Below are 223,387 nucleotides of genomic sequence, written 5' to 3'. Positions count from 1 at the left end.
ATAGTAAAATACAGGTCCCACTGAGACACATTCAGTTACATTGAGTAGGAGAAACAACAGCCTGCCAGAAAGCAGTTCCATCCTAACGTGCTGGCTCTTTCTGAAAGCACATGGCCAGTCAAAATGACCTGAGTTAGATGCCTACACACCAATATTATAAATTAAATTTATATGTATTAAATTGGTTCAGTAATGAAATTTTATATTGTAGAGTGAATTATTTGCAGTGTAAACAGCGTAATTTAGAAATAAAAACTACACCATAAAAATGACAGAATCCCTTTAAAGGGACAGTAACAGGTTACAAATAGGTTCATTAGGCACGGGGTCATCACTGGCACAGATGAATACAGTTAGACCCTACCTGTCCTTCTGGCAGCACTCCTGGGCAGACGGGGTCTTCTGATGAGAACTCTTTCCCGAATCCGCTCAGGTACTAGAGGAACAAAGAGACAGACTAGTAGCAGCCATACTTGTGACACCAATACTGACCAATTATAACACTTTATTCACTGGGGTAGCCACGCCCCTTTTATTCTGCAGTGTCTCCTGACTTGTTGTTATGGCATGGCCTGCCATTTGATCCAGGGGTAGATTGTAAACTCTTGGGACTGAAGTTTGGATCATTTGAAGTTGGTATTGAATCTAGAGCCCAGCATTAGTCTAGGGGGGCCCAGTAAATAAGGGTGGCCTTCCAGTGACACACAGGGATATCACACTAGTGATTAATTTTTAAGAGAGGGATATTCTGAGACAATTTGCAATTGGTTTTTATTTGTTATTATTTGTGGTTTTTAAGTTATTTAGCTTTTTATTCAGCAGATTTCTAGTTTCATTTCAGCTAACTGATTGCTAGGGTCCAAATTACCCTAGCAACCATGCATTCATGTGAATAAGAGGCTTGGATATGAATAGGAGAAGCCTGAATAGAAAGATTAATAGAAAGTAGCAATAACACATACAATAATACATTTAGGGTAGGGACACACTGGGCGATTTGGGGAGTTTTAGTCGCCTGAAAAGTCGCGGCGATTAGTCGCCAGGCGACTAAAACTCTCCAAATCGCCCAGTGTGTCCCTACCCTTAAGCCTTACAGCGTATTTGTTTTTTAAATGGGGTCATTACCCCTATTTGAAAGCTGGAAAGAGCCAGAAGGAAAATAATTAAAAAAATGAAGGCCAACTGAAAAGTTGCTTAGAATTAGGCAGCAGAGAAGAGAAAGGGACAGACACGATGACACAGAACTATAAACCCAGTGAGAATGAGGAATGAATGGATATTGGGAAGTTGTATCAGGAGTCAGAGGCAGCAGTGCAGAGAAAGGGACAGACATAATGACAGTTACACAGAACTATAAACCCAGTGAGAATGAGGAATGAATGGATATTGGGAAGTTGTGCAAAACATAAGTGTTTTTTATATCCCCTTTAAATACTTAGTGTAATGGGTTTGCTTAAAGGAATACTGTCATTGGAAAAAAAAAAATTTCATAATGAATCAGTTAATAGTGCTGTTCCAGCAGAATTCTGCACTGAAATCCATTTCTCAAAAGAGCAAACAGATTTTTTTATATTCAATTTTGAAATCTGACATGGGGCTAGACATATTGTCAATTTCCCAGCTGCCCCAAGTCATGTGACTTGTGCTCTGATAAACTTCAATCACTCTTTACTGCTGTACTGCAAGTTGGAGTGATATCACCCCCCTCCCTTTTTACCCCCAGCAGCCAAACAAAAGAACAATGAGAAGGTAACCAGATAGCAGCTCCCTAACACAAGATAACAGCTGCCTGGTAGATCTAAGAACAACACTCAATAGTAAAAACCCATGTCCCACTGAGACACATTCAGTTACATTGAGAAGGAAAAACAGCAGCCTGCCAAAAAGCATTTCTCTCCTAAAGTGCAGGCACAAGTCACATGACCAGGGGCAGCTGGGGAATTGACAAAATGTCTAGCCCCATGTCAGATTTCAAAATTGAATATAAAAAAATCTGTTTGCTCTTTTGAGAAATGGATTTCAGTGCAGAATTCTGCTGGAGCAGGACTATTAACTGATTCATTTTGAAAAAAATTTTTTTCCCCATGACAGTATCCCTTTAAACAGTATAAGGTGCAATTCCTAGTTTTGCCTTTAGGGGATGCACTTCCCTTTGATCCCAACCCTTTACATGCTGGTTGACACCTGGAAATGTAGATTCTACGTGTTGGCCCTACGGTGCATTTATAGCAGATTCTATGCTCCATGGCAATACAAGGGTTAAAAGGAATCACAGGTGAGATCACACAACTTCCTGTGTCACTGTTGTTCTACTTTGTATTTGCTGACATTTCAGAATTGTTATTGTCTCCCTCACAGGTGCCCCCTGCCTTGTGCCAGCAGCTCTCAGAAGCAGCCTGTGCCCCGCTGCCAGCCTGCCGGTGCCACACACTCCTGACCTTTCTCTGGGCGGCTGAGACAGTGGTGCCCGGGGAGGAGAAGCCATTGAAGTGGCACAGGGGCAGCTGCACAGTCACTGCTGGGCACTATTACGCACAGGCGCCCAATCATTTATTTATAAATGCCAAGAGATCTGCTGGGCCCCTGGACACTCGCTATGACTGATAATCCTCCTGCCTTAACTCATTTCTACCCTTGCACTCTATTCCCAGAAACTTGTATTGCCTGGGTGGCACAGACCCACCAAAACTGAGCTGTTATTTAATTGCACTCTGTATCTAACCTGATTGTACCCACATCCCACACTTATAGCTCCATCTCTTGCACCCCCTTGCCTTACTATATACACTATCCCAGTTACAGCACCCCTTGCCTTAATATATACACTATTCCAGTTACAGTACCCCCTTGCCTTACTATATACACTATCCCAGTTACAGCACCCCTTGCCTTAATATATACACTATCCCAGTTACAGCACCCCCTTGCCTTACTATATACAATATCCCAGTTACAGCACCCCTTGCCTTAATATATACACTATCCCAGTTACAGCACCCCTTGCCTTAATATATACACTATCCCAGTTACAGCACCCCCTTGCCTTACTATATACAATATCCCAGTTACAGCACCCCCTTGCCTTACTATATACACTATCCCAGTCACAGCACCCACTGGCACCCCCTTGCCTTATTATACACACTATCCCAGTTACAACACCCACTGGCTCCCCTTACCTTACTATACACAGTATCCCAGTAACAGCAGCCCCTGGCACCGCCTTGCCTTACAAGACACACTATCCCTGTTACAGCACCCCCTGGCAACCCCTTGCCTTACTATACACACTATGCCAGTTACAGCACCCCCTGGCACCCCCTTGCCTTACTATACACACTATTCAAGTTACAGCAACCCCTTGCCTTACAAGACACACTATCCCAGTTACAGCACCCCCTGGCACCCCCTTGCCCTACTATACACAATATACTACATGTCTGCCTGCACAAGCACGTATAGGGTCTGATACACTAAGCAGTGACCCACAGGAAAGAGTTTAAACCAAGGCAACTCCCAGCACCCACAGAGAGAAGAGGGAGGTCTGTGCAGAGTGTTATGCATTGGGTCAATGGCACCCTAAACTGTTCAGTTACTAATAATTACGTGACAGTGGGAGGTAAGGCAGGAGGGGGTGACACTCACTAAGGCAAGTGTACAGGGAGGGAATGGGTTAATCAGCACATGATAATCTCTCCTCCTCCTTTTTGAAGTCAAACTCCCATGTGGCTGAACATCTGGGCAGATGTAACATAGGAGCATGTGATTGGCTGGACAGGCAACTCCCTACATCCACCCTCTAAACTGGTCCGACAGTGGACATCAAAGTTCACCGGGGGTAGCAGGGCAGTATGGCAGCTGGGTGCTACACAGGCCGCAATGAAACAGCTGCACCGAGCCACTGCCCCCCCCCCCCCCCACACAGGTCAGGCAACAGCACATAAGTTTCTGTCTGGCTATTTATATTCTCTGCACTGCAGATTCTGACTCCTGAAACCTAGGGAAGAAGTGACTATTGCTACATTAACACAAAGGGATATAGATACAAAGCTTTTAGCTCTGCTGGATATGTTGGGGCGTTGTGAATACTTGGGTGGTGACCCCAATATTAGCCTTTCTGCAGTAATTTCTGGTGTGTTGTTTTTTCATCTTGCTGTCAAAATAGCTTGGACCCCCCTGAATAATTCCCTGACCAAAAGGGGGCGGTGCAGTCAGTAGGTAAATTCCCACTCTGTACAGACAGAACCTCAGGGGTAATTAGACACCCACCAACAGCCCCAGTGGGGGTGTCCGAACATGGATTTTAGGTAACACTCACTGATAGGATGAAGTTCTCTTATGGCTGCTCGTCAGTAAGATCTATCTGAGCAGATTCCCACCTCTGCTGGAAGGCAGCTCTTTATCTATGACTCCTGTTTGCTGCCAGCATAAGAAATGTGCACCCTTAATATCCCACTATGCAATTACCCAGTATTTCCTTGCACCCAGGCTCACACTCACCTTCTGCTCAGCCATTTCTGGGTTCCTTCTCCTGATTGCGCAGAGTCCAGAGAGAGGTTTCCCAGAGATTTAAAACTGTATGTGGATTTAATTAAATACTGGAGCAGAGCAACTCTTGCACAATCACACAGTGTGTGAGGGGCCAGCCCATAAACCTGAAATCATTGTGTGGTTTATATGACAGTTAACTCTGCAAGTTTGACTCCTGAATCACAAACCAAAAAGTACATCCCTGACAACTACGGCCATCATCATTTGTGTATTACTCAGCTTTCCAGCACACAGGGGTGAATCAAAATGGGAAGGTGATTGTCCTGCGCACAAGAGCTTACAATCTAAATTCCCTACAAGATGCGATTGGCAAAAAGATCCAAAGTGCTACCAGGTGGGGGGGGAGGGGTGTACAAGATGCTGGCACTCATGCACTTCCTCACTGCCAAATGCAATTTCCTTTCATTTTTAATGAAAGGAAGAAATTGCTTGTGAATCCAGCGGATCAGTTGGATCAGTCTGGATCTGCCCACTGCAACCTGAATTAAAGGGAAAGTACCTGAACTTGGCAAAAAAAAAAATCCATGCATTGCCACCAGCTGGCAGGAGTGGGCATGGGGACAGAGGGGAGAAAAGCATTGTGCCATATGGCTGAAGGGAAAACCTGGGTTGGAGGAGGTGCAATAATGATGGTCTGCGACCGTTTCCTTAGTTTGGGCCCCTGGGCTACATAGTACAATGATATTCCTGACAATTCCGTGCTTTCTACTTTGTGGAAGTTTTGGGAGGGGGGCTTCCCAGTTTCAGCACAATAATGCCCCCATGTATAGATCCAGATCCGTACAGAATGGGTTTGTTGGGAACATCGTGAACCCCCAAATGAGCCCCTGTGGGATGAAATGGAACCCCAACTGTGAGCCTGACCCCCCCCCCCCACCTCACTAATGCTCTTGTGGCTGAATGGCAGCAACTCCCAGCATCTAGTGGAAACCTTCCCTAAAACACTGGGGCAGTAATAGCAGCAAAGGGGGGGGGCAACTTTATATAAATCCCATTGGTTTGGGATGTCGGGGGCAGGGGTTCCCATACTTTTGGTCATATAATAAAACTCTGTTTGATTGCTATGCAGAACTGTAAGTGTAAACACGCCGTTGCCTCTTGCAGTGATTCTTCACACACTTCCCCAGGTACCGGTACAACTCCCCAAGCATCAGACTTTATATACTGATCTTCAGAAAACACAAAACTACATTTTTTACGGGGGTGGGGGGGGTGGGACATACAGACCCCTACAGACCTGTAGATTCGAAGAATTGGTTTTATTTAAAAGACATTAGGACATGAAATGATTCCATTCATACACAGTCAGAACTGACAGTTCCTTGCTCCCGCTGGACTCCCCTGCAGCTGGAAAGTTCCTCCATGAACCCTGGGACCAACCAATGGCAAAAGCATGGGGGTTGAAGCATGTTGTTTATCAGTGGGGCCCCCTACATGAAAGAGATGAAAGATCCTAGCTCCTCATTCTAACAAGGCCCTCATAAAATAATATCTCCAGGTTCCAGTTTCTCACAGTCCAACCAAGATGAATCCCTTCTCAGTCATAGTGGAGACTCTTAAAGTTCCCCCCTCCAAAGCGTTTCCGATCGGAGAAACCAGGGATCTGTGGGAGAGAGGAACAGAGTGAGCTGGTGAGTATCAGTCGGAGGGCGACAGTTTCATTAAGAAAACGGTCATTTACTTCCAGGTGCAGTGAAACTATGTGGCCCCTGGGGATATCCTAGTAGCCGAGTGCCAGAAGCTAATGTTTAATCTATATTGGGAAGAATGTATTGCAGCTGAATGAGAGAGACCATTGGGGGGCCCTTTACCCACTGCCCAGGGACAGAAGCCGGAGGATGTTGGCAAGGGGTGCGGGCAAATAATCGATCTAGTGCATTTATAGCCTTGTGTGCTGCATTGGCAGCCATGCAACTGCGACTCCTCTGAGACTTTATGTCTCTGAGCAATGTGTGCGGCATCTGTAAGGTGCAAGTTATTAGTAAAGCTCCTCCTACCAGATTTCCTTCCCGTGGGTATCTTTTCTCAATAACCTGAGGAAAAAGTAGAACATTACATCAGAGATACAGGAGGTATCACTAGTGCCCCACAAATCTGCCCGATACTGCTCAGCACCACTGAATTCCCCTCTAACTCGGCCTCTGGTATTTCTCAGTACCACTGAATCCCCCTCTCATTCTGCCTCTGGTATTGTCAGTACCACTAAATCCCCCCTCTAACTCTGCCCCTGTTATTGCTCAGTGCCACTGAATCCCCCACTAACTCTGCCACTGGTATTGCTCAGTGCCACTGAATTCCCCACTAGCTATGCCTTTGGTATTGCTCAGTGCCACCGAATCCCCCGCTAACTCTGCCACTGGTATTGCTCAGTGCCACTGAATCCCCCACTAACTCTGCCACTGGTATTGCTCAGTGCCACTGAATCCCCCACTAGCTATGCCTTTGGTATTGCTCAGTGCCACGGAATCCCCCGCTAACTCTGCCCCTGGTATTGCTAAGTGCCACTGAATCCCCTGCTAACTCTGCCTCTGGTATTGTCAGTACCACTACATCCCCCTCTAACTCTGCCCCTGTTATTGCTCAGTGCCACTGAATCCCCCACTTACTCTGCCACTGGTATTGCTCAGTGCCACTGAATCCCCCACTAGCTATGCCTTTGGTATTGCTCAGTGCCACCAAATCCCCCGCTAACTCTGCCACTGGTATTGCTCAGTGCCACTGAATCCCCCACTAACTCTGCCACTGGTATTGCTTAGTGCCACTGAATCCTCTGCTAACTCTGCCTCTGGTATTGTCAGTACCACTACATCCCCCTCTAACTCTGCCCCTGTTATTGCTCAGTGCCACTGAATCCCCCACTAACTCTGCCACTAGTATTGCTCAGTGCCACTGAATCCCCCACTAGCTATGCCTTTGGTATTGCTCAGTGCCACGGAATCCCCCGCTAACTCTGCCCCTGGTATTGCTTAGTGCCACTGAATCCCCTGCTAACTCTGCCTCTGGTATTGTCAGTACCACTACATCCACCTCTAACTCTGCCCCTGTTATTGCTCAGTGCCACTGAATCCCCCACTAACTCTGCCACTGGTATTGCTCAGTGCCACTGAATCCCCCACTAACTCTGCCACTGGTATTGCTCAGTGCTACTGAATCCCCCACTAGCTATGCCTTTGGTATTGCTCAGTGCCACCGAATCCCCCGCTAACTCTGCCACTGGTATTGCTTAGTGCCACTGAATCCCCAATTTACTCAGGTTTAAATTAGAAGAAAGATGATTTTGGTTTATTGTACCTTGTCAAAAAACCTGCTGAGTTTGACAGCATTGGAAGACCCAGCAGCCAGGCATCGTGTGTTGGTACAGTCCTGGGCACACAGAGAACACACATTATTCATCATTCATTTTCACACAACTGGGGGCCACATGACAATATCATATACTCACAAGATTAATCTCTTCAGCATTAAAATCCTCAGCTAGAAAGGCAGTTCGTGTCAGGACCTCATTGCGCTTCGCCTCTGGAATTTGGTCCAGTTTGGTTCCAATGACCAACAATGGGATCTGATTATCAGCAAATTGCTCTCTGTCGTAGTCCCTGTAAGGTTAATGTAACAAGTTACACCACCACTGTCACTTTAAGAAGCAGCAGGACACTGGGGTGTCTTCCCCTTACAGTATAAGACAATGTGCCTATGGATATGGTCATCCCACTGCTGCAAGGTTTAGTGAGTGGAAGAGAGAGAGGGCACTGACCCATTAGTGACTAGCACTCCCATTGGCTGCAGATCTCGGTTCAGGGCTTCTAATGACCAGCGATAAAGGTTCTGAGATGATTTCTTATTTGTCAAGTCATGAACAAGGATGATCCCTGTAAGAGAGATTTTATACTGCAAGTTTCAACAGTGGGATCTCCTTGCCCCCTCTGTACCCCCAGCACCACTCTCCTGGGAACTCTCTGTAGCATTCTCCCCAGGAACTCACATACCCTTATTCTCCCTGGATCCCCTCTGTTCCCTCTAGTTAAATTCTTTAGGGTTCCCCCTAGTCCCATTCTTGCTGGGTCCCCTCTATACCCCAGCGCCACTCTCCCTAGGGTCCCTGTTTACCCCCTGCACCACTCTCCCTAGGGTCCCTGTGTACCCCCTGCACCACTCTCCATAGGGTCCCTGTTTACCCCCTGCACCACTCTCCCTAGGACCCCTTTGTTCCCCCAGCACCACTCTCCCACTGGCCCTCTGTAACCCCCAGCACCACTAACCCCAAAATATAATACACAAGAGCCATGGATATACTTTAAATTATATCCTTATAAATGGTGCTTAGGAATGTCCTCAGTTATTATTGAATTAAGAGATGTAATTTCTGTTACATGACTCTAAAACTTGTGTATTATAATAAATAAAGTTCCCCCTGTTGAAAAATATGAGGATATTATACGTAACCTCGGCATACCTCAGTGGCCTTCGGCCTGGTGCTTTTATATCATCATGAAAGTCCTCGGTGACTTGTAAAATCCTTATACTTAACAATAGGGGGTACTTTATTCACTATATAATATGAATGGCTTGTCACTCACCATTTACTGCATTATAAAACACAGCCCTGGTGCTCTTCACACTGCTGGCACTGCCAACGGACCCACCCACGTCCCACAGCTCAGTGTAATAGGTTTTCTCCTCTGGAGTCCCTTCCCTGTACTCGTGGAGCTGAGAAAGGAAATAAAGTAACATGGAGGGGGAGGGGGGGTGGATCAGAGAGAAAACATTCCCCAAAGAGGCCCAAACAACAAGGAAATTAAATGGTATAATTAAATGGGCAGCGCTTTGTGGAACCCCCATTCTGCATTATTATTCTGTTTGTATATGATGTGTCAATCAATCAAATTAGAGGCTACATTTCCCTTTTGGTTGGGTCAGAGACTGAATGGAACCCCTTTGTGCTATATGGGGTGCATACCCCTACTCTGGGGTTAACACTCACCCGCACATCCACTGAGCAGCCAACTGTCCACGAGGGGTTCCCCAAAACCTGATTCTGACACAGCAGATGCACCAACGAAGACTTCCCGACTCCTGAAAAGACACAAATGTGACCTCGCTGTTACCTCAATACACAGAATGCCCCATGGAGCAGCGCAATACTGATTTTACCCCAACTACATTATAGCTGGAACCCTATGTCCCATCCCCCAGCTCTATTGTCTCTGAGGCCCCGCTGTACCCCCAATCCCACTCTCTTCACGGTGTACCCCGATCTTTCCCCGCTGTACCCCCAATCCCACGCTCTCCCCGCTGTGCCCCCAATCCCACCCTCTTCCCGGTGTACCCCACTCTTTCCCCGCTGTACCCCCAATCCCACTCTCTCCCAGATGTGCCCCCAATCCCACCCTCTTCCAGGTGTACCCCACTCTTTCCCCGCTGTACCCCCAATCCCACTCTCTCCCCGATGTGCCATCAATCCCACTCTCTCCCCGCTGTGCCCCCAATCCCACTCTCTCCCCTCCCACTCTCTCCCTGCTGTGCCCCCAATCCCACTCTCTCCCCTCGCACTCTCTCCCCGCTGTGCCCCCCATCCCACTCTCTACCCCCTGTGCCCCCAATCCCACTCTCTCCCCTCTGTGCCCCCCAACCCTACTCTCTCCCCTCCCACTCTCTCCCCTCTGTGCCCCCAATCCCACTATCTCCCCTCTACCCATGAACCAGCAGTGGCTCCGTAGCCTCATCCATTCCCAGCACTTCCCATTGGAGCAGCTCATCTCTAGGAATCATAATAGGCCCCGGCACCACCAGTTCCCACAGGCCTAATAAACAGTGAGTGTGTGTCTGGGTATTTTACACCTGCCCCCCTGGTATTTCCCAGAAGCCACACATAATCATTGTCAGTCCGGGCCCGGTGCAGCTCACCTGAATCCCCCAGCACCAGAACCTTCACTCTGTCCAGAGAAGCCATGTTTACCCCTGTCAGACCTCTGGCCAATCCGGACACGTATCCATTTCTGTAAGTGCCGCCCCCTAAGTAACCCAGCCAATGCCGGTGCTGACTGACTGTGAACCTTACACGTGGGTTTATTACGGCTCTAGCTATTGGACTGCAGGAAAATATAAAAATACTGGCGGAAGTAGAAATATGGTTCTGCACTTTAAAATGATGCACGACTAGCCGCAGAACCTTAATGCGACACAGTCGGCCATTTCTCTTTCTGGTGTTTCTCGTGCGTTACTGGTGGAGAGTGACCCATTTGCCCTTCACAAAGATGGCGGCCGGTATAGGAGGGTAAGATTTTGATAGGATAGTCAGTGTGGTGGGAGATGAATTTGTCTGAGGTGAGTGTTTCTCAAACTGCAGGCGCTGAAATGACATTTATATTGATTGGTTTCATGTGCCGGTCACAGTCTGTCTTCTGCACTCTGCTAATTGGCACCTGGCAATTGAGAATATGAAATTGGGAAAAAGGAAAGGATAGATTGTTGTCCAAAGAGATTAAATGGAGACTTTTGTTGGAAAACAGTTACACCAAGAAGGCTAAATAAGGAATGTGACATTAAACCTGTTGTAATGAGTAAATAGAGGTAAAAGAGTCAAAAGTAAATAAGGTATGAGTAATAGTATATAAGTGCAAATGGTAATGTATAGGAATAAGTATTTTTGTACAATATGATCAGTATACTCCATACATGTAATCTCCGAACAATACGATATTGATATTATTGTTATTATCATTGCTATTAATATTGGATTCATGTGTTCACGTGAATTACTGTATCATCAGTCAGAGAAGTCTTTGATATAATCATGCTGTACTGAATATATTACTATACAAAATTCAATATAAATTACACATTGGAAGGAATATATATGTGTGTGTGTGTATGTATATATATATATATATATATATATATATATATATATATACACACACTAATTGGTATTGCTTTTAAAGGAATTGTTAAGTGTAAAAATAAAAACTAGGTAAATAGATAGGCTGTGCAACATAAAAAGTATTTCTAATATAGTTAGTTAGCCAAAAATGTAATGTATAAAGGCTGGAGTGATTTGATGTATAACATGTCAGTCAGAACACTACTTCCTGCTTTTCAGCTCTCTTGGTTTACACTGACTGGTTACCAGGCAGTAACCAATCAGAGACTTGAGGGGGGGCCACATGGGTCATATCTGTTGCTTTTGAATCTGAGCTGAATGCTGAGGATCAATTACAAACTCACTGAACAGAAATGTACTATGTGGCTCCCCTTCAAGTCGCTGACTAACTCAGAGTTATAGAGCTGAAAAGCAGGAAGTAGTGTTCTGGCTGTTTTATTAGACATCCAGTCACTCTAGCCTTTATACATTACATTTTTGGCTTACTAACTATATTAGAAACAATTTTTATTTTGCACAGCCTATCTATTTGCACAGTTTTTATTTTCACACTGAACTGTTCCTTTAAAATAAGATCTAATCAATATGTAGTTTTTTATTTACTGGAACAAACACATAATTGATCAATTAGTTTATACTATTGAGATTTGATTTATCGTCATGTTATGTTATTCATCCATATTATAAAACACTTTTAACATGTAGCACGTATATATTGAGACATTAATTAATTATTTATAGGGATGCACCGAATCCAGGATTCGGCCAGGATTTGGCCTTTTTCAGCAGGATTTGGATTCAGCCGAATCCTTCTGCCGAACCGAATTCAAATCCTAATTTGCATATGCAAATTAGGGGTGGGGGAAGTCACGTGACTTTTTGTCACAAAACAAGGAAGAAAAAAATTTACCCCTTCCCACCCCTAATTAACAAACGCAAATTAGGGTTCGGATTCAGTTCGGTATTCGGCCGAATCGTTCGCGAAGGATTCGGTGGTTCGGCCAAATCCAAAATAGTGGATTCGGTGCATCCCTAATTATTTATTCATTTTATTACAAGAGACTGATGAATTTAATGTATGCACTTTTAATTGATATGCAAATGTTTTAATTGACACGCATCACCTAGTCTATTTAACCTAAGTAACACATGTTTAACACTTAACTCTGAGGAAGTGCTGTAAAGGCACAAAACGGGTTAGTTTTTGCACATACCCATTGCCATTTATACCGCACTGTGTGTTGGAATAAAGCCACATTCATAAACGAATCCATAGCGACTCCCTCTGATGTCTGGGTCAGCGCCGGATAGCGGGTTCAATCTCTGCCTGGTGCCCAATAGGTTTATTAATTTGAAGGAGCTTTTATTCTTATTTATATATTGGGTGATTCTGTCTTTATGTTACCTTATGATTTCACCTCAGGGTGCCTCCTGCCTTTCCTCTGCTCCTCAGGGTGCTGCCAGCTTGAGATGAAAGATAAAACTATAGGAAGGCTAATGGGTGGCATCCCTACTGCCAGCCTCAGGCAATGACTTAATATTAAAAGGAGACCAGTAGATGTGCCAGGTAGGTAGGTAGGTTGTGTAACTGTGTTAAGAAAGTGCCCACAGGGTCTTCAGGATTTAGCAGTAACATGTCCCTCCCTTGTTGTTGTTGTTAGTGGCAGGGGCAAGATGACAGACCCAGATATGGCTACAGAAGTCCAGCCGTGCTGAAGTGTCTGGCCAAGTATGTGGTGCAAGGGTTCTACGGGCTGGAGCACGCACTGGCGCTGGATATTCTCACCCGGAACCCCTGCGTAAAGAAGGCGACATGATAGAGCTCCTCAAGTTTGACTGCGAGCCATTCTCAACACTCTCTAGGAGAACAGATTTATCAAGTGTCGCATGCGTGTGGAGACCGCCACCGATGGCAAGACCACCAGACACAACTACTACTTCATTAACTATAAACTGCTTGTCAACATGGTGAAGTACGGTACAAGCTGGACTACATGAGGCGCAGGATCGAGACAGATGAGAGGGATTCAACGAACAGAGCATCCTTCAAGTGCCCCAACTGCTGCAGCACTTTCACCGACCTCAAGGCTAACCAGCTCTTTGACCCCATGACAGGTATTCTCCTTAGGGCAACATGTGGTGTGTCTGCACTGCCATGTATGGTGACCCAAAACAAATCTGTCAGTGTGTAGGAGCAGTGGGCCAAGGGTAACTCTGACTGGAAATTGCCTGTAGTACCAGTCAGATGTGAATGTGTGTATATCCGTAGCACGTACTACAGTCGCTTTGCAGTCAAACCAAAGACATAAGGCTCAGTTTCACCTGCAATTCGACCATTGTGTCTAGTGTGAAGCTGCCATGTATCTGCAACTATCTTAATTCTGCCTTGGGATGTCTTGCAAATGCAAAAATTCTACTTACCCTTTATATCCCCCCTTTGTTTTCATAATTTTTTTTGCTGTATTGCACACTTTTTCCTTATTAAAGGGGTAGTTCACCTTAACTTTTAGCATCTTTTAGAATGGCCAATTCCTAGGAACTTTGCAGCCGGTCTTCAGTATTTATTCTTTATACGTTTTTAATTATTTGCCTCCTTCTGACTCTTTCCAACTCTGACTCCCCCAGGAGCCAAAAACTATTGCTCTATGAGGCTACAGTTTTATTTTTGTTACTTTTTTTTATCTTGCTGTTTAGCCCCTCCCCTATTCATATTCCAGTCTCTCTTTGAAACCACTGCCTGGTTGCTTGGGTAATTTGCATCCTTACAACCAGATAGTGGCTGAAATTCCACATTTAGAGAGCTGCTGGATTTAAAGCTAAATGATTCAAAATTAAATTTCTATATCATACTAATTTTAACATAAAAAACCCCTTTAAATAAAGGCTTTCACCATTTCTGTAGATGTCTGAGCACTTTACATCAATTCTTTTTTTTAGGTCTGGACCTTTTTAATAACCACTTTATTTATAATACAGTTTATAAGTATTAGTGGTGCATTAATGTACCTAAACTGCTGCCAGAAAACTAACCAGGATTAACACGGACTTTAGCTCTTATGTAGTTAACATAAAACAAACTGAGCAGATCGCAATTTAGTCAACTTGGGCTCTGTGCTTATTTTGGTGCTACAAAGGGAGAGAGAGACCATTTTAATGGACTTTAGTAAACAGAGTGCTGTGTCACTGAATTGCAGTGCTTTCAATGGGGAACAGATAGGATCTGTGCAGCCACTGGGACAGAATGCTCTTATACAGATAGCTAGAATCTCAGCTGCCATAAAGCAGGGCAGGACTGTTGCTTCCAATGGGGATCAGATAGGATCTGTGCAGCCAATGGGACAGCATGCTCTGTTCTGTTATACAGATAGCTAGAATCTCAGCCATAAAGCAGGACAGGACTGCTGCTTCCAATGGGGATCAGATAGGATTTGTGCAGCTACTAGGACAGAATGCTCTGTTATACAGATAGCTAGAATCTCAGCTGCCATAAAGCAGGGCAGGATTGCTTCTTCCAATGAGGATCAGATAGAATCTGTGCAGTCACTGGGACAGAATGATTTACCAAGCAAGGCTTAAGGTGGCCATAGACGCAAAGATCCTATTGTACGAATTGAGGATTCGTATGATTTTCGGACCGTGTGTGGAGAGTCCCGACATTTTTCGTCCGGCGGATATCGGTCGTTTGGACAGGTTTGATTTTGTCCCGACCGATCCAGCCGGAGCCCATTGCGCTCTCATCGTAATCTGATCGTTCGGCCATAGGGCCGAACGTTCAGATTACCCCCGATATAGCCATGCCCGTTAGTGGCATATCGGGGAAAGATCGGCTCGTTTGGCCAAATGAGCGGATCTTTTCGTCTATGGCCACCTTTAGGCCAATGATCTCCAACCAGTGGCTCATGAGCAACATGTTGCTCACCAACCCCTTGGATGTTGCTCTCAGTGGCATCAAATCAGGTGTTTATTTTTGAAGTTCAGGCTTGGAGGCAAGTTTTTGTTGCATAAAAAACAGGTGTACTGCCCAGTAGAGCCCCCAGTAGGCTGCTAGTTCATATAGGAGCTACCAAATAGCCAAAAACAGCCCTTATTTGGCACTCCCAGGAACTTTTTTCATGCTTGTGTTGCTCCTCAACTCTTTTTACATTTGTATGTTGCTCAGGGGTAAAAAAGGTTGGGGACCCCCGACTTAGGCTACGGACACACTGGCTATTATCAGGGTGCGTATTTTTGCAGGCTCAGTACCCCTGCTCCATTGATTTGAATTAGATCAGCCTGTGTGTCCATAGCCTTAAGTGCTTAGAGAGATAAAGGATAGGAGATGCAATCATTTGCTCAAGTTTACATACTGTAATGAAGTACAATGTTTTTATAAAAATTGTACGTCGTTTTCCGAAATAATCCTACTTAATGTAACATGGATTCTGGGCACTAATCCAGTCTTTATAGGATCACGTGTGAGCTGCTGAATGCTTATTATTACAGTTCATGTAGCGCATACTGTACATATTACCAGGAATCTTGTTGTGGGGTTATTTTTTTTGCCATTTTGATGAAATTCTGTTGCTTTTATTTAATAAAAAGAATTATTTTGCCTTTATATGCGTTCCTTTGTCCTGTAGGAGTGTGGCCACTAGAGGGAGCTGTGGGTTGGCAGTACACAGTAACACACTATTTGCCACTGAATCTCCTTTTCTCTCCAAGGGGTGGGGGTGTTACAGGGATTTTTTTATCTTGCAGTGAATGAAAGATGTGTCTCTCCTGCCGCTTCTGTCTGCCCCCCCATCATGCAGAACTCTGCCTTATTTACACTGCAGGTCTGCACCGTGGCACCGCCAGTCCAGCCTTCCTGCCCCTCTCCTTTCTCTCTCCTGCCCGGCTCTCTAATTAATTATTGATCCCGCCTGTCTCCGGAGCTCCTGCCCTGCCCACTTACACACCGCTTTCTCCTCTTGTTTCTCATTATTGATTTGAGCTGTTGTGCCATGCGAGGGTTAAGTGATCAGCAGCACCAGACTGCAATGCAGTGAGAGCGCTTTTCCTTATTCCTCAGTGGAAATAGTCTGTCCCAGCAGTGCTCAGCTTTGCCTCTATACACAAGGTTTCTGCCAACCCGTCCTGTTGCCCTGTATCTATTGTAATCTCCCAGCATGCACAGCCAACTACAGGGTCCATTCTCCTGCCTCAGCAGTACGAGTGATTTAAATACCCCATCATTCCTTTAGGCCAATGATCTCCAACCAGTGGCTCATGAGCAACATGTTGCTCACCAACCCCTTGGATGTTGCTCTCAGTGGCATCAAATCAGGTGTTTATTTTTGAAGTTCAGGCTTGGAGGCAAGTTTTTGTTGCATAAAAAACAGGTGTACTGCCCAGTAGAGCCCCCAGTAGGCTGCTAGTTCATATAGGAGCTACCAAATAGCCAAAAACAGCCCTTATTTGGCACTCCCAGGAACTTTTTTCATGCTTGTGTTGCTCCTCAACTCTTTTTACATTTGTATGTTGCTCAGGGGTAAAAAAGGTTGGGGACCCCCGACTTAGGCTACGGACACACTGGCTATTATCAGGGTGCGTATTTTTGCAGGCTCAGTACCCCTGCTCCATTGATTTGAATTAGATCAGCCTGTGTGTCCATAGCCTTAAGTGCTTAGAGAGATAAAGGATAGGAGATGCAATCATTTGCTCAAGTTTACATACTGTAATGAAGTACAATGTTTTTATAAAAATTGTACGTCGTTTTCCGAAATAATCCTACTTAATGTAACATGGATTCTGGGCACTAATCCAGTCTTTATAGGATCACGTGTGAGCTGCTGAATGCTTATTGTTACAGTTCATGTAGCGCATACTGTACATATTACCAGGAATCTTGTTGTGGGGTTATTTTTTTTGCCATTTTGATGAAATTCTGTTGCTTTTATTTAATAAAAAGAATTATTTTGCCTTTATATGCGTTCCTTTGTCCTGTAGGAGTGTGGCCACTAGAGGGAGCTGTGGGTTGGCAGTACACAGTAACACACTATTTGCCACTGAATCTCCTTTTCTCTCCAAGGGGTGGGGGTGTTACAGGGATTTTTTTATCTTGCAGTGAATGAAAGATGTGTCTCTCCTGCCGCTTCTGTCTGCCCCCCCATCATGCAGAACTCTGCCTTATTTACACTGCAGGTCTGCACCGTGGCACCGCCAGTCCAGCCTTCCTGCCCCTCTCCTTTCTCTCTCCTGCCCGGCTCTCTAATTAATTATTGATCCCGCCTGTCTCCGGAGCTCCTGCCCTGCCCACTTACACACCGCTTTCTCCTCTTGTTTCTCATTATTGATTTGAGCTGTTGTGCCATGCGAGGGTTAAGTGATCAGCAGCACCAGACTGCAATGCAGTGAGAGCGCTTTTCCTTATTCCTCAGTGGAAATAGTCTGTCCCAGCAGTGCTCAGCTTTGCCTCTATACACAAGGTTTCTGCCAACCCGTCCTGTTGCCCTGTATCTATTGTAATCTCCCAGCATGCACAGCCAACTACAGGGTCCATTCTCCTGCCTCAGCAGTACGAGTGATTTAAATACCCCATCATTCCTCTTAATGCCCCTTCCTAACATTGTCTCTCTCCAATCAGTCTGCCCTGCTTTGTCTCTTACTTACCCCCTGCCCCTGGCTGACCCCCTGCGCTTATGGGATTTTCACTCTCGCCAGTTAATCCATTGTCTGTGGTTGCTGATTTTGTTGCCCTCTCCTCCTCTCTGCATATCACACTCTCATCTTCTTTGCTCTGCTAATGTCTCTGTCTCTTATGTTTGTTCTCCCAACTGTTTCTCCTATTTCTCTCTAATTCTCTGCTTCCTTCTGTACACTGTTTCTACTCATTTCTCTCACTTTTTTAATTCTCTGTACTATCTCTACTATTCTTTTCTGTCTCTGTCTGCCCCTCTCTCACTCTTTAGTCCGTCTCTTTACTCTCCTTGCTCTCTTTTCAGCCACTATCTGTGTCTCTCTACTCTTCTCACAGTCCTGTCTCTTTTCTTATTTATCTTCTCTCCCCCTGCACTCTTTGCCCTTCTTTGTCTCTGTCAATGTCTCTCATTCCCTGCCCCGTGTGTAACTGCTTTATATGTTTTTGTGGATCCCAACCCTCCTCTCTTTGGCCATTCCCTTCCTTCTTGTATCTATTTCCATGTGGAGCCTCTTGTCCCTTTCTTATCATATTGATTTCTCCTCTCTTCTTGCTTCTCCCTCTCTATTTCTTCTGATTTTTCTTTCCCCCACTTCACCCACTGCTACTGACTCCCCAATGCCTGGCTCTGACTGTATGTCTGTATTTTTGTACCCCTGTACATTTACTCATTCTCATGCCCAGAGCAGCTCACACAGCACACGACTTGCCAAACCCAATTATGGGTCTTTATGCAGAGTTAAACAAGACAAAGGCTGCCAGTGGGGGGAGCATCATGTCACCTTGGCACTGTGTGACCTTGAGCTCCTTCCTCAGCCCCCCCCCTGCACTGCTCGGAAACCTGATGGTAGATAGATGTGGGAGAGGCCTCTCGCTCAGCAACGCAGACTTGTGCCCCTACCAATAAAATATTCAGTGTATCAGTGGGACTGGCCCGATGCCTCTCACAAGTGACATCAGCCTGGTTCCTTAGTCACTCCTAGAATACTACCTCTCTCATTACACACACACACACTGGTCCAATCCAACAAAGTTCTTTGTTTTCTAAAGAAATACTGGCTCCATCATTATCTATTGTGGCCAAAGGGACCCTGGCAGCGCAGGACGGCTGTTTAAATTATATTGTATGTCTACATACTTCAGTTATTTTATTCACAATGTAGTTATTAAAGGCAAATACTATAAATGGACATCCTGATCAGGGATGGGGCTGTGATTTATTTCCTGACGGGCGGAGAGTTGAATTCCTGGTCATGGGTGGAATTGAAAGTTGACCTCCCAGGCAGGTCTAGTTAGACAAAGAAACCAATCAGAATATTTGCTTTTAGAGGGGTGGCCAAAAAATGCTACCTGCTTATTGGCTGCTGTGGGTTACTAGACCTTGGGCAAAATACATGTTGTACAGTGGGTTACTGAGAGATATAAGTCTGGATTTAGTAGAGTGAATAAATATTGGTGTATATTGGTATTGGTGTATCTTGGTGCTGTGGAGAACTTGCCTGATACCCAGGGCACTATCCCTTTCCCAAGTGCCTCCCAATCCACAGTATTTAGCCTATGGCTCGGTGCAAAAGCTCACAATCTAGTGCTCAGTGCATTCTTCCCATGATGTTATGGTGCTGCCTCTTCCCTTGTTTGTGGTTAGCAGCAGAACAGAAAGAGAAGCTGGACTGTGGGGCGAGTCAAAATACAATACAGTGACAAATTCTCTGTTACACATGAGCCCTCCTGCCTCCTAGAACTGCCCCTTTATATTGCCCTGTACGGCCATTTGTGCCACTGATACTGTGCCAATAACGATACTGGTATTATTCCTGGTTTGGGCAGAGGATTTATTTTACCTTGTGTATTCAGGGTCATTATCTGGGCATGTGATAAGACATTTTATACCTTCTGTGGTTTTGCACCCACCAGTGAGCATGCTGATTGGCATAGGGATATTATTTAGACTCGAGGCCTGGGAAATTCATCTCTCATACTCCCATTGTGAATACCTTCAGAATTCATCCATTCTGTGCCGGGGGCATTCACAGACTCTCCTGCTCTGCTGATTCAGTGAGCCTGTGATTCTCCTGGGGCCATGGAACAGACAGCGGTACACAGAAGTGGGACCTCGGCTAAAGTAACTGCTTTTAAAGGCTCCTGCTTCTCAGATGGAAAAGGCAAGTGTCACTCACAGTAATGGCTGCACTCATCCTCTCTATGTACCCCATGTGTAGGGGACAGCCTTCCTGGTTCTCTAGTGCCCCCCACTCTTCTGATTGGTACCCCTCCCAGGGCAAATCAGCACTTTCTGCTCTGTTACATTTTATATTCCTTTTTATTGCTGTAATGCAATAATGAATGGAAATACTGTATATATTTACTGAAAAAATACATGAAACAAGCACAGTATCCGGCTGTTCAGACACACAAAGCTTTTCCATTGTTTAGAGGCACAAAGTTGTTCCTCTGGAAGTTACATTGACTTCAACTCCCATTTATTTGCATCGGCGCGTCCCGCTGCCCCCACATTCATCCCGCTGTCAGGGACATGTTGGCCTCTCACAATGGCAGAAGAATATCCGTAGGTGTGCGCTTGAATAGCGGCTTCTATAGTAATGTATTGTGTCGGCCTTGAGACTCTTCCTCCCTCCTCTGCTCCATTGTGCCGCCTGGTTGGTACAAGGTTCTGCTGCACATTCCTGTTTATTGTTCTACTTTTCTTTATATTACCCAGAGGCCCAGTAATTAATCGGATTCATGACAGGGAGACACTGAAACAGAATATAATTTTCCTTCATGTATGTAAAACCTAAAATAACTGGGATTCACACCAGTTTTGTGTTCTAGAGATGTTGCCTGTTAAGATGCAGGGGTTCCATGAGATAAAGGGATCATCTTTACCCCTATCCGACAAGCCTTTTTATTTAGTTATGAAGTTGAAGAAGAAGAGTCTGCGTTGCCCAAGAAGGATGCCAGGACATTAGTTGCCCGGTTTAATGAGCAGATTGAGCCCATATATGCTCTGCTCAGAGAGATTGAGAACATCAACTTGGCCTATGAAATTCTGGAGCCGGAGCGTACGGAAATACCTGCACATATTCAGGTGCTTATTGCTTCTGAATATGTGCATGGCGCTACCCTCTTTCCCTCACTGTCACCCATCCTTGGCCTTTATATTGCACTTAATGGCAGTGACACTTGCTATAAGTCTAAACCTCAGGGCTTTGTTGGTTTTTGGGCTTTCTGCTTTTCTATAGTCCTTATGGACTCTTTGGGTTTGATAGATCATCTCTTTAGGTTTTCACTTTCTGATATTGTTCCCAATGATGGCTTCATACTGGCAAGTGGGAACCTTAGATTTTGGTCCTTCACAGAAAATAACAAAACAGACCCTCGTATTATTTCATTTCTGAACTGATGCCGCATGTACCAGTAGGGCACAATCTTGTGTTACCTTTGTATTTCTGTTGCAAGGAAAGGACAGCAGGCGGAGCCTCCGCCCCCTCCAAAGAGGCTTGGTCCAGCAAGGGCCCCTCTTATGATGACCTATACACACAAGATGTGGTTATCAGCATGGAGGAACAGGAGAACCTGCAGCGAGCAGCAGCCAAGGGCAAATCTGTGAAAGAGAGACCCATCTGGCTCAGAGAGAGCACCGTGCAGGGGGCCTACAGTGATAGCGCAGACCTAAAGGATGGTGAGTTGGTCATCATGGGTATCTGTGCTGCTCCAGGGCAGGAGAAGGAGACTTGCAATTATTCAGTTGCTGCCAATCAGACATTGAATCCTTTAAAGGGGAACTTTTTTTTTTGTTAAAATGCCCCCAAATTGCAGTGGATGTTTGATCCATTTGCTCGCAGTCTCTGCAATTAGTTTGTCTAATGGACACCTAGTATTTTGTACGTCCCGCCATAGAACTAGGGCCCATGGGTATTGAAGGTGAAGATGGGCCAATGTAGGTCTCTATAAAAATATTTTGCATAAAACAGCTCAAATGTAAACAAACCATTTTCATAATAATATACTTGTTTAGTAGTATGTGCCATTGGGTAGTCATAAAAAGTGCCATGTCAAAGGGCAACATTAACTTAAATATATATTCCAGTTTGATAAGATTCTTTAATATGCCACTTAATTTGATTGTTGCTCAAGTATTCATTTTGGGGGTAGAGTTTTCCTTTAAGTATTGGAGTAGTGAAATAAGGGTTGCAGTTTGCACAGTGAGCCCCACACTACAAGAATATTTCATGTCTTTATCCCAACTTCTATTTTCCATGCCAGGAAAGCCGACCAATGGCCGATCAAAATAAGGAAGTAATGCAGGCCCTGCTCATTCATGAAAAGAAGAGCGCAGCAGCAGTCGGGACTTCCCCCGCCCCTGCATCCAACACCGGGGCCGGCAATGATTCTGACAGTGACACCAGCGAATCAGACCAAGACATCCCGGCACCTAGGCAGCCCGTCGGCACCTTTTCTCATGCCTACGGAGAGGATGATGAAGATGACGAGTTTGAGGATGTGGCGAGCGACCTAACAGTCACTCTGAGTGGGCGCCCATACCTGTACAGTGAGGTGAGTCAGCGCCCAGAGCTGGTGGCACAGATGACACCTCAGGAGAAAGAAGCTTACATCGAGATGGGCAGAAGATGTTTGAAGACCTGTACGACTAACACTTCATTTTACTTGCATCCCCCCTCTTTTGTCTTGGACTGGGAATGGCCATTCTGACTGCCCACTCACTGCCCAGCACATTATCAAGGGAAGGAAAGATGCTTTTATTATTTAAAAGAAAATTAAAAGAAAACAATTCAAATATCAGGACTAATGTTCTGCACGTGGCGTAGAGAGGGAACAAGTGCCCTGAAGCATGGACCTGGAGGGGGCGCCACCACTCCAATAGGCAGGACACATCAAGAGACAGAGGAGAGTCAGAGTATTAAGGTACAAAGTGTATTTGGTCTCCTGCCAAAACACCTCCTTGTCTATAAATGAAATTTTATTTCTCTTTGTGCCATGATGCATCCCTCCCATTGCCAAGTCACATTGTGTTTCCAAGCGCCCCTCCTGAGAAACCCGCTAGTAACCCCCAGGGGGACCGAATACGTGCCTGTAAGCACCACTGGATTTCGCCTTTCACTGTGACCCTAATGGGAACTTGCACGTGGCTAACATGGATTATATAGCATTGCCTAATGAATCATACAGTGTTCTAGGGGTCAGACAAAGCTTTCTGGATTCCACAACTGAGACGGGAAGGAAATTACCCCTGCAATTTAATATGGCAAACCGTTTTGGGCCGTGAATTAGAGATCTTCCTTTTTCCTGTAATATAACAGCTTGCTGAAAGGGTTAACTGGCACTTCTCTTGCTGTGCCGATTTAATGGGCCCGCCCCGCGCCTTTCTGCAAACAGCGTTTCTCAACGTTCGCTTTTTATACAGCAAAAACTGTTTTAAAGAGAATGTCATAGTGGGGATGTCCTATTTTTATCTTCAGTTTTGTGAATTCTCTTAACGTCAGTTTTTATGTTTTATAAATATGGGAAAGTTGTGGTTTTTTTTTATCAAAGGAATCTTTATATTAATATCAGCAGTGTGGCTTTAAGTGTTAATGCTGTTTATAAGTAAGCTGCTGTGTCTTTAGCATAGGATATTACATGGCAGGTAACAGGTGTGCTCTGTAGAATACAATGGGGTTCATTCTTACACAAGTATATTAACAGAAGCCAAATGCCATTCATGTCTCTCTACAGGACTCTAGAATGAACCAAGCTCAGCGTGGTCCATGGTGGAAAGGACACGCTAGAAAGCTTCTGTTTGCTGCCAGTATAGATTGCCCCTATTAGTGGTGTGTGTAGATACAAGGGTGCATCAAGTGCGGAGCATTGGGTGTGTAAACACTGCTTATGGATCTGTCTGTGCCGTGTCTCTGTACAGCCAGTGAGTGACAGCTCAGCAGGAACAGAGACATCTCATTACTGTGTGTGTATTCTGTGTGACGAGTCTCCCAGGCAGGGAGTTGGGTTGTGCGTGTCCCTCCTACAGAGACACAGATGAGCTCATGTGTAGATGACAGATAAAAAAGAGTCTCTGCAAGCCCATAATGGATTCCTATTTATTGTCTTGGAAATCATCTGCTGATTGGCCCAGAAATCAGATGTACTTCCAGACAGACATTTGTATTTCCAGCTCTCTCTAGATGGCACTATGTAAACTAGTATAAGGATGTTTGATCTAGGGATGCACCAAATCCAGGATCCGTTCGGGATTCAACCTTTTTCAGCAGGATTTGGATTCGGCCGAATCCTTCTGCCAAGCTGAACCGAATCTGTATCCTAATTTGCATATGCAAATTAGGGGCTGGGAGTGAAACCACGTGACTTTTATGTCACAAAACAAGGAAGTAAAAATGTTTCCCCTTTCCATCCCTTAATTTGTATATGCAAAGATTCGTTTCTGTATTTGGCCGATTTGTGGGTTCGGCCGCAATAGTTGATTCGGTGCATCCCTACTTTGATCAGGTGTGTAACATTAGCTTGATTAAGGGCCACATATTGGCCTGAAACTTTGTATCTGTCCAGACTATAAAGCCATGAGAAGCTCTCGTCTGCCCCTGTGTGTGTGTGTAGTATGTATGTATGTATGTATGTATGTATGTATGTATGTATGTATGTATGTATGTATGTATGTATGTATGTATGTATGTATAGGCATACAAGTTACTTACATGTGACTGGTCCGCGTCTACCCTCGTGGTGGCCCTCCGTCAGCCGGACTCCGCTCCAGGCACAATGACAACGTCCAAAGTAATAGTAGATAGACAGGAGCCATAATAACCACGGGTAGTTTTAAGATAAAAAAACATCTTTATTGCCAAGCATCTTTAAAAACACAAACAGGCCTCCTCCTGGAGCTCTTTAACCAAACCATGACGTGTCTAGACATTTATGTATGTATGTATGTGTGTATATATATATATATATGATATATATATATATATATAAAATATATGATATTCTTTCTGTGCTACACCCATGATATATTTAGCCTGCCCACCGATCGCCCTCCATCTCGCTGGGCCCATATAAATAGGATGAGCAGTGTTCTCATTATTAGTGTTATTATTGTGATTAGCGCAGAGGAGAGGGCAGAGCGGCTGCTTAAATATAAATGAGACCCATTTCACCAAAGGGAAGGAACCAGGCGTGGGAAGTCTCTGCTAATCAGCTCTAATCTATGGCCGTGAATAATTAATGGCAAGAGCTCGGCACAAGCCGCCAAAAAGGATGTTCCTGCAAATGCACCGATTTGCCATACGTCATGGGGCACGGTGCCCGACTAATGAGCCCTGGGGTGCTTAGTGGGGAGATGAATGTGTGCTGCATTGAGAGCAGTCGCTACTGCAACCTCTGGGGCTGCCAGTCCCGTAATAATGTGGTCCGTTCGCTCTGTTGTTATTATGAGGTTAAAAATTAGCATTTTACTGTGTTGTTATGGGTTGATGGGGCTCGTTTAGCCTTCGTAACCCTTTCCAGCCTCCACTTAATGTGGTTCACGGGATACAACTGTGGAGGTCCTGCTGGGAAACCTACAAAGGTACAGACAGACATCTGTAGGGCTCAATGTTACTGAGTTAGCAGGGGTCCCCAATTACCCCCACAAGTATCACAGGGCCCATAATAAAAATGAATGTCAGTGATCACATGATCATGCTCTGCATCATCTCCAGTCCTCATTATGCCAAAACCCCACCCGTGAGCCAACTAAACCTTAATCGTGACCCTAAAATCACCCTTTTTTTATATCTCTTTTATATCTCCCTTACCCCAGTACCACCTTTACCCCCGACGGCAGCTGTGGGCGTCTCATGCAATCTGTACTCCTATAGAGAGTGTGACGCAGTCAATAGAAACATAAAGGCCCTCTAACTAGAGACAACAGGCAACTCCTATTGGTTGGAAGCAGTTTGGGTCCGATTCCTACATCCAGCTATGTGTCACCATGATTTGGGGAGAGCAAAAGTAAGAAGGGAGCAGCTTGTCCCCCCCTCCCCCACTGAGCATGCGGAGAGGCCCCTCTGTGCCAGGGAGTGGCAGCTGCCACAATCACAGACACAGGCTGTTCCGGGGGTTGGCAAGCAGGTGCCAACGTGTGTTCGGATCAGTAACAGCTTTGTAGAGACGCTACAATTCCTCTGTAGGGAAGAACATTCAGCTGCACCAAATGAAATGATGATAAACAAGATTTGTTGCTGATACCAGATATTCATTAGCCCATCATCATCTTCATCTGCTTCTCTGAAGGAACCGACTAGCACTGCCAGGGTACCCATACCTACAAGGGTGGCAGTGACAGTCACAATGGCAGTTTATCTCAGAACCAGCTACCATAGTAACACTGGTGTATAACACAACGAGTATCTCCCATAGTAACACTGGTGTATACTGTAACAGTGAGTATCTCCCATAGTAACACTGGTGTATAACACAACGAGTATATCCAATAGTAACACTACTGCATAGCACAACTAATATCTCCCATAGTAACACTGGTGTATAAGTTATACACCAGTGTTACTATGGAAGATACTCATTGTGTTATACACCAGTGTTGCTATGGGAGATACACGTTGTATTATACACCAGTGTTACTATGGGAGATTCTTATTGTGTTATACAGTATAACACAATAAGAATCTCCCATAGTAACACTGGTGTATAACACAATGAATATCTTCCATAGTAACACTGGTGTATAACACCACAAGTATCTCCCATAGTAACACTGATGTATAACACAATGAGTATTTTGCGTAGTAACACTGGTGTATAACACGAGTATATCCCATAGTAACACTGGTGTATAACACAATGAGCATCTTGCATAGTAACGCTGGTGTATAACACGAGTATCTCCCATAGTAACAATCATGTATAACACAAAGTGCCACCGGGACATAACAAGAAAGGGAAGAGAAGCCTGTGCTCCTGGGGGGGGGACACAATATTTTAGACAGCAGTATATATACAGTAGCAGCCCAAAGACACAACACCAGAATCCCCCTGTTTGCCACTGCCCATTAGTGTTGTGTAGAGCTGCCAGTTGTGGCAGTGAAAGGTGACAGTTAGCAGTTAGTAGCAGGAGAGAAACTCAGTGTGATCAATGTGGCGCTGCAGGCTGGGCACAATTGGATTGTTCGTGTCTGTGCAGCGCTGGGACTGGGAAGCAAATCTTTCAAAATCTCACAGTCTGTTCCCTTTTCTCTTGAATGGAGCAATAGATTGCAATGGAGTTAAAATGGGAGATGAATAGGAATAAGGGATGGGTACTCCAGTTGAGTGCCCACTGGAGTACAATGGCTGCCATACTTGTTAGTGACTAAGGGATAATTCCCGAAACGCGTTAGGTCTTTCCAGCAGGAACTCCAATAAACCCCATTTTCAGAAGTGCCGTCTGCCTTTCGAGTTTTGTTGTGTATACAGTGGGGACACTGTCTGACTGAGCACCTGGCCTGAGGGGAGAGCGGTGAGCAGTTTGCGGTCATTTTTTGCTCTTTTGTCTACATACTTGTTAGGGTCCATATTCCCTACACTGGGAATTAAGCAATGTCACTCGCCCACAGCAACCAATCAACAGATTTTATTAATTTATGTCCATTAGAATAATAAAATCCTTCCCCCCTTTTCTACATGAACTTCTGGGCTTTTCCCTTCTTTGGGCCCATATTATCCCTTCAATTGTGCTGAACCAGAGATTTTGGTGAACCCATTATTTTATCTTGGCTTTGCCCTTCTAACAGAGTGAATGAGGCTCATCTGATCAAATAAACCAAATAATAGAAATATGAGCCAGGAGATTCTATGTGTTTCAGTGACTTTGGTTTTGGTACCAGAAGTGACCAGGGCTTCAGAAACTGACCCTCGTATTCTGTTTACTGCGTTGTTTATTATATGGGTGAGAAGTGACTAGACTCTGATGGAATCTTACAGGGGGGAGGGGCAGGGAGTCTGTAACTAAAGCAACGGGTGATCTTAAAACAATTTAAGATGGGCGAGAAGTGGGTGGGACTAGAACACTGATGGAAACTTACAGGTGAGATGGAGGGAGTCTGTAACTCAAGCAGGAAGGGCTAAACACTCTGATGGGAGCTTACATGGGGATGGCAGGAAGTCTTTGACTCAAGCAGTGGGTGGGACTAGAACACTCTGATGGAAACTTACTGGGGGGAGGGGCAGGAAGTCTGTAACCCAACAGTGAGTGGGACTAGAACACTCTGATGGAAACTTACTAGAGGGAGGAGCTGGGAGTCAGTAACCCAACATTGGGTGGGACTAGAACACTCTGATGGAAACTTACTGGGGAGAGGAGCTGGGAGTCTGTAACCCAACAGTGGGTGGGACTATAACACTCTGATGGAAACTTACTGGGGGAGGGGCAGGAAGTCTGTAACCCAACAGTCGGTGGGACTAGAACACTCTGATGGAAACTTACTGGGGGAAGGCGCAGGAAGTCTGTAACCCAACAGTGAGTGGGACTAGAACACTCTGATGGAAACTTAATAGAGGGAGGAGCTGGGAGTCAGTAACCCAACATTGGGTGGGACTAGAACACTCTGATGGAAACTTACTGGGGGGAGGAGCTGGGAGTCTGTAACCCAACAGTGGGTGGAACTAGAACACTCTGATGGAAACTTACTGGGGGTGGGCAGGAAGTTTGTAACCCAACAGTGGGTGGGACTAGAACACTCTGATGGAAACTTACTAGAGGGAGGAGCTGGGAATCTGTAACCCAACAGTGGGTGGGACTAGAACACTCTGATGGAAACTTACTAGAGGGAGGAGCTGGGAGTCTAACCCAACAGTGGGTGGGACTAGAACACTCTGATGGAAACTTACTGGGGGAAGGGGCAGGAAGTCTGTAACCCAACAGTGAGTGGGATTAGAACACTCTGATGGATATTTACTAGAGGGAGTAGATGGTAGTCTGTAACACAACAGTGGGTGGGACTAGAACACTCTGATGGAAATTTACTAGAGGGAGGAGATGGTAGTCTGTAACACAACAGTGGGTGGGACTAGAACACTCTGATGGAAACTTACTGGGGGGAGGGGCAGGAAGTCTGTAACCCAACAATGAGTGGGACTAGAACACTCTGATGGAAACTTACTAGAGGGAGGAGCTGGGAGTCAGTAACCCAACATTGGGTGGGACTAGAACACTCTGATGGAAACTTACTTGGGGGGAGGAGCTGGGAGTCTGTAACCCAACAGTGGGTGGAACTAGAACACTCTGATGGAAACTTACTGGGGGGAGGAGCTGGGAGTCTGTAACCCAACAGTGGGTGGGACTAGAACACTCTGATGGAAACTTACTGGGGGAGGGGCAGGAAGTCTGTAACCCAACAGTCGGTGGGACTAGAACACTCTGATGGAAACTTGCTGGGGGAAGGCGCAGGAAGTCTGTAACCCAACAGTGAGTGGGACGAGAACACTCTGATGGAAACTTAATAGAGGGAGGAGCTGGGAGTCAGTAACCCAACATTGGGTGGGACTAGAACACTCTGATGGAAACTTACTGGGGGGAGGAGCTGGGAGTCTGTAACCCAACAGTGGGTGGAACTAGAACACTCTGATGGAAACTTACTGGGGGTGGGCAGGAAGTTTGTAACCCAACAGTGGGTGGGACTAGAAAACTCTGATGGAAACTTACCAGAGGGAGGAGCTGGGAATCTGTAACCCAACAGTGGGTGGGACTAGAACACTCTGATGGAAACTTACTAGAGGGAGGAGCTGGGAGTCTGTAACCCAACAGTGGGTGGGAGTAGAACACTGATGGAAACTTACTGGGGGGAGGAGCTGAGAGTCTGTAACCCAACAGTGGGTGGGACTAGAACACTCTGATGTAAACTTATTGGGGGAGGGGCAGGAAGTCTGTAACCCAACAGTGGGTGGGACTAGAACACTCTGATGGAAATTTACTAGAGGGAGGAGATGGTAGTCTGTAACACAACAGTGGGTGGGACTAGAACACTCTGATGGAAACTTACTGGGGGGAGGGGCAGGAAGTCTGTAACCCAACAGTGGGTGGGACTTGAACACTACGATAGCTGCTTCCAGTTCCAGCTTCCACTTTGCTCCTTTCTGCCGCAATAGTTCCAATGACCCTTTGGCCCTTTATCCTACAGTCATGCTCTGTCAGTGTGTGAGGACAACAAGGCCTGTGTCACCAGTAATAATCTGTGTATTTTCCTGGAAGGGAGGGAATTAGGAGGCTGTGAGACAGGAGCAGACGCACCCTTTCCTGTGTCCCTTTCTCTCTCCCATCTGCACAATTGCATTACACGCTTGTTTGCCTCCCATTGAAATCCAATTAGATTGGTGGTGGGGGGATTAGTCGGGAGGGACAGAGACTGCACTTTTCCTATCTGGCAGCCTAGTGATCTCAGACTAATAGAGAGAAAGGAAGGACCCCTCATATCTCTTGTTCCCCATCCATTCCAAGAAACAGGGTCTCCTTATAAGCAATGACAAACTGGGGGGGGGGTGCTGTGGAAACGGCCTTTTCTACTGGGAGATGAATTACTTGTTATAAGATAAGATTTGTGGCATCAAGCCGTGGGCCAATTGACTGGATTTATAGGATGGCAAATGATTCCGTTTTCCTGCATAAGGCTCAGGTAGATTGTTTGGAGGGGCTTTTGGGGTCCCCCTTGGCTGTATCTTTTGGTGCTTCCTGCTAGTATTTATATTGAGCTCATAGCTGGCACATTCTCTTTGGCTCTACTGCCCTGTACCAGGGATCACCCATGTGTTCCAATAGCAGGTTGCAACAGGGAAACACAATTTATGGTAAATCTTGCTAATCGGGTGATTTAGATGAAGATGGGGAGATTTCCATTAGTTCAACTGAAATCGGCAGCAATATCTGTAATTAAAATCATATTATTTGGGAAAAAAGTCCAGATGGCCTATATAATAAGTCTTATTATGTTACAGGATTCTAAGTAACCTTCCCTTGCCTTTAAACTTTGTATTATACAGGACATGGAATGTTTCTGGGGGAAGCTATTTAACTTACACTTGTCATTTCCTGGTTTTCCGCAATAGTAAACCCCAGCCCTTAGCCTGGGAAACTGCCGCCCAAGAACCAATGGGATGATCCTGCAAAGATTAGAAAGGAAAAGCTGATTGCTGTGTCAATAAACTGGGAGAACCACTAAATCATCCCTAATCCAATCAATGGCCAGGAAATCCCACACAACAGACCTCACAGTTTATAGCAGCCCCGTGGGTCAAAGCAATATATAGTATATGTGTAACTACTGTAGGGTTTCTCAGTAGCAGAGGGCTGCCTCCCATGGGGGTGAGCTGAGTGCCGCATTTAAACACATGGAGGTGTCAAGTCATTAGACGTCTCATTTTCCTGTGAGTTTTGGTTGAAGTATTCCCATAAGGGAACATCCAGGTGGATATCAGATGCATAAGAATGCAGTATATGCGCTCTGAATGTGCTCTAATATGTTCTCCAATGCAATCAATCGCTCCCCAAAGCCACAGAATTAGTGCAACTAATATGTATCGTACATGTATATATTTGTATTTGGATCTGGAAGTCAGAATTTGGTATTCGGAGAGAACATTATCATCAGGATGTGGTTCAGACTCATGAAACTGCCCCAAACCCCGGTGTAGCCTATAGCTGTTCACTCTAGCACATACTATTATGGGGGGGCCGTTTTGGCAGCAGCATTGAAGACTAAATTCTAATGGTCTAATGACTTGGTCAAGAATTCTAAGACCCCATTGCTGATGGAACTCTCCCCCTGGTGGTGTAAAAAAACACGCTTGGGAGGCAGGTGCCTCTTAGTTACCCACCATGGTGTCTGTAGAATGTACAAGGATGGAGCTTGGGGTGGACTTAGTGCCTTCTAGAGCTAAGGGGTAGTCGTGAGGTCAGTGACTACCATAGCTGAGATAAAGTTGAACCCCCATGACTAAAAGAGCACTGCACCCCCCATGCCATGCATCCATTAGTATGTTCCAACCATTCAAATCCCATGGTTGAAGCTACACCTGATCAACCCCCTCCCCTGTACCCAGGGCTGAGATCTTCTCTGTCTCCCTTTGTTCTAATTCAAAGGACTTTTGTTCTAGACATCTCAGTCACATGCTCTTCCTACTCATGCTTCTACCTGTAATTTCATGCAAATGAGCCGCCTCCACAAGAAAACTTTTTGATTACTCAGAATATGAGATGCTAGGCAACTTATTAAAAGGGAAAGCCCATCTTTTGTTCCTGGGAGATGGTAGGGCAGAGGTTGCATGTTCTAGAACCTGTGGTGCTTGGTGGGGGGCACCGGTGCTGATGTGCGAGATCCTTGGGGACGAGAAACAAAGGAGCAACAGTTTCTCTGTTGAGATGGATGTACTTGCTGTTGGTTACATGTGCCTTGAAATCTTGACCCAGCAACAAATATAATGAAGTGAAGGTTGTCCCATGTTACAGCTGCTGGGCACCACCACTAGTTCTCTGCTGTAAGCTGCAGTTGAGTTGAGTGCAACCCTCACTTCCACAGAATTGGAACCCAGGGAGAGCATTGGCCTTAATCACTTGATCAGCCTCAGCTGCTATATAGATACAGTACAATATATTTGCCACCTTTAAGATTTTCATAAGCTACATCAGATCTCTGGATTTCATTCACAATTTATCAGCCTTTCCCCCAATATCACTGACATATGCAATATCACTGCTTTTCGTCTTATTTAAGGTCCACCTTCATCTCTTGTGTAGACCCCAGGCCAGTGGTTTTTCTTCCGCCATTGTTTTGCCCCTACCTGTGCCCAAGAGAGCTTCTCATATCTAGGCACAGATTCTGGATTGCTCCTAAGGGGTGTAACTACAGAGGAAGAAGACCTGGTGGAACCAGGGGGGGGCAGTAACGTAACTAGAGGGGGGCGGGCCCCGGTGCGTGACGCGCAGCCGGGCCCCCGTCCCCCTCCGTACGCAATTTTTCAGACTGCAGTTTAGTGGCGAGCGGACTGCCAGGGGGCCCTGAGGGGGTGCGGGCCCTGGCCCGCTCGCACCCCCGGTAGTTCTGCCACTGGGGGGGGCAGGAAGTACAGGGGCCCCATGAGGTCGTAATTCATATATAATTTCAATAAATATTTGTTAAACAGGTCAACCTCTAGTCATTTTTGGGGCCTGAAAAAATGATTTGCTGTAGGGCCCAGTAATATCTACCCCTGATTACTCTTGATTTGGGTCATATCCAAATCTGTCTGCCTGGGGAGGGGGTTGGGTGCTATTAGTTGCACCAGGCCTGACTAATCAGAGTAATTTCTTGCCAATGACAGAGTTCCACCCATATTTGTCTATGCCCTCTTCTTCTCTATCTCTGCCCCTGATTCTGGACAAGGGAGTTGGTGAGGTGGTTACTGCTGAGGGCTCCTGAGAGCTGTTACTGTGGCTGGAGGATTTCAGAACCATGGAGAGCAGTCTCAGAGGATCCCAATAGATCTCCTGGGCCCCCACAGCCAATGAAAAGATTGTTGTGTCTGTAGTCAGGCCAGGCACCAAAACCCATGTGAAACTCACTGCTCACTCCTTCCTCCATTGTGTTACACTGTATCCGTCAACAAGTGTGTAACCCTTTCCTGGCACAACCAATACAAATTACATTTGTCTCCATACACAGTTATATAGTGCTTGCCAGTTTAATATGGGATTCTCTGTATTGTTTATAGTAAGGACTGGAAAGCACAGACTCTGGAACACATTTTGACCAGCAGTGCAGAGGTTAATACTGTAGGATATTGAGAAAAGAGTTTAGAAGCAGGTAGAGACTGTGGTGTTGTTGTGTCCAGGAGTTAATGCTATAGGCAATTGATATTGGCAGAAATAGACGGTGCTGCTGTTGTGCCCAGCAGTGCAGAGGTTAATGATGTAGGAACTTGAGCAGCGAGCTTAGAAGCAGGTTTAGACTGTGGTGATGTTGTGTCCAGCAGTGAGGGAGTTAATACTATAGGCAATTGAGAAGAGGATTTAGAAGCAGAAATAGACGATGGTGCTGTTGTGTCCAGCAGTGCAGAGGTTAATGCTGTAGGAACTTGAGCAGAGAGCTTAGAAGCAGGTTTAGACTGTGGTGCTGTTGTGAGCCAATTTTGAAAAACCGCACACCTCACATACCCCAGCAGAGCAGAGGAATCGGCAACCAGGTAGAGACTGTGGTGTTGTTGTGTCCAGGAGTTAATGCTATAGGCAATTGATATTGGCAGAAATAGACGGTGCTGCTGTTGTGCCCAGCAGTGCAGAGGTTAATGATGTAGGAACTTGAGCAGAGCGCTTAGAAGCAGGTTTAGACTGTGGTGCTGTTGTGTCCAGCAGTGAAGGAGTTAATAATATAGGGAACTGAGAAGTGGGTTAACAAGCAGAAATAGACTATGGTGCTGTTGTGTCCAGCAGTGCAGAGGTTAATGCTGTAGGAACTTGAGCAGAGAGCTTAGAAACAGGCTTAGACTGTGGTGCTGTTGTGTTCAGCAGTGAAGGAGTTAATACTATAGGTCATTTGTAGGTAGGTTTAGAAGCAGAAACTGCTGTGCAGCAGTGCAGGGGTTAATAACAGGGTGCATTTTATAAATATGATGATGTCATATGACTGCTGTTGCTTTAGTTGAGGGCCATAAAGAAATCCCTTTGGAGCCACATTTGGCCCTTTTGTCTCCAGTTGGACAATACTGTCTTATCTATGTGACAAGCTTGTCACCCCCAGCAACCAAACAAAACCAGTAAAAGGCAGCGTCTCATTGGCTGTTATGGTTCAGCAAAGTTAGGCTCAGACAGGCGCCCTGGGTGGGCTCAGTGCCAGGAAGAGTATCTGCAAGGGGATCAGTCACAGCGAAACGCATCAGTCTTTAATTTACTGCCCATTTCCTGTCTTCCTGTGGCCCCGGTGCTGTAAGGGACCATATACACACATGGGAGACCAGAAAGGATATGAGATTGTTATGGACTCTGTATCCTGGGCACAATTTTCATACACATGGCGCATAATGACAAACAGATGGTGGTTTATCCGCACACGTTTCACTCAACAGGATTAGCCCCGGGCCAGAAGCCTTCATTTCCCTCATGATGCAACAGAAGCATCACAGGGAAAATAACCTTCATGTCAATATCAGAACCAAGTGGGTCATTTATTAGTCACAGAACTGATGATCCGCTATTAAGGAGCCAGGTGTCCCCTCTCCGTCTGTGCGAGTGTATGGATGGGTGCTACAGAGGAAGGTCCCATGGGAGAGTTGGATCCTGTTTAGTAACGCTATGGCCAACTGGTTACTCGTGTTTGTCAGGAAGCTGCCGCCTCCTGATTACTAAGGGACCATCTGTCTCCCAGCCGCTCCTTCCTTAGCACTGAAATGTCTTTATCTGCTGGGTAAATAGTGCAGAACTGAGCTGACCCATGTAGCTATATAAGCAGCACTATATCAAGTCAACAGCCCAGGAAGCCTCTCAGCATGCACACATACATACTGAAATAAGTCATCAGGGCCCCACTGACCCTACTTACCTGATCTCCTGCTAACCCTTCTGCACTCCTCTGTGGAGGCTCTAATGGCTCCAATAATTCCCCAAGTCTATCTCTAAACAATAGCTAGCCTTAATCTCCTCTGAGGTTCACCTCTTGCCCCCTGGTTTTCTCCTTTCCACTGAGGCTTCCGGCAAAGAGGTCTTGGCTGCTCCTACAAATGTTCTGTGAGATCTACATATAAATTAGTTCAGGGCCATTAAAGAGCTCCTGCCTACAGAGGAGTTGGCTGATGAGAGAACCTAAGCCTTTGGAGAAAGTTGTTCTTTCAGTAGATCCAAATATGCAACCCAATTCGCCAATCTAAAGAGCAAACCTGAGATTTGCAGGCCAATCTCCAAGTCTCCTGGAACAGTAAGAGGGTAATTTGCTCTCAATCAGTGCTCCCCCAGGATTCTCTGCTTAATTCCCAATCATTTCATTGTTACAGGGAATGCACAGTAAAGAAATGAGCAGATAAGGGCAGAGCTAATCATGTTCCATGCATGCAATAGGGTTCCTCTGAGGGGATTAGTATTAACAAAGAGAAGGATAAAATAATATTTGGAGATGTGAGGTGGGGAAGCCCTTCCTGGGCATTGGCTCCACCTAGAGAATAAAGTTTTGGTTCCACAAATGATTTCTGGGCCAGTAGGGGCCCAACCAGCACATAATTGTCCCACTGAATCTTAATTGCCCACATTTCTTTCTACAGATGTCAAATCCTTAGTGAAAAACACAGATCTACAAGTAACAGATTAAGCCATCAGCCAACAGTGATCTATCAGGTTCTCTCACAGAGCATAGCACAGTCTCAGTCCTGCCCTGTTTTCTCCATCTTTGTATTCTGTCTCTATCTTGATCTACTCTCTATCTTGCCCTATAGGCTCCATCTTGCCCTTTGTATCCATCTTACCTTATAGGCTTCATCTTGCTCTTTGTATCCATCTTGTTACACTGTCTCCATCTTGCCCTACTGTCTCCATTTTGTCCTACTGTCTTCATCTTGCACTACTGACTCCATCTTGCACTACTATCTCCATCTTGTTCTACTGTCTCCATCTTGTTCTACTGTCTCCATCTTGTTCTACTGTCTCCATCTTGCCCTTCTGTCTGCATCTTTCCCTACTGTCTCCATCTTGCTCTACTGTATCCATATTGCCATACTGTCTTCAACTTGACCTACATTCTTCATCTTGCCCTACTGTCTCCATCTTTTCCTAATGTCTCCATCTTGACTTTATGTTTCCATCTTGACCTACTGTCCCCCTTCCCGAAGGTACAAGTTGCCTTGTATCCCATCTTTGCCCACTACCCCATTATTTGAGGAAACAGATAAACCACATACACAGTCAGTTTGCACCCTGTAGCACCCTAAAAAATTTGTGACAGTACAAGCTTCACCCCACTGAAAACACCGCCATTACTCTGCTATCTTCAACCATAAACTGATATACCTAATGAGAAGTTGCCAAAGAAAGTTTTTCATGTTTTTCATGGTGTCCCTACAGATCCAAATGTATATTCCAAATGAATGTATCCCCTCCCGGCTCCACTGGCAGTTTCTCTCTCCTCTGATTTTTCTTTCTATCTATCACTGTCTGCATACAGTTAAAATGCTAAATTTTTTTTAAAAAAACAAACATTTTTATTGCGGATGAAAAATTATATAGTGGCCCTTGTGTGCTGAGGGGCCCTTGGCAAATGGCAATTTTGTCCAATTTTAAAGTGGCCCTGAAAGCCCATTCTAGACCTTTTAGACTTGGCATTAGCTGCAGATTCTGATGTATTGCCCAGCACAGATCATTCTATAATTACTGTGTGTGCCCTCCTGCTGCTGCCAGTCCTGCGTAACTAGCCTGCCCTGCTTCCCTCCTGCTGTTCCCTGTATCAGCCACTGTCCTCCCAATCTGCCAGTCCAGTAAATCTCTGCTTCTGCTGAGCCTTCTCCCTTTGGCTGTGATGCCTTTTGCTGAAAGGGCAGAATTTGGAAACCCACCTGGGGCAATTCTAGTTTTTCATGTGTACTGGAACCTGTGCCAGGCTGGCCGAGTGTTTCACTGTCTCTGCATTTGGGTCCAACACTCCCTCAGAGTTTATTAACTGCCCAATCCCTCCCAGGCACTGGTGGCACAGAACTGGGCAGCGCTGTGTTTGTCTCTGAAATACCCTTAATCTTGGTTGTAAAGGGAGAGAATCCGGGAACAAACTCAGAAACAAATATTCACCCAAAAAACAAATAAGGAAACAAAAACCCTAGAGAAAAACCTTTGACATTAAAAAAAGGAAACTTTTGGTTTTAAAGGGCAAGTAAAGGCCCTACAAAATCCTTGTGTTATCAGTAATATGGTACCAGCCTGCATGGATTTGGTGAGAATATCTATAAGGTACTATTTTAACTTTATTAATTATATCAAGTTATCAAAATATTATTAATTATATCAAATAAAACGTATCAATAAACATATGTTAGTGTCTGTGAGGGTTAATGTTTTACTACACATGAGAGTCCTAACCGGAACAGTCCCAAAGCCAGGCAATCTGTATGAGTCCCTCTTACTGACATTTACAGGGGTTGTTCACCTTTAAATTAACTGTTAGTATGACACAGAGAGCGATATTCTGAGACAATTTCCAATTTGTCTTTATTTTTTATTATTTGTGTTTTTTGAGTTATTTAGTATTTTATTCAAAAGCTTTTGCAATTTCAGCCATCTGGTTGCTAGCGTTCAAATTCCCCTAGCAAGAACGCATTGATTTGAATAAGAGACTGGAATATGAATAAGAAAGGCCTGAATAGAACGATGAGTAATAAAAAGTAGCAAAAACAATAAATGTGTAGCCTTACAAAGCATTTGTTTTTATATGGGGTCAGTGACCCCCATTTGAAAGCTGGAAAGAATCAGAAGATGGCAAATTATTCAAAAACTATACAAAATAAATAATGAAGACCAACTGAAAAGTTGCCTAGAATTGGCGATTCAATAACATATTAAAAGTTAGTTCAAATGGGCCCCTTTAACACTAGAGGTGCTGGATGCCAGAGACATTAACCCGGGCTGCTCAGTATTAATCCACCTGGAAACGTGGAACTAATATCTCCAGTGACAGTGGTACCTTCATGCCAGTCCCATACATTCTATATTAATGGTGATTACAGGGTCAGATTACAAGTCCCCATTTGTATCATTAACCCCATTTAACCCATTTGATGCCTGTATGGCCATGTTTATACTAGACTGTAAGGAGATGCTCTACACATACACTTCACCCCCTGATACCCCCCAGGTAATAATGCAGATGTTGGAGGGACTTAATGTATGTAATTGCCCATTGCTATTAGTGTAGCCCAGCAACCTGCATTCATTAGAAGTAACCCTTCATTAAGTCTCTGTATTCTTCCCATATCCCTCTCATGCACCAGTGGGGGGCGGGGTCGCTCGTAGGCACATTAACCAGTTAGTCGCTGCGTGTTTTCTTAATTGCTCAAATTGTCTTCTAAGTAATATGAGACTGTTGCAGGAGTCAGTAGTAGTGGGAGGCAGCAGGGAGGAAAAGCGGGTGCTGGGCAGGGCTGGTCAACGGGAAGAGGAGACTATGGGAACTAACACAATGGCCTTTGATTTTAGTGCACCAGTTAAAGGGCAGAAACTGGGCAGGGGGGCAGTTATAGGGTAGATGCCCACTGAAGCCAAAGTTGTGCCAAGTGGCTCCGGCCATTTCCAAATGATCTTTTTCAACACATTTTGCAAACCCAGGACCATATGTTCTTGCAGCAGTTGAGTAATTGAGGCCACACACAAAGGTTTCTGAAGGTTTCCGGTAAAGAGTGGCCCCCGGGGGGTTCCTAAGATGAACTTTAGATCAACGACTGAAAGTCACATCTGAGGCCCCTCCTTATGCAGCACCTGATTGGGAGTCCTGTGCTTTGCGCGGTTCTGACCCATAACAAAGGTATATAAAAAGCTAATTTTTCCTTCCTTTGCCTCCCCTCCTGCCATTTCCAAGTTACTTTGCTGACAATTTGGATCAATAGAAAAGCCCCAGCCTTCTGCCCATACCTCTCTGATACCGAGCTTTGTGCCAGCCTTCCCTCCCTGATGCCTTTCATTGCTGGACCCAGTGTTTGTTTCAGACCCACCACCCCATTATTATAGTAATTGTAGCCTCCCCTAAATAAAAACGTCACCCTTGTCCCCTGGGGAGCTCATCTCCACAGCATGGCCAATGGAGAGTAAGGAAAGAGATAAAAGGGGAATCTCACTAGCCAATGAGATGAGGGAAGGTCTGTCATTGACTCAAAGCACGAGTGTTTTGAGTGCAGCCAGTTAAGCTGAAGAACAAATAATAATAATAAAAAAGCCTATTGATGACAGTTCAGTAAATGTGATAGCAACAAATCCACTTTAGAAAATAATCTTTCTGTAATCTGTTCAAGATGATTCAATCTGTTCAAGCTGTATTTGGCTAGTTCTCCTTTAAGGGGACAGAGTTTGGAAGCGGCTGCAGAGCATGTCCTTAATATTAATGCAATTCTGTGAGTTAGGCACGTCTCCCTCTCTCTGGCTCTCCAACTACAAAGAAATTTAATAAATTCTTCTGTATCCAAGGGCACGACCCAACTGCCACCCTGGTGCGATTCAATCAAAGTCGGACCAACTTCAAAGCTCCTCGGATACTGCAGGTTGCTAGTTCTGCATGGAAAATTCCGGCTGCAGCCGAGCTCAGATTCTGTGTCTCTCAGGAAGCTGCTGAGAGAAAAGGAACTTGTTGTCTGAATATAGGTGAATATAATGCTTTTTCTCCTGGTTATCACAGGGAAGCAGCCTATCAAGCAATGCATTATGGGAGCGCATGTGCACTGCACCCCCCACCCTTTTATATCACTATAACATTCTGCATTGTTTAGAGAGGGGTCAAATTAGAAAACAAAAGGGAGACTTACTCTTATTCATGAGATATATTTTCTTTTAAGCTTTGCATTCAGCTGTTAATTAATATATATTCCTTACTTTTGTCTCCATGATATTATTGTAGAATATCAGCTGCCATAAAGCAGGGCAGGACTGCTGCTTCCAATGGGGATCAGATATGATCTGTGCAGCCACTGGGACAGGATGCTCTGTTATACAGATAGCTAGAATCTCAGCTGCTATAAAGCAGGGCAGGACTGCTGATTCCAATGGGATCAGATAGAATCTGTGCAGCCACTAGGACAGAATACTTTGTTATACAGACAGCTAGAATCTCAGCCATAAAGCAAGGCAGGACTGCTGCTTCCAGTGGGGATCAGATAGGATCTGTGCAATCCAGGTTCTCAGTGCTTGGCCGGCTCCAACTTCGATTGCATTTTGTACTCATTTGAAAGGAGTTGAGAATAATTAGGCAGGGTGATGTGACACGCAGGGTAGGAGAGATAGCAGCTTAATTAATTGTGTTCAAACAAGCTCTTCCTAGTGCCAATGTCTGAATGTGTCAAGGCTGGTGATAATAATTAACAATCAATAGTTGCCCATTTCTGACCATGAAACCAGTGCAAAAAATCCTCCTGTGAGGAAGAATGAGCGCACAGTCCTACACATATTACCCTTTATTTTGAAATCTGACATGGGGCTAGACAGATTGTCGGTTTCCCAGATGCCTCCAGTCATGTGACTTATGCTCTGCTAAACTTCAGTCACTCTTTACTGCTGTACTGAAAGTTGCAGTGATATCACCCTCCTCCCTTTCCCCCCAGCAGCCTAACAACAGAACAATGGGAAGGTAACCAGATAGCAGCTCCCTAACACAAGATAACAGATGCCTGGTAGATCTAAGAACAGCACTCATTAGTAAAATCCAGGTTGCACTGAGACACATTCAGTTACATTGAGTAGGAGAAACAACAGCCTGCCAGAAAGCAGTTCCATCCTAAAGTGCTGGCTCTTTCTGAAAGCACATGACCAGGCAAAATGACCTGAAATGTCTACAACTAAAAAAAATACATTTTCTGGTTCAGGAATTCAATTTTTTATGGTAGAGTGAATTATTTTCAGTGTAAACAGTGTAATTTAGAAATAAAAACTACATCATAAAAATAATGACAGAATCCCTTTAAACAATACAACCCCCAGCTCTGAGTTCCTTTTGTTGCTTCTAGTAGAAAAAATAAAAATGTCTTCTTCTGCAAGAAGCACAGACAGAAGGACAAAAAGACACCAGTGTTGGGTTATGGGGACATTGGTCTTGTTTATGAGGGTGGGAGGAGCTAACCCAGGTCTAGCTGACATGATACGACCAGGATAACACAGCATTTACATCTAGAGCTTACAATGGAACAGTGTCTCCAGTGAGCAGACTGTTATAGTACAACTGTTACTTTCCGATTCAGAGGTGGGCTTCCTATAAGACACAACTGCTGAGCAAAATTAACCTTCACAAGTTCACACTCCATTAAATTCCTAGTAACAGTGTCAGTTCAGCGCCAGGCTTTCTGCGCTGTGTAACTAACGCTTTGCCCAAGCACCAACACCCTGCTCTGCACACTAAGCAACTACTACTACTGCTCTGCACTGGCTGAGCCTCTCACAGCTGCAATAAGAATGTATGTCATAAAGATGCACCTATAGCAGAGTTTTGTTTTTTTTTTTACTTTGCAATTGCCCCAAGGAATAAACTGCATCATTTGTTTTATCTGCTTATCTGACATTGTCTCTTTTGCCACATAGAAATGAGGTCTGAACTGAGGAACAATATTAACCCAATATTAACTCTGTATCAATATTAACTATTAATTCTGTCCTATTAACCCCTGCACTACCAGCACTCATCACTATGCACCCATTCTACTAATTATAAACCTGTTATACATATGTTATAGGTATCAGTTGTGTATTATAAGGGATAATGTACCCCCTACTGTAAATGATAAGGATATTAGAAGTCACTGAGGGGTTCTGTCACCATATAAAAGCACAAGGCGGCAGGCTGAGTTATACAGAGATCTCTCTGTACAGGCTATGAGCAAACTTAGGTGCTGTCGCTGCTGAATTGTGCTTAGTATGGGGGAAGCCCTGTGCCGGCTGGTAAGAAAACTGCAAGCAGTAGCAGGTCTTAGTGGAGACAGCAGTGTAGAGTTTATTGGTAAGTCCCAGGGCCGGATTTCCTTTGGCAGCACTGCTTTTGTTACAATTTAAAATAAGCAAAGCAATTGTAACAATTAAAGATAAGCAAAGAAACAATTGCAATATTTTAAGATAAGCAGGTCTCTTGGGGGAACAGTGATTTGCAGCTTAAGGGCAATCCACCATAATTACCAAAACTGTATTAACACATAAAAAAAAAGAAAAAAACCCAAATGTGTTCAAACCTTCATAACCTGCCATTTGTAATGGTAATTAGGGGGTGTCACACACATAGGCGTGGTCAACTATATTTGTCCCTGTTTCTATTTCAAAAATGTTGGGAGCTATGGGTGTATTACAGAGATCAGGCACATGCTAGGCATGCACTGGGGCTCTGACTGGACAGTTACTAGATTTCAGTAGTCAGAACCAGCAGTGCAGAAAGGTAACAAGGAAGGAATAGCTAAGAAGTCAGGGGGTTTTACTTTATAGGGCTCTCTGGCTCCTAAACATGATGCTGGGCACCAATAAAACACCTGCTGCAGCAACTCCACAGTCTGAAAGAAGCAGCACAGCGCTTAACTGCACATATATCCTCCCTCTCTCTCTATAAATGTCTCCATTTCGCCCTTTCAGCTTTCACTCGCATTGTCATCATCCAATCATTGCGTGGCTGACCCCCTGTATGGCTGGCACCACAGGTTCCCGCCCATCACATAAGACCAGAAGATGCGCAGCGCATTGGCTGTAAGGATGTCAGGGGCGTGTGCCAAGGCGGGGCGGGACAGCGACACGTGCAGAAGCCGATTGGGCGAAGGTCTCTCACTCAGCAGTGGGTGGAACTAGTCTGTTATGGATTGGGCGGGAACCGGGACGTGTTCTGACTTTCACACCTCGCGCTTGTAGAAGGAGCCGATTGGACGGCCTATTCACGTGGTTGCCGCGCGATGACGCCCATTCTCCTCAGCACCACGGAGAGCGCAGCTGGCAGGATCCTGTGCGGCTGAGGAAAGAGACGGAGCATCATCCATCCTGTAGCACAAGCCTGTCAGCCCTGCGGGACTGTGTCACCACCACTTGGCACCCGCCCTCTCCTCACAACTCACCCACGAGAGCCCGAAGCATCCACTCTCGTGCCACCGCCTGTGGGATCTACCTCAAGGGAGCCCCTCCACTCCCCGGCTGTTCCCTGCAGCCTGGAGGCCCCCGTGCTAATTGCTGCAATTACCTCACATATTCACCGTCACCTCCAGCTCTGGGACTGCCATTGCCTGATGGGACTGCTGTGAGAGCCGTGTGTGTACAGCAGCCCCTGCAATGGTCACAACTGAATAGACAGCAGCCTGGGAGCTTTTTATTTCTACAACCACCATTCACAGGATTAGGGATGTGTTTGTATTGGGGACAGCCTTGGGGTCTGTATATACAGTATAGCAGCCTGGGCTGGACATGCTCCCCATAGTGTCTGAATATACATCTGTATACACTCAATATACTCCACATAAAGGATTTCTTCTGATTAAGGAACCTACATCTCTGACCACTATATATTAGGGACATTTGTGCATGTGTTTTAGCTATAGCACAAGGGGCAACTGTTTGGGGCACTTGGCAACTGTGCCACCCGTGTGGGGCTAAAGTAGGAGACACAGACTCAAGTGGGGCGGGTGCAGATATCTGTGGGAGGGAGCCGTAAAGAAATTCTTCTTGAATGGGACGCAGGTGCTTTACTCTATAGGGCAGCTTTGATTATAAGGCATTCGGAGATAATGGTGGGATAGACGGTGTAAGTATAGGGGCTGCGGTTGGAAGCTAGTGGAGAGATCAGACCAGTAAGTTGGGCAGGAGTTGAAGGGATTGCAGAAGGTGGAGGTAGACGAAGGTATAACAATTAGATGGATGAACAGGTGCAGAACCTGTTTGGAACTGGTTAAAAGGAGCTACAATAAGACTTGCGTGGGTGCCGAATCTGTATGTATCAGACAACTTTGCTTCAGATAGATATAGACAGCGCAGGCCCTTCGTTTATTTTGGTATCAGAATATTTTTTTGATGGTGCTGCTGAGTAAATATATCTTGGATCTTGTCATTGACTGACCTATGCAATATATGGGTATTGAGTGTGCGCCTGGGATATATATAAAGTAATGCACGGAAAACCAACAATAGGAACTGCCTAGAGGAGTAGGCACGGCACTGGTGTAGTTGATCTTATGGGGCTTTTCTGTAAAAAGACAGGAAAATTTTAGCCGGCTGTATAAGTACTGTTGAGTATGATCTGCTAGAAGACTGGTGCCAGTCAGATTTTTGGAGGTGCCAAAGCATCTGGAAGCAACCGGGGTAAAGATGTATAGAAAAACACAGTAAGACCTCAAACGAGTAAACCCATTTTGTAAATGTTGAGGGTTCGGTTTTTGTTTATATTTTTTGAAAAACATATTTTTCCAAAACAATACTTTGTTAATTATTGTACACTGTAATATGCCAGGTGGATATAGTTAACTTTGCCAGGCACTTTGGATACGATTATTTGGAACCACAAGGAAAAACAAAAACACACATTTGGGGACTATTTTATTAAGCATAAACTTTACCGTTGCTATTAAGAAGACTTGTGGAATGATGGCTTGGTTCATTCACACCTAGCTCTGTCTTTATTGCCATCTCTATTTGATTTTCACCCGGACATCCCCAATCTCTTCTGTTTCTAATACACTACTTGGGAATGAAAACTGTGGTTCTGTGCGTCTGACCTCCAAGAGGTGACCAAAGATGAAGAAGTTTCGTAAAGTCTTGGATGGTCTGACAGTTGGTGGAGGAACTGTAGCAGCAGCAGGTGGCTGCCCTGTGTATTCAACTGGTCCCACAGGAGTGATAGTGTCCCCTCGAGACACAGAAGTCCAGGAGAACTTGACTTCTGACCAGTTTCATGTCTGCAAGGTAACCATGATGGCCCTCTTAATATTCTGTAGTATATGCATGTATGTCTTCTGTATTTCCTGCTTTAAATGCTTTGCCTTGACAAGATATGAATTTGAGAATAAAAATCCGAGGCTGAAGAGGAGCAAGGCTAAAGAACTGTATTTCAGAGTGTAAAGAAGCAGCCTTTGGTTATTTCTGAGTCAATAGATCATGTATAAAACATCTAAACTGACCCACATGACTCCTGGGATTTTACCTGCCAGCTTCACTTGCATGCTATGTGTATGTATATAGTATACCTTTGCAAAGGATCCATTCAGCTTCATATTTGTACTCAGAAAATATTGTTGCGAGGATGTGATATTATCTTTATTCAGGAAACAGGCTTTCGTGAGCAACTAAAATGGTACTCATTTCAATTGTCATACGGCTGCTGCTTTGAAATGGGTTGCAGCTCACCTTCCCGAAAGGGTATGCAGCAGTCAGTATGGGTTCTTTTCAGAGAATGTGGATGCAGCATTATTTGGAAACTTTGCAAATAATTAATACACAAAAGCGTCAGCACTCCGGTGATGTTTGTAGAGGATACAACTTGCACCTGGGGCTGCAAAGAGCTGTTTTCCACACTTCGTTGCAAATAATTAACAGCCCTTGTTTAGGATGGACCCAACTCATCGTCCTGTCTTGGAAATCCAAATCTAGATTCATACATTACTTTTAAGTTAGCATGGTGTCCACATTTATAACGTCAGCATTGCATAGTTAAAACAGTGGGTAAATAAACAACATCTTGTTGGTCCTCTGTCGCATTGAAAGAGGAGATTCACTGGATTATAATGTGGTATGGAGAGCTAGGTGTGCGCTATGTATGTTGTTTAGTTGAATTCCTGGAATTGGTACTGGAAGATGGTACTGGTACTTTTAGCAAGGGACACATCCAGAATAACCGGGATATTAATTTTTCCTTATTGTGAAGTGTAAACTCCCATCTCTCCTACATTCTGATTCCAGGTCAGATGGAACAGAAAATTATAAGAGAGGGGCTAATATATGCTCTAAATTGCATTTTCTTTTATCTTCTAATTTTAGTAGATGGATTAAACTTAGTTTTTTTTGGTTGCTATAGATATTTGCACTGGTGCAATTTAGCACCATGTTAGTAAAGCAGCCCCCTCAAAGTGCAGTTTTTCAGACCCTTGGAGCTTCTCTCCAATTCTGTTTTTTTTAACTGTGTTTAATAAGCTTGATGCCAAGATATGCTTTACAGCCAAGTGCAAGACCATTCTTGTTTTCCATTATTGTTACATAGTTTAACCTTAGAGGGATGAATTAACACACTGGTCATCCTAGTTTAGAGCGGTGCTGACATAATGCTCTCACCTCTAGCTTCTCTAATTAAATGAAAAGCTCGTTCATTACAGTCTTTCCATTTAAACAGCACTAAGCAAGTATACTGACAGCTTCAGCGTCATTATTATTCTGCGTTTATTCTTGGTTTAAACCCACAAGCCCAGAAAAAAAGAATTCCTGTTCTTATCTAATAGAAATGCTTAATTTTTTTTAAATGTTGAATTTTAGGCTTACATTAAAGGGCCTATTTATTAAACCTCAAATTTTTCTGGTCGAGTTGTTAAAGGCAATTATGTTTTGAAGCTGTTACAAATCTGAATTCAAAAATACTCCAGCTAAAACCTGTCAACATCGTGTAGAAGTCAATGGCAGATGGTGCCTTTAACATGTACCCTCGGGATTCTCAGTAGTTTTGGGCTGTTTGCTCTGTTTTTTGTTTGACAAAATTTAAGGTTGTTGCAGCAACAATTTGATAAAGTCAAGTTTTGGGGTGTCAGTTCGAAAAAGTCCTACAATTCGAATTGCTGCACAATTTTGTCCCAACTTTTTCTCACACAGATTTTTTTTTGAGAAGTTTAAATGGTAAATTAAGGGGATTTGGGCTTGGGAGTTTGGTCAAATTTTTTTTTAGATTAGAGTGAGAAAAAGTTCGTTTTAATAAATACTCCCCCAGGTATGTTTTTTTCTGTAAAATTAAGATGTAATTTGTTTAACATTTTAGTCAATATTTTGATGTGGTCATTCATTTTCAGTTAAGCGTCTTTTACATTTTACGTATATGATAGGCATAATTAATGCAATACATTGAAGAAAAGATGTTCTACAGTACAATACAGGTATGGGATCTTTTATCCAGAAACCCGTTATCCAGACAGCTCTGAATTATGGAAAGGCCGTCTCCCATAGACTCCATTTCAATGAAATGATTTACATTTTAAAAATGATTTCCCTTTTCTGTGTAATAATAAAACAGTAGCTTGTACTTGATCCCAACTAAGATATAATCAATCATTATTGGAAGCAACACCAGCCTATTGGGTTTATTTAATGTTTACATGATGTTCTAGTAGACCTAAGGTATGAAGATCCAATGTACGGAAAGATCCGTTATCTGGAAAACCACAGGTCCCGAGTATTTTGGATAACAGGTCCCATATTATATATATATATATATATATATATATATATATATAGAAAGAATATATATATATATATATATATATATATATATATATATATATATATATATATATATATATATATAGAAAGACCAGTGACACCAGGATTTTGCAAGTAGCTGAAATAGTAGCAACACCAGGATTTTGCAAGTAGTTGAAATAGTAGTTATTTCAACTACTTGCAAAATCCTGGTGTTGCTGGTCTTTCTTTCTATATATATATATATTTCCTTTACCGTGCACCCAAGTACTGTTTCCAAACGGAGTGCTGTCCACAACAACAATATATATATATATATATATATATATATATATATATATATATATATATATATATATATATTATTCAGGACTCATTATTCAGGACTGCCGGCACAAAGTTTTTTAAAAATGCATTTGCTCTGTATTATGGCAATGAATATTCCATAGCCAAGCTTTAGCAAGCATCATAAAATAGAGTGCATTTTGTTTGGAAATCTGTCTAGAATGCAGATGAAACAAGATGAAAAAAATTATTCCAATACAATGAAATAAAGCAAGATATACAACCCCCGACACACAAATAAACGGCATTATAGAGGCTGCCCAAGTTTCAGCTACTGTAGAAGTAATATTTCAGGTTAAAAGCATATGAGTCAGACAAGAACTTAGAAGCTCCCACATTTTTCAGAGTATAATGGAGTTCATTACTTGTCTATTGCTCAGTGCAACTGCAATGTATTTACGTTTAATGGAGAGTATGCATGAAAGATTGAGCATTTGCTATCCAATCAGAATTAAAGGCCCATGGCTTCAAGTGCAGATAATAAATCAAGAACGCATGGAGAAAATTGTTTAAGCTTCACATTTCTTGTGATTTAATGAATTATACTTTAAACTGGGATGGGGGTGGATTATAACACAGATCAAATATAAATATTTAAATGTTGGAGCCCTTTATTGTTAAATAGAATTTCATACATGTAAACATGCAAATAATTTTTGGAGATATCATTAATACAACTACATATTTTCCTTAAACATCTTTTTGCACCATTTTGCTTATTAGTATGAAGGATGGCTTGTTGATACAGTTATTAATGCTGTCACTGTTTCGTTCATTATGAGTATTTCTCTGAGTGGTAGCTAAATGTTTATATGAATGTTAAAAAATATGAGTGTGTTGATAATCCCTAGTGTATATTCAGGGCCAGATTTATCAAGGGGAAGTGAAAATTCAAATTTCGATCTTATTTTAATGTAATTCGACTAGGGAATAGTCCAAATCCGATTCGAGTTTAAAAAAAAAAACGAATTTCAAAATATATCATGTACTGCCCCTTTAAGCATTAGGATTTGACTATTCACCATCTAAAACCTGCCGAATTGGTGTTTTTGTCGATGGGGGACCTCCTACAATCAATTTGGAGTCGTTCTGTGGACTTTTGAAAAGTCGATCCTATTCACCTGAATTTAAAAAATTCTGAATTTTTGAATACATTTCTGTTGTCATTTTTTTTTTCAAATTTTGAGTTTATGGGAGTTTTAATAAACTCCCATAAACTCTAAATTCGACCCTTGATAAATATGCCCCTCAGTGTGGCAAATGTGTGGTGTTTATAACTAGTCTCTACCAATCATAATGCTTTATGTTCTGTTTTATTTAAAATACTTAAGCCATAATAAATGGTGCTTGTTACAATTTCTGTCGTAAACATTTAAAAATTCAAGAGAAATAATGCAACCATATTTTAAAATATTTTAATATTAAAAGTTACCATAATGTCCCTAGACCTATATTACATAATCGAATGTGCTGCGTGGCAGCAGAACTCTCCATTGATTTCTAATATCCTTATTAATCATAATAGTGGCTTTCCCTTATAATCCATGAATGGAATCCTTAACCAGTATAATCTGCAGCCTTGCACCTTTTTATGGTCACAGTACACTTAAGTGGCTTCTAAATAATATCTTTATTATTTACAGTAGGGAATACATAATCCCTAATAATATACAAGAATTCTCTAACCTTTGGATGCTTAAACCACACAAACTCCTAAACTCTTGGGTGGTGTCTTGATTCCAATTCCTCAGCTTCCTGCCGAGCAGGTTGTTTTCTTTTTCAAAAAATAAAAGGCTCAGCACCTAAAACCTGCTGAAATTTGTATTTTTTGGTTGGGGGGGAAAAAACCCACTCAGCAGAAAGCCAAGGTATTCAGATCCAAAAACACTACGTAAGAGTTTAGGAACTGTTGTGTGGTTTTAGCACAGGAATAGGATCTGTAATACGGAAACCCATTTTCCAGAAAGCTCTGAATTAAAGGACAGCCATCTCCCATAGACTCCAGTTTAATCAAGTAATTCAAAATGTTAATATTGATTTCCTTTTTCTCTGTGATAATAAAACAGAACCTTGTACATTATCCCAACTAAGATATAATGGATCCTTATTGGTGGTACAACAATCCTATTGTTTTCAATTAATGTTTCAATTATTTTTTAGTAGACTTAAAGTATGGAGATCCAAACTACGGAAAGATCTCTTATCCTAAAACCCCCAGGTCCTGAGCATTCTGGAAACCAGGTCCCATATCTGTACCTGAATGGGCTTGAGCATTCTTAAATCAGACCCCCAAAATTCCCTGTGTAACTCAGCCTGCAGCCGTCTGCCTTTATATGATCACAGAACCCCTCAGTGACTTCTAAAATCCTTATCATTTACAGTAGGGGGTACATTATCCCATATAATACATGAGTGATACTCAGAGTTCCCTGTATAACAGCCTGCAGCCTTGTGCCTTTATATGGTCACAGAACCCCTCACTGACTTCTAATATCCTATTTAAATTACATTAGGGATATATTTTTAATCCTACTCAGTTCCTTGACCATATTCATGGTCACTTATTCCTCAGTAACATGAATTATCTGTAATAATTTATATCAGGGGATACATTATGCCTTATACATTTTAATATGGAAATGGCACTGAGAGTTCCCCATAGACTTTCCTGTATAGCTCAGCCTTGTGCCTTTATATGGTCACAGAAGCTTAAATTCTTATAATTTACAGTAGGATGCTGTATATATAGAATACATGTGTAATACGTAAGAGTTCCCTGATCTGTATAACTCAGCCTGCAACCTTAGGACCTTTTATGTCACCAAGTCCTCAGTAACATCTTAAATCTTTAAATCTATAGTAGGGGATACATTATACTGTATAATACATTTGGGCTTGCTACTTTGGAATCCGATTTTAGATTTTTTTTTATGTCAAAAGGTAGGCTTGTGTTGGGAGATAGAGGGATCAGACGGCTAAGGGGCAAGTTGTGGGTTCCAGAGTTTCTATGTTTAAAGACTTTGGTGGCCAGGTTCTGGAAGCTGGCATATTCTGGAAGGAACAGGCAAGCCAGGTACTCAGATCCAGTGGTCCAGCTCACATATTGGAGCTCACTTTCCACAGGAAGGCTGTCATGTGGAAAAGTATTTAATTCTAATAAGACTGCTAGAAAGCTTGTCCCTGAGCAGGACATAGAGCAGGAAGGCTATCTGTTTGTGTGAGGAACTCCCAAAGTGGCTGGGGGTGCTACCTGCAACTGCAAAGAGCAGAAGGAGCCCATGACCAAGTGAGAGAAAGTCTGTCTGATTGAGGAAAACCAGGAGGCTGAGCAATCCCCCAGAAGAATTGTGAGTACAGGGGTGACCCCAACATATGTGGTTTTTACTGGTAGTCCACAAGGGACCCAGTTTAGTAAGGGAACTCATCAAATGTGTGAAGGTAGAACCCAGTGGGTAGGATTTATTTTTATGATTTGTGTTTTGTATCCTGAAATGGTCACCCCTGTGTGTAAATAAACTGCCTTTAAAGGATAAGTACCTTTAAAATAAGTGAATGTAAAATTGATGAAGGTGCTATTCTAAGCACTTTTGCAATGTACATTAATTATTTATTTTGCTTTAATACCAAGATATTAAGGGATACGTGTACTGTTGATATGAATTAATTTTGTTACAACAACGCCACCTGCTGGTCATTTTCCCACCAGTCTGACCACCAAGTTGTCAAGGAAGTTGTCAGGAGAAAGAAAGAGGCTGCTCTGATGTTCTTCTGCTTAGGAAAGATTTGAGAAAGGTTTTTAATGTTGTTTCCTAAGTAGAAGAACATCAGAGCAGCCTCTTTCTTTCTCCTGACAACTTCCTTGACTATTTGGTGGTTAGACTGGTGGGAAACTGCAAGTCAAGGTTTAAATAGAAAGATAGAGAGGCTGAAAGAATGCTAACTAAGTTCTTTCACTTAAGCTTCATAGTGTCGTATTGCTTATGTCTTTCCCGTATAATGCCTAATATCTATGCCTAGATATGCCTAGATATTTGTAGCGTCACTGAACAAACCCAGAACTTTCTGTCTGCGAAATTTCGCGAGATCAAAATGTAACGCTAACAAATTTCAATTTAAACCTTGACTTGATGTGCGCTCGCCACTAATGCCGCTGAAGAAGCCGATTCAGTTGGCGAAACGCGTTGGGCGGCATTGGTGGACGGTGGGAAACCCAGCTCCTACCCTGTCCCTACGTAGATAGGCAGGTTTGGCACACGGGGGACTCAAACGGAAGGGTGGGAGTGGGTAGCACTAAGCTCCGGCGCATTTAGAATTTACCCATGGGGTGATGCACATAGGCATATACTTGAAACCACCGTTCCACCATTGGCAGTTTTTAACTTTATGTTTTTTAAGGACACGTGTCCAGCACTGCTGACAGCAGGTTACAGCAGTGTGTGTGTGGCTATGGATAGTATGGAGCGCTCTCATTTTTAGTGTAACTGAAATAAAGGTTATGTTTTAACCATTAGATACTTTGTATGCAATACACACTGAACTGGTTCGCTTTGAAGTGCCTGGTGGATACTTCGGGGCCCATTCAATAAGCTCGAGTGAAGGAATAGAGGAAAATAGAGGAAAAAAATTTGATTTTCGAATGTTTTTTTTGGCTACTTCGACCATCAAATTGGCTACTTCGACTACGACCTTCGACTTCGAATCGAACGATTTGAACTAAAAATCGTTTGAATATTCGACCATTCGATAATCGAAGTACTGTCTGTTTAAAAATTTCTTCGACCTCCTAGTTCGCCACCTAAAACCTACTGAGGCCAATGTTAGGAAGGTCCCCATAGGCTTGCTAACAATTTTCTGATCGAAGGATAATCCTTCAATCGATGGATTAAAATCCTTTGAATCGTTCGATTCGATGGATTTAATTGTCGATTATTCCTTTGATCGTTCGATCGAACGAATTGCGCAAAATCCTTCGATATTCGAAGTCGAAGGATTTTAATTCAGCAGTCGAATAGCGAGGGTTAATTAACCCTCGCTATTCGACCCTAAGTAAATGTGCCCCTTAGTGTCACAGGTATCCCTCTCACTTCAGGGTTTATATATATATATATATATATATATATCTATATATATATATATATATATCTATATATAGATATATATATACAATATCAAAACAGGGGGGTTGTGGGAGCACTCTAAAGGCTTTAAAGTATATATATAAGTATAATAAATGCTATTGCATATGTACCCAAATAGGGGTTATTTTGTTACAAAGTTATGATCATAAAATTGATAAGCCACATACCACGTCAAGGTAAACCCCGAATGGCGGTCCCTAACTTGTTTTATTTTTTATTTATTATACTTATATATATATACTTTAAAGCCTTTAGAGTGCTCCCACAACCCCCCTGTTTTGATATTGTATATTTAGCCGGAAGCTGTGGCATAGCTTCAGTGGTTGTAGCACCCCATACCCCCCCTTTAAACTAGTGGTGATCCTATGCTTTTAAAATTGGGCGTTTGTTTTGGGAATATCTCTCCTTTAAAAGCCTGATTGCTGGCTGGGGAGGATTTAGCCTTCAGTGAAAAAACAGCGTTCAATGGACATTGATTACAGGTAATGCTAAAATGCACATAAAAAATAAAACAAGTTAGGGACCGCCATTCGGGGTTTACCTTGACGTGGTATGGTGGCTTATCAACTTTATGATCATAACTTTGTAACAAAATAACCCCTATTTGGGTACATATGCAATAGCATTTATTATACTTATATATATATACTTTAAAGCCTTTAGAGTGCTCCCACAACCCCCCTGTTTTGATATATATATATATATATATATATATATATATATATATATATATATATATATACACAAACTTGCGGTGTCCAGACATACAACGATTCAGATACTAGCTCCATTTAATAGTACATGGTATACATGTAACCATGTAACAATATACCACTATTTTTGTCACATTAAGACCCTTGGTGCTGTCTTTTGTTCTATTATATATGTGTATATATATATATATATATATATATATATATATATATATATATATATATATATAGGGAATAAATATACTGGTGAAAGAGTGTTCCATTTTCTCATGGCAGGCATCTAACTGCAAATCATGTGAAACAAATCAATTTTTCCAACCCATGACAGCATTTCATTCCTGCATGGTATTATTCTCCCTGCCACCATTTAATCTCTCCTTTTCTTAATGTATATAACACATACTGTATACATGAATTATGTTTTTATTAAAATGCACAAAACCATAGATTTTTATTTAAAAATATGTTTGTTTGTTTTTTTTAAATTAGCACTTTACAAATAGAAAGAAACCAACTTATGGCTTTCTAAAAATATGTTTTGCCATTTCCGTTAATTGATAAAGTCCAAATTACATGTTGTACTTGATTTTTTAATACTCGTTTGATAAATCTGCCTTGTGTTTTAAAAGGATGGTTGACCTTTACAATTAACTTTTTCTACAGTTTACTCTGAATGATTTGCAGCATTATTTGTTTTTGAGTTTGAAGTGCAATTCAAGGCACATAATACTATAATTTAAAATAATACTGCCTTAAATAAAAAAATAATGGAGCTGAAAGCCATGCAAACAAAAATGAAAGTCATTCGAAGGTGACAAATAATTAAATATAAAAACGACTGCAGTATTTTAGAACACTTCACTCCCTTCTACATGTATTATTAGGTTGTACCATGTGTGGCACCTATACACAACTATACAAATATCTATACACATACACAAAATCTGGGATGAAATCTACAGATGTGGTAGAAACCAGAGGGGCCCGCTAATCACTAGTTAGAGCAGACCAAGAGCGATGACTGAGATAATCCACTGATACTGAATTAGGTTGTATTGGCTTTCAATCAAGGCACCTGGCACAGACAAGTATTTTTCAGACTGTGAGGGCAGTGACTTGCAGTTCTGCTGAAGCCTGCGTTTCTTTTATCCAAAACAAAGATGAAGCTTCTGCCATGTCTTTGATCAGCCTTTCAGAATGCCCAATACATTCTCATTGGTGTGGTTATGGCATTTTGTTTACAACAGTAATTTGTTTTAGATAATGTCATCTATGTATTGGTGTTTTCAAGGGCTATAAATCTGCCGTACAATTGTTCCTTAAGAGCAGAGAGTCAGATGTCCTTTAGGATGACCTGTCAAGAAACATGAGAGAAATTAGCATTGATAAAACGGAGCCCAGAAATAGAGAGCAGAATGTTTAGCTCCTTTTGTCTGCATTGAGTAGAACTATGTAGCATGAGGATTGTTTGCGAGCAGCTAAAATCGGGGAAGCATATATATTAGTTGCTTTGGTTTATGAAGAAGATTCTGTCTATCCTAGCAGTCAACATATTGACATGGTATCTCCAGATAATCACTGCTTATATAAAAAGACTAATGATTGAGGTACTGGTATGGGGTCCCTTATTGGAAAAACCCATTATCCAAATATCTCCAAATTGTGGGAAGTCCTCCGTCAATTTTAAGCAGATCATGTTTTTTTTAAATGATTACCTTTTTCTCTGCAATAATAAAATAGTTCTTTGTATTTGATTGTGACATAGTTGCATTAATCCATTTTGGTGCCAAAATAGCTTTATTGGGTTAATATTTAAATGTTTTTTTCTTTTTAGAAGGTTTAAGGCATGGTGATTGAAATGATAAAAAAATATGGAAACCCCAGGTCTAAAGAATTCTGGATGACAAAAATAACAATATAAAAATGAGCAATATAATAAAAAGAATAATAAATGTTAGGTTACAGCTACATTTTATTTTGGGGATTTTTTTAATTTATGCTGCTGCCAGTGCTTGGGCAATGGTTGCAACATGGGTTACTATATACCAGGGGTCCCCAACCTTTTTCGCCCATGAGCCACATTCAAATGTAAAGTGAGCAACATATTTGGGGGTGCCAAATATGGGCTGTGATTGGCTATTTGGTAGCCCCTATATGGACTGGCAGCTACAGGAGGCTCTGTTTGGTAGTACACCTGTTTTTCATGCAACCAAATCTTACCTTCAAGCCAAGAGTAAGCAACTGGGAACAACACCCAAGGGGCATAGAGCAATGTGTTGGTCACGAGCCACTGGTTGGGGATCACTAATAAATACCAAACCTCTTTATATTTCCTGGAGTGTGTGCCCTTTTTATTACTAGTTATTACTTTAAAGACTTGAGCCCCAAGAATCTAATGTTAGGCTATATAAAAAAATGTCAGTGAACCTCTGAAATTATGGAAATAGTTGAATATGCTTTGCATAAGCACCTGCCACCTGTAAAGAACATTTTTGTGTCCTAAATAGTTGACATTTTTTTAATGTGGTCATGATCATCTTAACCCATTACTCCAAAAGAAATTATTTTGAGAGGAGTTTTTTCTCAAGATGTAATCTAAATTCCAAAGTATCTCTCGAAATACTGATTATCAGAAACCAATACCATTCAGATATTTTCTTAAAGGTCCCAAATTTTGTTTAATACAAATGTGCTACCAGATGATTGCGCTTTACAAAAACAAACAAACAATTTAAGTAAGTGTGTTTCACCCCAACAAATCTTAGTATGTAGGACCTGTTATCCAGAATGCTCAGGGGGTTTCTGGATAACGGATCTTTCCACAGTTTGGATCTTCATACTTTAAGTCTACTAGAAAATCATGTAAACATTAAATAAGCCTCACAGGCTGGGTTTGCCTCAAATAAGGATTAATTATATCAATATATTTGTATATTATAAATATATATAATATATATAAGTTTGGATCAAGCTACTGTTTTATTATTACAGAGAAAAAGGAAATATTTGGATAAAATGGAGTCTATGGGAGACAGTCTTTCCGTAATTTGGAGCTTTCTGGATAACAGGTTTCTAGATAACGGATCCCATACCTGTAACACACAAAAAAAAAAGAATTAGAGTTCAATTGCTTCTTAATTTTCAAAAATATTTTAATTTGTATTCTTCGTTTTAAAAGGAAGTTACATAGATTGCAGCAGTAGCAACTCTGTAGCAGTTACAAGCCGGTTTGCTGGCTATAAAACTTTTACATTTTAAAACATTTCTTAGCATCAGCAGCTCCAACCCTGTGCTATCAGCTAATGCAGTGCTGTCCAATTTCTGTGGTACTAAGGGCCACAGATAATGGAAGCCAGTGTTGACCACTCCCTGTTTTTAAACCACACCCACTTTAAACAACACCCATGTAACCACAAGACCACATCCACATTAATTGTGGTAGCACACCAAAAAACCAAATGGTCTGTGCTCACTGCAGGGATATCACTTATCACTCATATGTGAAAAAAGTTATCAAATTAAGACATACCCTTAAAGCAATATGCCTCGTCTTCTCCTTGGATAACACAGCACCCCCAGCACATGATTTAACACCTTAGGGGCCCCTAACAATAATTTATTTTCAAATGCTAACAAACCCCCAGAACAAATACCAGGCAGAGTATGGCACACACAGGCAGAGCAGAGCACACACAGGCAGAGCAGGGCACATACAAGCAGAGTATGTCACACACAGGCAGGGCAGGGCACATACAGGCAGAGTATGTCACACACAGGCAGATCAGGGCACAGACAGGCAGAGTATAGCACACACAGGCAGAGCAGGGCATACACTGGCAGAGTATGTAACACACAGGCAGAGTATGGCACACACAAGCAGATCAGGGCACACACAGGCAGAGCAGGGCACACAGACATAATATGTCACACAGAGGCAGAGTATGTCACACACAGGCAGAGCAGGACACACACAGGCAGAGTATGACACACACAGGCAGAGCAGGGCACACACAGGCAGAGTATGACACACACAGGCAGAGCAGGGCACACACAAGCAGAGTATATCACACACAGGCAGAGCAGGGCACACACAGGCAGAGTATGTCACACACAGGCAGAGCAGGACACACACAGGCAGAGTATGTCACACACAGGCAGAGCAGGGCACACACAGGCAGAGTATGTCACACATAGGCAGAGCAGGACACACACAGGCAGAACAGGACACACACAGGCAGAGTATGGCAAACACTGGCAGAGCAGGGCACACACAGGGAGCATATGGAAGGCAGAACAGAGCAAGAGCCCACTCTAAAATGTACTACATACAGTGACAAAGTGCTGGTACGCCATTAGCATTTTGTATAAAGTGTGAACAGGTAGGCAGTTTCAGTCTGGGTCTCAGGTGTAAACAGTACAGGCTTTAGAGTGTGACCGATAGAGGTGTCGCAAGTGTGAACAATGCAGGGTTGATCACAGGTGTGAACAATACAGGGGATTAGTCTGAATTTGAGGTTTAAACAATGCAGGGGCCAGTTAATCTCTGTAGTGATACCATTTAAAATCAAAACCAAACAAGGGGGCGCGCGGGCCTCCAGTTGGACAGCCCTGAGCTAATGTATGAAATTGTTCTAGCTGCTCAGGTTTAGGGGCAGATTATCAAAGTGTGAAATCGGAGCCCACCATAGAGAGATTTATACACTTTCTATTCATTTATATTGGATTTTTTTAGAAGTGCATTAATCAATGGGTGAAAATTAGAATCAAAAGACTGAATATAAAAAGTAAAAAAGGGGAAAAATGCTAAACGATTTCTGTTTATTCGATGGATACAATAGTTTTTTTGTACAGTACTGCAACTTTTTAAATGTGTGGTAATAATAATCTCTGTTTGCCCTTGCACTTCAAACTTGTAATCTGCCTCTGGAAGATCTGTGGCTGGACCTGTGAGTTCTGATCTAATTTGAGGCCCTCATTAAGTAATCTTACATACAGCATTCATGTGGACAAGTTGTTTTTGTATCATAAGTATGTATTCTAATTTTCGGTGAAACTTCCTATGCAGGGCTGCAATATATTGCTGATCTCTGCAGCTTTTTAACAAACAGAATGCTATTCTGGCGATCTTTGTCCTAGCAGTATTGCCAGGAAACATCAGGACTTATAGCGAATACTAAGGAGAAATTGGGATCAGGTTTGGAAAAAAAAACAAAACAACAAAAAAAAATATTATATTAAAAAAATCATTTTAAGTGGTTGTTCACCTTCCAAACACCTTTATCAGTTGAGTTGCTTTCAGATTGCTCACCATAAACAATGACTTTTTGCAATGGCTTTCCATCTTTTATTTTACAATGTCTTCCCAAAATTTAAGTTTAAAGTTGAATGTTCCTCCCTCTGGTGTCTCAGTCTGGCAGCTCAGTGATCCAGGAGCATCTGAACTGTTACAATTTGCTACATTAAATTGATACAATTAGTTGATTTCTCAGCAGTATCTGATGAATGTTAGCAACTATTGTATCACTTCTTACAGCTGCCTTTAACGTAACTCGGAGATTCTGACAAAGATAGGAAATGTATCATTTAAATGGATCGGTTTAGAACAGTTAAAGCGTCAGCAACCCTCCCCCCCCCCCGAGCTGTTTAAGAAGGTGAGAAATTACACTTTACACGTCGATATTAGAAAAACGGTCACAAATTTTTATGTCTGGTTGACAGGTCCGCTTTAAGGATACCCACAATTGGGGTCTCCTTAAAGCGAGCAGATGAGACAGCAGGATTTCAGAAGGTTTTAGTGAAGAGCACAGGGATAATTATTTACTGTATATAGTGGGCTGTAAATTCAAAAAAGGAGTGAGATGATTTCGACCCTGAAACTTCTGGTGTACAGTGTAATCCTTTGTCTGTAATCATTTTTCACACCTGATAATGTTACGGTGTTTATATGTGAGTATTGTAATATAATGCACCTTGGGAGCAGCAGGCTTGGGAAAATGCACCTGAGCTTTCTCATTTAACCAATACCTGATGAGCATTGACACCTTCTTTGATGCATTTTTTTGATTGTTCTGAAATATGAATATGCAAATATACGGCTGAAGGCAGTACAACATGATATTACAAATTTAACGACAAATACATTGCTGGCAAATTTATAATACTGTACCATACAATAGGTTTGCACTATTCAATCATAAACTCAGGTGGTATAAAAAAAAAAAAAAAACCTTTGGCATTTGTGCCGAAACGTTGGGGTCACTCTCATTTGTGGCAAGTATATCCGCTTCTTTTTTGCCTCACACAAACCTCTGGGTGGTATGTACAGTATATCATTGCTGTGTAAACTGAACTTTTGGAAACATTATTGTGAACTGCCAATATAGTAAAATATTTTTTTGATACCACCTGAGTTTATAATTGAATTTTATTTCTGAGAGTGCAAACCTATTGTATGGTACATTGATTATACGGTTACTCTATGTAGGGGTACCCTTGGTTTTTTGCACCTTTATACGCATATTTTTGCTAAATATTTAACTGAATGGTGTGCCCTCCGTTTATCCATATTTCTAAATTCATAATACTGGCCTGGCTTTGGCTAAGACTTACCATGTGGCAACCCTATGTGATTTACAGCTTGGGATGATGATGGGAGGGATAGTAAAGGTAGAAGACAGATCTGTCCAAAAGCTCTGATTTTGGATATTAAAAACAAACCGAATACTTACAATAAGTCCAGAGAATAAAATGCTTTAAAAGTTCGGTCATTTTCAAGTTTTTTTTTTGCATTGGAGTCCACCTTAGCTAAATATCTCATTCCTTATTTTTCAGACTGTACGACATGGATTTCCACATCAACCCACAGCTTTAGCTTTTGATCCTGTACAGAAGATACTGGCGATCGGGTCACGGACTGGAGCTGTACGAATGTATCCTTTACATTTTTCTCATCATTCCATTCCATTTCTCTAGAAATATTTGTTAGCTGCAGAAAAGGTGAGGAAAGGTCTTTTCTAGTTGGTATACTGAAACTGCAGGGATGCTTTTTATATAGATACAGTTTTTATATAGAAGTGAAGATTATTTTGCTGTTTTATGCAGCATGTTATTGTACTGTTAGTTGTTATTGCACAGACATAGGGGCAAATTCACTAACCTGCCGAAATTTGCCAGCGACCGCTTCACTCAAATTGCCACACTTTGCCAGGTGAAAATTCGCCAGGACAACGCTAATTCACTAAAATGCGAAGTTGCGTCCAGGGCGCCGAATGATGGTTAAAGTTTCGCTAGCGTTAATTTGGCAAGCAAAGAGAAGTTACGCTAGCGTTGGCTAATTTGCATACCGCGGGAAGTTAAATTTCAATGGACGTATATGTTGCAGCAAATACATTACACTACACAAGCCCAGGGAACCTTAATAAAGGAAAATAAAGTTATTATATTGCCCTACACATGTGCCCAGTGTATAGTTTATGTCACATATGTTAGGAAATGTAGGGGGGAAGCCGGTACCCTAAAAAATTACGATCTTTTGCAGCCTATCACCCTGAAAAACTGAGAAGTCTCCAGCGTTTTTTGGGACTTAGAAAAATTTTCAAATTTTTTTTTAGGAACTCTCATCTACTCTATTGCACTTTGCCTGGTCTGAGGTGGCGAAGGTAAGTCTGGCGCAAGAGGTAACGTTCATTTAAATCTGCATCTTAGTGAATTTTCATAGGTACGGCCATTCGCCAGAGTGAAAATTCGTCAGGCGTTAGAGTGCAAAGTATCGATAGAGTCCTTCGCTATCAAATTTTACGGCAGCGCCTGTTAATAAATCGGCAAAGTCCGGAAATGATGTCACACTGGCGAGTTATCGCCAGTGTTAGCCACTTCGCCCTTTAGTAAATTTGGCCCATTGCATATTTATGCGGTAATTATTTATTTAATTTCTTAGGGGGAAAAAAGTCTTTAATTACCAGGCCTTAATTACCATATAGGTACCCAAAAGGCCATCAGGGTCAGCATGTCGCTGGATATTTGCACCTAAATCCAGCCACTGAGCTGTGTGTGGGGGGGGGTGGAACTGGCTCTTGTGCATTCAGAAATAATCAGGTTGGGAACAATCTAAATGCAACTGAAGAAACCTGTAAGGAACCCTAGGATGAGGTTGATAGGCCAACCCTAAAGCAACAGGCAGAAGCTATTCATGCATATAAGTGCTACAGTAGTGTGAAGTATGTTTATATAAAGCAGGTGGAAGCTTTTTAGTCTGATGCTGAATGCCTTATGTTGAGTTATTTGGTATAAGCTTTTCTTCCTAACAGGGCATAACCTACATGGGAATTAAACACCTTCTGGGTCAGTATCTTCATCTTTAATTCTGTACCATCTGAAAGACCTGTATCAGTGTAGTGATGAATGAATCGTTCTGCATCTTTCAAAGATAGGGGTCATGACAAATATCCTCTCTGCAGTCATTGAATTGTTAATAAAGTGCCTGCCACCAGTCTGAAATAAATCATATTTGGTGGTTTATAGACCTTCTTGCTATTTTTAAAGGGGACCCGTCACCCAAACAAAATTATCCAAATCCTATTTTATCATGTTAGACAAGCAAAATTAACTTTAATTACACTGTATAAATTATTTGAATCTTGTTTCCATCAGTCTGGGAACTCATAATTATACTGTAGCAACCAGGAAGGAGCCATTTTGAGGACACTGTTATTAAGGCAAGCCTTGTATCATCTCAGAATCTTGTTTGTGCACCAGGGGACAGGGACCCAATGTCCATCCTCATGCAGTGGTTACACAATTAAATTGTTAAGAGAGCTGGGGGACTGTAGGGAGAGCGGTGACATCTAGGAAGTGCTGAATGGAAAGTTAAAGTAATTGCTTGCCCCGCCTCTATGCCTAGGCATAGAGGCGGGGTAGGCAATAATTGATTGACAGCTGATATTTTTAAATGAGTTTACAACAGCTATGAATGCTTTAATAAAAAAAAAGAAATTGGAATTCATATTTAATTTAAGAAGGACTTTTATTATACAGATTTTTATGTCTGGGTGACGGGTCCACTTTAAGCTCCGGCAATGTTAGATATTCATGTCAGTGCAAGTACTAGGAGGTGTACATGCTGCACTATTATGGACTATTGCAGCCTGTCTGCTCTCTATTCATCTTCATTGCTTCCATGACCATTAGTAGTCTTATCACGCTTTAGGTGCAGTGCAGAGCCAGCTCCTCTTTTCCTGTAATCCTGAAATACTGTGCTTTTTAACTTTGCATGCACCTGGACTTACTGAGCTCAATTATATCCATTTTACCTCCATAGACAAAATCCAAGCCACGATCCTCATTCTTTCTTAACTTTATAAACCCCTTACTTAAAGGAGAACTAAACCCTAAAAATGGATATGGCTAAAAATGGCATATTTTATATAATGACATTGCACCAGCCTAATGTTTCAGCTTGTCAATAGCAGCAATGATCCAGGACTTCAAACTTGTCACATGTGGTCACCATTTTGGAAAGTGTCTGCGACACTCACATGCTCAGTGGGCTCTGAGCAGCTGTTGAAAAGCTAAGCTTAGGGGTCGTCGCAAATTATCACGTAGAAAATGAGGTTGACCTGTAATGTAAACTGATGCTACAGGGCTGATTATTAAATTCTGATGCTAATTGCACTGGTTTCTGTGCTGCCATGTAGTAATTATCTGTATTAATTACTAATCAGCCTTATAGTGTGACATTTATATTCTATATGTACTGTATATTGTAAGTGAGTCCCCAAGCTCAGTAAGTGACAGCAGCACAGAGCATGTGCAGTGAATCGGCAGAAAAGAAGATGGGGAGCTACTGGGGCATCTTTGGAGACTCAGATCTTTACCGCTAAAGGGCTGTGGTTGCCTTGGGCTGGTACAGAAGCACAAAACATAATATACAACATTTATAACTACTTCTTTACTCTAAACCCAGAATTGAAGTAAATTTATGATGCTTTTCTGCAGTGACGTAACTAGATATTACTGGGCCCCACAGCAGATTATTTTTCAGGCCCCCAGGTTTACCAGTTTTACCAATATTTATTTAAATTGTATCTGAATTAGGACCTCATAGAGCCCCTATACCTCCTGGGCCCCCCTGAAGCCTCAGGGTCTGCTTTCTCTATAGTTATGCCCCTGCTTTTTTGAGCACTTTTGCAATTACATTCAGTGTCGGACTGGCCCACAGGGATACCAGGAAAACTCCCGGTGGGCCCAGGTGTCGGGGGCCTTGTGCTGCTAAAGATTTGGCCTATTTCATGGCCATTTACTATTTCTTTGAGAACAAAGAGGCCAAATAGATGGAATAATAGAATATAGTATGTAAAGAATAGAGACTAGGAGAATAGAGGTTGAGTGAGGAGAAGAATAATAATAGTAGTGGGAGTGGGCCCCTGGTCTAAGGTTGTTGGGAGGGCCCCTGGTTTCCCAGTCCGACACTGATTACATTTGTTTTCTATTTTTAGCGGCTTCTAAAGGTGTTTTCATTTTTAGACAGCTAATACAGAGCCAGGCTTTTGCCTCTGCTGAACTTTCAGCCCCACAGGAATACGCTGCAACTCACTGATGATGTAGTAGGTTGGGGGTGATGAACAAGCTCATCATATAGTAATTGTATATTAAAGTGGTAACTTTTAGTATGTTATCGAATGGCTAATGCTAAGCAACTTTTCAATTGGTCTTCATTATTTATTTTATATTGTTTTCCAATTATTTGCCTTCTCCTTCTGACTCTTCCCAGCTTTCAAATGGGGGGGGGGGTCACTGACCCCATATAAAAACAAATGCTCTGTAATGCTACAAATGTATTGCTGTTGCTACTTTTTATTACTCATCTTTCTATTCAGGCCTCTACTATTCATATTCCAGTCTTTTATTCAAATCAATGCATGGTTGCTAGGTGGATTTGGACTCTAGCAACCAGATTGCTAAAATGGCAAGCTGCTTAGGTGCTAAATAAAAAGCCAAATAACTCAAAAACCACAAATAATAAAAAATGAAAACCAATTGCAAATTTTGAGTTAACTTTTAGTATGATGTAGGGGAGTGCCATTGGTTTAAATGTTTTATTATTTGTGGCTTTTGAGTTATTTAGATTTTTTTTTCAGCAGGTCTCAAGTTTGCAATTTCAGTAATCTGGTTGCTGGGGTAAAAACTACCCTAGCAACCATGCACTGATTTGAATAAGAGACTAGAATATGAATAGGCGAATGCCTGAATTGATAATTAATAAAAAGTAGCAATAACAATAGATTTGTAGAGCATTTGTTTTAGATGAGGTCAGTGACCCCCATTTAAAAACTGGAAGGCGTCAGAAAAAGAAGGCAAATAATTCAAAAACTATGAAAAATAAATAATGTAGACCAATTGAAAAGTTGCTTAGAACTGGCCATTCCATAACATACTAAAAGTAAACTAAAAGGTGAACCACCCCTTTTAATGTAAATAGGGTGGTAGATTTTGCATAGAGGCTAAAGTGATGTGCTGGCTAAGGGTTTGCAACTGTGGTATCAGCCCCTTTACATATATTTACCATAAAGCCTGAGTGATATAATAGAGCTCTTGGTTTTGCTTTACATAAGCATTATGAGGTCTCTAGCGTGGCACAAATATTATTTGCAAGACTGTGCAAATGAGCAGTGTCCCATTTACTCCTGTATTAGTCAGTATTTGTATGTAACATGTATGTTTAATGTGTACGCCCTTTAAATGTACAGCACTGCGGAGAAAGTTAATGCTTTATAAATACATGTTATAGGGCAGGGGTCCCCAACCACAGGGCCGTGGCCGCTTACTCCCGCACTGGGCTGCCGAGCCCAGTGTGCAAAAATGAGGAGCGCCAATTCGACCCCAGCGCCCCGAATTGGACACCGGAGTGCAAAAATTGGATGCTGGCGCCTCCAAACTTGCTGCCAACACCGCGCCCCCACCCCCTGCCGACCCCACCACCAACCACGTCGCCCCCATACCCGACCCCACCCCCGGTCCATGCAAAAAAAAATTTTTGCCACTGGTCCAAAAAAGGATGGGGACCCCTGTTATAGGGGACCTGTTACCCTAAGAAATAAATCCAAATCCTGTTTTATCCTGTCAGCAAAATAAACTTTATTTACAATGCACAAATTATTTACATCTTGTGTCATTCATTCATTCGTTTGCATTTCGCAATTATTGCCCACAGACAGGTGTCGGTTTTGGAAATTGTTTTTAATTGACACGCTGAGCTTTTTAAATTAGTTTATAATGCTTTAATTAAAACAAAAAACCCACAATTTGGGTGTCATGTTTAATTTGAAACTGACTTTTATTATGCAGCTTTTTATTTCTGTGACTGGTCCCCTTTACTACTACTAATAATATGGATGTTGAAGGTTGCAAGGATTTGCAACTGGTTGGATTGGTTGAATAGATTTTATGGGGGTATATTTATCAAAGAGTGAAGTTAGAGATCGCCACAGTCTAGAGTCCTGCAGCGGTTCGGGTACCCGCGGTACCCTGTGGGTTGCGGATAGAAGTTCCGGGTGTGGTTATAGATGCGGGTTGGCGGTTCAGCGGGTTTGCGTGTCGCGAGCTGGGCCACGGGTTTTCTCAATAGCGATTTTTACTCTTTTTTACTGATCATGTCTATTTCCGATGATGCCACTTCCGGTTTACAGTGACAGCACTTCCTGATTTACTCCTTTTTTTCTGATCACGCCTACTTCCGATGATGTCACTTCCGGTTTACAATGACAGCACTTCCTGATTCTTGATGGTCAGCGGGTCACAGGTAAGGGTTTGCGGATAAGGTTCTTGCGGGTTGGGTAGCCAGTCCAAGCGGGTAAGAATGCGGGTTGCGGGTCCTGGTTGTGGGTATGGGTCGGGTACGAGTTCCAAAAAATGGACCAACGCAGGACTCTACCACAGTCCTCTAGAGTGAAATTGCGCCACTCTCCATTCATTTCTATGGGATTTTTAAAAGAGTATTTATCAATGGGTGAAAGTGAAAGTTCATCCTTTGATAAATACGCCTTTTAAAATCCCATATAAATTAATGGAGAGTGGTGGAATTTCATTCTAGAGGACTGTGGCAATCTCTAACATCACTCTTTGATTAATATACCCCAAAGTGTGCCATTCTGTAAAATGAGCAAATCACCGTAACGTTTATTGTGAAAGAGAAAATACATTTGTGATCGCATTTGTGATCGCATTTGATAATCTTTGCTTTTTCTTCAGCCTTATGCCAGCTGGAAATCTAACATGCAGTCTGCTTACTGGGGGGCAGTGACCCCAGCTGCAAGATTTTTATTTTTATTAATTTGTAATCACTAATTATTCTGTCCGGACCTTCTACTATTCATCTGCCAGTATGATGTTGCTAGAGTAAGTGGGACTGTAGCAATTGTATAGTTTGATTTGACAGCTAGAGAGCCGTAGAACTAAAGTATAAAGGGAACAACACTTTGGCACTTACAAATGATATTATAATGATCTGCATCACACTAACATTTATGGTTAAAGGGGAAAGCATTTGTAGCAGTTTGCAATAGGGCTAAAGAATTACGGGTAGCAATTTGCACAGTGACTATATTGTAGGAATTTCATATAGACTGCCACATATAAATGATAGACTAAAATTCATTTGCAGACACTAAAGGCTTCCCTCATTTATAGGTTATGGGGTAATTAAGGAGTGGTTCACCTTTCAGTTAATGTTTAGTTAGGGTTTCTAACTATTTCACCCGGACAGACGGTTTTTGGAAGGGCTGTCCAGGTGAAAATTAAACACCAGGATACTTCAAAGGAGGTTGGCACAATCAAAGTATTGTAGTGGAATGCAGGACAAATCCAAAGCAGTAACTACCACTGCAAAGTGCTTTACTGGGGAAAATGCTGCACTACATGTTTCGGGCTAGGCCCTTTATCAAGTGGCTGGCACAAGCCTGGACCCATGAAGTAGTAAATCCGGAGTCAGATGGCAAAAGGTAATAAAAGCTTACATTTTATTTTCCATAAATTAAGAATCAAGGCCTGACGCGTTTCGTATCTACCAAGGGCACTTAATCATAAGCTCATGAAAAGGTGAAAAGTGCTTGTCCGGATTTCCAAATTAGGAAATCCAGACAGGACATTGAATTTAATGACACGGTGATCAGCCAATCGCTTACATCACCGCCCTGCCCCCGACATCATCAGCCCCCCCCGACATCATTGGCCCCACCTCCTGACGGTTTTCCCCAAAAAAAGAAAAGGTGCCAACCCTACTTTTAGTATGTTATAGAATGGTCAGTTCTTAGCAACTTATCCATTGGACTTCATTATTCATAGTTCTTTAATTATTTGCCTTTTTCTTATAATGTCTTCAGCTTTCAATTGACCCGATCTAACATACAAAAGCTCTGTAACGCTATAAATGTATTGTTATCTTATTATTACTTATCTTTTTTCAGGCCCTCTCCAATTTCTTAATCCAATCAATTTGGAACCCTAGCAAAAAGTTGCAAACGGCAAGCTGCTGAATAAAAAACTATATAATAACTCAAATAATAAAAAATAAAAACCAACTACAAATTGTCTCAGAATATCCTTCTCTACATAATACTAAAAATTCATTTAAAGGCGAACAGCCCCTTTAAATAACAGCAATTTTGTTAATGTGGTCAGTGCAGTTACCACATAAAATGTAAGCTATTTTTCAAACTTTAGAAGCTCCAAACAGAATAAAATTTTGTTTTGGCTTCTTGTAACCTGTAAGAAATTCCTGGGGATTAGTGGCCATCATGTAAGTTTGTGCAATATAAGTTCCAAAAAACAATTTCACGCTTGCTTTAGCAAAAGATCTGATAATGTTAATCATGATATGAATGTCACTACAGCACATAAACTGAGATAACTCCTTTTCAGACCAAGTCACTAAACAAAAAATGATCATTTTAAAAGCCTTATAAAGCCGGGTTATTCTTGTGGAAAACAAGCATAGAGCTTAACTCCAAATAGACAGGGCAAAGAAAAAGATGGCTCTTTGATGTTTAGTTGTCAGAGGCGACAGGAAAAGGATTTGCAAATAAAAAGCCTCATTTATGCATCTCACACAATGTGCAAAACGCAGAAATGAAGGAAAAAACTGAACATTCTTTAATGCTATTCATAAAGGTGCTTATACAGTGATAACCAAGGGTTCCCTGGTGTGTATAACTGGACCTAATTCATGAGAACTGAAGGAGAAATACTTCCATTTGTGAGGCTTCTGATGAACTATGGGCAAGTGCACACACTGACACAAGGGAACCGTGGAATCAATGTGACTTGCTGGGTTACTCAGTAGTCACAACTGACAAACAGGCTCGGATTTGTGGAAAGGCCTGAGCCTAGGGCAGCAGGATTTTAGGGAGCGGCATGAAACCAAACCACACCCACATTGGCTCGAGAAGTTCTGGGGCTGATCATGAGATACAATAGTGTTGATGAAAATTCGTGCATGTACATACGTGAAGGTGAGGGGACAAGGGTGAAGAACCATTGGCTTAGGGGCGCCCATTATGTAAATCCACCCCAGCTGACAAAGTCTGGGTAAATAAATATTGCTACATCACACAGCTATAGTATTCCACCTGCAAAATTGCATTGTAGGGAAAATTATACATTGTATAGAGTATAAAAAAGCTCTGATTTGCATCTAAAACTGGGACTTTGCACATTGCAATGCATTTGTACATGAGGCTTACTAGAATTGTGAAAATAGTACAACAAAACTGGGATGCACTGAATCCACCTTTTTTTTTTTGACTTTACTAAATACAGTATTAATTTTCTTCCAAAAAAGAATCAGCAGAATCCCAATTCTCAATTGCATTTGTAAATTAGCACTATGTACAGAAAAAATATACATCCAGCAGTGTGTCTATGAAGATTCTCATTTATCAAGGACATGATATACAGTATCTAGTAAAGTTAATTCAAAGGCAAGTGGACATTTAGGGGGTTATTTACTAAGGTGTTTTTTTGTTTTTTTTTTAAAAAAAAAAGTAGAAAAAGTTGAGTTTTTTTTGCGATTTATTATGCCTAGATTTTGTTCAAAGTCGGAGTCCGAAAATACTCTAAAACCTGCCCAATTCATGTAAAAGTCAATTGCAGATGTCCCGTTAACCATTTGAAGATGTTTTAACCCTCTGCGAATTATGATTAATCAGTCCCCTTTAAGTATTATACAGATAGAATATATCAAAGAAATTTATAAAATGCCAATTGATAGACAATATAGCAGTGTTATTTACTGTGTCAGGTTTCTAATTTCATTTGTAGTATTAATTTGATTTATGGTGGTCAGCTACCCATTTATCCTTCTAAGCACAGAAATATTTTTATATTAGCGTGATGAATTTTAATATTCTTTAAATAAATTCTGTTATTGTCTTACGCTTTTATTGGCTGAAAGTAATACATGGGGCAACCTGAACACATGAAGGCTTAACAAACACTGCTGGGAACAGACTGATGGGCAGATTTATCAAAGGACGAATTTATGTGAATTATTTTTTACTGTAATAAATTTGAATATACTCTTTCGATACACAGTAGATAGATAAATACTACTATAGTATATTATAAACAAGCTGCTGTGTATCCTGCGCTTGAATGGCTGCCCCCACGACTACACAGAAGGTTGTCTCTATATACTATAGTAGTACTTATCTGTTATCTACTGTGTATCCTGTGCTTGAATGGCTGGCTCCATGGCTACACAGCAGCTTGTATATATAAACTATAGTAGTACTTATCTGTTATCTACAGTGTATCCAGTGCTTCAATGGCTGCCCCCATGGCTACACAGCAGCTTGTTTATATAAACTATAGTAGTACTTATCTGTTATCTACAGTGTATCCTGTGCTTCAATGGCTGCCCCCATGGCTACACAGCAGCTCCTTTTTATAAAACTATAGTAGTACTTATCTGTTATATACCGTGTATTCTGTGCTTGTATGGCTGCCCCATGGCTACACAGCAGCTTGTTTATATAAACTGTAGTAGTACTTATCTGTTATCTACGGTGTATCCTGTGCTTGAATGGCTGCCCCCATGGCTACACAGCAGCTTGTTTATATAAACTATAGTAGTATTTATCTGTTATCTACGGTGTATCCTGTGCTTGAATGGCTGCCCCCATGGCTACACAGCAGCTTGTTTATATAAACTATAGTAGTACTTATCTGTTATCTACTGTGTATCCTGTGCTTGAATGGCTGCCCCCATGGCTACACAGCAGCTTGTTTATATAAACTATAGTAGAGAATCTGAAGCAAACACACCAGATTTACCAGTACTAAACAACACTACATTATATTTTCATTACTTTACAGCAATTTTTTGGTGTTACTGTTCCTTTGATATATAACAAGAAAGACACTAGTTGGGCTTCCAATTGTGCTCCATGTACATGTACTTCCATTTCTCAATTTAAGGAGGGCCACAGTATACTTGACGATAATTATTCCAGGGCTTTTTTCCTTGAAGACATGGAATCCCTCAGTTTGCATGCTGAGCATTTTGAGCCATGCATATGCTATAGTTAATGCACCTAGCTGTGTATAGGTTCAGAGATGTGTATTTTTTGCTGTTCAAATATTCATATGTCTGCTGTATTTTGTTAGATGTTAAACAATGTCTAGAAAACACCAGGCCAGATTTCTCAGTGCATACATTTTCTATTGGATTTGTCATCTTAAGAAGACATAGTGCAGTCAATAATTTAGAATCCCTGTTTAAAAGCAGATAGGAATCTGTGGAAGACCAGGGAACTTGCTGACTGTTATGCAACTGTGGGCTGTAGATCTGCAGTTATTGACATGCTAATATGATGTATGACATCTTCCTTCATTACTGCAAAGACTGTTAATGGAACATTTCATGGATTGATGAATGAGCTCTGGGTAGATGTCATATTGCTCTGAAATAAAACTATGCATTGAAAGGGCCTGAATACATGAATAGTTATTAGAGAGCTTGTATCTACTGGAAATTATGATGTATATTCATATGACAGATGAAGCCTACACCCAGAGCTGTCGGCTGTATGGGCAGCCTCCAAAGAGCGGTAAACCTCATTTAATGTACAATAGCCCTATTACTAGAGAAGTATAACATGCCTAATTCTACTGCTTCATTGTATCTTAAAGAAGAAATATTAGGGATGCACAGAATTCAGGATTTGGTTTGGGATTCTGGCTTTTTCAGGAGGATTCGGATTTGGCCGATTCCTTCTGCCTGGCCGAACTGAATCTGAAACCTAATTTGCATATGCAAATTAGGGTCAAGGAGGGAAATCTCATGACTTTTTGTCACAAAACAAGGAAGTACAAATGTTTCCCTTTCCCACCCCTAATTTGCTTATGTAAATTTGGATTTGGTTCGGTATTCGGACAAATCTCTTGTGAAGGATTCGGGCGTTCAGCCAAATACAAAATATTGGATTCAGTGCATCCATAAGAAATATATTTGGATGAATAGTGCATTGTCAGGGCAGAATCTTCCCATGCTTCAGAAATTACCTGCTTGTGAATTAAGAACTATTAAAGGCTCACTGTCAGTTTCAAGCAACCTTGACTTCTCCATCACCATGTATCACAAAGCAATAAAATCTAGCACAGAGAGCGCAATTTTGCTTTCTGCGCTAGTGATGCGGCCCCCACTGGACCCCCCTCGGTGATCTGAAGGTAAGAGGGCGCAGCATTCTGAACGCCGCCTCAAGCGGCATTAATATCCGAATCACAGCTGGTTAGCAGAAGGATATGCTATAATTTGCTTAACAGGCAACCATGCTAAAGATTTTACCAGGAGTTAGACAGGTTCCCCTCTTTGGAGATAGCAGGAGGATCCTAGTAGCAGAGTTTAATATTAATTGCAAGGGGGAGAGAGGTAAGAAAGCTTGTCTGATGCAAGGAAAATCTATTGTATTCTTCCTAAGTGAATGAAACCTTGAAACACACTGTACTGAGCTATTGTATCATTTTAAGTGGTATTGTAGATAATATTCATTTAATTCAATATATATATATATATATATATATATATATATATATATATATATGTATAGGTATAGGACCTGTTATCGAGAATGCTCTGGACTTGGATAATGGATCTTTCCGTAATTTGGATCTTCATACATTAAGTCTACTAGAAAATCCTGTAAACATTAAACAAAATCAATAGGCTGGTTTTTCCTCCAATAAGGAGTAATAATATCTTAGTTGGGATCAAGTACAAGCTACTGTTTTATTACTATAGAAATAAAGGAAATCATCTCTTTTAAAATTTGGATTATTTAGATAAAATGGAGTCTATGGGAGAAGGCCTTTCTGTAATTTAGAGCTTTTCTGGATAACGGGTTTCCATATACTGGATCCTATACCTATATATACATAAAAAAGGCTGGCCCGGTGCAGACAGATCACTGGTCAATGCCCAGGTGCTGGTATATAAATTTGTACATTCAATAAACATAAAAGGTCCGCACTCATGGGTCTTATGTTGCAAAAAATGTTTAGTGTTAATTAAACACTAAACATTTTTTGCAACACAAGACCCATGAGTGCAGACCTTTTATGTTTGTTGAATATATATACAGTTTTGCAAATGGGGCCGCACTCCTTTTATCGTGAAAATCGATGTGTTTTATTTATAATGCATATCCAACATTTCGGCCCACATTAGGGTTTTTATCAAGGACAAATTACATGTGTAAAGGTGACGTCACAATTTTTTAAGGGTATTTAAGTATCCACCTTTACCACTTTCGAAGGATATAATAAGAAACAATGTATATTCTTTCGTTATACCACAAAAATAGTGTCTTGAACTTATTTCAACCTCTTGACATGCAAACTCAAATATCATGCTAACAGCCTATTTTATTACAATTGTTGACATGGAAACCAAAATTCCACCTTCCTTTAAGCACAAATGTCATATTTGTTCAGTAGAAGAAGAGTAAGTATGATGGGTAGGAATATGAGGGGAAATGTTGAGGTGCTATTACAGAAAGAGACTTATGCCACCATGCATGTTCTGCACTGAGCACCAGATGAAAAATCCAGTGCTTAGAGATGAGCAAAGCACCAGGAAATAACATTTTAAAATAAATATTTACTTTTCACAAGTATTCCTACAGAGTGCAACACTGTGTTATTTTGTTTACCATGTTTCTCAGCACCGGGGCAGGTTGCTATATACATTATGGTAGTGCTCCTCCGTGGTTCTTTTAATATATTTATAAATGTATAAATAGCTACAAGCACCTTAATATCCGACAGTTTTACAGTATGTGGAAACCACAATGAGGAGGTAAGGAAAACTGCAACATACAAGTACCACCAAAGGATAAGACCGGTGCTGAAACTCAATGGGAAGAACAAGATCCATGCTATCAACTCTGTCCCTGTCGGTATAGAGAGCTGGCTAAAGGAGGAGGCTGCTGATGTGAAGACCCAAAAACTCCCTGAAATGTATAGAGGTTAAAGAGCTTTCTTGAAATTGACCCCTAACATATCCTGGTTGTATGCAGCTGAGCTTCTGTAATTGTCTGTATGTATTGGGAGTACTGACCTAATGTGTTACAGAGTAACTGAGCTAACAGGGAGTACTGACAAATCTTGGAACTCATATATGGGAGTGAGGTTCTGGAGGTGGTGGCTGGGTTAGAGGTGGCAACACCAGAACTGTTTGTCCTGAGAGTCATGTAGGAGAGATTCATGATAGAAAGAGTTCACAAGGAGGAGTACTGAAGAAATTTAGATGATTGAAAATCTCCTCTATTTACATCAAATATTACTTGTGTTAAAGGGGTTGTTCACCTTTGAGATAACTTCTTGTATAATGTAGAGAGTGAAATTCTGAGACAATTTGCAATTTGTTTTCATTTTTTAGTATTTGTGGTTTTTGAGTTATTTAGCTTTTTATTCAGCAGTTCTTCAATTTGCATCTTAAGCAATCTGGTAACTAGTGTCAAAATACCTTAGCAACCATGCATTGATTTGAATAAGAGACTGGAATATGAATAGGAGAGGGCCTGAATAGAAGGATCAATAATAAAAAAAACAATACATTTGTAGCCTTACATAGCATTTCTTTCTTAGAAGGGAGTCAGCAACGCCCATTTGAAAGCCGCAAAGAGTCAGAAGAAAAAGGCAAATAACTATAAAACTATAAAAAATAAATAATGAAAACCAATTGAAAAGTTGTTTAGAATTGGCCCTTCTATAACATAATAAATGTTACCGTAAAGGTGAACCACCCCTTTAATTAATATGTTCTTGATTGTTTCCTTTTGCTAATTCTGCGTTTCTAATGGGCCTCTCATCTCAGGGTAAATACCTAACCGGTCATCCCTGGTAACACCAAATTATTCAGTCAGAGAACTAAACTTTGAGTGAAATGTAACAAAAACTTGCCAAGATGGTGACATTGCTGAACCAATGGATGTAGCGTCACTCACTGTTTTCAGATGCCTCTTACTCCTCAGTTATTTTCCTTTCTGAAAATGACTGTAGAGATTCTCAACAAATTGAAATCGTTGTCTATTTCTAATATGTTTCATATTTGTTATCATCGTTTCACTGTAAAGGCATTTTAACCCTGGATTTCTATGGGAAAACTGAAGTCTTATATATGATCTGAGTGTACTGAGTTAAAGAGAGAATCTCAGCTTATAGAAATCTTTGCCAAGGTTAATTCTCTGATAACTGTTTAACATTAAAATCCTTATCTACTGATTGTGACAGATTGGGCCGGCCTGGAGTTGATTGCCATTGCCACCATGACAGTGGGGCAGCTGTACTGCATCTACAATTTCTAATTAATGAGGTAAGTGTCATTCAGATGTTTGTTTACCCCCTTAAAAACAGTTGATGTAATGGGCTTAGACAGAAATATATTCTTCTGCATAACAAAAATGCTGTAAGAAGTGCGTCATTTTATAATGAAAGTATGCAGTTTATAGCAGAAGCACAATGTTAATGGCATTAATGTTTGCCATATTAGGTTTGAATATTCTGCTACCCAGTGTACTCCTCCCCGCACATATTGCCACATTGCCCCACACACGCTGGGAAGGGGGTAAACTGGCTGGTTTCCTAGGGCCTGGCAGTAGAAGAAATTTATTAAGGTTTTACAGGTCCTGTTCAATGGAGATCTTATGCTTCTTATTTTCTGCTCCTTTCCCACCTAAGAAATCTTTAGTGGGTGCACATGTAAAGAACCACTTTGCCATTTTTGGGTGGGAAAGTTGATCATTTTATACTCCCTGATGGTTGGGCAATTTGTAAAATGATTTGAAACACTATCAGATATTATATTGATTGACTTTACAATTGATACATAAAGGGGCAGATTTACCTAGGGTCGAATATCGAGGGTTAATTAACCCTCGATATTCGACCGTCAAAGTAACATCCTTCGACTTCGAATATCGAAGTCGAAGGATTTTGCGCTATTCCTACGATCGAATGATTGAAGGAATAATCGTTTGATCGAACGATTAAATCCTTCGAATCGAACGTTTCGAAGGATTTTAATCCATCGATCAAAGGATATTCCTTCGATCAGAAAATTGTTAGGAAGCCTATGGGGACCTTCCCCATAAGCTAACATTGGCCTCGGTAGGTTTTAGGTGGCGAACTAGGGGGTCGAAGAATTTTTTAAAAAGACAGTACTTCGACGATCGAATGGTCGAATAGTCGAACGATTTTTAGTTCGAATCGTTCGATTCGAAGTCGAAGGTCGTAGTCGAAGGTCGAAGTAGCCCATTCAAGGGTCGAAGTAGCCATATTCGACCATTCGAAATTCAAACTATTTTTCCTCTATTCCTTCACTCGAGCTAAGTAAATGGGCCCCAAAATGTATTAAAGTGTATAGGAGAACCTGAATTGAGCAGGGAACAAAAAGCATGGTGTGTATACAGGCCAAAGATTGTGTCAGGCAGAAGTCATTGGAATCTGTATCCAGGCAAATCAGGTAGAATTCAAAGCTGTGAACAGATATAAGTCACAAACTGGGCAGGAATAAAGCTAATGGGAGCCTTCAAACATCAGTGAGCTCATCAGCTTTTGCAAAGAGGAAGATTTATGTGGATTTAGTTAGTGCCAAGGAGTTGCATGTAGCACCAAGGTTCTCACAAATGCTCACCTATTGGGGAGGGCTTGAAGGGATACTGTCATGGAAAAACATGTTTTTTTTTTCAGAACACATCAGCTAATAGTGCTACTCCAGCAGACTTCTGGATTCGGTTCGGCCAGGCAGAAAGATTTGGCCGAATCTGAATCTTGCTTAAATTCCTCACATTTCCTTTGCCCCTGAATCAAGTGGCCTAGACAATTACCAAGCTGTTTGTTTCTTTAGCAGCGCTATGAAAAGATAAGGTGAAATATGGCAAATATATTGGACTCTTTGTCAGGAATGACTCAATATTTAATATTTCTTCAACAGCTTAATAGTACATAGGTTATGTAAAATGTATGGTTGTTTAATTTGTTGAACCCGGAACTAAATAAAAAACATTTTGAATGAAAAAAAAAGTACTGATGATGTGCTATTTGTAATATTATTATTAAAGATAAAGTAAAAAATACTGTAAATAGTGTAAATACTGCAAATATATACAGTTACATGACTGTTTTGTTTTCAAATGCCATAAAAGCTGTTATGTACAGATTTTCACACAGTTTGGGAGTCATTTTTAGGCAGATTTAGAGTTTAAGTTTCACCCCAAGTAGCTCTGGGAGGGGGTCACTGACCCTGCACTCTTCTAGATTGATCCATTAGTTGCTAAAATTCTTATGTTTGTCCCTGCTGAGCAGAATCCCTGAGTTTCATTAAAGGGGTTGTTCACCATCAAATACATTCCACTTTAATTGGTTTCAGATTGTTTTTTGCAAATAGTTTCTATTTTCTATTTATAATCGTTTTTCTAATATTAAAGTGTAAAGTTGAATTTTTCACCTTCTAGAGCAGCTTTGGGCGGGGGGGGGGGTCCTTTGCGAAAGATTCTGCCGAATACCGAACCGAATCCAAACCCTAATTTGCATATACAAATTAAGGGTGGGAAGGGGAAAACATTTTTTACTTCTTGTTTTGTGACAAAAAGTCACGTGATTTCCCTCCCCACCCCTAATTTACATATGCAAATTAGGATTCGGTTCGGCCAGGCAGAAAGATTTGGCCGAATCTGAATCTTGCTTAAATTCCTCACATTTCCTTTGCCCCTGAATCAAGTGGCCTAGACAATTACCAAGCTGTTTGTTTCTTTAGCAGCGCTATGAAAAGATAAGGTGAAATATGGCAAATATATTGGCCTTTAATGTGAAATTGTGTGTATATAAAAACAGAGACTCTTTGTCAGGAATGACTCAATATTTAATATTTCTTCAACAGCTTAATAGTACATAGGTTATGTAAAATGTATGGTTGTTTAATTTGTTGAACCCGGAACTAAATAAAAAACATTTTGAATGAAAAAAAAGTACTGATGATGTGCTATTTGTAATATTATTATTAAAGATAAAGTAAAAATACTGTAAATAGTGTAAATACTGCAAATATATACAGTTACATGACTGTTTTGTTTTCAAATGCCATAAAAGCTGTTATGTACAGATTTTCACACAGTTTGGGAGTCATTTTTACGCAGATTTAGAGTTTAAGTTTCACCCCAAGTAGCTCTGGGAGGGGGTCACTGACCCTGCACTCTTCTAGATTGATCCATTAGTTGCTAAAATTCTTATGTTTGTCCCTGCTGAGCAGAATCCCTGAGTTTCATTAAAGGGGTTGTTCACCATCAAATACATTCCACTTTAATTGGTTTCAGATTGTTTTTTGCAAATAGTTTCTATTTTCTATTTATAATCGTTTTTCTAATATTAAAGTGTAAAGTTGAATTTTTCACCTTCTAGAGCAGCTTTGGGCGGGGGGGGGGTCACCGACTCTTTAACTGTTCTAAATTGATACATTTAATTGATACGTTTCCTATCTTTGTGGTTTACGGGCAATAATCCGAAAAAAACGAGATTACATTTTCGTGAAAAAGTACAATTCTAAGATACTTTCCAGTGCACAGCTATTTAGTATTTTTAAGGCTTTGGTCCTACTGTGACAAATGGTTACCATTTAAAATCTCCTATCATAAACATTGTTGCAAAAACCAGGCACAGAGAATAAAAGTGGATAAACCATAACTGCTTTCATTAGCAATTACATTTACACATAACTGTAAAACCATTAAAAATTGTTAATGAACGTTTATTTGGAAAGATGCTTCAAATTACATTTCTTTCATTATACAACATGTAAGAGTTAAGCTTTAAGTACATTTAAGGTAGGGATGCACCGAATCCACTTTTTTGGATTCGGCCGAACGCCCGAATCCTTTGCGAAAGATTCTGCCGAATACCGAACCGAATCCAAACCCTAATTTGCATATACAAATTAAGGGTGGGAAGGGGAAAACATTTTTTACTTCTTGTTTTGTGACAAAAAGTCACGTGATTTCCCTCCCCACCCCTAATTTACATATGCAAATTAGGATTCGGTTCGGCCAGGCAGAAAGATTTGGCCGAATCTGAATCTTGCTTAAAAAGGCCGAATCCCGAACCGAATCCTGGATTCGGTGCATCCCTAATTTAAGGGCAGATTTATCAAGGGTCGAATTGAAAGATCTAATTTTTGAATCCAAATTTTAAGTGTACTTCAACTAGGGAATAGTCCAAATTCTAATCAAATTTGAAAAAAATTCGAAAATTCGAATATCGAAATTTATCATGTACTATCTCTTTAAAAATAGGACTTTGACTATTCACCATCGAAAACCTGCCGAATTGCTGTTTTAGCCTATGGGGGACCTCCTAGAACCAATTTGGAGTCATTTGGTGGACTTTGAAAAATCTATGTTTTTTTAAAAAAAATTTTAATCGAATTTGATTGAATACATTCCTAATTTGATTTGAACGATCGCATACACCCTATTCAACCGAAGTTAAAAATTTCGGTTGGTCTTTTTTAATTCGAATTTCGATGTGATGGGAGTTTAAAATAAGTCCTATCAACTTGAATGTCAACGCTTGATACATCTGCCCCTTAATGACATAGAAATACCTGTTTGTTTTTTATTTAAGGTCTGTTTATTTTTGTGGTGCTTTATGTACATGAATTGAGAAATCACTGTTAAGGAACAGTAAATCCCTTTGTTTAATATAAGTGCAATGTATAGGACTTGTGCTCAAAAAACTAGCAAATGCAAGGCTTATGTGAAACAGGCGAGGAGTGTTTATATGTATACAGAGCCGGCCTTCTTTGCAGTGGATTATCATTATATTGTATAATTATATATTATATCCAAAATGACACCTATGCTAGATTCCTTCAGTGGGTCCGGTACCCGCAAAAACCTGCGGTACCCTGTGGGTTGCAGGCAGAAGTTTCAGGAGCGGATATAGAAGCAGGTTGGCGGTTCTCCGGGTTTGCGGGTCGTGGGTCGGGTCACGGGTCTTCTCAATAGCGAGTTTTACTTTTTTTCTGATCACGCCTACGTCCAATGATGTCACTTTCTGCTTAGGATGACAGCATTTCATGTTTTACTCCTTTTTTTCTGATTACGCCACATTCTAATGATGTCACTTCCGGGTTACAATGACAGCACTTCCTGTTTCTTTATAGTCAGAGGGTCTTGGATTGGGTTGAGGATAAGGTACTTGCAGGTCGGGTCGGGTAGCGGGTCCAAGCGGGTAAGTATGCGGGTTGCAGGTCGCGGGTCAGGTTCGGATTGAACAAATTGGCTCTGTACAGGACTCTATGCATTAGAATGAACCCCCCTGGCTGGTTAAGGTCTATTTATTTTATGGTTGCTCCAGTAGATCACATAAGTAGAAATACTTACTCCACCGTCTCCATTTTCCCTTAGAGGACAATATTTCCAAATACCCAAATAGTAGAACCTGCAGCATTTATATTCTTCCTTTCTAAGAAGGCATCCAACCCTTGTTTGAAACTTGCCTGCATTATTCATGAATGTGGCATTTCAGCAATCCTTCAGATATTATCCTTTGTTCTGATGTCAAGCTTAAAGGTCTCTCCTTCTCTTACTAAATCTACATTACAATTGTAATAATTTAATTAAATAAAATTTTGGCTCCATACAAGACAAAAAGAGTGCTTTTCTAAAAAAAAACTTACATTATTCAAAGTCCACCAATAGACTCCAAATAGGTTCTAGGAGGTCCCCCATAGGCTAAAACAGCAATTCCGCATGGTCGAATTTTTAAAGAGACAGTACATGATACATTTCTTTCAAATTCTAATCAAATTTGGACTATTCCCTAGTCGAAGTACACAAAAAATAGCTCGAAATTCGAATTTTCTGAATTTGAAAATTCACCTCGACCCTTGATAAATCTGCCCCAGTGTGTCTGCAGCTGGCGTAACTCAGTATCGCTTAATGGGGAACTATCGCGAAAATGAAAATTTAATATAAGCTTCATCATATTGAAATAAGAAACTACAACTACAAGAAGTACAATCAATTAAATATTCTGCATTGTTTCTGAAATAATCAAGTTTATCTTCACTAACCTTCTCTCAGCATCTGTTTCTCTTCATTCTCTCTTTATACAGAAGTTGGGTGTCAGATGAATGATCCATTATATCTTATAGGGGGATCCATTTGCCTAGAAGATGCATTAGAGCTCACCAGACATCATGTCTCTCTACATGCAGAATTTGTGCAAAAGGCAGTTATTTTGTTAGATTTTGTTTGTACTGGAATCAATTCTTTGAGTGAACTCTAATACATCTGCCAGGAAAGGGAGCCCTCCCTATAAGATATATTGGATCATTCATCTGACACCCAACTGCTGCATGAAGACAGAATGAAGAAAAACAAATGCTGAGAGAAGGTTAGTGAAGATTATTTCAGAAACAATGCATTATATTTAATTGACTGTATTTATAACGTTTCTTATTTCAATGTGATGAAGTTTATATTAAATTAAATTTATATAAAAACTACGGAGAGTAGTTGGTGGTCCCTGTAAAGCCCAATGTCTTATCTGACCCTCCTGCTCTATGGGCCTCATTTATATCCCTTGTTCATCTATCCGCACGCTCCAATGTCATTCATGATAAAAACTATTTTAGCACCTATTCAGCTTGTTGATGTTTTTGTTTTGCTTTGGCTTTGGTTTATACAGTTTTTCCGCCTGTAAAACTCTGTTTTTGTATTACTATGTAACATAGGAATCCAGCTCTGCACTGGCAAACTTTTGCTAAGGTGGAAAGCTACCTCGAATTCCTTTGGCACCTCATTCACTAGAATTAACATACCGCAGTCCCTAGGGGCAGATTTACTAAAGGGCGAAGTGACTAACACTGGCGACGATTTGCCAGCATTACCACTTTCAGGCACTTTGCCGATTTACTGTCGGGCGCAGGCGTAACTTCGCTAGTGAAAAAGACAGATGCTAGCAGTCATTCACACTCTATCACCAGGCGAATTTTCGTTCTGGCTAATGGACATTACTCCGCAAATGTGGATTTTACTGAACGTTACCTCTTTTGCCAGACTTGCTTTCGCCAGCTCAGACCAGGCAAAGTGCATTGGATTTCATAGATCTTCCCCAATCTTACATCATATTTTTCGTGGAAAAAGTTTCTAAGTCCCAAAAAACGCTGGCGTCTTTTACTTATTCAGAGTGATAGCCTGCAAAAGTCCTTACATTTTTTTTTGGGGTAACCAGGTTACCCCATACATTTTCTAACATATGGAACAATAACTATACAGTGGGCTCATGTGTAGGGCATTATAACAACTCTATTTTCTTTATTAAGGTTCCCTGGACTTTTGTAATGTAATGTATTTGCTGCAACATATATGTCCATTCAACTTTAAATTTCCCATCATATGCAAATTAGCCTGAGTGAAGACCGCTAACGAAGTTGCGCTATGCAGAATTGAACACTAGCGCATCTTTTCTTTGATTGCCGAAGTAACCCTAGTGAAAATTCGCCAGCCTTCGGCGACCCAGACGCAACTTCGCATTTTATTAAATTAGTGTTGAATTTATACCTGGCGAAGCGTTGCGCTGGCTGTGAAGCCATCACAGGCGAATTTTTGCCGTTTGGTAAATTTACCCCCTAGAATTCACATCCACTGGATCTTAGTATCCAGAATTCTCAGGACCGGAGTTTTACAGATAATGGATCGTTCCCTAATTTGGATCTTCATATCTTGTCTACTAGAAATCATGTAAACATTAATCAAACCCAAAAGACTGGTTTTGCTTCCAATAAGGATTAATTATATTTTAGTTGGGATCAAGTACAAGCTACTGTTTTATTATTACAGAGAAAAAGAAAATAAATTTGGATTATTTGGATAACATGGAGTCTATGGGGCAAATTCACTTAACGACGAATCGCCTAATGCTAGCGTGAATACGCCAGTGCAGCACATTTTCGTTAATTCGCCTATTCACTAACGAACGCTGGTGTAAATTCGCTAGTGTTACTTCGCACCCTTAGGCCTGGCGAATTTGCACAATGGACGTAACTACGCAAATTCACTAACGCGCAAATTATTCTGAACGCTACCTTTCACGCCAGACTTCCTTCGCCACTTCTGATCAGGCGAAGTGCAATAGAGTAGATAGGGATTGCTTCAAAAAAAGTCCCAAAAAACGCTGGTGTTTTTTCATTTTTTATGGGTGATAGGCTGAAAAAGATTGAAATTTTTTTGGGGCTACCCTCCTTCCCCCCTACATTTCCTAACTCATAGCACCTTAACTATACAGTGGGCACATGTGTAGGGCAAAATAAAAATTGTATTTGCTGTTTTGAAGGTTTCCCAGGCTTGTGTAGTGATGCTACATATACCTCCATTGTAACTTTAATTTGGCGCCGTATGCAAATTAACCATCGCTAGCGTAACTTTGCTTTGCTTGGCGAATTAACGCTAGCGTAACTTCGCAACCTTACTCTACCCCTGAGCGCAACTTCGGATTGTAGTGAATTTGCGTAGCGCTGGCGAAAATACGCCTGGCGAAGTGCGGTGAAGCGGACGCTGGCGCAATAACGAATCTTAGTGAATGGGAGGTGATCTTTCTGTAATTCAAAGCTTTCTAGATAATGAAATTCTGGATAACGGATCCCATGCCTGTACTGCGTGACTAAGAAAGGTTTTGCTTTTATTTCTCGTATCTTATGATTTTTTTTTTATTTGTCTGCAGTTCGACTCTCTTGTTTTACTGAAAACTCCCTGCTTTTTATAAACTCACTCTGAAAAATGTCAGGCAGATACACACAGCAGTTTTTCATTAGTGTGTTGCTAAAGAGCGGGGAATTGTGCTTAAGGGGCTCTTCTGCCTACACTGCTGTTTTATTGCTTCCAAAAATATTTTCCTTACGTTGCCCAACACATTCTGATATCCCAAGGCGTTGTGTTTCACCTGATTGATTCAAATGTATATTCTCTGATGTATTATGTAGATTTTCTTGAAAATCTAGGTGCAGATTTTAGAGTGATAATAAAGGAGACGTCGGTACAGTATACAGTAAATATTGTAACATACCCTTTTAGTCTTCAAAACCAAATGCAGCATTCCATTAGAATACATACATGAGGGCCAATCACAGGTGGTTTATGGCATAATTGGAGGATCAGAAAACCCAAGGACCTGGCCTTGCCTGTCACCTTCTTTAAGACGGAGTCAAAGAGTAAAAGCAGCTCACTGCTGCTGATTGAATTTTTCCAAGGAAACCGTATCAATGCATTTCTGTCTGTAATCTGAAGTGCTTTAGTGCCAGAGACAATTTGTCAACTGACTTCAAGGGTCACACTGCTAATAATGTCTACAGTGCTTTTATAGAAACGGGAAGTTTACGTGTACAGCATGTCTGTTTACTGGAAAATGATTTTTTTTTTTACAGATTACCTAAAGTCTGAGTGATGATTGAACAGCAGCCAATAGCCAATTCCTTCCTGCACTCTCAGGAATTAAAGGAACAGTAACATCAAAAAATGAAAGTGTTTTTAAATAATTAATAAATAATTTAGTGTTGCCATGCACTGGTAAAACTGGGATGTTTGCTTCAGAAAGATTATTATAATTTATATAAACAAGCTGCTGTGTAGCCACGGAGGCAGCTATTCAAGCACAATACAAATAGTAGATAACAGATAAGCTATCTATTATCTGCTGTGTATCATGTGCCTTTTCTCCCTTTTCAGCTTTGAATGGCTGCCCCCATGGCTACACAGCAGCTTGTTTATATAAATTATAGTAGTACTTATCTGTTATCTACTGTGTATCCTGTGCTTGAATGGCTGCCCCCATGGCTACACAGCAGCTTGTTTATATAAACTATAGTAGTACTTATCTGTTATCTACTGTGTATTCTGTGCTTGAATGGCTGCCCCCATGGCTACACAGCAGCTTGTTTATATAAACTATAGTAGTACTTATCTGTTATCTTACGTGGATCCTGTGCTTGAATGGCTGCCCCCATGGCTACACAGCAGCTTATTTATATAAACTATAGTAGTACTTATCTGTTATCTTACATGTATCCTGTGCTTGCATGGCTGCCCCCATGGCTACACAGCAGCTTCTTTTAAAAAACTATAGTAGTACTCATCTGTAATCTACTGTGTATCCTGTGCTTGAATGGCTGCCCCCATGGCTACACAGCAGCTTGTTTATGTAAACTATAGTAGTACTTATCTGTTATCTGTGTGTATCTTGTGCTTGAATGGCTGCCCCCATGGCTATACAGCAGCTTGTTATAAAACTATAGTAGAGTTGCTGAAGTAAACACACCAGTTGTACCAGTGCATGCCAACAGTGCATTATATTTTAATTAATTGAATGTGCTTTCATTTGTTGGTGTTACTGTTTCTTTAACTGCAGACATGGAGAACAACACGGTGTGCCCCAAAACTAACCTGGATGGAATTTATATTTTATTGGATTATTCTTTCATATTAGTATATGCCATTGAGTAGCAGTAAATTCCTGATTACCTTTGTACAATAGGATTTCTGCCATAGAATATAGCATTGAGTAGTCTCAGAATGTATTGTATGTCTCTAAGCTCATATTTAAGAGGTCTCAGGCAGAGATTTAGCCTTTACTCCACTTTCAGCAGCAGTGTTTTTTTTCAATAGAGACCTAGCAGTGCGCAATGGGGCAAATTTACTTACCTCCGATATTGCGCCAGCGACGGCTTCACTGACATCGCAACACTTCGGCAGGCGTAGATTTGCCCGGACAACGCTAATTCATGAAAATCCGAAGTTGCATCCAGGGTTCCGAACGCTTGCGAAGTTGCGTTAGCGATAATACGATAAGCAGTTCGAAGTTACGCTAGCGTTGCCTAATAAGCATACGGCGTGAAGTTAAAGTACAATGGACGTATATGTTGCAGCAAATACATTACACTACACAAGTCAGGGAACCTTAAAAAATAAAATAGAGTTGTTATATTGCCCTACACATGAGCCCAGTGTATAGTTTATGTGCCCAATTGATAGGAAATGTAGGGGGGAACGAGGGAACCCCAAAAAAAATCTACGCTCTTTTGCAGCCTATCACCCTGTAAAAAGGAAAAGACGCCAGCGTTTTTTGGGACTTAGAAAAATTTTAAACTTTTTTTTGTGGAACTCCTATCTACTCTATTGCACTTTGCCTGGTCTGAGGTGGCAAAGGCAAGTCTGGCGTTACAGTGCGAAGTAGCGCTAGAGTCTATCTCCTTCACTAGCGAATATACACCAGCACCCCTTAGTAAATCTGCAAAGTTCCGAAATGACATCACGCTGGCGATTTTTAGTAAATTTGCCCCATAATGTCTTCTCCATATATATGACATTTCTAATATGAGGGGGCGAGAAAAAGAATTTCCCATGTATACTTCTGTCGTTCAATATTAAGTGCTATTGGCAAGATGGGAAGAAGCGGTTCTTTTTATTCCAGATCCCCCGGGCAAACTCATTGGTCAGCTGAGCTGTCTGTGCTAGTTGGGAACATACCTAGAAGTTATATTACATTATATTTGGATCGACTCACTTTGTTCTGCCTCATTTGACCCTTATGCTCAGTGATCTTCAGGCTAAAACACATATTACAAAGCTTGTTTCTGCTCATTCTTGTGAAAAGAACTAATATTCTTTAGTTAGAGCAATTTTCCAGTCTGTTATTATTTTATTGCCTGTAGATGTTACTTTAGACTATATTGAGGGTCATGTCAGGCTAGCAAATTGATTTCTTTTCATAAATTCTAAGAAAGGTTGCTTCAAATTATAATTAGTAGTGAGGTAGCATCACATTTAAAATGGCACATAAGGTCACATGTCACAGCACCAGGGGCCCCTTGTTTTACAATCCCTTTCCTTATGCTCCCGTTCACAATATAACAGATAACCAAGCCTTCTCTTTAGTCTGTCTAATACAGTTGTACCATGTGATGTTAATAATGTGTCCTGAAACTGAAAGTGTCGGTGTCACACTGGTGTTCATCGTTTCTTAACCTTTGTAGAACAAAACCTACATAAAGTCTAGGGGGCTAATTCACTAAATGGCGAATTTTTACCTATGAAGGTTTCGCCACACTTTGCACCACTTCACCAGGTGCAAATACGCTCCTACTATGCTAATCCACTAAAATGCAAAGTTGCGTCTCAGCAGCCAAACGCTGGTGAATTTTCGATAGCATTAATTCGTCAGTGATAGCATTTCACATTGCACTTTTGCCAACGTTAATTTCTGCCTAGAAAAACTTCGTTAGTACACATGCGTTTAGGTCAATTTGAATAGGGAGAGTACATATAGGTCATATAGAGCAGGGGTCCCCAACCGACGGGCCGTGGCCCAGAACCGGGCTGTGGACACTCTTGCACTGGGCCGTCGAGCCCAGCCCAATAAAACGAGGTGTGCCGAATTGGACACTGGCATGTCCAAACTTGATGCCAACCCCCGTCTACCCCACCCCAGACCCCTGCCACCCCACCCTGACCCCGCCAAACCCGCCTCTGACCCGCCGACCCCAACCGCACCCCTGGTCCTTGCAAAAATAAAAAATAAAAATTTTGCACCGGTCCCCGGTCCAAAAGAGGTTGTGATTGCCGAATTGTCGTCTACGCCTGTTAGTAAATTGATGATGTCCCTGCAGATGAGATTTCTGGCGAACTTTCCTAGCGACGGCCACTTCGCCCTTTAGTAAAACTGCCCCTAGAAATCAGCTAAACATGCCAATTTTTGGTTTTGTTCACAGATGTGGAATGTATTTATTTATCTCAAATTTGAATATGCAAACTAAGATTCTGATTCAGGTTAGTATTTTGCTGAGTATTCAAGCCAAACATTGTGGATATATCCCTAAAACGTAAATATTTTCTAGGAAAAAACATTTAAAGGAGAAGGAAAACTACCGAGGCAGTTTATTTCCAATTGATTAGCCATAATAGTACAAGCTATAACACTATATTTATTCTGCAGAATGATTTACAATACCTGATTTAATACCTGATTAAACAGCTCTGTTTGTTTAGTATAGCAGCTGCCACATTAGCTTGGTGTGACATCACTTCCTCCCTGAGTCTCTCCCTGCTCACTCATAGCTCTGGGCTCAGATTACAGCAGGGAGGGGGGGAAGGGAGAGAGGAGCTAACTGAGCATGCTCAAGCCCTAGCCCTGGAGGTTTGTGCTGAAAACAGGAAGTCTGATGCAGAAGCCCTTGTGTACACAATAGAAGGAAAAAAATGGTGTGTTTCTTTTGACAGAGAACTCAGAGCAGCATTACTTTGAGGGTTTACTGGCGTATATATATATAGACCTGTCTGATAAAGCTTACTTAATTTTAGCCTTTCCTTCTCCTTTAACATAGTCTATATTGAGTCCCATCCTAATTTAAAGATGGTTTCTTTAGTTAATTGTTCTGTTCTTTGCGTTATCTGCTAATTTACTTCCCGTTCCTGATCATTTATAAATAGTAAAATTGCCCAGAGCTTATATGATGCAGATGATTTGTCTATTTACATTGCATGCAAATTGCACTGATCCGGCTGTTTGAGGGATCTCCAAGAAGAAATGGAGGAATGAGTGTCATTAAGTTCAGCTTTGTGCTCTCTGATGGTTCCATTGAACATTCTAGTAAATAAAAAATAATAATTTCACTGGCCAAATTACACGGTATATGACCAGTCCCATTAGGGGTCATTTCTGAACTCCTAGGTAGGAGATCCTGACAGTTTTTGCACTTAACACACATAGACACATTGCACAATTGCCCCAGGGGCAAACATAGGCATCCATCTCGCATCCTGTATCTGTCCCTTAAAGGGGACGTAAAGTAAAAAAATTCAATTCCTTTAACGGGTCCACTGTCTAAAAATAAACCTATCGTCAATATACTTCCATTATAAATTATGTACCTTTTTCATAATAATCATTATTTTCTGCACTCCAGCTCCTTCTTCTCTCTATGCGCATGGACTTCAACCTGCATGAATTCCTCAGCACGGTCGGGATGGCCCATGGCTGCTTTACCTCAAAACAATCTCCCCTCCTCCAAGTTTTGTACTGTCAGGGAAAGCGTGTGGAGTTGTCATGGAGATAAGCTTTAGGAACGAAAAGATAAATTAACCCGAAGTATCTATTATAATCTTGAAGTAAAGCAGCCACGGGCCTGTGTTGAGGAATTCATGCAGGCTGAAGTCAGTGCGGATAGAGAGAAAAAGGAGCTGGAAATCATGATTTTTATGAAAAAGGTACAGAATTCTTAATGGAAGTATACTGACGATAGGTTTATTTTTAGACAGTGGACCCGTTAAAGGAATTTCATTTTTTGACTTTACATCCCTTTGAAGGGATACTGTTATGGGAAAACATGTTTTTTTTCAAAACACATCGTTAATAGTGCTGCTCCAGCAGAAATCTGCACTGAAATCCATATTTCAAAAGAGCAAACAGATTTTTTAATATTTAATTTTGAAATCTGACATTGGGCTAGACATTTTTCCCAGCTGCCTCCAGTCATGGGACTTGTGCTCTGATAAACTTCAGTCACTCTTTACTGCTGAACTGCAAGTTGGAGTGATTCCCCCCACCCCCAGCAGCCTAACAACAGAACAATGTGAAGGTAATCAGATAGCAGCTCCCTAACACAAGATAACAGCTCCCTGGTAGATCTAAAAACAACCCTCAATAGTAAAAGCCAAGTCCCACTGAGACTGATTCAGTTACATTAAGTAGGAGAAATAACAGCCTGCCAGAAAGTAGTTCCATCCTAAAGTGCAGGCACCCGTCACATGACTGGGGCAGCTGGGAAACTGACAATATGTCTAGCCCCATGTCAGATTTCAAAATTAAATATAAAAAAATCTGTTTGCTCTTTTGAGAATTGGATTTCATTGCAGAAGTCTGCTGGAGCAGCACTATTAACTGACGCGTTTTGAAAAAAACATGTTTTCACATGACTGTATCCCTTTAGCTTGCAATTCAACTTAGGAAGCAAATTTCAGTTTGCATCCTTTTATTGGTTGGATCTAATTTGTAAGTTCACAGACGTTTATGAGAGGTGGGATGGAGATTTGTTGGCAGCAATGTCTAGATTGGAAAACCAACTTCAGTATTTATTTATTGTATGCCATGAATTAAGAAAGGTGTGTAAGTATTTAAGGGTACTATGAAGGTATAAAAGTAACACCATATCAGTATCAGAAATTGCAGCATTGCAAGAGGGACTTACAGTCTGAACAAATAGAGAATATTCCTGTAAAATCACAATGATTTATGGGCTATTAATAAATATAGTTACCGTGCTTAAAGTTATTTCTTTTCTCGTGTTTTAATGTAGGGTGCCTTGGTTAGTGCGTGTGCAGATGAGACGCTTCATTTGTGGAACCTGAGGCAGAAACGACCGGCTGTCCTTCATTCACTTAAATTTAATAAGGAACGGTAAGAAATGGAATGCTATCAAATAGAAATGCAAATTCCTGTCATTGTATAATAGACACAACTTGTATTTGGCAGTGGTTTGTATGTTTTATTACTCCACACTGACTCGTATTTATAAAATCTCCTCTGCCAATCATTTTCACAAGAGCAGCTGAGACATGATCATTTTTAAAGTGCAGAGATTAAAGCTCGACAGCACACTGTGCCAGACACAATGCAACTTTGGTGACAACGGGAAATCTGCTTAAATAAGGCAGTTTTGAATAAAAACAAGAGATTTTGAAGCCATTATTCCTACAAACTTTAAGGTTTCATTGTATAGTGTCATAGGCAAGGATGTTGTCTGAGGGACCCAATAAACAAGGGCTGTCCAGCTGGAGACCCATGGGTCAGATGTGTATAGATTTGTATGGCCTGCAGACTACTCAGGAATTCTTTGGATGACCACATAATTTTATAATATTCTGGCCACTTAACATATGGTATAGTGGATAATATTGATGTGTCTTTCGACCCGCACTCGGCCCTAACCTGTTGTTCCCAACTGTCCGAACACAACCCAGCAAATCACCTGTATTTATAGACACACACCCTATTTGCTCATCTCTGATGTCATAAAGGGAGCAGGGTAAAGCAAGTGCCTATACTATACCGGCTGCTGAAGCCTGAAGCAGGACATTGTAAGGGAGGGATGGGTGGAAAGAAAAGTTCTGCTCAGACTCGCCCATGACCTGCCGTGATCACTAGTCACTAACTGATTCACATTATAAAAATAGATAAACAGCATTATAGTAGTACAGATAAGGTGCCGTTGGAAACAATAGTAAAAAAAGGGTTGGCATAGGTAGGTTTTGTGTTTAAGTGGGTGTTTACTTCATAGAGTCTCTAGATACTGAGCCCTCAAACCCCTGGGTAACTATCTTTACCCCTGGGCAGTCCTCTTTACTTTTGGGCAGCTCTTTACCCCTGGGCAGTCCTCTTTACTTCTGGGCAGCTCTCTTTACCCCTGGGTAGTCCTCTTTACTTCTGGGCAGCTCTCTATACTCTGTACATTCAGCAGCTGCTTTGACTTACACTTGGTACACTCTGCTTCTTGCACATCTTTACATTAAGTTTTTCTAAACAACCTGAAAATAATCCATTTTATGGTAAATGTCATCTACATGTGCCCACCACCAGCAGCTTTTTCTGTACCCTGGATTATGGAAAACAGCAAGGTGTCCTATAACTACTCAGATAATGCACATAGAATATGAGAAATATACAATGTGGGAAGATTGGTTTGTGCAGAACAGAGACAGGGACACAAAAATGCAGTAAAAATAGGATTTGGGCTTTAATTTATTCACAGGTTGTTTCTCATTTTGTGGCATCAGAATATATAACAGTTTATCTTACAGCTGAGAATGTAATTTACCTGACTACCCCAGGGCCTTTCCCAGAAACTGGTCCAGCACAAGGTTAGCACCATGTTTCATTTCAGAGATCAACTTCAGCCAGGACACACAGCCTATTTCCAAGTCAGCGTCACTGCTGCACGTTCCCAAAAGAAGGCCATTCTCCAGGCACAGTCACATGCCCCTTGGAACTATCTCTCAAGCGTTGAACCCTTGGCAATCCTTTTTTTGTCTCAAACCCAGGCCCTACAAGTACCTTGGTTCTCTTTCAGTCTTCCTTTCACGCACTGGGAACATCCAGAACCCCTTTTAGGTTCAGGGCACATGGAGTGTTTACTCTGCTGCCTTCAGTATCCTCTGTTTTTGTTTTTTTGTTTTTTTGTTTTTGCAGCCCTACAAAAGAGTATCCACTCTCTTAGGCACATCAGCAAAACTGCACTGGCAACTTCCACCTTCACTTGGCTACATGAAGCAGAGCCACAGAAGGATCAGCCCAAAAAGGGGAATGCAGGCTTTCATGACAATCCTAACTCTGCTCCACTTCATGTAGCTACGTGGAGGCCGACGCAGCGGGGGAGCTTCATCCTGGCCCCACCACAGCTAGTTACACTACTGCTCATTTACAATTGTGGAGCAATATGCCTTGTTTTTTCCTCTTTGTACCTTTTATAAAACATGTAATTAAAGCAAGCATAGTTGTTTATTGATTGATTTAATGGAAAAAAATGCCCTTGTATTCCAGGATCACATGTTGCCATATTGGGTTAAATACTGGGCTCCCAGTGCAAGGCACACAGGGCAGTTACAACAGCCACTTTGCACTCCAGCAATTGGTTACACCTGAACCATTGGTAAATGACAAGTCAGAGTCATAAATGTTGTAAAACCTTAATATCCTGAATGCAGGTTTACTGTGGATGCAGGAAAATCTGTAATCTATGATTTATATGGTTCCTAACTGATTTACAGTGTCGAGACTGCTGAGAAGGATTATATATATATTAATCATGCAGAGTTGTAAAGCTTTTCTTGCCCGTTGTTTGCTTGCCTCTCTTCAACTTTCTCGGTGATGATTCACTGTGTTTTATACAAACCAATCATCATGAAACCAATCAGTTGTAGAGCTCTTCTCACAGATGAAAACCTGGGCCCTGCCATTTCTGGGAGATATTTTCTTCAAGTGTTTTTCAGTTCCAAACATCATTCGTACATCTGTAGCACGGAAATGTCTTTGGTTGCAGCCCAGGGGAAACATTGTCTGGCTGCGACACCTGCTGATAAAGCACTTCTGCAACTAATACACTTTTAACCTTTTTTCCAATCATTTCTAAGCACGAAACCTTGCGAAGAAATTGTGTCCCAGAATGAGCAGACACGCATATATATATGCTGAGAAACATTTTCTAATAAAGTTTTAACAACTTCCTGAAAAGCCACTCAGAAGTTTAAAGAGCAAAAACGTATCTCTGTACAACAGAAATCTAGAGACATGGGGAAGTGCAATGGAGCTGTGTGTCAGTGGATCAGAATAGCCATGGTACCCTTCACCTCCCCACAGCTATTTAATTGCAGTTTGGGGGTCCCAGACTGTTGGTCTGTCCCACTAGTGGAGCCCAGCTGAGATTTGGGAAAATGCAAATGGACTTATGGGTGAAACGGCAAAATTTTGATATACAGGTATGGGACCTGTTACCCAGAATGCTCGGGACCTGAGGGTTTTCCAGATAACAGATCTCTATGTAATATGGATCTTCATACCTTAAGGGGCCGATTCACCAAGGGTCGAATATCGAGGGTTATTTAACCCTCGATATTCGACTGGGAATTAAAATCCTTTGACTTCGAATATCGAAGTCGAAGGATTTTAGCGCAAATAGTTCGATCGTTCGATCGAAGGAATAATCCTTTGATCGAACGATTAAATCCTTCGAATTGAACGATTCGAAGGATTTTAATCCAACGATCGAAGGATTATCCTTCGACCAAAAAAACTTAGGCAAGCCTATGGGGACCTTCCCCATAGGCTAACATTGAGTTTGGTAGCTTTTAGATGGCGAACTAGGGGGTCGAAGTTTTTTCTTAAAAAGACAGTACTTCGACCATCGAATGGTCGAATAGTCGAACGATTTTTAGTTCGAATCCTTTGATTCGAAGTCTAAGGTCGAAGTAGCCCAAAAAACACTTTGAATTTCGAAGTTTTTTTACTTCGAATCCTTCACTTGAAGTTAGTGAATCGGCCCCTAAGTCTACCAGAAAATCATGTAAACATTAAATAAACCCAATAGGCTAGTTCTACTTCCAATAAGGATTCATTATATCTTAGTTTGGATCAAGTACATGGTACTGCTTTACTATTACTGAGAAAAAGGAAATCATTTTTAAAAATGTGGATTATTTGATTATAATGGAGTCAGGAGATGACCCTACCTATCAGAGCTTTCTAGATAATGAGTTTCCAGACAATGGATCCCATACCTGTATCTGTTATCTTGTATAGATTTGGCTGCAATAAATATATTCAGGGAAGCAACCAAGCATTCATCCTTATTAGCTTTGATTAACACCCTTTTGCAATTCCTAAGTCTGGGCACGTCTGATGCACAGGGTATACTGTTGCAGAGTATCATGCTGTCTTTTACTGGCTTTTTATTTCCATTCTAACCAGGCCAGGCTCCACTACATGTCTCACTAAAGTCATACAGTAGGACCCACATTTTAAATTTTTTAGGGGACCAGGAAAAAATGATGTAAAATCTGTGAAAATGTAAAATCAGGGAAATGTGTTAAAGTAACCTTTTCTTTAACTAAAAGGATATAAGCACATGAGTCAGTTTTACTTTGAGATACAATAATTACTGTGTTAATACCGAGGGTTAAGCATTGCAGTGTTAATGTTACACTATGGGGGCAAGTGCAAGGCCTCTCTGTCAGTCACATACACAACCTAAAGCAATAAGTGATTGGTGCAGGACTGAATAAGGGGCAGACTCATTGGAATTGACCATTTACAGGCAGAACCATGGCAAAGTATACATGTGGTTAGTATTATAAACGTCTTTATTTCACAAATAATAACATTCATAGAGGGAAAAAAGCAGTTTTTGGGAACATCAGGATAAAATTGTTATGTAAAATCTGGGAAAACATGACTTAAAATCAGGGAAATGCACCCTAGGCTTATCTTTGTGCTCAGACTCCCCCTCTCACTCCAATGGTAGTGCTCTGGATCTCATATTTACCAGACTCTGTTCAACCTCCAATTTTACTAACTCCCCATTTCCCCTCTCTGATCACAATATGCTCACATTTCAACTCTCACTAACTCCCTCCTCACCCCCTGCTATTCCCCAAACACGTACTTACCGTGACTTGCAAGCTGTAGTCGTGTCACATCTCTCTTCTTCCTTTGACTCTCTTCACTCTAATATCTCAGCCATCTCATGTCCTAATGTGGCTACCTCTGTCTACTATAGTACTCTCACCACTGCCCTAAATGAGCTTGCTCCTATAAAAACTAAACGTTCTCGACCCAAACCACTTCAACCTTGGCATACTGCTCATACAAAAGCGCTCCAAAGACATTCACGTGCACTTGAGCGTCGCTGGCGCAAATCCCGTTCAGAATCAGACTTTTGGAGCTACAAATCCGCCCTGCGCTCCTTTAACACCAGCCTCTTCCAAGCCAAACAAACATACTTTACTTCACTCATTAACTCCCTTTCTAAAAAACCAGCACAACTTTTCTCCACCTTTAACACTCTCCTTTCCCCTTCTCCACCCCCTCCATGCACATCTGTCTCTGCTCAAGATATTGCTGAGCACTTCAAAAACAAAATTGACACTATCAGAAGGGACATTACACTACTCAACCCCCCTAGACTTCCACCACCCTCCCTCCACACTGCCCAGTCTCTCCTGTGCTCCTTCACCCCTGTCACCGATGAGGAAGTCTCAAAGCTTCTGGCCTCCTCTCACCTTACCACCTGCCCGCTTGATCCAATTCCCTCGAAACTTCTCCACAATACCAATCCTTGTCTAATCAAAGCCTTAACCCACCTATTTAATCTTTTGCTCTCAACTGGACTGTTTCCTTCTCAACTAAAACATGCTCTTGTCACCCCCATTCTGAAAAAACCCTCTCTTGATCCCTCCAATCTTGACAACCTCCGACCTATCTCTCTGCTACCTTTCATCTCTAAACTACTTGAGCGCCTAGTCTACAACCGACTTACCTCATTCCTCTCTGACAATAACCTGCTGGACCCCCTACAATCTGGTTTTAAGCCACAACACTCCACGGAAACTGCCCTGACTCGACTAACTAATGACCTTTTAACCGCTAAAGCCAACAATCATTTCTCACTACTAATACTGCTTGACCTCTCAGCCGCATTTGACACTGTAGATCACCCTCTCCTCCTCCAGTCCCTCCAGTCGCTTGGCCTTCGTGACACAGCCCTGTCCTGGTTCTCTTCTTACATCACCAATCGTTCCTTCAGTGTCTCCTACAATGTAGAGATGTCGCGAACTGTTCGCCGGCGAACTTGTTCGCGCGAACATCGGGTGTTCGCGCTCGCCGGAAGTTCGCGAACGTCGCGCGACGTTCGCCATTTTGGGTTCGCCATTGTTGGCGCTTTTTTTTGCCCTCTCACCCCAGACCAGCAGGTACATGGCAGCCAATCAGGAAGCTCTCCCCTGGACCACTCCCCTTCCCTATAAAAACCGAAGCCCTGCAGCGTTTTTTCACTCTGCCTGTGTGTGCTGAAGAGATAGTGTAGGGAGAGAGCTGCTGCCTGTTAGTGATTTCAGGGACAGTTGAAAGTTTGCTGGCTAGTAATCGTTTTGATACTGCTCTGTTATTGGAGGGACAGAAGTCTGCAGGGGTTTGAGGGACATTTAAGCTTAGGTAGCTTTGCTGGCTAGTAATCTACCTTCTACTGCAGTGCTCTGTATGTAGCTGCAGTGGGCAGCTGTCCTGCTTCTGATCTCATCTGCTGACTGCTGCAATAACAGTAGTCCTTGTAAGGACTGCTTTTATTTATTTTTTTGTTGTTTTACTACTACTACTACTACTACTACTATAAGAGCCCAGTGCTATTAGTCTAGCAGTGTTGGGGAGTGGGACTGGTGTGCTAATCTGCTGCTCCTAGTAGTTCAGCAGCACCAACTTTAATTTTTTTTTTTAATATTCATTTTTTTTTTATTTTACTTTTTTTTATTTTACTACCGCTGTAGTAGTGTATAAGTTGACCTTTTAGGCATTATTTGCCCTGTAGGCATTATTTGCACACTGTTTTCTTCAACCCGCCATCGAGCTGTGTGACCTTGTTCCCATTCTGTCTAAATATCCATAATATTACCGTCTCCAGAAAAAACACCAAACAATGCCTACAAGGTCAACGTATGGCAGTTGTTTAAAGAGAACAGTAGATTACTAGCCAGCAAAGCTACCTAAGCTAAAATGTCCCTCAAATCCCTGCAGACTTCTGTCCCTCCAATACAGAGCAGTATCAAGCAGATTACTAGCCAGCAAACTTACTATCATCTGTCCCTGAAATCACTAACAGCTCTCCCCCTACACTATCTCTTCCAAGCACACACAGGCAGATTTTTCAGATACATTTTTGCCCTTGATCCCCCTCTGGCATGCCACTGTCCAGGTCGTTGCACCCTTTAAACAACTTTAAAATCATTTTTCTGGCCAGAAATGTCTTTTCTAGATGTTAAAGTTCGCCTTCCCATTGAAGTCTATGGGGTTCGCGAACCGTTCGCGAACCGCTCGCGTTTTTGCGCAAGTTCGCGAATATGTTCGCGAACTTTTTTTCCGACGTTCGCTACATCCCTACTACAATGGAGTATCATCTTCTCCCCTACCTCTTTCTGTTGGAGTTCCTCAAGGCTCTGTCCTGGGACCATTACTATTCTCCCTCTATACTTCCTCCCTTGGCAAATTAATAAATTCATATGGTTTCCACTACCACCTCTATGCTGACGATACTCAGATCTATCTCTCATCTCCTGATCTCAACCCAGAACTCCTAACTCGCGTCTCCTCCTGCCTGTCCGCTATCTCTACCTGGATGTCGCAACGCTACCTTAAATTAAACCTCTCTAAAACTGAAATGGTTCTCTTTCCTCCAAGAAACACCAGTAGCATCCCCGAAGTATCCATCATAGTTAACAATTCCACTATCACCCCCTCTCCCCAGGCCCGGTGCCTTGGGGTTATCCTAGATTCTGCCCTGTCATTCACTCCTCATATCCAGTCACTTATTAAATCATGTCACTTCCACCTAAGGAACATATCCAAAATACGATCATTTATCACCCAAGACGCTGCCAAAATTCTTATTCACTCTCTCATCATATCGCGTCTAGACTACTGTAACTCTCTTTTAATTGGCCTCCCCCTCCAGAGACTGTCACCTCTCCAGTCCATAATGAACACTGCTGCGAGGCTCATACACCTCAGCAACCGCTCATCCTCTGCCTCGCCATTCTGTCAATCCCTGCACTGGCTTCCGTTACCTTTCAGAATCAAATTCAAATTAATGACACTGACTTTCAAAGCACTTCACAACTCTGCTCCACCCTACATCTCTGAACTCATCTCTATATACTCACCCACTCGCTTACTAAGCTCCTCTACTGACCTGCTACTCAACTCTTCTCTTATTACCTCCTCACATGCTCGCATTCAAGACTTTGGAAGGGCTGCACCCCTCCTCTGGAACGCTCTCCCACGATCTGTCCGACTTTCTCCCAACCTTTCTGCTTTCAAAAAATCTCTGAAAACGCACTTCTTTCGAGAAGCCTACCCTCACTCTGCTTAACTACCAAACGCAACACCACATACAACACCACATTTCTCACCCACTTACTTCGATCTTGCCGACTCCCACACCTTGTGTATTACTCCCTTCCCTTTAGACTGTATGCCTATGCATAGGGCCTTCCTCACCTCTTTGTACCTGTATTGATTGTGATGTTTGTTACTCCATATATTCTATGTATGTAATTCATGTGATGTAGTTGTATAATCACAGTTACTTTACAGTGCTACGCAATATGTTGGTGCTATATAAATACATGTTAATAATAATGATAATAATAATTGAAATGCATTATAAATTTGTGGGACCACAAATATAAAATGCATGCATGGGAAACATAAAGGGGTGGTTGTTTTCAGATAGATCACCACAAATAACGACTTTTTCCAATGACTTTCTATTTTCTATGTGTGACCGTTTTTCTAATATTGAAGTATAAAGTGTCATATTTCACCTTATGAAGCTGCTCTGGGAGGGGGGGTCGCCGACCCTGTAAACTGTTCTAAATGGATACATTTAGTTGATCCATTTCTTATCTTTGTCCCTGCTGAGCAGAATCACTGAGTTTCATTACAGGCAGCTGTTAGAATTGATACAATAGTTGCTAATACTCCAGAGATGCTGCTGAGAAATCTATCAACTAAATGTAATTATAACAGTTTAGAGTCTGCACCTGAATTACTGAGCTTCCAGACTCAAACACCAGAGACACGAACATTCAACTTTAAACTTTTAGAAAAACAGTAAAAAATAAATAATGGAAGGTAATTAAAAAAAAGTCTTTCTTTCTGGGGAACAATCTAAAAACAATTAAATTGAAAAAAGTGTTTGGAAGGTGAACGACCCCTTTAAAATAAGCGCACTGAAAATTGACGGTTCACTGTAATAAAATGTTCTTGAGCATTTTAACTTTAACAATTAATGTTTTTAATGTTTAAAGCCATTAATGTGTTATAGTATGCACATTGCTTGCTTCAAAATGGAAACAGTTTCCAGCAATTGTTCATTTAATGATGAGAACTACCTTGTTGTATTTGCAGGATCACATGTTGCCACATACCGTTCCAGAGTAAGTGGCTCTATGTTGGAACGGAAAGGGGGAACACGCACATTGTAAATATTGAATCCTTTGTTCTCTCTGGATATGTTGTCATGTGGAACAAAGCAATAGAATTGTAAGTACATTTGTTTCAGTTATGTATTTGATGGTAAAGTGAAAGCATTTTACGGCATAGATGGATCCTGCTGTAATGTGATGTACCACAACTTGCTCTTGTGTATGGTTGTTGGCTTAGCAAGAATGGCTTAGTAACAATGGCACAAGATTACACACTTTGTGGGAAAGCAGTGTTCTCCAACTGTGCATAATTATTACATACTGTATGGGGCAGATTTATCAAGGGTCAAAAAGTAAATTTGAATTTGAATTTCGAGTGTCAAATTCACGCATTCAAATTTTAATTACCCTATTTCAATGTAAATTTCAATGTGAGATTAATCACATCCTGTCCATGGAAACAGTCCTAATTCAACTATTCGCCATCTATAACCTGCCGAGTTCATGTTCAAGTCACTGGCAGAAGTTTGTTTTTTCTGAAATAACCTCCCAGTCGAATTGTGAGTATATTCAAATTAAAAAAAAAATTCACATGAATTTGAATTTTGACCTTTGATAAATGGACCTCTATATGTAATTGGCTTTCATTATTTCTTTTTTTATAGTTTTTAAATTATTTGCCTTACTCTTCTGTCTCTTCCCAGCTTTCAAATGTGGGTCACTGACCCTAGTGGGCAAAAAACCATTGCTCTGTGAGGCTACAATGTTATTGTTACTTACTTATCTTAGAGGATAAATATGGAGCAGGCACTCAAATGAAGGCAGTCTTCTACCAAATCGTCAAAGAAAAGTAAAGAATTATTGTGTTCTATGCCTTACGCATTTCGTGTCTTCAACACTTAATCATAGGCAAAATTTTCAGAGCTTAAACACCAGTATTTAAACATATGTGCACCAATCACAACACTACATCAATTATCAAGTGATCCAATCACAGGTGCACCAAAATGGCACCCGTAAAATGTGCACAAAAATGGCACCTAAACAGAATTGGGTATAACTTTCTAACTAACACCTGTGGAAATAAATCTACTAAAGGTGTACCAAAATGGCACCCATTAAAAGCTGGGTGTAGCTCTTCATTTTCTATAGTACTTACACCTGAGACAATTAGACGTAGGGTTGGTCTATGTGAAGAACTCAGGGATTGGATCAGTTGATAATTGATGTACAGTAGTGTTGTGATTGGTAATCATTTTACAATGTGGATACCCTCTCTATATCTTATTATACTTACTTATCTTACTTATCATTATATTCAGACCTCCTCCTATATGTTTTCCAGTTTCTTATTCAAACCACTGCTTTATTGCTAGGGAAAACAAGACCCTAACAACCAGGTAGCTGCTGGAGAGCTGCTGAACAAAAAGCTAGATACCTGAAGAGCCATAAAAAAATGGTCTCAAAATATCACATATCGAAATTCAATTTAAAGGTGAACTGCCCCTTTAAAGCAGTATAAAGCCAGTACCCCGACCATAAGACAGCTAAAAGTCACAGAAGATGTTTTATTTGCTATAAACTATGGTCAGAACATTGAGGTTCTTTATTTCTCTCTCATTCCTAGACCTTGACAACACCATTATATTTGCACAAGAACTAGCTTTCTCTTTCCCAAGATCCACCACTTCCAAAATCATCTGGCCCTCGTGGGCCCCAGCACTGACTATACTCTCCCTTCTGTAAATTTAACATTTCTTTAAATATTGCTGCAGTGAATGACAAATGAATGTTCTTTCGTGGAGTTGAAACGCATCAGAGCTTTTTTTGAATGATAAATTGAGAATATAGGTTTAATGTATGACATTGGGAAAGCTGTGACCATTGCCAGCATCTTATAAAAAAGAGTTAACACCTTATTCATGTTATTGTATAAATGATTATGATTAAAGATGTAGCATTTAGACACGTCCTATGTGGTGATATTTAGCAAATGAATACAAATAAGACAGGTTTGCTGTAATTACACAAATCCATTTTTCCTACTCTTCGCCTACAACTAGAAAACTGAATCAGACATAAATCACATTTACAGTCATAACCTTTATCTTGCTAAGATTTACAGTTAATGATCCATATCCCTACATGATACTGTAGGTAAATAATGTACATTTGTGATGCTTTCCAGCAAACTATCCTAAAAGTGGGACAGTCAGGTGCACCATCGGGCATTATTGGGGGCAAATTAAAATGTATTGCACCTGTGTATGCCTTGTCTATTTTAACTGGTACTGATGAGAATCAACGAGTGAGTATAAACTTGGGAGCCTTTACTAAACCCAGGGCCACCGTTAGAAATCACCCCGCCCACCCCGGCCCCCAAGCCCCACCCCAGATCCCGCCCACTCCACATCACAGTTAAAAGACCACACAGACATCAGCGCTAAAAAAAACATTGGCACCAAGGCCCCCCATAAAAGTTTTTTTAAAAAACATTGGTGCCAGGACCCCCCTTACAAGTAAAAAAAAAATTGGGGCCCCAAAAAATATTTCTTAAAAAAACATTGATGGCTGGGGCCTATAGAGTATTAAAATAATACATAGGTGGCCAGGGGATTAAAAAAAAAAAAAACACACACACATTGGTGTTCAGAGGAATTGAACTTGTGGCTTCAGGACTTCAACTTCGTCTCCTTTCGTGACTTCAGGTCTTTTCACCGATTCAGGACTTCAATTTCGGCTGTTTTCGCGACTTTGGGTCTTTTCGCCGCTTCCGGACTTCAATTTTCGGCTAAAAAGCTCAGCACTGCCGGTCCCCCCTTCAGGCCCGGGCCCAGTACACTTGTACCCCCTGTGCCCTCCTGATGGCCGCCCTGACTAAACCTGCTGATCTGCATACATACCGCTGTTTATACTGGCTGCAGCAGCATTTTGTGCCTTTCTCAGTTGCTGCAAACCTGGTACCAGCCCATGTCCATTTAAGTAGCTCTATGTGCTGTTTTATTAAAGAATTGTATTACTTGTTCTTGACTTCAGTTTGCTGTGTGCACAATTTTGCTACTTTTTAGATTATAAGCTCTGTGGAGCTGGGTCTTCTTTTACTTCTTGCATCATTTGTATGTATATACTGTATCTTGGATGTATACTCCCATCTATTATAAAGGGCTGCTGCAGAATATGTTGGCACTTTATAAATATTTCTTAATGATAAAAAGGTGCCCTAGACTGTTTCTGTACTCAACAGGAACTCATCATTTTGCTCTTCTGTAATATGAGATGTATTTTTTAACGTGCCCATACTGTGGTTTTACATGCCCAGAAAATGCATAGCCATGCAGTTTATTTAATCCTTTATGATGATGGGAGTTCAGGAATTGTTCCCATGCTTAGCCTGTGCTAAATCACACAACAATTTTGTAAGCACCTGTTTTTCATACCAGGAATGGGTGCAGGTCACATCATGGCCACGTCCATCTGTATGTCTGAAAAACTGATAATAGACTGCACCATCAGGAAGACATCTTCTTAAAAGCATTTATAGAGCTAAGGGTTCTGACCCAGGCACCAGCAACGTTTTAAACCAACGCCAGTCTTATATCAAGCTGATCGAGCTGATCAGTGTTGGTCTGAAACATTGCTGGTGCCTGGGTCAGAACCCTTAGCTCTATAAAGGCTTTTAAGAAGATGTCTTCCTTATGGTGCAGTGTATTATGAGTTTTTTAACCTGTGCTATATCGCACTTTGTTTAAGTTATAAGCTCACAACTGCTTTCTTTTACATTTCAGATCAACAAAAAATCACCCAGGTCCAGTTGTACACTTAAGCGATACTCCTAGAGATGAGGGGAAGGTGAGATAAAGCTTTGCTATGATAATTTTCTTATTGTTTGATACTATTGTGGTTACATATACTCTTTTACATACACCCAGGCTGATTTTGTAGTGTCCCAGTTAGGATTGCACCAAATCCAGGATTCGGTTCGGGATTCAGCCAGGATTCTGCCTTTTTCAGCAGGATTCGGATTCAGCCGAATCCTTTTGCCTAGCCGAACCGAATCCTAATTTGCATATGCAAATTATTGGCGGGGAGGGAAATTGTGTGACTTTTTGTCACAAAACAAGGAAGTAAAAAATGTTTTTTCCTTCTCATCCCTAATTTTCATATGAAAATTATGATTCGGATTCAGTTCGGTATTTGGCCGAATCTTTCCCAAATGATTCAGGGTGTTCCCCAAATCCCATATAGTGGATTCGGTGCATCCCTAGTCCCAGTAGATATTTAATACCCATCTGGTGCTTACTATCCTGTACTATCTCATGATAAAGTTTGTCTCTTAACTAGGAATATTCAGTAGGAAGTTATTTTTGCTAAGTTCAGCATTCCATTTAAAGGCTTCTAGTTCGAGAAATTTTTCATGTATCCATGTTCAAGAAAACTAGTATTAACCCCCCCCGCCAAATTTAGGATTCACATTTTGATTGAATGTGGCCCTAAAGTGCTAAATATCTAATATACATGCTTCTTCCCTCTGTTGGACCTTCTACTGGAGGTATTTTCTGTACAAGTGAAACAAAGAAAAACCAGGCAGAAATAATGTATTACTGTCTGAATTTGCAAGTGTATGAACATTTTCATGGAAAAGTCTAAAAAAATATATTCCATCATCCATATATAATTGCAGATTGATACAAAATAGGTGCTTCATCTGCCGCTGCCAGAACACCTCTATATCTTGTGCCATTGTGTAATATTATATTTCCTCTGTGGTCTCCAAATAGGGTTCTGTTTGCAAAGTGAACAAAAAAACAGCAGATTTTAGAATCTTCAGAGCCTTTCCTGCCTAGGTTATCTGGGGTAACCTAAAGTAAATAGAATCCAGAACACATAATTTCCCGAAAAACTTTAAAGTCAAAAACATCGAATAAAATATAAATGTTCTCAGTACATATGACTGACAAGACAAGAATCTGTGTATTTTGTTTCTGGCATTAGTGGTTCTTGTGCAATATCAAACTATCAACATGCCAATAAAATAAAACTTCCAGGCATCTTTGCATAGATTAGAGTCCTACAGTGGGTCGGGTACCCGTGGGTAACCCGCAAAAACCTGCTGTACCCTGCAGGTTGCAGGTAGAAGTTACGCGTGCAGATATAGACGCGGGTTGGTGGTTCTGCGGGTTTGCAGGTCGCGGATCAGGCCGCGGATCTTCTCAATAGCGATTTTACTCCTTTTTTCTGATCACGTCTACTTCTGATGATGTCACTTCCGGTTTACAATGACAGCACTTCCTGTTTACCCACTTTGTTCTGATCACTGCTACTTCCGATGATGTCACTTCCGGTTTACAATGACAGCACTTTCTGATTCTTGATGGTTAAAGGGTCGAGGGTCCGTGTTGCGGATAAGATACTTGTGGGTCGGGTAGCGGGTCCAAGCAGGTAAGAATGCGGGTTGTGGGTCCAGGTTACGGATTGCAGGTTGCGGGTACGTGTCGGGTACGGGTTCCAAAAAATGGACCCGCGCAGGACTCTAGCATAGATATCTAATATATTAGCATCATGGACAAATAACCATATAATGTTGGATAAAAAGAGTTTATCTTAATGCATGCTTTTCATATCTGTGGCTACTGGTGTATAATTAATGGAGAAAGTCTTGCAGGAAGGCGTTCCATTTTAATTCAAGTTTTATGATATTGGTTAAAACTTTTTCATTTTTCAAAGATACTAGGGATGCACCGAATCCACTATTTTGGATTTGGCCGAAACCCCTGAATTCTTTGCAAAAGATTTGGCTGAATACCGAACCAAATCCGAATCCTAATTTGCATGTGCAAATTAGGGGTGGGAAGGGGAATCATTTTTTACTTCCTTGTTTTGTGACAAAAAGTCATGCGATTTACCTCCCCATCCCTAATTTTCATATGCAAATTAGGATTTGGATTCAGTTCGGCTGGGCAGAAGGATTCAGCAACATCCGAATCCTGCTGAAAAAGGCCGGATCCCGAAACGAATCCTGGATTCGGTGCATCCCTAAAAGATACATAGAAAGTGTCTCCTAGGGTGACTACACACAGTTATCATGTTTTATTAAATTATCAGAAATATGCTGGAGTGTAACATTAAAAAGGGAAGGATGTAGTGAGGCTTAGGGGCATATTTATCACGGGTCTAATTTAGAGTTTATTGGAGTTTATAATAACTCAAAATTTGAAAAAAAAACGACCGAAAATTATTAAAAAATTAACATTTTTGAAATTCGGGTGAATAGGATCGACCTTCAATCGAATTAGATTCGAGCTTTTTCACTAAAAAAAAAATTAGATTTTCAAAAGTCCACCAAACAACTCCAAATTGATTGTAGGAGGTCCCCGATAGGCCAAAACACCAATTCAGCAGGTTTTAGATGAACATGATAATTTTTTTTTCAAACCCGAATCAAATTTGGGCTATTCCCTATTGGAATTACACTAAAATAAACTCAAAATTCGTATTTGAAAATTCGAATTTTCAATTTGACCCTTGATAATATTTGTTTGTTTATAAAAGTAAAGTTTAGGAGATAAAAGTTTATATTTTTTATTTTTTTTCCAACCAGAAAAGCTGATGCAACTAGAATTTGAATTAGGAATCTTCTAATGATCTAAAATGAGTCATGACACATTTGTTTCTATTATTTGTCTTTTGGTGATAGTGTTGCTTATTTCTTTATGTTCTGTAGAAAACATGTGGCAAGGAGGGAATATTTGACTTTATCAAATACATGTTAAGCTACAATAATGTGAGAATTACATTTATTTCTGGCTAAATAATTGAAGCTTTCTTATTGCTGTTTTGCAGTTACTAATAGGTTATGAAAGCGGAACAATAGTTCTCTGGGATTTGCGATGTAAAAGAGCCGACCTAAGATTTTATTACGACGAGGTGAGTTTCTTTCCAGTTTTGATTGCGTGTTAGAAATATTTATATTGATAATTATCCAGTATTGAAAGGCCTGTAGTAATAATTACAGTATATAGGCACAGAGCTGATTTTTTTTATTCTTATACATATCACCAGCGCAGGCTTTTCTGCTGTTCTTTATTTATAATGCTGCTGCAAACCACAAGTCTGGGCAGGGAGAATTGATTTATTTCTCTATAAATGTAACTAATACCCTGGGGCATAAACCTTGAACACACAGAATTTTTCATTGTTTTATTACAGTACTCCAGATATCTGTTCAAAATTCTGCTGCATATGTTTAAATGGATACTTAACAGTGACATTTTTCCTCGTCGTAGGCTGATTACTTAATATAACGAGTGTTTGGGGAGCAGATTATATAGTATAGTGATAACGACAGCAAATACAGTATGGGAATATTTATTAAGGGTCGAATTTCGAATTGAATAAAATTAGAATTCAAAAAGACCAACCGAAATAAAGTAAAAGTTTTTTTGGTCGAATAGGTCAGTTTTCGATTCGAAGTTTCTCCCAAAAAAACTTAGATTTTTCAACGTCCACCAATTGACTCCAAATAGGTTCTAGGAAGTCCCCCATAGGCAAAAACAACAATCCGGCAGGTTTTAGATGGCGAATGGTCGAAGTCGAATTTTTAAAAAGACAGTACATGATTTCGATATTCGAATTTTTTAATTTTTTTCAAATTCGAATCGAATTTGGACTATTCCCTAGTCAAAGTACACAAAAAATAGCTCGAAATTCAAATTTTTTTTTCATTGAAAAATTCACCTGTGCCGTTGATAAATCTGCCCCTATATGTCTAGCCCTTGATCATGATGTACGTTCTTAAAGGGATACTGTCATGGGAAAACATGTTTTTTTTCCAAACGCATCAGTTTATAGTGCTGCTCCAGCAGAATTATACGCTGAAATCCATTTTTCAAAATAGCAAACTGTTTTTTTTATATCTAATAAAATATAATACGAAATACGGAACAGTTGCTGGAATTCTATTTGGCGTTTTAAGACAGAGCACCTACTATTGGGTATCAGTCTGCCCATCTACTGTTTTAGAGAAGTGCTCTCTGTTCTAATTCTAAGAACAAGTCATTTACATTTACATCAAGTCTCATATTTTATATTCCCTAATCTGCATTCATTCTCCTTCGGGCAGATGTAAAAACTCAGTTTCAATGCACAATTTATTCGGAGCCGCACACATTTATATGCAGCTTACCCCATTTATTATTCCACCAAAGTGCAACCCTCCCTTCATCAGCACCAGTAGTGCAGTATATGTGAATAAACGGGTGTGCGGTGGATCAACTACATTTAAAACTCAGTTTCAGTCAATGAATATCTGACCTGCAAAGACAAGTTGAATGTATAATTGAAGTGATTGCCTGTTCCTCTACCAGTAATTTCATACAAAAGAGAAGCTCGGGCATAAAAGCTGCAACTTGATGTCTGTGTGCGGGAATTCTCTAACTGTGTAAATTAAGCAAATAAAAATAATCACAGAATTGGAAGATACAGAATATGAGTTAGAACATGGAACATGGAATGCGTGTGTATATGGCTTATACCAATGAGCTGTTGAGATTAGAACTCTTATCACCTATTGCTCAGCACAAAGAATGGGATGATAGCAACATTTACCATTTAGATTTATTTCCTTTTGATAAAAATTACATATTGGGCATTAAGGGGGTTATTTATGAAAATCTAAATTTATCTAATTGTTTTCTGAAATATACTCTGACTAAATCCATGCGGGTTATGTCTCCTTATTTATCATACAAAAAATTTCCTGTTGCAAGAAAAACCCTGAAAAAATTGTGAAGAAAACAAATCATACACATTTTTCGGATTTTCCGCCTAAAAACTCAGATTTTTTCCGGTAAACCACGAAATCTTCGGATTATTTCATGAACCCCAGCACAAATCAAGATATCTTCGGGACTTCTCCCATTGACTTATATACAACCTCGGCAGGTCTGAGATGCCGGATTTTCGGATTCAGACTTTTTCCATCCTCGGGGTATAATAAATCCTGAAAAATTCAGAATTTTTTTTTCACTAAAAATTATTTTTTATACTAAATATACATATATATATATATATTCTGAAATATACTCTGACCAAATCCACACGGGGTATTTCCCCTTATTTATCAATACATTTTCTCCAAAATTTCCTGTGCGAGAAAAACCCTGAAAAAATCGTGAAGAAAAGGAATCGTACACATTTTTTGATTTTCTGCCCGAAAACTCAGATTCTTTTGGATTTTTGGCCAAAACCATAGAATCTTCGGATTTTTTCACAAAACCCAGCTCAGATCAGGATATCTTCGGGACTTCTCCCATTAACTTATTTACAACCTTGGCAGGTCTGAGATGCAAAGTTTTCAGAATCGGTGTTTTCCGATATATAATCGGGATATAATAAATCATGAAAAATCAAGGTTTTTTTCCACTAAAAACTAGAATTCTATAGTAAAAAAAACCTTGTTTTTGGCATTCGGACTTTAATAAATAACCCCCTAAATGTTATATTGGGGGGCAGTGTTTTACATGATAATGTCCATCTCTCATCTGTTGCCAGTGCTTATTATAAAAAATTGTGTTCAATCATTGATTTGCAGTGCAATTCTCCATATATTCAATGTATTCAATATATTAAAGTTGCATACAAGTTGTCTCTGGGCAAACTCCAGTCTGAACATTGGCTTTCTTTGCCACATTGCACACATATTAAAAACGTTTTACTGGATTTAATCTGGAAGCTGTTTGTGTATTTTCAGGCCATTCACTCTATTGCCTGGCACCATGAAGGGAAGCAGTTTATGTGCAGTCATTCAGATGGCAGTCTCACGGTATGGAATGTAAAGAACCCCAGCAGACCCTCTCAGATCACTGTTCCCCATGGTAAGGACAACTCTTGTTTACAGCTGATTGATTTTGGTCTGTGGGATAGAATGTTTTTGCCTGGTGTAATAAAGGGGTGAACCTTTATTAATATGAATTTAACTAATTATCATTTATAAAAATACTAATAAAATATACAGGATCAATGATTAAGCCTTCTGAATAACTGCTAGTGAGCAATAACTTACACAAACACAAGTAATAGTACAATTAAATAGATTTACTTAGCTTACTTAGCTTAGTATGAAGTGTTCTGCATTAATTAGAGGGATTCTGTCATGATTTTTATGGTGTCGTTTTTATTTCTAAATGACACTCTTTCCACTGCAAATGATTCACTCTGTCATATAAAATGTAATTCTTAATCCAACAAGTGTATTTTTTTTAGTTGTAATATTGGTGTGTAGGTGCATCTCAGATCATTTTGCCTGGTCATGTGCTTTCAGAAAGAGCCAGTGCTGCACTATGGAACTGCTTTCTGACAGGCTGTTGTTTTTCCTACTCAATATAACTGAAGGAGTCGCAGTGGGACATGGATTTTTACTATTAAGTGCTGTTCTTATATCTACCAGGGAGCTGTTATCTGGTTACCTTTCCATTGTTCTGCTGGTGGTCTGCTGGGGGGGAAGGGAGGGGGTGATATCACTCTAACTTGCAGTTCAGAAATAAAGAGTGACTGAAGTTTAACAGAGCACAAGTCACGTGACTGAGGGCACCTAGGAAACTGACAATAAGTATAGCCCCATGTCAGATTTCAAAATTAAAATATAAAAAATCAGTTTGCTTTTATGAAAAACTGAATTCAGTGCAGAAGTCTATTAACAGATGCATTTTGAAAAAAAACATGTTTTCCCATGACAGTATCCCTTTAAAGGGCATGTAAAGTCAAAAAAATAAAATCCCATTTTTACTTTCTTTAATGAAAAAGAAAGCTATCTCCTATATACTTTAATTAAAAAATGTGTACCGTTATAAGATGCCTGACTGTATGCAGTGAAACTCTCCCTTCATTTACTGCTGTGGATAGGAATTGTCAGACGGTCCCTAAATGCTCTCCAGGGAAACAATCATAATTATGAACAGCAGAGGGAGCCCTGCCTTACTTACCAGCCATGCAGAACTCAAGCAGCTTTGTTTGTTTCCCTGTAGAGCAGTCAGCGACTATATTGGATTTAATTTTGGCTTTACATCCCCTTTACGGTTTCCAGCTGCAGCTGCAGAGACAAAGACCATGGAGCCAGATTTAAACAGATAAACTAGGATTCTATTTGGAGGATTATTTTGCTGCAGCCACTGGTTCTGCAGATTTGGAGTAAGTTTGTATTAAACAGTACAAGAAACTATAAAATCCACATAAGATTACATGACAACAAATGACCCAGTGCAGTCTGCATATTCTGATTATTAATCAGTCTTGCTGTATCCGCTTCTGACAGAAGACAATTATTTGACTTGTGCTGTTTAGATAATTTATGACGATCCCTAAGCAGCCCAGACCACACTGAGCATGTGCACAGCCTTGGTTTTGCAAAGATGTTTAACAAAGTTACAAGATGGTGAATCCCTATGGCCAACTTTGAAAGCATAAATCATCTGTTTGATTAGGCTTCTGGTGCATTAAGCTCATGTTTATGTTTAGATGTTACTTCCCCTTTTAGCACCACCAGGGAGACCCAGAACCTTTGGTTCATGACCCTCAGTTTCCCGATAATCAAGCAATGATCCATATTCCTTGCACCCACTCATTGGTCCGAGACAAACATACCAATCAAAAGACGAGGCTTCCTTTTATATTCAAGATCTGAAGCGACCTCCAAACCCAAATGCTGACCTATACAATATTGTTAGCTGAGGAGACCTCCAAACCCAATTGACTGACCTGTGTAATATTGTTGTAGTGTTTCTAACAAATCAGCAACAATTATGTATCTCTTCAACCAGGTCTGTGTGCTGTCTGTTTATTCATTCTTAAGAATGTTTGCTGGGTAACGATACCTATGTTTGCTATTGAATGTTTGGCCAGCAATATAAGCGCACCAGGGATGTTGGACTAAAAAATACTCCATTTTAATAGGGAAAACAATTGGACATTTGGTAAATCTGCCCCTGTGCTGCTTTGTTTCTGATCAACTGACCTTATCCTGGCCAACACTTTCCTGCACATCTTTCTCTGTAAAGCCCTTATGGGTTTCTTCTGAGAGAGGAACTTATTGGTTTTCCATCCATCCAACAAATAATATAGCGTGGGGGAGTCAGATTAAGAGCTCTCCAAGCAACAGCTCACTGGGGTTGATGGGAGAACTGCAGCAGCTGGCAGGCTCTAGGATTGATTCTCTTCGTTCTGAAGCATTTCAAATTAAAACAAATATTCTCTTCGGTCTTAGCACAATTCAGTTATGGACTACGAGGGCATTTTGAAACATCTAAAATTATTTTTACTCAATTTCTTTTACATTTATCGGCTTACTTGCGCGCAGAGAAAATGCATATCCAAGGAAGGCTGAACCCTGAACACTCCTACCAGAGTCATGGACATGCTTATTTTATTTAATTCAACAGAATAGGTAAACAGATAGGCTGTGCAAAATAAAACATGTTTCCAATATAGTTAGCCAAAAATGTAATGTATAAAAGCTGGAGTGACTGGATGTCTTACAGAACAGAACACTACTTCCTGCTTTGAAGCTCTCTTGGTTTCCACTGATTGGTTACCAGACAGTAACCAATCAGTGACTTGAGCGGGGGGCACTTGGGTCAAAATTGTTGCTTTTGAATCTGAGCTGAGATTGCAAACTCACTGAACAGTTATGTCCCATGTGGCCCCCCTTAAAGTCACTGACTAACTCAGATTTAGAGAGCTGAAAAGCATAGTGTTCTGGCTATTATGTTGCACATCCAGTCACTCCAGTCTTCATACATTCCATTTTTGGATCTATAGGCAACACTAGGCATCTGAAAGGAGTAATTATTAGTTTGAATTATTGTTTTAGTGACTAAGATTATGTCTACGTCTTATACCTATTTTGTTTTATAGGGAAAAGTCAAAGAGATGGGAGGAAACCTGAATCATGTAAACCAATTTTACAAGTAGAATACAGGACATGTAAAAACAGGTAGGTATCAAATAATTTTGCACCCACTTTGATAAGGTACAGACGTGTTAATATAATCTGGTGCCATAGTTAAATATGAGCTCTGCTGACATATGGACAGGACAGCTACTTGGGACTTATGCCGATTATTAGGCATTTCATATGCCGTTTCTGTGTCCTGCTGCTGCAGCAAACTCATTTGTATGCTCTGTAGTCCTGCAAAAGCCCTGTGTACAGTAGGTCCTAAAGTCAACTGTGTAAATTCCTATTCTTTATGACCTAAAAGCTTTCTACCACAATTTACTGTGTGAGGACTATTGCAGGAAAGTGTATGTGTGTAAGGGTGAGATCCTAACTACAGATACCTCAGATAATGACACACTTTTTGTTTTTTGCTGAAGATAGAGATAATTTCACCTTTAACAAGAGAGGTTTTACCATAAAAATAAAGTATATGTCTGTGGAACTTTAGGCAGGCCCAAGGGACACTCTAGAATAGTAACAGGCAGCACTTACAACACTGTGCAGAGAGATGGACAAGAACCGTTCATGTGTCTGTAAAGGTTTTAATTTATCCAGGTCATGATAGAGTATCTGCCTGTAGAAGTGGTAGGTCTTTGACAAAAGCTGCTGGTTTGAGTGGTGCACCCCTTTTGAGATTTCTAGAGCATTTCATGTCAGAAAATTGCAGACATAACCTTCCCAGTTTCCCAGCTGCCCCAGTCATGTGAAGTGTGCCTGCATTTGGAACTACTTTCTGGCAGGCTGTTACTTCTCTGAATCAATCTCAGTGGGACTTGGCTTTTACTATTGAGTATTGTTCTTAGATCTACCAGTGAGCTGTTATCTGGTTACCTTCCCATTGTTCTTTTGTTAGGCTGCTGGGGGGGGAGGGGGTGATATCACTCCAACTTGCAGTACAGCAGTAAAGAGTGACTGAAGTTTATCAGAGCACAAGTCACATGACTGGGGACAGCTGGGAAACTGACAATATGTCTAGCCCCATGTCAGATTTCAAAATTGAATATAAAAAAATCTGTTTGCTCTTTTGAAAAATGGATTGCAGTGCAGAATTCTGCTGGAGCAGCACTATTAACTGATGCGTTTTGAAAAAAACATGTTTTCCCATGACAGTATCCCTTTAAGGTTCCCTGGACGTGTAATAAAAAGTATTACACGCATTACAAGCATTTGCACCAACATTTATAATATAAATAGATAGGCTGTGCAAAATAAAAAATGTTTCTAATATAGTTAGTTAGCCAAATATGTAATGCATAAAGGCTGGAGTGACTAGATATCAAACATAACAGAACATAGCCCAACTTCCCGCTTTCCAGCTCTCTTGGTTTACACTGACTGGTTACCCTGGCTACCAGGCAGTAACCAATCAGAGACTTGAAGGGGGGGCCACATGGTTCATCTGTTGCTTTTGAATCTGAGCTGAATGCTGAGGATCAATTGCAAACTCACTGAACAGATATATACCATGTGGCCCGCCTTCAAGTCGCTGACTAACTCAGATTTATAGAGCTGAAAAGCAGGAAGTAGTGTTCTGGCTATTTTATTACACATCCAGTCACTCCAGTCTTTATACATTACATCTTTGGCTAACTAACTATATTAGAAACATTTTTATTTTGCTTAGCAATTAGATTGTGTTGTAATTAGAATTAGGTGCTAAAAATATCTATAATAGCAAGGTTTGTGCTAATGCCACATAAGAAAAAGTATATACGTTACTACTCAAAAAAAATAATCGATAAATCAAAAATACAAATTTTTAGGTTAGTTATAGAGGATTTACTCACAGTTCACCCCAGTCCCAAGGTGCAAGTCCAAAACACTATTTCAAAAAAGAGACTTGAGGACCTCCAATAATAAAGAAACAATAATTTAAAAAATTAGAACATTTATTAGGACATGACCTAACGCGTTTCGTGCCTATTGGGGCACTTACTCATAGGCACAATATCTCCCTGGCTTAACGCCCAGGCCAAATCACTTTACACTATACTACAGTGATCCCCAACCAGTAGCTCGTGAGTAACATGTTGCTCTCCAACCCCTTGGATGTTGCTCCCAGTGGCCTCAAATCAGCTGCTTATTTATGAATTCCAGGCTTGGGGGCAAGTTTTGGTTGTATAAAAACCAGCTGTACTGCCAAACAGAGCTTCCTGTAGGTTGATAATCCACATAGGGACTACTAAATGGCCAATCACAGCCCTTATTTAGCACCCCATGAACTGTTTCATGCTAGTGTTGCTCCCCAACTCCTTTTACTTCTGAATGTTGCTCTCGGGTTGAAAAGGTTGGGGATCCCTGCTATACTATATGCATTTTTTTCATTTCAATTAACAACCTTACTACAATTATCCTTATAGAATAAGTAAAACTCAGGGCATACTTTTCACACCTTGACAAATAAACTCCATAGAGAGAGAGAGAAGTTTAAATAGATATGGCTTGTCAATTGCCAATTACTCCTCTCTGATCTACTCACAAAAGAGCCAGCCCTGCCTTTGTTACTCTACAGAATTCTCTGTAACCCGCAGAAAGCGATACCCTGGCAATTACCCGCTTGGCCAAAATCAAAGAAAGAATTATTGAAGCATGAATAGCATTTTCAGCTTGCTTTATAGCACTCTTGGTAAATGTGCTGAATATTTTAACAATGTCTTGTATTATAAAAAGCCACAAATGCCATTTATTCTCTTACGTGTCAGTAATTTAAAAGTACACTTGGAGATGAAAGAAATGAAACGGACTCATTCTGGTGGAATATTTCTCTTGTTGATTATAATGCACTAGAACTATTTTCACATTAGCACAGGTAATGGAGAGCATGTGATGGTTATAAATTATACGTACATTACCAGGCTGCAAGCAGCATGCCAGCAATAAAGAGGAGATATGAATAGAAACTGTGCAAATATATCAAGTCATAACAAAGGATTACGCATGACATCTATGCACATAGATGGATAATAATTGAAGTTGCCTTATATGTACACAGTAGGCTGGCAGTGCATTCTGCCATTCTCCCTCATTCCTTTTGAGAATTAAAAAAAACACCTGATGGGAGGAGTCACTGCGACTATGAATAAGATCTTGCCAACTTCTTTTTGTAAACAAAAAACATGGGTCCATATTATTGCACCCAAGAGCACTGGCTTACAATAGCAGCAATTATTGGGACAGCTATTACAGGTATGGGACCTGTTATCCAGAATGCTCGGTACCTGGAGTTTTCCAGATAACAGATCTTTGCGTAACATTGATCTTCACACCATGAGTCTGCTGGAAAATCATGTAAACATTAAGGCTAGGGCCACACGAGGCAATTTCGAGTGACTTTGAAAAACGCGTCGCCGCGTGTGAATAGGCGCAGGCGACTTTAGTGCTAGCGGTTGCAAGATACCAGCAAGCCATTCATGGAGATTAGACGCGGCGATTAGTCGCCAGGCGACTAATCTCCCTGAAATCTTCCCGTGTGGCCTAGCACTTAATAAACCCAATAAGATGGTTTTGCTTCCTATAAGGATTATTTATATCTTAGTTGGGATCAAATACAAGCCACTGTTTTATTATTACACAGAAAAAGGAAATAATTTTTATCAATTTGGATTATTTGATTATAATGGATTCTATGGAAGATGACTTTTCTGTAATAACGGATAACGGGTTTCAGCATAACTGATCCCATACTTGTATTGCCAAAGGCTGTTACCCCCGGACACAAGACCAACACAAGAACACCTAGGGGGTTATTTACTAAACTCCGAAAGCAAAAATTCATGACGTGGCTTTTTTGCGGCGTTTTTATGTTGTGTTTTTAAAAAAGAACAGCCAGGCGTAAATACGCATAAACTGCACTACCACTGAAACTAATGGAAAACACACAATGGCAATTCACACAGGGCGCTTGCAAGCTGAAATCTGCCACAGGACACCAGTATTGGCGTTTTGTAGCAGAAACGCTAATACGTCAAGAAACTACCAAATCAATAGACTCTATGGGATCTGCACGTTTGAAACCAAACAGCGTATTTTAAGTATGGTGTCCAAATTCTCAATGAGAACAATGAGAAGGGCATGTTGGGAAAAGAATCCTACATGCTGAAAAACGCATGAAAAACACATGTTGATGGTCGCATGTGGTTTCAGTGGCGTATATACACCTGGCTGTTCTTTTTTAAAAACGCACCGTATAAACGGCGCAAAAATGCCATGTTTGGCCTTGCCTTTAGCTGAATCCTGCTGAAAAAGGCCGAATCCTGGCCACATCCTGAATCGAATCCTGGATTCGGTGTATCCCTAGTGTCCATTACCTGTGACATGACCAAACATTTATTTTACTTATCTCTTTCATTTGCTTTTTAGTGAACCCTTTATCATTTTCTCTGGAGGACTATCCTATGATAAAGCCTGTAGGAGACCCAGTTTAACTATCATGCACGGAAAATCCATCACTGTACTGGAAATGGATCATCCAATTGTGGACTTTTTAACTCTTTGTGAAACTCCATACCCCAATGGTAAGGGCTGAGTGCCTTATATATTTTGTTAATGATTTAAACTATAACAAAATCATAATTACTGCTTTATTACATGATAATGAGAGCATTGGGAACATGTTACATTCCAAATGTCTTTCTGGTTCACAAACAGTTTATTCACATAACTGCTTTGATGTATAGAGCACTGACTGATGCAAACCTGTGTTGTGTTAATTGTATTAATTTTGGATTTGGAAAAATACATTTATATGTAGAACTCTACAAAACTCTCAAAATGTTTTAAAGGGAGTTCTTTTTATATAATCCTGTTTTTCATGCTGTTTGTTTAAATTTTAGCAGGGTTGCTGTGGTCCCCTGCTCCCAGGAAATCTAAGTAGTTTGTCTGCCATTCCACACTGTGGGGCAGGTTCAGTAAAGGGCGAAGTGACTAACGCTAGCGAAGATTCGCCAGCGTGGCGTCATTTCGTTACTTTGCCGATTTACTAACAGGCACAGGCGTAACTTCGCTAGCAAAGGAGACTCTAGCGGTAATTCGCTCCCTTAAGCCTGACGGAGTTGCGCTCTGGCGAATGGACGTAAAGCAAATTCACTAAGATGTGGATTTTACTGAACGCACCATATTTGCCACCTCAGACCAGGTGAGGTGCAATAGAATAGATAGGACTTCCTCAAAAAATAGTTGAAAATTTCCCAAAAAACGCTGGCGACTTTTCATTTTTCAGGGTGATAGGCTGCAAAAGAGTGTAACATTTTTTTTGGAGTTACCGGCTTCCCCCCTACATTTCCTAACATGTGGCACATAAACTATACACTGGGCTCATGTGTAGGGCATTATAACAACTTTATTTTATTTTATTAAGGTTCCCTGGGCTTGTGTAGTGTAATGTATTGGCTGCAACATATACGTCCATTTAACTTTAACTTCCCGCCATATGCAAATTAGGCGGCAATAGCGCAACTTCACTTCAATTGGCGCAGTAACGCTAGCACATCTTCACCAGCGTTCGGTGCCCAGGACGCAACTTCGGATTTTAGTGAATTAGAGTTGTCCTTGCGAACGTAGTGTTGCGACGTAAGCGAAGCAGACGATAGCGCAAATTCGGCGCTTAGAGAATATGCCCCTGTGTGTTTGCTTGGGCCGGTGGCCAATGCAGCCAGAGTCATTTGGAATCTAGACTAGAAAGACAAGGGCAAAATTGCCTAAACACAAAGCTCAGTAGAGGTTCTCCTCCCAGTTGGAGGAATAAGTGCCTGGAATTCTAGCCTTCGGGGTAACAGTGCTGCACATCAAGGAAGGGAGTATTAGTAGATTCAAGACAGGGGCAGATTTATCAAGGGTCGAATTGAAAATTCAAATTCGAAATTTGAATTTTTGCTTTTTTATGGTCAACACTGTCAAATTCGACTAGGGAATTTGGCGTATTTCAAAAATTCGATTTTGATTTTTGAGATTTATCATACTCTGGCCCTTTAAGAACTCGAATTCAACTAAAACTAAAACCTGCCGAATGGTCAATGGGAGGCGTCAATTTGGAGTTGTTTGCAGCCTTCCTGACATTCCAATAGAGTTTTTAAAATTGGAAACTAATTCAAATTCAATTCGAGTTTTCAGGTCGAATTAATTCGCCCGAGTTTTTAAAATGAATTTCGATTGGTCGAATTTCGAGTTCATGAGAGTTGATGGGAGTTTTAAAAAAAAAAACCTCAAAAACATGAATTCGAAATTCGACTTTTGATAAATGTGCCTCCATATGTGTAGCGCATGATGTTATTTTTAAATGCCTTGCCCTAATATATTTGCTGTTGTCATAATAAACTTTTAAAATAAGAATCGTCTGATATGTCGTTTTCCAGTTAACTGTAACTTGCCCTGGAAAATATACAGGTATGAGATCTGTTATCCGGAAACCCGATATCCAGAAAGCTCAGAATTATGGAACTCCATTTTATCCAAATAATCCAAATGTTTAAAAATGATTTCCTTTTTCTCTGTAATAATAAAACAGTAGCTTGTACTTGATCCCAAATAAGATATAATTAATCCTTATTGGAAGCAAAACCAGCCTATTGGGTTTATTTAATATTTACATGAATTTCTAGTAGACTAAAGGTATAAAGATCCAAATTATGGAAAAATCCGTTATCTGGAAAACCCCAGGTCTCGAGCATTCTGGATAACAGGTCCCATAACTGTATTTTGACAATTTTAAAACATTGTTTCTTTAACTTTTACTTATTTTGATATACAGTTAATTGTAAGTCTTTGCACCCTGTGCCCTTAGAATTCCAGGAACCATATGCTGTGGCAGTTCTACTGGAGAAGGACCTTATCATTGTTGATCTTACCCAGAGCAAGTAAGGCTGAGTAACCTTATTCCTTTCTATTTTACATTTCTAATAACATTTGATTGTCTCCTAGCATGGTACTGATTTGCACCATCTCCCCACGCACTCGGGTTGTGCTTGGATCCCGGTGACTAGGACCGCTAAAAATGCACTTAGATTCCGTATCCTGTGAATTGTAGTGTAACTTTTTTTCACATAATTACAACCAGGGCCACCAAAAGAAATCATGGGGCCCCATACAGAAAAATTTATGGGGGCCCCTAGGCCATGCCCACCCCAACCTGAAAGCCCCACCCCAGATTCCGTCCACTCCACACCACAGTTAAAAGACCTCACAGACATCAGCGCTAAAAAAGGTAACCCACACACACACACGTTATAAAAAGATGTTGATGGTCAGGGCCCCCCTTACAAGTAAAAAAAATTGGGGCCCCAGAGGATATTCTTTTAAAAAACATTAATGCCAGGGCCCCCCTTACAAGTTAAAAAATTTGGGGCCCCAGAGAATATATTTTTTTTTTTAAAAAAATTGGCGCCAGGGCCCCCTTACAAGAAAAAAAATTGGGGCCCCATAGAATATTTTTTTAAAAAAATTGGCACCAGGGCCCCCTTACAAGTTAAAAAAATTGGGGCCCTGAGAATATTTTTTTTAAAAAACATTGGTGCCAGGGCTCCCCTTACAAGTAAAAAAAAATTGGGGCACCAGAGAATATTTTTTAAAAAAACATGGTGGCAGGGGCCTATAGAATAATAAAATAATACATTGGTGGCAAGGGGATTAAAAAAAAAAGCACATTGGTGTTCAGTAGAATTGAACTCGTGGTTTCAGAATTTCAACTTCGCCTCCTGTTGTGACTTTGGGTCTTTTCGCCACTTCAGGACTTCAATTTCGTCTGTTTTCGTGACTTCTGTTTTTTCCGACGCTTCAGGACTTAAATTTCGGCTGTTTTCGTGACTTCGGGTTTTTCAACGATTCGGGACTTCAATTTCGGCTGTTTTTGTGACTTTGGGTTTTTTCGCCGCTTCAGGACATCAGTTTCGGCTGTTTTTGTGACTTCAGGTTTTTTGCCTATTCATGACTTCAATTTCGGCTGTTTTCGTGACTTCTGGTCTTTTCGCCAACTTCGGCTTTTCAGGGACTTTAGAAGGGCGACACTGCTTCGGCGCTGTCAAGGGGGGCTAGGTACTTTCGAAAAGTGCAGCACAGCCGGGCCCTCCTTCAGGCCTGGGCCCGGTACAGCAGTACCCCCTGTGTTCCCCTGATGGCGGCCCTGATTACAATTTAACAATCTTGGCTCCTTTTACCCAGACCATACCCTAATCTACCATGTACCCTTTAATCATTAATGATCACTATTATTATTATTAGTCTGCAAAGCAGACTCAGAAATAATGTAATTATATGGCACAAGAGATAATTGCATGTTGCATGTTTTTAATAGGAGCTCACCTTTTGCACTACAAAAAAAACATATTTTATAGCAATCATAACACATTAGCATGAATATACTTTTATTGCAGAATTATACCCCAAGCTCCCCCTGGATAACAACTCTCAAGAATATTCGTGTGATGGAATTTGTCCTTAAAGGGATACTGTCATGGGAAAACATGTTTTTTCCAAAATGCATCAGTTAATAGTGCTGCTCCAGCAGAATTCTGCACTGAAATCCATTTTTCGAAAGAGCAAACAGAATTTGCTATATTCAATTTTGAAATCTGACATGGGGCTAGACATATTGTCAGTTTCCCAGCTGCCCCCAGTCATGTGACTTGTGCTCTGATAAACTTCAGTCACTCTTTACTGCTGTACTGCAAGTTGGAGTGATATCACTGATACCCCCAGCAGCATAACAACAGAACAATGGGAAGTTTACAAGATAACAGCTCCCTAACACAAGATAACAGCTCGCTGGAAGATCTAAGAACAACACTCAATAGTAAAATCCAGGTCCGACTGAGACTGATTCAGTTACATTAAGTAGGAGAAATAACAGCCTACCAGAAAGTAGTTCCATCCTAAAGTGCAGGCACAAGTAGGGTTGCCACCTGGCCGGTATTTTTCCTGCCTGTCCGGTAAAAATTATGACTGATCCTTATGTTATTAATAGGGAATAAAGATAAATATATAGGAAGGCCGGTATTTTTTTCCAGAAAAGGTGGCAACCCTAGGCACAAGTCACATGACAGGGACAGCTGGGAAACTGACAATATGTCTAGCCCCATGTCAAAATTGAATATAAACACATCTGTTTTCTCTTTTGAGAAATGGATTTCAGTGCAGAATTCAGCTGGAGCTGCACTATTAACTGATGTGTTTTGGAAAAAAACATGTTTTCCCATGACAGTATCCTTTTAAAGATCCCTATCTTTCCTGTTCAATAGGCCCATTTGCAGTGCTGATTGGCCTCAGTTTTGCTTACTGGCTAGTGACTGAAGAACAATGAATATACTGTACCTCTTAATTAAACCTTATCACTGTAGCCGAGTAATTATTAACCGGGAGAGTTCAGTCAAACTGAAGAAACCTTTGCATGGTGCTTTCCCTTCCATGAATAAAATACACAAGCTGCAGTTCTGGTGGGTGCTACAGATGCCATTGGCTTTTATGACAGCATGCATTGTATTCATGAAATAAACTGTAATTACTTCAGCAGTATTTGTATAATTGGGAATGCTTCTTGCTCAGCAGTATTGACTTAAGGTGTCCCAGAATCACCATTTCTTTATATGTATCTCCAGAGGTGATCAGCGTGATCACAGTTTTATCTTAGTTCCGGCTTACTTTGAACTCTTACTTGGCCTTTAAACTTGAGGCCATTATTAATGGGGTACATATGTCCAGTCAGGGACGTGTTTTTGCAAATTGTAGTATTTATAAATAATTATTTAGTAGGCCCCAGTTGAATAGTGGGCTAGTAACCCAGGAAGAGGGCCTGTTAATTAATGGGTATAGTGTCCCCTGATTTTTTAAGGTGGCACCGATCCTAGACTTTCATCTTATCTCAGACCAGAACATCCTTTTAAAGAGGGACCCTTAAAATGTAGACATAGTTAAAGGGGTGCTCTCTTCAGCTTCTCCATAAAGACATTAGTTGCCTCCAGTATTCCCTCTATTTTATTCCTGGGCTGATTTCACAAAAAATGATCCTTTATACACACTTCTTAAAGCCAAGTGCACACTTTTTGAAAAATGTGTAGATAGAGAAGTAGGTAAATCAGAATAAGTACACAATTATGTTTATACTTATCAAGGGTCAAATTTAGAATATGAAAAACTTCAAAATTCGAATTCAAAAAGATCAACCGAAATTAAGTCAAAGGTTTTTTTTTTGCCCGAATAGGTCCGTTTTCAATTGAATTGGTCCGTATTTGGCAGAATTCGAATCATATGAATCGAAGTAATAGCGCATTCAATCAAAGTTTTCCCCAAAAATAAGATTTTTCAAAGTCAACCAATTGACTTCAGATAGGTTCTAGGAGGTCCCCCATAGGCTAAAACAGCAATTCGGCAGGTTTTAGACGTCAAAGTCGAATTTTAAAAGAGACAGTTCATGATAAATTTAGATATTTGAATTTTTGGATTTTTTTCACAAAAAATAGCTTGAAATTCTGTGAAATTGTTTTCACACCTTGAACTTTGATAAATCTGCCCCTTTGTGTGCATCACAAATTGCATGACAGTAGCCCCAGTGGGCCCCGGGCCCCTCAGTCCGACCCTGCCTGAAACTTTCCCTCGCTCACTGTATTGCCCATATCCATTTCTAAATATCTCAATAGATACATCAAAGAATGTTGGGATTTTCATTGCAATGCTTCTTGAAGATGACGATGACCTGGAAAAAAACCCACTGAAAACAGAAAGATATGGAAAAGATGTGTTAATAACAGCATCTTGATTTGTGCCACAATCAAATCATCAACAAGGACTTCATAATGGCTGTAGTTTTATGAGCTGCAGTTACTGTGGCAGGTCTTTGGCAAATATATTAAAGGAGAACTAATCCCTAAAAATGAATATAGTTAAAAATACCATATTTTACATATTGAAAATATTTTACCAGCCTAAAGTTTCAGCTTGTCAATAGCAGCAATGATCCAGGACTTTAAACTTGTCACAGGGGGTCACCATCTTGGAAAGTGTCTGCTCAGTGGGCTCTGAGCAGCTGCTGACAAGCTAAGCTTAGGGGTCGTCGCAAATTATCAAGCAGAAAATGAGGTTGGCCTGCAATATAAGCTGATGCTACAGGACTGATTATTAAATTCTGATGCTAATTGCACTGTTTTCTGTGCTGCCATGTAGTAATTATCTGTATTAATTCTAATCAGCCTTATATTGTAACATTTCTATTCTATGTGTACTGTATATTGTGAGTGGGTTCCTAAGCTCAGTAAGTGGCAGCAGCACAGAGCATGTGCAGGGAATCAGCAGAAAAGAAGATGGGGAGCTACTGGGGCATCTTTGGAAACACAGATCTTTACTGCTAAAGGACTGTGGTTGCTTTGGGCTGGTACAGAAACCAAAAACATAATGTAAAACATTTTTACCTACTTCTTTAGTTAGGGTTTAGTTCTTCTTTAAAAGAAGCTTGCTTTGTATAATTTACACCACAAGACCAATAGAGACAATTAAAGATACCGTACTCCGGAGACAAACAATTGTACGGTTTCTCAACTGGACCATTGATCCCTATTTCTCCATCTGACTGAGGATCATTTAATTATGTTTCTTCCTGCATAGGGGAAATTATATGCATTTTTCCAAAAACATGGCTCCCTGGCACCCAAAAGCAGGCTGCCCATAATAACAATAGCCAGGAAATGCCTGAGTACATCTGCGTGCAAATAACTTGCAGAGTATCTTGAATGTTGTTTCAATGGTTTCAAAAATGTTTACTGGAAACACAAGGGACACGTGAGCTCTCTCTGATCCTCCAAAATATATCGGTTTGATTTGGAATTCAAATGAAGTGTAGTGACTTGTAATACTGTAACTGCGTAACATACATAAACGTTCTCATTTCACAATACTAACGACTAACCAAATATCTCCGCTAGTTTCCCAATCTTTGAGAATCCCTACTCCATGGATATCCATGAATCACCGGTCACCTGCACTGAATATTTCGCAGACTGTCCTCCTGATCTGATTCCAGTGCTTTATTCAGTAGGTGCTAAGCACAAAAAGCAAGGCTACAGCAACAAGGTATCTTTCATTCCTTGATCTTTACAGTGCTAAAGCATCAACTTTATTTAAAGGCTTTGCATGGCAAAGGCAAGCATTTTTAGCAATAATGTACCCCCTGTTGTAAAATATCAGGATTTTCGAAGTCACCTAGGAGTTCCATACAAAGACATGTAGTTGAAAGCTGCTTCTATACAAGTTATGGAACTCCGAGGTGACTGCTTATAACCTGTTATTACAACTATATATCCACTATATTGGATTCAGCCGAACCCCCGAATCCTTCGCGAAAGATTCGGCCGAATACCAAACCGAATTCTAATCCTAATTGGCATATGGGATATATTTTATTCATTAATTCACTGTTCCTTTGTATTATATCCTTATGGTGATTTATGTTGATATGTTGTCGGTTATATCATTCTGATTTTGTATTAGATTTTATATTGTTTTAAGTGCAGGACATGTATAAAAGCATGCAACCTCAGGCTTTTGTTGTGTATATTTTTGTTGGCTTTAATTAAACTTTAATTAAACTTATAGAATGGCCATTTCTAAACAACTTTTCCATGGGTCTTCATTATTTATTTATAAATAAATAAAAGTACGTACAAATAAATAAAAAAATAATAAAATAAACAAAAGTACAAATATAAATAAATATATATAAATATATATATATATATATATATATATATATATATATATATATATATATATATATATAAATATAAAAGCATGCAATACATATACACAGTGCACAGAGCTCTTAGTGTATAAGGACACAGAAGTGCTATGAGACACAGTAGAAAGGAGGTCCCTGTCCAGTAGAGCTTACAATCTAAATGGGAGGTGGCTAAAATACATATTTGAAGGTAAAAAAATGCACAAGGTAAAGGCATTGTCCAATAGGCAGCAGGGCTAGATTAATGTTCTAGGGCTCCAAAAGCAATGTTCCCCCTTAGGTGTGTGCTTGTGTTCGTGCACACAAATTGTGAGGCTGGCGCACATAAAAACTAGTTTGACCAGGAGCAGTAACTCATAGCAGCCAATAAGATGTTTGCTTTTAAACTGGTGATTGGTACATCCTAACTGCTGATTGGTTGCTATTGGTTACTGCTCCTAGGCAAACTTAGTGCCTTTTATTACATATCCCCCTTAGTTTTTTCTTGAAGAGATTGTGAGAGTGGGTTCCTTACAGAGGAATTCAGGGATGAAATCACAGAGGGAAGGAGCAGTGTGATAGATTGGTTTGAGACAAGAGGTGGCAGTGGATTGTGGGAAAAGAAGATGGCTCTGAGAGGAGCAGAGAAGATGACCAGGAACCTACAGTGAGACACATGAAGAAACGTAGTGAGGAGCAGAAGAGTGAAGTGCTTTCAATGTTAGCAGAAGGATTTTATATGCTATCATTTGCTAAGGCAGCCATGTTAAGGATTTTAGTTCAAGTTGGACAGGTTCCCTCTTAGGAGAGAGCAGGAGAATCCTGGTAGTGGAGTTTAAGATTGGCAGGAGGATTTATTGTCAGGAAGATTTAGCAATAAAACCTTCAGAAGCCGAATACACCATTTGAATGAGGCAGAAGAGGGCTACCTCTCTCTAACAATAAAGATGGAAGAGGAATAGTCAAGAGAGGGACCTAATATCATTGTCCAAGCTTTGACTTCCATTTATGCCAATAAACTGAACAAAAGACATTTTCTTATATTACAATGTCATTGTTATTGGCAGCTCATAAACAGAATACAAGATGCTTTTTGTCCATCTCATGTAAATGGGTCGCTTGTGGCCTGTGAGAATCTCATTGGGTTTGACGCCAAGTACCTGTTTCTTTAGCAGTCCAATTGCAATTGGCTGTTTGTGAACTGAATTGTAAACAGCTCATCAGTATGACAGTTCTTTGTGTATTTGGTTGGCTGCCTCTTTTTATTTATTAAAGAGGTTTGCTGTGAGGAATCAGTCCAGCTTCACAACTGACTGCCTTGACATAATAGACATATTAATAATAATTGCCTCATTTGGAGCAGTTCATATCTTTAAATATAAATCTGTAAAAACCAAGTAATATATTTTTATTTTGGATTTGTTTTCTCTCCTCTGAAACCTAGAAACATAGTCTCCTTAAAGGAACAGTAACACCAAAAAATGAAATTGTTTTAAAGTAATGAGAATATCATTTAGTGTTGTGCTGCACTGGTACAACTGGTGTGTTTGCTGCAGAAACTCTATTATAGTTTATATAAACAAGCTGCTGTGTAGACATGGGGGCAGCCATTCAAGCACAGGATACATAGTAGATAACAAATAAGTACTACTGTAGTTTATATAAATAAGATACTGTGTAGCCATGGGGGCCGCCATTCAAACACAGGATACACAGTAGATAACAGATAATTACTACTATAGTTTATATAAACAAGCTGCTCTGTAGCCATGGGGGCAGCCATTCAAGCACAGGATACACAGTAGATAACAGATAAGTACTACTATAGTTTATATAAACAAGCTGCTCTGTAGCCATGGGGGCAGCCATTCAAGCACAGGATACACAGTAGATAACGGATAAGTACTACTATAGTTTATATAAAGAAGCTGCTGTTCTCGGCAGCATTGGAAGGCCAGTGAGTGCGTTCACACTTTTTCTTCTATGGAAGCTGCTGTGTAGCCATGGAGGCAACTATTTAAGCACATGATACAGTTTTAGCAATACTATGGGGTTCAACAATCTTTGTATGAAAATGAGAAGATGTGCCTGACTATGATGCAATATATAGATATAGAGACTGTAACGCCTGTGAACAGACATGTCTTTCATGATCTTCCACTACTAGAATAACAGGAAGTAATGCTCTGACTTGTTTCTTGTAAGAAAGGCAAATTAAGCAGGGATATATATTGCAGAAAGAACCTTACCATTGCATTTTGGGCAAGCAAAAAAGGACACTAGTCTAGGTAGTATGTGGTCTCAAGAAGTCTGAAGCTCATTACTGCTGCACATTAGTGTCTCCAGTTCATACAAAGACTAATGTGATTGATGATCCCAGCTGATAACCATTCACACTGGACACACACAGTAATGATATGACTGTAGAGCACTTTTTTTTAATAATGCCAGAAACAGTCACTTCCCCCAGTGCCATTAGTGAAGCACTTGAGTCCATTGACTGTGTCCAGCAAAGACTAACATGCATGGTAGGACCTGTGAAACAGACTGCAATAATCATTGTTACTAACTGAATGAATATGGACATTTAGAACTGCACCCATGGGACAGGGGGGCATTAAAGGGGGATCTTAAACAAATGCTTTAGGTTTCTTTTCAGTGGAAACCATAATTTTTTTCCTCCTAGCTTCAGTGGAAACCATAATTTTTTTCCTCCTAGCTAGTGGTTTTAAATGTCTTTGCTCTATAGACAACTGGATGTCTTAATGTCCCCACAGATATTTCATAGTGTTAAATCAAGAGCTTTTACATTTTTTTAAATAGATTATTATTATTATAATGTTGCATTACAGTGGACCCGTCACCCAGACATAAAAAGCTGTATAATAAAAGTCCTTTTCAAATTAAACATGTAATCCAATTTCTATTTTTATTAAAGCATTCATAAGCACATTTAAAAATTCAGCTGTCAATCAAATATTGTCTGCCCCTTCTCTATGCCTTAGGCATAGAGGCGGGGCAGGCAATTACTTTCACTTTCCATTCAGCTCTTCCTAGATGTCACTGCTCCCCACACCTTCCCCCGTTCTCTTCACTATTTAATTGTGTAGCCAGGGCATGGGGATGGACATCAGGTCCCCCATTGTGGTGCACAAACAAGATTCTGAGATAATGCAAGGCTTGCCTTAATAACAGTGTCCACAAAATGGCTCGTGCCTGCTTGCTATAATTATGAATTCCCAAACTGAAGGAAACAAAATTCAAATAATTTATAGTGTAATTAAAGCTTATTTTGCTTGACTAATGTGATAAAATAGGATTTTGAATAATTTTTTTGGTGACAGGTCCCCTTTAAGCAATTCAGAGCTCTGCTTCCTGGTACTGGATATGTTCATGAGCTCTGCTGTTCCGACATCAGGCAGTATTTCAGTTTGCCTGTAGAGCATTGCCAGCATGATTTCCAGCTTCCACAATTACACTGGAATTGTGCAAAGTTGTTGTGTTCATTAATTTGCCACTGCTAGTAAATATGACTTTTTTTCTTAACCCATTTAGATTGTATAACAATATGACATTCACACAGTAACCTCAAAGGGAACAACTCTATTTTCCTTTAAGGTCCACTTTGGCGTTGAGTTTTGCCATGAGATTTAAAAGACATAGGTGTCCCACTAAAGTATTTATACATTTGTATTTTACAATAATACAGTATTATTTGGCATCATTCAAAAATAATTTTGCTTGAGATTGCAGCATTATATAGGAGAGAGGCCACTTGGGTAGGGAACCACCTTTGTATCTTTTTCCATGGTTGCATCAAAGTGTTTTACAAAACAACAAAACAGTATTTATAGATATAAAATTTATTTTATTGCACACAGGAATGGCCATTAACCGGAGGAGCCTGGAACCTGGGAAGCCAAACCTATCCGGAAATCATTGTTACAGGGTAAGAACGTTCTTTATAAGACCACATAGATATATACTGTTAATTGTTGGTTCAACCTTTGAAAATAGTTTTTTAACTGTTAAATTGGCAAAAAAAAAAAGTATATGGCTTAATACTTGATAACAGGGAGCTCATCAGTGCTGCTTATTTGGTTGTGCTCAATCCCAAATCTAATTTAAATTTTTACTTTGTTTTTCAGGCATGCTGATGGCTCAGTAAAATTTTGGGATGCTTCTGTTTGTAAGTTGAAATATTATATTATAATAACAAAAAAAACTATATTAATATAGTAGCGTGGATTTTATGTTGGCGTTCTGTGTTACCTTGTAATTTTACATCCGCTTCCGAAGCACTAGGGATGCACCGAATCCTTTGTGAAAGATTCAGCCAAATACACCAATTGTTCTTACTGTTTCTGACATTTGTAAAACAGTAAATGCAGAAAAGGGGAAGGCATTGCTGGTCAAGTGGTACTTAAAAACACGTCAACCAATGTGTTATTAATATACTTTGTGATAGGGACTTTGGACCAGAGATGAACTTTTTTTACATGTAGAGAGACTTGTAACCTTAGGTAATGGAGCAGCGATGAACTGTCTTCCTAAAAGAAGCTGTTATGGCAGTACTGCTACACACACCTACATGTAATCTCTGGCAATGATACAGCCTTGCAATATCATGGTTACATTTATTTCCTAATCAGAAACCATTGAGCTCATTTAAAAATTAGCCATTCAGCAGTATGTGATTACACTTGGACTCTGTACAACTTAGCAAGGGCTTGGCTTTGTCTAACTGCCATTTTTTCTGTGTCTAAATGAGTCTAAATATAGTATGTAAGAACTAAGGAACATTGGCTTTAGAGGATTTAGGAGAACATTTTATGTGATATCCCAATAGAGACCTTATATCTAGAAGTCAGGGAAAACTCTGCTATCTTGTAAGGAGCCAAAATGTGAAGTCAGAGCAATAAACTTCAGCTGCTCAAGAGAAAGTCTTCCATACCTCATGTCTTAAATTTACATTTGGCGTAGTGCGGCAGGATGGAAGAATCTGGAGACAGGGTCACAAACTTTTGTCCTCACCTCTTTCTAACAAAGACTGCTGTCACTGCTAGAATGGCCACCATATTTCCTGATCCTGTTTGCTTTATTCCCGTTTCAGTACCAACAACTTTCACAGTTCAACTTACTGTCACCTAGTGGCCAAACTAATTAAACATATTTATAAACATATTTAACAATTCACATTTTGCCTCCTTACAACCTGACGTTCTTAAAGTTTTTTTTATTCACAATTTAATACTTAAGTATTATTGTATGTGGACTGGTATAGCAGCCAGTATGGTCAGTAGCAATATGCTGTAATGCTCCCCTTCCCCTTATGTAAAGTCCACACATTTTATGTAGATATTAATACCCTTATTGTTAGGGCTCATAACCATTAACCATAATATTAACAGCTAATGGTTTAACTTTTTCCAGTTTATCAACCAGATCCCCAAATACTTAATTTCCTTTCAAAAACTTTACAAAAAGAAGAGACTAACAAAATGTCACTAATAAAAAAACAATGTCCTATGTCATAGCTATTAATTGGCATGCTCTTCTTCTCCCCTATACACAACTGAAGGGTCCTGTATCTATTTATCTACACAGTGAATGGTTGTGGCAGAAATAAAATCACCATAATCTCTCCTCTGCATTGCAGCCAGTCATGTGAGAGGAAACTGTGTCAATGACATAAAGGAACTTGTTTCCTGTCAATGGGGCAGATACACTAAAGGGCGAAGTGGCCGACGCTAGCGCAAATTCACCAGAAATCCAATCCGCAGGGAGATCGCCAATTTACTAACAGATTTTGGTGTTAACATTTTTTTTAAAACCATTTGAGGGGCATGCCACATTTGTTTTAGGGTGGGCTCATGTCTAGGACATTAGAGCATCTCTTTTGTCTTCATTTTGCTTCCATGGACATTTGTAATAATAAGTGGCCACTTCAAGAATTTACACTGATGAATTAAAGCTAGCCAAACTTTACCAGCATTCGGCTACAGAGACGCAACTTTGCGTCTTTGTCAGGGCCGGAACTAGGGGTAGGCAGAGAAGGCACGTGCCTAGGGTGCAAAGCTGGAGGGGCACCAGGCACTTTCTCTGCCTCTGCTATCCCCCTAGTCCGGTCCCTGTTCTGGCCGGTGTATGCGTGTGTGCGTTTGCACGAAAAAAACTAGTGCGCATGCGCGAAAAAACGGAAGTGCGCATGCGGGTATTGGGCGCTTTACCGGGCCAGGCTGCCTGGGGCGCCTGCCCGGGTTGGCCCGGCACTGGTCTTGGTAAATTATTGTAATGGTAACAAATTTACGACTGGCGAAGTGGCACGTAATGTGGCTGAGCCTTTGCTGGCGAAAATTCACCCTTTAGTGAATTTGCCCCAATATCTTGCAATTGAAGAGGAAACATTTGGTGCAACTCTACTATGATCAGGGTTAGAGTTAATGCTTCTGTGCAGTTAGCTAATTGTTCACTAGCAGAAATCTTTGCATTATCCATGATATAGAATGATATATAGCATGCTAACTAGAAAACTCAGGTGAGCACAATATTATAAGGTTCCTGTACTCACTGGATTCATTAAACCATAAACCATAGGGCTAGTTCTGGTCGGTCTGCTACATGTAGGGATGTACTTAATATCAATTCCGCGACAGACTTCATTGTATAGTACAAGAGTCCCATCAAACTAACACGGTATCATCTAGATTCAAGTGTCAGTAAGCAACACTGCTAAATTCCCCAGGCAATCTACATTTTTAACTGCATTTTATTAGCATTATATTAGGTAAATACCTATATTTATCCCAGATCATGGCTTGTTGTTGAATAAATTCTAATAAATGATGGCCATATAGCTGACTCTTTTTTATAAATCAGTGAATAAATACTCTCTTAGCATAAATGTGCCTGGAAGGGTGTCTTCAATCATTTTGACATGTGATCAGCAGAAATCTCTATGAACAATGAACCTGTTGTGCAGCACCATAAACAGCCTACCCAGAGGTCATAAATGGCACCAACCTCTATGGCCATATTGCTGTGATGCCAAGTTTTTCATTGATCAATATTCCCAAAATTGTTTCCTGCGCAACAGAAGGAAATCAGTGGGTACTTTGATGGTTAATGTATGATTTTTGAAGATTAAAGTCGGTTTGGGGTTCTAATATCTTTAATTGTTTTAAGGTCAACTGACCTTTCAATATCCCCTGCACAAATAATGAGTCCTTCCTAAGAGTCTCTTGTGACATTAGCTACAATAAGTCATATTAATATAATGCCCCTTTGCCTCCAGGGTTCAACTAAGGTATATAGAATTGGTACTGCAGCAAATGACTCCATTGGGCTGATGTGGGTGCAGCATCTGGCGACTTTACTGTTGGGGGTCTCCACCGTATATTATTTTGGTTGCAGATTGCTTGACTGGAGTGAAAGTAAACCTGCTGCAGAGCAATTACTACTAATGTATAAAAGAAACAACCTGGAAATCATGGAAATGATTGGATAAATAGATAGTTTAAATAGATAGATAGTTTAAATAGATAGATAGATGATAGATAGATAGATAGATAGATAGATAGATAGATAGATAGATAGATAGATAGATAGATGGTAGATAGATAGATGGTAGATAGATAGATAGATAGATAGATAGATAGATAGATAGATAGATGGTAGATAAATAGATGGTAGATAGATTGTAGATAGATAGATAGATAGATAGATAGATAGATAGATAGATAGATAGATAGATAGATAGATAGATAGATAGATAATAGATAGATAGATAGATAGATAGATAGATGATAGATAGATAGATAGATAGATAGATAGATAGATAGATAGATAGATAGATAGATGGATGATAGATAGATAGATAGATAGATAGATGGTAGATAAATAGATGGTAGATAGATTGTAGATAGATAGATAGATAGATAGATAGATAGATAGATGATAGATGATAGATAGATAGATAGATAGATAGATAGATAGATAGATAGATAGATAGATAATAGATAGATAGATAGATAGATAGATAGATAGATAGATAATAGATAGATGATAGATAGATAGATAGATAGATAGATAAATGTTAGATTGATATATGATAAATAGATAGATGATGGATGGATAGATAGATAGATAGATAGATAATAGATAGATAGATAGATAGATAGATAGATAGATATCTGTAACTTCTGCTACATATGTTTTATCTCCAGTGCATGGAAATTATAGATAAATTAGTCAGATTCTTTGGCACTTGCAGTATAGAAGGCTTTTTATTCATAGGCAGAGGTGGGTAAGATTGTATGGCATTCTATTATCCACAGCCTGCCAAGTTAACTCAGTATATAAATCTGTAATTGCTCGTATAGGGGCAACTAGATGTTAATATTCTGGCATTTTCACTACTAAAATAAACGATTATAGTTTAACCTTACTGCCAGCCAATCTTCAGAAATGAATGCACACTCCACGGACTACCAGACAGTGGTGAAGTTTAAAATAGCTTTATTCCATCGATGTAGTCCCTAACGTGTTTTGTGTCATCCCACATGTAATCATTCTGGCATGTTCTGTCATTATTCTGGCATTTTCACTACTAAAATAAATGATTGTGGTTAAACCTTACTGCCAGCAATGAAATTAATGTTGTTATATACAGTAATGTAAGGAAAAGTAATAAAAAATACAAATAAATATGCTTTTGTCTTAAGAGACCATCTTCAGAGGCCATGTTATGATTAGCAGTCAATATAAGTGCATTCTTCAGCTTGCAGTATTCCAACATGTCAGATATCAACTGATTACTCCTCATCATATGTGATTTGGACTGCTTATTCCACATCAATATTCTACCATGTTTGATTTGAACTACGTAGGGTGGCCATACATGGGCATATTTAAGCTACCACTTTGGTTCCTTAATACCTATTTGCCAGGTTATCTACCCATGTATGGGGCCTTTCAGACGGGCCTCTCTGACAGATATCTGGCCAGATATTTATCGGACAGGTTGATTTTTCTCTCCAATCGAGGACCACATTGGCTAGTTTATGTGGTCCTTGTCCAGTTGGTGCCTGTTCCAATAGTTGTAATCGAATCATTTAGCCCTAGGGCCAAGCAGTCAATTTGGCCAGATATCACCCTGCCTTTGGTGGGCATATCAGGGAAAGATCTTATATTGTATTGCTACCTTAACTCTTCATTATGTCTGATATGGACTGCTTACTCCATATCAATACTCCACCAGGTCTGGTATGATCTGTTTACTCCTCATCAGTATTTCAACATGTCTAAGATTAAATGCTTACTTCTTATCAATATTCTATAATGTCTGATATGAACAGCTTACTCCTCATAATATCTGATATGGAATGCTTACTTCTCATCGTGTCTGATATGGATTTCTCACCTCACATCCATTTTTCACCATGTCTGAAATGAACTGCTTACTCCTCACCAGTATCCCAACACGTTTCATATTAAATGCTTACTCCTTATCAATTTTCTACCATGTCTGATATGAACTGCATACTCCTCATCATATCTGATATGGACTACTATCGCCTCACATTATCTGATATGGACTGCTAACTCCTCATTAATATTCTACCATGCTTGATATGAACTACTTACTCCTCATCAGTATTCCACCACGTGTACAATGAACTGCTTACTCCTCACCAGTATTCCAACATGTCTTACATTAAACTTACTCCTCATCAATATCCTACCATGTCTGATATAAACTGCTTACCCCTCAACATGTCTGATATGGACTGCTTACTCATGCTCAGTATTCCACCACATGGGAGATGAACTGCTTACTCCACATCAGTATTCCAACATGTCTCCCATTACATTTACTCCTCATCAATATTCTACTATGTCTGATATGAGCTGAACAAGCTGACTGATCTTTTCTATGAATGTGGCATTACCATGTTGATATATAACCTTTTTTGTCTCTGTGCGGCAGTTTATTAGGGGCTACATTTTAGGACAGAATGGTTGTTGAAACTTTCAGGCAGAATGTTGTTTCCCAGGATTTTCCTGTGAGTTCTGCCTTCCTCGCTCCATTTTGTCTGTGTTGAATTGTATTAGAGCCACCTCCACACAGGCTGTCTGTAAATGCTTCATATTGCAGAATGTGTGGAACTGCTGGCATGACATCAGAGAATACCATAGAAGTAGCTGGTGCACTTACAGGCCCTGACAGATTGCTTGTACTGATATTTGAGAGAAGTGTTTTTGTAGGGATGATAGATTTCCTTTAAAGGATAAATAAACCTGTAAAATAAGTGAATGTAAAATTGATGAGGGGCTATTCTAAGAACATTTGCAATGTACATTAATTCTTTTTTTTATTTCCAAGATTTTAAGGGATACATGTACTGTTAAGATGATTGAATTAAGGTACAACAGCGACAACTGCTGATCATTTTCCCACCAGTCTGACCACCACGTAGTCAAGGAAGTTGTCAGGAGAAAGAAAGAGGCTGCTCTGATGTTCTTCTGCTTAGGAAAAAAAATAAAAACCTTTCTCAAACCTTTCCTAAGCCGAAGAACATCAGAGCAGCCTCTTTCTTTCTCCTGACAACTTCCTTGACTACTTGGTGGTCAGACTGGTCAGAAACTGACCAGCAGGTGGTGCTGTTGTAACTAAATGAATTCATGTTAACAGTACATGTAGCATCCCTTAATATCTTGGAATTAAAAAATAAATAAATAATGACTGTACTTCACAAAAGTGCTTAGAATAGCACCTTCATTGATTTTACATTCACTTATTTTAAAGGTTTACTTATTCTTTAATTGCCTAACAGTATATCTGTATTTTGCAAGCCCTGCAAATCACCATTTATATGCACCATTAAGGTGCATTCATACAGAGAGTCACCTACTCTGTGGTGCCACTAATCTCTTCCATTCACTTTGTTTTAAATGAATGGAAATGATTTGACTCTTTGCTTGCAAACTCTTTCTCTTTGTCATTGCAGTTTGCCCATTTGACACATGTTGTCACCATTTTCCTTTTGACACATGAAATCATTTTGCGGGTTATGTGACTGATTCACTTGCATCCAACTTTAGCTATTTCAGATTTATATTCCATTTCCATGTAGTATTTCTATTGTTTACATCAATCTTGCACATTACATTCCAAATGCATCTGAATGTAGGCCATGCATCATAAAAGCTCATATATCTGATCATCTGTAGCAGTGTTAATAAGTTTCTAAATAATCCAGCAAGTTCTGAAACATAGCTAAGATGCAGACTGCAGGTGGATACATAGAAAGCTTTTAGTACAATGTGCGAAAGCATTGGCAAAAATTGTTCATTGGGTAACCTTTCAACTCCCCTGCATTATAGGACCCCTTGTGTGCAGCCATTCAACTTTGGAAGTTTTATTCAAGATGACAGGTCCTCCTTAAGGAAATGAATTTATATTCTACACTGTAAATATCTAGCAGTATATCAACAATATGTCAAAAACCAAAGATAAAAATAGCCTAGCAAAGGGTCAAGTCTTTAAACTTTGGTTGGAAAGCGAGAAAATGGATTTTGGTTTTTTATTGTTTTGGCAACATTGGGAAGTCAAACTCCAAATTATTTTACATATACTTAAAGTTTTATTTAATGCGGAAGAGTGCATTCTAATCTAAACGTCTCTGTGTTGCATGTTACAGTCACGCTCCAGATGTTATACAAACTGAAAACCTCAAAGGTATTTGAGAAACAGAAGCCAGGAGAAGAGAAACAAACAGCAGAAATAGTGGAAGAGGATCCATTTGCCATCCAGATGATCTCCTGGTGCCCTGAGAGCAGAGTCCTCTGTGTAGCTGGTGTCTCAGCTTATGTTATAGTTTATACGTTTAGCAAACATGAAGTGCTGATGGATATAGCGGTAAGTGTCCTGCACAAATATTGCATTTTTTTTTTAATGTTTAATGTATCCAAAGTATACAAAGCAAAAGCTTTTACCTCCAGGTGTCAAGAACCTAGTGTGATCTCTTAAAGGAGAACTAAAGCCTAATTAAAGAAGTAGCTAGAAATGTTGTACATTATATAGGGGCCGATTCACTAACTTCAAGTGAAGGATTCGAAGGTAAAAAACTTCGAATTTCGAAGTTTTTTTTGGGCTACTTCGACCATCGAATGGGCTACTTCGACCTTCGACTACGACTTCGAATCGAACTATTCGAAGTAAAAATCGTTCGACTATTCGACCATTCGATAGTCGAAGTACTGTCTCTTTAAAAAAAACTTCGACCCCCTAGTTCGCCATCTAAAAGCTACCGAAGTCAATAGGGGAAGGTCCCCATAGGCTTGGCTAACTTTTTTTGATCGAAGGATATTCCTTCAATCGTTGGATTAAAGTCCTTCGAATCGTTCGATTCGAAGGATTTAATCGTTCGATCGAAGGAATTATCCTTCGATCGTTCGATCGAACGATCTGCGCTAAATCCTTCTACTTCGATATTCAAAGTCGAAGGATTTTAATTCCTAGTCGAATCCATAGTGAATCGGCCCCTATGTGTTGTGCTTCTGAACCAGCCCATTGCAACCACAGCCCTTTAGCAGGGAAGATCTGTCTCCAAAGATGCCCCAGTAGCTCCCCATCTTCTTTTCTGCTGATTCCCTGCACATGCTCTGTGCTGCTGTCATTTACTGAGCTTAGGGACCCACTCACAATATACAGTACCCATAGAATAGAAATGTCACATTATAAGACTGATTAGTAATTAATACAGATACTTACTACATGGCAGCACAGAAACCAGTACAATTAGCATCAGGATTTAATAATCAGCCTTCTAGTATCAGCTTATATTACAGACCTAGCTCATTTTCTGCTTGATAATTTACAACAACCCCTGAGCTTCTCAACAGCTGCTCAGATCCCACTGAGCATATGAATGTTGCAGACACTTTCCAAGATGGTGACCCCCTGTGACAAGTTTGAAGTCCCGGATCATTTCTGCTATTGAAATGATGAAAATTTAGGCTGGTAAAATATGTTCAATATGTAAAATATGTCATTTTTAATTATATTCATTGTTAGGGGTTAGTTCTCCTTTAACGAAACTGAAACTGTCGATGAGATAGCAGGATCATGCTCTAGTCTGCCATGTTTTTTTATTTTGGTTTGCTCTTACAGTGGTTGATGCTTATTGGTAGCTTATTGATTCAGCCTTTATGAGCCATAGGGCCAAACTGAAAGTTTCACAGATCACTGTAATAGAAATACAGATTCAAGGGTTAAATAGAGTAGAGGAAAACACCAAAATTAAGTGCCTTAATGTGATGCAGTTGATTATATCTCTTTGACTTTTTTGAAGGACTCTTGTTGACTGTTGACATTATTACAAGACACATATGGTAAAACTTGGACATTTATCTGTCTAACATCTCATACCAAATCCAAGAGTATTAATATAAAAATAAGTCACTCTCTGCTAAAACAGGCTTTATTGTCTTACCTTCTAGGAATGGTTTCAATTCATTGTTGGCATTGGAATTGCTTCCTATCATATGTAAGAGGTTGGGGACAGATGTTAGGTGGCCCAGTTAATCTCACACATGTTTATTTGGGTCAAGGTTTTGTGTAACCAGTCAAGCAAACCTATTCTGTATGGACTGCATTTTGTACATGGGGGCATTGTGGTGCTAAAAGTGGAAAGGGCCTTCTCTAGACCGTAGGACATACTGTAGGTCATTTTCTTTCTTTGCGATGTATTTACTGTTCAGAATAAAAGTAGAGTGCATCAGCAAATCCACTCATCTCCCAGGTGTGTAGCAGCGTGATGACTGAGCTTTTTGTTTCCTGTAAGTCCTTAGAAGTTCGGCTGCAGTGTGAGGTTGAAGACATCATTACTCCTGATCCAGACACTATCTCTCCATTTCCCGAGCCCACTTCTCAGCCTCTGTGCTCAAAGAGCAAGAATCTATCAGGCAGTGCAAACACAGTGACATGCGAGGGGCCCCTGAAAGATAGTATCCCATGCCTAAGGTAAGGCTAATGAATCATTTATATTACTGATTCATCCTGCATTCCAGCATATTGCAGTACAGTGTGTCATTTATTTGTAGCTCTTGACTGGCATTGCTCTATTTAGTCATTACTGTATGTCCTCTTTTGCTTAAAGGACAATTCTGAGATGGACCTACTCTTAATGTGCCACACTCCCTACAATGGAACATATCCACCTACTAACTCTAAACTGAAGGGAGGAATATTGGAATTAGATCCACTCATGTATAGTAAGAGGAAGAGATGCTAATCATGACTTAACTAATCCAAGTTGTGTCCATACTTCCCATAGTGCTTCTGTAAATGTTGGTTCAAATGCAATAAGGCAGGCTGCCGGGGCCAGAATTGGGGCTGCTTTGCAATTCAACCAAATAATAAGTAGAGCACAATCACAGCTTGGGTAGTTTCACCTGTATTGCACTAGTTCTTTAGCTTCTGTTTTCCCAAGGTGCCCAGGATTTTATCAGAGCTTTAATAGTTGCCTAGAAATCAAATTATTGTGCCTGTAGATTGTTATAGGACTATACGTCACAGGGATACTGAGCACCATTGATTATAAAACCAGGAAAAATCTTTGGGTGCTGCAAGTAGCCTTTAGGTGACATGTTTTTGGAAGACAATTTTAGTTATATGGGGAGCAACCCATAGTAATTATCCTTGTAGTAGTCATAATACCTCTTGTGCTTTAGCTATTAGTATTCCTTGTAAGCTTTAGCTGCTCAATTTGCCCTTTTGGAATTAAACCTCTGCTGGAAAGTCAACATTATTATTATTAAATGGTTTTATGTTTAACAATATTTTAGATATTGTTATTTAGCCATAATTCCAACAATATATAGGACAGAAAATGTGTTCTTCTTGACTTTGACCTTCCAGGATTTTATAAAAGAGGGAATAGGTATAGGCTGAACCCCCCCCCCCCCATCATTACTGTGTCACTCTTTTACCCCGTATAGTGGAATCCAAAAATAATATTTTGTACTACGGATACCTCTTCTACTGCACAGTATGTTATTCATGCTTTATATTCACCAACAATTTATTGTTTGTTGCTTTGGATGTTATTTCTTTGGTGGGGGATAAAAGAGTGTGATTAGATGTAGGCAGATTATAGTAATCAGCTAAAGCTCTACAAAAATGCTCAAAAGGATGGCAGCAGCGAGTGGATGAACCTGCTAATGCCAAGCAGAGTTCTGCAAATGAGCATTCCCTGAAAGGTATAATTTATAGCAATTACTGTATTATTCACAGATCTTGGGTAATGGGCTGAGCATCAGCATTGCTCTGTTTGTTGCACAACTAATCATTTGCCATAATTCTCAGTTTACACAAAGATACGTGATCTTTAGTCCCTTTCCCTGCTAATTTACAGAGAAGGAATAATTAGACTTGGCAGCGGGAAGACTTTTGTCTAACTCATCAAGGCCTGAGTTTGGATGCGTGTGAGGAGAAGAATCCACTAAGAATGTGGTATTTATAGATTAACAGGCACTGCACCTCATGTTATCACAGTTATTGCCCAGTTATTGCTAAAAAGTGATCAATTGTGCTAATTTTTTTCTATATCAACGTAGATATCTAATTAAATGTATTGGAATGTAAATACAGCATAGATTTATGATATACATGTTTGCTACTCCATTACACCTGCAGCTTCCTGAACAGTCCTGGAGCTAAATAGGCTGTCTCAGTGACCTGTCATTGGTAGCAACCTTCCTTCAGTAGGCACATTGATTCAACCCTGTATAATGGACTGTAAGACTGTATTACATGTGATAGCTCAGTGGCAGAACAAATAGTTCCGTAATATAAATCCAGTAATAATTTTGACGCAAAATATAAAAAGAGCTATAATCTCATACATACTGTATACAAAAGGCTGGTGGTGAGTTACCTTCCACTGAACCTGGAATGAGTCCTTAGTGATTTTTGCATTTATCTTTCTTTCTTTTTCTTTAGTGTGAAGAGTCGCCCGGTGAGGATGCCTCCAGGGTACCAGGCAGAGCTTGTCATTCAGCTCCTATGGGTGGATGGAGAGCCGCCTCAGCAAATTACTAGTCTAGCTGTGAGCTCTGCTTATGGCCTGTAAGTACAACCCTCACACTGTCTTTTATTGTAAGATGTTTATGCTCAAGAATAGTACAATGAACACATCTTTGATGAACAGGCAGTTTACTCACAAGGCATATGTATGTGATTTTGTATTAGTTAATATTGACTGGCTCCACTTCCCCTTCTGCCCTATAATAGCTAATTTTGACCACATTCTGTGCTGGAGACAGTAAAAATGTGGTGAGTTGGAAAGAAGGATAAACAGAAGCAGAATACATTACAGACAAATAGGGAGCAAAAAGGAAGGGGGTAATAGGAGATTAAATAGTATGAACTGAAGAGAAAAGGGGAGAAGGATAGGTTTGGAGAAGAGTAGGACACATAAGGTACAAAGAAGTAAAAATGATGGAAGGAAGAAATGAGACACATGAGAGAGAGAAGAAAAGAACAAAGACAGGAGTTGGGAAAGGAGAACAAGAGTAAATGGAATGAGGGGTAAGAAGTAAAACATGGTTAAAGGAACAGTTCAGTGTACAAATATAAACTGGGTAAATAATGTTTTACATTAAAAAATGTTTCTAATATAGTTGGTTAGCCAAAAATGTAATGTATGAAGGCTGGAGTAACTGTTTATCTAACATAATAGCCAGAAGACTACTTCCTGCTTTTCAGCTCTCTAACTCTGAGTCAGTCAGCGACTTGAAGGGGGCCACATGGGACATAACTGTTCAGTGAGTTTGCAATTGATTCTTAGCATTTAGTTCAGATTCAAAAGCAACAGTTATGACCCATGTGCTCCCCCTTCTTGTCACTTATTGGTTACTGCCTGGTAACCAATCAGTGGAAACCAAGAGAGCTGCAAAGCAAGAAGTAGTGTTCTGGCTATTATGTTAGACATCCAGTCATTCCAGCCTTTATACATTACATTTATGACTAACTAACTATATTAGAATTTTTTTTATATTACACAGACTATCTATTTACCCAGTTATTATTTTTACACTGAACAATTCCTTTAAGTTGGAGGGAAAACCACAAGAATATAAAGGAGATGAGGAAGGGATAAGGTGGGTGGAGGAGCCAAAACAGACAGCAGTAAATACTAAGTTTTGAGATGTAGTCCAAAGATAGAATATTTTACCAGTATTTAAAATGTACATATAAGTTGCTTATTGGATGGCTTACTAGAAGAATTTCTGATTATTTCAAACCACAGATATTGTGGGAAAAAGAGTAATCCCCAAAATTCAGTTTATCCACAGAGCCTGGCACCAGGGCATATATCCTCTGCACCACTGCATATGTGCTCTGCATTTTGTGCCAGTGCCAACTTCACTGCTGCATCTGGCACAGTATGCACCTACAGAATGGCACACTAGTAAGGGGTGCCCAAGGGGATGCTCTGGGCTTTCATTGACAGTCTGCCACAGATCTACCTTACACACCTGCTTTATAAGCCATTTAAGATATGTGTGCCAAAACTAAAATACCACGGAGTTTAGGTTGTGTGTGTTGCCTGCTTAATGAATCACTATAGGCTTCTCTAAATAGACTGATATCTTTTATGGAGCATAAAATACAATATATCTTAGTGTTCAACATCCCTTTGTTTCAGAGTTGCCTTCGGGAACTGTAATGGCTTAGCAGTGGTGGATTATATCCAGAAAACCGTTTTACTAAGCATGGCAACTATCGATTTATATGGCTCCAGTGACCCCTATCAGAGGCAGCCACGTTCACCACGGAAGAGTAAGCAGTTCACTGCAGGTAGGGGGAAAAAAGAAGCATGCATGCATGAGAACGCTGCTATCGGTACATACTGGGCAATTGCATGCCAATCCATTGCCTCCATGTCATGCATAGAGCATATAATCCATTTGACTCTAACACTGAACCACAACACTCTGCCATTTTAATGTTTCCTCTCTTTGCTTCAGTTTTTATTCTGATTTGTATTATCCCCCAAATTAGATCTGTTTTTATTCCCAGTATTCCTTATATGGTTATACAATATAATAAACATTCACAGCACTGGCAATGTCTGTTTCTTATGTTTGTCTTTGTGTGTGTGTTAATAATATTTGAACCCAAAGTTCTGACTCATTGCAGTAGGGATTTTCTGGTCATTTTCTTTTTAAACTGTGTATTCATTAAATGCTGCGGGTTTTTTGCCTAATTGTATTTCAGTGGGGATAGGAATGGTGTTTATATGGTAGTGCTTGATCCATGGCAGATTTGTGGCAATATGTTTCTTGCTACAAGGCAGTACCTTATCTAAAATTGTCAGTGGCATTGATCGTTGTTCCATTTGGAGTCTATGAAGTGGCGGTTTCAACTAGGGATGCATTGAATGCAAAATTTCCGAATCCTTTGTTAAAGATTTGTCCGAATACTGAACCAAATCCTAATTTACATATGCAAATTAGGGGTGGGAAAGGAAAAAGCAGAAACAATTTTTTACTTCCTTGTTTTGGGATGAAAAGTCACATGATATGCAAATTAGGATTTGGTTCAGACAGGCACAAGGATTTGGCCAAATCTAAATCCTGCTGAAAAAGGCCGAATCCTGAACTGAATCCTGGATTCGTTGCATCCCTAGTTTCTACATACTTTCCTATAATGCCATTAGGTGACTGTCTATCTTTTAATGCTTTTTGTTGTTTTCCAACCCAGATTTGACAGGGCCTATGCATTCCTCTCACTATCCTAGTTTGTAGGGATTGATTTTACTTTTGATCAGAGGGAGGACGTGTCAACAGACGATCATATTAGACTACAGATGGCCTGCCTTGATCAAATTCTGTTCCTCAGAGCCTTCCATTAGCCAAGCCAGAAATTACAGGGACCACACTCCCAATTCTTGTGCAACCTGCGTTTTCGACCCAGTTACTAGGTGCTTTTTAGACCAACAAGCTAGGCCAAACTGCAGGCAATCAGTAGGAAGCTGTACCAAGAATGAACAGCCTGAACCACAGGTAAATCATCAGAATGAAAGTAAATCTGCCCATATATATCTTAAGGGCTCTTACTCATGAGCGTTTTTACCTGCGCTCCCCTGCGTTCCGTTTTTCGGCGTTCAGCCGCAGGGGAGCGCAGGAATAGACGCATTTCATTATTTCAAATGGGGCTGTACTCACACAGGCGCATGTAGGCGCCTACACGCGCCTGTGTGAGTACAGCCCCATTTGAAATAATGAAATGCGTCTATTCCTGCGCTCCCCTGCGGCTGAACGCCGAAAAACGGAACGCAGGGGAGCGCAGGTAAAAACGCTCATGTGTAAGAGCCCTAAAGGAGAAGGAAAGGTTAAAACTAAGTAAGCCTTATCAGAAAGGTCCACCATATACCAGTAAACCCTCAAAGTAGTGCTACTCTGAGCTCTGTCAAAAGAAACTGTATTTCTTTCCTTCTAGTGTGAACAGATGGGCTTCTGTATCAGACTTCCTGCCTTCAGCTTAAACCTCTTTGCCCCGGGCGTGAGCATGCTCAGTTTGGTCCTCTTCCCCCCTCCCTTATCTTTTGTAATCTGAGCCCAGAGCTATAATGAATACTCAGGTATGGAAAACATTCTACAGAATAAATATAGCATTCTAGCTTGCAGTATTGCAGCTAATCTATTGGCAATAAAATCCCTCCATAGCTTTCCTTCTCCTTTAATACAATCATGCAAAACTGGATTTTCTGTACATACAATATATATCAGGCAGGCGGATTTAAAAATGGCTTTTGCCCGTGCACCATCACTAAAGGGCGAATTTTCCCCAGCGACTGCCTCGCTCCACACAGTGCCACTTCACCAGGCGTAAAATTCGTTAACACTACGCTAATTCACTAAAATGCAACGTTGCGTATAACACTGGCGAATTTTTGCTAGCGTTACTGCGGCTGTGCAAGCATTTCTTAGCGAATTTTCGCCATCGTTCATTTCTACATAGCGAAACTTTGCTAGCACTCTTGGGTTTAGGTTAATTTGAATAGGGCAGTCCAAAGAGCCATAATAAAGACAGAAGAGATCCTCTAATAACCTAGACATGAGCCCACCCTTGAACAAATATGGCATACCCCCCAAATTAATTTAAAAAAATAGTTTACACATAAATCTGCGTAAAACATAAGTTTGAACTTTTGAAGGCAATCCCACTTAAAACAAAGAAAAGTCGACCAGCGTTTTTTACAACTTTAATTATGAGGATGTAACTTTGTTTTATCAGTTCTCCTGGTCTGAGGTGGCGAAGTAAACACTGGTGAAAAAGGTAATGTTCCATAAAATTTGCATCTTAGTGAATTTGCGGAGTAACAACCGTTCGCCAGAGCAAAAAGTCACCTGGCTATAGGGTGCGAATGAACGCTAGCGACATTCTCATTCATTTGTAAACTGTCCTCTACGCCTGTTAGTGAATTGGCGATGTCCCTGTGGATGAGATTTCTGGCGAATTGTTGCTAACGATGGCCACTTTTCCCTTTAGTGAACCTCCCCCAATGTGTTGTATCTGTTGGTACAGCCTGTGGGCCAGTTGGTCACATAGGGAGAAGACTTGGGGGCAAATTCACTAAAGGATGAAGTGGCCGTTGCTAGCGCAAATTCGCCAGAAATCCAATCTGCAGGGAGATTGCCAATTTACTAACAGTAATAGAGGACAATTCGCTAGTGAAAGAGACCATTTGAGGGTCATGCCACATTTGTTTTAGGGTGGGCTCATGTCTAGGACATTAGAGGATCTCTTTTGTCTTTATTTTGCTTTCTTGGACATGTTGGCCACTTCAAGAATTTGCATCAACATCTCTAATAAATTGACCTAAGTGTAAGTGTACTAACAAAGTTTTGCTAGGCAGAAACAAACAGACTGGCGAGACGCAACTTTGCATTTTAGTGAATTAGCGTAGTGGTAGCGAATTTGTGCCTGACAAAGTGGAGCAAAGTGTGCCGAAATCTTTGCAGGCAAAACTTCATGCTTTAGTGAATTTGCCCCTTGGAATTGGCCCTCGTATGGCTAACCTAGCACACAGCAGCACCTGTGTCATTACTGTCAGATCAGCTTTATGTGATACTAAACAGAATTTGTGCACTGGGCTTTTTTTTTTGCAGATTTATTACCTCTATGAAAATGTAATTTTAATTAGATGTCAGCAGACATTGTCCCAATAATTAGAAACACATCAGGAAACCAGTGTGATGCCTACCAGATTCCACCTCAGTGCATTTGTTTTGCAAAGCTCCAGTAAATCAGTGTTCCCCCGTGGGATTTTCTATTAGATTCACCCAAAACAGTGACTAACATTGCTGAGAAATAGATTCAGCAAGTCGGGAAGCTGAACAGAGCTTTCCTCAGGAGACCCGTTACTTATTAAACATACAGACAAGTTATTTTTATATAGGTGAGCCTGTGTTGTCTTTTTTTTATTCTCTTCGTCTATTAGAAAGCTTCACAAATAAAGGTTTTATTCTTCCTCCACCTCAAGCATCATGGGGACCTGTTTTTGAGCCCAACCCAGGAATAAAATAAAGTATAGTTTAGAGACAGAAAAGGATTTAATGAATGCAGAAAACCTTTTGTAATTTCTCAAGACATTGGGGTATACAGTATTTATCAAAGAGGGAATTTCACCCTTTAAAAATCCCATAGAAATGAATGGAGAGAGGCGATATTTCACTCTAGCGGACTGTGGTGATCTCTAACTTCACTCTTTGATAAATATACCCCCTTGTGTTACCGAGCCTGTGAATCTTATAGGAGTACCGTCAGCAGCTCTGCATGTTTTACTATTAACCTACCATTTATCAGAACAATTTGATTAACCACACACTTCTTTCCCAAAAAGCCTTACTTATTGTGTGTTCTGAGCTGAAGCACCAAGACTTGGGTTCAGGTGGACACTCACCTTGTTTGAGTATCACGTTCTTTCACTGTAGACTGTTTTTCTCTCTTCCCTCTGCCTGCTGCTCCTGCTGCTGCTGCTGTTCTGGCATGTTCCACAGACAACTTTTGCATGCGTGGCCTGTCTAATTTTTACCCAGATTTAACGAAAAGGATCCGTACTTCTTATCAGAGTAAGTTCTCCTGTGGTTGGACATGGGGCTCTGTGTCTATGTGTCTGTGTTAGGATTGCATCTACTTATTTCCTATATGTTTCCAGCATTTAACCAACACATCCAACATACAAGAATATTTATTTTTCCCCATAATGCTGTTTATAGTGTATATAATAGGGAAGCACTGAATCCACTATTTGGGATTCGGCTGAATCCCCAAATCCTTTGTGAAAGATTCGTCCTTATACCAAACAAAATCCGAATCCTAATTGGCATATGCAAATTATGAGCAGGGTAAGAAAAAGTGGAAAAAATTATTCTTTTGTGATGAAAAGTCATGTGATTTCCTTTCCGCCCCTAATTTGCATATGCATATGCAAATTAGGATTTGGTTCGGCCAAATCTGAATCCTGCTGAAAAAGGCAGAATCCTGGACCCCTAATTTACATACGCAAATTATGGTTTTGGATTCTGTTCGGCCAGCAGAATCAGAATCCTGCTGATAACGCCCAAATCCCGAACCGAACACTGGATTTGGTGCATAATATACCCAATAGAAAAAGGGCGTGATGCGGCATATCCATATGCTTTTGGTTACCTCTGCATAATTTCAGTGACTTGATACTGGATGGCCCAGTCTATGAAGAACTGAAAATGATCAGTCAGAAAGCTCATTTATGAGAATTCCGAGGCCATCATCATCCAACAATCATTTGGTGTCCCAACCCACACTTTGCATGGTTCAGTCAGAAAAGGGGAAACATAGTAACACATACCTCCCAACATTTTGGAAGTAAAAAGGGGGAAATACATTTTTTTCACATGTAGAACAGCAGTTTTTGGACCACGCCCTTTCTGTGGTCACACCCCCTAATTACCATATTAATTTTATAGAATTTGGCAGGTTATGAAAGTTTGAAAATATTTCTCCTTATCTACTGTTTTTTGTCTCAAAATTGTTACAAAGTATCTTATTTGCACCTGTTAGCTGTTCTGTGCTCTCTGCTAAAAGCCAATTAAGTGAGAAACTTTGTTTCTTTTTCTGGCTGTTCAGTGCAGAGAAAATAGGGACTTTCCAGTATAAATGAGGGACTGCAGGTTGAGCTTCCAAAAGAGGGACTGTCCCTCTGAAAAAGGGACAGTTGGGAGTAGTGATGTGCGGGTCAGGGTTTTCCTGACCCACACCTGACCCTAACCCGCCCTGCTGCAACCCGCACCCGCGCTTCTGGGGTCCTTTTATAGACCCACGCCGCCTCGCCAAGAAAGTTTGTTCGTTTCAATACGCTTGTGTAGAGCTGTCTCGTCAGATATACATATAGAAACAATATAATTCTACCTGTGTCTGACGATTCAGCACTAACAATGGCCGATGTTTGGGTGCCTTCAAAGGCATCTGATCAAAAATTTTCGTCCAGCCTGATCAACGTGGCGACTGATATCCAAGTTTTCTGCCGATATCGGTGGGCTCTTTTTCTACCATACACGCACCAAATATCGTATGAAAATTAGTTTTGGACGATATTATCTGTGCGTCTATGGAGAACTCCAAGCCAACCTCCTTGATCTTCTATGGACTTCAGATAGGCCTTTTGCTGATGGTAGAGTCATTGATACTGTGCACATAAACCAGGAGAAAATACATGAAAGTTAAGATTAAAAAAAAAGACATATTCATTAAGATACACCTTTGCCCAAATAAACACAGTGCACAGTTTTATTTTTGTTTTATAAATGATGAAATAATGATGAAATATATATATATATATATATATATATATATATATATATATATATATATACGTGGAATACCCTCAAAGTGGTCGGGTTTCCAGCAAAAAGTCCCCAATTCCTTGGCCGTGCGGCCAGTCCGCGGGTTACTCAGCTGGGTACCCAACAAAGATGCGGACTTGATACCTCCTTTCCACCCTTGTGGTTCTTCCAGTTTTTACATTTTTTTGGGAAGATTCTGCACCGGAGTCATGTAGCTTCCAGGTTTTACGTGTCCCCTGGTTTGGAAGGTTAGTTGGCCTTCAGGTTTCACAAAATGGACCCGCACAGGACTCTACCTCATGGGGTAAAGTAGATATTTAGCACACAATTGTACAACAAGTCTGAACACACAAGTGGCCAAATAAGCAATGCACATATCTATTAAATGGTACAAGTAGAGGTTGCCACTGTTTGCCCGATGAAAATAATTCAACTTTATTTATTTAAGCAGGATTATATATCATAAAATGAGAGGTGAAAGTAAAATTTCACTGTATGATAAATGCTTTCCTAAGAAGTCCTATACAAGTGACTAGAGAGCTGTGGAATTTCTATCTGTTCTATATTCTCCCTTTGACAGATATGCCCTGTAGCCTACAAGTTATTGAATTTACAAAGTACTGTGTACATATTTCATATTCCAAGAACAAGATAATCAAAAATATGAATAGGTTTATTTTTTAAGGCATCAACCCAGTAACCCCAGTGCTACCCTCTCTCTCCCGCACCATCGCCCTTCTTCTGTAAATGAGTCTGGTCACGTAACCTGTTTATAGCCAGTGAGAGCTCCATTTTGATAGGTCTGATAGTGTTCCATATTCATGCTCTTGATTCCACATCTTCATATTACAGAGTCTAATTGGGCACTGTGTTGGAACACTAACAGATATGCCAAGATTGTATTGTCTGTGTTTGAAAAAAAAGCTTTTTGACCAGGTGCATCTGTAGATTAGAGAAGCATTGATGTGCAGAGAAACAGAAGTTTGCATTGGGGGTGCCTTACAAAATCTATGTTTGTAGTTGTCCTTTAGTCTTAGAGCCTTACTGATTTCTGTCCTGTCTCCGCTTCATATAACTCTATTGTTGCCCATCTGATTCCTTTTCCAAATCACTAAATCCTAAACTCATTCCACCCAACACCATATGCTTCATTTTCTCCTGTGCTCCAGCTTCTCTCATGCTTTATAAAGCCATGGCTCTATTCACATGCAAGTACCATCATCATCATGTCTAGGTGGGAATGCTCTGCCTGGGCACAAACCTAGACACAGTCTTTATTGAACTACTGTGCTTTAGGGACTGGCCCATATCTGCTTCATAGCACTGTGTGGATCATTCTTTTACAGTCAGCAACGTGCTGCTAAATTTATCCAAACGTCTAGATACCATTCAATAGCATCTTTTAGAAAGAATACAGTCTTCCAGGATAAAGGCGCACCCTGAAATGAGCACCCATAGGCTTACAGGGTTATATAGTACAGGTATGGGGGAAACCCGTTATCCAGAAAGCTCCGAATTATGGAATGGCCATCTTCCATAGACTCCCATAGACTCCATTATAATGAAATAATCCAACATTTTAAAAATGATTTCCTTTTTCTGGAAAAAACAGTAGCTTGAACTTGATCCCAACTAAGATATAATTAATCCTTATTGGAAGCAAAACCAGCCTTTTGGGGTTATTTAATGTTTACTTGATTTTCTAGTAGACTTAAGGTATGAAGATCCAAATTATGGAAAAATCAGTTTCCAGGAAAACCCCAGGTTCCAAGCATTCTGGATAACGGGTCACATACCTGTACCTGTAATAAATAGGTGATATTATCACTGGTACATAAAGGCAGCAATTTGTCCTGTCAAACCATAATAAGTAAAATCTGCCTGTCATTATGGCAACATCTTAGTGCCTCTACCTGCTGCTGTAGCCATGCAATTCCCCCATCACTGCTTGCTCTTATCTTTCCCTATCCACTTTCTTTCAGCAGACTATCTGACTTCCATGTGACAGTATAGTTACATGTATCCGATGGGATTTTATGTGTAATGGGAGCAACCGATTGCAGCAATTGTCTTGAGAAAAGCAAGCGATTATTTCATATAATAATGCCACATTCTGGCAAAGAAGTCAGTGTTAGGAAAATCAGTTTGGTGATCTCTCTGATCTATGGACAGAACCTGACTGCCAAATACAGATACTGAAATCCTAAAATCATCAAGTACTTACTTTGAGGCCCACCATTTGTCAGCTGGCCTGATGTAATGGATTGCATGATCCTTTGTTGCAATAATTACCAATATACTGTAGGTGCCAGCATTCTATTTATTCTTCATGTGCAGTGTTAATTGGCATAGTTGTTTAAGGACATGTAAAGGCAAAAAATTAAAATCCAATGTTTACTTTCTATAATGAAACAGAAACCTATCTCTATTATACTTTAATTAAAAAATGTGTACCGTTTTTATAAGAAACCTGACTGTATGATGTGAAATTCTCCCTTCATTTACTGCTGTGGATAGGAATTGTCAGACGGTCCCTAACTGCTGGGCAGGGAAACAATCATACTTATGAAAAGCCTTACTTCACAGGCATGCACAACTCAAGCAGCTTTGTTTGTTTCCCTCAGAGCAGTCAGCGACTGTGTAGAGATTTGTTTTGGATTTTACTTTGTCTTTACAGCCCCTTTACTGTTTTCAACTCCAGCTGCAGTACAAATATCACAGAGCCAGATTTATACAGATAAACTAGGATTCTATTTGGAGGATTATTTTGCTGCAGCCCATAGTTCTACAAAGTTGGAGAAAGTTTGTATTAAACAATAAAAAAACTATAAAATCCAAATTAGATTACATGATAACACACGGCCTTGTGCAGTCTGCATATACTAATTATTAATCATTCTTGCTGTATCGGCTTCTGGCAGATATTATTTGACTTGTGCTGTTTTTATAATTTATGTCCCTAAGCAGCCCAGACCACACTGAGCATGTGCACAGTCTTGGTTTTGCAAAGATGTTTAACAAAGTTACAAGATGGTGACCCCCTGTGGCCAACTTTGAAAGCATAAATTATTTGTTTGATTAAGCTTGTGGTGCAGTAAGTTCATGTTTATGTTTAGTATACAAAATACAGCATTTCTAGTAGGGATGCACCGAATCCAGAATTCGGTTCGGGATTCGGCCAGGATACCGCCTTTTTCACCTTCTGCCTGGCCGAACTGAATCCTAATTTGCATATGCAAATTAGGGGCGAGGAGGGACTTTTTGTCACAAAACAAGGAAGTAAAAGATGTTTTCCCCTTCCCACCCCTAATTTGCATATGCAAATTAGGATTCGGTTCAGTATTCGGCCGAATCTTTCACTAAGGATTCCAGGGTTCGGCCGAATCCAAAATAGTGGATTCGGTGCATCCTTAATTTCTAGCCTTATTTTATTTTAGACTTTACTTACCCTTTAATTGTCATTCAGGAGCCTTATTATTGTTCCGTGGGTGAGTTCTTTCTAAGGACATACAAAGCGCAGCCTCAGACTCTCTGCACCTGCAATTTTTCTGTCTGTCTTTGAGCAGACACACAGAGCAGATATTGGCATAAACTGGAAAACTAAACGTTTTTGCACCAATATCTGCTTGTCTGCACACCTGCCTGTCAGTTCAGAGACACAACAGATCAGTTGGGAGTGTATTTGCTTCTCTGTGCCTGTGGAGAAAATGCAGGTGCCGAGAAGCAGAGGCTGAGCCTTGTGTGTCCTTAGCCATAGAGTTCACTAAGGAATTATGCACTCAGCTTGCAGTTTCAGCCTTAGATAAGACTCTGTTGTTCTATGCTGACTGTATATGCCTTTCTATGCCATCCCTTTGCGAGAAACTGATGGAAGTTGTGGCCTATTAGATCAAGTTGCATTGTCTAACAACACTGGGGTCATAGTCAGCTGAAATGGAAAACTCTGAGGCATTGAATTAGCATGAATGCAATGTAAGTTGCCTATACATGATGGAGATTATTATTACATTATACCAGGTACCAGATATCCCCATGTACTAATCACAATTCAGCAGGAACAGTCCCCTAAGTTTGCTCATAGCCTCTACAGAGAGATCCCATAAAACTATGGCAGCATAGGTATTGCCCTGTACTAAGCACAATTCAGCAGGAACAGCCCCCTAAGTTTGTTCATAGTCTGTACAGAGAGATCCCATAAGGGAATATTCAGGATAATAAAAAACACTGTGATTCATGTCCGGGGAAGCAGGAGGTTAAATCAGGGGCTGTTCTTAACACCCAGCTAAAATCCATTGCTGTCACAGCACACAGCTCTGATGTAGTGTCAGCACTTGCTCCCTGGGTGGTGAGTGTTTTGTATGTATAAATATATAGCATATATAATGTGGCACCGAGATATAAAAAAGCACAATGTTCTTCCATGTAACATCTCCTTCCTGGCAAAAGGCCAGCATTGTTATCTGCAGAAAAACACAAGTAACAGTGTATAACAAACAGGCCTCATTTTCTCTGCATCATAAATGTTTACCGCCTTTCCGCTTAAATTGGTGTCACCTTTAAATCTATTGCGGCTTTTCCACGCATGCTATCCACCTGCGATCAGCGGAAAGAGGCTCAGCAATTGAATGCCAGAGATGAATTTTGATTAGATATGCTCAATTTCCTCTGCCTCTTTCCTTGCACAGACACTGCCAGGGAGCAGATTTTATTTTCCTTCTGGTGACTGCTGGAGGAATTAAATCTAGAAACCGCTTTATGTATTAGGATTCTCAGGGGATTTATGTAAATGTGATATATTGCCTTTTTCGGCCCTCCCTTGTCCCTTAATGCAAGTTTGTTTTTCATTTCTCATCAGGTCTAACTGAACTTACAGACAGTCCTGTTTCCCTGGAGCTGGAGCGCTGCAAATCCCCCACTTCAGGTAGAGTGGATCTGCTTTCCTTGTGTTACTATAAAACAGCTCACACCATTCCTTGCTGTGCATCATTGTAGCCCCTAGCAAAACTCCACCTAAGAACAGTAACACTAAAAAATGAAAGCGTTTTAAAGGAGTGACAATATAATGTACTGCTGCACTGGTAAAACTGGTGTGTTTGCTTCAGAAACATGGAGGCAGCCATTCAAGAACAGGAACACAGTAGATAACAGATAAGTACTACTATCGTTTATATAAACAAGCTGCTGTGTAGCCATGGAGGCAGCCATTCAAGCACAGGATAGACAGTAGATAACAGATAAGTACTACTATCGTTTATATAAACAAGCTGCTGTGTAGCCATGGGGGCAGCCATTCAAGCACAGGATACACAGTAGATAACAGATAAGTACTACTATCGTTTATATAAACAAGCTGCTGTGTAGGCATGGGGGCAGCCATTGAAGGGGAGTGTCCCCAAAATGTTGCATCACCGCACAATAAACGAGCAGGTAACGCTAATGCCTTGTGTGCCAATATCCTTTTTTAATGGCAGCCATTCAAGCACAGGGTACCCAATAGAGAATAGATACATTTGGAAGAATCCCATAGTATACTTCAGAGCTTATCTTTTATCTGCTATGCATCCTGTGCCTTTTCTCTATTTTCAGCTTGGAATGGCTGCCCCCATGGTTACACAGTAGCTTCTCTATATAGACTATAGTAGTGTTTCTGAATGAAACACAGCAGTTTTATAAGTTCAGGGCAACAGTACATTATATTATCATTCCTTTAAAACCTTTTCATTTTTTAATGTTACTGTTATTTTAAAGGAAAGGGGGCTATATACTGGATGGTGTGCTGCTCGAGTCAATAGCTTCTTGGCCTTTCTACCTTATATCTGATCAAGGTTCAAAAAGATATAAGCCAGGAAAGGTAAAAAATAAATCCTATTGTTAAAGACCACATTGGACTGTAGATATGGTCTTCACCTGATGGGTCTTCATGGGTCTTCATGGGTCTCCTTTGTGATCCCCATCATCCTAAGTAGTAAGGTAATAAAGAAATACTGGCTCCAGTGTTCTCAAGAGGTTTCTATCCATTGGATATCTGGTGTACCATAGTTGTACTATAGGCAATGCAAGTCTATTGAGGGAATATGAAGCTAGAGGGCAAGTGAACCTTCACTCTCCAAAAAGGATGAGGACAATGAAAACATCTTGAATGCCTTTGTCTTCACCTCCTGTATCATCTGCCTGCCAGGGTTGACCAAAGGGGACTTTATTTTGGCAAAATCTCCAAAAAAATACTATGAATCCCACAGTGAGGCAACAATGAAACACTGTAGTTTGTATTCCTTTTGTGATAGTTGCTTGCTGTAGGGGGTATACTTTTATATGCACAAGGCACAAGGCTGGTGTAACAGTAGCATGGGAAAGCTCATGTAGGGCTTTACTATGCAATCTAAGTGATTCTTTTATTTGCCTTTATAAGATCAGACTTCAGCAAAGTAATATAAGGGTCTGAAGCTATCAAATTGTCAATAAATATTCTATGAGACTGGACTGATGCATTGAACCAAACTATTAGGAATTCATTTTAAGGACCTTTGCGTAAAAGTCCCAGTATATATAAAAGGAAAGCTGTATATTTGTCAACTGCTTGAATTGATCAATGATCGGTGTCAGAATGTGAGTGCATTATGGAGGCCTAGCTCCGAGTGTTAGAGGTGAGCTTATTGGATGGCAGATCAATAAGGGTGTTATGATTGCACTCACTTATAGAAGGAGAAATTATAGTGTGTGTATACTTAACGGTAGTACAAATATATTCATTGACTAAGCAACAAATTATTCCAAAGGAATAACGAAATTAATTCTTTAATCTGACGCGTTGGACCCCGAGCTCAGAAACAGCGGCGGTTTTGGTTTGTTCATATTCATGTTTTTGTCAGATCTAATTGTATGAATTAGGGAGCAGTGCCATGTGCAGAGCTAATCCACTTGTGACTCCAGCCCTGATGAGTAGTTACAGTTCATAGTTATCCATTGTATCTCTGTGCTGTCATAGGAAAATGGCTCAATGTCTTTGGAATTGATTTTAGATCCCTTTACAGTTAAAGGAAAACTATACCCCCTGAACAATGTTGGTCTCTATAAAAAGATATTGCATAAAACAGCTCATATGTAATATCATGCAAATATACCATTTTCATAATAATATACTTTTTTGTAGTATGTTGCATTGGATAATCATAAAATTGCCATTTTAAAAAATAAGGGCCATCCCCTTGGATCCTAGGATTCACAGTGCACACAAACAAACCAAACAAACCATACACGTTTGGTCACATGAGCCAATTATCACACAGAGTTCTTCTTTTGCTCCCACGCTTCTTCCTGTTATGGTTTGAGTTGTAGTATTTCTGGTCAGGTGATCTCTGGGGCAGTACAGATAGAGTCACGAAATGGTGGTTCAAGGCAAGAGATGTAAAAGGGTAATGTTTACTTAACTATATATATGCCAGTTTGGTAAAATTCTTTAAAGAAATACTTCAGTGTAAAAATAAAAACTGGATAAATAGATAATAATAAAAAATGAGTAGCTTGTACTTGATCCCAACTAAAATATCATTAATCCTTATTGGAAGCAAAACCAGCCTATTGGGTTTATTTAAATGTTTACATGGTTTTCTAGTAGACTTGGGAAATTCCCTAAGCGGTGCAAATTCGCTAGCGACCACTTCGCAACATTTGAATGGACGTACAGTATATAGGGTTGCCACCTTTTATAAATGTTTTTACCTGCTGCTGGGGGCGGGGCCTAAAATGGGTGGGGGGTGACGTCAAAAGGGGCGGGGTGTGACGTGACGTCAAAAGGGGCGGGGCCACACGACGGAGACCCGCGGACGCCAGAAGAGGCAAAAAAAAAGGTAAGTTGCAGGGGATTGGGGGCAGGCCGAGGGCTCCTTTTGATCGTATTACAAATTTAACGGCAGCTACATTGCCGGTAAATTTGTAATACCGGCCCCGGCCTTGGCAGGTATTTTACCGGCTAGGCCGGTAAAATACCGGCCGGGTGGCAACCCTAACAGTATATGTTGCAGCTAATACATTACACTACACAAGCCCGGGGAACATTAATAAAATAACGTTGTTATAATGCCCTACACATGAGCCCAGTGTATAGTTTATGTGCCATATGTTAGGAAATGTAGGGGGGAACCCGGGTACCCAAAAAAATGTTACAGTCTTTTGCAGCTTATCACCCTGAAAAAAAGGAAAAGACGCCAGCGTTTTTTGGGATTTTTTTATTTTTTTCAACAAAAAATTGAGGAACTCCAATCCACTCCATTGCACTTCACCTGGTTTGAGGTGGCGAAGGCAAGTCTGGCGCAAGAGGTAACGTTCAGTAAAATCCACATCTTACTGAATTTGCGGAATCACGTCTGTTCGCCAGAACAAAAATTCGTCTGGCGTTAGTGTGCGAAGCAACGCTAGCGTCAATCTCCTTCGCTACCAAAGTGACTCCTGCGCCCGTTAGGGAATCGGTGTAGCTACGAAATAACGTCACGCTGGCGAATTTTCGCTAGCGTTAGTCAATTCGCCCTTTAGGGAATCTGCCCCCTTAGGTCCAAATTACAGAAAGATCCGTTATCCGGAAAACCCCAAGCTCCCAAGCATTCTAGATAAGAGGTCCCATACCTGTATAGAAGTGTATTTAGATAATGTAACTAAATTATTGGCTCCTTTCATGTGCGTGGGAGGTGGGGAATCATATATGTACAGGTATAAGATACCTAACCTAGCCTTCGCAAGGTTTACGAAAAAGAATCGCCAGAATTGTCGCCAAATATAGACAAGATTGTCACCAATTTTTATCGCCACCCGAAAAGTAGTGTTATGTGAAAAAAAGACAGAAATTGTACATGAAAAAAGGAGTATAGGCAGTTTCTCAAACATCAGCAGTGAAAATCTTATATATCACAAGTATATTCGCAGTGATAATGGCCAATGGGTAATAGCGAAATTTTATGAACTTTAGTAAACGGACTCCATAGTCTCTTGGCATTTCAGCTAATAGTGTCTGGTGCCCTCTTTATGGTTCTATCCTAGCACTTTCCTGCAGTCAAGTGGTGCACCTGTGTAATGTACGTTTCTGCAGTCATCTGATGCCTGACTCTTATCAAGTGCTTTTTCATTTTGTTTGCAGTGGCATTAATAGCAAGAAATAAGCTTTTCCCGTTCATGCAGAAGAGTCGCTCTCAGCGCAACATTTACCAGTGCCTCTGAGGCTAAATAAATAGTGTCCCTTTCAAAAACAAGCTAAAAGTGTATCTATCAACCCTCCAAATTGGTAACTGCATTTTTTGTGTGTGATGAATGAGCCGTTCGTGTGAGAACATAATTCCATTTTGCTATAAATAGCCCAAGTCAACAAGCCGTTTCTCTCTATTATTCCTACGGCAATAAAACTAGCCAATGAGAACTAAAGAAGTAGCTAAAAAATGGTACATTATGTTTTGGGCATCTCTTCCAGCCCAAGGCAACCATGGCCAGTGCCGGGCCACGCTGGGCAGGCGCCCTAGGCAGGCCCTGCAGTTGCGGCGCCTGTTTAGTGTGCGCGTGAGCGAATTTGCGCTTGCATGCGCATGCGCGAATTGAAGCTCGCGCTCATGCGCAGAAGCACAAAATGCATAGAGTCGGGCAGAGAAGGGAACCGGACTTGGGGTAGGCAACAGAGGAGGTACGTGCCTGGCGCCCTCCCAGCTTTGCGCCCTAGGCACGTGCCTACTCTGCCTACCCCTAGTTCCGGCCCTGACCATGGAAGATCTGTGTCTCCAAAGATGCCCCAGTAGCTTCCCATCTTCTTTTCTGCTGATTCAATGCACATGCTCTGTGTTGCTGTCACTTACTGAGCTTAGGGACCCACTCACAATATACAGTACACATAGAATAGAAATATCACAATATAAGGCTGATTAGTAATTAATACAGATAATTACTACATGGCAGCACAGAAACGGGTGCAACTAGCATCATAATTTAATAATCAGCCCTGTAGCATCAGCTTTTATTACAGACAAACCTCATTTTCTGCTTGATAATTTGCGACTACCCCTAAGCTTAGCTTCTCAACAGCTGCTCAGAGCCCACTGAGCATGTGAGTGTCACAGACACTTTCCAAGATGGTGACCCCCTGTGACAGGTTTGAAGTCCTGGATCATTGCTACTATTGACACGCTGAAACTTTAGGCTGGTGCAATAAGTTCACGATATAAAATGTGGCATTTTTAGCTATATTAGTTTTTAAGAGATTAGTTCTCCTTTAATTCCTGCATGTGATTTGCCTTTGAGCTTTAAATGCAAGAGAAAATGTATGTTCTGTGTTATTCGTGACTACTTTGCCAGCATAGAAACCAGCACAAAGCCATTATACAGTGTCTATATAAAGTGTCTATATATAGTATCTTTATACAGTGCACCTGCAAAAAGAATAGTCTTTAAACAAATTCATGACTTGCAGCCATTTTGACTTTAACTTAAAGGACAAGTAAAACATATTTATTATGTTTAATTGCTACAATTCTAAATTTACATAGGGAGCAAATATCCACGGTCCTGTCTTTTACAGGGGCTATTTACACAAACCTTTTCAATATGCTGAACCCCAAACATCCAGCTTGAACAGGGCTCTAGAGAGCAAGGTGGGGTTCTCAAGTCTTGAGGGCTCATTGCTAAGTGGGACAGGGTGCCATGTTTTTTGCCCACTGTCAGGTGCCTCTGGTATGACGTGCAATGATTTGTAACAGGTGGAACTTGGGAGGTTGTTGCTCTCCAACCCCTTAGCTGTTGTTCCCAGTGGCCTCAACGCAGCTGCTTATTTTTTAATTCCAGGCTTGTTGCATAAAAACCAGGTGTACTGCCAAACAAAGTGTCCTATAGCTGCCAGTCCACATAGGGGCTGCCAATAGCCAATCACAATCCTTATTTGCACCACCCAGGAACTTTTTTAACGTTCATGGTGTTCCCCAGTTCTTTTTACTAGGGATGCACTGAATCCACTATTTTGGATTCGGCCAAACCCCCGAATCCATTGTGAAAGATTCGGCCAAATACTCAAGCACAGGAATTTTTTTAATGTTCATGGTGTTCCCCAGCTCTTTTTACTAGGGATGCACCAAATACACTATTTTGGATTCGGCCAAACCCCCGAATCCATCTTGAAATATTCGGCCAAATACCGAACCGCATATGCAAATTAGGAGTTGGAAGGGGAGAACATTTTTTACTTCCTTGTGTTGTGACAAAAAGTCACGCAAATTCCCTTCCGCCCCTAATTTGCATATGCAAATTTGCATTCAGTTCGGCTGGGCAGAAGGATTCAACGAATCCGAATCCTGCTGGAAAATGCCAAGTCCTGGCCGAATCCCGAACCAAACCCTGGATACTGTGCATCCCTACTTTTTACAATTGAAGGTGGCTCATAAATTAAGTCAAATAGAATGAAAAGCTTTATGTGCTGGGTATTATCCTTGCAGTTGGCAGTGGTTGCACATTTGACCTTCTTTGCTATTAAGAACTTCTAAAGGTTTTATTCTTTCTTTCTTCCGTGCCGTGAGAAGAGGTGGGCAGCAGTCTGGAGATTACTTTCAGCCATCAGGGCCGCCTGGGTAATGAGATATAAGTGAATAAAGTGCTGCCATGGAGAGCTGAACAAACAAATCACTCATCTGCTTTCAATTGAAGTCCATGTAAATTATTAAAAGGTTTTATTAAAAATCGTTATGTGATGACAGTATCCATTTACCAACAGGGTGGTAGCGCAAGGTTTATTACTGACGGGAAACTGCTCGGCTAAGTCATGTTGATTTCAGAAATTGATTGGAACAGTGTGACAAGTGCATCAAACGGAGAAGGTCTGGGAGGCTGAAATGAAAATCCCATGTCTTAATTAGAAGAGGTGCTATTTTTAAAAAGATGTCTTATGCCCCCTGTGATAGTTAATAATGAAGTTTTGATATGTGCTCTACTGCAAACAGTGATGAGAACACAGTGAAACGGCAGGTTCATCTGGAACAATAAGGGATCAAGCAGGGGATTTTTCCTAAAATGCACTAATCTGCCAACCTGGCCTATGTTTGTGAAGATTCTTATTCATCCAGGTCATGGTAAATCTGTAGTAATAAGTCAAATCAACTGGACTTGCTGTGTTTTTCTTGAAGATGTTTCACCAGTCATCTGACTGGCTTTCTCAATTCAGAATTCTGAATCTTCCCAAACATAGACCAAGTTGGTAGATAGGCTCTTAGCAATTAGTGCATTTTAGGAAAAATTCCCCCCCCTTGATCCCTTTTTGTTCCGGATTAACCTGCCGTTTCACCATGTTCCCATCACTGTTTACGGTAGAGCATATATATATATATATATATATATATATATATATATATATATATATATATATATATATATATATATATATATATAATCTACAGTCTGGTCATTTCCCTATGGGACCAGACTGTAAATTATATCCTTGTAAACAGCGCGTTCTGGCGTCAGAACGCGCCGTTTATAAACTAGAGAGAGAACACTTGCAGCTGCTGCTCTCTTCCTCCACTCTGCCACCCCCTTTCTTTTAATTACCTGGCTCAGCTCTAGCTTAACACTGGCGCGCTTCACTCTCAGGCCCGGCCCCCTCCGTGTCTCCTAAAGGTGGCCATAGACGCAAAGATCCGATCGTTTAGCAACATCGCCAAACGAGTGGATCTTTCCCCGATATGCCATTAACGAGCATGGCTATATCGGGGGTAATCTGATTGTTCGGCCGTATGGCCAAACGATCAGATTATGATGCGCAATGGGCTCTGGTGGGATGGGTCGGGTCAAAATCAACCCTGACTGATCGACCAAACGACCGATCTCCGCCGGATGAAAGATGTTGGCACACGCCACACACAATCTGAAAATTGTACGAATCCTCGATTTGTACGATAGGATCTGTGTGTCTATGGCCACCTTTAGTCTAGCTCCCCCCTCATATGATGGCTCAATGGGCTCCTTCATGTTCGCACAGTGGCTCTCCCCCTCCCTTCCACCCACCTTCTTAACTTTAATTTTCATGCTCCTCTGTGTCGGCTCCTTTAGCTCCCCCTCCACAATGCCATTCCCGTCTCCCTCACACAACCTCCGGTATTGCTCCGCCTCCAACCCTCATTCTCCAGTTCTCTGACACTTTCCTTCCCCCCCCTCCCATGCAACTTATGTCACCCAGGGCAGGATACAAGGCATATTGGAAAAAAACTGATTGAATTCAAAAACAGGTACTTTTACACAAAAAAAAGTAACTACAGGGATAAAATTAAGTGGGGAGCTGGGGTGGGGGAAGGAAAACAGCATTAAAAGAGTCATTTTACAGCACATAGGGCAAAGTCAGTAAAATACTACACATATATAGGAAGGAAGACACTGGACACAAAACTGCAGATTATAATGCATAATGTACCCTCTACTTAAATTTATACAGATATTAGTAGTCACCTCGTAGTTATGTGACCTGTATAAAAGTACTCGGCCTGCAGCCTCATGCTTTTATATGGTCACATAACTCCTCGATGACTAATAATATCTTTATAAATTACATTATCCACTATATATACACTATACATGATCTGCATAGAGCTATCATGACCTGGTCTTGTGAGAATTAAACTGTCGCAGTGTCGGACTGGCCCGGCGGGACACCGGGAAAAAACCTGGTGGGCCCGACCCTCGTGGGCCTCCGGTGGGCCAGACCCCCTCTACCAATATAAAATTTTTGGGAAAAAAAAAGTTTTCAGCGATGCGCATCGCCGCTTGCATGCGCACCGAGAAGCGCCGTTCGTGCACGTTCGAGCGGCGCATAACCCTTTGGATTGAACGATTCCACTTCTCAAAACTTGCCCAAAAGCCTCAGATTCTAGGAGGTCCCCCGTAGGCTAAACAGCAATTCGGCAGGTTTTAGGTGGCGAAGTGTCAAAGTTGAAGTTTTTTAAAGAGACAGTACTTCAATTTTCTAGTGGTCGAATTTTCAAAGGTTTTCAATTTGAATCGAAGCCGAATTTGGCCTATTCGATGGTCGATGTACCCAAAAATTACTTTGAAATCCGAAGTTTTTCAATTCGAAAATTCACTTCGACCTTTGATAAATCTGCCCCATCATGTTTATTGAAATCTTTGATTTTGTCAAACTCTCATTCATCAAATTCTTAACTCTAAGGGGGTTATTTACTAAACTCCGAATGCAAAAATGATTGTTTTTTATATAAAATCGGAAATCACCAATTTTTCGGAATTTATTAAACCGCAAAGATGGAAAAGTCAGAATCTGAAAATCCGGCATCTCAGACCTGTTGAGGTTGCATATAAGTCAATGGGAGAAGTCCCAATGATTTTTTGATGTGTGCTGAGTCTCATGCAATACCCCGGAGTTTTCGAATGAAAATTCCGAAAAAATTGTGAAAATCTGATTTTTTCCCGTAAAGCAAATTTTTGGAAAAATGTAATAATAGATAAGCGTAAAAAACCTGAGAGGATTTGATCGGAGTTTGTTGCAGAAAATATTGAGATAAATTCGGACTTTGATAAATAACCCCCTAATTCTAAACTGTAATGCAGCAGTCCATGCAACTGTAGGTTGGCCTTTGAAAAAGGGGGTCCGGTAAGAACCCATGTTTCCCACACCTACAACTCCTCTCATGTACCCCGCACCACCATATTTGTGGTACCTGACCTCCCCTGCAGCTCCCCTTAAATACACATTGCATTTCCCATAAACGCCATGGGAAGAATTTTTGCCCAGATTTACAGTTGGACTGGGACGCAGCATGCCATTAAAAAAAATACGGTGGCCCCGGCCCAGGCTCAATCCCCACAACCTATTGAGCAAATACCTGACCTACTGGAGGGGGGTTGCGGCAGGGGCGTGAGGGGGGGCTGCACCAGGGGCAGGAGGGGGGCTGCACCAGGGGCAGGAGGGGGGCATTGGGATGGCAGGGAGTGCTCAAATCATATTGTGCAAATTAGGGTTCCAATTCAGTTCAGGATACAGCTGAATGTTTTGTGAAGGTGTGAGAAGGTACATAGATGATTTCTGTGACATTGCACAATAATTTAGCAAGGTTTTTTAGGACATTTCTCCCACCCATGTTAGTAATTCAGCATTCCTTTTCTAATTTCACATCTCTAATGTTGTTGTGCTCTGCCGCTGTGCTTTCCTTTGGCAATTTCCTACAATTTTCATTTTAAGAAATTTGCATACCGATTTCCCCAAAATAATCAGAGCTGTGGAAATGTATTACATTTTCTTATTCAATGTTATCTGTTATCTTAAATCGTTTTTACCATTATTCAGTAGATGCCCTTGTACTCTGGTAAGTCCAATGTAAATGAAAAGACACAGTCGATACAAATAGATCTAACGCTCTTCTGTTTTCTAAACTTCAGGGTTCTTTTTGTTACTCTGCAACCTTGACTACGGTAGTGGCTAATATGTTTTGCCATTTCATGGAATGTGAGACATTCTGTATCTGCTCAGTGCAACATTTCCACTTCCTACCATCACTTGCAGATCAGCAGCACCGAGGTGCAATCAAGAAATATGGTGTAGGGCAAAGGTCAGACTACTGGACGGGACCACTTTTGTATTTTGCAAATGCCAATCCAGTGCAAGATCCTTCAACAACACCCATGTTCTGGTTGCCCCTCGCGATCAAATGCAGCTTCTTTCAAGTCACAGAAAGTCATTTTAAAACTTTTTTTTTTTTGCCAGTTAATAATGACCTTTCTCCTTTTTCTGTTGTTTCAGTTAAAGGATCAAGAAAGTTAAGTCTGCCAACAGATCTTGGTACGGTAGGCAAAAGCCAGCAGTTGTAAACCTGCGTCACTTCCACTGGCAAAACATTTTTCCAGCCAATCCATGAAAAAAACAAGTTTTTTCCTCCCAGTATTTTGATTTGCAAAGGCTTCTCTACTTTATCCATGCAGTTCTGTTGGCAGCATTTCACATTTCCACTTAACATCACTCGTTTCTGTGAGCTTTTTTTTATTTTTTCAATCCATTGCCGAGCTCTTACACCAAGATAAAAATAAACCTAGTATTTAGCTCTTTATAAAGCCATTGGCTCATAACGTTCCCACATTTACATTTCTTGAAAATAATCGGTGTTTGGAACCTGAAGTTTCTTGCATTCTTCCTCACAAAAACGTTACCAGCTGAGTAATATATTTAATTTATGTTGGTTTCTAACCCTACTCTGTATTGCTCTTATTGGGACTGATTGTATTTTATTAATGAATTAACTAATGTTTAAAAAATGCAGTAGAACCCTAATTTTATGTCCCCTGATTTTACATTTTCCCGGAATTGATGGCATTTTGTTGTGGTCCCATTCAGGATTAAATTACACAGTTTACATTGCAAATAATTCACTCTACCATTAAAAATGTCATTCTTTAACCAGAAAATTTATTTTTTAGCTGTAATATTGGTATGGAGGTTCCATCTCAGTGCATTGTGCCTGATTCTGAGCTTTGAGAAGGAGCCTGTACTTCAGGATGGAACTGCTTTGAGACAGCTAATCTTTCTCCCCTTCCCTTTTGTATTTACCACAGTCGAAGTCGTGGAAGACATGAGAACAGAACCCAAGCAGAAAAAGGCATTTGCTTTAGCAATGCAAACTATTCCTTCAGCTGAGGTGTTAGGGAGCTGCTATCTGATTAGCTACCCATTTTGTTGATAGGCTGCTGATGGGCAGCTGAGGGGGGTAGGTGGTAATATCACTCCAACTTGCAGTATAGCAGTAAAGAGTGACTGAAGTTTATCAGAGCACTAATCACATGACTGGGAGCACCTGGGAAACTGACTATGTCTAGACCCATGTCAGATTTCAAAATTAAATATAAAAAATCCTTTGCTTTTTTGATAAATGGATTTCAGTGCAGAATTCTGCTGGAGCAGCACTATTAACTGATGTGTTTTGAAAAAAACCCACGACAGTATCCCTTTAATGCTTTCCCGGACTGAGAAATTTAAAAACAGGGTTCTATTGTGTTTTACTGTGTTATATCTGGTAAAGGGAGTTATGATGTAGAAATATATTTCCTTTCCCATAGTTTAGGAAGACTTGTGATTGTTATTTATTTTCTTTTTTTATAGCAATACCATGAATGTCTGTGAGTCAACTTTTACTTTCCTGGTCTTAAAAAATGACTATAAGAAGGATGGGATTTATATTAGTAGTAACTGATAATCCAGACTGCTCCTCTCTTGTATATTGTGGCTTCTATATGATTCTCCTACTTCTGCCCTCATGCACTTATTCACAACAGGGAGTAGGGACGACCATTGTTTCTTCTGATCAAAGTGGCACCATGGTGTCATTTACAGGTGCATGTGGGTTCTACATCTTGGGGTGGGAGACATACTGAGTAAACAATTACTAAGTGGAAAGAGCTGAATTGATGTAATGTAATGTAAAGTAACTTTGATTTCCTATCATTAGAGGCCTTGTTTTAACCCAACAGAGCTTGTTATAATAGGCTTATATTTATATTTGCATACTCTGAATTTTATCTTAGGATATACAGAGATAAATATCTATAGCTATATAGCCCTCTTCTGCTACTGCAGTGTGGGGCTACAGGAGTCCTGCGCCTCCGCTATATGGCGTGCCTCAACCCGAGGTCAGGACAGATTGAACTGTTATACCCCCTCCCTGGGAAACGTCTTTCTGATTCACCATCACACACAGGGATATTGTTCAAAGGTTTATTTGTAAAACACTGTAACTTTAAATGCATGCAGACATATGGATTCCTTTACAGTTTCTCATCGAACTTGCTATTTGTAGCCACACAAATGAACAGTGCGTGGCTACAAATAGTTTAGCCAGTGTATACTCACAACTTTACAGGATGATTGTTTACAGCACCCCAGATGCATTATTGTCTGCCTTTGGTGCATAATCCACACTGAAGGTGAATCTCACAGCTGGTCTAACGCTCCAAGGATCTCTCTATCCCCGAGCCTGACCACTTGAGTCCCTAAGCTGGTAGCCTTGTCACCACAGGGTGCTAACTCTTCACTAAACTCCTTGTTGGAGCCTTAGCTGCTCACTATCTGTCACTCCTATAGAGACCTATTACAGTTTCTGACCTGATAGTTGCTTGCTCCTATACTGGTCTACCTCCTCTTCAAGCCCTATTATCAACATACCACCTTCTCCAGCCAGTGGGTGCACCAGAAAAGAGGTAGAACACGGGTTGCCAGGTCTAATTTTCAAAACCAGCCAAAGTCAGCTACAAAACCAGCCCAAAACTAGCCAAGAGGCACTTTAAAAGTAGCCTAGGGCGGCATCGAACCTAAATACAGCCCTGACTCTAGATATTTTGGTGGCCAGCAGATTTTTGCTGCAAAATTGTCTGAAATTGAGGAAAGTCACTGGAAAATGCGAGAATGCTTAAGAGTGAAGGAAGACTGGGGTACAGAGCCAAAATCTGGTAACTCCCAACTTCTACACAAGTCAGTCCCATTGCATGCTGGGTATAGTAGTTTTAGATTCAACTTGGCAGTCAACAAATTGTTAAACAAAAACATTACCCAACATGCATTAGGAGACGCAGGCTTGGCACATTAGGGCAAGAAAAATCTTTGGCTGGTTTGCAAAGTACAAACCAGCTAAAGGCCCAAAAAGTAGCCCAAATCCATACCTTGGCTAGTTTGAACTTTCAAAACCCGCCTGGGCTTTATATTAGTAGCTCAATTTGGCTGGAAAACTGCCAACCTGGCAACCATGGGCAGAACACATGGGAGCATCCATTTTTATAACCTCTGGGGAACTACTCCCGCTTCCCCTTTTATAAAATAGAATAGTGACATCTACTGGCCAGTCCCTGAACTTCCAGCAATCTAGCTGGGGGAACAGGGGACCAAAGGACCTAAAGTTTAGCAAAACCTTTACCCTCCTACAGATATATACTAATTGTGTTTCTATTTTTATGAGCTTTGGTGCTCTTGACAATTTTAACAGCTTCAACTGAAAGATATGATGAGGGAGGCATTCTTTGTTGTGTGAAGAAATGAATCAACATAATAATGTTTGCCTTATTCCCAGTAGTGCTTTGAAACATTACAAAGCAATATAGGTTGCAATTCTATTCTGGTTATTAGCAGATGGTCTGGACAGAGCTTTGAGATTATTCACTCATTTCATTCATAACGGCAATGCTGACTTAGCCAGAGTTGAGGCTTTGGGTACAGCTAATCTTTATTAAATACAAATTATGAGAGTCTAAACAACAAAAGAAATATACAGGTATGAGATCTGTTATCCAAAATGCTCGGGACCTGGGGGTTTCCGGATAAGGGTTCTTTATGTAATTTGGATCTTCATACTGTACCTTACGTCTACTAGAGAATCATGTAAACATTAAATAAACCCAATAGGCTGGTTCCAAGCAGGATCCCTGTGGCTTCAGCCTGTTAACATCTTACTAAAAGCAAAGATTATTCAAGTGGGAAATTGTTTTCACAGACAAAAATGCTTGTCATTTTTCCACCTGTGGCATAAGAAAGCAGCATGGACATATAACACCTCAAATAATTATCAAAAGGTCCTAGGCAGGGTTAACATTTTTGAAATCATTTTATTCCAAGAACAAAAACAGTGACACTTGTGGTGAACATTGGGCAAAAAGTGCTAACAGGGTTCCTTATGGGGACCGTGCTTAAGTGAAGACCATGGGATGCGTAACTGGAGGTCCAGTTTTAAAGCCCAGTAGGGACCTAGACTGAAGGAGAGAGCGCAGGGAATTTACGACACAGTCTGTCCAACTTTCTCCCAACCTTTCATCTTTCAGAAGATCTGTTATACACAATTATTTAGCTACCAAATGCAATACCATATGCTACATCTCTCACCTGCTTATTTCTGATCTTGCCCACTCTCAAACCTTGTGTCTCATTCCCTTCCCCTTTAGATTTTTGCTTAGACTCTTTTGTCTTATCCAAATAATCCAATTTTTTAAAATGTATTTCCTTTTTCTCTATATTAATAAAACTTGATCCCAACTAAGATATAATTGATCCTTATTGGAAGCAGAACTAGCCTATTGGGTTTATTTCATGTTTACTTAAGGTATCAAGATGCAAATTTACAGAAAGATCTGTTATCCAGAAAACTCCAGGTCCCATACCTGTACTGATAAATAAAGAAAAGTTGTGTACCCTGGTGTATATACAGTAGAACCCCCATTTTATGTTTTTCAGGGGACCAGAAAAAATGGTGTAAAATCCCAGAAAATGTAAAATCAGAAAAATGTAGTATGCATAATATATAGGTGGGACCACAAAACAATAATGTAAAATGAGGGAAAAACTTAAAATCAGCGGATATAAAATTGAGTTTTTACTATATATATATATATATATATAGTCTCAAACACCTGACCCAGGTGCTACCATCAAAATGCTGCGTACATAAGTCCAAAAAATGAGGTGCACACTGGGAACCTTTGTAAAGATAAAAAATCTAAATTTTATTTAATACATGTTTAAAAGCAGGTCTTGACCTTGACCTGCTTTTAAACATGTATTAAATAAAAGTTAGATTTTTTATCTTTACAAAGGTTCCCAGTGTGCACCTCATTTTTTGGACTTATGTACGCAGCATTTTGATGATAGCACCTGGGTCAGGTGTTTGAGACTATTCATGCAGTGGTGTGCTGAACATACTGGACTATATATATATATATACTTTACTTTAATGTATTGAATAGTATGAAGCTGATATATATGTTTGCTGATAAACTTGCTGCCATTTTTTATACATAATTTGCTGACATTTATGGCACCATTAATAATTCACAGTGGCTGCGCTGCAGTGTTATAAATAGCCCATATCTTTGTGTAAATCCATGCGCCATCTAGCGGCTGCTCTTTGCCAATCCCACTATTATTATTATTATTTTATTGCAGGTAGAACCTCACAACCAGAACCAGGTCCTTTCACACAAGTTACTGATATTCGCTGATAATGCAACTGAATATTTTGTGCCACACGTGTTACTGTAGATCAGTGGTAAAGAGCTAAAATATTGATCAGTAATAGATGGTATTTTATACCTACTAATATGATTTTTTCAGATTTTAGCGAGGTACAATCTGCAAGTCGGAGTTGGTCAGACTTTTTTAATAGAAATAATGAGATAAATTCAGACTTTGATAAATAACCCCCTAAGAGTGTTAACAGGTTTAACAGGGAACTACTGCAAAAATGAAAATGTTATATAAGCTTCTGCATACTGAAATAAGAAACTTTATAAATCAATTAAAAAGTCTGTTTCTGAAACAATCAAGTTTATGTTCACTATCCCTCTCTCAACATCTGTTTCTCTTAATTCTCTCTTCATGCAGGTGTCAGATAATCATTGACAGTGAAATGCAATTTATCTTATAGGGGGCTCCTTTTGCCTAGAAGATGTATCCGTGCAAAAGACAGTTATTTTGTTAGATTGTGTTTGTACTGAAATCAGTAATTTGAATGAGCTCTAAGATATATTGGATCTAACTGTCAGTGAATACCCAACTATTGTATGAAGACAGAATAAAGAGAAACAGATGCTGAGAGAGGGATAGTGAACTTAAACGTGATTATTTCAGAAACAATGCAGAATATTTAATTGATTGTATTTAGAAAGTTTCTTATTTCAGTATGATGATGCTTATATTAAATTTTCATTTGTGCAATAGTTCCCCTTTAAACCTGTGAACACTCCCAGGGGGTTTATCTAGTATAGGTACATCTAAAAACAACTGGACTTGCTGAGTTATCAATGAAGACGTTTCACTTCTCACCCGAGCAGCTTCCTCAGTTCAACTGACTGGTGTGGGAAGTTCTCATCGTATAAACTCATCCAATCCAATCACAATGGCACATTGTAACTCTTCAAAGAGGTGACATCTGTGTTGATTCTGTGTAGTTACTGTGATAGGATTATCCCATGAGTCACGCAACTCCCAGAAAGAGGAGTTGCATGAATGGATGTGTGAAGTGTTCTGAATCCGCCGGGGTACAGATGGTAGAACAGCATTGTATGTAGCAGACAGGTGGTGTCGAAGGCCCCCGCCTCTGTTCAGGGATGGTTTCTCCACCTTGACATGAATCGCCTCTTTCACTCCTCGTTCAAACCAGTTGTCTTCTTTATCCAAGATTTGGACCTTGTTATCTTCAAAGGAGTGTCCCTTGTCTTTTAGGTGTAGTTTTGCCCTGTAGAGTTCGCCCTCCTATGCTGAGCCATTCGCTTGGTGAGCAGTTGTTTTGTCTCCCCAATGTATAGATCTATGCACTCCTTGCTACACTGGACTCCGTATACCACATTGCTTTGTTTTTCATGGTTTGAAAAACACAGGGACGTGGTGTTTGTTGAAAATCCTCCTGAGTTTCTATGACACTCCAGCTACATATGGAATGACTATGTTTCACCTACTATGTGTCTCTGGGCGGTTATTTCTATTGGTGTTCCTGTTGTGCTTGGTTGCTGCTGTTTTAACAAAGGCCCAGTCTGGGTAGCCACATGCATTCAAAGCTCCTCTAAGATGTTTTTGCTCTTTGTCTTTGGACCAACAATAAAAAAAATACATTGCAAGCTTACGGAGCACCAAGGCTCCTCCATCAGGCAAAATACAAATGAAACTTATCTCATTACTTACATCGGTGGATAAAAATGAAGATCTTAGGGAAGTCCTAAATGGTTTTTCATGATGGAGGCACCTGCTTTATGTAGTATCGTTTATCGTCCTCTCTCCATACGCTTGATGGGAGCATATGTAAAGACTCTCACACACAGGTGCCATGACACAACACATTCATTTTACCTGGTGAACGTATTTACATTTTTAAACAGAAATGATATTGCCAATAGATGTCTCCAAAACATACAGAGCACTGCTGATTTTTTTTAGATTATTTATACAAAACAGAAATGTGCATCAGGGAACAATGCCTTTTGTGTATAATTCCAGCTAGACACGAGCTCCAGTGGCAAACTTCCCCTGCCGCTGTTTAATAATATTTATATTGATATTCCTGGCTTCTTGGTCAGTTCTTGTCTGGTTCTATATTCCCAGATAAATGGTCTTGTGCATAAGGATAGATGTACATCTAGATTTTGGAACATTATGCCAAAGCTTTAATTGAATGCAGTGACCACATGTGAAAGGGTTCTTGTAGCACAGGTATGGGATCCATTATCTGGAGAGCTCCAAATTACAAAAAGGCAGTCTCCAATAGCCTCCATTTATCCAAATAATCCAAATCTTTAAAAATGATTTCCTTTTTCCGTGTAATAATAAAACAGTAGCTTGTACTTGATCCCAACTAAGATATAATTATTCCTTATTGGCGGCAGAACAAGCCTGTTGGGGTTATTTAATGTTTACATGATTTTCTACTAGACTTAAGGTATAAAGATCCAAATTACGGAAAGATCCATTATCCAGAAAGCTCTGAATCATGGAAAGGCCGTCTCCCATAGACTCCATTTTATCCAAATAATCCAAATCTTTAAAAATTATTCCCTTTTTCCTTGTAGTAATAATAAAACAGTAGCTTGTACTTGATCCCAACTAAAATATAATTATTCCTTATTGGAGGCAGAACCAGCCTGTTGGGTTTATTTAATATTTACATGATTTTCTAATAGGTTTAAAGATCCAAATTACAGAAAGATTCATTATCCCTAAAGCTCCGAATCACAGAAAGGCTGTCTCCCATAGACTCCATTTTATCTAAATAATCCAAATCTTTAAAAATGATTTACTTTTTCTGTGTAATAATAAAACAGTAGCTTGTATTTGATCCCAACTAAGATATTATTAATCCTTATTGGAATCAAAACCTGCCTATTGGGTTTATTTCATGTTTACATGATTTTATGGTAGACTTAATGTATAAAGATCCAAATTACATAAAGATCTGTTATCTGGAAAACCCCAGACCCTGAAAATTCTGGATAACAGGTCCTATACATGTACAACATAAGTCAGAATGAAATAGATCTTACAAGAAGGTAGGGCTGTTACACAAATTATACAAAGCATAATACAACAGAGGCTGATGACCATCCAAATCTCACTAGGGATGTGCAAAGCAACGGGGCACTTTATGAAGATGGTAAGCAAAGGAAATGCATATCTAACTGTAGGAGGGGATTCTAAACAGGGAATGATGTCATGCAATTAAGACCAAAATAATATACAGCCCACTGTGGGCCCAAGGAAATTTCTAAAAATGAACATTTTGCAATGTCAGGGCCGGAACTAGGGGTAGGCAGAGTAGGCACCCGACTAGGGCGCAATCATGATGTGGGGCGCACTGTTAAGGGGCTTTTGTTTTCTTTTTTTAACCCTGGTTTGGTTGGCCTTTAATAGATTTTCAATTTTATAAACAGCCTATTCCAACCCCCTCTTGCCCATGATTTGTACTGTGGGCACTCCCCACCTCCTTCTTGGCAGCTGCTTGCACAGTTACATATTTGTGGGCAATATGGTGGATTTCTGGCTCCTGCTGGCACAGATACATATTTGGGGGCAATATGATGGATTTGTGGCTCCTGCTTGCACAAGTACATATTTGGAGGCAATATTGTAGATTTTCTGGCTGCTGCTGGCACAGGTACAGATTGGGGGCAATATGATAGGTACTGGAACAGGTACACATGTTTGGGGCATTATGATGGATTTTTGGCTTCTGCTGGCACAGGTACAAATTAGCGGAAATATGATGACGTTTTTTGGCTGCCACTGGCATTATTGCAGACTGGGGATAACACTATGATGGACGTTTTGTCTTATGCTGGCACAGGTACAGATTGGGGGCAATCTGAGGGATTGACTGCCGTTGGCACAGGTACAAATGGGGGCAACATAATGGCTACTGGTACAGGTACAGGGGGCAATATGAATGGTAAGGTGGGAAATGGTAATGTAGGACCAGGTGGGGGCACTGATCGAAGCCCTTGCCTAGGGTGCCAAAATGCCTTGGCCCGGCCCTGTGTAACGTGGAAGTACCTCTGTAGATTTCTGTGTGTCTGTTTTACAGATCATGTTAACGGCCACTGCACGAGTCCTACTTCTCAGACTTGCAGTTCGGGTAAACGCATCATCACTGCTGATGGAGTGAAAGCCAATCGCAGAGGTCCAGGTCGGCCACCCTTTCGGAAGGCGCAGTCTGCGGCCTGTATGGAGATATCCTTGCCAGTCACTTCCGAAGGTAGGAGAACTGTCCATTGCAGAACTCAGCTTTGGTTGTCTGTACAGGAATAGATAGGGAGGTAAATCTTGTATAGACCTTTATCTGTTCATTTGCTTTCTCACAATCAGCCCCCAATGTGCATGATGCTCACATCACAATATAGGAATATTGGCATGATCCATATAAAGCTCATTTAACTAGCATGAACCTAGCCTTTTCCTTTTACTGGTTTTTATTAGGCATGCACCGAATCCAGGATTCAGTTCAGGATTCAGCCAGGATTCGGCCTTTTTCAGCATGATTCGGATTCGGCCGAATCCTTCTGCAGGCGGAACCGAAACCGAATTCTAATTTGCATATGCAAATTAGTGGCGGGGATGGAAATTGCATGACTTTTTGTTACAAAACAAGGAAGTAAAAAATGTTTTCCCCTTCCCAACCCTAATTTACATATGCAAATTCGGATTCGGTTCAGTATTCGGATGAATCTTTAGCAAAGGATTCGGGGTTCGGCCGAATCCAAAATAGTTGATTCGGTGCATCCCTAGTTTTTATTAATAAGATGTTTTATTGATAGAGTAAGTAGGACAAAACAGATTTCTATAACATATGGAGTCATAGCATATAGCCAAATAATTGCGTGGCCACCAGTAGCATAGTATCCATTCTTTCAGCCCTCAGGCAGATTGTTTGATACCCTGAAGTGTTGGCTAGTGTTTGGCCACCTTGAGGAGAACTTCACCCCAGGTTCATTGGTGTCACAATATGGAGAGCAGTGCTAATACCAATTATAGTCTGCTGCTGGTCTAGAAGATGCTACATTTCTCATTCCATGTTTTCAACTTGCACAGTTGAACTGGAACACAATGGCGCCAACCTCAAATGACACAGGTCTATATGAAGATGAAAGGGGATAAGGCTAAAGAGCACCCAATTTTTACACACTGCTACTGTATAATGCAAGCAAATCCCACTGAGTTGCAGTTTCAGACAATTAAGTTACAAGTTAGGAAAAAAGAAACAGTTGGAAATGCTGGTTATAAATTCTGCTACTTGCAACTGATATAACTAAGGCATTGTTTCCTGGAAATGTATTTATATTCATAGTATGTGCTGCTCAGACCCCTCTCATTCTATAAGAGTGTATCTGTCCTGTATCCTGCTGTTTCATCAGTCAGTATTCCTATTGATCCTGGCAGCTCCTTACCTAAAGGGATTGTATCAGGGATGTCACAGCCCTCCAACTCCTGTGAATGCCAGCTGGATACCACTGATCCCTGTACCTTATTGCTGCTGGAGGGCCCTTACCAGTAGGAGCCCTTACCAGACACAGGACATGCACACTATCTGTATATGAGATGATGTTTTATTAAAATGGGTAAAGAAACAGTGAATTAATACACCTCCCAAACCAAAACCCAATCTGTACCCAAAAATTTCCACCGGCTTCAGGGTGCCTCAGATCATATAGGGGCTGTGAAAGGAAGGGGGAAATGCATTTTTAGGTACTGTCTAAAGAGACTGTGAAAGACGTGGCTTTGGCCTAAATCGCAAGTATTGCATCACAAACAGTAAACCAGTGAGTGTACCACCTCTCCTTTTCATGGCACATCTACTAGATATTTTAGCCCATTCATTTTCCACATCAACGGGGCAGAGCTCATGTATGAAAAGACCATATGCCGTTCTGATTGGTGCATGTTCTACAGTTTTGAATGGAATGTGACTTACTAGCACTCACACAAGCCTGATGCACTTACTGTTGCTTAATGACACTGTGGAAAATCATTATGTGCCCCTGGATTGATCCCGTCTCCTCTCTCTCCTCTGTTTGCAGAAGCATTGCCCTTCATGGTCTTGTCACATACCGTGTCCTTGTCTCTGTCAGACAAATGGTTCTGTCATGTTTCTTTGTCTCTTCTATTCTAGAGTGCTTAGGTTTCTGCTTGTGTCATAGAATTATAGACACCTGACATATCATGTGCAATGAACCACAGAACCAGAGAAACGTTTCATTATTTTAAAGTTGCACACTTTTTTCCATGTTGGAAGAGAAACAGTTCATATCTACTGTAGTGTCCTCCAGAAAGAGAAAACTCTGTGGTTCATTGTGTCCTCTAATTATTCTGACTGAGCCATTACTTCTCAAACATTAGGGTAGATCCCAGGAACCTTCTATAGAGAGTTGATGTAGACACTGTTTAGTAGTGACAATCTCAATGTGAAGGTGTCTTCCTTGCACCTGTAGAGCTGTAGGTATCTGAGTAATGGATACATAGATGATATATGTTACATTAATATAGGAGAACATGTCTTCTGTGCATATGTGCATTTATACCAATGTGTATTCTCTATGGAAAGTAATACTACATACATGTTTGTGGAATGTAGAGTCACCAATATTATTATTGTGGTATATATATATTCTAATGAAAACAGCTAGGGAAAGATATATGTGACGTGCTGAAATCAGTAGGGATCTGTAGCAATTACACAGCAGATTTGTACTGTAAACACTACGCTATATAACACTATTATTGCCCTATCAGAAAGACATAATGGTTGTGTCTGGTACTTGTATTTAGCATGAACTTGGCCTTGTCTTATTGCACGTACACTAATCATGCAAAATCAACCGTGGCGTTCCCATTGGAATGTCCCACAACAGCACCTCTGTACTAGGCCTCTAAGGCTGAAGGTTGTATCACATAATAACAACAGTAGTAGGCACTTCATTATATCTCTCCCGTAAGGATATCAACGATACAAATATATTCTCTATGGTCAAAAGTAAATAGCCAGATGTTTTGAGCCTTAGACAAAGTATGTAAGTGCAATGTAACAAAGTATGCAGCATGCAACACAAGGAACATTTTGGTTCTCTTGGGAGACCATACACCATGTTCATAGATATAACAGCAAGTCAAAATGTCCTTCCAAGTTGGTTATGTCTCTTCCAATATTTAAGGAGTAGTGGGGGGCTGGTGGAGTTGTTTTTGTACCTTTAAGGAAATAATTGTTGCTTCAATTGTTGCTGTCCTTTTGCAATACATGGCTTCTGTAGCAGTAGGTTACATTTCCAGACGGGCAATGCTTCAGCAATTACACGGAGTCAGTACTTTCTCAAATGACGAGTGCCACTATTCTTCCAACACGTGTGCCGACAAAGGTGAGTGTTCCAGTGGCAGCGGCATGTACAGTAGTAACCCGTGTGCCGTAGCAATGTGTTCAGTCTTTTAGTTAGAATGTGTGAGTAATAGATGGTAATTAGTGCCATTAGTCATGTTTAGGAATGCACCAGAAGCAGCATTTGATCGGGCAATACCAAATACATCATTTTTAACTGAACTGAATAAAAAGCTTTGAAGTCATGGAACGTTAAGACCAAGCACACTAGGCTGATCTTTACACTTGAATTAGCATTCCAGCACCCCAAAACATTAGGCTCATAGAGCGACCAAAATGCATACTCACGAGTTTTAGTTTCAAAAACCCCTCTATGTGTTTGCATCCGGGTTGATACAGTGGGCTCAATGGGCCCTTGGCCTAACACTACCACTGGTACCAGTGATTTTTAGCCCAAAATGCTCTTTGGATTTGGTTTGATATTTGGCTGAATCGTTTGTGAAGTAATTCTGTATTTGCCAACAATCAATAACTGGATTTGGTGCATCCCTCGTCATATAGTCCTACTCGTGGAGTATGATTGTACAGCTGCTAAGAAGCTCAGAGATAGTAGGTCATCCACAATCCACATATATGAAGAGTCAGTCCTGTATGACTGAGTGACTGTCCATTGGCATTATTCAGTCAAACCCCTTATATAAGAAGCAGGCACAAAACGTGGCATCCTGGAACCTCAAGGGCAACCTGGTAACAGCATTGCCAACCACTCACTTTATTTAGAATTCTTACCATCATTTATAAACAGGTTACATACAGTAAGGATCCTCCCTGCTGATATTTGGATTTGGAAATGTAGCAGAGCTGCTAATTAAAACAAGATTGGTGAAAGATATTTCCACGAGTAGCATAGATGTAGACAATATGCCAAGTTACATTAGTCATTTCATTCGGTTCTGTATGTTCTGCAGCTATCCAAGATATTCGCCGTTTTCACATTTATGCAATGGATTTGAAACAACTCCACATGCTGATCATTTCAGCAGATTCATGTCCTTAGAATTCCTCAGAAAATGACAGCACTGAGCAGAGAAGAGTCATCCGATGTTTCTTCCTGTTTCAAATTCATTATAATCTTAATCTAATTCATTTTGAGAATAAAATATTTAAAAGATAATAAAAGTAAATATAGTACAAATTATTCTCTTACAAGAAAATAAGTAGATGATTTTTCCCAGGGATGTCCAACCAGTGACCCTTCATGGGTTTAGATTTTTGTCTGAGAAGCGAGAGTGTTGCAAATTTCGTTCTGGGTCCCATTGGAATATTGATCCACTGGCTGTGGGTTGCTAAATGTATTTTATGCATTTTATTATTGAATGAAACCAGATAGCTTCTGCCAGAGCCTTACACCAGATTATTGCATTCAATGTTTGTGTAGAAAGCCGTGAGAGTTCCTTCAGCCGATCTCGGAGCTCCAGCGTGTCCAGCATTGACAAGGATTCTAAGGAGGTCATTACTACTCTCTATTTCATGGAGTCCTTTGCCCGTAAGAATGACCAGTCACTCTCTCCATGTCTGTGGACGGGGACCAGCCTTGGAATGGTTTTGCTCATTTCTATTAACATGCCTTCTACGGAGGAGCAAAGACTGACGGAGCCAGTGATGGTGTCGCCAAGTGGTAAGAAACCAGAAAAATCCATCTGACTAAAGAAATAACCACTTATGAGTGCCTAATTCCCCTTTTTATCTGTATAACCTCAGTTCTGGCCCTAATGTTGTCCTTAAAAAGGTACAAATATGTCTTTATCTGCTTAACGGGTAATATTCTACCTTGCTCTAGGTACTGTATTAATGCTGAAGGGAGCCATACTGACCTTCTCCTGCTTGGACTGCACCGGCACCTATATACACCCACCTTATGAGATCTGGAGAGACCCCAACAGCACAGAGGAGAATGAGAGAACACGAAAACGGAAACTGGTCACATTCTCACCATCATCTTCCCAGGATATGGGAGATCACCAGTTTGCCGTTATCTGCTCAGAAAAACAAGCCAAAGTTTTCTCACTTCCCTCTCAAACATGTTTGTATGTGCACAACATCACTGAAACCTCCTTCCTCCTGAGGGCAGATGTGGTCACCATGTGCAACAACGTTTTGCTGGCATGTTTCTGTGCAAATGGCCATATTATGACAATAAGGTACTTGTCAGCCAACTGAAATTATTCATTCAATTAGGGAGAATTTGATTGTGATTGATACTCAGGAAACTATCACTCATGGATTATAAGGGATAATTTTTATGGTTAAATGATAAGGATATTAGAAGTCACTGAGGGGTTGTTCTGTGACCATATAAAGGCACAATGCTGCAGGCTGAGTTATACAGGGAACTCTGAGTATCACTCATGTATTATAAGGGATAATGTACCCCCTACTGTAAATTATAAGGATATTAGAAGTCACTGAGGGGTTGTTCTGTGACCATATACAGTAAAGGCTCAAGGCTGCAGACTGAGTTATACAGGGAACTCTGAGTATCACTCATGTATTATAAGGGATAATGTACCCACTACTGTAAATGATAAGGATATTAGAAGTAACTGAGGGGTTCTGTGACCATATAAAGGCTCAAGGCTGCAGACTGAGTTATACAGGGAACTCTAGGGGGCACATTTATAAAGGGTTAAATATCGAGGGTAAATAAACCCTTGAATTCGACCCTCGAATTCGAAGGATTTAGTGCAAATCCTTAGATCGATCGATCGAAGTAAAAATCGTTCGATCGAACGATAAAATCCTTCGAATCGAACGATTTTAAGCGATCGATCAAAGGATTTTTCTTCGATCAAAAAAAGGTTAGGAAAGTGCTGGGGAAGGTCCCCATAGGCTAACATTGTACCTCGGTAGATTTAAACTGCCGAAGTATGTAATTGAAGTATTTTTTAAAGAGAATAGTCAAATGATTTTTAGTTTGAATCGTTCGAAGTCGAAGGTCGTAGTAGCCTATTCGATGGTCGAAGTACCCAAAAAATTACTTCGAAATTCAAAGTTTTTTTCATTGAATCCTTCACTCGAGCTTAGTAAATGTGCCCCTGAGTATCACTCATGTATTATAAGGTATACTGTACCCCCTACTGTAGATGATAAGGATATTAGAAGTCACTGAGGGGTTCTGTGACCATATAAAGGCACAAGGCTGCAGGCTCAGTTATACAGGGAACTCCGAGTATCACTCATATACTATAAGGTTTAATGTATCCATTGTAATCATAACCATACTAAGCACAAAGGAGTTCTGTGACAAAGCTACAATAATGAATAACTACAATGGCTTGGCAATGGTAACAACCATATAAGATGATCATCCTTCCAAAGATTTATAATGTGATGTTTCCTGTTCCAGCCTCCCAAGCCTGCGTCCATTGCTGGATGTCAATTACCTGCCCCTCACAGATATGAGAATAGCACGAACTTTCTGCTTCACTAATGGGGGGCAAGCTCTGTATCTGGCGTCTCCCACCGAGATCCAGCGGATAACCTACAGCCAGGAGATGTGTGACAGTCTGCAGGTGAGGAATAGAATTCACAGCACATAGATGCTGTATAGCAGTATCTGGGTGTTTTAAGCAGAATGTATTGTTTCTGACACGTAGCAATAATGTATAAATCACTTCACTTGACCTTCTCAGCATGTCACTTGGTAATATGATATTTACAGAGAGTTAAATCCTTATTGACACGGGCATTGTAATTAGGGATGTAGCGAACGTCGGAAAAAAAGTTCGCGAACATATTCGCGAACTTGCGCAAAAACGCGAGCGGTTCGCGAACGGTTCGCGAACCCCATAGACTTCAATGGGAAGGCGAACTTTAACATCTAGAAAAGACATTTCTGGCCAGAAAAATGATTTTAAAGTTGTTTAAAGGGTGCAACGACCTGGACAGTGGCATGCCAGAGGGGGATCAAGGGCAAAAATGTATCTGAAAAATCTGCCTGTGTGTGCTTGGAAGAGATAGTGTAGGGGGAGAGCTGTTAGTGATTTCAGGGACAGATGATAGTAAGTTTGCTGGCTAGTAATCTGCTTGATACTGCTCTGTATTGGAGGGACAGAAGTCTGCAGGGATTTGAGGGACATTTTAGCTTAGGTAGCTTTGCTGGCTAGTAATCTACTGTTCTCTTTAAACAACTGCCATACGTTGACCTTGTAGGCATTGTTTGCCCAGTTTTTTTGGACGCAGCCACTGAAGCACAGTTGCCAGAAAAAATATGCCATATAAATGCTGAAAATAGTCATTTTTCGCCATACGTTGACCTTGTAGACATTGTTTGCCCAGTTTTTTTGGACGCAGCCACTGAAGCACAGTTGCCAGAAAAATTATGCCATATAAATGCTGAAAATATAAATTTTTTTGGTTGCAGCCACTGAAGCACAGAGGCCAGAAAAATTATGCCATATAAATGCAGAAAATATGCATTTTTTTGGTCGCAGCCACTGAAGCACAGTTGACAGAAAAATTATGCCATATAAATGCTGAAAATATAAACTTTTTTGGTTGCAGCCACTGAAGCACAGAGGCCAGAAAAATTATGCCATATAAATGCAGAAAACATGCATTTTTTTGGTCGCAGCCACTGAAGCACAGTTGACAGAAAAATTATGCCATATAAATGCTGAAAATATAAATTTTTTTGGTTGCAGCCACTGAAGCACAGAGGCCAGAAAAATTATGCCATATAAATGCAGAAAATATGCATTTTTTTGGTCGCAGCCACTGAAGCACAGTTGCCAGAAAAAATATGCCATATAAATGCTGAAAATAGTCATTTTTTGCCATATACGTTGAGTCAACGTATGGCAAAAAATGACTATTTTCAGCATTTATATGGCATATTTTTTCTGGCCTCTGTGCTTCAGTGGCTGCGGCCAAAAAAACTGGGCAAACAATGCCTACAAGGTCAACGTCGTTGACCTTGTAGGCATTGTTTGCCCAGTTTTTTTGGCCGCAGCCACTGAAGCACAGAGGCCAGAAAAAATATGCCATATAAATGCTGAAAATAGTCATTTTTTTGGTCGCAGCCACTGAAGCACAGTTGCCAGAAAAATTATGCCATATAAATGCTGAAAACATAAATTTTTTTGGTTGCAGCCACTGAAGCACAGAGGCCAGAAAAATTATGCCATATAAATGCAGAAAATATGCATTTTTTTGGTTGCAGCCACTGAAGCACAGAGGCCAGAAAAATTATGCCATATAAATGCAGAAAATATGCATTTTTTTGGATGCAGCCACTGAAGCACAGTTGCCAGAAAAAATATGCCATATAAATGCTGAAAATAGTCATTTTTTGCCATACGTTGACCTTGTAGACATTGTTTGCCCAGTTTTTTTGGTTGCAGCCACTGAAGCACAGAGGCCAGAAAAAATTAAACCAGTAGGGTTTGCACCCTAGTTTGTAACGGTGGCGGAGGGAGGAGGAGGACGCTAAAGGACAGCTGTGTGTGGAGTCATGAGGCTTGAAGAGAAGGACAGCTGCATAGAAGTCAGAACAAGTCTTCCGGCGTGCAGTAACCCTCCGAGATCCACCCCTCATTCATTTTAATAAAGGTCAGGTAATCGACACTTTTGTGACCTAGGCGAGTTCTCTTCTCAGTTACAATCCCTCCTGCTGCACTGAAGGTCCTTTCTGAGAGCACACTTGAGGCTGGGCAAGACAAGAGGTTCATGGCAAATTGTGACAGCTCTGGCCACAGATCAAGCCTGCGCACCCAGTAGTCCAGGGGTTCATCGCTCCTCAGAGTGTCGATATCTGCAGTTAATGCCAGGTAGTCCGCTACCTGCCGGTCGAGGCGTTCTTTGAGGGTGGATCCAGAAGGGTTGTGGCGCTGCCTTGGACAGAAAAACATTTGCATGTCTGACGTTACAGACTGGCCAAAGGGCTTTGTCCTTGCAGGTGTGCTCGTGGCAGGATTACTGGCACCTCTGCCCCTGGAATGTTGATGAGTTCCTGAAGTGACATCACCCTTAAAAGCATTGTACAACATGTTTTGCAGGCTGGTTTGTAAATGCCGCATCTTTTCGGACTTGTGGTATGTTGGTAACATTTCTGACACTTTATGCTTGTACCGAGGGTCTAGTAGCGTTGCGACCCAGTACAGGTCCTTCTCCTTAAGCCTCTTGATACGGGGGTCCTTCAACAGGCATGACAGCATGAAAGACCCCATTCTCACAAGGTTGGATGCAGAGCTATCCATCTCCGCTTCCTCATTATCAAGGACTGCATCATCCACGGTCTCCTCCCCCCAGCCACGTACAAGACCAGGGGTCCCCAAAAGGTCACCACTAGCCCCCTGGGAAGCCTGCTCCTGTTGGTCCTCCTCCTCCTCCTCCACAAAGCCACCTTCCTCCTCTGACTCCACTTCTGGCACCTCTCCCTGCGTTGCAGCAGGTGCCTGGGTTCGTTCTGGTGATTCCGACCAGAAATCGTGCGCTTCCAGCTCCTCGTCACGCTGGTCTACAGCCTCATCTGTCACTCGTCGCACGGCACGCTCCAGGAAGAAAGCGAAGGGTATTAGGTCGCTGATGGTGCCTTCGGTGCGACTGACCATATTTGTCACCTCTTCAAAAGGTCGCATGAGCCTGCAGGCATCGCGCATAAGCACCCAGTAACGGGGGAAAAAAATCCCCAGCTGTGCAGATCCAGTCCTACCACCCAGTTCAAAAAGGTACTCGTTGACGGCCCTTTGTTGTTGCAGCAGACGTTCCAACATAAGGAGCGTTGAATTCCAGCGAGTCTGGCTGTCAGAAATCAAACGCCTGACTGGCATGTTGTAGCGCTGCTGAATGTCAGCAAGGCGTGCCATGGCTGTGTAGGAACGTCTGAAATGGGCCGACACCTTTCTGGACTGGGTGAGAACGTCCTGGAATCCTGGGTACTTGGAGACAAAACGTTGGACTATTAAATTTAACACATGTGCCATGCAGGGCACATGTGTTAAATTGCCTAGTCTCAACGCTGCCAACAGATTGCTTCCATTGTCACACACCACTTTTCCGATCTGCAGTTGGTGTGGGGTCAGCCACCGATCGGCCTGTGACTGCAGAGATGACAGGAGTACAGATCCGGTATGGTTTTTGCTTTCCAGGCACGTCATCCCCAAGACAGCGTGACAACGGCGTACCTGGCACGTCGAATAGCCTAGGGGGAGCTGGGGGTGCACAGGTGTGGAGGAGGAGAAGGAGGACCCAGCAGCAGAGTAAGAAGAAGAAGAAGACGAGGTAGAGAGCGATGGAGGAGTAGAGGTGGTGGCAGAACCGCGTGCAATCCGTGGCGGTGACACCAACTCCACTGTTGTTGTTGAGCTACCCATTCCCTGCTTCCCAGCCATTACCAAGTTCACCCAGTGGGCAGTGTAGGTGACATACCTGCCCTGACCATGCTTGGAGGACCATGCGTCAGTAGTCATATGGACCTTTGGCCCAACACTAAGTGACAGAGATGCGGTAACTTGGCTCTGCACATGTTGGTACAGGTGTGGTATTCCCTTTTTAGAAAAAAAATTGCGGCTGGGTACCTTCCACTGCGGTGTCCCAATTGCTACAAATTTGCGGAAGGCCTCAGAGTCCACCAGCTGGTATGGTAAAAGCTGGCGGGCTAAGAGTGCAGACAAGCCAGCTGTCAGACGCCGGGCAAGGGGGTGACAGTCAGACATTGGCTTCTTACGCTCAAACATGGCCTTCACAGAAACTTGGCTGGTGGCAGATGACTGGGAATGGGAACAGGTGGTCAAGGTGGAAGGCGGAGTGGAGGGTGGTTCAGACGGGTCAAGGAGAGCAGAGGTAGAGCAGTAAGATGCTGGACCAGAAGGAGTGTGGCTTTTAGTTTGCCTGTTGCCTTTGAGGTGTTGCTCCCAAAGTGCTTTGTGCTTGCCGCTCATGTGCCTTCGCATAGAAGTTGTACCTATGTGGCTGTTGGGCTTACCAAGGCTCAGTTTCTGACTGCACTCATTGCAAATTACAATGCTTTTGTCAGAGGCACACACATTAAAAAAATCCCACACTGCTGACTTTTTGGAAGTGTGCGATCTGGCGGTAACAGTAGAAGTTGGCGGAGTTGGCGGCAATGGCGGGTGCGTTGGCCGGCTGAACACAGGTGCCGATACATGTTGTTGCCCTGCTGATCCCTGCGGGCTGTCCTCCCTGCTTCTTCTAAGTCTTATTCTCCTACTGCCTCTCTGACTCTCCGTCTCTCCATCTGAACTACCCTCCTCTTGCTCTCTTCTACTAGGCACCCACAAAACATCAATCTCCTCATCATCATTCTCCTCAGATGCATCAATTTCTTCTGACACATCACAGAAGGAAGCAGCAGCGGGGACCTCCTCCTCATCACTCATTATGTCCATCTCTATCGTGTTCTCTGCCAGAATTAAATCTGGTGTAAGGTCCTCATCTCCTTCATCTTCTTCTGGCAATAATGGTTGCGCATTACTCAGTTCAAGAAACTCATTGGAAAATAACTCCTCTGACCCCAGTGAAGAAGGGGCACCGGTGGTGGAGGAAGTGTTACGTGGGGTGGCCATAGCAGTGGAGGATGAGGAGGATGTTGTGGTAAAGTTAGAAACGGTAGAGGATGGGGTGTGCTGTGTAAGCCAGTCAACTACCTCTTCAGCATTTTGGGAGTTCAGGGTCATTGGCTTTTTAAAACTGGGCAATTTGCTAGGGCCACAGGATTGCATAGCAGCACGGCCCCTAGCACGGCCTCTGCGTGGCGGCCTGCCTTTGCCTGGCATTATTTTTAAAAAAACAACAACAACAACAAAAACTCAGTTGGTTTTTCTGGAAACGATAATACACACAGCTAGATGGCGGGTTGAAGAAAACACTGTGCAAATAATGCCTACAAAGTCAACGTATACACTACTACAGCGGTGGATACGGATTACGTAAAATATATGAATGCTGCTTGAAAAAAAGTAACTCAAGTGGTTTTTCTAGAGACGATAATATTATCAATATTTAGACAAAATGTGAACAAGGTCACACAGCTCGATGGCGGGTTGAAGAAAACAGTGTGCAAATAATGCCTACAAGGTCAACGTATACACTACTACAGCGGTGGATACGGATTACGTAAAATATCTGAATGCTGCTTGAAAAAAAGTAACTCAAGTGGTTTTTCTAGAGACGATAATATTATCAATATTTAGACAAAATGTGAACAAGCTCACACAGCTCGATGGCGGGTTGAAGAAAACAGTGTGCAAATAATGCCTACAAGGTCAACGTATACACTACTACAGCGGTGGATACGGATTACGTAAAATATATGAATGCTGCTTGAAAAAAGTGACTCCGGTGTTTTTTCTGGAGACGGTAATATTATGGATATTTAGACAGAATGGGAACAAGGTCACACAGCTCGATGGCGGGTTGAAGAAAACAGTGTGCAAATAATGCCTACAAGGCCAACGTATACACTACTACAGCGGTGGATACGGATTACGTAAAATATATGAATGCTGCTTGAAAAAAGTGACTCCGGTGTTTTTTCTGGAGACGGTAATATTATGGATATTTAGACAGAATGGGAACAAGGTCACACAGCTCGATGGCGGGTTGAAGAAAACAGTGTGCAAATAATGCCTACAAGGCCAACGTATACACTACTACAGCGGTGGATACGGATTACGTAAAATATATTATGGCTGCTTGAAAAAAGTGACTCCGGTGTTTTTTCTGGAGACGGTAATATTATGGATATTTAGACAGAATGTGAACAAGGTCACACAGCTCGATGGCGGGTTGAAGAAAACAGTGTGCAAATAATGCCTACAAGGTCAACGTATACACTACTACAGCGGTGGATACGGATTACGTAAAATATATGAATGCTGCTTGAAAAAAGTGACTCCGGTGTTTTTTCTGGAGACGGTAATATTATGGATATTTAGACAGAATGGGAACAAGGTCACACAGCTCGATGGCGGGTTGAAGAAAACAGTGTGCAAATAATGCCTACAAGGCCAACGTATACACTACTACAGCGGTGGATACGGATTACGTAAAATATATGAATGCTGCTTGAAAAAAGTGACTCCGGTGTTTTTTCTGGAGACGGTAATATTATGGATATTTAGACAGAATGGGAACAAGGTCACACAGCTCGATGGCGGGTTGAAGAAAACAGTGTGCAAATAATGCCTACAAGGTCAACGTATACACTACTACAGCGGTGGATACGGATTACGTAAAATATATGAATGCTGCTTGAAAAAAGTAACTCAAGTGGTTTTTCTAGAGACGATAATATTATCAATATTTAGACAAAATGTGAACAAGCTCACACAGCTCGATGGCGGGTTGAAGAAAACACTGTGCAAATAATGCCTACAAGGCCAACGTATACACTACTACAGCGGTGGATACGGATTACGTAAAATATATGAATGCTGCTTGAAAAAAGTGACTCCGGTGTTTTTCTGGAGACGGTAATATTATGGATATTTAGACAGAATGGGAACAAGGTCACACAGCTCGATGGCGGGTTGAAGAAAACAGTGTGCAAATAATGCCTACAAGGTCAACGTATACACTACTACAGCGGTGGATACGGATTACGTAAAATATATGAATGCTGCTTGAAAAAAAGTAACTCAAGTGGTTTTTCTAGAGACGATAATATTATCAATATTTAGACAAAATGTGAACAAGCTCACACAGCTCGATGGCGGGTTGAAGAAAACAGTGTGCAAATAATGCCTACAAGGCCAACGTATACACTACTACAGCGGTGGATACGGATTACGTAAAATATATGAATGCTGCTTGAAAAAAGTGACTCCGGTGTTTTTTCTGGAGACGGTAATATTATGGATATTTAGACAGAATGGGAACAAGGTCACACAGCTCGATGGCGGGTTGAAGAAAACAGTGTGCAAATAATGCCTACAAGGCCAACGTATACACTACTACAGCGGTGGATACGGATTACGTAAAATATATGAATGCTGCTTGAAAAAGTGACTCCGGTGTTTTTTCTGGAGACGGTAATATTATGGATATTTAGACAGAATGGGAACAAGGTCACACAGCTCGATGGCGGGTTGAAGAAAACAGTGTGCAAATAATGCCTACAAGGCCAACGAATACACTACTACAGCGGTGGATACGGATTACGTAAAATATATGAATGCTGCTTGAAAAAAGTGACTCCGGTGTTTTTCTGGAGACGGTAATATTATGGATATTTAGACAGAATGGGAACAAGGTCACACAGCTCGATGGCGGGTTGAAGAAAACAGTGTGCAAATAATGCCTACAAGGCCAACGTATACACTACTACAGCGGTGGATACGGATTACGTAAAATATATTATGGCTGCTTGAAAAAAGTGACTCCGGTGTTTTTTCTGGAGACGGTAATATTATGGATATTTAGACAGAATGGGAACAAGGTCACACAGCTCGATGGCGGGTTGAAGAAAACAGTGTGCAAATAATGCCTACAAGGCCAACGTATACACTACTACAGCGGTGGATACGGATTACGTAAAATATATTATGGCTGCTTGAAAAAAGTGACTCCGGTGTTTTTTCTGGAGACGGTAATATTATGGATATTTAGACAGAATGGGAACAAGGTCACACAGCTAGATGGCAGTTGGTTGAATAACACACTGGGCAAAAAATGCCTACAGGGCAAATAATGCCTAAAAGGTCAACTTATACACTACTACAGCGGTAGTAAAATAAAAAAAAGTAAAATAAAAAAAAATGAATATTAAAAAAAAAAAATTAAAGTTGGTGCTGCTGAACTACTAGGAGCAGCAGATTAGCACGCCAGTCCCACTCCCCAACACTGCTAGACTAATAGCACTGGGCTCTTATAGTAGTAGTAGTAGTAGTAGTAAAACAACAAAAAAATAAATAAAAGCAGTCCTTACAAGGACTACTGTTATTGCAGCAGTCAGCAGATGAGATCAGAAGCAGGACAGCTGCCCACTGCAGCTACATACAGAGCACTGCAGTAGAAGGTAGATTACTAGCCAGCAAAGCTACCTAAGCTTAAATGTCCCTCAAACCCCTGCAGACTTCTGTCCCTCCAATAACAGAGCAGTATCAAAACGATTACTAGCCAGCAAACTTTCAACTGTCCCTGAAATCACTAACAGGCAGCAGCTCTCTCCCTACACTATCTCTTCAGCACACACAGGCAGAGTGAAAAAACGCTGCAGGGCTTCGGTTTTATAGGGAAGGGGAGTGGTCCAGGGGAGAGCTTCCTGATTGGCTGCCATGTACCTGCTGGTCTGGGGTGAGAGGGCAAAAAAAAGCGCCAACAATGGCGAACCCAAAATGGCGAACGTCGCGCGACGTTCGCGAACTTCCGGCGAGCGCGAACACCCGATGTTCGCGCGAACAAGTTCGCCGGCAAACAGTTCGCGACATCTCTAATTGTAATGAGTTTTACTGCTTCTTCTGATATCATTTTACATTAAGGACGTCTACTGCTTACAGTGATCCCCAACCTTTTGAACCCTTGAGCAATATTTAGAAGTAAAAGGAGTTGGGGAGTAACACTAGCATGAAAAATGTTGTTGGTGTGCCAAATAAGTGCTGTGATTGGCATTTGGTAGCCCCTATGTGGATTGTCAACCTACATTGAGGCTCTGTTTGGCAGTGCACCTGATTTTTATGCAACCAAAACTTGCCTCCAAGCCTGGAATTCAAAAATAAGCACCTGCTTTGAGGCCACAGGGAGCAACATCCAAGGGGTTGGAGAGCAACATGTTGCTTATGAGCTACTGGTTGGGGATCACTGCCTTAGAATATGTCTGATTAACAAGCTGAGGGACATGAATCTGCTTATAAAGTGAGAAACATAACAAAGTCACTGTACAGCTGATCTCAGTGAAGGATATGTTTGCTGTGCATAGACACAGATAAACCTCTTGTCCACATGTCAAGCACACATTGCACACGGACACCTCAGATGCATCTTTTGCTCTCTCAGTTACTGTTTGTCAATCACCATCAACCTGTTATTAATGCTTCTAATAGACCTCTCAGAACCAAAAGCATGGGTTCTGCTGTCTCAAAAAAATATACAATCACAACTGATTCTGTCTAAACGTATTCATGCTGTGGGCTGGTTATCTGAAGAACAATATGGTGGAGGCTAGCACAGCTTAACACAGAAGTAGGGCCCTGTACCAGTCCAAGTTCAAGTCAGCCACATCCCTTTAGCAGTGACCATATGTGCCTCCAAAGATTTCCCCAGCAACTCCCCGTCTTCTTTTTTTCTGATTCCCAGCACATGTTCTGGGCTGCTGTCACTTACCTGAGCTTAGGGACAGACAATAAACAAAATCCAAGATGAGGTTGGTGCATTAATCTCAGTGTATAAAATATGGCATTTCTTCTATATTGTTTTTAGGGTTCAATTCTCCTTTAAATGATGAAGTCATTCAAAGAAGTCTAGGGAGTTCTGTAGTAATAAGTCAAATCAACTGGACTTGCTGTGTTTTTCTTGAAGACGTTTCACCGGTCATCCGAGTGGTTTTCTTAATTCAGAATCCATTCTAGTGAAATGTCTTCAAGAAAAACCCAGCAAGTCCAGTTTATTTGACTTACTATTACATATATACCATGACCTGGAAGAGTGAGAATCTTCACAAACATAAGTCTAGGGAGACTTTGGACAGGCTGGGGCCAAGTTCAGCCCATGACTGGACTGCCCTGCATTTGTAGATAGTCATTTATATTCCTGCCTGAAACCTTCCTTATGCTCCCTTGGCCAATAAAAATAGAACATTTGTGATAATTTGGGTTGTCAAGATGGAAAGACAGAAAACAGGGCCATAATGAGGGATAGTCAAGGCCTAGGCTCAATAAAGAGGGCGCGTAAAGCATGTACCTCTTCTTCAACCTACCCCTGGTCTGGACCCTTGTTCCCCCACCTGCACTTCTCTAGGGCACCCAGCCGGTTTGGAATGGGCCTGACAGAAAGGCATCATTTCACATACATATTTTATTAAACTATATAATTATTATTATTATTAGTCATAGTAGTGGTAGAATTCATAGATATATCTAGTATGTTCCATATCGTATAAGAACAATTGGGTATTATGGTCTTAACTAAGTAGCATCACATGGTGGGTCTAAGTAGTGTGAATTCACATGAGATAAAAATATAAGAAATATAACACTAAGTGCGGCATATTAACTTTGCAGATTATTCATTGTAGTGTCACTAAACCGTTTAGAAAGTGCTAAAAATGGTATAGGCGTTAGTTTTTCCTTTTGTAGTATGTGTGTGGTGTTTGTGTTATTTGCTTTTGTGCTGTAATGGAATACAGAACAATCATTTCCCTGTTGGAGATGTTAACATGGTTTCATTACATAGCCTGCCAAGATTGGTGACACACAATTGGTCAGCTCATTGAGTCACACTGAAGAGTGCAGCACAAACCACAACACAAACATTGGCAACCACAACACAGTTTAAAGCTCAGGCTGGAGAGACGCAGAACAAGAAAGCAAATCTTTAACAAAAACATATATAAAAATTTTAAAGTCCATCAACAACAAAGTAAATGTCAATATAACTGAATTTATGCTTTACAAACAAATGTTTATTAATGTTTGAATGACTGCTTGCCATCTTAATCAAAGATCATTTAAAGTGAACAACAAAGCAGGCATATTGTGTAAAATGAAGGTCGGGAGTGAAATGATGAAATTTGTATAAAATCAATATGCACCAAATCCAATAGTCTTGGATTCAGCTCAATAGCGAGCCATTCACAAAAGATTTGGTGAAGCTTAACACGAATGTGCATATTCAGACTCAGCACATGTTATATTGCGTTGTCTTCAAGGGTTCCGATTTAATTGGGTTTAGCATTAAACATTAAATGAAACCTTCATAAATCACTTTAAAATTGTTTTACACTTTTTTTTCTCTTGCAGGAGATGCTGGGGGACCTGTTCTCACTAGTACAGACACCAGAGGCTCAGAACAAGGGCTTCTTGACTGTCTTGTTTGGTGGAAGTGCTCAGACCTTTGACAGAGAAGAGCTCTGTAAGTTCTTCAAACACAGTGTTGGGATTTGTACATAATAAGAATTGTGATAGTGAAGGTTGCACTCTGAGAACAATGTGTTGTAACACATCTGTTGTGTAATGGGACATGATGATGGTAATGGTGTGTTGGTGATATGCTACAGTTTATGATTATACTATTTGTTTGGTTTGCAGTTGGTGAGGCCACAGCAGGAAAAGCCTCTCGGAGCCTTGCACAGCATATCCCAGGGCCGGGAGGATTTGAGGGGGTCAAAGGGGCAGCAACTGGGGTTGCCGGTGACTTGCACAGAGCTCGCATTGCTTTGGATGAGAGAGGACAGAGGCTGGGAGAGCTGGAAGACACTACAGCAGCTATGATGTCCAGCGCTGAAGCTTTTTCTAAACATGCACATGAGGTAAGGTATGGAGTAGGACTTCTATATGCCCTGTAGCAGGCATTGGTTAGGCTGCCAAAGGTCATAAATGTTTGTCCTACTAGGGTGCTTCCATAGCAGGATAGAATGGGCATTGGCCCTGAGACTCTGGTCGTGCAAATATAATTGGCATGTATAGGAGAGAAGGGTATGCTCTCTTATTCAGCTCTGGCACTAAGTGTTTAACTAAAAAGATAGGGCCCCATTCCATAGCACTAAAGGTACAGTAGGAGCCAAGCTGCCATTGGTTGAGGGGACAGATACTGATGTCCCTTGCACATTAAGAATGTGTTATAGGCTGGGGATACAAAGCTTGTAAGTGTATTTGGTGTTACTTACATCATACCCCACAAACAAAGCGATAAACTAAAATGTAAGTACTACTTGCAACATTTTAAAATAAATGCATAAGAAAAATTTTTTTAAGAGGGATGTCACTTTCATGTTTTCTTCTGTTGCAGCTGATGCTGAAATGCAAAGACAAGAAGTGGTACCAGTTTTAAACTGAGAGAGAGCAAGCGATGTGATCCTTTCTGTGGACCAGTACTTAGAGCTTTTCCCTATGTGTGGGTTACTCAGCTCCAGCATTCTCCACTGATGCAGTGCCCAACACCTTCCCCATGGTTGACCATACTGTTCCCAGAGGAGCAAATCGAAACTGCACCTCATTTTCTTTGGAAAGCCCTTTGCTACCTGAGAAGACTAAAGAACTTTCGGAAAGAAAAGGTTCTTCCAGGAGCTGAGGGCTCATATCTCCATTAGATCTATTCTCCAAAAGATTCGGAAGAGGGCATGTCAGCTTTTGTGTTTTCTGAAATCAAAAATATAAATGTCCTGTATCCTGTAAAATCTAGGATGTTAATCGCACTCAATTGAAGAAAAAAAATAAAATTAAAAAAAAAAAAATGTTGCATGACAAGATTCAACCCAAGAATAGGCGCATGCTGTAAGGTACAGGTGAGAACAGGGAACAATCTGATGGAGCGGCGAGCATTCCTAGTGTGGGATGGGCAGTATTCTCATTTGTGTGCCTATTTGTTGCTGTTTAATTTGCCATATCAAGCTTTGTTTCACTGTGTTAAGCCCAAGGCCATGTCCTAGAGGAGCCCTGAGCAGCATCAGCAACCTAACTTGTCATAGATTCAGTTCCCTGTGTGCACAGCTGTACAGATGTGTAAAGAGGCTTGTACAGCAGTTGGGGGAGGGGGGTCCTGAAAGTGTCCAGTGAGGATTTTAGATTATTACTGTTACCTCTAAAGGTTGGGACCGTTGTCCCTGTCCTGAATATCTTCTTCTGTAAATGAATCAGAAAAGCCTATGTTTTATGGAAGTGAATATGGCGAGGTGCCGGCTGTTTTCAAGAGGTAGGTACCCAATGCCACATTCTTCTAATAGAGCAGTTCAAATGAGATTTAAAAAATGTATGTGTTTGAAAATAAAGTGTAATTTGAGATCCCTATAAACCTGATAATATATTTTGTTTGGTCGTTTTGGTTGGTCTTTTGTTCAATCACTTAAAAAAAAAAAGTACATGCTTCACACCAAAGAAATGCAGACATTGGGGATTTATAAGAAGGCTTTACATTCATTCAGTTTTTCTATAAATGTACAGACAACTGCCCTTAGTTATTTGCATACTTAGGGGCCCATTCATTAAGTTTGAGTGAATGAATAGAAGAAGAAAAACTTCGAATTTCGAAGTGTTTTTTTGGCTACTTCGACCATCGAATGGGCTACTTCGAATTTCGACTTTGAATTGAAGGATTCAAACTAAAAATCGTTCGACTATTCGACCATTCGATAGTTGAAATACTGTCTCTTTAAGAAAAAACTTCGACCCCTTAGTTCGCCACCTAAAAGCTACCGAGCTCAATGTTAGCCCATGGGGAAGGTCCTCATAGGCTTGCCTAACTTTTTTTTGGTCGAAGGATAATCCTTCGATCGTTGGATTAAAATCGATCGAACGATTATTCCTTCGATTGAAGTATTTGTGCAAAATCCTTCGACTTCGAAGGATTTTCATTCCCCAGTCAAATATCGAGGGTTAATTAACCCTCGATATTCGACCCTGGATGAATTTGCCCCTTAGTGTTTATGGATACGTTGGAGCTACTATATTGGCTGATCTGACAGGTGCATACAGTTGTGTTCAGAATAATAGCAGTGTGTTTGTTTAAAAAAGTGAATAAAGCTCCAAATCCTTATAAAAGATTTTATTTCCATCCACCCAAATGCATTGGGGACACTGCACATTCTAATTTAAATCAAACCAGGAAGAAAAATGGATGAAATGTGTGTTATTCCTTTAGAGAAAGTGAAGGGAATATTAGGCAGCAGTCCCTGAATTCTTCTTTCCCAACTCATTGACTGTATCAAGTGAAAGATGTTTCAATCTGTTGCTTTGAATGAGGGAACTAATATTGAGTTGTATAATCAGTGTTTTTGTGCTGCACATCTGTGTTGTATGGACTCCACCAACTTCCAACAACCTGTTCCACAATTCTTCTGCATTTATTGCTTTTGCCTCAACTCTATGTCACCCCACAAGTTTTCTATTGGATTGGGGGATTGACCCATAACATCAATCTTGTTGGTGTGGAACCAAGATGTTGCTTAGTTACTGATGTGTTTGGGCTCGTTGTCTCGTTGAAACCCCCATTTCAAGGACATTTCCTCTTGGGCATAAGGCAACATGATCTCTTCGAGTATTTGGATTGAAACTGATCCATGATCCCTGGTATGGGATAAATAGGCCCAACACCATAGAATGAAAAACATCCCCTTATAATGATACTTGTGCCACCGGCTTCACTCTGTACTGGGGCTTGAATTTAGTGTTTGGGGGGCGTCTGGCAAACTGTCTGCGGCCCCTACACCTAAAAAGAACAATATTGCTTTTATCAGTCCACAAAATGTTGCACCATTTTTCTTTAGCCCAGTTAGTGTGTTTTTTTTTTGCAAATTGTAAGCTCTTCAGCACACATCTTTTTTAACAATGGGACTTTCCCGGGGCTTCTTGCCGATAGCTTGACTTCAAATAGGCACCGTCTAATTGTAACAGCATCACAGGTAACTTTACTCCTTTTTTCATCTTCCTGGAGCTGATCATTGGCCGAGTCTTTGCCATTTTGGCTATTCTTCTAACCATTCCAATGGTCATTTTCCGTTTTCTTCCATGGCTTTTAGTTTTGGTGCCATTTGAAAGTATTTGAGATCATTTTAGCTGAGCAGCCTCTCATTTTCTGCACTTCTCTCTATGTTTTCCCCTCTCCAATCAACTTTTGAATCAAAGTCGGCTGTTCTTCTGAACAATGTGTGCAAGGAGCCATTTGAGTGAGGGTTTCAGAGAGAAATGCACTATAACCAGCAGCACAACATTTGCTTCTTTCTTCTTTAAATAAGGGCCAAATTGACTCCTGTTTTTTCCCCAGAATGAATGAGCTCACTAATTGAACGCCGCACTGCTGTTTGGAAGAAGCTATTATTATGTGGAACACTGTTATTATTTGGAGCAATAATTGACTCAATGACACAGAATGAGCAGCATGACTTGACTGTTGGATCTGTTGGTTTCTATTACTCTGCTACACCTACTAGTAAATTATTTACCATGTGGAAATAGAATTTCTACTAAAAGCAGTGATTGGTCAGGTTAGTGATGCTGGACTGCTATTATCATGAAAACAACTGTACCTCTATACACAAATGAGGTTTATTTAGAAACAGGAGTGAAGCTTTGAATGAAGTTCTAATTAAACATTTTATGCCATGAATCTTTCTTGATCCCTATAATGTGTTCATTTGCCTACAGCTGCCAGTGACGACACAGAGAGGTTATAGTGGAAATAGTGAATCCATCAGTATTTTATTTGAACTAATAGTGAATGCTCTGTGAAACCGTGCACTGAACACAGATCCAAAGTCATGGGAAAAAATGAGGTGCAACAAATTCCTAGAGAAGTGAAGAATCATTACTACACCATTTGGTGAGTTGCATTATAGTAAATGAAAATCAGTTAACCGCAGCCAAATGAAATGAATTGGCCAGATTATAAAAGTTCTGACAACTGTGGGTTCATTACAGAATGTTCTCAGGAGCTTCACAAACAGATTGTGGCAGAGATTCACTTAGAAGCCAAGCGATTTGGCACTGTGGTAAAACAAGCAACAGAATGTTTGTAGTTCTCATTAGTTTCAGCTTTTAATTAAAATAAATAATTGCTAACAAGCCGTTTCTTATAAATCACAGCTTTGAAGTCTCATGTCAGTTACAGATTTGGGGCTAAGCTTTGCAAAGAAGAGATCAGATCCATATATTGTTTCTTCCACTTATTTCATCAGAATACTACAATATTGTAAAATTTAAAGTCTATTAAAAATCCATGAAATGTAAATTGGAAATTAAGATTGTGTATGCCGGTGGCCTTTAGACTTGCCTGCTCCAGCATTCTTCTCTGGCCAATGTAAGAGCAACGGCAGATCCAATATCTATATATAATACACAAAAGCCATGAATATCCTGTAAATTATATCCTTATAAACGGTGAGTTCTGATGTCATCAGTTATAAACGGTGAGTTCTGATGTCATTTCTGTCACATGACTCATTGAAATTTGTGTATTATAATAAATAAAGTACCCCCAATTGTAAAATATGAGGATATTAGAAGTTACCTCGGAGTTCCATGACCTGTATAAAAACACTCGGCCTTCGGCCTCGTGTTTTTATATGGTCATGAAACTCCTCGGTAACTTATAATATCCTTATATTTTACAAAAGGGGGTACTTTATTCACTATATATTAGGGATGCACCGAATCCACTATTTTGGATTCGGCCGAACCCCCAAACACACTATTTTGGATTCAGTCGAATACCGAACCGAATCCGAACCTTAATTTGCATATGCAAATTAGGGATGGGAAGGGGAAAACATTTTTTTCTTCATTGTTTTGTGACAAAAGTCACACAATTTCCCTCCCCACCCCTAATTTGCATATGCAGATTCGGTTCGGCCAGGTAGAAGGATTCGGCCAAAAACTAATCCTGCTGAAAAAGGCCGAATCCTGAACCGAATCCTGGATTTGGTGCATCCCTAATATATATATTATATATATAAAACTTGTGGATTAATTTTATATTAATTTGTGATTAGTTTCTCAAAACCCATTTGTAACGACAGCTCTAAGCAGCAAAACAGTGTACGGAAACCAATTAGATACAGAAACGTAGGGGTGGATTTAACTGAGCTGTGTGTTTCTACTGGAGTGGACAGTCCCGGATTTGTGGAAAGGCCACCTAGGCTCGGGTCCTAGGGCAGCAGGATTTTAGGGGGCGGCATTCTGCCCAACCACACCCACATTGGTTAAAAAACTATGGGGATATGCAGGAGGTACAATCATTTTTTAAATTTCCCATGCGCAAACACCCATCGCTCCGGTCCCAATGAAATTTGCATGAAAAAGAGGACGGGACTGCGGCGACGAATGGTAGTTGGCCTATGGGCTCCAGCTATGTAAATCCAGCCCTGGGAGTGGATGGATTTTTGTGAAGTTACAAAAGATACTAATTCTGTTGTTTTATTTCCAACTCTCTCTTTAAATTTGTATGCAGGTCAGTAGACCATAAACCATCCAATTATGCCAACTACAACATTGGCATAAAGCAAGGCCTATGATTAAGCGCCTGTAGGTGCGAAACGCGTAGGGCGGAGTATCGATTGGTCTGTATGCCTACTTTTTTAATATTTATGATGAATAAAAAGTGATTTTTTAACTTTGAGAATTGACTGGAAATATATCTTTGAATTTTTGAAAAGGCCTATGGACTACCCCGCATAATCATATTCAATACAGATTTCCAGGCAAGATTGTTATACTCCATATGTTAAGATGTTCTGATCTGTTTTCCAGCACTAATGCATGTGGCAGTTGTAATAGGGAGCAACCAGCTACAGTATCTCTGTGTGTATATGTAAGTCTTCACTAAACTGATCAATGGCCGTATTTGCAGAAATTATATTTCTACATGGAAAATAATTTACTACTAGGTGTAATAGAGTAATAGAAAATTCAAAAGTTGATTGGAGAGGGGAAAACATAGAAAGAAGTGCAGAAAATGAGAGGCTGCTCAGCTAAAATGATCTCAAATGGCACCAAAACCTGAAACCCGTGGAAGAAAAGGGAAAAGGACCATTAAAATGGATAGAAGAATATCCAAAATGGCAAAGTCTCAGCCAATGATCAGCTCCAGGAAGATGAAAGAAGGAAAAAAAATTTCCTGTGATACTGTTACAAATAGAAGGCTCCTATGTTAAGGCAAGCTATCAGCAACAAGCCCCTGCAAAGTCCCATTGTTGAAAAAAGATGTGCTGAAGAACTTACAATTTGCCAAAGAACACATTGACTGGCCTAAACAGAAATGGTGCAATATTTTGTGGACTGATAGTTACATAGTTAAATCGGGTTAAAGTCCATCAAGTTCAACCCCTCCAAATAAAAACCTACCATTCATACATACACACCCCTCCATACACTCACATAAATTCTAGATACCCATATCTATACTAACTATAGAGTTTAGTATCACAATAGCCTTTGATATTATGTCTGTCCAAAAAATCATCCAAGCCATTCTTAAAGGCATTAACTGAATCAGCCATCACAACATCACCCGGCAGTGCATTCCACAACCTCACTGTCCTGACTGTGAAGAACCCTCTACGTTGCTCATTTAAGGAAACTCCCAACACACTGTCATTTAGTATATAACTTGTATTTATATTATTTTTTCCAAAGTGTATAAGATTGTTCTTTTTTGGGTGTAGGCACTGCAGACAGTTTGTCAGACGCCCCCCAAACACTGAATTCAAGCCCCAGTACAGAGTGAAGCCGGTGGCACAAGTATCATGATATGGGAATGTTTCTCATACTATGGTGTTGGGCCTATTTATCCCATATATACGAAGAATTACCAAACACTCTAAGGCTTGTGAAGCGGGCGAACCCCTGCGTGTTTATTCACGTCAGTGATGTAACGTTTCAGGGGCGGGCCCCTTCGTCAGACATAGGTATCGTATTTGCATGACCTATTTATTCAAAATACTTGAAGAGGTCATGTTGCCTTATGCCCAAAGGAAATGCCCTTGAAATGGGAGTTTCAACAAGACAACGAGCCCAAACACACCAGTAACTGAGCAACATCTTGGTTTCACACCAACAAGATTGACATTATGGCCCAATCCAATAGAAAAGTTGTGTGGGTGGTGACATGTGGTGTGAGGCAAAAGCAAGTGTAGGGACCCATAGGGTCAATGTGCCCCTATGGCTTTATTTCCCTATCCTTTTCCCTAGTTACTAGGCAAAAGCTCATGTATCTAGTTATATTAAGTATTTGCATATCCAATGCTATGGGCCAGGAGGCGCTGTGACCACACTCTGTCACACTTTGGTATAGTGAGAGAGAAGGGGTGGATCTTCCTCTTTGGCTGCTGGTGTCCCATTGAGCCTGGATACACAAAGGCCCAGTAAAGCGTTAGCCCTAGAGGGACCTGTTCCTCTAGTGTCTGAGTGGGGATGCAGGGAACCCCTTGAATGAGGTTAGCTAAACAGGGTTTGTTCTGTCATAGACTCTCTAGGAGAGTAAGTTAGAGAGGACAGATAGTAAGAGCAGCTGGAGCTCCATCAAGGATTGTAGTCGGTAGTAGCTTCCCAAGGCTTTTGAATTATCTAGAGCAGTGCTGTCCAACTTCTACCGTACAGAGGGCCAGAATTTTTCTAATCTACATGGTGGAGGGCCGATAACGGAAACCAGTGTTAGCCACTCCCTGTTTTTATACCACATCCACTTTAAACCACACCCATGTTACCGCAAGACCATGTCCACATTAATAGCACACCAAAAAACCAAATGGTTGGTACTCACTGCAGGGATCAGGGCTAGGGAACTAGGGGTAGGCAGAGTAGGCAGCTGTCTAGGGCGCCATCATTGAGGGGCGCACTTTTAAGGGGATTTTTTTTTCTTTTTCTAAATGTTTTTTTCAAGCGTTAATTTAATAATTTGTTTCAGTAATCATGGTCACCCAGTTGGGTGGAATCCATCTCCTTCACCTTCTCCCTCTTGTCGGCAAGTAATGGCTCCTTCTGTGCGGTGCAGCGCGATGTGCGTACATGCATCAATGATGTCACTGATGTGTTGGATGACAGAGAGAGGCAGAGAGCTGGTGGCCTGCTTGGTGTGGCTCGCTCTTGCTGCTCTCAGTCTGCTCTCAGTCTTGCACATATGATGGCTGCTCAAGGACTGTATGATGGATGGCTGCTGAGCTTGCAGGTACAGGTATGGGGGGCAGTACAATGGATGGCTGCTGAGCTTGCAGGTACAGGTATGGGGGGCAGTACAATGGATGGCTGCTGGGCTTGCAGGTACCAGTATGGGGGGGGCAGTACAATGGATGGCTGCTGGGCTTGCAAGTACAGGTATGGGGGGCAGTACAATGGATGGCTGCTGGGCTTGCAGGTACAGGTATGGGGGGCAGTACAATGGATGGCTGCTGGGCTTGCAGGTACAGGTATGGGGGGCAGTACAATGGATGGCTGCTGGGCTTGCAGGTACAGGTATAGGGAGCAGTAATATGAATGAAAAAGTGTTGTACATTTTCTTGCTCTCTTTATTTAAAAACCATCATGGTAAGGAGGGAAATGGTAATGCAGGGCAGGGTCACTGAGTGAAGCTCTTGCCTAGGGAGCCAAACTATGTTGTGCCTGTCCTGGCAAGGATGTCACTCATATGTGAAAAAAGGCATATAAGACATACCCATAAATCCATATGCCTCCTCCTCCCCTGTTTATAATACAGTACCCCAGAATATGATTAAACACCTTAGGGGCCACTAACAATCATTTTCAAGTGCTAACAAACCCCCAGAACAAATACCAAAGTATGACACACACAGGGAGCATATAGAAGGCAGAACAGAGCAGGAGACAGGAATCAGGACCAGTCTAATATGTACTACATACAGTGACACAGTGCTGGTGCCCCATTAGCATTTTGAATAAAGTGTGAACAGGTGAACAATGTGGGCAGTTTCAGTCTGGGTCTCAGGTGTGAACAGTACAGGGCTTTAGGGTATAAACAATAGAGGTGTCACAAGTGTGAACAATACAGGGGGATCACAGGTGTGAATTTGAGGTTTGAACAATGCAAGGGAGAGTCAATCTCTGTAGTGATACCTTTTAAAGTTTACATATGGTAAACAGACACAGCAGGCAGACTTTGATGTGGAGGGCCATATAAGGGGGTGTTGCAAGCATACAGCCCGCAGGCCGCCAGTTGGACAGTCCTGATCTAGAGTGAAGGGACCACAGTGGATAGGGTGTCAGGATTAGAATGTGTTTTCCCTGACCACTCCACCGGGTGGGAGCCTGACCACTCTGAGTTATATTGCAGCAGGTGTATATCACCTTGCCTGATGGGACTCACTGCTGTGTCATGTAACCTGTTTTAGCCTGCTGTGTGGCATTGTGTATACCTTGACCTCTGTAAGTAAACCCTGGGCTCATTTGTCTTGTACAAATAAACTGTTATTCATTTGGTTCATCACAAGAATCTCCTGGCACCCATTATTTCTATTTGGTGTAGCAAAGTAGCGTGAGAGTTGTAGTTATACTACTCCATCTGTGAAAAGGCCCTAGCCTGAAGTGTTTTGAGTCACATGTAACCCATGCTCCCACAACTAGCTAAACATTAACCCCCTTTTGGTCTGCCTAGTCAGATTAGTGTAAAGGTGGCCATAGACTCAAAGATCTGCTCGTTTGGCGACATCACCAAACGAGAGGATCTTTCCCCAATATCAGCGCCGGATTTCACTTCTGGGCGCCCCTAGGCCGCGTGTTCCGACCAGGCGGCCGCGCGGTCCTAGCGCCCGCCTTCCCAGCGCGCCGGCGAAAAAACTCCGGCGCAGCTGGTGTAGTTGAACGGCGGCTGGGCGGCATGCCGCCCCTATTTTTTTGCCGCCCTAGGCCCGGGCCTATGCAGCCTTGCCGCAAATCCGGGCCTGCCCAATATGCCACTAACGGCATGGCTATATCGGGGGTAATTCGAATGTTCGGCCGCATGGCCGAATGATCGAATTACGATGCGCCAAGGGGCTCCGACGGGTCGGTCGGTTAAAAATCAAACCTTCCCGATCGATATTGTGGCCAGATATCGATCGGGAAGACCTGTCGGAAGCCCCCATACACGGGCAGAAAAGCTGTCAAGTCGGTCCAAATGACCAATATCGGCAGCTTTATCTGCCCGTGTATGGCCACCTTAACACAAGAAATGCAGAAGAATTGTGGAACAGGTTGTTGGAAGTTGGTGGAGTCCATACAACACAGATGTGCAGCACAGAAACACTGATTATACAACTCAATATTAGTTCCCTCATTCAAAGCAACAACTTGATACGTCTTTCACTTGATACAGTCAATGAGTTGGGAAAGAAGAAAGCAGGGACTGCAGCCTAATATTCCCTTCTCTTTCTCTAAAGGAATAACACACATTTCATCCGTTTGTCTTCCTGGTTTGATTTGGAATAGAATGTGCAGCGTTCCCAATGCATTTACCTGGATGGAAATAAAACCTATTATACGGATTTAGAGCTTTATTCACACACTGCTATTATTCTGAACACAAGCGTATGTGATGCATGCTCTTCTCCTTCTATTTCTCATCCGTTCATTATTTCCTTCCATCTGCGGAGTAGTATGTTAATATACATTTCTCATTTTGTTCATGAACGCTGATATAGAACTTGGGGTTTATTTTAAAAACAGATATACTATACTCCCTGCAAACAGCATTCGTATCTAGATTTTATGAGTCATCCGATTAAATGTGTCCAAAGATGAAGAGGGGTAAAGTCCTTATCTTTGAAGACGACATTACACAGGATCGTGTGTTTCTGTAGATTGGCAGCACTGGGATTGAAAGAAGAGGCTGTTTGAGGGGGATTATGTAAATGTTTTTAACTACTGGAACTGGAAATAAGTGCAAGAGCTGCGCATATCCACGTCATCGTCATTTTGCAGCCATCACTGAGCAGTGAGGGCAGCAGATTAGTGCAGATTCTGTCTAAAGGATTAATTAGCATTCAGTGTACGAGAATCTCAAAAATAGCAAATCTCATCTGGCCTAAAATCCAAGAAATTTGCAGCAGCTCAGAAAAGGTATATTTCCCTTTTATTATATTATGTTTAACTTATCTGAATGCAAAACAGATTACCTAATTTCCCCTGGGTCTCTCCTGATAATAGTTGCCCAGTGCTGGCTGGAGGGGTCGGCGCCTCTCCCAACAATATCTGCATAAAGATTTGCCAAACACCGCAGGCTAGTTTAGCGGGGATCTCCCCTGCATGTTTATTTCGTCAAGTGATGTAACGTTTCGGGGGCGTGCCCCTTCATCAGACTGCTGATGAAGGGGCACGCCCCCGAAACGTTACATCACTTGACGAAATAAACGTGCAGGGGAGATCCCCGCTAAACTAGCCTGCGGTGTTTGGCAAATCTTTGTGCAGATAATTTATCTGAATGGCCAACCTGCCTGAAGGTCAGTAGGGTGAGATTTGCTCTGCAGCATATACAGTACACGCTTGGATATGGCAATGTTTATATCCTTTTAAAACCTTCTTTTGATTTAAAGTTGGCTCAGACTAAACGTCTGTCCTCAAATGGGGATTGAATTGGCTCGCCTAGAGAGTAACTAAATATACCAATTTTATACCCACAGGGAGCACCTGCAGCTTTCATGCTACAATGTTGGCATTAGTAAAGGGATCCACTCAAAGGGGCAAATTCACTAACCTCTGTTAATTCGCCAGCGACGGCTTCGCTCACATCGCAACACTGCGCCAGGCGTAGATTGGCCAGGACAACGTTAATTCACTAATCCAAAGTTGCATCCAGGGCGCCGAACTCTGGCGAAGTTGCACTAGCGTTACTACGGCAAGCGAAGCAAAGTTGCGCTAGCGTTGGCTAATTTGCATACGGCGGGAAGTTAAAGTTGAATGCTCGTATATGTTGCAGCCAATACGTTACACTACACAAGCCCAGGGAAGCTTAATAAAATAAAATAGAGTTGTTATATTGCCCTACACATGAACCCAGTGTATAGTTTATGTGCCATATGGTAGGAAATGTAGGGGAGAGCCCAGGTAACATAAAATAATATACGGACTTTTGCTGCCTATCACCCTGAAAAAACGAAAAGACGCCAGCATTTTTTGGGACTTAGAAAATTTTTCAACTGAAAATTGAAGAAGCCCTATACACTCCATTGCTCTTCGACTAGTCTGAGCTGGCGAAGGCAAGTCTGGAGGAACAGGTATCGTTCAGAAAAATGCGCATCTTAGTGAACCCTTTCGCCTTTATGCCTTTGCCTGGCGTAAGAGTGCGAAGTAGAGCTAGAGGCTATCTCCTTCGCTAGCAAAGTTACGCCAGCGCCCGTTAGTAAATCTACGAAGTACCGACTATCGTTAGTCACTTCACCCTTTAGTAAATTTGCCCCTAAATAAGCTAATTCTGTTAGTGTAGAGTATGATTCCAGTACCCAGCGACGGAGGAGATGAATCCCATGGATTTGCAGATAGGACTGTGGAAGGAACATTACCCAGTTATAATCAGAAGGCTGTTGGACACAAGAGGTAAACTGATTTCTACGCAGTTTATACTAAGTTTCTTATGAAAGAGGAGAAAATTCAAGCTTTTCCCACACAGCCTTGGGGTGTACAAGATTCGGCTGCAATTCCCAAAAGTCCAAATGCTGCAAGTAATTATAGGAAGCTGCCCAAGCATAACACACAGGAGATGTGCCCATGTTTGTCTGACAGCCACTGAGGCTACATAATAGATGTCCTTGCTATTATCAGGAATTCAAATTGAAGAAAAAAAAAGAGCCCAAGGAGAAATAAAATAACCGGCTCATTTCCAGGCTGCGGTTCATTTCCAGTGATTAACAGGATACAAGTGTAGCCGGACAGCAGAATAGCCAGTGTAATTGAATGTATAGAAAGCAAATCAATATTGCGATACTAATAAGGATAAGGAAAGCTCTGCTTCTCAATAAATGATGAAATCATTGGAACTGACACAGCCCAATTCTGCTGCAGCAACAAACAAAAGAAACAGACAGAAATTCATTTCATTATTTGTAACGTTTAATACAATATATTTGTGCTTGTTCACTAGTCCTTTTATACTTTACATTTGAGAGTGGCAATAAACGCATTCATTCTATAAATAAAACAGTTTCTTCCAGTCAAGCTGACTCCCAGTGCCCCCGGCTTCATGATCCATCTACAGGCAGGGGACTTGCCCATCATGTGTCTATAGCAGCATCAAAGTCATGGGCCATCTCCATCCTCAAGGCCTTAGGGAGCTCATATATACAGAATAAAAAAGAATAAAAGACGTTTCCCATTGCAGAGCCTGTAGCAGCATCAAAGTGAATCAACCTGAACCAACTGAGCTCAAATCTCCACATCAAACTGTAACAGCAGCAGGTTTGCATTGAGTGTGCAAGTATTCACAGTGTGAAAGAACCCCTCTGCCTTCCTACAAGTCAAAATCTTACAGATCCCAATTTTCAGGTAACAGGCAATTTGATTGCATTTTCTTTATAATTTGTGCCACCTGCAGAGAGACAGAGATAAGCAACTCCAGGTACAAATCCTGCAGCTAGAACAGTTCAGAGCCTATTGGGGGCAACCATGTCTGGGTAAGTGCCTTTTATTTCACTATGACTGCAGCCTTCTCATTGATAAGTTACAGTATGGTGTCTAGTGCTGCGGGATTTCTCTGCAGAATTGAAGTTGAAGCCAGCACCTAGATGATCCTGCAGACCTACCAGAACAAACTAAACTGGCCAGCACACCTGTCCCAACCAGCAAAAAAATGGATATCCAACAGGAGACAGTGAATGAACCTTACAGCCAATATGACAATGCCTGTGTATGTATTAAAGTTACACTGCTGGTGATTCCAAAACTCCAGTATAGCTTCCCATGAGCCACAACTAGAAGCTGTATAAAAGGAAGGCATTTAATGACATTGCTCTCTTTAATGGCACTTTTAAAGGACAAGGAAAGTTAAACTAAAGAAGTAGGCTAGACATGTTTCACATTATGTTTTGGGCTTCTGTACCAGCCCAAAGCAACGATAGCCCTTTAGCAGTAAAGATCTGTGTCTCCAAAGATGCCCCAGTAGCTCCCCGTCTTCTTTTCTGCTGATTCACTGCACATGCTCTGTGCTGCTGTCACTTACTGAGCTTAGGGACCCACTCACAATATACAGTACATATATAATAGAAATGTCACAATATAAGGCTGATTAGTAATTAATACAGATAATTACTACATGGCAGCACAGAAGCCAGTGCAATCAGCATCAGAATTTAATAATCAGCCCTGTAGCATCAGATTATATTACAGACAAACCTCATTTTCTGCTGGATAATTAGTGACGAGCCCTAAGCTTAGCTTCTCAACAGCTGCTCAGAGCCCACTGAGCATGTGAGTGTCACAGACACTTTCCAAGATGGTGACCCCCTGTGACTAGTTTGAAGTCCTGGATCATTGCTGCTATTGACAAGCTGAAACTTTAGGCTGGTGCAATACATAAAACATGGCAGTTTTAGCCATATTCATTTTTAGGGTTTAGTTCTCCTTTAAGCACAATATGTGCATTCATGGCATCAAACCTGCAATTTTGTTTTGACCTCAGGACGCTCTATTTCTCTAGGCCCAAATATTCCCCCAAGCTCTATATATTGCAAGTGGAGTGCATGGGACAGCACAGAGAGCGCAGGTGATACTAACAGCACATTCCATTTGCAGTAGATTAGGGGGATTATTTACGTTGATGCTGCTCTCTGAAGCAGAATTAAAAGTAAGCAATAAAATACTTGAGTTAATTGGCAGCAGCTGTATAAAACATCAAGCGGTGCTGTTTTTGCTTCTCCAGCATCTTGTGAATGTGCCTCAGTAAGCTCTGCAGGAAAGCTCTGGGCTACGCCACGTCAGCACTGCGCACAAGCTGCCCCCTTCCCTGGGAGATTCCCAGCCATGCATGGGGTCGCCGGCAAGTCCCATCTGTAAAACCCCGGCCATCATGCAAATTATTCTCATGCACATCACAACTGTATGTTGTGATTGCATGGAGACTTCCCTTGTTTAAGCCAAGTCTAGAATCTGTGCAAGGTAATATACTGTATACTGCACAAGCTCAGCCAAAATCTAGTGTGGCTGCCAGAATTACTCTGGCTCTGCTTTAACCCTTGATCAGCACAAAGATTATTAGGGTTGCTTCACATAAACCTTACATTTAAGGGTTAATTGACTAATATTTTATCCTGTACTTTCCAGTCATTTATTTGTCATGAGGGGTCTGGTTCCAACTCCTACCTGGATGGCATTATCTTCCGCAGCCTCGTACAAAAGCTCATCATGGAGCTACAGTAGAAGGCTCCTCGGGTGGGAGGAGGACGATTGCGGAGTCTCTCCGGTCTCCTTGATCATACAAATAAGTACAAAGTTCAGGGAATAATGCCCAGGCTCTCACATCACAAAGTATAGAGAACCTGTAGAACATCAGCACGGCCCCTCGGAGGAAGGTGGAACATCCCATCAGAGATCACACAGAAGACACAGGATACTCTTGGCATTGCTCAACTCCCAGCTTTGTGGAATCTTCTACCTGGCTAAACAGTAAGATATTGTGACCTTTCACAAGAGACCACTCCCCTGTGCAAGGGGTGAACAAATTAATTTAATGTTTAATATCTGTTCAGTCCATCAGATATGTATTAGGCAGAGTGACCCATCGCCAACCTCCCTGCCCATGATCCAGTGTTCAGCTCAAATCCAATCAAATCTTCCTCATTTGGTCCACCAACAGCATGGCTCAACTGGTCAAGGGTCCACTCACTGAATGATCAGCCCAGGCTTAGCTCTTGACCCAAAAACTGCTGACAGAATAATGGAGTGCCCCCCAGTCTCCACTCACTTTACTGAAACACCATCATCTCCCAGGGTGGTACTCTGTATGGGGGAAACTTACTAGGAGAATAAAGACAAGTCAAAGTTTCCTTCTCACGAGACAGTCTGTCAGGTTCAGTGACAGAAGTACATTTAGAAATGAATTATGGGAAACTTTATAGGTTTTGCAGGCCAATTGGGCCAAACAGCCCCTTCTGTTAGGCTTTATATTGGTTTATATACAGAAACAAATTGCTAGCTCTGTGACACTGGTTGACAAATGATTCTAAAATGTGTTATAATAAAAGCAGAAGAATATGAAGAGCTTAAAGACTGGCCATGTGTTGCCGACCCTCTCAGTATTTCTCACTTCCCATGGTACTTAGGACATTAGATCATGTTCCATGCTTGGCTAGTGGTTAATATTGTGCCTTAATGGATAGTCAATACAAAGAAATGTGTAGCAGCCCATGCCCACAACTTGCCCCCTGACCAATACATGGCTAATACCAACCTGTGCCACTGGCCTGGACTGATTGTTCATGGGACTTTGGTACAGAAGGGAAAGTCTCCTCCAAGCATTTCTGAATGTTCACTTGGCAGTTTTCACTATATCAGCTGCTGATCCCTGTAAACAGCCAGAGTGGAGAAAGGAAAGAACTCAGTACAGATATTAACTGGCTACATGTTGGGGTAATTCAGAGATGGAGCAACTCAGCAGGAACAGCCCCTAAGTTTGCTCATAGTCTGAACAGAGAGATCCCATAAAACTATGGCAGCATAGGTTAGTAGAGTATAACAGTGCTTTATTAGCAGGCTCATGCAGCCATTACACAATAATAAGCAACTCTAACACCACAAGCTGTATAGAAGGTATGCACAGTATAAGTCTTGAGCACAGTGCCATTTGTATAAACACCACACATAGGTATTCCCTTGTACTAAGCACAATTCAGCAGGAACAGCCCCTAAGTTTGCTCATAGCCTGTACAGAGAGATCCCATAAAGCTATGGCAGCGTAGTTATTTCTCTGTACTAACCACAATTCAGCAGGAACAGTCCCTAAGTTTGCTCATAGTCTACAGAGATCCCATAAAACTGTGGCAGCATAGGTATCCCCCTGTACTAAGCACAATTCAGCAGGAACAGCCCCTAAGTTTACTCATAGTCTATACAGAGAGATGCCATAAAACTATGGCAGCATAGTGTCATGTTTTGGTAGCCGAGGATTAGTAGAGTATAACAGTGCTTTATTAGCAGACTCATGCAGCCATTACACAACATAAGCAACTCTAACAGCACAAGCTGTATAGAAGGTATGCACAGTATAAGTCTTGAGCACAGTGACATCTACAGACCATTTGTATAAACACCACACATAGGTATTCCCCTGTACTAAGCACAATTCAGCAGGAATAGCCCCTAAGTTTGTTTATAGTCTGTACAGAGAGATTCCATAAAACTATGGCAGCATAGGTATTTCCCTGTACTAAGCACAATTCAACAGGTACTGGTGATGGTACAATATTTCTTTAACTGTCATTGGAGTGAGAGGGAAATATATTATGGCTGTGCTTTTGTTCCCATTCTGGGGTGACGGCTAAGAGCATTGGGACTAACTACTAAACACATGATAGAACTGATTTAGCCGGTGTGTCTGTATAATGTACCACATGTGTGATTTGACACAGTTTGAAGTCCTTGATGGCAGGAAAGTACCTGCATCTGCCCAGAAGTTCCTCCACAAAGCAGCCCCGGCCACAATTCCTCACAGTGTTCCTCCTGTGTGAGTGGCAAAGGAAAATGTAAATAAAATAGAATTTTAGATCTGCAGTGTTTGGTTTATAAAAGGCTCATATAAACTATGACTTTCATACAGTATGGCAGCTCTCACCCATTTTGGGGGGGGAAACTGAAATGATATGGAACTGAAAGTCTATATGCAAGTCGGAAACGTGTTGCCTGTGCAGTTTTGGTGTGTGATAATGAGTCAGGGTGACAGCTGGGGACTTGCAGACAAGGCAGATTTTTGGAAGCAGAAGTGTTGCTCTGTTCAGGATCTCTGTGCCCCTCTGTCTCACACACAGCAGCTGTCTCTGTGCCCCCATTTCCATCTGCCCCTCTCTCTCTCTCTCTCTCTCTGCAAGAAGTGCTTACATTCTATAGATTAGAATAAATGGCTCAATTCCCCATTACACACGTCTGTGCAGATCCCTTCTCATCATTATTCATATCCGAGTGCCTGGGACTGGTTGTATAACTGGTGTATTAGCACATACTGCTCCCTCCATAGCTACAGTTGCCACCTTTTCTGGAAAAAAATACCGGCCTTCCTATATATTTATCTTTTTTCCCTATTAATAACATTGGGATCAGCCATCATCTTTACCTGCCAGGCCAATAAAATACCGGCCAGATGGCGACCCTCTCCATAGCACCAGCACCCCCATAGGCGCCCATCTCGCCTGCTCACGGCCTCTGCACTGACTGCTCCCCTCCTGTGGGCGGGGGATTTACCCACTTGCCCTTCATGCCCCCTTTGTAGCTATTGTAACACACTAAAGGGAAACACTTAACTGTGTATCTGGCCTTGAAAGTATCAATATAGCAGGCGGCATAATTCTCCTCAATGCCCATCTGCTCGCCCAGTGACTTGGCTCCCATCCCATAAATGATTCCATAACAGATCTGCCAGGAGAAAAGTGTTTGTTTTTTTAGCAAACTGAAGACTCCCCAGTCCCTATAAAATTGGGAGGCTGGAGGGCTCTGGAGAGCAGAGAGTTAACCTCCCCCATCCCCACGGTTTTGTACTGGGCAATACAACCTACAAGCCTGGAATGAACAATGCCTTGATGTGCCAACTCCAGACTTGCTGTGCCAACTCCATGCATGGGAAATGAAGTTAAGGGCTTTATGCACAGCCGGGGTATTTATTGGCAATGACCCTGTTGGGAGATGAGTTCTGACCTGCTTGGCCTGCTGGCGCATATTGTCAGTGACAGTTACATGGTCGATCATTTTCCACTCTGCAGCAACGATGGTGCCGCCATTTAGAACGCGAATGAGGCGGCGAGAGTCCGCAGCTCTAACTGGGAGTAATCCGCTGCCACTATTAACCCCCCTGCAAAGCAGAACCAAGAACTCGGGCACAACCAATATCTAAGAACTATCCGCTCCAAATTGCAGAACATACAGGACAAAGGAAGAGATATTTTGCAAAGGGGAGGTTTCCCTTATTCAGAGGATAATGTGATCAAATTGATTTTAAACATCCGTGCCTTACGATTATGAAGATTTTCATTCATCCAGGTCATGGTATATCTAATAGAAGTAATTCAGAAAACAACTGGACTTGCTGAGTAATTATTGAAGATGTTTCCCTACTCATCTGAGCAGCTTCTTTAGCTGAAGAAGCTGCTCGGATGAGTAGTGAGACGTCTTCAATAATTACTCAGCAATTCCAGTTGTTTTTTGAATTACTTATATTCGATACATCAGGGCCTTATGTTCAGCTCAAATGAGTTAGTTCTGCGGCTCCATCCATAGCGCTATAAATACTGAGAACTCCTGCTTTCTCGACATCACCTCTCGAAATGCAAAAGGCCTGCTATCACCGTGCTTAACTGGAAATGGCACAAAGGGGTGCCTCATGCTGACAAAGAACGATGGGCCCTTCTCTGCAGAGATTTGTTCAACTGGCAGCTTGGGGCCCGCAGTGTTAGCATGAAGCTTCTTCCTCCTGCAACAGAAACAGTATAACGTGGATTAATTTGCTTTTTATGTCATTCTTGTGTCGACTCATTAACTACTGAACGTCTGACAGAAACACATTGAAATGCAGGGAATGGGGTAACATAGCAGGGCTAATGCCAGCACTGCAGATTTGCTCATTTATTGCATTCAGCCCCCAGCAGTGTAAGCATTAAGCACAAGCGTTGTGTTACAGAGATCAGAACCCCTCCCCAAGCTGATACACATCCCCAGGTCTCTAAGCTGTCAAACCAGTGGGCTCAGGCACAACAATGTGCAGAGTTTGTTAAAAGAAAGTAACCAGGGGGCAAAGCAATGAATCTCTGAGCCAAATACATGTCTCTCGGCTGGATGTACGGATCAACTTTCTGCTCCAATCAGATAAAACAACGCACAGGCTCCGAGCAGCAGGAACATCAAGGGGACGTGTCACTTTAATGATTTGCCACTCATTCCAAAATGGCCGGGTCGTGCAACCGCTCACAAGCGATCTTCCTGCATTTAAGCAGTGACAAACTGATATTATGTGAGCTTGCCTCTGTATCTGGTCTTTTTAGCTGCCAGAATTTCTGCTTTCTGCTGGGACAATGTCAGGCTGTAATGTAAATATTCTATCATCTAGCTTCTTCCAGACCCTGCAGTTTAGAAACCCAGTGCCCCATGACTGGCATTACATGTACACAGTGTCGGACTGGGATGCCAGGAGCCCACCAGAAAACCTCAGACCGTGGGACCACTTTGCAAACTATTATTCCTCCTCACTCAACCTCCTTATTCTCCTAGTCTTTCATATCTACTTACTATATTCTTCCATTATTACACATTTTTTTCACATAAACAAATAGGGAATGACCATGAAATAGGCTAAATGTTTAGAAGCAAGAGGCCCACTGACACCTGGGGCCACCGGGAGTTTTCCTGGTATCCAGTCCGACACTGCCTGTATGTCTGGATATCAGGTCCAAACAGAAGTGTTGCTGGTATCCATGCCCTTGTGGAATTAACAAGTGATGCTCTAACACACAATCCACATTCTTCCTGCCCAAATGACTGACAACACCCCTTCCCTGCTCATTTGGGAAGCAATTTGCCCCTAAAATTGTCCCTGCAGTGGAAGGAAGAAACCTGTCACATGATACAGAATTATCACCTCACTCACCTGTTCCTATAAGGAAAAGCAGATGGATCTGGTGCCTGGGAAGGCGGACTCTCACCAACCAATCGGGTCATTTCTATCTCAAAATCTTTTGGCACATTCTGGATGTTGGGTTCTGTGAATCTTACCTGGAGGTGGATGTAAGATGCCTTGGGGTATATTTATCAAAAAGTGAAGTTAAAAGTGAAGTTCCACCACTAGAGTGAAATTCCGCCACTCTCCATTCATTTCTATGGGATTTTTATAGGCGTATTTATCAAAGGGTGAACTTTCACTTTCACCCATTGATAAATACGCCTTTCAAAATCCCATAGAAATGAATTGAGAGCTGCGGAATTGCACTCTAGTGGCGGAACTTCACTCTTTGATAAATTTACCCCCAAGTGTCATCTAAGTGTCTAGAAACCAATGTAACAAAAAGGGCTCTGAATTAGGGGGTGTGATAAGAAACTGAGGAACCCCACACAGAGACAAAAAGGAAATACAGACTTACAGAGAGAAAGGGAGAAATATCCACATTAGTTCATAGAGCTGGGACCCCACGCGGGAGGTGAAGAAGCCTGGGACTTGTCTGTGGCCATGTGAGTCTATGATATTGGGTAGATCTGCTCCATTCCCAGACTGGGATTCAGAATCTTCTCCCTCTGCAGCGGAAACACCACTTTAGTCAATGCATTGGTAGTTCGCTTCCACTCAAGGATTAGACCCAGCAGTGAGTCCAGGGGTTTTAATTCCCTAAAATGTCTTAAAGTGATACTGACACTAAAAATCTTCTTTTCAAATTATTAATCTACATCAAAAGTTACCTATAAGTCATGTTGATCGTTTTTCGCTGAGTGTTCTGCTTTTGTGAGTAATTGTCACTTGAAGTTCCTAAACCTGACTGTTTTGCCAACCTGACTGTCTCTTCTTAGCCTGTCAGAGTTTCTAATGCTAACGGACTCCTGCTACACAAATATGGCAGCCCCCTCATACAGGCACATGGTAGTAAGAAAGGTTAAAGCACCAGGCAAATACTTGCATGGCAAAATTATAAATAGCATTCAAAGACAATGTTATGATAGATAATAAAAAAAACTATTTTCTGATGTCAGTATCTCTTCAATGAGACAGAGCAAGAGCACATTAGAACATTCTAGTACCTCAGGTACAACACTAACGTTGGGTCATTGGGACGTTATACACAGGGGGGCTCATACATATTCTAAAACGATATCTTGGGGTACTGAACTGCTTGCCTGGATGGACCCTGGTGCCACTGACCCCTTGTCTCCTGGTATAACCCAGGGTCTTCTTAATTCCTTGGCCTCTTAGATCACCGTTGGGTGGGAGCTTTAGTTCTATGAACAGGTCCTGCAGCAGAAAAAATTGGCTTTTTGTAACTTTCATGACCATTTAGCTTTGTAGTTGTAACTGATACTCCGACAATGATCACAAGGAATCTTCCAGATATGGCACAGTACCTTGGCAACGTCACTGTGGCTGGTCAGAGAGAAACTGTGCCCGGTCAACTGGTAGGCTACAGCCTCGATCTCGCTAAGCTTGGCCTGCATGATGTGTTTCTGGATCTCACACTCTTCTGTGCTGAATCCAATGCCGTTCAACTCCAGCAGTGCCAAGCAGTACTGAGTGGGCATCTCTACATTACAGAAGACAAGTAAGGCATCTTACAAAAAAACTGCCTCCTGGGCTCCTCACTAAGGAGGAAGAAGTGCGTCTGGAACAATCTCACAACACTACTGAGTACTAGAATAATATATATTAACCCGCCAGTGTACAGGAACCAGAACTTCTAACAAATGTACCTCATAGCTTCTCCTTCTCCAGTAAGGGGTCAGCCTAGCTCATGGTGCTAAAGACTATGAATGCTTCAATAGCAGCTCTATAGCGCCCCGTCTGGTCACTGTTGGCACTCACCCCTAGGCTCTGCACCCCCTAACCTGTGCCCAGTTTGTTTGATACCATGTTATGAAGAGTTCGCTTCTTGGATCCCAAGGTCTAACAACCAGCAAGCCACCCAGGGATGAACGTTAGGACTCATTTAACAACATAAAATCATTATGCTTCCTTTAAGAGGACAGCTGACAGCTCCATCTCTCTGATGAAATAATGCAATAATTAGGCATTAAACCCTTAAATAGATTGTTTCCCTGCAGCAAGAGCTACAGGTTAACTGGGGAATGGTTGGATGTTCCATTGCGTTGCATGATCAGCCGTGGGGGGTCACAGCAAGTACCCAGGGAGAAACAACAATAAATTAGTGTAGACTCAATATCTGGGACAAAATCCCTGGAGGGGTTTCAACAGAAAATTAATCCCCAACATCTTTCCCTGCACGGATTATTTTTCTTTATTATGGAATGTCACATCAACTGGCAGGGGGATTGCACGGTGGTTTCAAGGCAAACTGTCACATAAACAAGCGAAACAGTTACCGTATGGAGATATATTTAGAATGTGAGTGCAAGTGGGTGCAATTTACATTATCAGCAATATTAAAGCTGCTTTGTCTGTTCTCCCTTCAATAAAAATGTAGCTGCGGGTCTGTGCCGCCCCCACTGGCGGCATACAGGTATTACAGTTTAACACACTGCCCACATGTTACTTCTTGATGAAAATGCAAACATAAAAATAACCATTTCATTACAGTAGGTGCTAAATTTCTTGCCAACGTACGTATATGTGTAATAACAGCAATTATATTCTCGTAAAAAGCATGAAATGGAAACTTATTTAGTGGAGATCAGGGAGATATTTATAGAAAGCTGGACTAAAAATCCCATCCAGTGAGGCCCCTGAGAAAGGCTCTAGGAGCAACATTCCATGTTATTTGGGAAGACAAAAAGGTTCTTTGAATGACATTATTCCATACATTTAAGGATGACAATGTACATTTCATGTAAGTGCAGTAATATTGCTATCTTTATTCTGCATCCAACTAGTGCTCTTTAGGGCGACATCACACGGGGCACTTTTACTTTGTGTTGTGCGGTTGAGCGTAAATACGTGCAAAATGAAGCCCTACTGAAATTAATGGAAGACGCACTATAGCAATTCACACTGGGCGTTTGCGAGCCAATATCCGCCATGAGACACCAGCATTTGTGTTTTCCAGCAGAAATGCCAATACACCAAGGAAACACCAAATTATTGAACTCTATGGGATCGGCAGGTTTGGAAATACACTTCACATTTTCAATATGGAAAAAAAACTCTTTCAAGATGGATTGCACATGTACGTATTTGTGGCGATGTAATTACGCTGCATATTGGCGATCAGTACGGTGACATTTTGCATGTACATTGCTTTTCACAAAAGTTTAACAAAGTTCTTCCCAGCAGAATTGTGGGGAACGAGAAAAAACAGAAATGCATGATGGGAAATGAAAACTACGGGCTGAAAACTGCAAATTATCATGGGAATGTGGTGTCATTGGCGTATTTACCACCCGACCGCAAGTTTTTTATAAACACTCTGTGTGACCTTGCCCTTACAGAACTAATACATTTGCCAAAGTGACGGAATTCAAAAGCAAGTTTTTGAACCTTATGATCCTCGAAGTGACTGGCGATGGAGATTCGGCATCCCAGGAGCAAGGCCTAGTATTGCTTTATGAAGTTGTACAGGATGATGGTGGACTGGATGCCTGCTGTGCCAGTCTGCTGCAGAGTGGACTGGAGATGCCACAGTTGGTCCTTCACTGACAGAGTCTGGTCCAGAGGTGGTGGAGCCAAACTGGAGCAAATATCTGTAATAGGAGAGAGTTTACTCATGGCAGCCAATCACACTTCTCATTGCTGCTTTTATAAGAAATAGTGCCTGTCATTACACTTGGCGGTGTTATGTCTATTGGACTATTGTTCTTCTCTGTGTAGGTTTAGTACAATATAGAACATTCACAATGTTAAGTTGTACATGTAACGGTATCTGTACTAATCAGACTGAACATCTAGAAACAGCAGAGCGGAGTACCTTGCTTAAAGCGCCCTCCAATACACATGTTAGATGTTGGTCGGCTGCTTTCTCTGCTCACAAACCAAGGACATGGCGAACCTGCTCTGACTTTTCCATTCCTTTAAGAGAGTTAGGTCATTGGCCACATCAATAATGCTGAACTCCCCAGAGCTGGAAGGAAATGCTGTGGCAGAGTCCTGAGAGAGCTGCAAGGTGAAGCCTTCATCAATCACAGAGGTGTCTTTGCCACATTAAGGCCCAGGAAAGATGCTTTTTTTGATAATAACATGCAATGGCCTAGGTGGCCTTTCCACAAATCCAGGCCTGAATATTATGCAGATGAAGAAAATATGTTACATTCAACACAATGGTATTGAATGTAACATATTTTCTTCATCTGCATAATATTCAGGCCTGGATATGTGGAAAGGCCACCTAGGCCCGGGCCTAGGGCGGCAGGATTTTAGGGGGTGGCATGCTGCCCAACCACACCCACATTGGTTCAAAAACACTGGGGATGCGCTGGAGATACAATCATTTTTTTAATTTCCCGTGCGCCAATCCCCATTGCTCCAGTCCAGATGATGAAGGGGGGGGACAGGGGCGACGAACGGCAGTGGGCCTAGGGGCTCCCACTATGTAAATCCGGCCCTGATAATATTTGCTGTCATATTGATTTTATTTGTTTAATGTGAAAATAAAATAAAATATTTAAAACAAGACCCAGGAAAGACCCTTGGACACAAGTCAGAACCTTCAGCTAGTGCATCTGACCAGTCATTATCCATTTTGTGCTCCAACCAAGCTGCACTTTCCAGAGACTCTACTCTTGGCTTCTTAGCAGCAGACTTTATTATTTCAATCAGCCTCCCTGTCTGACTCTCTGCAGGTGCCGTCGGAGGCACAAGGTCGTTCTTGCTGCCCGGACCGGAATCAGAATCTCTCTTGTTTCCAGGCAAAGCAACAGGGGAGGCATTCAGACTGCTGGCATCTAGAAAAGACTGATAGTTTTCCAGAAATTCCAGATCACTTTCAGGGCCTGGGTCATTTGTGTAGGAAAAGCTTGGAAGAAACTCTGTGTTTTGGAGGAACAACCAAGGGCTGCAGTTGTGGACTGCCAAAGAGCACATATTGCTGACTAAGGAGATTTTTTGCAGGGCTTCCAATTGTAACCTCATTTATCTGTTCTTCTCCAGTTGGCAGAACATAAATACATTAAGTATTTATAAGCGGAAGAGCATCAGCCATACTCTGGCTCTCAGACATGTCCATCCTGTGGTATCCGGAATGCTGGGAACATGGATTTTTAGAAATGATGCCCCTTAAGGTAGTGGATAACTCACAGAAACCCTTCCTTTGTACTGTTCCAGTTGGGGGTTTTATTTAGGAAGCAGTTTGGGGGCTGATCCTGCTCAAGTCTATTCACTGAGGAGGTGGAAGCTCCCAGTTTTGGGTCATCTGTATTTACTAATGGGTGCTCCTCGATGGCCATTATCATAGATGGAAACTCTTTCAATCCAGTGTTACGGTGGTTATTGCAATCTATTCTACACTGAACCTTAGCCGAATTCTGCTCCTCCAGGGGATTCATCATTGTGTCCCCTACATGTGAGTAGGCCAAACAGGTACAGTTTTTATTCCCTGGGGAACTGTGTTGGGATTAGAGGCCACAACATCCGGCATTGTTTGTAAGTGCTGCCCATGTAGAACTCTGAAGCTGCACAGGGCTCCTTTCTCCAACACAGTCAGATTTGACTCTGGAATTCTTATTCTCTGCAGTCTTTTCTCTTCTATCCGAGTTATGTACATATGGCTCATTTATCCGGTTATTCTGCTGCAGGCGGGTCTCACATGTCTGGTTCTGCTGCTGCGGATGGGGCTGTGCACTCTTTCCTGGTGAAATTAAAGCATTCTGTGTCACCCCAAGGGCAGAATTATTAGCAGAACCTCTGCCAGAGTCCGAGGAATATTTCAAGCTTGACTCCGGATTCCACTGGCCAAGTCATGCTTTAGGAGTCTCCTGACCTCTTCCACAATGAGTTGCACAGCTTCTCTCTCAATCAGGCCCTTCCGGACAGCGAAATGCACCAGGCTGCCCTACGCTCTCCTGCTGCCTCTTATTCCTTATTCACCGCTCTGCACAGACTGCAAGGCAAGGGGAGAATAAGAAATGAGGATGTTTAAAGGGAAAGTCCACCCATAAAACTATGTTTTTGCATAGTGAATGGAAATATAACTTTAAGCATCTTCCCAATATTCCTTATATGAATTCAATATTCAATATGTCATTGCTACTGCCAGCAGTGTCTGCCTGGATGTTCTTATTTTCTGCACTGGCAGTTTTGACTCCTGTTGCAAGCCAGCAGCCCTGACTTCTGCTACATTGTAAATAAACCCAGTGGGAATGAGAAATATCCTCATACTGTACTGTCTAAGGGAAAATAAATGGAAGGCCACACATATTTCTTGCTGGAGGATTAATATACAGCCCCTTGAACTGCATTCATTTAGGTAATGCTCTGGTTCAGCCTGAGATTGATTTTTCCCTATCAGCACTTTGATAGGATCATCAATAAAAATATAGGAATAAAACTGGCTGCCTGTCAAGTATCTGCCCAGACTCTGCAGTGAGTATTTCTAGGAAACCAGAAATCATTTCAGCACAAAGAAGATGGAGGCCAAAAAAAGAAAAACTTATAATACAGAACGTTCTCTCACAGGCAAAAAGCTCACATAAAACTGGACTTGCTATGTCTTACATGTACATATCTGCTTCCTTCCAGGTATCCTGTACACAGACATATGTACTTCCTTAAAGGTATCCTGCACACTGACCTATCTATTTCCTTTTCAGGTACTGTACCATGCACACAGACCTATTTCTTTCCAAATATCCTGCATATAGACCTATCTATTTCCTTCCCGGTATAATGTAGACAGGTTTGTCTACTTCATGCCATACATAGGTCTATCTAATTATTTCCAGTTTATTTCCAGGCCTTTCTACTTTCTTCCAGTTAAGTGGTACACATGGGTCCATCTACTTGTTTCCAGTCAATAGATTCTGCACTCAGAATGAGTATCTAAACCCACAGAGCTTCTGAAATAATTTTATGAATAGTGAATAATTCGTAACAAGAAACTATGACTGAAAGGCTGCATTTGCTATCAGAATATTGCCCTGTACCTCCCTGAAATCTCCCCAGGCTGCAGGGTATTAAAGAAGCCCATATAAGGACTTTTAGCCATTACAGGCAGTTGGAATCCTAAGAAATATATTCCAGTGTGGCAATAAGTTTCCCAAAATGAATGTAAAGCAATACTTTTCAGCTCTAATCTGATGACCTCAAAGTTAATCATTGGCATCAGCTACAAATCAAAGTTCTCATTCACTCTCTCTTCATATCACGTCTAGACTACTGTAACTCTCTTTTAATTAGCCTTCCCCTCGAGAGACTGTCACCTCTCCAGTCCATAATGAACACTGCTGCGAGGCTCATAAACCTCAGCAACCGCTCCTCCTCTGCCACTCCAATCTGCCAATCCCTGCACTGACTTCCGCTACCTTTCAGAATAAAATTCAAATTAATGACCCTGACATTCAAAGCACTTCATAACTCTGCCCCACCCTACATCTCTCATCACCAAACCGATTACTACTCTACTGACCCGCTACTCAACTCTTCTCTCATTACCTCCTCATACGTTCGCATTCAAGACTTTGCAAGGCTGCACCCCTCCTCTGGAACTCTCTCCAACGGTCTGTCTGACTTTCTCCCAACCTTTTTGCTTTCAAAAGAAAAATACACTTTTTAGAGAAGCCTACACTCACTCTGCTTAACTACCAAATGCAATACCACATAAAGTACCACATCTCTCACTCACTTAATTCGATCTTGTCACCTCCCACACCTTGTGTCTTATTCCCTTCCCTTTAGATTGTAAGCTCCTTTGCACAGGGCTTTCCTCACCTTTTGTACCGGTATTGGTTGTGATGTATGTAACTCCATATGTTCCATGTATGTAATTCATGTGATTTAGTTGTATAAACACATTTACTTCACAGCGATGCAAAATATGCTGGCGCTATATAAATAGATGTTAATAATAATAATAATAATAATAATAATTCTGATAGATTATAGGATTTATAGACTAACCTATCTATATCAGTGTCACTATCACTTTAATGCCTGGCTCCTTTATATCCCCGGGGCATTAATCAGTCTGACAACTCAATTAATGTGACTCAAGCCAATCAGAAGGTGCTAATAATGAAACAACACCCCAGCCTAGATACCGGCCATCAAACAAATCTATATTCTACATTTTTCCTCATCATCATCGCAGCGGCCAGCACAGGGTTAAACTGTTGCGCTGATGAGAGGTGGCATTCGGAGTTGGTTGTTGTCACGTCAGAAAAAGAGGGAGAGTAATCAGTGATATTTCTCAGGAAAGCT

General features: G+C 41.0%; 3 protein-coding genes and 1 pseudogene across 8 annotated transcripts in view; 2 read left to right on the top strand and 2 right to left on the bottom strand.

Moving 5' to 3' along the window:
- Positions 1-5,791: 5,791 nt before the first annotated feature.
- rabl3.S (RAB, member of RAS oncogene family-like 3 S homeolog) lies at positions 5,792-10,536 on the bottom strand. Of its 2 annotated transcripts, none has more exon segments than NM_001092151.1 (8): positions 5,792-6,154; positions 6,549-6,584; positions 7,843-7,914; positions 7,994-8,144; positions 8,303-8,417; positions 9,126-9,255; positions 9,530-9,621; positions 10,453-10,536. In NM_001092151.1, coding segments are annotated over 8 exon segments (708 nt in total). In that variant the 5' UTR covers positions 10,499-10,536; the 3' UTR covers positions 5,792-6,088.
- Positions 10,537-12,421: 1,885 nt separating this feature from the next.
- Positions 12,422-24,354, top strand: LOC108709288 (annotated as a pseudogene).
- Positions 24,355-43,603: 19,249 nt separating this feature from the next.
- LOC108709287 (syntaxin-binding protein 5-like) lies at positions 43,604-195,517 on the top strand. 5 transcript variants are annotated; one of them, XM_041583517.1, is made up of 28 exons: positions 43,604-45,678; positions 61,196-61,293; positions 76,148-76,229; positions 91,257-91,357; positions 100,628-100,762; positions 104,430-104,493; positions 107,485-107,568; positions 110,393-110,516; positions 113,551-113,629; positions 117,992-118,146; positions 120,411-120,483; positions 125,533-125,680; positions 130,205-130,272; positions 130,472-130,512; positions 138,026-138,243; positions 140,171-140,349; positions 142,330-142,455; positions 144,038-144,189; positions 148,398-148,469; positions 155,077-155,142; positions 175,274-175,444; positions 178,494-178,595; positions 179,991-180,230; positions 180,393-180,753; positions 181,959-182,124; positions 193,528-193,639; positions 193,816-194,036; positions 194,516-195,517. In XM_041583517.1, exons 1-28 carry the CDS (start codon positions 45,511-45,513, stop codon positions 194,555-194,557), a joined length of 3,648 nt encoding a protein of 1,215 aa, XP_041439451.1. In that variant the 5' UTR covers positions 43,604-45,510; the 3' UTR covers positions 194,558-195,517. The 5 variants fall into 5 exon arrangements, with proteins under 5 accessions (XP_041439451.1, XP_041439450.1, XP_041439452.1 ...); XM_041583516.1 differs by having other exon boundaries at positions 178,491-178,595; XM_041583518.1 differs by lacking the exon at positions 148,398-148,469 and having other exon boundaries at positions 43,606-45,678; positions 178,491-178,595.
- A 25,040-nt stretch (positions 195,518-220,557) lies between these two features.
- The window catches only part of LOC108708876 (DNA polymerase theta-like), a 3,566-nt gene continuing 736 nt past the window's right edge, over positions 220,558-223,387 (bottom strand). Inside the window, exon 2 of the mRNA XM_041583515.1 lies at positions 220,558-221,072. Coding sequence (XP_041439449.1) covers positions 221,045-221,072 — 28 coding nt within the window. The 3' untranslated portion in view covers positions 220,558-221,044. The remainder of the gene's footprint in view (positions 221,073-223,387) is intronic.

This window comes from Xenopus laevis, chromosome 2S (genome assembly GCF_017654675.1).
Source record: "Xenopus laevis strain J_2021 chromosome 2S, Xenopus_laevis_v10.1, whole genome shotgun sequence".
Classification (NCBI taxonomy): domain Eukaryota; kingdom Metazoa; phylum Chordata; class Amphibia; order Anura; family Pipidae; genus Xenopus; species Xenopus laevis.
The sequence above is the reverse complement of the archived record's forward strand: the minus strand, read 5'-3'. Positions and strand labels throughout refer to the sequence as shown.

What these genes read in the sequence shown, in the direction of transcription:
- rabl3.S (XM_018248246.2), bottom strand. An exon ending in TCAGCAGGTTTTTTGACAAG is followed by an intron (nt 6,585 to 7,842) that starts GTACAATAAACC and finishes CTTTTTCCTCAG; the next exon opens with GTTATTGAGAAAAGATACCC. An exon ending in ACCCACGGGAAGGAAATCTG is followed by an intron (nt 6,155 to 6,548) that starts GTAGGAGGAGCT and finishes TCTCTCCCACAG; the next exon opens with ATCCCTGGTTTCTCCGATCG.
- LOC108709287 (XM_041583516.1), top strand. Translation starts at nt 45,511, where the DNA reads ATGAAGAAGTTTCGTAAAGTCTTGGATGGTCTGACAGTTGGTGGAGGA. An exon ending in TACAATTTCTAATTAATGAG is followed by an intron (nt 76,230 to 91,256) that starts GTAAGTGTCATT and finishes GTTTTAATGTAG; the next exon opens with GGTGCCTTGGTTAGTGCGTG. An exon ending in GATCCGTACTTCTTATCAGA is followed by an intron (nt 148,470 to 155,076) that starts GTAAGTTCTCCT and finishes ATTTCTCATCAG; the next exon opens with GTCTAACTGAACTTACAGAC.